Source organism: Loxodonta africana, chromosome 3 (assembly GCF_030014295.1).
Source record: "Loxodonta africana isolate mLoxAfr1 chromosome 3, mLoxAfr1.hap2, whole genome shotgun sequence".
In the NCBI taxonomy this organism is placed as follows: domain Eukaryota; kingdom Metazoa; phylum Chordata; class Mammalia; order Proboscidea; family Elephantidae; genus Loxodonta; species Loxodonta africana.
The window spans coordinates 168,283,331-168,514,966 of NC_087344.1; the positions used below are offsets into that span (position 1 = coordinate 168,283,331).

The following is a 231,636-nucleotide window of genomic DNA, read 5'->3' on the forward strand; positions in this document are numbered from 1 at the left end:
TTGGACATTTATTGAGCACACACCATGTGTCAGATACAGAGAAAAGATCTTTATATACTTATCTAATCTCCAGAAACACATTTTATCCCCATTTTGTGAATGAAGAAACAAAGTTTCAGATTGCTTAGATAACATCTCCAAGGTCTTTAATTAATGAGGAGCAGAACTAAGAATCAAACTCTGATTTTGAAAGAAACAAACAAAAAAAAGGACTTGGGATCTTTCTACTTCCCTCGAACAGCCAAATGGGTCTTCTTCCCTTTCTTTGTTCTCCCCTACCCTCTCCTTCACCGTCTTCCACTCTCTCCTCCTTTGTTCCTTCCACCAATGCTTTATAATTGTGATAAATGTTATTAAAGAGAAATACAGAGTGCTATGAATATTTGGGGAGCCCTGGTAGTGCAGTGGATAAGTGCTTAGCTGCTAACTGAAAGGCTGGGCATTTGAACCCACCAGCTGCTCTGTGGGAGAAAGATGTGGCAGCCTGCTTCTGAAAAGATTTTCAGCCTTGGAAACTCTATGGGGGCAGTTCTACCCTGTCTTTTAGGATCCTATGAGTAGGAATTGAGTCGACAGCAGTGGGTTTGGTTTTTTTTTGGCGGGGGGTGGGGGAGTTTGTGAATGCTTGTGTCAGGGGAACCTGACCTAGTATAGAAGAGGGAAGGTTCTGGAGAGGAAGTGGCATGCTGGAGGATGAGTAAGAAATAACTAGGTAGAAAGGCAGGGCAGGATGGGGCAGACACTTCAGGCAAAGTGAATGGCAGTAATGGAAGGGCTCCAGGTGGAAAGGAGACAGTGTGTTTAAGGAGCAGAAGAACTGAAGTGAAGAGAACAAAGCGAGATGAGTGAAATTGGGCTGCCGAAGCAGCACCGAAGAGAATGAGGGCTTGTAGAATGGGGAGAGGATTCTGGTCCTCATCACTGGGCTGAACCTCAAGCTCACCTGAAGCACGAAGGAGGATTACTTTCGGTCTTTATAGAGAAAACACTTTTTCTCTTTAGAATAATGTTTCTTAACGAGAGCACTATTGGCATTTTCTACCACCCACCTGTCAATTTCTTATACTGTGGTGGCTTGCGTGTAGCTGTGATGCTGTAAGTATGCCACTGGTGTTTCAAATACTAGCAAGGTCAGCCATGGTGGATGGGTTTCAGCTGAGCTTCCAAACTAAGAAGAAGCCCTAGTGACGCAGTGGTTAAATGCTCGGCTGCTAACTAAAAGGCTGGAGGTTCAAACCCACCAGCACCCCTGTGGGAGAAAGATGTGTCAGTCTGTTTTTGTAAAGTTTTATAGCCTTGGAAACCTCATGGGGCAGTTCTACTCTGTCCTACAGGGGTTGCTGTGAGTCAGTCTACTGCATGGCAGTGGGTTTGATTTTGGTCCAGACTAAGACAGACTAGAAAGAAAGGCCTGGTGATCTACTTCTAAAAATTAACCAATGAAAACCTTGTGGATCACAACAGAACATTGTCTGACTCTCTTGCTGTAGACACGTCAATAGGAGGGTTCAATCGCCAGAGGCGAACATTATGCTTGGTAAAGCAGAGGACCAAGGAGGGCGTAGGAGATCCTCAGTGAGGTGGATTGGCACAGTGGCCTCAGTGATGAACATGCTGGTGACTGTGACAATGTCACAGGGGCAGATGACATTTCATTCTGTTGTCCATAGTCTCACCATGAGTCGGAGTCAACTTGATAGCAACTGACAAAACAACATTGGCATTGTGGACAGGATAATCCTTTGTACAGGACTCTTCTCAACCTTGCTTCTACCTTGGCCTCCAGGTACTAAATACCAGCAGCATCCCTTTCCCCAGTCCAGGTACTATGACAACTCAAACCGCCCCCATATTTCTGAAAACCACTAATAGGAGCCCCTGCTCTAGTTTGGGCTACAAGAGTGTCACTGTCGCCAACTTCATGATCATGCTTTTTCTCCTCTTCTAGCAACATCCGAAGAAGCCCTTGTTGTGCAACAGCTAAGTGATCAGGTGCTAAAAGAAAGGTTGGCAGTTCAAACCCACCCAGAGATCCGTGGGAGAAAGACCTAGCTATCTGTTCCCTTAAAGATCACAGCCAAAAGAACCCTATGGGGCAGTTTTACTCTGTCACATGGGATTTCTAGGAGTCAGAATTGACTTGATGGCACCCGATAACAAGCGACATCAAAACTCCTGTTTGGGTGGATGTCCTTTCCTATAAACACTCTTGTGGCCTTTGACATCTATCTCTGTGACACAGCAGGAACATTTCCAACTCTGTGAAATGTTTGTTGAGTCCCTAATGTTTGGCAGGGTTGGGAGTACAGATGTAATAGGACATAGTCCTGTGCTCAGGTTGCTCACAGGCTAGTAACAAGAGGCAAATATGAAGCAATTAAGGAGAAAGCACAATAGAGGAGGCTTGCATGGGGGAAAGTGCCAATGGAGGTGGTGGAAGACAAAGTGATGGAGAGGAGGTCAGGGAGGAAAGGCATTCCAGGCAGAAAGGATACCGGCATATTCAAAGACGTGAAGGTATAAAACACCAGATGAGTGTGGGAGGCTATGAATAACTTGATATTGTTGAGGCATTAATTTGAAGGCAGGGCGTGGCAGGAAGACAGGCTGGAGAGGTAGGTAAGAGCCTCATACATCAAGCTGAAGAGCTTGGACAGTATGCCAAATAAACACCCAAATGTCTTATACTTACAAATCTTCAATCATCCTGAAATAATAACTTCTGAATGAGGTAGTATTTGAGAATTTTCTGAAGAGCTATATAGATAAGATTACTTCAATGTGATTCAAGTCTCTCCCTGGCTGTATTCTCTCTCATCTGTGAAGTCCCTGTGTGCCTTGGAGGATTTTGAAAGTGTCTTTTCATGTACTGTTATCATTTCTAAACAAACTTTATTGAGCTATAACTGACATACAATAAACTGCACATAGTCAAAGGGAACAATTTGTTTTGTATGCACTTGTGAACCCATCTCCACAATCAACATATCCATGACCTCTACAAATTTCCTCATGCCCCTTGCTAATCCCTCCCTCTTGCCCCCACCCTTCACCCCACCCTGGCAAGCGCTGATCTGCTTTCTGTCACTACAAATTAGTTTTCATTTTCTAGAATTTTACATAAATGGAACCATATAGTACACACTTTTTTTTGGTCTGACTTCTTTTACTTAGCACAATTATTTTGAGATTTATCCTTGTTGTCACATGTATCACTAATTATCTTTTAAAATATTTCTAACTTTCTACTTTTGAGGAACATGTCTCAACAAATTACACTTGCTCCCTGGGATAACAAAGCTCCAGATTAGAAGAGACTGTTGGGAGTAATAGTAAAATTTTTTGTCTGGGCCACTAGAAATACTGCTTGGGCATGAAATGATGAAGCATAGATCCTAGGACTCTAAGAATTGACCCAACATATAAAAGATTACTATCTTAGTTATCTAGTGCTGCTATAACAGAAATACCACAAGTGGGTGACTTAAACAAACAGAAATTTATTTTTTCATAGTTTAGTAGGCTAAAAAAGTGGGAATTCAGGGCACCAGCTCTAAGGACGCCTTTCTCTTTTTACTGTGGGGGAAGGTCCTTGTTCCGTGGCTCCCTGATGATCTTCATGTCATGTGGAGTCTATCTTCCCCCATCTCTGCTTTTCTTGCTGCTTGCCTTTTAATCTGCTTCTTTTTAATCTCCAGAGAAATTGACTCAAGACACACCTTACACTAATACGGCCTTGTTAACATAACAAAGAAAACCCATTCTCAAATGGTATAAACTTGTTGCTGTGAAGTTTTTGCCCAGACCCTATAGGACAGAGTAGAATTGCTCTGTCAGGTTCCCAAAAAGCAGCTAGTGGATTTGAACTGCCGACCTTTTGGTTAGCAGTCATAGCTCTTAACCACCAGTTTTCCTCACCACAGGTATACCAAAAAAAAAAAAAAAAGAAAAGAAAAAAACCACACCCGTGGCCGTCAAGTTGATTCCGACATATAGCGACACAGATATAGGGGTTAGGATTTACAACACATATTTTGGGGGGAAACAATTCAATCCACAACAATCACCAATTCTGTAAAAAATTATGTGTATAATTCTGGTGGGTCTGGCTGCTTCTATTTCCTTTTCCACTTTGTGATACCTCATCTAATAGGAGGGAAAGTGAGTTGGCTTTGGAATCAGACTGACCTATCCTAGCTCTGTCCCTATGAGCCCGTTTCATCTTAAAGAGGGGATGATAGTATTGGCCCTGTGGGGCTGTGGAGAGGGCTGATGAGATAGTATGCACAAAGTGGCTAGAACAGAGTTAGATTCCTGATAAAAGTTTCTTTTCCTGGCTTCCCACCCAGGAGTAACCTGCTGTGTAATGTTGGCTAAATTGTTTCCTCTCCTTTCAATCTCTTCTATGTAGTTAAATGCAGTTACTTATTAAGTCCCAGAGACTGTTTAATTAGAGTTTGTAATTTGCCTGGGTACTCTTGGTTAAAAAGTGTTATTTAGATGCAAGGTGCTGTTACCTTTTGGGCAGGTAATTATTTCCTGTTCTCAATTGTTTAGCATTGTACTGAGGTTCCACCTCTGAGATGATTACTTTGCTTGCAAAGGTGAAGCAATACCTCCTTACTTGGGTGTTGTGAGTCTTAATTAATTAACGCTTATGAAGCCGATGCAGGCCTATAATAAAAGGCCAAATGTTGAAAATCTTTTACCTTTTGTGTGGATGTCACTTCCGGTATTTTAATGTAGTAGCTAATACTGCCCACTAAAAATTGGCATTTCAGCTTTAGATTAAGTATAGCTATTTCATATGTGGAAACCCTGGTGGCATAGTGGTTAAGTGCTATATAGGCTGCTAACCAGGAGGTCAGCAGTTCGAATCCACCAGGCGCTCCCCAGAAACTCCATGGGACAGTTCTACTCTGTCCTATAGGGTCGCTATGAGTCGGAATCGACTTGACGGCAACGGGTTTGGTTTTTTGGTTTACTTCATATGTATGTGGGGGTTGCAACTCATAGTGACCCTGTAGGACAGAGTAGAACTGCCCATAAATCTTTATGGCAGTAAACTGCTGCATCTTTTTCCAAAGGAGTAACTAGTGAGCTCAAGCTACCGAACTTTCGGTTTGCAGCCCAGCGCTTAACCACTGTACCGCCAGGGCTCTTCACGTGGGGGAAGGAGGACGCTAATTGATCACTGTTGAAAGAGCTTTGTACTTTTTACAAGAAAGAGGTTAGGGAAATGTTGATAGCTATTATTTTCTACAAGAGCACAATTTATGACAGATTTGCATTTCAAATCTTTATCTCATATAAAACTACCGATTGAAAAAGCTGAAATTTTGAAATACTGAGAAGGGTATTTTACGGAATAGTTATGCTTATCTTTCAAAGCTAGTATTTGTTAGACACTGTTCTAAGTTCTTTACACGCGTTAAAACTAAAATAGGGGCAATCTAATTCCAATACACCACATTTATTCCGAGGGTATTACTATCTATATGTTTCCAAATATGTAACTAGTTCATCAGGATTGTTCTTATTGGGGTGAGGGTGAAGGAGAGTTTATAGAGCATGTCTTAGTCATCTAGTGCTGCTATAACAGAAATACCACAAGTGGATGGATTTAATAAAGAGAAATTTATTTTCTCACAGCCTGGTAGGTTTAGAAGCCCAAATTCAGGACATCGGCTCCAGGGGAAGGCTTTCTCTCTCTGTTGGCTCTAGACCAAGGCCCTTCTTGTCAATCTTCCCCTGGACTAGGAGCTCCTCTGCCCAGGAACCCCAGGTCCAAAGAATGACCTCTGCTCCTGGTGATTCTTTCTTGGTGGTATGAGGTTCCCCCTCTCTGCTCGCTTCCCTTTCCTTTATCTCTTGAGAGATAAAAGGTGGTGCAGGACACACTCCAGGGAAACTTCTTTACATTGGATCAGGGATGCAACCTGGTAAGGGTGTTACAGTCCCACCCTAATCCTCTTCAACATAAAATTACGATCACAAAATAAAGGACAACCACACAATACTGGGAATCATGGCCTAACCAAGTTGCTACACACATTTTTGGAGGGATATAATTCAACCCGTGACAGAGCATAAGGACATAGCAATGGCTACCATTTATTAGACATATTCTGCATACCAAACACTGAACTAAGAACTTCAAATGCATTATCTTCTTTGATTCCTGGTAGAGTTGTCATCATCATTTTACTAAGTAGGAATAAGACTCAAAGGAGTTTGGTAACTTGCCAAAAATTGTGAAACTGGAAAGTCGCAGAATCAGGACTCAAACCCTTGTCCTATCACCCCCAGAATGTGAGGACATGCACACTACCCTATGCTCTTTCCATGAATGTTCTGCCTATGTAAGCTATTTCCTTTTGGTGATTCCAGAACACTCATTCATCAATGAGGGCATTGGTTTGGGTGATCGCTAATGTCTTTTTCAGCTCAAAGTTTAATGAGCCTTCAGTTCTCATTTTATTTTTTTCTTTGTACCAGAGTGTATCGTAGGGAAAAGTTACTCTTTGGAAAAGGAATTATGATTGGACGATATGATACAGTGCTGAGCAGATAATAATTAATCTTATTTAAACTCTGAGATACATATTAATTAATACCAAGAGATCATTAGAGATTGCTTTCCCTCCCATGATCCAGGGAATCCAGACTTTGCAGGTGGGAGGGGTCTTTTCCTCTGAGTATAAATGTGGTGACTGCACAATGGCCTGAAGACCCTTATGAGGCTGCCCTGAAAAACACTCATGCACATGCATGTGTGTGTGTGACACATGCATGAGTGTGTACAGCACACATCTGTTGAGGTCAAGCTAGATGCTGGAATGAAAATCATGTAATTACAGTACCCAGTTTGAGACTTCAGAGCATTCATCCTTTTACTAGTAGTACACTTTTTCTACGTATAACAGCACAAAATGTGCATGACAAGGGTGAATTTTTAGCCACAGAGCATCTCCTAGATTGTGATGGTTAAGATTGTGTGTCAACGTGGCTAGACCATGAGTCTCAGTGTTTTGGCAGTTGTATAACGTGATCACTCCCCTGTAGAGATTTGATACGTGAACATGCCCATGCTGGGATTGGCTGTGAGTAGCCAATCACTTGAGGGGGAGTTTTCTTGGGCATGTAGCCTGCATCAAGTGTGGGTGGGCTTTCAGGCAGGGCCCCAAGACTTTTGCTAGTTCTGGATTCTGCAGCTGGCTCCTATTCGTCTGACCTCCAGCTCTTGGGACTTGAGCTAGCAGCTTACCTGCTGTCTTGCCTACTGATCTTAGAATTCATCAATTTTCACAGCCTGTGAACAAAAGCCCTGCTCTCAGGCCTGCCCATCTTGGGCTCACCAGTCCCTGCAGCTACATGAATCAGGAGAAGGTCCTTTTCTGACTCATAGACTTGGGACGTTAGAACCTCTACAACTGCGTGAGCCATTTCCTTGATGTAAATCTTTCTCTGTATATACATATTTATATGCTTTGCCGGTTTTACCTCTCCAAAGAACCCAGCCTAAGACATTTCATACTGAGAGTGGTTTTGGAGAAACAAAATTGTGAGGATGAATTTTCTAAATTGGTTCTCAAATCTGGTTAGTCTAAAACATGTTGCTGACTCTACTCCAGTAGTAAAGAGGGCACTGGTAATCCTTGGTGTGAGGTGGTAATTCAAATACACAAAATATCACCACCAATAGATCAGGTACTGGTGAAAGACGAGGCTCTGGGTGATTACATATATGATAACTTTCTACGATTTTGTCATAATGTGAAGTATAAGGATGCTGGTTAGTTGGTCTTACTTTCACTAGACAAATAGGAGGAAGAAAGAGATGAGCTCAGGGTTTTGGAGTCAAAGCTCAAACACCAATGCCCAATGGCCTGAAGACCAAAGTTTCCACTTGTGCCTTGAAAGAAAGCCTATTTCTTGTAGTAATGGAGCTGATATTGCCAAAAAACCAAAACAACAGTCTTACTGTAAGAGTGGCTGAATTACAATGCCAACACAAATGCCAAACTCAAGAGGTGTCTGAAGTTAAAGTGAGGGCATTGATTGGGAAGACATGGGATCCTGAAATCTGGGATGGGGACATATGGGCAGGTAATCAGGAAGCTGGAGACACTGAGCCCCTAAATTACATTGCATCACTCCTGCCAATGGAATCATTAGCCCCTTCATTCCCATCTAATGAGATTAACCCAGCTGCATCTAAAGCACCTTTGTCTGAGTCATTGCCTGGGATATCACCTGAGGCAGATGCTTTATAAGACAATGCTGAATGTTCTCAAAACATTTCTCAACCGATTTGGCTTCTAGACCTATAACTAGACTTAAGTCCCAGAGAGCCCCAAAAGGTGAAGTACAAAGTGTAACCCAGGAGGAGTCACGCTATACCCTGAACGAACTGCTTGACTTTTCTAATATGTACAAACAGAAACCTGGGGAATATGTGTGGGAGTCACTATCAAGGGTGTGGGATAATGGTGCAAAGAATGTAAAGATGGATCAGCCTGAATTTATTGATATGGGCTCACAAAGCACAGATTCTTCATTCAGTGTTTCAGCTCAAGAAGTTAGGAAAGGATATAATAGTTTATTTGGTTGGGTTGCTGAAGCATGGATTACGAGGTAGCCTACACTAAATCATGCCTGCCTTGGTATACTATAGAAGAAGGTATCCAAAGGCTTATGGAAATTGGCATGCTAGAGTAGATTTATTGGGTTAGACCCACAGAACCACACATAGAGTGCCTGGAGGACACACTTTTTACCACAACGGTGAGGAACAAATTCGTGAAGGGAGCCCCAGCATCCTTGAAGACTGCTATTTTATGTAAGTCAGATTTAACAGTGAAAACTTCCATAACGAAATTAAGACACCCAACTACAACGGGGCTGATTGGAGTCCATGGTGGTAGGCGCCAGGTGGTGGCACTCAATTGTCAAAGACAAGGTGGGAGTGGTTACCATAAGGGACAGCAGAGTCAAAGTAGTAATCAGAATAGTCTGACTTGTATGGAATTATGGCATTGGCTACTTAGTCATGGTGTCCCTAGAAGTGAAATGGATAGGAAATCTACTAAATATTTACTTGATCTGTACACACAGATGAATTCTACGTCAGGCAAACAGCAGCATAACTCGAATAGCTAGAATAGAGTCAAGTGAACAGCAGTGTAACTTGCATCACTCAAATAGAATCACGGCTCCTCAGTTAATTCCCAGACTTGAGCGAGTTATAGACTGACAACCCCTTGATTGAAGGGGAGGCTGTGTCCCCTTGAGGAAGGACTCTAATACATTGTCTAAAACTAATACTGTTAATCTTTCTCCCAGCCTTCTCCAAAGGCATCTACAGCCTTTTACAAGAGTGACTGCTCATTGGGGAAAAGGAAATAATCAGATTTTTGGGATTACTGGATACTGGCTCTGAACTGACACTAATTCCAGGAGACTTAAAACATCACCGTGGCCCACCAGTCAGGGTGGGGGCATATGGAGGTCAGGTGATTAATGGAGTCTTAGCTCATGTCAGTCTCACAGTAGGTCCAGTGAGTCCACGAACCCATCCTGTAGAGATTTCCCCAGTCCCAGAATGCATAATTGGAATAGATATACTCACCAACTGACAGAACCCCCACATTGGATCCCTGGTAAATGGAATAAGGGCTATTGTGATAGAAAAAGTCAAGTGGAAGCCATTAGAACTGCCCCTACCTAGGAAAATAGTAAAAAATCAAAAGCAATACTGCATTCCTGGAGGGATTGCAGTGATTACCGCCACCATTGAGGACTTAAAGGATACAGGGGTGGTGATCTCTACCGCATCCCCATTCAACTCAACTGTTTGACCTGTGCAAAAAACAGATGGACCTTGAAGAATAACGGTGGATTATTGAAAACTTAACCAGGTGATGACTCCGATTGTAGCTGCTGTTCCAGATGTAGTCTCATTGCTTGAGCAAATGAATACATCTCCTGATACCTGGTATGCAGCTATTGAGCTGGCTAATGCCTTATTTTCCCATACCTGTTTTGAAGGACCATCAGAAGCAGCTTGCTTCTAGCTGGCAAGGCCAGCAACACACCTTCAGTTGCCTACCTTACAGCTACATCAACTCTCAGCCCTATGTTATCATTTAGTCAGCAGGGACCTTGGGCTCTGTTCCCTTCCACAAGATGTTACACTGGTCCATTACATTCATGACATTATGCTGACTGGACCTAGTAAGTAAGGAGTGTCAGTGACTCTGGACTTATTGGTAAAATATTTGCATGTTAGAGGGTAAGAAATTAATCCCACAAAAATTCAGGCACCTTTCACCTTGGTGAAATTTTTAGGGGTTCAGTGATGTGGGGCATGTCAAGACATTCCTTCTAAAGTGAAGGAAAAATTGTTGCCTCTGGCCCCTCCCACAACTGAAAAGGAGGCACAATGCCTAGTGGGCCTCTTTGGATTTTGGAGGCAGCATATTCCTCATTTGGGTGTGCTACTCTGGCCTATTTATCAAGTGACTTGAGAAGCTGCTGGTTTTGAGTGGGGTCCAGAACAAGAGAAGGCTCTGCAACAGATTCAGGCTGCTGTGTAAGCTGCTTTGCCACTTGGGCCATATGATCTGGCTGATCTAATGGTGCCTGAAGTGTCTGTGACAGGTAGAGACAGGTAGAGATGCAGGCCCCTAATGGTGAATCAAAGTGAAGACACTTAGGATTTTGGAGCAAAGCGCTGCCATTCTTTCTGCAGATAACTACTCTCCTCTTGAGAAACATCTTTTGGCTTGTTACTGGGCCTTAGTAGAGACTGAATGCTTAATCATGGGACTCCAAGTCACCATGTGGCCTGAGCTGCCCACTGTGAACTGGGTGTTGTCTGACCCACAGAGCCATAAAGTTGGATGTGCACAGCAGCACTCCAACATTAAATGGAAGTGGTATACACGAGATCAGGCCTGAGCAGGACCTGAAGGCACAAGTAAGTTGCATGAGTAAGTGGCCCAAAAGCTCATGGTCTCCACTCCTGTCACATTACCTTCCATCTCACAGTCTGCACCTATGGCTTCATGAGGAATTCCTCATGATTAGTTGACTGAAGAAGAGAAAACTCGTACCTGGTTTATAGATGGTTCTGCGCATTATGCAGGCCACACTTGAAAGTGGACAACGGCAGCACTACAGCCCCTTTCTGGGACCTCCCTGAAGGGCAGTGGTGAAAGGAAACCCTCCCAATGGGCAGAACTTTTAGCAGTGCCCTTGGTTCAGCTTGGTTGGAAGGAGAAATGGCTATATGTGCAATTGTATACTGATTCATGGGCTGTGGTCAATGGTTTCGCTGGATGGTCAGGAACTTGGAAGGAACATGACTGGAAAATTGGAGACAAGGATTTATGGGGAAGAGGTATGTGGATAGACCTCTCCGAATGGGCCAGAGAAGTGAAGCTATTTGCATTCCATATGAATGCTCACCAAAGAGTGACCTCAGCAGAAGATGATTTTAACAATCAAGTGGATAGGATGACAAATTCTATGGAAACCAGTCATCCTCTTTCCCCAGCTACTCCCGTCATTGCTCAATAGGCTCATGAACAAAGTGGCCATGGTGGCTGACTTGGATACAGCCACTGCCGAGCGCCCAACACTGAGTCCCTGTTATGGCACCATCCCTCGAGGTGATCAGCCAGCAACCTGGTGTCAAGTTGCTTACACTGGACCACTTTCATCATGGAAAGGGCATCATTTTGTTCTTACTAGAACAGACACTTACTCTGGATATGGATTTGCCTTCCCTGCATGCAATGCTTTTACAAAAACTACCATCTGTGGACTCACAGAATGTCTTATCCACCATCATGGTACCCCACACAGCATTGCCTTAGATCAAGAGACTCACTTCACAGCAAGTGAAGTGTGGCACTGGGCCCATGCTCATGGAATTCACTGGTCTCTCCATCATCCTGAAGCAGCTGGCTTGATAGAATGATGGAATGGCCTCCTAAAGACACAATTACAGTGCCAGCTAGGTGGCAATACCTTCCAGGGTTTGGGCAATGTTCTCCAGGAGGCTGTATATGCTCTATATCAGCATCCAATATATGGTGCTGTATCTCCCATAGCCAGGATTCATGGTCCAGGAATCAAGGGGTGGAAATGGGAGAGGCACAACTCACTATTACCCCTAGTGACCCACTCGCAACATTTTTGCTTTTTGTCTCTTGACCTTATGCTCTGCAGGTCTAGAGGTCTTAGTTCCCAAGGGAATGCTCCCACCTGGAGACACATCACTGATTCCATTGAACTGGAAGCTAAGAATGCCACCTGGTCACCTTGGGCTCCTTATGCCTCTGGACCAACAGGCAAAGAAGGGAGTTACCATGCTGGCTGGTGTGATTGATCCTGATTACCAAGAGGAAATCGGACTGATATTACATAATGGAGGTAAAGAAGAGTATGTCTGGAATGCAGGAGACCCCTTAGGGCATCTCTTAGTACTACCATGCCCAGTGAGTAAAGTCAATGGAAAACTACAGCAACCTAATTCTGATATGGCTATTGATGGCCCAGATCCTTCGGGAATAAAGGTTTGTGTCACCCTACCAGGCAAAGAACCACAGCCAGCTGAGGTGCTTGCTGAGGGCAAAGTGAATACCGAATAGGTGGTGGAAGAAGGTACTTCTAAATACCAGTTACAGCCATGTGACCAGTTGCAGAAATGAGGACTATAATTGTTATGAGTATTTCTGTTTTGTATATTTGCATCAAATATTTTTGTTTTCTTCACTTATAAAATATAAGATGTAAACAGGGCTATTGCATTTTCAGTTGTATGTGTGTTCATTTTATCATGTCAGGTGCAAGTATGACTTTATAATTGTCTTTATTCAGAGATTATGGTTTAATGAGATGTGCACAGGTGCCAAGTTGATGGTTAAGGTTGTGTGTCAACTTGCCTGGACCACGGTTCTCAGTGTTTTGGCAGTTGTATAATGTTGTGATCACTTCCCTGTTGAGATTTGATATGTGATCACCTCATGATGGGATCTGCTGTGAGTAGCCAATCAGTTGAGGGGCGTTTCCTTGGGTGTGTGGACTGCATTGAGTGTAAGCAGGCTTCCAGACAGGGCTCTGGGGCTTTTGCTCGCTCTGGGTCCTGCAGCTGGCTCCTGTTCATCTGATCTTTCATTCTTAGAACTTGAGCTAGCAGCTTACCTGAGGTCTTGCCTGCCGATCTTGGGATTCATCTATCTTCACTGCCTGTGAGCAACAGCCCTGCTCTCAGACCTGCCCATCTTCGGTTCGCCAGCCCCTGTGGCTATGTGAATAAGGAGAAGGCCCTTTCCTGACCCACGAACTTGGGATGTTAAAACCTTTACAAACGCATGAGCCATTTCCTTGTTGTAAATCTCTCTCTATATATACATATTTATATGCTTTGCTGGTTACGCTCCTAGAGAACTCAGCCTAAGGCACAGATGAAACAGTTGTGTTGTTGCACTAACGGAAGTCATATATTCACATCAGGCTGAGGAAGACAAATTCCACCCTGTCTACACGTGACCTCACAGAATCTCTTCCTCCCTGTACTATGCCTGCTTTTCCTAGATCCAGATCCCCATAAGGAACAGGTGCCTGTGTGAGGTATAGAAAACTATGGCAGATGACTCATAAGCACTGGATAAATGTTAGTTGACCACGAATAGGTTGACAACACAGAACAGCATTCTTCTGGTTTTAGTTCTTCTGTCCTACAACTGCAAGGAGTAGTGTGTGAGGAAGTATACATAGTGGTGAAGAGCAGGAGATGTGGTGTCAGAAACAGCCGGTTCAAATGGTAGCTCTGCCACTCATCCTCTGGGTGACTTTAGGCCTCATTGCTTGGCCTTTTCTCTTCATTTGTAAAATGGAAATTAGAAAGGGGGCTATAACTATTATTCTTACTTTCTGCACTACAGTAACACTGACAATGCTTTTCTGGGCTAAAGAAGGAATATGAAAAGCTGTTTCAGTACTTGATGTGGCGTGTTGAATGTGGCCTTAGAATAGTTGAACCACAAGCACAAATTTGCCTTCCTTTAGTTTGTCTCTTCTACCTTTTTTTTTTTAATTTATTATTGCGCACTAGGTGAAAATTTAGACCAAATTAGCTTCCTGTTCAATAGTTTGTACACAGTGTTCTGTGACATTGGCTTCATTCCCCACAATGTGCCAGCGCTCCCCTCATTTCCGTCCTAGCTTCCTTGTTCCCTTTTGTCCTAAATTGCTACCCCTTCCTGCCTTCTTTATTTGCTTTTGGGCAGATGTTGCCCTTTTGATCTCGTATAATTGATTGTTCTAAGGAGCATGTTTCTCTCTGGTGTTATTGTTTATTTTATGGGCCTGTCTATGGTTTCGCTGAAGGGTGGCTTCCAGGAATGGCTTCAGTTCCAGTTCTTCTCGACCTTCTTGACAGCGCCTTTGCATCTAACTACATATATTTAGGTGAACCCTAGGATAAAAGTTTATTTCCTTTCTGTTTAGGTCCTTAAATTCCAGCCTTGAAGCTTGTCTAAGAGTTTAAGGGCCTGGATATTGTTTGTTGAATATTGAATCTAAACCTCAGTATTAAATGTTGTTGTTGTTAGGTGCTGTTTAGTTGATTCTGACTCATTGTGACCCTATGTGCTATAGAACGAAACACTGCCTTGTCCTGCTCCATGCTCACAATCGTTGTTATGCTTGAGCCCATTGTTGCAGCCACTGTGTCAATCCATCTCCTTGAGGATCTTCCTCTTTTTCACTGACCCTGTACTTTACTAAGCATGATGTCCTTCTCCAGAGAATAATTCCTCCTGACAACATGTCCAAAGTATGTAAGACACAGTCTTACCATCCTTTCTTCCAAGGAACATTCTGGTTGTATTTCTTCCAAGACAGATTTGTTCGTTCTTTTGGCGTATTCTCCGCCAACACGATTCAAAGTCGTCAATTCTTCCGTCTTCCTTATTCATTGTCCAGCTTTCGCATGCATGTGATGTTATTGAAAACTGCAGCTTGGACTTCTCCCTCCAGTGAATGTTGGGTGGATATAAAAAGATGACATACTAGACTCTGCAGTGCCTATCGATCATTTCTATGTGATGACACACTGGTTGGTGAACAGAGCCAGAGGCAACCAATTTGGAAGATATGGCTGCCAGGTTCATCCTGCTTAGATGGGAAGGGTCACCCAGTGGGGGCATGCCATTGTGTGGTGCCATACAAGATGGGAAACTCTCTGGTGATTTTTATAATCTTGTACTGACCTTTCATAAGAGGATTTTAATGCATCCTCTTCAATTCTCAGGTTCATCAGCATTTTTCTTTGATTCTTGAAAGTCAGCAACAACCAATAACAACCGGTTGCCATCAAGTCAGTTCTGACTCATGGCAACCCTATGTGTGTCACAGTACGACTGTGCTTCATAGGGTTTCCAATGGCTGATTTTTTTTTGGAAATAGATTGCCAGGGCTTTCTTCCAAGGTGCCTCTGGGTGGACTCAAACTTTCATCCTTTAGGTTAGCAATCAAACACGTTAATTGTTTACACAATCCCTGAAAATCATCAACTTATAATATTTACTCGTATAAGATTTCTAAGGTGAATCAGTTGGATAGAGTAGTTTTTCAATATTTTTGCTAATGTACCCACAAAAAATTTTGAAAAATCTGCATAATCCCTTTCACATTTTAAAGTTGTTGCTGTTGTTAGGTGCCATTGAGTCAGTTCTGACTCATAGCCACCCCACGTACAACAGAACGAAACACTGCCTGGTCCTGTACCATCCTCACAATCTTTGTTATGCTTGAGCCCACTGTTGTAGCCGATGTGTCAATCCATCTTGCTGAGAGGCTACCTCTTTTTCGCTGACTCGCTACTTTACCAAGCATGACACCCTTTTCCAGGGACTGATCCCTTCTGGTAACATGTACAAAGTATGTGAGATGTAGTTTTACCATCCTTGCTCCTAAGGAGCGTTCTAGTTATACTTCTTCCAAGACAGATTTGTTTGTTCTTTTGGCAGTTCGTGGTATATTCAATATTCTTCACAAACACCACAATTCTTCTTTCTTCCTAATTCATCATCCAGCTTTCACATGCGTATAAGGTGACTGAAAACACCACGGCTTGGGTCAGGTGCACCTTAGTCTTCAAGGAGATATCTTTGCTTTTCAATACTTTAAAGACGTCTTTTGCAGCAGATTTGCCTAATGCAATGCATTGCTTGATTTCTTGACTGCTGCTTCTATGGGTGTTTACCTTGGATTCAAGTAAAATGAAGTCCTGGACAACTTCAGTTTTTTCTCTATTTGTCACGATGTTGCTTATAGGTCCAGTTGTGAGGATTTTCGTTTTCTTTACGTTTAGGTGTAATCCATACTGAAGGCTGTAGTCTTTGATCTTCAAGTCCCTCTTCAATTTCAGCAAGCAAGGTTGAGTCATCTGCATTATGCAGGTTGTTAGTGAGCCTACCTTCAATCCTGATGCCCCATTCTTCTTCATGTAGTCCAGCTTCTCAGATTATTTGCTCAGCATACAGATTGAATAGGTATGGTGAATGGATACAACCCTGACGCAAACACACCTTTGCTGATTTCAAATCACACAGTATCCCCTCGTTCTGTTCAAACGATTCCTTCTTGATCTATGTACAGGTTCCTCATGAGCACAATTAAGTGTTCTGGAATTCCCATTCTTCCCAACGTTATTCATAATTTGTTATTATTCACACAGTCGAATGCCTTTGCATAGTCAATAAAACACAGGTAAAAATCTTTCTGGTGTTCTCTGCTTTTAGCCAGGATCCATCTGACATTAGCAATGATATCCCTGGTTCCATGTCTTCTCCTGAATTTGGTTTGAATTTCTGGCAGTTCTCTGTCAATATACTGTGGCAGCTGCTTTGGAATGATCTTTAGCAAAATTTTACTCACGTGTGGTATTAATGACATTGTTCGATACTTGTTGCATTCTGTTGGATCACCTTTCTTGGGAATAGGCATAAATATGGATCTCGTCCAGTCAGTTGGCCAGGTAGCTGTCTTCCAAATTTCTTGGCATAGATGAGTGAGCACTTCCAGCCTTGCATCAGTTTGTAGAAACATCTCAAGTGGTATTCCGTCAATTCCTGGAGACTTGTTTTTCTCCAATGCTTGCAGTGCAGCTTGGACTTCTTCCTTCAGTACCATTGGTTCCTGATCATATGCTACCTCCTGAAATGGTTGAACGTCGACCAATTATTTTTGGTACAGTGACTGTGTGTATTCCTTCCATCTTGTTTTGATGCTTCCTGTGTTGTTCAGTATTTTGCCCATAGAATCCTTCAATACTGCAACTTGAGGCTTGAAGTTTTTCTTCAGTTATTTCAGCTTGAGAAATGCCAAACGTGTTCTTCCCTTTTGATTTTCTATCTCCAGGTCTTTGCATATGTCATTATAATACTTTAGTTTCTTCTTGAAATCTTCTGTTCAGCTCTTTTACTTCATTTCTTCCTTTTGTTTTAGCTACTCAACGTTCGAATGCAAGTTTCAGAATCTCTTCTGACATCCATCTTGGTCTTTTCTTTCTTTCCTGTCTTTTTAATGACCTCTTGCTTTCTTCATGTATGATGTCCTTGATGTCATTCCACAACTCGTCTGGTCTTTGGTCATTAGTGTTCAACGCATCAAATCTACTCTAGAGATGGTCTCTAAATTCAGGTTGGTTATACTCAAGGTCATACTTTAGCTCTCGTGGACTTGTTCTAATTTGCTTCAGCTACAACTTGAACTTGAATGTGAGCAATTGCTGATACATTCTGCAGTCAGCCCCTGCCCTTGTTCTGACTGATGATATTGAGCTTTTCCATCATCCCATTCCACAGATGTAGTCAATTTGATTCCTGTGTATTCCATCTGGCGAGGCCCAGGTGTACAGTGGCCATTTATGTTGGTGAAAAAAAATACTTCCAAGAAGAAACCGTTGATCTTGCAAAATTCTGTCATGTGATTTCTGGCATTGTTTCTATCACCAAGCCATATTTTCCAACTACTGATCCTTCTTTGTTTCCAACTTTTGCATTTCAATCACTAGTAATTATCATTGCATCCTGATTGCTTGTTTGATCAATTTCAGACTGCAGAAGTTGGTAAAAACCTTCAGTTTCTTCATCTTTGGCCTTAGTAGTTGGTGCATAAATCTGAATAATAGTCATGTTAACTGATCCTCCTTGTAAGTGTATGGATATTATTCCATCACTGACAGCATTATACTTCAGGATAGTTCTTGAAATGTTCTTTTTAACAATGAATGCAATGCCATTCCTCTTCAAGTTGTCATTTCCGGCATAGTAGACCATGTGATTGTCTTGTTCAAAATGGCCAACACCAGTCCATTTCAGCTCAGTAATGCCTAGGATATTGATGTTTATGCATTCCATTTCATTTTTGATGATTTCCAATTTTCCTAGATTCAAACTTTGTACATTCTAGGTTCTGATTATTAATGGATGTTTGCAGCTGTTTCTTCTCATTTTGAGTGGTGCCACATCAGCAAATGAAGCTCCCGAAAGCTTGACTCCACCCCCATCAGTAAGGTTAACTATACTTTGAGAAGACGGCTCTTCCCCAGTCGTATTTTGAGTGCCTCCCAGCCTGAGGAGCTTATCTTCCAGCACTATATCAGACAATGTGACACTGCTATTCGTAAGGTTTTCACTGGCTAATTCTTTTCAGAAGTAGACCCCTGGGTCTATTCTTCCTAGTCTGTCTTAGTCTGAAAGCTCAGCTGAAACCTGTCCACCCTGGTTGACACTGCTAGCATTTGAATACCAGTGGCATAGCTTCCAGCATCACAGCAACATGCAAGCCCCCACTGTATGACAAACTGACAGACACATGAGAGTTTCAAAGTTGGTATTTCAAATATCTTATTGTAAATTTAACTAATTGAAAAGAATGTGATTTTCACATATAAATATTCGATATTTTAAAATAAAGCTATTATGGCTTTTTAAAAATACACAAATAAGATCTTTTTTAACAGTCACGATTTTTGCATCATTTTTTTCTTATTGAACTTGTAGTTTCATTTTGCTTCCCATAAATAATTTTATCCTAATGAAAATATATATATTGAATTCTTTAAAGTTTTTTCTGATCACCCTATCATCCTTCTCTGCAATAACACTTATATGTACATTTACATTAAATTGTTTCATTTTCTTTTACCATTACTAGAACATTACTGAGATACATATTAATTGATGTCAAGAGATCATTAAAGATCACCTTCCCTCTCAGGAGCAAGGGAATCCAGCGCTTGAAGTAGGAAGGAATCATTACAAATTGCAATTAAATAATTAAGAATGAGACTACGTTCAGCATCAACTATATTCATATTTTTCATTTTTTAGAGGCATAAGTTCTGAGAAAGCTTTTTACGTAAATAAGTAGAAGAGAATGAAAGCAGTTTTGTTTTAATAACCTCACTCAAATTTTCAGCCCTTCCTTAGTTATATATTAAAAAAAAAAGCCATCTACCATAAAAAGAATATTTCAGATAATCTACTAACTGATAATTCAATTAGATTATGCTTCAATTTTCTTGAAAGCATAGAATTGAAAATTACCTGGTTCACAAAGGCGTTTGTTACCATCATCAGTCATTCACTTCCTAGGCACCAACACAAATATTTCCAATTATCCTATTGTTTGATGTCCCTGGGATTTTTTTTTTTGTGTGTGTGTACCAGGGCCCTGTATGCCATACTGAGATTCAGAACAGATGAGAAATGTGCCTTTTATTTATTTTGAAAAAGTGGAAATTGAGGAGAATATATGAGTCGTACATTGCTGTAAAATGCTGTATAACATACTACCCCCAAACCCAGCAGCTTAAAACAAGTGTCTGTGGGTCGACTGTGACTCGGCTGATCAAAACTGGGCTCATCTGGCTGACTGTACTTAAGGCTGCAGATTGACTGGGCTTGACTCTGGGCTTCAGGTCAGATTTAGGTTTGTTCCACGTGTTTCATTCATCATAGATTTTCACCCGGTCAGACCTGGAAGTAGTATATTACCTGGAGGCCAGGGGTGTTAGGTCCTACTGCCAGGCTGCCTGTGAGATGTTCTGGTCAGAATCTCTGGCTGCATTCCTGGACAAAGCCCCTGGAGATGGTCTGTATCTTTAACATTTGAATTGCAAACATTTTAAATGAAAAGTCTGTTTTGAATCCAGTCTTGCATTTGAAAACTGGTGTCATCCTCTTTGTTCTCTGTGTTCAGGCACCCTAACAATCAAGTCTGTTTAGTTGCCTTCTGAAAACTTCGTGCCTGTTCACAGCACCTGGTTCATATTCAAAAAATCAAACCGGTTGCCTTTGAGTTGATTCTGACTCCTATTGACCCTACAGGACAGAGTAAAACTGCCCCATAGGGTTTCCATGGAGCAGCTGGTGCATTCAAACTGCCGACCTTTTGATTAGCAGCCAAGCTCTTAACCACTGTACCACCAGGGTTCCTAAATGTTGATTAAAAAATCAACTCACATAATCCTCACAACAACTCTACGTAGTAGTGCTATTAACATTAGCGTTTTACAGATGAGCAAACCAAAGAACAGAAAAGTAAACCAACAACTTGCCCAAGGTTGCACAGCTAATGGGTGGTAGACCAGTTAGTTACAAACTCGGTCTGGCACAAAAGGCCACACTCCTGACCATTTTCTAAACACATTTTTTGATTCCAGTAACTAGCACCAGATAGGTATGCTCCATAAATATTGGTTTACTAAATGAAAGAGTAGCACTAAAAAGATAATAAAACTTATCTGTAATCCTACAACAGAGGAATTTGGGGAATTTATCCAGAACTTTTCTAACGTGAGGATAGACTTTTATCAAAATCATGTCTTTGAAAAATAATTTAGAGAGTATAGATCTTTTGACATTTTATTCATTATCTTAAAAAATTTTATAATTTTAAGTCAATGTTTCCTCCTTTAGTCTGGAGGTGGCCAGAGAGGGAGAAGATCCTAGACAAAGGGGGAAGGGTTTTCCTGAGATATTCTGGCCCTCATCTCTAGGCAGAGGTTGCCAAAGTTACATTAGAACATTTAGGGAAGGGAGGAGAAGTTTCAGGGATGAGGTTTTTTCTTTTCTTATCATACTTCTTTGAGTAAATATGTTTTGAAATTTATCATTAAGAATTAGTTTTTTTTTTTTAAGACCAGACTTACTAGTCTGACAGAGACTGGAGAAACCCTGAGAGTATGGTCCCCAGACACCCTTATAGCTCAGAAATGAAGTCACTTCTGAGGTTCACCCTTCGGCCTAAGATGAGGCCCGCAAAACAAAATGAGACTAAATAGGCACACCAGCCTAGGGGCAAGGACTAGAAGGCAGGACGGGACAGGAAAGCTGGTAATGGGGAACCCAAGGTCAAGAGGGGGAGAGTGTTGAATGTCATGGGGTTGGAAACTAATGTTGCAAAACAATATGTGTATTAATCTTTTAGAATTAAACAATTTAGTTTAGTTTAGAGAAACTAGTTTGTTCTGCAAACCTTCATCTAAAGTACGATAATAAAAAAAAGAATTATTAACAAAAAATCAACTGGCAAGAGTTTTCTCAATACTCCAAAAGCACAGCAAAGGTCCATGGTTTACAGTACAAATTAGATAATCCATGTTGTTTACATGGCTGGCTGTGTCAATAAGAAAAATGGATAAAAAGATAGCGTTGACCTTCCAAAGAGCAAGTAAAAAACAAGCACAGGCTGCTGGTAAAACACCAAGAAGCAGCTTCTCCAAATACTCACTTGCTCATGGTTTCAAAATATTTTTTTCTGACTTTTAAAATAACTCCAAGATAAATAATTTGTAACAGCTGGTCATCAGATTCATGCACACTCACAGGAAGGAATACGTCTCTAAGACTGACTATAAATAATACATCCATCTGGCTCTCGAGGGAGTATTGGATTGATTTGTTGCTCCAACACGGTGCCTCCCTTCTGCCACTCAACAATACAGGCTGAAGGCAGACTGCCACACTGAACGGTGTATGGTTACAGTCATAGACACTGCTTTTGTGGGCACCCTGCATTTCTGAAGTAAAGTTAGCTGATAGGATTACCACAGCGTCATCTAATGCAGCCATTGCAGAGGGGGCCTGTATCACATTACCTCTGAAAAAATTTTAATCTAAAAATGTCATACACTGGAGACAAAGCCACAAATACCTGACCCTTGGGCGTGGCCTAGGACACATTCTTCTGAGCCATCTCCTATTTTTTTCCATGGGTAAATAGAAATCCTGAGCAAGGAATGTGAAAATTAAGAGTCAAATCAGGTTTTTCTTGAATGCTCTTAAAAGACCAAAAAAAAAAAAAAAGATCAAAGTTTAGATCACAGGGGAAGTTCCCTGTGTAGTCTTCAAAGCTGATTTCTTGCCGTTAAAGGAACCCAGGAGAAGCAGGCATGCCATGACTTTGAAGCTCTGTTTTTGTTCTATTATTCAACTGCAGTCAACTTCCAACTATTGAAAAAAAGATGACTTAGAATTAGAGGATTGCTCATCTGTGTTGCAAAGCCCTTCAAGCCATTCAGCCTGTGATGTCCAGAGACACCAGGATGTAGGTGAGTTTCTATTGCTACTGCCTTTGTTTTACCTCTTTGTGCTGATTACAGTATTGTCTCAGTTGAAGACATTGAGCAGCCTACTGCTTTGTGTCGTACAAAATATTGATGGATCATTACTTAAAGCTAACTGTCATCTGTTCACATTCTAGATGACACACATATAAAGCAGTAGGGAGAAATTTGGATTGTTGAATCATTGCCTACAACAGTAACTCTCCTTGTAGTTGCAAAGTCAGTAGGGCTGATGTTTGGAGTGGATTTAGGACCTGAGAGTGTTATCTGGCTGTGCTAACTGCTCCTTTAGTGGAGGGAGGCAGGGAAGGATGGGTGGATACACTCCCTGCTTTCTCCTCTACCTCTGCATCATATACACCCTCCCTGGTTTGTCTGGAGGCTAACAGAAGTCTAAACACAGAACAGAGGATATTGGGGGAAAGGTTGAGAGATTGTCACAGGCACATTACCTCTCAGTTTTCTTTAGATGTTGAAAACAGTCTTCTGATATACAGCATTATATTACCACTAAAGGAAACCGTGGTGGAGTAGTAGTTATGAGCTACAGCTGCTAATCAAAAGGTTGGCAGTTCAAATCCACCAGGTGCTCGGTGAAAACCCTATGGGGCAGTTCTACTCTGTCCTATACGGTCACTATGAGTCGGAATCAGCTCGATGGCAATGAGTTATTACCACTAAATGGGCTGAGTAGAAGAAACGTCACCTACCAGGCAGAAACAATGATTTACTGACCATTTTTGGCCTCTGATTAAGGAGCTTTGGTTTTTTCCTATCTGTAGACATTCTTAATTGAGTCCAGTAGATTCCCAGCCATGGCCATCTTCTCTTGAACGAGGCAAGTTAGTGAGCTTAAGTCAGCACTTCAGAGCCAAATTCAGACTTCATAACAAAGTAAACCACACAGGGGATAGCTGTTAGCATGGTGATCACCTTGTTGCTCATCCCTGCTCAGCACCCAGATGGAGTGGGGTGACTGTGCTGTCCTGGCCTCCTTTGCTCAAAGTGGTCATGCTCAGAGTGACTTATGAGCTGTTGCTGAGCACATAATGGCCAGCATATCTGCATGAGTAGTCATGGCCCCACATGTATTCACTTGACTTCAGTAAAGAAAATTGGCTCAATAGAAAGGTTCTGTTGGGCTCTGACTAGAATTTGGAGGTGTCTTTGGATTCCAAGATTGAGCTGGGTGTTGATGTGGGAAGATGTTCCAGTTTCTTCCAGCTGCCTGTAAGGAACCCATTACAGTGCTAAGGATGTGGATTGCTTTTTCAGAAAAAAAAATTCTCTTGATATTTCACAAAATAATTGTGATAATAATGATGATGATGATGATAACAGAAGCTGTTTTTCTGGGTGTAATGAAAGAGATTCTCAGGCTTCTGGTTTATTTTAGTGGTCTCTTTCTTTCTGTTTTTTTTTTTTTTTTTAATTGTGTTTTAAATGAAAGTTTACAGTTCAAGTATTTTCTCATATAAAAATTTATACACACATTGTTATGTGACCCTGGTTGTTATCCCTATAATATATCCGCACACTCCTCCTTTCCACCCCGAATTTTCCACATCCATTCAACCAGCTTCTGTCCCCGTCTGCCTTCTCATCTCACCTCTGGACAGGAGCTGCCCATTTAGTCTCTCTTTTTTTTTTTTATCTGCTAGAACTAAGAAGCACACTCTTCACGAGTATCATTTTCTGTCTTATAGTCCAGTCTAATCTTTGTCTGAAGAGTTGGATTTGGGAATGGTTTTAATTCTGGGTTAACAGAGAGTCTGGGGGCCATGTCTTCTGGGGTTTGTCCAGTGTCAGTCAGACCATTAAGTCTGGTCTTTTTACTCAAATTTGAGTTCTGTACCCCACTTTTTTCCTGCTCTGCCAGGGACCCTCTGTTGTGCTCCCCATCAGGGCAGTCATTGGTGGTAGCTGGGCACCATCTAGTTCTTCTGGTCTCATGCTGATGGAGTCTCTGGTTTATGTGGTCCTTTTTGTTTCTTGGGCTAATATTTTCCTTGTGTCTTTGGTGTTCTTCATTCTCCTTTGCTCCGGGTGGGTTGGAACCAATCGATGCATCTCAGATGGCCGCTTACTAGCTTCTAAGACCCCAGATACTGCTCACAAACTGGGATGCAGAACATTTTCTTAATAAACTTTGTTATGCCAATTGGCCTAGATGTCCCCTGAAACCATGGTCCCCAGACCCCTACCCCTACCCCTGCTACTCTCTCTCGAAGTGTTTAGTTGTATTCAGGAAACTTCTTAGCTTTTGATTTAGTCCAGTTGTGCTGACTTCCCCAGTATTGTGTGTTGTCTTGTCCTTCCCTTCACCTAAGATGATTCTTGTCTGCTATCCAGTTAGTGAATACCCCTCTGCCTCCCTCCCTACCCTGGTAACCATTAAAGAATGTTTTCTTCTGTGTTTAAACCTTTTCTTGAGTTCTTACAACAGTGGTCTCATACAATATTTGGGTTTTTGCAAGTAATTTCACTCAGTATAATGCCTTCTAGATTTATCCACATTATGAGATGCTTTGTGGATTCATCGTTGTTCTTTATCATTGCATAGCATTCCATTGTGTGAATATACCATAATTTGTTCATCCGTTCATCCCTCGATGGGCACCTAGGTTGTTTCCATCTTTTCGCTCTTGTGAACAGTGTGGTAATGAACATGGGTGTGCATGTATCTATTCGTGTGATGGCTCTTATTTCTCTAGGATGTATTCCAAGGAGTGGGATTGCGGGGTCATATGGTACTTCTATTTCTAGCTTTTTAAGGAAGCACCAAATTGATTTGCAAAGTGGTTGTACCGTATTACATTCCCACCAGCAGTGTATAAGTGTTCCATTCTCTCCACAACCTCTCCAGCATTTATTGTTTTGTGTGTTTTGGATTAATGCCAGCCTTGTTGGGGTGAGATGGTATCCCATTATAGTTTCGATTTGCGTTTCTCTAATGGCTAATGATCATGAGCATTTCCTCATGTATCTGTTAGCCACCTGAATGTCTTCTTTATTGAAGTGCTTGTTCACATCCTTTGCCCATTTTAAATTGGGCTATTTGTCTTTTTGTTGTTGAGGTTTTGCAGTATTTTGTAGATTTTAGAGATTAGACCCTGATCAGATGTGTTGTAGCCAAAAAATTTTTCCCAGTCCGTAGGTTGTCTTTTTACTCTTTTGCTGTAGTCTTTTGATGAGCATAAGTGTTTGATTTTTCAGAGCTCCCAGTTATCTAGTTTCTCTTCTGGTGTTTGTACATTGTTAGTAATGTTTTGTATACTGTTTATGCCATGTATTAGGGCTCCTAGTGTTGTCCTTATTTTTTCTTCCATGATCTTTATTGTTTTAGATTTTATATTTAGGTCTTTGATCCATTTTGAATTAGTTTTTGTGCATGGTGTGAGGTAGGGGTCTTGTTTCTTTTTCTTTTTTTTTTTTTGCAGAATGATAACCAGTTATGCCAGCACCATTTGTTAAAGAGACTGTCTTTTCCCCTTTTAATGGACTTTGGGCCTTTGTCAAATATCAGCTGCTCATAGGTGGATGAATTTATGTCTGGATTCTGAATTCTGTTCCATTGGTCTATGTGTCTGTTGTTGTACCAGTACCAGTCTGTTTTAACTACTGTGGCAGTATAATAGTATCTAAAATCAGGTAGTGTGAGGTTTCCCATTTTGTTCTTCTTCAATAACGCTTTACTTATCTGAGGACTCTTCCGTTTCCATATGAAGTGGGTGATTTGTTTCTCTATCTCATTAAAAAATTTTGTTGGAATATGGATCAGGATTGCATTTGATTTATAGATTGCTTTGGGTAGAATTGACATTTTCACAATGTTAAGTCTTCCAATCCATGAGCAAAGTATGTTTTTCCACTTATGTAGGACTCTTTTGGTTTCTTGCAGTAGCGTCTTGTAGTTTCCTTTGTGTAGGTCTTTACGTCTCCGGTTAGATTTATTTGCAAGTATTTTATCTTCTTGGGGGCTATTGTAAATGGTATTGATTTGGTGATTTCCTCTTTGAAGTGTTCTTTGTTTCTCTTTCTTTTTTTAAGGGTCATAGCAAAAATTCAATTTCCTCAGTTTAAATGGAATGATATTTTAGAAATTGGGATCTGGCTACCGAGAGTCTTCTCTACCTCGGCCAGAAGGATTGGAGCTCAGCAATGAGCACCTCAAGGTACAAAGAAAGCATGAGGATGAATTTGGGGTGGTAGCTTGAGTCATTAAGTGTTCTGCAAAACTAGAATTTGAATTTGTTTTCCTTTTCTCTATTCTCTGTAGATTTTTAAAGATATATATATATATATTTCCCTTAGAAAATAGACAAAGTTTTATTTTAAATCATTTAGTGATATTTTTCACAATCAAGCCATACGTTCATTTACAGGTAGATTTTAAAAATAGCTTTGAGGTTCTTTTAGAGATTGTGTCTCCTATGTGCCATTTCTTCCTTTATCCTTTAAATATCCCCACAGGTAAAGGGCGCCTAGCCTTCTGTACCTGGGCATTCTTCAGAATTCCAACAGTAAATTTGGTTTGTTTTTTCATTTTTAAACCACGATTTGCTGAGCACTCACTCTTGAGTCAGGCACTATACCAAGTGTTTTACTAACGTTACCTCTGGTAATCAACTAGCAAGACAGTAAACTAGGTATTATTATCCCTATTTTTCAGAAGAGGAAACTGAGACTCAGAAAAAGTAAATAACTTGCCTGAGAACATATAGCTAAAATAGGTCAGGAGCCAGCCGGGATTGGAATCCAGGTCTCTCAATTCCTGCTTTCCCACTGTGACTTTGACTCCATGGAAGCATTGTCTATTGTCCTTCAGCTTGGGTTAGAGTAGCCTGCAATTCTGTTGATGAAGATGTATCTCATTTTACAATAAATGTTAGATACTATAAATGATTTAAAGAAGCCCTGCAGTGATTTCTCTGTCGATAAAGCATATTTTTTAATTTGGGTCCTTTAACACGGGAGTATATAAATTAAGATTTTTGTACAATGTTTCACAAATGTCTCTATCACATTTAATTTGTACTCCTTTCTGAGAATTAAGCTCAAAAATTATTTTGTTAGATGTATTACTTCGCTTATTTAATAAATCACACGTTCATAGACTCAGAAAAATTTAGATGTGGAGAGGACCTCAGAGATCAGCTAGCTCAACCCTGTCGTGGTGCAGGCAAGAGAGCTGCGTCTACTCGGTGAGAGCCAACCTCTGGCTGCAGTCAACCTGGGCTAGTAAATGGCCAAGCTGGTGCTTAGATTGGGTCAAAGCCTGGCTGTTGGGTGCCATTGAGTTGATTTTTGACTCATCGCAACCCAATGTGACAGGGTAGAACGGCCCCATAGGATTTTCTAGGCTTTTTTTTTTTTTTAATCTTTACCAGGGCAGATCACCAGGTCTTTCTCCTTCGGAGCTGCTGGGTGGGTTCAAATCGCCAAACTCTCGGTTAGCAGCCAAGTGCTTAACCCTTGTGTTACCAGGGCTCCTTGAAGCCTGGTTACTGTACTTAAAACTTAAGACAATTTTTACTACTTCTAAGGAACTGCCCCCAAAATTCGCTGATCAAGCATAAGATAACTAATCAAGCATGAGATATCTAAATGATTGTCTTCAATTTTGTTAAAAAAAGAAAAAAAGGCTCATACCAACAGCGGCTGGTTTTGCTGTCACCATTTTTCATTGAATTCTAAAGAGATGATGCTACGTCCTGGGCTGTGGCAACTCGTAGGGATTGATAAAAGAAAAGCAACCTTTCAACTGTGTTCCTTTTTTGTTCCTAATTAGAGGAGGAAGCTTGGCTTTAGATTGGCCTCCAGGTGTCCAAAAGGCCCTGGTGTTCCTTAGTCATATTTCCATCCATCTTTGTGGGCCCTTTTCAGGCATCCAAGGGCAAATCAGGAGAAGGGGATCAGAAGGTCCTGAGGGACAGGAGAAAAAGCACCAGAGCAGAGAAGATTGGTGGTTATTTCGAGCCAAGCCAGCTTCTAGTGCCACACAACTTAGAAACCTGTCAGTAGTGTGTAGAAAAGTCATGGCCACTGTACTTTTAAAAATCAATCCTTTACATGTGTCCCAAATTTCTATTTGGGGAGATTATTGTTGTTGTTAGGTGCCATTGATTCGATTCTGACTCAAAGTGACCCCACGTGACAGAGTGGAGCTGCCCCATAGGGTTTCTAGGCTGTAGTCATTGTGGAAGCAGATCACCGTTTGAACCACAGAGCCGCTGGGTGGTTCAAATCGCCAACATTTTGGTTAGCAGCTGAGCGCTAACCAGGTCTCCTTCACTTGAATCCCCAAATCTTATTTTGAGAGAACAAATTCCAAATAGTATTTCTGAAAAGAGGTTAGTAAACATTGAAAATTTTAGGTCCTTAGCTATAGACCAGTGTCCCCCTCAAAATTTAAGGAATGAAAATTCAAAAAAAAGTTAAAGGTTCCCTTTGTTTTCGGTTCCTCACTTTTATACCACTGATGATGTTAACACAGTATTTAGTTTTTGGTTGTACTTACCTTCATGTTTATAACTGAATTTCTGTAAATTAAATGCATCCAGCTTGGTCTGTAAGCATAGCTTTAAACATTATTCCAACATACTTAACAATGAGGCTGTTCTCATTTCCCGCAGAATGAGACACACAATGAAGATGATCAATGAAAACCAGAGGATCTATTGTTACAATTAAAGACATCAATACCAGGCACCAGAGGACAAGAGAGACCAGGCTGCACATACATGGATGAAGCGGATTATTCCGAAGATACAATTTACACGCAGCAGGAGGATTTACCTTATGATGGGGGCATCCCCCAAATTAAGATATGCAATAATTACAATTTTACAAAAAATGACATTCTTGATGTTACACATCAAATTATTTTAACAGTAGATGACTCTCAGGAAAAGGCTACAGATAATAAGACTTGTGGAAATGCAAGTATGGCCATGATTCTAGATAAAATTACTAAAAATGCTGTCCACAAAAAACATGATAAGGAGAAACAATGCACTATAATTCTTCGTATTCCACCTAATAAAGAAAGCACTTCAAAGTCAAACATTTCTGATATTTTACTCAATCATCTTTCCAAAGAGGAATTTGTAAAAGGCCAAGGCATTGATTGTGAAACTCTCCCAGAGATCTCTAATGCTGATAGTTTTGATGAACCTATTGTTAAAAATATTATTTTGTGCTATGTTAAGAGTTCTTGGCCAAAAGAACAAACCCCAGAACTAGATGACCAACTCAATCCCAGAAGGGATGGTGAAGACAGCCGTAAGCCCAGTTGTTCTCCGATCACTATAGAAGAAAACATCTCTGATTTAGAAGAGCCAATGGTTGCTGGACGCAGCAGCCTTCAAGGGAATTCAAAGTTTCTAACTAAAACCAAGGGTCCAAGTGGTAAGCAAAAAAATTTCCAAGGGCAGGCACCCCATAAACAACAGACTGAAAAATCAAGTTCCTGGAGTGGGTTCAAATATGGCCAAGGTCAAGTTCATTATCGGCTCCCTGATTTCTCTAAGGTTGCTCCCAAAGTGAAAATCCCTAAAAATAACGCAATTAATAAACTACTTACAGTACCCAGGCGTGCCAGGTCTTCTAACTTGGGAGATGAATCAGCTCTTGTGCAAGATCTTTTAGAAGCTATGCCTAGATCAAATTGTGTTGAAAAATATCAAGAGCAGAAAAAGGAAACTGTTGAACCTTCACAACAAATACAGGTAGGAGAAAGAAGTCTCCAGTTAATACATAATCAGTGTCACAGCTCATCTATATCAGTGTGGGTTTTAGGACGGGGCACGGAGCTGGGTTCTAGTTCTGGATCACCCTGAGTAAATGACCTCTTGGAAGCTTGGTGGATGTCCTTATTGGAAAAATTAGGGGCTGGACTAACAATAAGAAAACAAAATCCAAATTCTTCAACCTGGAACTTGGGCCTTTCCTTTTTTTTTTTTTTTTTACTTTGTCCTATTCTTCTAAATAGTCCTTGGGTGCTGCAAACAGCATACTTGGCTGCTAACTGAAAAGTTGGAGGTTTGAGTCCACCGAGAGGTGCGTCTGAAAAAAGTCCTGGTGATCTACTTCTGAAAAGTCAGCCATTGAAAACCCCAAGGAGAACAGGTCTACTCTGACACACAGGGGTTTTCATGAGTTGAAATTGTCGTGACAGCACCTGGCTAACATTGTAGTCTTAGTTCCTTTCTGCTAGCACTGTCATTCTGTTAACTGGCTGGTCCGAGCATCACCTCAGGCCTTGAACTCTCTGAATACCTGCCTCGCATGCACGGTCCTGTCTCTACTTACCCAAGACCTGCTCATCTTCATGGCCTTCTTCATTTCCTACTTCTGCCACAGGACTTTTCAGATTCCCCCAAGTCATTCTTTCCCACCCATGTTTGTTTTGCACTTCTGCCAGAGCGTTTATCTCAGGAGGCTTTGTGTCATAATTTGAGGGGTATCTGTTTCTTCCACTAGATTGGAAGATTCTGGAGGGCAGCAACCTTGTCTTATCTTTCCATTGCCTAACTTCCCCCAGAGGCCTGGCCTTGTGTCTTACATATATTATACCCTTCATTATTAATGCTACATTGAACTGAATTAAGATCTTCGATAACATACTTCAAGCCGGTAATCATTTAGTGCAAAATTTTAATGCTTAAATTATGCCAATTCCTTTTTCCTCTTACCTTATCTTCCCATCCCCCCACCCAACTCCCCAACATGATCTCATTGATTTTTTGAGGTTCTACAGCAAGGCAAATTCATACTGAGGACCAAAGTAAACATTTTAGTTTCTGGGACTTTGCCAGGACTGTATGATCTTTCTTTTAAGCTCTTTTATGAAGGGCATCGGGAGTGGAACAATCCTGTCTACCTCTTTCCACTTCCATTCCTCATGCTTCAACTCTCTTTCCTTTCAGCTGAACCCTCTGGGGAATAGGACCCCTCTCCCCAAGCCAGCAGCCCACCTGGCCACAACTGGGATTCTTTTCTAGGTCTTGGAGAGATCTGTACCCCAATGACATTGGGAAGTCTCAGGGTTCCTCACTGTGCTGGAGGGAGAAAGCCCCTGGGTGTGCACAGTTCTCAGTGCCCTGTGGTTAGTTGGAGCAGAATGGACATAAGGCTCATCTCCCTCAGGCAGTGGGAGTCTAAGGTCAGCTGTCTGGTTTTCTCCTGCCCTGTCACATCAGATTGGAGAACTGAGCTCCATAGGTTTCACATCTGTGATATAATTGAGATATTCATAATGACCTTAGTCTCATTTGACAGTTAACCATTTCACTCTCTGGCCCAAGTGTGTTTTTGGGCTTTATGTGATGGGAACAATGATAAAGTCCTCAGAGTGAAAAGCTCTGGAATTATGAACCCTTGTCTAGTCAGCCTGTGGCAAGTAGAAAAGGGTCATGTCCTGTGTAAACAATCACTGTCTTGACACACATTTTGGAACTTAGTGCACACTGTTTTCTGTTATTCTCTGGACTGTGGTTACTATGTGTTTGCTGCTAGTGAGAGCACCAGCAACAGAGCTGTGACAAAGCCAAAAACGGTCCCTGTCCTCATGGTGCTTATGCCTAGTTTCAGGAGCAGCGTTTGAGTATTACACATAATAGTATCAAATACAATAGTAATAATGGCTAGCATGTGTTGAATGCTTACCACATGCCAGACAATAGTAAATATTTAACATTTAATCCTCATAACAACCCATGAGGTTGGTTCTATTACTATCCCTGCTTTACCGGTAAAGAATCTGAGGCTAGTCTGGGGTCTTAAAAGCTTGTGAGTGGCCGTCTGAGGTATTCCATTGGTCTCACCCCATCTGGAGCAAGAGAGAAAGAAGAAAACCAAAGACACAAGGGAAAGATTAGGCCAAAGGACTAATGGACCACAACTACCACGCTTCTACCAGACTGAGTCCAGTACAGCTAGATGGTGCCCGGCTACCAGCACCAACAGCTCTGACAGGGATCACAATAGAGGGTCCCAGACAGAGCTGGAAAAAAAGTAGAACGAAATTCTAACTTAGAAAAAAAAAAAAAGACCAGACTTACTGATCCGGCAGAGGCTGGAGAAACCCTTAGAGTACAGCCCCGGGACACTCTCACAGCTCAGGACTGAAGTCACTCCTGAGGTTTACGCTTCAGCCAAAGATTAGACCAGCCCATAAAACAAAATGAGACTAAATGGGCACACCAGCCCAGGGGCAAGGACAAGAAGACAAGAGGGGATAGGGAAGCTGGTAACGGGGAACCCAAGGTTGAGAAGGAGAGAGTATTGACGTGTTGTGGAATTGTCAACAAATGTCACAAAAACAATATGTGTATTAATTATTTAATGAGAAATTAATTTACTCTGTAAACCTTTGTCTAAAGTACAACAACAATAAAAGAATCAGAGGCTTACAGCGATTAAGGAATTGTCCAGAACTGGTTCTTGGCCACAACGCTGACTACCTCTGTGATGACCAGAACACATCTGGTCATCCTGAATAATGGCTTTGTTGATCAACGATAATGTTTTTTTGCCCTTTCATTGTGCAGATGGAACCTACAGAGCATATCCATCAAGAACTTCTTACAGGTACTATCATTTTTAAACTTCTTGGATATAGATATACATATTGTGGGCTTTAAAAAAAAAATAGCAAATAGTGGTTATTGCCACAGACTTCTGTTTTCAGTACTTTATAAAACTGTGATAAGTTGATATGAGTGGTAGCCAAAATTTATTCTTTCTTACATAGGAATAGAATCCGAGACAAGTCTCTTTAAATTGTCATCAACCTCTCAGGAAGACTCTTCCTCAAGTTCTTACATATTTCAAAATATATCAAAAGGGAAACAGATGTGTCAGAAGTTAAAAGAACAGACCGACCAACTGAAGGCTAAAGTAATACCCTTAACGCTTGTTATGAACAATAGAAGTAAACGAATTCAAACACGAGACACATGCCATTCATGAAATATTGCATTTTTTTTTCACTGCAGGTTCAAGACTTTTCCAAAAGAATAACACAGGACTCTCCCTATTTGCAAGGGAGGCAGGTAATAACTTTTATCCAGTTAAAAAAAATTGTTATTAGGAAATTTGGCATGGATAAATACAAATGACTTTGTAGCACCACGTTTTCTCTAGGTTGGTGGGAGTAGCAATGTACTGGTAGGAAATGTTTTGCTAAAGATTAAACTGTCTTTGTGTTACGGGGCCCAGAATTCAGTTTCTCTATGTGTTTAGCCCTCTTACCTTCTCAGGGGATCTGTCACTTATGGCTCTCACTCTCCACCAGTCACCTAGTAGCACATCTGAGAACATGGTAGATTCAAGAGAAGAAAACATAAGCCATTATAAAGGGAAATCTGTGTGTGTGTGTGTGTGTGTGTTATGAGGCCTGGTGAATATAAGGTTATAAAAATTGCTGGTATTTGGCAATAAAATATTTAAATTTTGGAAGCTCTCTAAAATAGATCTTGAAGCTATGCTTTTAAGATCAGGTTTTTTTTTCAATTGTACATCCTTTCTTGCTTCTATAATTTAGTAAAATCACTGATTTATGTCACCACCATAACACTTTTGTTCATCAGTGCCGGGGCCATGGGAAGCTGGCGTGGAACAGGGCAGCGGGGGCAAAATGCTGAGACTGGGAGAACCAGAAATGTGCTGAAGTGGAAGAGGTAGTTTGGGCCATTGGGTCAGCAACAAGGCAGGTGATCAGAAATCCTGACGTTAAGACAAGCGAAGTTCAGGGCATGCTGTGCTTCAGAAACCAGACAGTACAGAGAGAAATCAAGAGGACTCTAGTGCTAAAAGACACAGTTTATTACTCATTCACTCATCATATTAATTAAATAACTCCTTCAGTCATTCAACATTTATCAGGTATTTCCTATGTCTTATGATGACCCCATGTGTGCAGAGTAGAACTGTGCTTTATAGAGTTTTCAAGGCTAGTAGTCAGGCACTTAGCTGTTTGTACTATCCAGGGACATGGGGTCACCATGAGTGGGAATCGACTTGATGGCAAATAACAACAACCCTATGTCCCAGACCCTGTGCCAGGCACTAGGAATTTAAAAATAAACAATCCATTTTTCAAGTGTCTTATAGTCTCCTAGGAACAATGGGCTGGTAAACAGACCAGTAAATTGTTTCTTGACAAATGTCACCCATGATGCTATCGGCAGCCTAGCAGAGAGGCTCACCCTTCCCAGATGGGGCATATCGGAAGGCTTCCTGGAAGTGACTTCTGAGCTGGGCATTGCAGGAGGACTATGGGCAAAGTTGGCAGAGTAGGGGGTAAAGAGGTGTCCTAGGAAAAACAAACAACAGGTACAATATCCCAAGGGCAAGAAAGTGCTGATAGTATGAGGAACTGTATCCCACTGTAATTTACCAGGAGCTCAGGGTGTAGTAGAAGGGAGCAGACTAGAGAGCTAGACAAGGATCACATCATGGAAGTCCTTTAAGTGATGCTAAGGAGCTTAGATTTTATCCTGAGTTTGAGTGATGGGACAACACTGAAGGATTTAAAGCTGGGAAATGGTAAGCACCATGGCGGCGAGAATGCAGACACAGAGACCGGTTAGGAAGCCCTAATCCAGATAACAGGTTATGAGAGCCTGAACCAAGGCAGGCAGTGAGGATGGAGAGAGGGACAACCCTAATCTTTTAAGGAAGTGGTGGCAGGTTGAATGGGAGAGAATAAGGGAAGGGAGGGAGCTTGAATGAGTTTCAGATTTTTGGCTTGTGCTACTAAGGTCGGAAATAAAAGTGGAGGAGCCAGTTCAGAATGGGTGTGGGAGGCAGGCAAGAAGCAAGATGTCAAGTTCAGTTTGGGACATTCTGAGTTTGAGCTCCCTATAGGACATCCAAAAGGTTCGTGGGTGGCACAAACAGCTCGTGCTCGACTGTCAATCTAAAGATTCGTGGTTCGAGTCCACCCAGTGGTGCCATGGGAGAAAGGCCTGGCAATCTGCTTCCATAAAGATTGTGTTGTTGTTGCTAGGTGCTCTTATAGCAACCCTATGTACAACAGAACGAAACACTGCCTGGTCCAGTGCCATCCTCACAATCATTGCTATGTTTGAGCCCATTGTTGAAGTCACTGTGTTAATCCATCTTGTTGAGGGTCTTCCTCTTTTCTGATGGCCCTCTACTTCACCAAGCATGATGTCCTTCTCCAGGGACTGATTCCTCCTAATAACATGTCCAAAGTACGTGAGACAAAGTCTCACCATCATCGCTTCTAAGGAGCATTTGGACTGTACTTCTCCCAAGACAGATTTGTTCGTTCTCCTGGCAGTCCATCGTATATTAAATATTCTTCGCCAACACTATGATTTCAAACTCTTCAATTCTTCTTCCGTATTCATTGTCCATCTCTCATATGTATATTAGGTGATTGAAAATATCATGGCTTGGGTCAGGCACACCTTAGTCCTCAAAGTGATATCTTTGCTTTTTAACACTTTAAAGAGGTCTTTTGCAGCAGATTTGCTCAGTGCAATGCATTGTTTGATTTCTTGACTACTGCTTCCACGGGTATTGGTTGTGGATCCAAGTAAAATGAAACCCTTGACAGCTTCATTATTTTCTCCATTTATCATGATGTTGCTTATTGGCCCAATTGTAAGAATTTTTGTTGTCTTTATGTTGAGGTGTAATCCATACTGAAGGCTGTGGTTTTTGATCTTCGTCAGTAAGTGCTTCAAGTCCTCTTCTTTTTTTTTTTAGGAATCAAGCTTGTGTTATCTGCATATCGCGGGTTGTTAATAAGTCCTCCTCCAATCCTGATGCTGTGTTCTATAGTCCACCTTCTCAGATTATTTACTCAAGATTGAACAAATATGGTGAAAGGATACAACCCTGATGCACACCTTTCCTGATTTTACACCACGCAGTATTCCCTTGTTCTGTTCAAATTACTGCTTCTTGGTCTATGTACAGTTTTCTCATGAGCATGATTAAGTGTTCTGGAATTCCTATTTTCCAAAGTGTTATCTATAATTTGTTATGATCCACACAGTTGAATACCTTTGCATAATCAGTAAAACACAGGTGAACATCTTGCTGGTGTTATCTACTTTCAGCCAAGATGCAGCTGACACCAGCAATGATATCACTCGTTCCCCAACCTCTTCTGAATCTGATTTGAATTTCTGGCAGTTTCCTGTCAGTGTACTGCTGCAACCTTTTCTGAATTGTTATCTTCAGCAAAATTTTACTTGCGTGTGATAATGATATTATTCAATAATTTCTGCATTCCCTTGGACCACCTTTCTTTGGGATGGGAATGAACATTGATCTCTTCCAGTCAGTTGGCCAGGTAGCTGTCTTCCCAATTTCTTGGCATACATGAGTGAGAACTTCCAGTGTTACATCTGTTTGCTGAAACATCTTAATTGGTATTCTGTCAGTTCTTGGAGGCTTGTTTTTTGCCAATGCCTTCAGTGCATATTGGCCTTCTTCCTTCAATACCATTGGTTCTTGATCATATGCTACCTCATGAAAGGACTGAAAGTTGACCAATTCTTTTTGGTACAGTGACTCTCTGTATCCCTCCCATCTTCTTTTGATACTTCTTGTATCATTCAATATTTTGCCCATTGAGACCTTCAATATTGCAATTTGAGCGTTTAATTTTTTCTTCAGTTCTTTCAGCTTGAGAAATGCTGAGAATGTTCTCTTTTGGTTTTCTAACTCCATATCTTTACACATTTCCTTATAATACTTTACTTTCTCTTCTCAAGCTGTCCTTTGAAATCTTCTGTTCAGCTCTTCTACTTCATCATTTCTTCCTTTCACTTTAGCTACTCTGTGTCCAAGGGCAAGTTTCAGAGTCTCTTCTGACACCCATTTTGGTCTTTTCTTTCTTTACTGTCTTTTACATGACCTTTAGCTTTCTTCATGTATGATGTCCTTGATGTCATCCCATGACTTGTCTGGTCTTTGGTCATTAGTGTTCAATGCATCAAATCTATTCTTGAGACAATCTCTAAATTGAAGTGGGTTATACTCAAGGTTGTACTTTGGCTCTCGTGGATGAGACCCATAAAGATTATACTGAGAAAACCCTATGGAGCAAGTCTACTCTGTAACACACAGGGTCATCACGAATTGGAATTGACAGCAACAGGTTTTTTTTTTTTTTTTTTTGCTTTGTTTTGTTTTTAACAGGACATCGAAGTGGAGAGGTTCAGTGGGCATTTGGAGAAGTGGATCTGGACCTCAGAGGAGGTGTTTGGGCCAGAAATGCAGATTTGGGTGTTGTGGGTCGAAACTTTGGGGTAGATGAGATTGCCCAGGTAAAACATCTAGAGAAGAGAAGAGGGCCAAGGATAGAATCATGGGAAACAGAAACCAGGGGCAGGTGAAAGAAGAGGAGTCAGCAAAGGAGAATGACAAAGAGTGAGCTAAAAGGTCAGAGGCAGACCTGGAGGGAATGGAGCTGGGAAGCCAAGGGGAAATAGGGTTTTTAAGAAGAGGGAGTGGGCCGACTATCAAATGTTCAGGTAAGTAAGGAATGCAAGATGTGCATATGATTTGGCAACCAAGAGGTCATGAGGGACCTTAGCAAGCCCAGTTTCAATGAAGCTGTGGATCCAGGGAAGCCAGATTGCAGGGGTTATAGAGTGAATGACAAATAAAGGAGATCTCCAAGGAGTCGGGCTTTCAGGAACTGGGAGAACACAGAATTCAAAAGGATGGGCAAAGCAGAAAGAACTAGTTGAAGGCACTAGTCTTCAGAGGCCTTCATTCAGGAAGCTTCTTCCTGATGTTAAAGGGTTTAAGTGTGATTCTGGTTGGAACTTCGAGGAGGATACAGATGACTCCTGACAGTGGTCTGAGAGTTTCAGGCCCATTTGGTCCAGTGTTGGAAGACAGGGCTAAAACTAAAACTTCTCAGCTTAGTTCACACAGTGTAGTAGAAAACATTTGGATTTTGGAGCATTTGAGTGAGTTTAAATCCTACTTCTACTTATTGGTTATATGATCTTAGACATGTTGTAGCATGTCTGCCCATCACAGAGTTGCTATGAAAACTAAATGAGGTGCACTTGTACTTAGAAACTGTTCAACACAATTTATATTCCAAGATCCTAAATTATAATTCGTAACTGACTTTCCTCTCTCTTTCCTCTTTGTCCGCTTTCCTTTGAACACCTAACTCACTCTCATGGCTTCAAATGCCATTTTTATGTTACAAATTCCTAAATTACTAGTCCTAACTTCCCACCTATAGCTCCAAATGTTTATGTGTATCTTCATTTGATATCTCATTCTCACTACAAGCTTTGCCAACAATGACATCTTCAAACTCCTTAGCCTTTCCAAATTCCTCATTTTAGTCAGGGGCATCACACTCTTCCCAACTCCCAAACCAAAAACCTATGCATTGTCTTGATATTTACAGTATTACTCAAGGTCTTGGCAGGAGTCAGATGGCTTAGTTGAATGAGGTAATAGAGGAGAATTTCATAAGGCATCATTTACAAGAGAGACCGATAAGGGATGGAAAAACTTCTCATGGAAATAACAGTGGGGTGCTGCTTCACCCTTAGGCCTGAAGGGGCAGGGGAGGAGCAGGAACTGGAGCCTGAAGAGAGTAGCTGTAGCTGTAGGAGTAGCTGATAAGCACTGTGGCCTTTGGTAGAAAGAGACAGCCAATCCAGGATGACATGGGGAGATCCCTTACCTCATCCTTCTCCAACCCCTCTCTCCTGCCCTTGCGTTTCATTAGCTGAAACCAGCCAAATCTGAGAGCAAGGGAGCTTGTTGATACAATTCACTAAAGGTCAGCCTCCTGGGCACAGAGAAAGATGGAGGGTGGATCTGTGGGGGAAAGTGGAATACATCTACCACACTGGCAATTTTTTATGGCCTATAGCCAGTAGCCCTGGTGGTGTAGTGGTTAAGAGCTCGACTGCTAACCTAGAGGTCAGCAGTTTGAATCTACCACCTGCTCCTTGGAAACCCCATGGGGCGGTTCTGCTTTGTCCTATAGGGCTGCTATGAGTCATAACTGACTTGACGGCACCTAACAACAACAAAGAGTATGTTTTCAAACTCTTGTTTACTCCTTTTTAATCATCATCATCATCATCACCATAACTGCTATTGACATTATTTCATTTAATTTTCACAACAATGAGATGAGGGCTATTATGATCTTGATTTTACAGATGAGAAAACTGAAGCTTGAGTTCAAGTTGCCTAAAATCATACTGTCAATAAGTGACAGGGCCTGAACTGGAGCTCTGGTGTGTTTGACCTTGTAGTCTCACTATACTATGTTTCTCTCCTTGGCAATATCTCTCCAATTCACCCGTTCCTCTCCGTTTTCATGAATGCTGCCTACTCCAGGCCCTCCTGATCATCTCCAAGCCTGGTTTAAGCCTCATTTCTTCTGTTGAGCCATGGCAAAGTACCAATCCATGGTCTCTTTTCTCAACTGGAATAAAACCCTTGAAACCAGGGACAATGTCTGACACAATTTTTTTCTCTCTCACACCCCTGGCCTAGGGCCAGACATGGGCAGTGCTCAGGAAATGTTTTCCAATTGGGGATACAAGGCTGAAGACTCTGTACATCTTCAAGGCAAGCCCTTGACCTGCACAGTTTAAACATTCACCTGCACCAGGCTGCACATGGGCAAGTCTGAAAGACCATTTCGTAGCTTTTGGTTAGGTCTTTCTGCTGTTCCTTCCCCAGTTCACCCTCCAAGTGCCCTTAGACTCAAACCCATTTTTAAGTTCTAGTAGCTTCAGACATACCTCCTAGTAGAGCTCCAATTTCCTCCTCTATAAAATGAGGATAATAAAATCCACTTGGTAGCATTTACAACATTGATGTGTGGATCAAATAGGATAAAGAACGGGAAAGTGCTTCCTAAGTGGAAAATCACTCTGCAAATATATGGGCTAATTAACGTTCCAATAAGGAAGTTCAGAGGCTTCTGAGTGGGTTTGGGGAGAGAAATCAGAAGTGACTGTACTTTTTGAGCAATGTACTATGAGGGAGTTGTGAATGTTGAGATGGATCTTAGGTTGTATATTTTTAGATGTCAGACACTGAAACTAAACAGTTGGTGTTGCCGGGAGAAGGGTGGTGGCTTGGTTTTCACACTCCTGGAAGGTACACTCTCCTTATGTTTTTTTGGAAAAAGAACTACACTCACAGTTTTGCATATGAATGATGACAGTGACTTCACTGCTGTAGGTCTTGGAGAAACTGCAAGGACATCTTGAACTCCTGGAGCAGGAGTTTCTGGCAACCAAGGAGAAGCATCTGACTTTGCAGCAGCAAGGCCACAAGCACAAATCCCCAGCTGTCGATGACTTTGATCCAGAAAGGTCAGGTTTAAAGTAATTGCATGAGGTGGAGGGTTCAGAGCTGACCTTCCTTGGGTGTGATTCTGATGTGGCTTCTGGCTTAGTGCTTGGATAGCCACTGGTCTAAGGTCAGCAAAAACTGTGCCACCAATGAACAAAGTACCACCTCATGCAACAAATACTTATGGAATACCTGCTGTGCGTAAGGTGCTGTGCTGGGCATTGACCCAGGTGGAGCATCCAAAATTAGCAAGAGTCTTGTGGAGAGAAATATTATGCCACCATTTTGCACTTGTTGAATGTCATTATACTTGATCCTGAAACCCAGAAGAGCAAAGGAAAACCCCAGAAAAGCTCACATGCTAACCCTGGCGGCTCTCTCTCCTCTCCAAGCCCTTTCTATTCTCTTCTCATCCTTTTCCTCCCCTTTTCTCCCCATCCCTCCATTATCATCCCTGCCTGTTTCTTCTCTTCCTTCCTTTTTCCCTTTTCTTTCTCATTCACTGAAAATTCCAAGGGGCAGTGGGCAGGAGAGGATCATTATTATGTTGGTCAGTGTTGGGGTGAGGGACCCATAAATCCTGACAAAGGGAAAATGTTAGGGTTTAAAGTCAAATGATCCCTGAGCTAATTCACATTAGAGACTTGGAGGCACAACCTTTGAAGTTTGCAACTGGCCATTTTTAGAGCGCTATACTCTTGTCTCTCCAATTCAAATAATTTTAAGATGTATTCTGAGACTCAAGGCTAGGATTGTTTCCATATAATTTCCTGTATGAGTTACAAGAATCCATTTAATAAGTTTAATACTTGTAAGTTTTGCTCTTTCTATTCATAGCTTTCTAACACAGAATCATTCTTGATGCCAAAATATTTTAATGGTTTGTATTTTGGCACTAGCATCCTGAGGTATTTTTTTCCTAAGGTACTGATTTCACATTTTCCAAAAAGAATGAAACCTCTGTCTACTGCTGTTATTTCAATACTGAGTAATTAGACAGCAAGGGTGGGGTTTTAATATTGACTTTCACCAAAGGCTTATTACTATTATTATTTTTTCCTGAGGGGGAAAAATATTTGTTTAAAAATTTATAGAGAATGATCTTTATTTTCCACAGGATCCCACTTGTTTTGGCAGTCATTTTAAAGACAGGCCTCTCTGCACATTAAGACCAAAGTTATGCAATGCTTTATTTATATCCTAGCTACAACCACACTGTGTCTGGCACAGTATAAATCAAAAGACTTTCAACTGCAGTTACATGCCATATACAGGAGAAGCTTTTAACATCAGGGCAAGGGAGGGATCCAGCCTCTTCCGACACTCAATTAAAGCCACCTCAGGACAAGCCAAGGCTGGGCAGGGCGAGACTGGTCCTCTGTACTTGTATGGGCATAACGTGGCAGTGAGCAGAACCCCAAACAACCTGAGATGGCTTGGTATGTGAAGAACTTTCTAAGTGTTGAGCCCAAAGGCTTGTGGATGGCCCTGCAAGAATTCTGCAAATTTATTGACTAATCACTTGTTTAAGTCAGCTGTTCTGTTCTTATTTAAAATGTCACCTTTAAAAGGTAAGGTGCAAAAATACTCATCCAGATTCCATCCATCTTATTATTCAGGATGGAGTTCAATAGTACTGTGATCCTTTCACATAGTAACACCAGGAGGCAAGGAGTCAAGAAGTGGGGTTCTACTTCATCAAGGCTCTTTCCCTGATATTCTCAGCATATAATCTTGCCTCCTGCTTTACAGAACAAACATGAATTCTCTCAAAAAATATCTTTTTTCCATCTCCAGATCGCCATGTTTTCACCTACTCTTTCTTCCTTCACCACTTTCCAACTGCTCCAGTCATGGCCCTTGAGCCCATCACCTCCCACTACCTTGACGATGCCTTTCTCCCTTATTTTACTTCCTTCTCTTAAATTTTGTCTCTTCTTGTCCCCTACTTCTGCCTGCTGGATTATAAACATATTTTCATATATTTTATTCGATTTTTTTTTATCACTTTGAGTTTTCATGGTTAGATCTTTGTTCCACCACTTATTGAATAGAACAGCCTTGCCCCATTGATTGAAAAGGCCGCTTTTAGCATGTATGAAACTTTCACATGTCTAGGGCCTAGTTCTATTCTATCCTTTTGATCTATATTTCTATTTCTGCATTAACCACACAGCTTGTAATTATTATCGTTAGTGTATATTTTGAAGTATTTCTTCTTTTAAAACTTTTTTTCGCTATTCTTGCACACTGCTCTTACTAATAAACTTTGTAAGCAACTTGTCATGTTTTCTTCATAAAATCCCTTTAGAATTTTGTTTTCAATTGTAGTAAATTTACAGACTAATTTAGGAAGAGTTAAAATCTTTGCAGTGAGTATTCCCATCCAGGAACATGTTTCCTTCATGTAAACTTTACACATTTTCGTTGTTGTTTTTTACCGCTAGTTTTGTTAGAGTTTTTCAGAAGATAGTTAATATGTTTTCTCTAAATGGTATGTAGGAAACACAAAACATCGTATATTTAACTTGTACTGGGCTACTTTGTGCAACACTCTTCTTAGTGTTTTGTTGGTTTTTCAGTTGACTGATTGTTTTAGTTTTTAGGTATGAAAATCATAGCGTCTGAAAACAATGATATTTTTCCTCCCAAATATTTACACTTTTTTTTCTTCCTACCAGTTCTTATAGATCTCATTTATTTCTACTGCTTTATTTCATTTGCTAGTCTTTCCAGAACAATATTGAATAATATTGGTGAAAGCAAACATTCTCGTTATGGTCCTAGTGTTAATGGAAATGCTTCCACATGTGATAACTGTTGTAGGTTCAAGGAGATAAGCTTCATCAAGAAAGATTTCTTCTAGAATTTAAGGATTAATTTTTTTTTTTAATTTAGAAAGATGTTTAATTTAATCAAATGAGTTTTAGGAATCTATTTAGAAGGGCATATAGTTTTTCTCCTTTATTTTTATAGTGAATTGTATTAATAAATTTAATACCAAACCATAGAATAGGCCAGGAAAATTTGTCTTTTCTTTTTATGTTCCAGAAGAGCTTAATAACACAGGAATTCTGTTCCTTAAAGTCCTGGTAGAATTCACTCACAATACCACTTGGGCTTGGCACTTTCTTGGGGGGTAGATTTTTGCTAATCTGCTTTATGTTTTTCTGGTTATTAGCGTTTTCAGACTTGCTACCTTTCTGAGTTGTTGTTAGGTGCTGTCGAGTTGGTTCCGACTCACAGCGACCCTATGCACAACAGAACGAAACACTGCCCGGTCCTGCGCCATCCTTACAATCCTTGTTATGCTTGAGCTCATTGTTGCAGCCACTGTGTAAATCCACCTCGTTGAGGGTCTTCCTCTTTTCCACTCACCCTATACTCTGCCAAGCATGATGTCCTTCTCCAGTGACTGATCCCTCCTGACAGCATATCCAAAGTATGTAAGATGCAGTCTCACCATCTTTACTTCTAAGGAGCATTCTGGTTGTACTTCTTCCAAGACAGATTTGGTCATTCTTCTGGCAGTCCATGGTATATTCAATAGTCTTTGCCAACACCACAATTCAAAGGCATCAATTCTTTTTCAGTCTTCCTTATTCATTGTCCAGCTTTCACATGTATATGATGCGATAGAAAATACCATGGCTTGGGTCAGGCGCACCTTAGTCTTCAAGGTGACATCTTTGCTCTTCAACACTTTAAAGAGGTCCTTTGCAGCAGATTTACCCAATGCAATGCGTCTTTTGATTTCTTGACTGCTGCTTCCATGGCTGTTGATTGTGGATCCAAGTAAAATGAAACCCTTGACAACTTCAATCTTTTCTCTGTTTATCATGATGTTGCTCATTAGTCCGGTTGTGAGGATTTTTGTTTTATTTATGTTGAGGTGCAATCCATACTGAAGGTTGTGGCCTTTGATCTTGATTAGTAAGTGCTTCAAGTCCTCTTCACTTTCAGCAAGCAAGGTTGTGTCATCTGCATAACGCAGGTTGTTAACGAGTCTTCCTCCAATCATGATGCCCCGTTCTTCTTCATATAGTCCAGCTTCTTGTATTATTTGCTCAGCATACGGATTGAATAGGTATGGTGAAAGAATACAACCCTGATGCACACCTTTCCTGACCTTAAACCAATCAGTATCCCCTTGTTCTGTTCAAACAACTGCCTCTTGATCTATGTAAAGGTTTCTCATGAGCACAATTAAGTGTTCTGAAATTCTCATTCTTCGCAATGTTATCCATAATTTGTTATGATCCACACAATCAAATGCCTTTGCACAGTCAATAAAAAACAGGTAAACATCCTTCTGGTATTCTCTGCTTTCAGCCAGGATCCATCTGACATCAGCAATGATATCCCTGTTTCCATGTCCTCTTCTGACACTAACCTGAATTTCTGGCAGTGCCCTGTCGATATACTGCTGCAGCCGTTTTTGACTGATCTTCAGCAGAATTTTGCTTGTGTGTGATATTAATGATATTGTTCTATAATTTCCACATTCGGTTGGATCACCTTTCTTGGGAATAGGCATAAATATGGATATCTTCCAGTCAGTTGGCTACGAAGCTGTCCTCCATATTTCTTGGCATAGATGAGTGAGCACCTCCAGTGCTGCATCTGTTTGTTGAAACATCTCAATTGATATTCCATCAATTCCTGGAGCCTTGTTTTTCACCAATGCCTTCAGAGCAGCTTGGACTTCTTCCTTCAGCACCATCAGTTCCTGATCATATGCCACTTCTTGAAATGGTTGAACATCGACTAACTCTTTTTGGTATAATGACTCTGTGTATTCCTTCCATCTTCTTTTGATGCTTTCTGCGTTGCTTAATATTTTCCCCATAAAATCCTTCACTGTTGCAACTCGAGGCTTCAATTTTTTCTTCAGTTCTTTCAGCTTGGGAAACGCTGAGCGTGTTCTTCCCTTTTGGTTTTCCATCTCCAGCTCTTTGCACATGTCATTATAATACTTTACTTTGTCTTCTCGAGCCGCCCTTTGAAATCTTCTGTTCAGTTCTCTTACTTCATCAATTCTTCCTTTTGCTTTAGCTGCTCGACGTCCGAAAGCAAGTTTCAGAGTCTCCTCTGACATCCGTCTTGGTCTTTTCTTTCTTTCCTGTTTTTTCAGTGACATCTTGCTTTCTTCATGTATGATGTCCTTGAAGTCATTCCACAACTCGTCTAGTCTTTGGTCATTAGTGTTCGATGCATCAAATCTATTCTTCAGATGGTCTCTAAATTCAGGTGGGATATACTCAAGGTCATATTTTGGCTCTCGTGGACTTGCTCTGATTTTCTTCAGTTTCAGCTCGAACTTGCATATGAGCAATTGATGGTCTGTTCCACAGTCGGCCCCTGGCCTTGTTCTGACTGATGATATTGAGCTTTTCCATCATCTCTTTCCACAGATGTAGTCAATTTGATTTCTGTGTGTTCCATCTGGCGAGGTCCATGTGTATAGTCGCTGTTTATGTTGGTGAAAGAAGGTATTTGCAATGAAGAAGTCATTGGTCTTGCAAAATTCTATCATTCAATCTCCAGCATTGTTTCTATCACCAAGGCCATAGTTTCCAACTACTGATCCTTCTTTGTTTCCAACTTTCGCATTCCAATTGCCAGTAATTATCAATGCATCTTGATTGCATGTTTGATCAATTTCAGACTGTAGCAGCTGATAAAAATCTTCTATTTCTTCATCTTTGGGCCTAGTGGTTGGTGCGTAAATTTGAATAACAGTCATAGTAACTGGTCTTCCTTGTAGGCGTATGGATATTATCCTATCACTGACAGCGTTGTACTTCAGGATAGATCTTGAAACGTTCTTTTTGACGATGAATGCAACACTATTCCTCTTCGGGTTGTCACTCCCAGCATAGTAGACTATGATTGTCCAATTCAAAACGGCCAATACCAGTCCACTTCAGCTCACTAATGCCTAGGATATTGATGTTTACACGTTCCATTTCATTTTTGACGATTTCCGATTTTCCTAGATTCATAGTTTGTACATTCCAGGTTCTGATTATTAATGGATGTTTGCAGCTGTTTCTTCTCATTTTGAGTCGCGCCACATCAGCAAATGAAGGTCCTGAAAGCTTCACTCCATCCACGTCATTAAGGTTGACTCTACCTTGAGGAGGCAGCTCTTCCCCAGTCATCTTTTGGTGCCTTCCGACCTGGGGGGCTCATCTTCCAGCACTGTATCAGACAATGTTCCGCTGCTATTCAACAAACTCACAGACACATGGGGGACTTTCTGAGTAAACTTTAATAATTTCTATTTTCCTAGAAACTTGTCCATTTTACCTAGGTATTAAACTGTATTGATATAAAGTTGTTCAGTCCCTTTTAATTTAAGAAAAATTCCCACATTATTTTGTCTTTCTCGTTCCTAATATTATTTATGTTTCTTGGTCAGACTTTCTAGTAGTTTATTTCATAGATATTTTCAAAGAAAATGTATTTTGTTTTACTAATCAAATTCCTTTAAATTTCATATTTTTCTGCTTACTTTTTACAAATCCGTTCCTTTTCTTAATTTACTTTGTAGTTCTTTTTCTGCCTTCTTGTTTTGAATACTTAGTTTATTGATTTTTTGAAATTTTCCCCTAATAATTCATTTAAAAACTATAAATTTTCCTCGCAGTATTGCTGTAGCTGCATTACCTTAGTTTTCATACGTAGTTCTCTCAATATTATCTGCTTGAAAATTATCTCTAATTTTCATTTCATTTCCTCTAACCCAAAAGTTTTTTAGATGAGTGTTTTTTCCAATCAGATTTTTTAAACCATCTTTTTTGGTATTAATTTCTAGTAATCAGAGAACAAGAGCCGTAAGATTTTTTAATGTTTTGGAATTTGTTGAGTTTTTTTTTGTGTGGATTAATATGATATAAATTTTTGTAAATGTAATGGAATTGAAGAAAACGGATTCTGTTTTTTGGGTAAAAATATATTTATATTAATTTTCACATGTACATAAAATCGTACAGATTAGTCAAGCTTATTAATTAAATTATTCAAATATTTTCTTCCTCTTTTTAATTAAAAATATTTTTTTCTTCCTCTTTTTTAATTGACATAAAAAATTTCCATAGAATCACAACTGTTAGAATTGTAAGGGATCTTGAAATGATCAGATCTTGATATTGTTATTTCCAGGTTACAGTTGAGACACTGGAGGCCTGGAAAGATTAAGTAATTTACCCAAGGATTCACAGCTAATGAACAACAAAATGAGGATTAGAGCTCAGGCTTTCACAGTCAAGCCATAAACACGACAGCACTCAGGGCTAGAGCCCGTTATCCTTCCCATCTGAACAGAGACCACATTAACACTATAGATCACTGCAGTCAGTATTCAAGAACGGTTGTTGCTAAGTCAGAATGCTGACTACAGAGAATAGAAAAAAAATTTTTTTTTAGTTTATTTGATTATCTTGTTTGCTTATGCTTACTTAGGAAAGTAGAAGGTGAAATCTTCAAGTTGGAGATGCTACTTGAAGATGTTAAAGAGAAAGTTGATGAACACAAATGTACGTCACCTACCTCTCTTCCTGTGAGTTCTCCAATCATCCTGGCTGACTTGGTATCCGTATCTTCTCCACCTTCAAATGAGGTAATAAAGCCACATATAACCTAATTTGGTGTCAGGAAAAAATGGTCTTTATGCATTTGTAGGATACTAATTCATGGGCTTACTGAATCTATTTTAATACATCTTGAAAGCTTTCCAAAGTCCTATGAATCATATTGAGAGGAGCGTTGGTGGCGCAGTTGTTAAAATGCTCGGCAGCTAACCAAGTTCGAACTCACCAGCTGCAGGAGAAAGATGTGACAGTCTGCTTCAGTAAAGATCTACAGCCCTGGAAACCCTGTGGGGCAGTTCTACTCTGTCCTATAGGTCACTATGAGTTGGAATTGATGCAACCTTTTTTTTTTTTTTAATTACAAGCTATTTCAAGCGTTGGTTTTTTGAAAAGTCTAATTTGTTTCGGATCTAACAATGCAGTTGAAACTGATGAACTGTTGAAGAGCTATTCTGGATGAAGAGTAAATTTTTTTGTGGATTGTATCTGGAAGCAATAACTTTTCTTCTTAATAGTTTTCTCTCTGCTAAATAAAGGCTAGCACGCAGTGTAGGAATGATTTCCCATGAGTCCACTTCCAATTTTTCCTTCTCTCAAGTTAAATTCTTTTGGATTTCCTGCCTACGCAAGGTTGAGAATTCACATCAATCACCCCTGTCTTTCTTCTTTCACTTAGTTTTTTAGTGTCAACTATCAAAGCATTTCAGACTAAACTGAAATTCTGGGAAACTGAGTCATTTGACTAATTGTCTTAAACTGACTCTTTCATGTCATACAGTATTTGAAGACTGTGGCTGATATTCAAAACGTGAATGAGGTTTTTTGTCAGAGCCAAGGACACGATGAAGATTATATAAATGTTTGGCCTTCCAAAGAAGTGTTTGCCTCCTTAAAACACTTACCGGCCTGGCAAAATCTCACTCATTCAAGGCCCAGCTTCAGAGTTAGGTCATTTGTGTAACTTTGATAACCACACCCCACCTCAGGCAGAATTCTTTGCTCCATCTTCAGTGTTTCCACTCTACGGTGTCTCATTGGTCTGTACCTTACTCACCTCTGTATCCTGATCATCTGACTGCATGTCTGGTATGAAGTCAATGCTCCAGTGCATTGGATGTAACCAATTTCAATGCTTTCCAAGCAGTCTGCAAGGTCCATAGCATGCTATCCCCTAGTCCTAAACCTTCATCACACTTCACGGTGTTATGAGGGAGCCTAGTGAGTCAGTCCAGCCACCTGCCAGCAGCTCGCTCAGGTCTGGGCTTGCTCATCTTCATTTGGCCAGTGGTTAAGAGCTCAGGCTGCTAACCAAAAGGTCAGCAGTTCGAATCCACCAGCTTCTCCTTGGAAACCCTATGAGGCAGTTCTACTCTGTCCTATAGGGTCACCATGAGTCAGAATCCACTGGACAGCAACAGGCAACAGGGTAAGTTTACAGAACTGTCGTGAAATGATGAGAAATCTATTACTTTGTGATACGTAGCCCTGAAAAGAGAATCTATAGCTAATGTTTTAATTCATTCATTCAGAGCCCTAGTGGCTAAGGTGCTCTGCTACTAATCAAAAGGTCAGCAATTCAAACCCACCAGCTGCTACACTGGAGAAGGATGCGGCAGTCTGCTTCTGTAAAAGATTTACAGCCTTGGAAACCCTACTGGGCAGTTTTACTCTGTCCTTTATAGGGTTGCTCTGAATTGGAAATCGACTCGACGGCAGTGGGTTTATTCATTCATTCAGAAAATATTTATTGCTGTATGCTAGGCACCTTTCTAGCATATAGCAACAAACCATTCAGCTACTAACATAAAGGTTGGGGGTTCAAGTCCACCCAGAGGTGCCTCAGAAGAAAGGCCTGGCAATCTACTTTGAAAGCTCACAGCCATTGAAAACTGTGTGGAACACAGTTCTACTCTGACACACATGATTGTCATGAGTCAGAATCACCTTGACAGCAAATGGATTATTTTTAAGGCACCTTTCTAGCTATTGTGGATTTAGCTTAAACATGGCAAACAAATCACCTGCCCTCAAGATGGGTTTCATCTCTGTGAAGGAGACATACAATTAACAAATAAAACAAACATATAATTACAGAATGTTAAAAACACTATGCAGGAAGTAATATTGCATGCTGCACGGACTCTGAAGCCAGACTGCCTAGGTTTAAATCCAGGCTCTAAAATTTATTAGCTTTCTGACCGTGGGCAAGTTATGTGACCTCTCTGTGCTTTCAGTTTCCTCATCTGTAAAATTGAGATAAAAATAATACCTGCCTCACAAGGTTGTTATGGGGTTTAAACGAGTTAATATATGTAAAGTACTTAAGTGGGGCCTGGCTTATAGTATGGCACTCCCTGGGTGCTAGCTACCACGATTATTAGGTAGGTAATGTTTTTTTAATGGGATATAGCCAAAAGTAACTAACGGGAGGCTGGGGATACTAGGGAGAGATGGTCAGGGAAGGCCTTTCAGAAGAGACAAGATTGAACTGAATCCTAGAGGACAAGGAGGGGGCAGCTAGGTGAGGAGTCCAGGAAAAGGCACTCCTGGCAAGATGTCATGGTGCATTAGGGGTGGTCTGGGGCTCTTGTGGGGGAAAAATGTGGCAGTCTGCTTCCATAAAGATTACAGCCTTGGAAACCATATGGGGCAGTTCTACTCTGCCCTGTAGGGCCGCTGTGAGTTGGAATCCACTCTATGGCAATGGGTTAGGGGATGTTGAACTGATTTTGAGTCATCTCCTGTGGTACTGTAGCCCTAACGGCAAGTCCTTCTGTGTGGTTTCCCCCTGGTTCCCAAGGAGCACCTTGGTCACCCTTCTGAGCCTCCAAGCAGGTGTGGAAGTGAGGGGATGGGAGTAACCCGCGCAGGACTGCAGGAGACCCCCTCTGAGGAGCTCCGCGAGCTGGACCCACAAACGTGAGTCCTGCCTCCCTCACCCCCTCATCTCTCCCCTCCGCACAGCCTCGGGGAAGGAAGGCGGTGGGATAGCGGCCCAGTCCACGCAGCCCCTCCAGAAGTTCCAGGAGGCCCCCACAGGAGAAGTGAACTTGGACTGCGCATTGAAGTACAGTGGACTGCTTCTCCGCCTGCACCCGGACAACCAGGGGGCCTCCACAAAGTCCTGGGCAGAGATCCAAAGAGCGGGGAAGCAGAGGGCGGGGGGTGGGGACGCAAGGAGTAGGAAAAACGAGAAATATCCAGCGGTTACATGACGTCCGCACTGCGCTCTGCCTCAGGTTGCACGTTCCCACCGCTCCAAGACTCCTCACCAGATTAAAACAAACACAAACAAACAAACAAAAAGTTGATTCCTACTCATAGCGACCCTGTAGGACGGAGTAGAACTGCCCCATGGAGTTTCAAAGGAGCGCCTGGTGGATTCCAGCTGCCCCATAGCTCTTAACCACTACGCCACCAGGGTTTCCCACCGGGTTAAAGAAGGGCCAAATAATCCCAAAGTGTGGGTGCTCCCAGGGAGCTCAAGAACTGATGCAAAAATTCAAACTGCTTTTTATTTTATTTCTTTTTACCAGTTACCTAAACTGGCCAAACAGGGCTGTGGCTGTCCAGGACCTGCCGGATCAAATGTCCATAAGGCCATCTTCTGTCTCCAGGGTAATGTCCAGTTGCCCAGTCCTGGTTCTGCTCTGTTCACCATAACCATAACTAGTGTTGCTGAATGTGACATTGAAATTGGGGTGATAAAGATCACCTGACACAAATTGGCACCCTGGATGTCGGTGCTGGTGATAACTGCTGGTATTACTAATAACCCCACTTTTTCAGTGCTCAGGAGAAACTTGGCTGGGGTATGTGTTCTAGACAGGGCTTTGATCCGGTTAGTTCAGCTTCGAATCGCTGCTGAGAATTTGCATTTCTAGCAAGTCCCCAGGCAATGCTAATGCTGCTAGATAGGGACTAGTTCTGAGAACCTAGTAGAGCTGTGGTTCTCAAACTTTACTATATGTAAGAATCACTTCTAACCCTGTGAGTCACCCCTGGAGATCTTGTTAAGATGTAGATTCTGATTCAGTATATCTGGGGTGGAAATGCAAATTCTCAGCAGGGGTTGGAGCTGGAATGAACCAGTTCCCTGGTTCTAGACCAGGGCTTTTTCAGCTTTAATATGGGAGAACTTCTCTACAGATCTTGTTAACATGCAGATTCTGATTCAGTAGGTCTGGGTGGGGCCTGTGATTCTGCATGTCTAACAAGCTTCCAGGAGATACCAATGCTGCTGGTCCTGGGACCACACTTGGAGTAGCTGTGATCCAGAGATTATCTCATGAGTGAACTGGAAATACAGGGATTAAAACCCCCTGGGTCTAAAATAATAACAATATTATAATAATAAGCACATTCTGCTGGTTCAGAACTTTACAGTTTACAACGATTTTTTGCAGAAAAGGAGTTGGAACCTTGGAAGATTTGCCCAGGGAAAAACAACAGGGTATGATAGATCCGAGTTTCCCAACTCTGGTGGGCTGGCACCTCCCTACATTCTAAGCCAGTTTGTCTTAAATGTGAAGTGCAGGGGTGACTCTGCGGGATTAGAAGTGAATGAAGAAAACACAGAAAAAATAGAGGAAAAAACCTATTAAAAAATTATAAAAGTGATACATGCTTATTGCAAAAAAGAAAAAATCAGAAAGTAGAGAAAAGTATAAAAAAGAACATTCCACTGGGAGAAAAATTATTAACATTTTAGTATATGCTTCCAGTCTTTTTTAAGTCTCTGCATACATATATATAAGGATCACTGCTGGCGCAATGGTTAAGCGCTTAGCTGCTCACCAAAAGGTTGGCACTTCAAACTCACCCAGTGGCTCGGCTCCTGTAAAGATCACAACCTAGAAAACCTTATGGGATAGTTTTACTCTGTCATAAAGGAGCCCTGGTGGCACAGTGGTTAAGTGCTCAGCTACTAACTGAAAGGTTGGTGGTTTGAACCCACCAGCTGCTCTGAGGGAGAAAGATGTAGCAGTCTCCTTGCATTAAGATTACAGCCTTGGAAACCCTATGGAGGCAGTTCTACTCTGTTCTACAGAGTCACTCTGAGTTGGAATTGACTTAATGGCCACAGGTTTGGTTTTGGTTTATGAGTCAAAAATCACCTCAACAGCATCTAACAATATACACACACTGTATATACATTTTTGCAAAAATGGAATCATGCTATATTGTTTTTTATCTGCCTTTTTCATTTGACCCTATATTTGTAGACATCTCTCCATGTCACTTAGAATAAACCTACAGCTTCATTTTTAGTGACTATTTCACTATATGGATGTGCCCTGATTCATTTAACCAGTCCTTTATTGATGGACATTTATTTTTTTCCCAGTTCTTTGATATTATAAACACTGCTTCAAGGAACACTGTTTTACACGCAAACTTTGGGCCATAGTTGATTATTTCCTTAAGATAAAAACTTAGGGGTGCAGCTAATGATTCAAAAGATACACATGTTGAAACTAATGATAAGCTGGCCTTTAGCAAGGTGGTACCAGTTCACAGGCCTACAGCAGGCTCTGCGAATGTGGGTGTCTCCATCCTGAGCCCACCCCGGGAATTGTTATCTTTTTCTTTTCAACCTTTGCTAAAGTGATAAGTGAAAACTGCTATCTTATTGTTTTCATTGGTGTTTCTTTGACTGTTTGTGAAATCCAACCTATTTTCATATGTTTCTGGCCATTTGTACCTTCTCTTTGATAACATCAACACTTTAACTTATTTTTGCAAAACCGAAAGTAGCTAATGTTTTAAAAAGACAGACAACTGGGAAAATATTAAGAGTAATGTTCAATGCTGAGCTCTTTATTATTCAAAGTGCTCCAACAGATGCTCGAAGGGGCAGTAGAATTGTGGTTAAGAACATACGTATATGAGTCAGAGAGGTAAAGTTTCAAATCCTGGCTCTGCCACTTACTCTGTGTGACCTTGGCAAGTTGCTTACATTCTCTGAGCCTCACGTTATTCATCATTGATTCATCATCAAAATGGGGACAACGTGGGATATGGGAAGGAATAAAGGACACTAATATGAGAAGCACCAAAACCAAACCCACTGCCATTGAGTCGATTCCAACTCATAGCAACCCTGTAGGATAGGACAGAACCACCCCACAGAGTTTCCAAGGAGCGCCTCGTGGATTTGAACTGCCAACCTTTTGGTTAGCAGCCGTAGCACTTAACCAGTTCGCCACCAGGGTTTCTGGCACATGATAAGCAATCAACAAATGGTTGTTTTTGTTAGTCAGAACACACTGAAACCCTCCAAAAAATAAACGGACAAAAGAACTAAAAAGTCACAAGCAGGAAATACAACCAATAAGTAAGCATGTTTACCTCCTTTAATAATGAAGGAAATGCTAATTAACACAAAGCGCTACCGTCTCCCCTCCCCCCTTTATAAATGAACAAAAACATTGTCAAATGACAATTACTGATGCTGAGGAAGGTGTGGTCAAATCGTGGGGCACACACGGTTGGTGGCTGTGTAATCCCCACGACCTTTGTGGAAAGCAATTTGGCAATAAGTATCATCACGCAAACCTGTTTGCAACCTTTGACCCAGACATTTCCTGAGGAAGTAATTTGGAATATGGAAAAAGCTATCTGTACAATGGTGCTCATGCCAGCATTGTTTATGACGGTAGAAAGAGTACATTTATCTTCAGCTTAAATAAAGGATAAAAAAAGAAAAAATATATGCTGGATAGCATGAGCACTTTCGGTTCAGTAATATATTTTTGTTTTAAAAAGGAATTTGTAATCAATTATTGAGGCCTCTAGATAGTCTCTAAATCTTGTTTTAATTCATAGTTGCACATATTGTTTTGGAAAATCTTTAAGAGTCTACTAACTAGTGGTCACATGGATAGATTTAGAAATCTTCTTAAATCTACTTATTCTCCGGTGAGGCTTGGAGTAATTTGAAACTAGGGGAAATTAAAAAAAAGAAAAGGAAAAACATTCTGTCATCTGCAAACCAGATTTAAAAATCAGTTTGGACAAGGAAAGAAGTTAAAACAGTGTGGAAGCTTCTTTTCTACAAGCCCCAGGTCATTAGAAGCATAGACCCCACTGAGAACTTAGAACCAAGGGTTAGTTATTTTTTCTTCCTTCTGAAACCCTGGTGGTGTAGTGGTTAAGTGCTACAGCTTCTAACCAAAAGGTCAGTAGTTCAAATCCATCAGGCGCTCCTTGGAAACTCTATGGGGGCAGTTCTACTCTGTCCTGTATGAGTTGGAATCGACTCGATGGCAATGGGTTTTTTTGTTTGGTTCCCCTGGGCCTCAGTTTCCCCATCTGTAAAGGGAGCGGCTTGGTGAATCTATCCTGAATTCTGAAATTGAGCAGGCGAGTCCAGCCCAGTCTGAGCTGCTCACTGAGCCGTGCTTGGCAGCGGTGAGGGTGAGTCACATCCTCTGTCACCACGTCTGTGTGTGCTTTGTGGTGCAGGAGGACCCCAACGACACCACGGGAGGGCAGGAACGTGCAGAAACAACAGCGCCAAGTCCAAGCTGTGCCTTCTGCCACCGGGCCCTTGAACGGTGAGAGCTTCTTGCTGCTAACTTCCCAGGGTGGGTGGGTATCGGTCCTGGGATATTAACTCTAGTGAGAGTGGGAGTCAACTGACTGGATGGATGCCAGAACCTGCTGGTCGAGTTATTATAGGATCTCCATGTCAGGGTGGGGCACATAGCTCAGCCTCTTTCCCAGCTTACAAATACCTCTAGCAGTGGTTCTCAACTGGGGTGAGCTTCAAAACCCCCAGGGAGATTTTTAATAATTCACATACCTCGGCCCCACCTACTGAGTCAGCATCGCCAGGAGTGGAGCCCTGACAGGAATATTTTTTAAAGTCTCCCCAGGTGATTCTGATGAGGCCCCTCGGTTAAGAATCACTGCCGCAGCTCTTGGGATGTGGTCCTGTAGGCTGTTTTAACCTCGCCCAGATGACGGTTTATTGTACACCATTGTTACCAGCTTCCATCATCACTACTTATGATGAACAAAAATCTTCCCTGTGGGGTCCCACCTCTGCCCCCTCACTGTCCCGCTGGAAGCAAGCCTAATCCCTCTTCTCAGGGCTTGCTTCTTCCCATTCCTAAGCAAGGAACCTTCCAGAGGCAACGAGAGTTGTGTATCGCATAAAGAACAGTAGAAGGATTTTTCGTGCTTTGGAAACACTCATTGGATCAACCATTAGCACATGCGGATTCAGAATTTATTTGGAGCTTTGGTCAGTTAAAAATCCCTGGGTGGTGCAAACGGTTAATGTGCTCAGCTGCTAACTGAAAGGTGGGAGGTCCACCCAGAGGCACCTCGAAAGAAAGGCCTGGTCATCTATTTCCAAAAAATCAGCCATTGAAAACCCTATGGAGCACAGTTCTACTCTGACACATGTGGAATCGCTGTGAGTCGGAATCAACTCAACAGCAACTGTTTTCAGTTAGCTAGAGGTGCGCCACCTCTAAGCTCACAGGGCGCTGTGGACTTGGCCCAAAGCTTGGCTAATTTACCTTGTAAGGTCAAGAGTCGAGGAAGGAGGAGGCTGTGTAGTACGTAATCACTAAATGGACTCTAATAGAAGCAGGTGACATGGTCTGAAAGACTGCAGTTTCCTGTCAGAAAGCGTTTCAGCACGGGAATGGTCACTTGTCCTAAGTGTTCTGTGAGTTTCCTCCCACTAAAAAAAGAAACAGCCGGATGTTTGTGCTAAAAATCACCATGTGTCACGTGGGTGGACCATTACTTTACACCAAGATGTCGGTCATCACCTTTGAGCTTTCCTGTGCATTCCAAAAAACCAAAACCAAACCCAGTGCCGTCGAGTTGATTCCGACTCATAGCGACCCTATAGAACAGAGTAGAACTGCCCCATAGAGTTTCCAAGGAGCGCCTGGTGGATTTGAACTGCTGACTCTCTGGTTAGCAGCCGTAGCACTTAACCACTACACCACCAGGGTTTCCCCTTTACATACAAGGAGCACTAAAGATGCTAACTCACTGGGTCATCCCAGGCCTATCTTTATCTACTGAAGTAAAATCTAGATAATAGATTTTTTTTTTTTAGGTTTTACTAGGTTTAACAAAAATATTTTGACATTTAAAAAACATTTTGATTAAGCATTCAAGGTACTAAATGTTTCTGTCCCAAAGTCCTAATCTCAAATACCAAGACAAGGACCAATATTCCAGACTAAATTTACCCCTTTATGGTGGACAAGATAGAAGGAAAAGCACAGCCAAGTATAAAATCAGATCTAACACTGAATCCACTGCTGGGGAATGATGAGGAGATATACGTTGAAATCTTGTTAAACTACATCATCCCTGAAGAATTAATCATAATTGGAAAAAAAACCAAGTTGCTGGTGAGTCAATTCTGACTGATGGCAATGCCATGTGTTGCAGAGAAAAACTTTTCCATAGGGTTTTCAATGGCTGGTTTTTCAGAAGGCCTTTCTTCCAGGTGCCTCTGGGTGGACTCGAACCTCCAAAATTTATGTTAACAGCCAAGTGCATAAACTGTTTGCACCACCTGGGGACTGCATTAATTAAAGGGAGGGCCATATACTCTTTATGTTTCACAAGCTGTATGATCTTTTAAGAAGATTAGATACATCTTGGATACAATGCATTCTTTATGAAGCTTGCCTGTGCAAGTACTGAATATGTTTTATATGTGCAGTTAAATAATATACACGCTAAATGTAAAACTCTTATTCCTTTGTGTTATTTATGGTGTAAAACTTTGGATTTAAGAGTGCACTTTACCTATTTTGTTTTGTCAAGAAACTGCCTCCTGGAGTTGAACTGCCCTGTCATTTTGTTCAGTAAGAAGATTTTAGTCCACACAAGAGTTTAAAAGCAGCAGCAGAAAGTCATGTGTTGGTCTGAATTCACTTGAGTGAGATCCAAGGCTTCCACTTTGGGGAGATGTTCAAATGCCCTGAAGGAGGAGGGCGGAGACAGAAAATGAGGTGTGAGAAAATATATGACTCAGGAGGAGAGCATGTTTTTCCAAGAGGGAAATGGCCTGGCTTCTCAGCCCCCAACACCACAAACCCCAAGCGCTGGGCCTCCGTCTGCCAGCAGCAGGCCCAGGCACAATTGGACGTGCATGTGTGTTTGCTAAGCAATGCTTCAGGCTAATCCCTGAGGAATCAGTCTTGTCCCTGACTCAGGGCTGGTCCGGGATAGTTTGGGCACAGAGCCCTCCACCCTAAGAATGAGCAACTTTCCCTTGGGACTATCACTGTATCCCAGGGGCTGAGCAAGAGCTATGTTAAGAATTGTTATTAATTAGAGTTCCTTTGGACGAATTTTTTGGACGAATTAGAATTTCTATGAAGGAGGGAGGCCAAAACTTCGGGTTAGAGTATTCTCCTGGTAAACAATAGTAGTCTCTACTCTCTGGTACCCCCTGGTGGCCATATGCAGCTTCAGTTAATCCCCCAGGTTCCCATAGCCTTTAGTTTCAGAGACATGAGGTGAAACCCTCTTTCTTGGATTTTTTGGATACAGTCAGCTTGTATTTACAGAGCCAAGGCCATGTGACCCAGGATTGATGTTTTGCACAGCTTCTTCCTATCATAAGAATTGATTTTGAGAAACATAGATGAGGAAAATCCAGTTTATAAATCCACACTTCAAATTTCTATTTTGTACAAGTATGTATCATGATTACATATTATCCTCTGGGGAACAAAACAGATTTATTTATTTATTCATTTATATTTTTGGTGAAGATATACACAGAAAAACACACATCAATTCAACAATTTCTACATGTACAATTCAGTAACATTGGTTACATTCTTCAGGTTGGGCCAGATATTCTTTCTCATTATCCTTTTCTGAATTGCTTCACCACCATCAACACAAACTCACTGCCCCCATACTCATAAGCTTCTCATCTAACCTTTCGAGTTGTCATTGCCAATTTGATCTCATAATGATAACCCTTTGAAAGAATACAATGCTCAAGGCAGACATGCTTTTCTAATTGAGCTAAACTCTTGTTTGGTTTAAAGATGACTTTAAGGGATAGTTTTGGTTTAAGTTTTAAAGATTTAGTTTTGAGGGTTCATCTAGACTCGGTGGCTCCAGAACATCTGGATTCCATGAGAATTTGAAGTTCTAAAACGTGTTTATTTTTCATGTTTGGTGTAAATGTTATCAGGCCAAATTGTGCTGGGCGCCATTTCTTATGGTGTAGCTCTGAAACAAACAACAGAGGGGATCTCTGTGTTGAGAATGACACACCCCATCTACATCCTTCCAGGCTGTGATATAAGAAACTTAACATTTTCATTTTACCAATACTATTCCTATCTCTGTTGTTAGAAGTGTACTAAAAGTTTATGGGATCTTCTGCACCTTTTCCAGGAAGCAAAAATTGGAGAAAAGAGGCCACAGAAGGATCAGCTGTGGAAGGTTTTCAATCATCATTCAAGAAAAACCATTGCACCTGTGTTCAACCTGCAGTAAGTAGAAGGGCCTGGGGCTGTGGGTGCTCAGTCTTCAAGGCCCCTCTCCATGTGGTCTACTCGTGATGGGAGGCAGCTTGCCGCCTGCCACTCCAGACAACACTGCCCTGGACTGGAGTGTAGCACATTGTATTTTTGAAGCAAACTATGAAAAATTCACAATTCAATAAATTCAAATAAGATGTGGTCAAGTTGGGTGAAGAGCCAGCACATATTTCTGACTGAAATCCTAGGATCCCATGCACCCAGCCACCAGGTGCCCTCCATTCTCTTTGTCATCACCCTTTCATCATGATCCATAACTCTGCACCTGGTAAGGTTACCGGCCACCTGAGAGTCATTCCTGAGTGGTACCAGCTTGTCCACACACATTTCACAGAAGTAGAGAAAGTTAGAGCTGGGAGCAGACTGAGAGAGCACCCAGTGCATGGAACTCAACAGCTTTTAGTCATAGGATCATTTCTCCAAAGATAGTTTAAGCAGAAAAAATCCCCTGGCAGAACTGCCTTGGTGAAGAAGAGGTGAGGCAAAAGGCCTGCCTGCTCAGGGAGCTCCTGAGCTGAACAATCACTGTTGGAGCCTGATCTACCCAGGTTACACGTGAGAAAACGGGCAAGAGAGCCAGTGAGGCCTGCCTACACATTCACACAGTTTGCACAGAACCTTTCCTTCAACTCAGTGTTCCTTCTGTTATGTCACATTTACTTCCATGCTGGCCTCTCAGTAGATGATACATTTTCATGTAATAATAAAAATAAAACCAAACTAGTTGCCATTGAATCAATTCCAACTCATGGCAACGCCATGTGTCCAGAGTAGAACTGCTCCAAAGGGCTTCAAAGCTGTGACCTTTCAGAAACAGATTGCCAGGCCTTTCTTCTGAGGCATCTCTGGGTGGGTTCAAACCACCAACCTTTCAGTAGTAGTTGAGAGCTGAAGTGATTGTGCCACCCATTTATCGAATACTTACGCCATGATAGGGTCCAGTAAAACCAGGTGCTGTCAAGTTGACTCCAACCTGTGCTACCTCATGTGTGTCAGAGTAGAACTGTGCTTCATAGGGTTTTCAATGGCAGATTTTTCAGGAGTAGATCACCAGGCCTTTCTTCCAAGGCACCTCTGGGTGGACTTGAACAACCAACCTTCAGTTAGCAGCCGCGAGTGTTAACCGTTTGTACCATCCAGGGACTCTAGAACAGGTTAACCCACCACCCACTGCCGTCGAGTCTATTCCGACTCATAGCGACCCTACAGGACAGAGTAGAACTGCCCCACAGAGTTTCCAAGGAGTGCCTGGCGGATTCGAACTGCTGACCTCTTGGTTAGAAGCTGTAGCACTTAACCACTACACCACCAGGGTTTCCCTAGAACAGGTTAGAGGTTTTGAAAGTGTGGTCAGAGGGCTCCCGGGTCCCTGAGGCCCTTTCGGGGGGCCATGGGGTCCTCCCTTTTCCAACTACATATCTGTGTGAGGCCACATGTTACAACAGATGGAATGCAGAAGCAGCTATGGAATCCAGCTTCTATCAAGCCGGACCTTCCAGATAGTTTGCCAAAACATAAAACAAGACCACTCTTCTCAATAATTTTTTTAGTTTTAAAAAATATGGCTATTTTTCATAAAAATATATTATTTCATAAACATAAAATGGATTTGTTGTTATTTTTAAATGACAATAATATATGCACATTTAAAAAAAGTTTTTAATTTTAATTTCTTAAAAAAAAGCCACACGATGGTCATTTAGTCTTAGAAATATCTGGATTGTTCTGCACAAGCAAAAATGACTTGTAATTTATACACAGACATCTCTCTACCCCGTCCATCTTCAGCTGACTGAACGTTGTATGACAGCCCTTTTCTGGAGCAGGAAGAGATTTTTCACCACAAATATATAAAATTGTACATAACATGGTATATGGTAGATAAAAACTATATTGACAAAGCTCTTTGGAGTCCTCAATAATTTTAAGAGTATAAAAGGGTTCTGAGACCAAAAGTTTGAGAACTGCTGACATAGTGCGTACTGTTTAATTATCACGACACCCCTATGACATAGGAATTATCATTTTTATTTTATAGATAGGGAAATGGAGGCTCAGAGAAATTAAGTGACTTGCCCTGGTGGCACAGTGGTTAAGAGTCACGGCTGCTAACCAAAAGGTCAGCAGTTCGAATCCACCAGTCGCTCCTTGGCAACCCTATAGGGCAGTTCTACTCTGTCCAGTAGGGTTGCTATGAGCCGGAATCAACTCGACGACAACAGGTTTGGTTTTGGGTCTTGCCAGGGTCACGGAGCTAGCGTATTAGTTACATTTGCTGTAAACTATCCCAACACTTAATGGCTTACAACAACAACAACGACAACAAAAACCCATTGCCGTTGAGTCGATTCCGACTCATAGTGACCCTATAGGACAGAGTAGAGCTGTTACATAGAGCTTCCAAGGAGCACATGGTGGATTTGAACTGCTGACGTCTTGGTTAGCAGCCATACCACTTAACCACTATGCCTCCAGGGTTTCTATAGGTCAGGAATTTGGGATCAGCGGCTTCGCTGGGTTTTCAGGCTCAAGATCTCTCATGAAGTTGCCGTCAAAATGCCAGCCAGGACTGCAGTCATCTGAAGGCTTGATGGGGGCTGGAGGATCAGCTTCCAAGGTGGCTCACTCACGTGACCATTGGCAGGAGGCCTCAGTTCCTTGCCATATGAGCCTTTCCATAGGGCTGCTTAAGCATCCTTACAACATGGCAGCCAGCCTCCCCCAGAGCAATGATCCCAGAGAACAAGAAAGACCAACATGGAAGCTTCGATGTGTTTTATGACCTAGATTTGGAAGTTTTACACCATCAAAATTGCTTTATTCATGGCCATCTAAAATGCATCAATTGATCTCAACCCACCTGGAGCAAAAGAGAACAAAAAACACCAAAGACGCCAGGTAAATATGAGCCCAGGAGACAGAAAGGGCCACATAAACCAGAGACTACATCAGCCTGACAGCAGAACTGGATGGTGCCTGGCTATCACCGATGACTGCCCTGACAGAGAACACAACAGAGAATCCCTGATGGAGCAGGAGAACAGTGGGATGCAGACATCAAATTCTCGTAAAAAGGCCAGACTTAATGGTCTGACTGAGACTGGAGGGACCCTGGAGGTCATGGTCCCTGGACCCTCTGTTAGCCCAAGACTGGAACCATTCCTGAAGCCAACTCTTCAAACAGGGATTGGACTAGACTATAAGAGAAAATGATACTGGTGAGGAGTGAGATTCTTGGCTCAAGTAGACACATGAGACTATGTGGGCAGCTCCTGTCTGGAGGCGAGATGAGAAGGCAGAGGGGGACAGGAGCTGGCTGAATGGGCACAGGGAATGTAGGGGGGAGAGAAGGAGTGTGCTTGCTGTCTCATTAGGGGGAGAGCAACTAGGAGTACATAGCAAGGTGTATGTAAATTTTTGTATAAGAGACTTGATTTGTAAACTTTCACTTGAAGCACACACACACACAAAATCCCTTTATTCTATTCATTAGAAGCAAGTCACTAAGTCCAGCCTGCACTCAAGGGGAGGGGAATTAGACTCCATCTTTTGAAGGGAGTATCGAAGAACTTGTGGAGATATTTTCCATCATCACAACTAGTAAGTGGCAGAGCCAGACTTCAAACTCGGGTGCATCTGAACCTTGTGCTCTTTTCATTGTTCAACACAGCCTCCTCAGGCATGCCCCCTGTCCTCTATTTGTTATTTCCTCGGGTTCAGTTTGAGAAGGCACTCAATGACTACTGACTGAGTGAGATTTGGAGAAACAATCTCCCTAGAGCTCATGCCATGACTCATACTTTGAAAGATAATGTTAAAAAGAGTGCAGGGGCAGGGCCAAGATGGCTGACTAGGTAGAAGCTACCTCGGATCCCTTTTGCAACAAAGACTCGGAAAAACAAGTGAATCGATCACATATATGACAATCTATGAACCCTGACCATCAAACACAGATCTAAAGAGTTGACCTGAGTGACAGAGACTAAGAAGGAGCAACCACGGGGAAGCAATGACTGTTTTTGGAGCCTGGAGCCAGCGTCCCAGTCAGAAAACCTTGGTGCCAGGCTTTGGACTGGGCACAGGGGAGCTGAGCACGGCATCCTAAGACGGCACAAACACGGGAAGCAGCCCTAGCTCCCAGAAGTGACCTTGGGGGAAGCCCAGCCAGTGCACGCAGGCAGCGCAGCGACGCAGCTGACAAGAGGAGAAGTCAACAGGAGGCAGCAACTGGTTTTGGAGCTTGGAGTGCGGCGTCCCAGCCAGGGAACCTTGTCGCTGGGCTTTGGACTGGGAGCGAAGGAACTGACCACGGCTTCTGAGACAGCACAAGCAAAGGACGCGGGCCTGACCCTCAGGGGCAATCTCGACCTAGCCAACACACACAGGCTACACATCCCTCAGGAATCTCAGATAAAACAGTCATCACCAAACAAGTTAAGTAGCTTTGTCTATATTCTGGGGTGCTACTCTCTCCTATCTATCTGATCCCTCCCCTCCCCTTCCCAGGTGGCTTCATTAACACTGGAATTTCCTGAGCCAGAGAGTGAAGTGCTCTGCATTTTTTTGTTGTTGTTGTTGCTGTCTTTTCCTAACCCATTCTCCTGGCTTGAGAGAAGCAGCTACAAAAAACCCAGGGACCAAAAATCCTTCCCTGACTTCCCGAAATTGGGCTAAAAATACAGAACTAGCTCCAGCCAAGCATATGAGATCCAGAGTCTTGGGCTTTCATCCCTACAGGAAACAAGGTGGCTATTATAATGCAAAGGCAATTCTGATAGGGATCTGACTGCAATTGTTTTAGCGGATTACTGGAAAGACAAGTTTCCCAGGTCTGATATCTCTACCTATTAAACAGAGCCCTCACTGACCCACAACAGGGAACTGAGGGCTGAAGCTCCCCCCAGACCACCTAGCCTCCTGCCATAGGGGTCTGAGGATGGTGACACCTACCAATCTGTAGAGGTACATGCATTGGGTGCCTAAGGTACAGCTGGAGAGCCCACCCACCAAAGTGCTTTAGGAATAGAGACACACCTACCTCACTGGCACTTGGGGGAAGCCTGTCAGCATCCTGCCCCCCTGGGGTGTGACCCCCTGCTCCTACTAGAATCTGGCACACACAACTATCACCACTACTTCTCCAGGTGGATAGGTGACAGTCTGCACCACACACTTGGTGACCCAAAATCAGATTCTACTCAAGAATAGTGAATGGACTCAGGCTTATATATCTGGTAACAGCCCAAACCAGCTGGTAATAGGACATAAGTGATTCAAGGGCTACAACAATCAAGACAGTGCAATCTAGTAGCCCATCTACGTATATTGAAAGAAAACAAAACAAGATAAGACTCAGTGAGCAAATATAAAATAAATCATTACAATATCTTATAGATGGCTCAGAGACAGCAGTCGATATCAAACCACATAAAGAAGCAGACCATGATTGCTTATACAAATCCCCAAACTAAAGAATCAAAATCTTTCCCAAATGAAGATACAATCCTGGAATTGCCAGATGCAGAATATAAAAAACTAATTTACAGAATGCTTCAAGACATCAGGGATGACCTCATAAATGAAATAAGGCAAAAAGCCAAGGAACACACTGATAAAGCAGTTGAAATCAAAAAGATTATTCAAGAACATAGTGGAAAGAATTAATAAGCTGCAAGAATCCATAGAGAGACAGCATTCAGAAATCCAAAAGATTAACAGTAAAATTACAGAATTAGAAAACTCAATAGGAAGTCAGAGGAGCAGAATCGAGCAATTGGAATGCAGAGCGGGGGAGCTGGAGGATAAGGCAATTGACACCAATATAAAAAAATCCAATATAGTTGAAAAAAATCAGATAAAAGAATTTAAAAAATGAAGAAACCCTAAGGATCATGTGGGACTCTCTCAAGAAGAATAACTTGTGTGTGATTGGAGTTCCAGAACAGGGAAGGATAACAGAAAATACGGAGAGAATAGTTGAAGATCTGTTAGCAGAAAACTTCGCTGACATCTTGAAAGATGAAAGGATATCTATCCAAGATGCTCATCGAACCCCATGTAGGACTGATCCAAAAAAGAAAATCGCCAAGACATATTATCATCAAACTTGCCAAAACCAAAGATAAAGAGAAAATTTTAAAAGCAGCCAGGGATAAAAGAAAGGTCTACAAAGGAGAATCAATAAGAATAAGTTCACACTACTCAGCAGAAACCATGCAGTCAAGAAGGCAATGGGATGACATATATAGAGCACTGAAGGAGAAAAACTGCCAGCCATGGATCATATATCCAGCAAAACTCTCTCTCAAATATGAAGGTGAAATTAAAACATTTACAGATAAACACAAGCCGAGAGAATTTGCAAAAACCAAACCAAAGCCACAAGAAATACTAAAGGAAATTGGTCAGAAAATCAATAATATCAGATACCAACACAACACAAGGTCACAGAACAGAACATCCTGATATCAACTCAAATAAGGAAATCACAAAAACAAATTAAGATTAATTTTAAAAAGAAAAAAATGCTCAAAACAGGGAATCATTGAAGTCAATATGTAAAAGATCACAATAATCAAAAAGACGGACTAATTACAGGAGGCATAAAACTGCCATATGGAGAGGAAAACAAGGCTATATAGGACAATACAAGTTAGGTTTTTACTTAGAAAAATAGGGGTAAATATTAAGGTAACCACAAAGAGGTCTAACAATTCCATAACTCAAAATAAAAACCAAGAAAAACATAATGACTCAGCAAACATAAATTCAACTACTATGAAAATGAGGAACATACAATTTACAAAGAAAAACGTCTCAGCACAAAAAAGTAAGTGGAAGAATGAAATTGTCAACAACACACACAAAAAGGCACCAAAATGACAGCACTAAACACATACTTATCTATAATTACACTGAATGTAAATGGACTAAATGCACCAATAAAGAGACAGAGAGTCTCGGACTGGATAAAGAAACATGATCCATCTATATGCTGCCTGTAAGAGACACACCTTAGACTTAGAGACACAAACAAACTAAAACTCAAAGGATGGAAAAAAATATATCAAGCAAACAACAAGCAAAAAAGAGCAGGGGTAGCAATATTAATTTCTGACAAAATAGACTGTAAAGTTAAATCCACCACAAGGGATAAAGAAGGACACTACATAATGATTAAAGGGACAATTGACTAGGAAGATATAACCATATTAAATATTTATGTACCCAATGACAGGGCTGCAAGATACATAAAACAAACTTTAACAGAACTGAAAAGTGAGATAGACACCTCCACAATTATAGTAGGACACTTCAACACACCACTTTCGGAGAAGGACAGGACTTCCAGTAAGAAGCTCAATAGAGACACGGAAGACCCAATTGCTACAATCAACCAACTTGACCTCATAGACTTATATAGAACACTTCACCCAACTGCTGCAAAGTATACTTTTTTTTCTAGTGCACATGGAACATTCTCTAGAATAGACCACATATTAGGTCATAAAACAAACCTTTGCAGAATCTAAAACATTGAAATATTACAAAGCATCTTCTCAGACCACAAGGCCATAAAAGTGGAAATCAATAACAGAAAAATCAGGAAGGAAAATCAAATACTTGGAAACTGAACAATACCCTCCTGAAAAAAGACTGGGTTATAAAAGACATTAAGGAGGGAATAAAGAAATTCATAGAATGAAACAAGAATGAAAACACTTCCTATCAAAACCTCTGGGACACAGCAAAAGCAGTGCTCAGAGGTCAATTTATATTGATAAATGCACACATACATAAAGAAGAAAGAGCCAAAATCAGAGAACTGTCCCTATAACTTGAACAAATAGAAAGCGAGCAACAAAAGAATCCATCAGGCACCAGAAGAAAACAAATAATAAAAATTAGAGCTGAACTAAATGAATTAGAGAACAGAAAAACAATTGAAAGAATTAACAAAGCCTAAAGCTGGTTCTTTGAAAAAATTAACAAAATTGATAAATCATTGGCCAGACTGACTAAAGAAATACAGGAAAGGAAACAAATAACCGGAATAAGAAACGAGATGGGCCACATCACAGCAGACCCAACTGAAATTAAAAGAATCATATCAGATTATTACGAAAAATTGTACTCTAACAAATTTGCAAACCTAGAAGAAATGGATGAATTCCTAGAAAAACACTACCTACCTAAACTAACACAATCAGAAGTAGAACAACTAAATAGACCCATAACAAAAAAAGAGATTGAAAAGGTAATCAAGAAACTCCCAACAAAAAAAGAGCCCTAGCCCAGATGGCTTCACTGCAGAGTTCTACCAAACTTTCAGAGAAGAGTTAACACCACTACTACTAAAGGTATCTCAAAGCATTGAAAATGATGGAATACTACCTAACTCATTCTATGGAGCCAGAATATCCCTGATACCAAAACCAGGTAAAGACACCACAAAAAAAGAAAATTACAGACCTATATCCCTCATGAACATAGATGCAGAAATCCTCAACAAAATTCTAGCCAATAGAATTCAACAACATATCAAAAAAAAATCCACCATGACCAAGTGGGATTTATACCAGGTATGCAAGGTTGGTTTAATATTAGAAAAACCATTAATGTAATCTACCATATAAATAAAACAAAACACAAAAACCACATGATCTTATCAATTGATGCAGAAAAGGCATTTGACAAACTCCAGCACCCATTTATGATAAAAACTCTCAGCAAAATAGGAATTGAAGGAAAATTCCTCAACATAATAAAGGGCATCTATACAAAGCCAACAGCCAACATCACTCTAAATGGAGAGAGCCTGAAAGCATTTCCCTTGAGAACGGGAACCAGACAAGGATGCCCTTTATCACCGCTCTTATTCAACATTGTGCTAGTTGTCCTAGCCAGAGCAATTAGACTAGACAAAGAAATAAAGGGCATCTGGATTGGCAAGGAAGAAGTAAAATTATCTCTATGTGCAGATGACATGATCTTATACACAGAAAACCCTAAGGAATCCTCCAGAAAACTACTGAAACTAATAGAAGAGTTTGGCAGAGTCTCAGGTTATAAGATAAACATACAAAAGTCACTTGGATTCCTCTACATCAACAAAAAGAACATTGAAGAGGAAATCACCAAATCAATACCATTCACAGTAGCCCCCAAGGAGATAAAATACTTAGGAATAAATCTTACCAAAGATGTAAAAGACCTATAAAAAGAAAACTACAAAGTACTACTGCAAGAAACTAAAAAGGACCTACATAAGTGGAAAAACATAACTTGCTCAGGGATAGGAAGACTTAACATAGTAAAAATGTCTATTCTACCAAAAGCCATCTGTACATACAATGCACTTCAGATCTAAATTCCAATGATATTTTTTAATGTGATGGAGAAACAAATCACCAACTTCATGTGGAAGGGAAAGAAGCCCCGGATAAGTAAAGCATCACTGAAAAAGAAGAAGAAAGTGGGAGGCCTCACTCTACCTGATTTTAGAACATATTAACAGCCACAGTAGTCAAAACAGCCTGGTACTGGTACAACAACAGGCACACAGACCAACGGAACAGAATTGAGAACCCAGATATAAATCCATCCATATATGAGCAGCTGATATTTGACAAAGGCCCAGTGTCAGTTAATTGGGGAAAAGATAGTCTTTTTAACAAATGGTGCTGGCATAACTGGATATCCATTTGCAAAAAAATGAAACAGGACCCATACCTCACACCATGCACAAAAACTAACTCCAAGTGGATCAAAGACCTAAACATAAAGACTAAAACGATAAAGACCATGGAAGAAAAAATAGGGACAACGTTAGAAGCCCTAATACAAGGCATAAACAGAATCCAAAACATTACCAAAAATGACGAAGAGAAACCAGATAACTGGGAGCTCCTAAAAATCAAACACCTATGCTCATCTAAAGACTTCACCAAGAGAGTAAAAAGACCACCTACAGATTGGGAGAAAATTTTCAGCTATGACATCTCTGACCAGTGCCTGATCTCTAAAATCTATATGATTCTGTTAAAACTCAACCACAAAAAGACAAACAACCCAATCAAGAAGTGGGCAAAGGATATGAACACACACTTCACTAAAGAAGATATTCAGGCAGCTAACAGATACATGAGAAAATGCTCTCGATCATTAGCCATTAGAGAAATGCAAATTAAAACTACGATGAGATTCCATCTCACTCCAACAAGGCTGGCATTAACCCAAAAAACACAAAATAATAAATGCTGGAGAGGCTGCGGAGAGATTGGAACTCTTATACACTGCTGGTGGGAATGTAAAATGGTACAACCACTTTGGAAATCTATCTGGCATTATCTTAAACAGTTAGAAATAGAACTACCATACAACCCAGAAATCCCACTCCTCGGAATATACCCTAGAGAAATAAGAGCATGTACACGAACAGATATATGCACACCCATGTTTATTGCAGCACTGTTTACAATAGCAAAAAGCTGGAAGGAACCAAGGTGTCCATCAACGGATGAATGGTTAAATAAATTATGGTATATTCACACAATGGAGTACTACACATCGATAAAGAACAGTGACGAATCTGTGAAACTTTCATAACATGGAGGAACCTGGAAGGCATTATGCTGAGCAAAATTAGTCAGAGGCAAAAGGACAAATATTGTATAAGACCACTATTATAAGATCGTGAGAAATAGTATAAACTGAGAAGAACACATTCTTTTGTGGTTATGAGAGGGGGGAGGGAGGGAGGGTGCGAGAGAGTTATTTACTGATTAGTTAGTAGATAAGAACTACTTTAGGTGAAGGGAAGGACAATACTCAATACACAGAAGGTCAGCTCAATTGGACTGGACCAAAAGCAAAGAAGTTTCCGGGATAAACTGAATGCTTTGAAGGTCAGTGGAGCAAGGGTGGGGATTTGGGGACTATGGCTTAAGGGGACTTCTAAGTCAATTGGCAAAATAAATTCTATTATGAAAACATTCTGCATCCCACTTTGAATTGTGGCGTCTGGGGTCTTAAATGCTAACAAGCAGCCATCTAAGATGCATCAATTAGTCTTAACCCACCTGGATCAAAGGAGAATGAAGAACACCAAGGTCACAGGGTAACTATGAGCCCAAGAGACAGAAAGGGCCATATGAACCAGAGACTTACATCACCCTGAGACCAGAAGAACTAGATGGTGCCCGGCCACAACCGATGACTGCCCTGACAGGGAGCACAACAGAGAACCCCTGAGGGAGCAGGAGAACAGTGGGATATAGACCCCAAATTCTCATAAAAAGACCAGACTTAATGGTGACTGAGACTAGAAGAATCCCGGCTGTCATGGTCCCCAAACCTTTTGTTGGCCCAGGACAGGAACCATTCCCGAAGACAACTCATCAGACATGGAAGGGACTGGACAATGGGTTGGAGAGAGATGCTGATGAAGAGTGAGCTACTTGTATCAGGTGGACACTTGAGACTGTGTTGGCATGTCCTGTCTGGAGGGTAGATGGGAGGGTAGAGAGGGTTAGAAACTGGCAAAACGGTCACGAAAGGAGAGACTGGAAGGAGGGAGTAGGCTGACTCATTAGGGGGAGAGTAAGTGGGAGTATGGAGTAAGGTGTATATAAGCTTATATGTGACAGACTGACTTGATTTGTAAAATTTCACTTAAAGCACAATAAAAATTATTTAACAAAAAAAAATGAGTGCAGTAAGGCAGAAAGTGTTGAGAGGCTTTGTCCCCTGGCTGACCCTTTCCTGGCACTGAGATGCTGCTTAGACCTCCTGAGCTCAACGTGTCCACCTACCTGGCCCATGCTGCCAGGTCCTGGCCTTACCTGAAGTGGTGCACTGCCCATGGTCTGCTGAACAAATTCTAGACCTGCACCACACACACACACACACACACACACACACACACTCTGCCACTAACCTTTCTGTGGCACTGATGAGAGCAAAGTTATGATTTAGGTTCTCAAACGGGCTTATGAATTTCATGTAGGGGAAAACCATCTTTCCGATTGCCCGACTGACCAAACACAAGCTCTTGGCCACAGCAGGTTCTGAGAGAAAGGGTGGGATGTATCAGGGTAAATCTGGAAGAACAACTGCAAATGCGAGATTATCTGACAATTCAGTGGCCATATCCTCACACATCCATTCATCTGGCAGACCTTAATTGAGTGGCACAGTGGTTAAGAGCTATGGCTGCTAACCAAAAGGTCCGCAGTTTGAATCTACCAGCTGCTCCTTGGAAACCCTATAGAGCAGTTCTACTTTGTCCTTCAGGGTTGCTATGAGTCAGAAGCGACTCTTAGCAATGTTTTTTGTTTTTTTTTTTATGTGCTAGGCAGAAGAGTGCTGGTAGCATGGTGGTTTAAACACTCAGCTGCTAACCGAAATGTCAGTTGTTTAAACCCACCAGCTGTTCCTTGGTAGAAAGATGTGGCAGTCTGCTTCTATAAAGATTTACAGCCTTGGGAACCCTATAAGGCAGTTCTGCTCTGTCCTATATGTTATGGCAACAGGTTTGGCGTTTTGGTATGTACTAGGCAAGGAGTGGCACAAACGATTGAGTGCTCATCTACTAACTGAAAAGCTGGCAGTTCAAGTCGACCCAGAGGCACCTCAGAAGAAAGGCCTGGCAATCTACTGAAATATCACAGCCATGGAAAACCCTATGGAGCACAGTTCTACCAGGGCACACATGGGGTCTCCATGAGTCAGAATTGACACGATGGTAACTGATTTTTGGTTTTACGTGCGAGGCACATCTTGAGACTTTCATATGAGGACTGTTACTTACCCAGTCATCTCTCGGTTTTCAGAAAGGGATCCCAAATGACACTCCTGGGCTGGTAGCTCCCCTTGGTGTCACAGCCTGGGGAAGTTGGACACTTTGTTGCCTAACACATTCCTGGCACAATTAGAGTTCTGCTCTCCAGCCCACATTTGATAATCAAGAAGCTCACACTTCCTTTGTGTAACTTCAGCTTTTTCAGGTTCTGATGCAGGAAACAGCTTCTATTCTGATTCCGGCACGGGGCTGCAGAGCAACAAATGTGAGAAGTGTGGCGCTAAGATTTCTACCTCCCCAAGAGTCAGCAGTAAAGAGCTGCCTAGAGGTGAGACACTTGGGGGTCCTCGAAAGATGGTGTAAGTGGGAACAGCTGTTGTTTCCAGACACCTGGTTGTTGCTTTTCATTTTGTCTTTAGAATTTCATTATAGCCACAGCGCCCCAGCACAGAATTACTTAAATTATTGTGAAATAGGTCCTTTTGTTCAGCTCTGCTTTTTAGACGAAAATAAAAACTCATCACCTTGTAAGTCCATCTCCTGCTTGACCATGTCCCAGATGTTGGGAGACCCGCATTACATTGGCCACTACTTCCTTTTTTGGGGGGTCCCTGTCCTCCCCAGTCTGCTCCTCAGATCTCCAGCCCTACACCTGGATGGCAACAGGCTGGGCTGGGGGTGGGCAATCTGAAATCCTAGTGACAAAAGACTCCAAAGCTTATTAAGTGCTACACCAATGCCAGCTGGTCACAAATCATGCATGGTTGCTGCATAAATGACGGACAGAGTGAATAATCACCACTACTGTTGGTATTATTCAGAAGTGGCTGATGCTTTAAATACATCCCCACTAAAAGTCAGCATGTATAAAAATAGACTACACTATTTAAGGAGCCCTGGTTGCCAGTGGTTAAGAGCTACAGCTGCTAACCGAAAGGTGGGCAGTTTGAATCTACCAGCTGCTCCTTGGAAACCCTTTGGCACAGTTCTACTCTGTCCTAGGGGGTCACCATGAGTCAGATTTGAATGGATGGCAATGGGTTTGGGTTTTTTTTTTTTAATATATATACTATTTTTTGATTTAAAAGTAGCCCTAGTGGAGTAATGGTTAAGCACTTGGCTGCTAACGGAACAGTTGGCAGTTTGAACCCACCCAGCGGCCCGGCAGGGGAAAGACCTGGAGATTTGCCTTGTAAAGAATACAGCCTAGAACACCCTATGAGGCAGTTCTACCCTGTCATGTGGGGTCGCTTTGAGTGGGAGCTGACTTGACAGCACCTAACAACAACATATTACTTAAGCATTATATTGTTAATTTCTAATGCAAAAATCTTACTGTCTTTGGAAAAAAAATTAAAATGCCACAAAAAATTTATTTACAAAGATGACTAAGACATGACCCCTCTTACTCAAGGAATCAAGTCTGTTGAGAGAAAGGAATTCATGCCCAAACAAAGATAGTTCAAGGCAAAGTGTGGTAAGTGCTAAAATCAATGTCAAAGTGTGCTAAGGGAACACAAAGGAGGGAAAGAAGCACTCCTTGTTTTACCCCTGAATCATGGCCAGCCCTGATTCTCTACAGGGGCCGCATCCTTTCCTTGTGGTGAGTTCTCTTCATACCTGCAGAGATCTTCCTTTCTCTCCCTGGACAGCGTCCCCAGGGAGAAGGTTTTTCACCTTTCATATTTTCCAGTGCCCACCACTAAACAATGTCATTTACCTGGTTGACCTCAGCTGTGCCTCCCCTATCCCTATCCACCTCCAGCTGCCAAACCGTCCAGCTGGATGTATTCTCTCAGGGTGACAGTCAGAGAATGGGCAGAAGCCACAGGGCAGCTTTCTTTACTGTCCCCTGGGTCATTGGGTCTGTACCCTATGAGACCTGTTACTCCAGTATATGAACAATGAAAACTAAGGAAGCTGAAATGTGATCTTGGACTCCATTAGTAAATTTTAAGAGCCCAAGATGGTGGAAGTCACAGGGAGGCAACTTTTGCCCAATGGTAAAAAAAACAACCTTCGAGCAATTGGAGCTGACAGCTGTGGAGTGGGCTGTTGCAGATCTTGAGCCCCATCTGTAGACTGGGTGACCATTTACTTTGTCAGGATGTCGTCAAGAAGACTGGGTTAGAACTGGACAGGATGATCCCCAAGGTCCTTTCCAACTCTGAGATTCTATGTTTCAAATTAAATCCAAAATTACTTTTGCAGAGTACCAGAGGATTAAGGCTCATTAGCATTCATCGTTACTCCAGTTTGGGTGGTTAGCATGACTGGATTTGGACTTTCTGGCTTCTGCCCTGCCCTTCTGTGTCTGAGGGACAATTTTTCCCTGTTTCTTTGGCCAAATGGGCCCCTCCTGAGGGGGAGTGGTGTCTAGCTACTAGAGACCAGCGAGTAAGACGGGAAACCTGGAAGGAGAAGAAGGGAAAACAGGGAAGAAGATGGGAAGAGGGAGGGAGGAGGGCAGCCTCCGTGCCAGAGAAGGTAGATTCGTTGGCCACTGATTTCTCTTTCTTCTTTTGCCTGGCTCTCTTCTTGTCTTCCTTGGTGACTTTACTGCATTCATCTTTTTCTCTGTTCACTCTCTATTTTCTGGAATTGCCTTAGGAACAACTGTTAGCTACTGACTCCTAGAATCATTGCTTCTAAAGTTGGAGAGGACTTCAGGGATTCATTTGGTTCAGTCTCTTGGAAGATATTATCACCTCCATTTTTCAGAGAAGTAGTTGAGCCCAGAAGAGGTAAACAACAGGCCCGGGTCACACAGTTACGCTCAGGGAACCTAGAATCCTGATCTCTTGTCTGCTAATAAAACTTTTCCTAAGTTCAGAACACTTGATACACAGTTCTTTCTTTTTATGCTCCCTTTCTGATTTATTAAAATTTTATGAAATGTTTCATTCACACAGAAAAGTTCAGAAAATGATACCCAGATACCCACCACTTGGGGGATCATCAGATTTTTTTTTTATTATGATAAAAATACATATAACAAAACTTTTGTTCATTCAACCGTTTTTACATGCAGAGTTCAGCGACATTGATTACATTCATCAGGCTGTGCACCCAGCACCACTATCCTTTTCCAGATTATTCTACCACCATTAACAGAAGCTCAGTGCCCCCTAAGCCCTGGTATCTCCTCCTCCCTGCCTCCCACTCCTGGTAACCACTAGTAAGCTTCGGTCTCTATACATTTTTCTATTTTATATAAGTGGGATCATACAATATTTGTCCTTTTGTTACTGACTTCTTTTACTCAAAATAATGTTTTCAAGGTTTATCCATGTTGTAGCATGTATCAAGGAGCCCTGGTGGTACAGTGGTCAGGTGCTAACCAAAAGCATGGGAGAAAGGCATGGCAGTCTGCTTCTCTAAAGATTACAGCCTTGGAAACCCTATGGGGCAGTCCTACTCTGTCCAGTAGGGTCTCTATGTGTCGACTTGACGGCAACGGGTTTGGTTAAATGCATGTATCAAGACTTCATTTCTCTTTATGGCTGAGTAGTATTCCACCATATGTATGTATCACATTTTGTTTATCCATTCATCTGTTGATGGACATTTAGGTTGTTTCTACCTTTTGGCTATTGTGAATCATGGTGCAAGGAACACTGATATACAGGTTTCTGTTTATTGGTTCTTTTGGTATATACCTATGATTGGGATTGCTGGGTCATATGGTAGTTCCATGATTAACTTTTTGAGGAACAGCCAAACATTTCCACAGCAGCTATACTATTTTGCATGCCCACCAGCAGTGTACAAAATTCCATTTTCTCCACAGCCTTGACAATACCTATTATTTTCCATTTTTTAAAAATAGCAACTTTGCATGTGTGTTTTGGCCATATGTATAGCCTCTTTGGTGAAATGTTTACTCAAGTCCTTTGCCTATTTTTTAAATTTTTGATTGCTTGTCTTTTTGTTGTTAACTTTTAGGAGTGTTTAAATATATTCTTCATATTAAATTGGGATCATTTTTGAGGCTCTGAATTTAATCATAGCTTCCATATTTCAGCTTGTTCGAAACCAAAAAGGGTGTGTTCCCAGACAGAAAATTTGAAATCCTCTCAAGATGAACATGAACGCATGCCAGAAAAGTAAGTGTTATTTTATTATTAACTAATAATAACAAAAAATGGCTACCATTGGTTGGGGGCATAATGACATGTTTAATGCTTTAACTACCTGTCCAAGGTCACCTAGGTCATATGTAGTAGGGAGTCAGGATGCAGGTGGCTACTGGGGGGAGGATTGGATTAGAGGAGTCAAGAGTTGGCCAAATAAGAGTTTAGTTCAGTAATCCAGATGAGAGACGATGGTAGCTTGGCCTGGGATGGTGGAGCTGGAAACAGAAATGGATGGATTCAAGAACTACGTAAGAGGCAGAATCAGTAGTGCAGTAGCTTAGGCTCTGGACCCAGACTCACTCAGTTTGAGCCTGCTACCCATTACAGAGCAGTGTTTAAGAATGTGACCTCTAGAGACTTCTTGGGCTTGCCTCTGTGTCCTTGGGCAGGTTACTTGACCTCTCTGTGCTTCAAGTTCCAATATTTAAAATGGTCATGATGATGGACTAAACCACTGAGGGTTAAGTGAATTAATACATGGAAAGCATTTAGAATGGTACCTGGCTCATAGTAAACACTCAGTAAGTGATGGCTGAGGAGCCCTGGTGATGCAGTGGTCAAAGTGCTTGGCTGCTAACTGAAAGGTTGGCGGTTTGAACCCACCAGCTGCTCTGTGGAGAAAGATGTAGCAGTCTGCTTCCATAAAGATTATAGCCTTGGAAACCCTGTGGGGTAGTTCTACTCTGTCCTATAGGGTCACTATGAGTTGGAGTCAACTCGATGGCAATGGGTTTGGTTTTTAAGTGATGGCTATTATTAATATTGTTGATGGCAGTGAGGGCCTGGCTATAGGGAGGTGGAGGACTCTGAAGCCCTGGCCTTTCCCACTGCACCACACTGCTGTGCCCTGTCCGGGATTTTTCCTTATCTAGGTACCCCTGGGAAGCCCTGGTGGCCTAGTGGTTGAGCTACGGCTGCTAACCAGGGGCTCCTTGGAAACTCTGTGGGGCAGTTCTGCTCTGCCCTGTAGGGTTGCTATGAGTCGGAATCGACTCGACGGCAACAGGTTAGGTACCCCTGATGCTGAGTCACCTCTCTCAACTGGAGGATAGGGCCACTGTGTTAGGTCAGTCTGCAGAACCATCCAAAGTTAATGTGTTAGGGGGAGAGGGATGAAGGGAGGCTTTGAAGGCACAAGCATTTGACCTGAGACTTTCTGGAGATGATGTCACTCACAAGTGTTCTGTCTACCAAAGAATTCACACTTAACAGAGGGAATCTCAAGCCAGGTGAGGGTGGCTCATGGCAGACCCGCTGGCAGGCACGTTCTTGTGCGCCTTTTGGGGCTACCATTTACGGTTGTGCAAACTATAACTCTAGGCAGTGCCCTTCAGATAGGCTGATGTGAATGAAACCTCCTAGAGCTATGCAGTGCACAACCTGAACACATGTACATAGTGGCCTTGGCACCCCTCATACACCTAGTGCAGACTGAGGCCCATCCCTAAGTGATAGAGTCATGAATACAGCATAGTAGTCTAGGAGAGATGCTGCTTTTATTTGTTGACTGCTGCTGCCCCCTTGCTGTGTAAGTTCACTGGTGCTAGAATGAGTAAACCCAAGGTGCCTGCAGTTGGCAGATACATGGGTAGAAGGTTGGCCCCAGGAGAATAAAAATGGAATAAAAACCTCTTTGGAGTCTTGCCTTTCTTCATACCAGAAAAAGAGACAAATTCTGAGAGCAGATGCCCTTGATGGTCTCAGCAACGAACCTTGTCCTGAAGCTCAGCTGTGGTACCCTGCAACAGGACATTGGGAACTATAAAAGGCAGGGGGTATCCCTCTCCCATGCCCCCTTTAACACACACAGGGTCATCACTGAACCACAGGGCTGAGCTGAAAGGGAGAGCGTGCTTGAGGGGGTGCTTCACTCAAGGATCAATGTACTCTTGCCTTCCAGGAAAGATCTCACGGCTTTCAGGACCTACAGCTCAGACCTTGCTACACCCGCACTCCATTCCCACTCCCGAAGGATTTATGGAAGCAAATGCTTATGCTGCTTTAGGAGTACTGACAAAACAGAATTTGAGGTGGGGACTTAGAAAAAAAAAAAAAATTCTAGAATTCCTGTAGTTCATAAGTTTGGTCTTGACCACAGAACTGATGGCTTTTACGTTTCTGCAGTGAGCAGTGGGAACGGGGGAGGCAGGGAGAGGGCAGAAAATGCTCTGCTAAATTTTTGGTTTAAAGACATTTTGTGCTCACACTAACCTAAAGACACATGGCCTTAGCAGCCTCATGGTTTGTTTTATTTCCAGACTCGTTCCCAGGAAAATTTCCCGGAGAAAATGTTTTGGGGTGGTTCTTTTCCTCAGCACAGGATTCCACTGGCCCGGGCTTTGAAGGCACTGGAGTTTGTCTCTAGCTGTGCCCCCAGTTCTCGTCCAGTGACGCTGCTGTTAGGGCTGCATGCCCCAGCAGGTTCCTACTTGCAAACTAATCTTCAGGCCACTCTCAAATGCTTCCCTACACACCCATGGGCTGCAGTCCCTGGGTGCCCTCTCTCTGGCCCCATATCCCCTTCAACGGCCCTTCTCTTTCTCATGGGTTCCTTTTTCTGCAGCATGGAAAAGCCCAGCAGGCTGCGACCTCCACCCTCTGATTCATGCTTATCAGTCACGTGCTGGTCTTTTTTCTATCCCTTTCCTTTGCAAATATATTCCATCGCAGACCAGTTTCCTAGGAAACCAGCCCTCCAAAACAGAAATAGACTGTGTGGAAAACAGAATCCTCCAAAAATTCCACCTTGCAGTGTTTAATAAGGAGAGAACCCAATTAACAGAAATAGCAGTGACTAAAATGTGTGGACTTTCCCTCTGCAGGTTTTAAACTCAGCCTTGGATCACGCTCTGAGGACAGCAACCGTTTTGAAAGAAACTACCGATCAAATGATTAAATCAATTGCAGAAGATCTTGCCAAAGCACAGAGACGGAGGAATCGACTGAAATATTAGTTGTTCAACCCCAGGCAACCAAGGATTAGAATGAAAGAAAGCCTGACTTTCACACACACACACACACACACACACAAAGTATTTTACTTATTACACAATTTAGAAAGATGACTTTTCAGAAAACACACCAAAATTACAAGAAATGGGTAATGCAAGTGGTTCAATGAAAAAAAAAAATTGGGTCTTTGATCTTTGAAATAAACATCAACCAACAAGTATTTATTTTAAGATAAATCTATGTTTTTCCTAATGCATAATAAATCAAAACAATAAAAGAAACTTAAACCAAACCTTTTGCCATTGAGTCAATTCTGACTCACAGGACAGAGCAGAACTGCCCCATAGGCTTTCTAAGGGCTGCAGGCTTTGTGGAAGCAGAAGGCCAGATCTGTCTCCTGCTGAGCTCGTGGGTTTGGTTAGCAGCCGAGCTCTTAACCACTGCACCACCAGGGCTCCTCTTTAACCTCTGAGTCTGGCAAAAATTCAGGTTTGAAACGACCCAGTGTCAGTGAGGATGGGGGCAAGCAGGCACTCTCATACATTGTTGGTGGAAGTATAAATTGGTGCAACCTTTTAGGGAGCCAATTTCATAATCAGAATCTATAACATTCCAAAAGCACTTAGCCTCTGACCAGCAATTCTATCGCCAGGAATTTACTTTGTGGCTAACTCACACAAATACGCTGTGGCATGAGCACAAGAATGGCCTGATGGTAGCAACCCCCCAGTGGAATTAATACTGCGGACGACAGGTTCATAAACAGCAGTGCAGCCACACAAATTAATACTCTGCAGCCGATGAAAAGAATAAGGTGGATTATCTGCAAGACAGTGAAAAAAAGCAAGAGGCCTAACTATATATATAGTGTGACCTCATTTGTGTATGTTTTTTAAGGACATACATATTTTCTGGAAAGGTACACAAAATTCCTAAGTGGTTACTCCTGAGAAACCGGATAGGGGGTTTCAGAGGCATTTTTACTTTTCATTTGCTTTCTGTAATGTATGAAATTCTTACCACATGCTTATATTATAAATTAACATTCTTTGTTTACCGACTTCTTGAAGTCAGAAATACACAAAAATGAAAACTGGGATCATTATGTCTAAAAATGGTGGAATGGGAGAGGGTTTTGCTCTGTATATTTTCACAAAAAAAGAGGGAAGAAAAGTGAGGACAATTCACTAAAATTGAGAACTACAGATTGTTTAAGTAAATTAGTAGCATTTCATATAAAATGCCAGAGTAAGTTTTTGTTGCTAAGAGAAGCTTCTGATTTGGTTCTTTGTTGTTGTTGTTAGGTGCCGTCGAGTCAGTTCCGATTCATAGTGACCCCACGCACAACAGAACGAAACACTGCCCGGTCCTGCGCCATCCTTACAATCTTTGTTATGCTTGAGCTCATTGTTGCAGCCACTGTGTCAGTCCACCTCATTGAGGGTCTTCCACTTTTCCACTGACCCTGTACTCTGCCAAGCATGATGTCCTTCTCCAGGGACTGATCCCTCCTGACAACATGTCCAAAGTATGTAAGATGCAGTCTTGCTATCCTTGCTTCTAAGGAACATTCTGGTTGCACTTCCTCCAGACAGATTTGTTCATTCTTTTGGCAGTTCATGGTATGTTCAATATTCTTTGCCAACAGCACAATTCAAAGGCGTCAACTCTTCTTCAGTCTTCCTTATTCATTCTCCAGCTTTCACATGCATATGATGCGATTGAAAACACCATGGCTTGGATCAGGCGCACCTTAGTCTTCAAGGTGACGTCTTTGCTCTTCAACACTTTAAAGAGGTCCTTTGCAGCAGATTTACCCAATGCAATGCGTCTTTTGATTTCTTGACTGCTGCTTCCATGGCTGTTGATTGTGGATCCAAGTAAAATGAAATCCTTGACAACTTCAATCTTTTCTCTGTTTATCATGATGTTGCTCATTGGTCCAGTTGTGAGGATTTTTGTTTTCTTTATGTTGAGGTGCAATCCATACTGAAGGCTGTGGTCTTTGATCTTCATTAGCAAGTGCTTCAAGTCCTTTTCATTTTCAGCAAGCAAGGTTGTGTCATCTGTATAACGTCTGTCAGTTTGTCGTACTGTGGGGGTTTGCGTGTTGCTGTGATGCTGGACGCTATGCCACGGGTATTCAGATACCAGCAGGGTTACCCATGGAGGACAGATTTCAGCTGAGCTTCCAGACTAAGACAGACTAGGAAGAAAGACCCGGCAGTCTACTTCTGAAAAGCATTAGCCAGTGAAAACCTTACGAATAGCAGCAGAATGTTTTCTTCTTTAAGACTGATTTATCACACCCTTACTGATGGAGCAGCAGATCACTGATTTTTTCTCTCTTTTCCTGAGGCTTCTCAGCTCCGTACACTCCAAACATTCAACAATTGATACCTCCAACCCCTAGAGCCTGGCCTGGTGTGAGGAGGGAGTTGAATCCCTTCCCACTTTGAAGATTTTTGTGCTGACCAGGGCAGAGGCTTATTTCTCTAGCTGGCTGGTGGATGAGATATTTTTAACTTGGAGCTTGGAAACTGGTTTAGGGTACCTTGGAAGAGATAAAGCAGAGGCGAGCCTGAAGATACCTCTGACTCTGTGGCTAATTTTACTTTAGGCTGTAGCACCATCAGGAAGACAGCGAAGACTTAATGATCGTATTCTAAGAGAAAAAAGGAGGCTTGTACTGAGTATGTTTTAAGAGGCTTCTAGCTTTATCTAACTAAATTTAATCACAAATTGACAGCCTGCTTCGTATGCCAAGCCTCACAATTCCATTCCCAAGTTTAAATTACACACTTCCCTGGCTCAGCTGAAGTGTTCTTACATGATTCACTAAGCTTAAGACCTTTTTAAATTTTCATTCCTCTTTGAGAATCTGATGAGAGCTACGGAGTCTCCTCCCATGTCCCACTCTCCCATGGAAAAGGGACATAAGAACACACACACAATTGAGCACACGATTTAAAGAAGTTCACGGATACCCTGAAGCCAGTCCATGGAACATACGTTAAAAAGGACCATCATAAATGAGTATTCCTGATCCCTCAAATTAACATTTACAGAAACTTGCATTTGTAAGCATTTATGGATTTTAAAAAGATATGGTCTACCTCTGCCTTATTAAAACCATATTTATTGACTGTAGTTTTGGCTGTCTCCTCCCTCATGCAACGTCTTTCTTGTAGGCTTCTCATTCTGCTCCAGTAATAAGCCAGAAAAACAAGCTCGTTAAGCAAAAGTAAAGGAACCCTGGTGGTACAGTGGTTAAATGCTCGGCTGCTAACAAAAGGACAGCAGTTCAAACCCACCAGCCGCTCCAAGGGAGAAAGATGTAGCAGTCAGCTTTCGTAAAGATTGATAGCCTTGGAAACCCTGTGGGGCAGTTCTCCTCTGTCCTACAGGGTCCTTATGAGTCGGAATTGACTTGATGGCAGTGGGTTTGGTTTTTGTGGTTTAATTGTAGCCCTAATGGGGGGCCAATGGGCTCAGCTTTGTCTAAGGGCAGCACGCTGTAAAAGAACACTTGGCTGAGTTTCCTCGGAAGCAGAAGCCTCTTAGTGCTTATTTCCAATGTGTAGCTGCTTGAGGCTGCTAGAAGCATGACAGCAGGGCCCTTTGGGACATTAAACCAAATGAAAAAAATACCCAAACCCTCACCTCCCTGGAGGTCAGGCTGGTATCTCGTGTCAACGGCCATCACATGGGTAGTCTTTCTGGTGTGGCCTGCCCCCAACCTAAGTCATCTTATTAGCATAAACTATCAGTTGTCTTCCAAGGGGCCCACCATGAAAACAAAGACACTCCAATTACTCAGGAAATCCCAGGGGCTTAGCGGTTACTTCCAGGAACTGGGGACAAATGCTAGCCAATTTTTTTCTATTATACAGGTTTAGAGATGATCTCCCAGGAACCTGGGACAAAGGCCAAACTCTTTACTATACAGCTTGTGACGCTACCATGAAATAGGCACTGTCACCCACTGTTGCAAGGCTACAAAGTGAGGCCTTTATGGAAGAAAATGTGCTGGTATCTATCAATATTTTAAATGCATAATTCCTTGATCAGCTACGTCGTTGCTAGGAATTCACATTATGGAAATATTTGTGTAAGTCTGTGAAGGTAAGTGCCCAAATAATTCACTGTGGCATTATCTGTAAGAGCAAAACTCTGAAAACGAGTGACATATAAATTGTGGTCCACCACATGAGGTAAGATTTGAAATGTAGATGTTCCCCTGTAGAACACATACACGTACACATCTACAGATACATCCTTATGTTATTTAGCCTCATACAGGTATTTATTTAAAAACAAACAAACAGGTATTATCTGGGTAGGGAGACTAAAGTGCATTCTGACAAACCGATTTGATTCTCCTGGAATCTAGATCTCTGGGTCTCTGGAGTGGGGCTGGCCTGCTCAGGCCACTGCCCTTAGGCGTCCTTTTGAACCTTGGGCCTTTAAGGAACTGTTTTCCTAGTCACCTTCAAGTCAAACAACAGCCGAGTGAGCAGCTTAGCTGAGATCATTTTGCCTTAAGCATTGGGCTCTTTTAGCAAATTATCCATATGCAGGCTGGCTTCCAGGAGCAGGAACCCCAGGGTCTGACTGGAAAATGTATGTCAAGTCCTTAGTGACTCTTCCTCCAACCCACCAACCCTGGAACCCTGCCTGTGCTCTGATGTTATCTTCTGAGAAATTAACATGACGATGACTTATATAACCCACTTTCACTGTCCTGGCTTTCCCGATACGTTCCAATTTGAATTCTACTTGTAGCCGGGTGGAAACTCCCGGTTCTGCTTAGTGCGACTTGTCTCAGAGAATAAATGAGACCGAGGTGGGAGAGTAGAAAGGCACCTTTATTTCACTGTGCAGGGAAAGGAGCAGTCAGAGCTGCCGCCGCTAAGGCTGTTCAACCTGAGGAGAAAGGTTACCTTTAAGGGGTTTACGAGTAGGAAGTTCATGCAAGTTACATCGGCAACATTCTTAATCATACCACGCAGGCGCAATGGGGTTTACATATAACGTCATGCATCATATGTTCAGAAAATGGTGGTTAAACTCCACCCAGAGGTGGTGAGGTTACTATGCATGAAGCATTTAATGAGCTAAAAGATTATCCTGAATGCCAACATGGCGCCTAAACCAGTTTCTGTCAATTTCATCTAGTTTCGGGGCAGCAGTTAAGGAGGGGGAACCAGGATTCTAATGCAAAGTTACGGGGCATGCCAAGCAAAGGAACCAGGATTCTAACGTAAAGCCATGGGACGGGGCGTGCCAAGCACGCTGCTTGAGGCAGTGGAATTTTCCACAGCCTAAGGACCTCTGTCTTATCCTTACAATAAAAGTATTCTGTTACACTCATTTTTGGTGTTTCTCTGCACATTTAGGTTTTCAATAATTCTTTTTCTTCTTTGTAACTCTCTCATTTAAAACTTTTTAAAAGTCCCCAACTTCCCCTTTGACCCAAAAAAAAACCGAGAAAGATAATTTTTGCAATTATATATTTATTTTCTCTTAGAATGTTCATGATTATTCTGTTTCCTAATTTAAACATTCATGATTTCAAAACTGTATAAAATTGTGTTCTGGAGAAGTTACCTAGCTAGTAACTAGTAACTACCACTTTATTTCTATTATTGACAACGAATTATTTTATACATAAAAGAAATAATTTCAGTTGAAAGAGAACTGTATTTATAGAAATCTATCATACATACACATTTACAATTTTAACTTTTGCAATCTCTTCATTTAAAATCATTCTTTTTCAAAACAGTATTCTTCGGCATAGGACACTTAGATAAGTAACAAGTAATTAGTATGTACATAGGTGGCTGTGAAAATTACCCAATTCTACTAGAGTCTGCTCTAAAGGTAAAAGATTTTCTTTTAGAAGGCATTTTAACATTTCTTCTCACCGTCTACCAAGCAGCAATATTTAAACTGACAAACCCAATGACAGGTAGTCATAAACACTCCCTTCAGAAATATTTTTAGAAAGTTATCTTTCCATAAAAATATTTACATTATTTAAATTATATGATAGCAACATTTCTTTATCTATTTTAATTGAACATATTAATGAGAATCCTCCAATAAAGAAACAAAAAACTTATTCATCCTTAATAAAGGCGATTTTATCCTTGGATTTATTCAGCATCTTTATATCATCCAACAGCTTTTTGGGTGTTAAAATATGCGTAGAACCTGGTAGAGGAAAAGGTAGCTTTTCAGAAATCGGGTTCTCCTTGGCTTAATATATTGGCTTGTCCTTCAAATATGCAAAGTGCAGTCGCTTGGGACAATTTAACAAAATTTCTTTAGGGCATTTTTCTGAAAATCTGCCTACAGTACTGCAATCCCTCCTGTTTATTGAGCATGCTCAATAACCCTTCAGAGACACTGCCCATTCACAGTACTTTGTCTACTCTGTGTCAGTATACTGAAGAGCAAAACTGGGCATTACTGTATCAACGCCAAACAGCAGCAAAAGTCATCGTTCAATAACAGAGGACCCGTAAGCAATGCTGCAGACAGAGACCTGATGTACTGATCCTGTGCCTCTGTGGATCAAGAGAGTGATGCAGTAATGGAATGATTTTCCTATCACTGGTTTTGAGCCCTCGTGATGTAGCGGTTAAGAGCTATGGCTGCTAACCAAAAGGTCAGCAGTTCAAATCCAGCAGCCACTTCTTGGAAACCCTATGGGGCAGTTTTACTCTGTCCTATAGGGTCGCTATGAGTTGGCATCAACTCGATGGCAATGGGTTTTTTTTTGTTTGTTTTTAGTTTTTTGGCTTTGGTTGAAATTCTTAAAACTAAAATTTACGTTTCGTGTTTTTTAACAATCAACAATTTAGTCCTAAATGTAAAAGACGATAAATTTTTATATTTATATATTTTTTATTTACAGTTTGTTTTAAAAAAAATAGAAAAGAGGAAAATAAAAGCCTTACCAATAATTACTTCACAGGATTTATGTGCCTGAGAAACTTCATAGGCGCAGCGCATTTCAGAATATGTAATTCCTCCAATTACAAATATAATCAGCTTTGACCCATTTTTTCGGTCCTCTAAATAATGAGCTCTGGGTTTCTGGCGAGCACTAAGAAGTAAAAAACACAAGTACGTTAAAAATACTTCCCAAGCCATATTGCTTGCAGACTTTTGAAAAAGCTTAACTTAACTAAATTCAAATTTGGTACCAGTTACTTTGATCTTAAGAAAATGCCTTAAACTGCGGTTGAACAGAACACCAAAAATTAGGCAGGACAGCCCCACTTCCTTCAAGTTTCAATTTGGTTCCAATACAGAGTTGGACAAATCACTCAAAATTGGTCTCAGCATTTTCATTTTCAAAATAAAGCTAACAGCCTCTCTTATTTATTTCATAGGAAAAAATAATATACCTGAAAAGACTGAGGCTTCTTTACAATTAAAAAAAAAAAAATGGGGGGAGTGACATTGAAACATGGCAGTGGAGCGGGCAGACAGATTTGGATCTGGTGTGGTACTGGGCTGTCCTCTGCTGGGATCCAGAAAGGCATGACGGTAGGAGGCTGAGTGTTGGAGTGTGACCTGAGCTCCAAGCCTGACTGCTTCTAACACGGTATGATCTTCAGCAGTTACTTAACATCACCCTAACCTCAAGGGTTGCTTTAAGGATTAAATGAAATCATGTACACAACACTAGGTACAGAAACTGGTGCCTGGTAAGCACTCAACAAATAAACTGCCATTATTTCTACAATTTTCCCCCCAGATTGCTACAGATGTGCCTTGTCCAATACAGTAGCCACTAGCAACATAAGCCCATTTAAATTAATTAATAAAAAATTCAGTTCCTCAGTCGCACTAGCCACATTTCGAGTGCTCAGGAGCTACATGTGGCTAGTGGCTATCACACTGGATACTGCAGATGTAAAACATTTTCATTATCACAGAGAGTTCTATTCGACGGCCTTGCTCTCCATCACAGGACTCAACTTCTTTTGTTCCCATATCCCACTGGTAAAAATTTTCTGCTTTTATTTAAAAAGTAAATATATATTAAAAAACAAACATTTGTATACATTTAAAAACACATATTAATTTATAAATTATATTTGTATATAATGTAGTAAAGCTTAATTTTTTTCTTTTTTAGATAAAAGTAAGTACAACAGAAAATCCGATATTTTCTTCCTGAACTCAATACATCATTGCTACTCATGTTGTAACTACCGTTAACTATTTGAGAAACCACTTTTCTAGATGACCTCTAAGGCCCTGTAATATAGGATCTCAGAGTAAACATTTAATGTTTTTAGTCTAGCCTTTGGGATGATCATTTCCATTTACCACCTTAAGGAATGAAGAGGTAGTGGACAACAGGTAAGAATAAAGAGAATTAGTAGTTGGTTTTGAAAGATGAAACAGAACAAGATATCCTCTTGTTCCCATTCATAAATAAGTGAAAGACATACTAAAAATGCAACCTTGGTTTAAAAACTTTTTCAAAAGAGAGAGAGAAATAGAGTAAGAAAGCAAAGGTAAGGAGATAATATTGCTAAAAACAATTATAAAATTCTACTAATTTCTAAACTTCTGAAGAGCAATTTCAGGTACTCTGGGAGATACAAAAATAATGAGTAGATCCCTAGATCCTGAGAAATCTCCCTCTACAAACACTTAAGAAATAATGGTTAAAATAAGACCCAGTTATTTTCTACTTTGAGTATCTTGTTGACATCATGAGTTTTTATTAATGGAAGCATGTTGAATTATTGAGCGGGTCCGACTTTTTGGTAGATAACCAAAACCAAACCCACTGGCATCAAGTCGATTCCGACTCATAGCGACCCTATAGGACAGAGTAGAACTGCCCCATAGAATTTTCAAGGAACACTTGGTGGATTCAAACTGCTGACCTTTTGGCTAGCAGCTGTAGCACTTCACCACTGCACCACCAGGATTTCCTTTTGGTAGACAGTATAGATTTTTTTTCTTGCCCTCTCCCACAAGCCTACTTGTAGTGCTTAGTGGCATATATGTTATACCACTAATTCTACCCCCGAGTCCCACCACAGCCCACTGGTACATATGTGTGCCACATAAAAACTTACAAAATTTCTACTTTTCCTACCAAAAATTCAGACACCTCACACAATACCATATAAACACAGTAACTTGTGGCATACACCCATTTCTTCCATTTCAACAGTTATACAGGTACCTGCCTGCCAGCAGCATATACTGCCATTGGGACAGCAGCTTCCCAACGAACCCCAGAGTTACAAAAAGTAAGTGGTATACTGCTGGTCCTATCAGCTGAAAGTAAGCAAGTAAGAGAAATCTCCAGGGATCAATAATAAAAAAGAAGCTAAAAGCTAAAGCAGTAAGCTGAGTTGATATTCTGGCTGCCTTGTGGAGTGTTTTCTAATCTTAGTAAACAAAGGGCTTGGGCGTTTCACTTATATAAGCAGAGGAGATAAAAACCTTGGGTATTGTGCAAGGTAGGGATTGGGAACTGATACCCCCACATAAGGTCAGGAAACTCAAAGTCACAGGAAAATGACAAAGAAAAGCTTCCCCTAATAATTCTGAGCCACAGACTTGCTTGCCCTCATCAGAGTTTTGGGTTTTCATTTCCGCTGCCTTCATGGTCTCAGAAACCCCAAGCTGAGAAATTAACAGATGTGAAAAACAGGCTCTAGGCCCGGCAGAAGCAAATGCAGAACCTCTCTGAAGAGAACTACTTTCAACCCTGGCTACTGAAATGAGCTCAGGATCCAAAAATATAAAATACACGAGGAAATAATCAACCATGAGAGTCTGCAGAAATAAAAAGCAAAATTCCAGAATGTAAAAAAAAAAAGCAGAACTGCAATGAATGTCAGATATTGAAATTATTAGATACAGATTATAAATTATGTTTAAAATGATCAAGGGTAATAAGGTAGGGCAGAAAACACGACAAAATAAATAATAAAAAAAACCCAAGCATATTTGAAAAGAAACAAGTAGAACTTCTAAAATGGAAAATCACTGAAATTAAAAACTCAAAAAAATAGCTTACCTAGCTGATTAGACACACACTTAAATGAGAAAAAGCTGAAAACTAAATCTGAAGAAAATTTTCCAGAATGAAATACAAAAAGTCAAAGGGACAAAAATTTGAGAGATTAAGGGACACTGAAGATAGAATAAGAAATTTTAACGAAAGACTCAGAAATGGGAATATTTGAAGAATTTCTGAAAGAGATGAATACTCAGATTCAGGAAATAAATTCCAAGGAAAAGAAACAGAAATAAACCCTTACATGGACAAAGCATAGGGAACGTACAGAACACCAAAGACCAAAAGCAATCAGAAAGAGAAGGCAAATTACCTACAAATGCGCACACACAAAAGCGTGCATGCATGCGCACACACCTGCATCTTTCCAAAAGCTAAAACAGAACCTTAGAAAAATCAGGATAGCACCTCAAACTTTTGAGTGAAAATAACTGTGAACCTAGAAAGTCATAGCTGGCTAAAGCTATCACGTAAGAACGAGGACAAAATGAAGTATTCTCAGACAAACAAAACCATAAAGACTTTACCACCCACAGACCCTCACTGAAGGAACTTCTGAAGGAAATACTTCAGAAAGGAGATAACTGAGCCCACAAAAAAGGGGATGTAAGAATGAGTGGTAAGCATGTAATTGGTAAATATACAGATACAATAATAATGCTGATTATTAACTTGGGAAGTAAAAACACAAAGTAAACAAAAATAGGCTATCAAAATAATATTTAAGGGTAGTATGGATTGAATTACATTTGCTCTAAGGTTCTTGTATTGATCAAGAAAATGGAAGAGATACTAATTAACCTTAGACTTCACTGCATCAATCATGTGTATTAAAATTCTAAGGATAACTGCTATAGGAAATAAAAATAGAATGTATAACTTTCAAACTAGTAGAAAAGAAAAAAATAAAACAAAACTAAAGAATAAGTCCTTAGCCCAAGAGAAGGACCTTAGAGAAACACTCAAATACATACAGATATGTAAAAAAAAAAAAAAAAAAGTACTAAGATATGTAAAAATGCTCACTGTATATGATTTGTGATGGCGCCATTTTGACACAACCTAAAGTAGATGAATAAATTGTGATACTCATAAAACCATATGCCAACCAGCAGTAAAAATTAATGAACACAGTTTTGTGTATCAACTTGGGATACATTTCACATATAATGCTGAGGGGGGAAAGGGCAAGGTGCAGAACAATATGTCCAAATAGGACATCGTTTATACAGAGGACTTGTGATATTGGTGGAATAAGGTAGCAAGGTGATTCTTCTCCAAGAAAACAAGTATAAACCTTCATGAAATTGTCAAAAACAATCCTTTCGGGTTACTGGAAAGTGACCACAGGCAGACAACAAACTGAGAAGCATTTACTCTTGCATATCTGTTAGAATATCGGGTAAGAATGGTGGGGGTGAGTATGTGGCCTTCTAGCCTGCAGCTGTACCCATCGTCCCCCAGCTCAGTTGGCAAAAACTATAGCTTTGCTGACCTGAGGCTGGCTGTGCTGTGTTCCCAGACGTGAAAGATTTGATTTGAGGCAGATGGCATGGGGAGTGTGAAAATCTGCAGTTTTGGTGGTTAAAAATGGCAAACTTGGCTCAGAGTAGATGGGAAAAAACCTCAGCCTTGGCAGCTAAGGTCCAGATTTGATTCCGGCAAATCAGCCAGAATTTAACAGGGAAACCCTAGAGGTAAGAATGCAGACAAGTTCCTTGGCTGACTGCTAAAATGCATGTATGGGAGAAACCTGAGAAAGGACAGGGTAAAAATGAAAGAAAATGGAGACGTGAGAACTGGCTGTTACTTGGAATGCATCCCTCACTCAGCTTGATCAGCAGGGGATGGAAGCCTTATGGGCTTGAGGTATCTAAGCATATCTCTGCCCAGATAATTAATTGGCTGACCTCTAAACTATACAGATACAGTGGTAACCACTAGGAAGTCATACTAAAAAATAAAAATAAAAAAATTCAGTAAAGACATGAGTGGCTACATACTGCAGAAGAGAAAGGTTCCACATTTGAAGCCCATTCAAGTTATTAGACAAAAATTCACCATGGGTACAATATTTGAAAGTTCAGTTTTCAATAAAAAATTAGTAGACATGAAAAGAAACTAGAAACTGTGACCCACACTTTGGGGAAAAAAAGAAGTCATCAGAAACTGACTCGAGTAGACCAAGATGATAGATTTAGCAAAGACTTCAAAGCTGCTACTATAAATATGTTCAAAGAATTAGAGAAAAATATGCTAATGAGTCAACTAGTAGGGTAGAAACTGAAGTTCTAAATGTGAGAAGTACAATAACTGAAAATTCACTAGATGGGCTCAACGGCAGACTTGAGATGGCAGAAGGTCAGTGAACTTGAACACGGATTGACAGATAATATCAAATCTGAAGAACAGAGAAAGAAAAGAGTAAACTAAACAGAACCTCAGTGACCTATGGTACAATCTCAAATCTTCCAACATCAGTGTAATGGGAGTTCCAGCAGAGAGGAAGAGAAAGGAGCAAGAAAAAATTTTGAAAAGTTAATGGCCAAAAACTTCCCAAATTTGATGAAAATTATCAACTTACAGATCCAAGAAACGCAACAAACCCTAAGTAGACTAAACACAAAGAGAACGATGTCTAAATATATCACAGTTAAAATGCTGAAAGCCAAAAAGACAAAGAAAAAAAATCTTACAAAACACAACTCTATACATTGTTTAGAATACAAATATATGCTTAAAAAAAAAGCCATATAAGTGAATGATAAACACCAAATTCAAGAAAGGGAAAATAATAAAATCAGGGAGGGATATACAGTAAGCTTGAATTGTACTCATAATATATTTAAACTGGACATTGAGTATAAGGGTATGTATTAAACTATATATCTTTATGTTTCAAAAATTTCATCACCAAAAAAGCTATCGCTTTAAGCCTTATGCTATGTAGAGGAAAAAAAAAGCAGGGGGAGGTGGATCTCTCTGATTTAGTTACAAAATACAATTAAGTATGCCTTTATATCGCTTGGAAACCCTGGTGGCGTAGTGGTTAATTGCTACGACTGCTAACCAAAAGATCAGCAGTTCAGATCTACCAGGTGCTCCTTGGAAACCCTACGGGGCAGTTCTACCCTGTCCTATAGGGTTGCTATAAGTCCGAATCGACTCGTCGGCACTGGGTTTGGTTTTTTTTTTTTTTTTCGTTTTATATGTTTTATATTGCTTATCAAGACTCACTTAAAACAGGTTAAAAAAAAAACAAAAAAAACAACTGTCTCTCACATGGCTACATGCTTCAAGAGACTTACCAAATATAACAGGGTACCCGCATTCCATTTCAATACAGGTATACATCTCTTAACTTTTAGATATGTTCTGTGAAATAGGACGTTACGTGCTTTGGACATTGTGCGAGCACCGTATTATACACAGGAGAGAGGTGTGCGGTACAGACCCGCGCCATCCTGCCAAAGGACTTCATGAAAACTTCGGCTCTACCACTGCTGTTCCTGGGTGGTCACTGCTTGGTCTCTGGGATCCGCATCCGGCCCCTGTCCGCCCACCGCGGCCTGCTCACCATCCAGCCAGCTGCCTCCTTTCCCTTCCTTCCTGCCTGCCTTTCCCACCCCACCTAATGGGCTTTCAACTCTTCCAGCTCCACTTGCCCGTTCTCTGCCTCCACCCCCAGCTACCTTGCCGCCTCCTCCTCCCACCACTGCCTCAGACTGGATCACTCGGCCATTGCCACCATGGGAGGAGCTGCAGCCTAAGCCGGGATGTAATGTGCAGCATGTCCAGGCCCAGCGGGGCATCCCCCTTGGTAGTTCCGGTTGAACCTGCATGGTCCCTGCCTGAGGTGAGCGTGGTGGGACAGACAGATGTGGATGGGCCTCAGGGCTAAGGCAGACACGAGACCCCCAGAGCTGGTGAGAGGCAGATGGAATCTCAGTACTTAGCAAAGTACACCCCCTACATCCCGTTCTCTGATAAGGATTTCTGAACTCTATCATAACCCTGGAAACCCTGGTGGCATAGTGGTTAAGTACTATGGCTGCCAAACAAGAGGTTGGCAGTTCAAATCCACCAGGCACTCCTGGGAAACCCTATGGGGCAGTTCTCCTCTGTCCTATAGGGTCGCGATGAGTGGAAATCAACTCAAAGGCAGCAGGTTTATTATAACCTTACGGGACCACAGATTTATATGCAGTTGGGCCTTGGCCAAAGGGATGTTAAGCGATGCATATCTGTAATTAGTTTGCAATATCATACTGAAAATTTTACTCATTTCATTTATAGCTTTTACCTCACAGCTCCAGAGCCATTCCATACTGCTGGACACTGGGAACAATATGGCCATTCTCTGGAATCTAATCTGTTATCAATGGCATCCTAGGGAAGAAAAAGAGTTAACACCATCAAGAAAATGCTGTGAATTCTAGGACATTTTTTTCTGTTTGTACTGCAAAAAGGTCAAAACTTCTATTTGCCATTAGGGAATATAAAGATATATAAATGTTTAATGAAATAAGATTAGCCCTCATTTTGTAACTCACAAATATTACTTGTTTTGACATTTAATGCAATCATTTACTTACTAAGCCAGTATTTACTGCATGCCTACATTTCTTCATTTGGTGGGTCATCACACTGTTGTGTGGATTCCAGGCACATCATTAGGACTTCGATACCTCCAAAGTGGTTGGGATTTCTAAATACCATCCTAATCCTGACATAACTCTTGAGCGACCAGAGTCCAGGCTTTGGCCTTTCAAAGTAGTGGACTCTAAAATAGATGTATACACCTGGCCTGGAAGTACTCAAGACAATGTAAGGGGTAGGGGAAATTTTCTTTTTCATCTTTAAAATTTTTCTTTCTAAATTTTATATTTTATGATGTATTTACGTGTATAAATATGCTATATTCATAGATTATGTATGTTTTATTAGTACATTGTTGCTGTTGCGTGTTGTCCAGTGGATTGGTTCATGCTCACATTTTTATTGTTCAGTGTGCATAATTTACAATATCTGGAGACCATGCTTTATAGCATATGGTACAAATGGCATAAACAAATGGTATTAAATATTTCAATGAGACTACAAGGAAGAAACAAAATTTAAGAGAAATCCTGAAGTCCTAAGATTTCCACTGAATCAAATGTGGATTTTCTAAATTAAGCATGCAAATCCTTGTTAAAGGGTTCAAGAAAGTCAATTCTTATTTAAAAATACTAGCCACGAGAAACTACTTAGCTCTACATTCTTAATGTGGGAAAGGAAATAATATCTTAGGTTGTGGAAAACACAGTCTAAATTCTTTAGATTTTTTTAATCTATGATTAAGCATGTGTGAGTGATATGATTTTGACTGAAGAATTGGTGTAATGATTTTATTGAGCTCATAATGTAGTTTTTATTCATTTTCTAAACAAAAGTTTACTGATCTGTTTAAGATGAAACAGTGTGAGATCATTATTACCCCCATCTCCTAAAATTGAGTACTGTTTTCTAAAAGCAATAGTGCTAAGTATCAACCGTCTGTTGCTCTAATGCCAATACTATAGTCAAGTTTACATTTCAATCATAAATACATTTCCAAGAATTTTGGAATCTAATAATTTCTAATAGCAGTACGTATAAAGATGTTATTTGTTGAACTTTCCAATAAATTTTTTTGTTTATGATACATAAAAAACAAAAACAAAACCTGTTGCCGCTGAGTAGATTCCAACTCATAGCGACCCTATAGGACAGAGTAGAACTGCCCCATAGGGTTTCCAAGGAGCGCCTGGTCAATCTGAGCTGCTGACCTTTTGGTTAGCAGCCGTAGTACTTAACCACTATGTCACCAGGGTTTCCAATGACACACATAGTAATTTAAAATTATACCAGTACTTTCTTCATAAAACTTGGTTTTTAGTTTTTTTATGTATTTTTAGGCAGTAAGCGGTGTGAGTTTGTTTTAGGTCTCTAAGAAAAGAATCTTCAAGAGTTTCCTTTCCTTCCTTGACCCCAGATACAACCTGCTTTGATGAATCGTCCTAGCACTGCAGATAATTCCTGCCCAGAAGATACATTCAGACTGACAAATAAACGTGAAAGGTAAAGAATACTCTCCAGTGGTGCCTGGGGTAGAAGTAAACATTTAATGATCTTCACCTCCATAATATCTTTGATAAATGGTGTCCATCGAGAAAGCTGAAAAGTTTCTTCTGCAGATCGATCCTTTCTTGATGGTCTGGCCTGTTGGGACTAATATAATCAGATGATAAACTTTAAAACCAGTAATTTATTCAGTGATATTCACTTATTATATTTTCTAACAAAGATATTTAATTTACCACATATATTATGCTGTATTTGACTTAAAACAAAGAGTGGAATTGCCTGCTTAAAACAAAAAACCCAGAATACTTTGGTCATATAACTTCACCAAACAGCACGTTGTGCTTTAATGCTAAAATTCATAATAGTGTCAGAATATAGGTTTACTCAAAGTACCATAAAACTTGATGGGAAAGAGTGAGATTCTAAACAGAGTCGTTTCAAAATTTGACTTCGAATCTAAATTTTGTTAAACCAGAGAACATACAGTTATTTTCTGTGCTGTATTAGTTAAAATAAAGGTTAAATGTATAATGAAAACCTGAAAATTTCTATAAATGAATCACACAGAGAAAAGCATAAATAGTAGATAGCAATAGAAGCCATAAAATACAAATTCACTAGAAAAGTATGTATGTCCAAATTACTGATATATGGAAAACAAAATTTTACAATCAAAATCTATAAAATGACATAAAGAAGGCTATCCACATGGATTAACACATACGTAAACATATTTAATGCAAACGGCCACACATGTATATAAACATGTATATAAGTACGCACAGAATGTAAGATTTCTTACTTGGGGGACAATGGGAACACCAAGGTAACTCCAGTTACGAATCATATCACTCTCATTTTCTATCTTTACATTCTGGACCAACCTGTCCAAATTTTCTTCCGTCGTTCCTTAGGGAAGTAAAAACGTGAGTGCATAATCCCGTAATTGCTGCTGTAGTCATTTCTAGGTTTTAGATGGTACCCATGAAAAAAGCTTTTTAAATAAAAAGTAAACAAATTATATCCCCTTCAAACTCCCCCCAATTTCATATTTTTCTTCTTATTTATCTCAACCAACTTCAGCTACTACCTTTGAATTTTCTAAGATCCTCTCATGATCAAAGTAGACCACTTATTTAATATTTATTTCAGAGCTGGGTATTTTAAAACATTCACGAAAATAAATAAAATCCCCATTACCATTAATACCGAAGATATAAAGTAGAATTGCTCTTATTTTGTCATAATTATCATGATTTTTGTTGAGTAGAACTGGAAGGAGTACGCGCATAGAATCTTTCACTTTCTGTCCTTCTACATCAGTTCCAAGTGCCAGGTCCTTCATGAAAATAAAATGTAGTCAATGCTCTATAATCCAAACTAATCCTTTAGTTAAGAGTGTCTATTATTAAATCTAAATAAATAAATAAATAAAAATAATAAAATTTTTTTTTTATTATTAAATCTTGCCAAACTTTAACGGCACGCTTCACAGGAAAATGTGAGCATCATTTGTAAATTACTGATTGTAAAAAATGTAAAAGGTCAAAAAATAAATCAGAGAAGAAGAAAATCATTAACCCAAATCTGTGCCGTCCAATACAGTAGCCATTAGGCACATGTGGCTACTGAGCACTTGAAATGTGGCTAGTTTGAATTAAAGATGTAAGTGTATATAAGGACCCCTGGTGGCACAGTGGTTAAGTGCACGGCTGCTAACCAAAAGGCTGGCGGTTTGAACCCACCAGCCACTCCACAGGAGAAAGATGTGGCAGTCTGCTTCCATAAAGATTACAGCCTTGGAGGCTCTATGGGGCAGTTCTACTCTGTCTATAGAGTCACTATCAGTTGGAATCAACTGGATGGCAATGTGTTTATAAGTGTAAATATAAATTTTTCAAAACTTGATATTAAAAAAAGAATCCAAGATATATATCATTAATAATTTTTATATTGACTACATGTTGAAATGATAACATTTTAGATATATTGGGAATAAGATATACTATTAAAATCAATTGCACTTATTCCTTTTTACATATTAATGTGGCTACTAAAAAATTTAAAATGACATGTGTCTTGCATTATTACTTCTAGTAGCCAGTACTCATCTAAACAGTTGAGGCATTACACACACTCCTCACTTATCAGCACGGTTAGGTTCCAAAGACCAAGCTGTTGTGTGAAAATCAGCATTATGCTAAAACGGGTTTTTCTGTTTTGTTTTCTGACCATCCATTTGTCCAATTATTTTTTAATATAGAAAATAATAACAGCTAAGATTTACTGATGTGTTGATCACTGTGATGAGTCCAGTTACGGATTATTCCTCTGCAGAGAAGGAGGCTTGGAGGAGACAAAGCTGGATAAAGCCAAGCTATGTGACTGGAAGGCCTATGGCTTAACCACTTCACCCTCCTCCTGTGTTGCGTCAGAGCTTCCCTCCAGGGTTCCACTCCCACCTCTGTAATCCCTGTGTTCACAATCCTGAAGCCTGCTCTGCCTTCTGCTAGGACACTGGGAGCCTGGTCGCACACCTGGCCCCACTGAGGCGGAGGCCTCAGGCGCAGCTCGGCTCACTTTGGGATGTCGTTATACTTGCACACATTTCTTCCAAACACACTCTCTAATGCCTCTTTCTTCCCTCCCTTCCCACCTCACCCCAATTTTAAGCTGCAGGGCCTCGGGTGGCCCAGAAGCAGGGAAATGCAGAACAGGCTTGCTGCTGCCTGAGTGTCTGCCCAGAGGCTGTGGCCATGCAGGAGAACGGCCCTGCATGGCAGCTGGATGTGGTGCCCCCACCGGCAAGAGGTTGCCCGGAGGCCCTCCTCAAGTGAGGGAACCTCCATGCCTGCCGCCTCATTAATGCACAAAATAGTTGGTAGTAGATTTTTTACTATTGTTACAAATGTGAAATGTTGGATAATGGGACAGTTGATAAGTGAGGACTTGAAATTCTGAAGGATGCTACATTAAATGCCGTGTCCCCAGAGAAACTTCTGCCAACAATACTACCTCAAACGAAGCTTCAAAACTTAAATCATCCCAATCAACCAGATATGCATAATCACAGATTAGGAGAGGCTGTTTCCTATGATTCTGTATAGCTACTCGTTAGTATCAGTGGGTGTGGTGCAATGGGTTTCTTTTACGTGGCCTTTCTGACACTGGGTTTGCAATTCTCCCAAAACGATTGGCTGGGATACAATCTACCAAAGATTGGTTGGTTTGCTATTCACATAAACGCCCTTGCAGAGGTTAGTTGGTTTGTTATCTGCATAAGTGGCTTGCAAGTGTTAGAAGGTTTGTTATCCACGTAAGTGACCTGCAATTCACCGAAAAGGATTGGTCAGTTTATAATCCGCCCAAGGAATTGGATGGTTTTAGGAAAGCCCTGAAATTGACAAGGAATTTGCCTATATTAGTGGCCAATCTCACAGAGGTTAACTGGGGACCTCTTGATCAACAAAAAGCCTGGAAAGGAGTATGTCCTTTGGGTCCAGGGTCCCTGTGCCGAGAGCTTCCTTAACTCAAACCAAAACCACTGCTGTCAAGTGGATTCTGACTCATATCGACCTTATAGGAGAAAGTAGAACTGTCCCACAGGGTTTTCAAGGCTGTAATCTCTGGTGACATACTGGTTAGGAGCTTGGCTGCTAATGAAGATGGTCAGCAGTTCAAATCTACCAGTCACTCTTTGGAAACCCTAGGGGGCAGTTCTACTCTGTCCTACTGGGTCACTATGAGTCAGAACTGACTTGATGGCACCTAACAACAACAATCTTTACGAAGCAGACCACTACATCGTTCTCCCACAGAACGAATAGTGCTTTCAACTGTCGACCTTTTGGTCAGCAGCTGAATGCTTTAATGGCTGCGTCATCAGGGCTCCCTGAGAACCTCTCAGAGTCCAGTAAAAGAGCTGTAATATAGGTCAAGGGCTGTAACACTGAGCTGATAACACAAAAGAGGTCCAGAAGGGGCCCAGTGACAGAAAGCAGTCAGGATGGCAGCAGTGGGAGAACTGGCCAACTGAGAAGATGACAACAATGGGCAGAGTCGGACCACAGACTGGAACTAGGCACCTCCGGGCAGGAGGTCACCAATAGAGCTGGATGCCCGTAAAAATGAAGCAGCTGCAGTCTGGGCTGATGCAGGCCGACACCTGATCAGAGCAAGCAGCAGTGTGGGGATGACATGGCTTGTCTTGGCAGCCGCAGATGCCCTAGCTGTGCTAACAGCTGTAACACTAAGGCCAAGAGGAAGCCTGCCCTGAAGGGACCAAAAGAAGGCCCACAGAAGCTTTGGCATATACTGTACAAGGGTTGCCCATAAAAGTTTTGCCTTGAGAGCTGTTGTAATGCTGACCTAACCCTGGCACTGGCACAGGATTGTCCCAAAGCTGCTGGCTGAGAGCTGGACCAATATGCAGAGAAGGCTACAAACAGCCAAGAAAAGCTGTTGAGAGAGATGGAGAGAAAACAAATACAGCCATGCCGCACCTGACCCAAGCTGGCAACACTGCTGACACACACACCTGCTGCCACCTAATCCATGGTGTGCCCGCCCAATGACACAGAAATGGAATGGGTAATTTGGGAAGGGTGAACAGGTGCCCTTTTAGACATAGGTGGGTTCCTCTCCTACAATGCTAAGTGGGGTACTTGTGGGGGTAGACTGGTCTGATTCACCTCAAATCTGTTCCTGTTGTTTACTGTTTGCTTTCTGTAAGTAACCTGTTCCTATTGTTTACTGTTTACCTTCTATAAACAAAACTATAAATAGTGGCTTTTAATCAGGAACATTATGTAAAGTGTCTGTCTGTGTACGACCTAACCAGGATGGATAGTAGAGTTCTTATCCTAGCAGTCTCAGGATTCCCTGGGATTTAGAGGTACAACCTGTGTGTACACATGCACATAGTTCAGTGGGGAATGATATTTAAAATAATTCCTAGGTGGGTCCCCCTCTAAGAGAGATTCTGTGATTCTGTGAAATCAGCCACTGTGTCAAGCAAACGGTTAGGTTTTAACTTACAAAAAGTTCATTCTGGAATCTATTATGAACATAGGCATTTCTGACTCTGCACATACCTGTTCAGTTTTGCAGAGCTTTTCTATATTAGGCTTGAATTTACTCATGCAGTCTTCTGCTAAGTTAAGATGGACAACTTGCTGAAAAAAAAGGAATCAATCATTTAAAACATTTTCTTTTCTGTGCAGCTGGGTAATATAAACTTTTGAGGGGCCTTAAAAAAAAGTGTTAGGAGGAAAGGGTACATTTAAGCAAGGGAAATAGCTCAAGAAAAAGAAAAGTGAGAAATAACATGATCTACAGGGGACAATCAATAGACAATCACAAATAAGATAAAAGAGTTGAATTGGTATTGAGTTTGTGAGTAATGAAAAATCATGTGAGAAAAAAACAGTAAGGCCCTTGAAGTCTAACCAAAAATTAAAAATTTATATTACTGATTCTTGCCTAGAGTGAAACATGATAAAAAATGTGTAAAGATTATTCTTACAGTGATTCGTAAGAATGACTGGGACAACAGAAAAATAGTTTGCCTGCCCACACTGCTTACCTGCTCTTAAGTCTACTAATACCTTTAACTATTAATTTAAAGGAACATGCAATACAACAACCATTCATCAACCCATTGTGGAATTTTCTTATGATATGGATAAATACTAAACTTATTTTGTCTGGCTGTTCAAGACAAAAACATAAAAGAGGTATAAGCTGGATTTGCATAAATGATATATATATATATATATATATATATATATATATATATATATATATACATATATATATAGAAAACATTACTAGGAAGCTTAGATATTTGGAGTATTTTCTCAGACCTAGAGTAAGGTTTTAGTGGACAACTAACACCAAATATTTCATAGCATACACTGCTAAGTCTGATTACAAAATTGGATGGACCAATAAACTAAAAATAATAAGGCATCTCATAGACAATACTGCTTACCTTAGTAATCTGTTTACGGAAATGGGGCATCTTTTTCATTAGTTGGGCAAGAGCACTAAGTGATGTCTAGGAAGAAAGCAAATATTTTTTAGGTAAATCTATGATTCAGTTATTCTATATTATAACTTTTAAATCCTGGAGTTTTAAATATTACCAAATCTAGTTAATTTACTAAATACCTGGCAAATTTTTTTAAGAAAACAAATTCATGAGGTTTCTAGTTTCAGTCATGATGAAGCAGTCAACATCAAAATTATTCACCCTGCATAAACAATATAATTGGACAAAATAAATAAAACAACAGTTTCCCGGTAGCAGGTAATAAACAGCTCATGGGTGAGATCCTTGAGCAATGGGAATCACAAAAGATGAACTGCAATCACCCTGGCCTTTTTCCTGGGCACGTTTTCAAACCACAGTGGAAAGAAATAGAATCTAGGTAGAAAGCAACACAGTAGGAAGAAAAGGTCAGTGTTTGGGGTTGCTCAGGTCAAGTTTGGGAGGCAGGTACTAGAAAGGATGTAGTCAGCTAGAACACAACCCAAAAATGTTTAGAGAGGTTACCCTTGGGTCCCTGGCTAAATCTTAAACTGGATTGTACAGGGCAATACTCTGGAAGGTCAAGTACAAAACAACTTCTGGAGCTGGGGGGCGCTAAACAATGGACAGAGATTTTAAAGGTTTCATAGTGCTAAGAAAACACTGGCATCCTGACCTAGACAGCCTATGGAAAACAAGGTGAGTATTCTACACATTTAGTACTAGGATTATGCCTTAGTTCTGAGGGTAAAACTGCAACAAAACTTAACAGAAAATCTCAACAGAATCAAGGTCATTCATGAGTAAAGTTAACTGCCTGCTAGAACAAAATACGACACTCTTTGTAAAGAAGACAGAACATAGGGCCTCTGCAATGTATCATCCACAATAAAAAATAACAAGAGAAACAGGAAAAAGTAAAAAATACTCAAGTGATAAAAGAGTCAATAAGAGCAGATCCAAGATGATCCAGATGTTAGAGTTAGCCAACAAGGACTTCAAAATAACATACTTACATTAAAGAAGACAAGGAAGAAGATGGAGTAAATGGATGAAAACACAGAGTAGTTCAACAAAGCATTAGAATTAAAAAAAAAAAATCTAATGAATGTCCTATAACTAAATACAATATTTGAGGAGGGTGGAGCCAATAAGGCGCTATAGACAGAAGCACCACGCTGTCCCTCTATAGTAAAGACCTGTAAAACAGAGTTAAACGTCAATCCTGGAACCCTAACCATCAAATGAAGAGATAAAGAACTCAACCAAGCACGAAATGGAATAAGAAACTGATAGAGAACAGAGAGCAAGGAGAGATACAGAGTAGAGGTCCCCTATCAGCTAATGCAGCACGGATTTGCCATCTTGGACTTCTGCTGGAGATCGGCATACTGGTAGTACAGGAAAGCAGCTTCATGGAGCTCCCAGCAGGAGACACAGCACCTGTTGGACCTGCCCTGCTGCACAATAGCAGAGCGACTGGCCTTGCCCACTGCACACGGTGGTGAGAACTATTGTGCCCACTGAAGAGCAAACAACACAACACCCAGCTCACCTGCTCAGATGACCAAAATGAAACAAAAAAGCAGGATGAAACAATCTACAATCAATAAACGAAGAAAATAACGACCAAATGTCCTGAAGACAGCAGACAATATTAAAAAATCAGGATAAGATGGTTTCAATAGACGTCCAAAATAATACACCAGATGACTTTCCAGTAGGAGAAAAGGCACTGGAACTATCTGGTAGGGAATTCAAATCTCTAATACAGCTATCCAAGAGTTGAAGAAAAAGCAGAGAAAAATGAGGAAAAAATAGACAAAATCAAGGGAAAAACAGACAGAACAATGGAAGAAGTCAGGAAAATAATACAGGAACAAAAAGCCAAAATAAATTCGTAACTAGAAATCACACAAAAACAGCAACTAGAAATCCAAAAGATAAACAATATTTCAGAAATGGACAATGTCAGAGAAGGTCTGAGGAGCAGGTCTGAAACAATGGAAGGTACGATCAGCGAAACGGAAGACAAATACTTGGATACCATTTTGTTTGGGGAAAAATAAGAAAAAAGAATGAAGGAAAATGAAGAAACCCTGAGAACAATGTGGCATACAATCAAAAGCAAAAATCTGCAAGTGCATGCAGTTCCAGAACAGGGGGAGAAAATGGAAAACGCAGAGAGGATCACTGAAGAATTGCTGACAGAAAACTTCCCTAATATCACAAAATATGAAAAGATGGCCATCCGAGAAGCTCAACGAAACCCATATAGGACAGATCCCAAAAGAAAATCACCAAGGCATATCATAATCACACTCGCTAAAACCAAAGACGAAGAAAGAGACTCCTGAGAGTAGCTTCAGAAAAACAAAAAGTCACACACACAGGGGAAACAATAAGATTAAGCTCTGGTTACTCAACAGAAACCATGCAGGCAAGAAGGCAATGGGATGACGTATATAAAACCTTGGAAGAAAAAAATTGCCAACCCAGAATAATATACCCTGCAAAACTTTCGTTCAAATATGATGGTGAAATTAGGATATTTCCCAGATAAACAGAAATTAAGGGAATATGTGAAAACCAAACCAAACTTAAAAGAATTATTAAAAGGAGTCCTTTGGTTTGAAAATAGACAACAGCCTGAATCTAAGATGCAAGATAACACCAGCCAGATACTAACCTAGAAAATGAACTCTCAAGGATTAATCAAAACTAAAAGATTTACAACAGGGAACTACAGAGATTAATCTGTAAATGACAACAACATCAGAACAATAAAAGAGGGAATAAACAGTGTAGGTACAAAACTTTCTAATGGAGAGGAAGGCAAGGCAACACCAAGTAATAAAAGACTGGTTCAGACTTAGGTAATAGGGTAAATTTCAAGGTAACCACAAAGAAAGTTAACAAACCCACTCATCAGAATGAAGAACAATGTAAAGTCTCAGTACAAAATGAACAAAACAAAAAAAAAATCCAGAAACAAAAGGAATTCAGCATAGGAGAATAACAGAAACAAAGAAAACGTCAGCACCACAAGAAAAAAAAAAAAAAAAAAGCACTACAAAATGACAGCAATGAACTCACACCTATCAAAAATTACACTGAATGTAAATGGTCTAAGTGTACCCACAAAGAGACAGAGAGTGACAAAATGGATTAAAAAAACAGGATCCATCAATATGCTGTCTACTAGAGATATACCTTAGAAAAAAAGGTTGAAATTTATTAAAAATCAAAGGATGGAAAAAAAAATATGTCAAGTAAACAGCTACCCAAAAAAGAGGAGTGGCAACACTAATCTCAGGTAAAATAGACTTTAAAACAAAAACCACCATAAAAGACAAAGAAGGGCATTATATAATGATTAAAGACGGTATCCATCATGAAGACATAACCATAATAAATATCTATGCACCCAATGACAGGGCTCCAAAATACATAAAACAAACTCTAACAGCACCGAAAAGAGAAACTGACAGCCCCACAACAATAGAAGGAGACTTCAACACACCACTCTCGGTAAAGGACAGAACATTTACAAAGAAACTCAACAAAGATACAGATGATCTAAAGGCCACAATCAGCCAACCTGACCTCACAGACATATATAGAACACTCCACCCAACAGCTGAAAGTACACATTCTTTTCATTGCACATGGCACATGGACTGTTCTCTAGAACAGACCACATCTTAGGCCACAAGGCAACCCTCAACAAAATCTAAAACACTGAGATAATACAAAGTATCTTCTCTGATCACACCACCATTAAAATAGAAATTAACAAGAGGAAGAGCAAGGAAAAAAAATCTATTACACGGAAACTGAATAACACCCTGCTTAAAAACCACTGGGTAATAGAAGAAATCAAAGATGGAATCAAAAAATTCTTAGAATTAAACAAGAATGAAAACACCTTTGGGACACTGCAAAGGCATTCCTCAGGGTCAACGTAGAGCAGTAGAGGCACACATCAAAAAAGAAGGGATAAAATCAAAACATTAGCTATACAACTCAAACAAGTAGAAAGAGAACAGCAAAAGAAGCCCGCAGCCACCAGAAGAAAGGAAATAATAAAGATCAGAGGAGACATAATGAAATAGAGAATAGAAAAGAATCAACAAAACCAAAAGTTGGTTCTTTGAAAGGATCAACAAAATTGACAAATCACTGACCAAACTGAGAAAAGAAAAACAGAAGAGGACTCAATAACCCAAATAAGAAATGAAATGGAGGACATTACAACAGACACAACTGAAATAAAAAGGATTATAACAGAGTACTATGAAAAACTATATTCCAACAAATTTGAAAACCTAGAGGAAATGGACAAATTTCTAGAAACACACTACCTAGCCAAACTAACACAAAATGATGTTGAAAATCTGAACAGACCCATAACAAGAGAAGACACTGAAAAGGTAAAAAAAAAAAACAACTCCCAACAAAAAAAAGGCCCTAGCCCAGATGGCTTCACTGGAGGATTCTACCAAACATTCAGAGAACAGCTTGCACCAGTGCTACTCAAACTATTTCACAATGTAGAATGGAAATGGATACTTCCAAATTCATTCTATGAAGCCAGCATAACCCTGATACCAAAACCAGGCACAGACATCACAAAAAAAATAAAATTACAGACCAATAGCTCCCATGAATACAGATGCAAAAATTCTCAACAAAATTCTAGCCAACAGAATTTAGCATCATACCAAAAAATAATACACTATGACCAAGTGAGATTCATGCCAGGTATGCAAGGATGGTTCGACATTAGAAAATCAGTCAGTGTAATCTACCGCATTAATAAAATAATTACATGATCATCTCAATTGACAGAGAAAAGGCATTTGACAAAGTCCAACACCCATTCCTAATAAAAGCTCGATAAAATAGATATAGAATGGATTTTAACCAACAGCCAATATCATTCTTAATGGAGAGAGGCTGAAAACATTCTCCTTGAGAACAGAAACAAGACAAGGATGCCCTTTATCACCACTCTTATTTAACATTGTGCTGGAAGTCCTAGCCAGTGCAATAAGGGAAGAAACAGAAATAAAGGACATCCAAATTGGTAAGGAACAAGTAAAACTGTATTTGTATATGATATGATACTATACACAGAAAACCCAAAAGACTACACAAGAAAACTACTGAACTAATACAAAGATTCAGCAGAGTGGCAGGATACAAGATAAACATACAAAAATCAGTTGGATTCCTATACACCAATAAAGAGAACAATGAAATCAAGAAAACAATACCATTTATAATAGCCCCTAAAAAAATAAAATACTTAGGAATAAATCTAACTAGGGACGCAAAAGACCTATACGAAGAAAACTACAAAACACTACTGCAAGAAACCAAAAGAGATCTACATAAATAGAAAAACATACCATGCTCATGGACAGGCAGACTCAACATTGTGAAAATATCAATTCTACCCAAAGCAATCTACAAAAACAATGCAATCCCAATCCAAAAACCAACAACATACTTTCAAGAGATGGAAAAACTAATCATTAACTTTATATTGAAAAGGAAGAGGCCCCAGATAAGTAAAGCACTACTGAAGAAGAATAAAGTAGGAGGACTTGCACTACCTGACCTCAGAACCTATTACACAGCTATGGTAGTCATAACAGCCTGGTACTGATACAAAGACAGATACATTGACCAATGGAACAGAATTGAGAACCGAGATGTAAATCCATCCACCTATAGTCACCTGATCTTTGACAGGGCCCAAAGCCCATCAAATAGGGAAAAGTCAGTCTTTTTAATAAATGGTGCTGGGAAAATTGGAGGTCCATCTGCAAAAAATGAAACAGGGCCCACACCCCACACCATACACAAAAACTAATTCAAAATGGATCAAAGACCTAAATATAAAACCAAAAACTATAAAGATCATAAAAAATAGGGTCAATGCTAGAGGCCCTAACACATGGCATTAACAGGACACAAACCATAACTAACAACACACAAACTCCAGAAGATAAGCTAGATAAACTGGGATCTTCTAAAAATTCAACACTTATGCTCATCAAAAGACTTCATTAAAAGAGTAAAAAGAGAATTTACAGACTGGGCAAAAATTTTTGGCTATGACAAATCTGACAAAGGTCTAATCTCTAAAATCTACAGGAAAATCAAACACCTCTACAGCAAAAAGAAAAATAATCCAATTAAAAAATGGGCAAAGGAAACGAACAGACACCTTATCAAAGAAGACAGTCAAGTGGCTAACAGACACAGGAGGAAAGGCTCTCGATCACTAGCCATTGGTGAAATGCAAATCAAAACCACTATGAGATATCATCTCACCCCAGCATCAGTGACACGAATTGAAAAAAAAAAGAAAATAAATATAGGAGAGGCTGCAGGGAGATTGGAACTCTTACGCACTGCTGATGCGAATGCAAAATGGTAAACCATTTTGCAAAATGATGTGGTGCTTCCTTAGAAAGCTAAACACAGAAATATCATATGATCCAGTAATCCCACTCCTAGGAATATAAAAAAAGAAATAAGAGCCGTCACAGGAATAGTGTTGTGCATACCCATATTCACTGCAACACTATTTGCAACAGCAAAAAGATGGACACAAGCTAGATGCCCATCAACAGACGAATGGAAAAACAAACTATTGTACATACACACAATGAAGCATTACACAACAAAGAACAATGATGAATCTATGAAGCTATCAACATGGATGAATCTGGAGGGCGTTATGCTGAGTCAAAGTAAGTCAATCGCAAAAGGACAAATATCATATGAGACCATTACTAAAAACTCATGAAAAGGTTTATGCACAAAAATAAACAATCTTTGATGGTTATGAGGGAGGGCAGGGATGGGGATGGAAAAACACTAAATAGACAATGGATTGGTGGTAACTTTGGTGAAGGGTAGGGCAGTGCATGGTACTGGGGAGGCCAGCACAACTTGTAAAAGGCAAGGTCATGTAGGTTCTGTGGACACATCCAGGCCTGAGGGACCGTATTGCCGGGCTGAGGGCTGTGGGGGGACCACGGTCTTGGGGAACATCTAGCTCAGTTGGCATAACATAGTTTATAAAGAAAATGTTCTACATTCTACTTTGGTGAGTTCCGTCTGGGGTCTTAAAAGCTTGTGAGCGGCCATCTAAGATACTCCACTGGTCTCACCCTGTCAGGAGCAAGGGAGAATGAAGAAAACTAAAGACACAGGGGAAAGATTAGTCCAAAGAACTAGTGGACCACAACTGCCACAGCCTCCACCAGACTGAGTCTAGTACAGCTGGATGGTGCTCGGCTGCCAAGGCTGACTGCTCTGATAAGGATCATGGTGGAGGCTTCCAGACAGAGCTGGAGAAAAATGTAGTACAAAATTCTAACTCACAAAAAAAAAGACCAGATTTACTGGCCTGACACAGGCTAGAGAAGCCCCGAGAGTATGGCCCCCGCCACCCTTTTAACTCAGTAATGAAGTTGCTCCTGAGGTTCATCCTTCATCCAAAGATTAGAAGGCCCATAAAACAAAATGAGACTAAAGGAAAACACGAGCCTAGGGGCAAGGACTAGAAGGCAGGAGAGGACAGAAAAGCTGGTAATAGGGAACCCAAGTCCAAGAAGGCAGACGGTTCACATGTTGTGAGGTTATTAAGCAATGTCATAAAATGATATGTGTACTGTTTCATAAGAAACTAGTTTGCTCTGTAAATCTTCATCTAAGGTACAATAATAATTTTTTTTAAAAAAGGAAAAAATACAATATTTGAAATTAAGAATACAATAAATGACTCACATACATTGCTGGTGAGAATGTAACATGGTACAGCCTCTTTGGAAAACAATCTGGCCATTTTCTGATAAAGTTAACATACATTTACCATATGACCCAGCAATACAACTCCTAGGTATTTACTCAAGTGAATGAAATATCTCTTTATACAAAAAGCTGAAGTTTATACTGGTTTTGTTCATAACTGCTAAAACCCTGGAACAATCCAAATGTCCTACAACTAGTGAAGAGAATACAAACTGAGGTACAGCTATACAATGCAATACTATTCAGCAATAAAAAGTAATGAAAATACTATTACATGCAGTAAGTGCATTGTACTAAACGAAAAAGCCATACTGTATTATTCCATTTACATGACATCATGAAAAGGGAAAACTATGGAGACAGCAACAGATCAGTGGCTAACAGGGGGTGGTGGTTGGATAACAGGGGGTGGAGGTTGTCTAAAAAGGGCATGAGGGAATTTTCTGGGGTCTTGACTGTGGTGGTGGTTACATGACAGTATCCATTTGTCGAAACTCACAGAACTGTATACTTTGAAAGGGGAGGATTTTGAACTTATTAAATGGGTGTAAATAACAGACTGGACACAACAGAACACAGAAGTAGGTGACTCAAAGTCAGGTTAATAGAAAATATTCAATTAAAGCACAGAGAGGGAAAAAACTGAAAAAAAAAAAAAAAAAAAAACCAGAGTGTAAGAGATGTAGAACATAGTCCAAAAATCTAAAATACATCTAGCTGGAGCCCAGAAGGAGAGTATACAATGATACAAACGCAAGATGAGGAAAAATCATGGCTGAGAATTTTACAAATGTGATCAAAGTTATCAATCGAGAGATTCAAGAAGCTCAGCAAAGCCCAAGAAGGATAAAAACTAAGAAAATCACACCATGGTCAGGAACATCATGCTCAACCTGCTCAAACTAAAAGATAAAGGTAAAATCCTTAAAAAAGGCACCTTATCTCCAGGGAAACAATAAGATAATGGCTGATTTCTTAACAGAAACTATGGTAGCCAGAAGGTAAGTAGTGAAATCTTTAAACTGCTGAAAAATACAAAAAAAATCAAAATAAACTGCCCACCTTAAATACTAAATCCAGCAAAAACATCTTTGAAAAAAATGTAAAATAAAGATGTTCTCAAACAAAAAAGAAAGCTGAGATAATGCATTCAGCCTAGATGGAAAAAGTGAACAATAAGGAATAAACAGAACCAGGATGGATACATATATGGGTAATATAAAAGTTTACTGAATTATTAAAAGCAAAAATAATGTATTTAGTTTATAACAGATACTGAAGTAAAATATATGACAACAGTACAAAGAGGGAAGTGGGTAAATTGAGTTAAATTGTTGTGAGGTTCTTACATCATTATGGGTATGGCAATAATACAGTAGTATTTAATACAATAGTATTACTACTGTACAGCTATAAAAAAAGAACTAAAAGAGTGAAATAACAAAGATGGATCTCAAAAATACAATGTTGAGTGAAAGAAGCCAGACACAAAAGAGCACATGCTATATCATTCCATTTATATGAAGTTCAGAAACATGCAATATTAATGTATGGTGACAGAAATCAGGATAGAGTTTATCTCCGGTAGGATACTGCAAAGGGACAAGAGAGAACCTTCTGGAATAATGGAAATGTTTTATATCTTCATATAGTGGTGTTTCCATAAGTATACATGAGTAAAAATTCTTCTAGGTACACACTTAAGATTTGCACACTTTATGTAAATTATACCTTAACATAAAAAAAACCAACAATACATTGATGAAACTGGCTTAAGGGTCTTTTAAATAAAGTTTAATGAAGCAAAACAGACAAAATGATACTGCTGAAGCTAGGTAATGGGTACATGGGAGTTCATGCTTTTCTTCGTTTGTGTATGTCAGAAATTTCCAAAGATGAAAAGTTAAATAAATATTTTAAACAAACTTTAAAATTCACCTTTATCATTAGTTTGAAAGTTAAATAAGACTCTTACCTTTCCTTCCGTTGCTTTCTTTGTTGATGAAATTTCTTTCATAAGCTTGGGAATTTCCCTGCCAAATTGTGAGAGAATTCTTTAAATTCTAAGGTGTACTACTTCACTACAGAACTATTTTAAAGTTACAAAATGCACTATTATATATTTAGTACCTACAAAACATGGAATACAAGTTACAACAGGTTCACATACTCTAGCACTACCGCAATGTGCCGATGTCTAATTCTGACCCAGAGGTCGTCATCTTCCTCCAGGACTGCCTCTTTTTCTTTCCCGTCGGTTTTATATCTACAAACAGAAAGAAGCGGAAAACTTATGGATTTTCTCCCCTAAAAGTAGAAGAAATATTTTTCACAAACGATTTTAAGACATAGCTCAAGAAACTGAAAACTACATGTATTTAATCTGCTATTTTAAGGGGATACTACGTACCTAGTCAAAACTAAGGCACAGTGCTATCTATCCTTATTCTAAAAATCGAAGTGTTATGCCTACACCAAGGCATTTTTAAACTGTAGGCTTAGCTGGTATTGTTAGAGAGCTTTAGTTCAGCAGAACGGTATCTAATAAAACAAAATTCAACATACTAAAAATCAGCTCTGAGAACAAGACTGAATATACTAATGGTGTGTACTTTAACTGCTTAAAACAGACATTTGATGTGTTAAAACCCTCAGCACAACTATCAAACATCCATTAAGAACAGCAGTGGCGCCCCCAACAGAGCCTATTAAATATTGAAGGCATTTCAGATTGGGTATGAAATTCACAAACAATACAGGCAGATCATCCATTTCTGTATTTTTCTCCAATCTGATAACCACTTCTCCTTTACAGAACAGGAAACGATAACAAAAACTAATGTCACCATAAAAAATGTGACAGCTTTAAAGGACTCTATTGCAACAATTTATGGGGGACATGAAACTACTCAAAAGCTAGGAGAAGGAGCTTTTTCTGACTGCTTCTCCACGTGTAATTTCTCTCTTCTCTGTTCATGCAGCCACCCTCCTTCCATTTGTGGAGCTAGAGGAGATTCAACCATCCTTGGCACTGACAACTTCCTGAGCCAAGATAAGGGCTGCGTTCAGCTCTCTGAGCTCTGGTCTGAAAGCATAAATTTCTGCTATATAAATATTATCATTCCCCAAGCCAAAATATTACAGGTCCTTAAAACCATTCACCTGTGTAGTCTAATTACACATATTCAAAGGTAGAATGAGAGTGCTTAATTATAAGACTGCATTAAGGGTGGAAGTCTTTTTGTCACTTAAAATGACACTTTGTACTTACATCATACCTTTGGACTTCAAAGTGATCTATAAATGAAGATTAGAGTAGCAAGTCTGACAGTACTCAAAGATGATGACAATTCCATTTTAAGAGTAAATTTAAAGAGGTCACCAAGACGAAGAACAGAACCTAGATATTTAGAATTTCTGGTTTTGTATTTTGTTCCATCAAACACTGTGATGGAGCACAAACCACAGTGGGAGCGTGCTCCCGTCTAGTCTTATCGCTGGACTTTTCTGAATCATGGAAAAGGGAGTATAGCTGTTTGTTTTTTTCAAAGTAAGTCTCTCCCTTACTTTAAAAAAATTAAAGCTTGCTTTGCTTGTCTGCAAACCTAGGCAGTTAAATACTTTAAACACTAAGTAGAAATGTCTGAAATCTACCAAATCCTTTAGTGTCTTGCAAATTATTCTTTCCAAATCTCTTGAGCAATGCATGTTTAGAGACTGAAAGGATAATAGAGGTAAATAATTTCCTTTCTAAAAATTCTGAATAAACTGCTTGAAACTACTTTTTATTAGAAAAATAACTACACAAATGCATGGTGACATGAGTATAAGAACTATCATCCATGTTGATTTTCCTGTCATCTGACAGTAACACAAATAACATCGGGAAAAACTCACAGAAACCAGGATTTCACCAGAACACAAATAAAAATATAATAGAAAATACAAAATTAGTTTAATAGTTATTAGGTACTGAAATTACCACAAATGTTTGGATCTTTTCAATCTAATAAAACTATTAAATGAATTTAAACATAAAATTTCAAAAAACACTGACTTATTTTCATTTTTACTATGTGCAATCCGTAAATCTTAGCTGAGATATTCCCATTTAGATTTAGAGAGTATTATATCAAGTATTACATCAATACGTATTCAATATACACACACACACATAAATGATATACAAAAATATAGTAAAATGATTCTCTGACAAAAGAGCTATCCTGTTCATTTGGCTTTTTATTTGACACTACTTTTAAAGTAAATATGATTCATTATATCAAGATTAAGTTGATAATAGTACCAAAAAGGAAAAGCTGTGATTATTCTCAATAGCCATCCTATTTTGTTTTCCAGTGTTCTAATGTTTTTTTTAAGTATATTATATTGACAAGGCATATACACAGATATTTGGGGGTATATGATTCAGAATGATTTCAGCCTAACCAATGTGACTATGGTTTCCACTTCAACAAATACAATAGTGAGCCTGGTATTTACTCTTAACGTCCGTGAAAAGTCAAAATTCCAGCTGCTTAAATGTAGCTTTGTTGTGGACGTAGTTAAGGGAGCAAATACACCAATAAAAGCTTTGAAGCAGCCAAACTACTCATCAACTTAGAAGGTGAAGATGTTTTAAAGGTTATGATGATAGACGCAAGGGAAGGATAAAGTTTCTGGATAAAAATGGTTACAGGGGCTTTCAGATTTCGGGTGCCCACTCCTATTATTAGACACTCATATTCTGTTCTGTTTGTCTAGGCCCTTCATATGCCATTCAAGTTATACTTGCTTGTATGTATCATTCTCAATCGGTAGTAGATCATATGCCATTGCCTGAAAGGTCAGTTCATGCAGGACAGTGGACACAGGATCAAAGCCACGATCAATTATTAAGAGCTGGGAATGAGTTTTACCCTAAAATAACAAGACAGAAATTATTTTAAGAAACTTCAATTTCTTTGTGTGAACACATTTTTAATTTCTTAGAAAACAAGAGCCTTCTCCTAAGTTCTGTCTCTTCTCCACAAAAAGCACACCAAAAAACTGGTTAATTGCCTTGAGAATGCAAAGTTATTTTTTAAAAAAGAAAAAACTGAGTGGTACAATGGGGGGAAAAAAGACTACATAGTTAGAAGCCTTCATAGTCAAATGAAGAAGCTTTTTTTTTATACTCAAGAATAAAATATTTTGAAAAGAATTTTTTTAAAAGAAGTAACATTTGGCTTGCACTAACCTGTTTTTTTGTAAATTCAGCTTCATAAACACCAAAGCTGATATAAATTATGAGTAATAGCTACTACTCAAAGCTCTTACTTAGTGCCAGACATTGTGCTAAGTGAGATATGTCATTAAATTCTTTTACCAACCCTGTGAGACAGGAGTAAATGAGGGCATTAAGGCTTGAGATCAAGTAATTTACCCAAACCACATAGTAAGTGGCAGAACGTAGATTCGAACCCAGGTCTGCTTCACTCCAAAGTGTGTGTCCTTAACCATTATGCTATTTAAAAAGATTACATTCATGTCACCTAAGATGATAAATCACAAAGTCCTGTTAAGCATTACACAAACAGCATTTATCACTAAACAATTGTGCTGGGAAAAATTACTGTTAATATCAGTATCTTCCATATTTTATTTTAAAAAGCTAACAATTTTGGATTATTATTCAAAGCAATAAGAGATTACAACTCATCAGGCAAACATTTCTTGTTTATTTATGTATAATAGTGTAATAGAAATCATTTAGGCTGGATTTAAAGAATATTTTTTAATTAACTCATTTAAATCAACTTTGAGACCATATGGTTAGTGGTTTAGAACACAGCCTATGGGATTAGACAGGTCTAGGTTTGAGTCCAGTCTTGACCACTTCCTTCTAAGACTTTGGGCAAGCTGCTTAACTTTTTCATAACCTCAGCATCCTTATTTGTCAGATGAAATATAATCATACAGCCTACGTCTTATAAAACAGCCTACGTCTTATAGGTGTGTTATAAACCTATAGGATTGTTGTAAAGATCAAATGCTATAATACTATGAAACATTTAGCATGGTGTCTGGCACTCAGTAAGCCCTCAATAAATTTGAGCTATGAGTCTTCAGACATATGAATAGGAAAAACATAGTGTAATGTAAGTGCTATACTAGGGCTTGGGGATTATGACAGTACAGGGGAGGTAGTATTGCTTGGCCTAAAGAGCCAGGAAAGGTTTCAAAAGGGAGGTACACTTTGTCAGGGCTCTGAAAGAAGGAAAAGTATCAAGCACTCGAGGGATGCATAAATTTCCCAGACAGAAAATGCAAAGGAGAAGTTTATTTTTTGTAATCTGCCTTTTTTTTCTTATTGAAATAACAAAGGGCTAAAGAAATACTCACTACTATACTGATCTTTGTCTCTTCCTTCATTAAACAAATGTTTACTGACTATCCACTATGTGCACCGAGCCATTAGGTCTTCACAACTACAACTAGGAATAAGAGCTTTCACTAGCCCTCCAGACCAAAAAACTAGCAACTTTTAAAGTTCTAAACTAACATTACATCTAAGTTCATACACTCCATTCCAGCCAACATGATTTTTTTTGGTGAATTTTATCTTTTTTTTCTATGCCTCTGCTCAAAGAATCACATTATCCATGCAATAAACTTCTTCTTCTATCATGTTAGACTCATTTTTCAAGCTCAAGGGACTCTTCCTCTAGGATGTCTTCCAAGATCCCAGTTAGAGTAGCAAAAGGTCTGACCTATGTTCCTCACTACACTCTAAGGATTCTTCTCTCATTTGCTCGTCTCCTCTTCTAAACCATCAATAGTTCCTTCCTTTCATTCTTCAGCTACTGTTAACATGGCTTACTAGCCCACTGGCACATACTTCAGTCTCCTCAGGCTCTTCATACTCTCACCCGTTCCTAAATGCTAGTGTTCTCCAGGTTTCAATCTCAGCCTTCTATCACTTTCTACTATCTTCATAAGAGACAGCAACAGCTGCCATTTATTAAACTCCTGTACGTGCTAAACACTTACATACTTACATGTCACCTCACTTAATCCTCACGCCAATTGTAATGGATTGAACTGTGTCCCCCCAAAATATGTGTAAACTTGGTTAGGCCATGTGTGGTCGTCCTCCACTTTGTGACTTGCCTATGTGTTATAAATCATAATCTCTGCTTGTGGTGAGAAGGATTAGGGTGGGATTGTAACACCACCCTTACCCAGGTCACCTCCCTGATCCAATGTAAAGGAAGTTTCCCTGGGGTGTGGTCTGTATCACTTTTTCTCTCTCAAGAGATAAAAGGAAAGGGAAGCTAGCAGAAAGTTGGGGACCTCATACCACCAAGAAAGCAGCACCAGGAGCAGAGTGAGTCCTTTGGACACGGGGTCCCTGTGCCTGAGAAGCTCCTCAACTAGAAGACAGAGGACAAGGACCTTCCTCCAGAGCCAACAGAGAGAGAAAGCCTTCCCCTGGAGCTGACGCCCTGAATTTGGACTTGTAACCTGCTGAACTGTGAGAGAATAAATTTCTCTTGTTAAAGCCATCCACTTGTGGTATTTGTGTTATAGCAGTACTAGATGACTAAGACACCAACCAAGGCAGATATTTTATCAAATCCATTTTATAGATGGAAAAACAAACTCCGAGTAAATAATTTGTCTACGGTCACAGGGCTAGCAAAAACAGAAAAACCTACATTTATTAAATGTTTATTCAGTGGCAAGCATTAGTCTAAGAACTTTATATGTATTAACCCACTTAATCCTCACAGTACCTCTTAAGATATGTATACTCTTATTATCCCCATTTTGTAGATAAGGAAACTGAGATACAGAGAAGTTACACAATTTGCCAAAACTGACATAACTATGAATTAAATGACACTGCCAGGATTTAGACACAGTGCCAACTTCAAAACCTGTAACCTATATTTTCTGCCACTAAACCACACTGTCCATTATGGTGTCCACTACCACCTATGTTAATGATTCCCAAATCAATATTAGAAAATGAATAAACAACAGTGTGTTCAGTTTATAAAGAAATAAGACTTTATGCATAATGACTATCTGCCTTTGATACAGTACCTTTATTTGGCTCTTTTCATCAATCTTGTAGTAGTTTTCAAGTTTTTTTTCAACAAGCTGTGCAAGCTTATTGGCATTATCTAAAGGTTTGCTAGAAATGGAAAAAAATGTTCAAACAATTACCATTCTTTCAGGACAGACATTACAGTATCATAAAGCTAAATTTTAAAACTGAACCATAAAATGTATTAATCTACAAACTATTATAAACATGGAAAAGTTCAGATAATAATATATAAGATATATATTCAATTATACCTATATGTCTGGAATTTAAGGAACCCTGGTGGTGCAGTGGTTAAGTGCTTGCCTGCTAAACAAAAGGTTAATGGTTCAAATTCACCAGCCGCTCTGTGGGAGAAAGATGTGGCAGTCTGCTTCCAGCCTTGGAAGTCCTACAAGAAGTCCTATAGGAAGTTCTACTCTGTCCTATAGGGTCACTTTGAGTCAGAATTGACTTGACGGCAGTGGTTTTGGTTTTATATGTGTAAATATATATGGGGCCCCATATATATATATTATGTATTTTATGTATATTGGATGAGTTTAAAATTTTTCATAAATGGTATTTTAACATGTTTTTGAGATCTACTCATGTTGACACATATACCGAATTTCTCCATTTTAGCTCCTATACAGTATTCCGTTGTATGCGCAGGGACTAGAGGATTTAGTAGAGGCAGTCCCCGGGTTACGAATGTCAGACATACGGACAGCTCGCTTGCCCTTTAACGTTACGTATAGCTACCCTCACTTTGAAATGACTGAGCCAACAACTGCTCAAAACAAATTCATCACAATCACCTTTACTTGCTGCACGGGCAGCTTTTTAAATCATTGAAAAGGCTTCGAGCCTTTTCTTGTACTAAAGGCTGAATAAGAATCAACTAACCTATAAATCCAACTTAAAGGCACAGTTAGGAACAGATCTCTTTTCTAACCCAGGACTGCCTGTACCTTCTATACTGGATTCTATTTATTCATTCCTCTGTGGGTGGACAGGTAAGTCACCCTGAATTTTATATTATTACAAACAATGCTGAAATAAATATCTTTGTACATGTACATGTTTCTCTAGGGTATGCTACCTCTAAAAGTATAATTTCTGGGCTATAAGGTTATGTGCTTATATTTTCATCTCTTCTAGATATTACAAAATTACTCTCTAAATTAATTGACCAATTATCCCTCCCACCTGTTCACTAACACTTAGCCAACTTTCTAATATAGTCTCTTGCATAAACTCTTGTATATCACTATCATCTACAATGATAAATTTCTACTCTAACTTCATGGCCAGTGGTATCAGTATTAACTTCCACATCTACCAAAAAAAAATGTTTGAAAAGGTTTTTCAACTATCATGCCAACCTCAAAAATGGAGGGTCTCATTCGGAGGCTTCACAGTATTAAAGACTCTTTAGGTTATATACCTTAAAAATAAATAAAACAGCAACTATAAAAATAAAGAGTAATTCACAATACTTTTTTTGCTTTAAAATATTTTCAAAAGGAAATTACTTCATGCTAGAACTACAGTTTAAAAGTCCATAATGTTTAAGAAATACTTTATAAAAGAACTTAACAGAATTTTAAAGCTTGGACTATCTTTTAATTATGACAGTGACTCAAAACAGATGCATAGGTAAGCTATTAAATTATACATTTGTACATGTTTGGTCATTTTCCTGAATATAACCAATCACCAACAGCAGAAGCCTAAACAGAGACTGAAATCTAGCAGGCTCTTAGCTCAGCTCCACAGAAGTTTGGAATTTAATTAGCATATCATGCATAAGAAAAATAATGTTTCTAGTATTTGAGGTATGAGTAAAGACCGGGTTTGGTACTATCTGAATTAAGGAGATTTACTTTTTTTTCCTAAGTAATTAACAGTAGGTTTTTAAAAAAATTGCTAAGAGTAATGTAACCTAAATGCAAAGTCAAACATGAAATTGAAGTTAAGCAATTCAGCCAGCTAACTTGACAAATGCCAGTATTCAAATTAGAGAACCTTTAAAAAGAGAATGGAATAGTAACACTATTAGTAGTAGCAGTATAGTATATTTACTATTGTTATTTTTATTACTGCCATGTACTGTTTTGAGTGCTTTACAGCTATTAACTCCCTTAATCTGTGTTCTAAAAGTCAGGACAGTGGTCACCTTCGGGGAGAAGAAAGGGGGTGTGAGTGAGAGGGATCACAGGGGACTCTGAGATGCTGTTGTTAATGCTCTATTTCTTGACCTGGGGTTGGGATTACATAGGTGTGTACCTTTTGGGATGATTTATTGAGCCATATACATACAATTTATGGGCTTTCAATAAACTTTAAAAAAAAATCAAATGACATATAGTACAAAGGCCAAACTTTAGCTCCTAAAAGAAAAAGAAAAAAACTACTTAGACTGGCCACTGGGCTTAGATGCTATCAAAGGTATCCAGAGAATATGGCCATTAAATTTTGGTGGAAATTAATTTTAACATATTAAATATACGACTGTATTCCCTACATGACAACAGAGACACATTTCCTCTACGCTTTCCTTAAACCCATTAAAAAATATCATACCAAATTTAAGCTCTGAAATTCAGCAACAAAGGCTATTTGTTAGTTTGAAACTTAAGCCTTAAATTTTAATCTCCTAGATGTAGAGCATAACTTTTCAAGGAAAAATAAATTTTGCAAACTAATACATATAACAGAAACATCACCTACCTGTATAATGGAGAGCAAAGAGAAAGCATAACATGTCCAGCGCTCTTTAGTGTCCTACCTTTTATATCTTACTCCAGGATTTTCATCCAGGGTGGCACACACTGTAACTATCTGCTCAGCCATCGTTTCCATAATGTCATCTTTTCTGTTTGCATTATCAGGGTCTGGACTGTAACAGTAATAGAATGCATCTGGTACATCAAGAGTATACACCTAAATTAGACCCAAAAAAGGCACACTGTCAATTGGGAGACTTCATTTAAAAAGTTTATGTAGACAAATGCAGCTATTATTTGGGATATTTTTTTTTTAAATACTTGCACTAAACATGCTGTTTCCTGAAACAACTGTGTCTTTACCTTAATCATATCTCATTTTCTCTGTCATCTTGATTTCATCCTTTTTCTTTTCTCACTCTCCTTTCCTGCTTAGTCTACCTCTCTCCTTCAACTCTTGTTTCTTTTACAGATTGTACTGTTTGCTTTTCACTGCCTGTGCAATAGACGAAGGAATCTGAGGTAGTTAAACTAAAATAAAAATCTAATTATCTGGTACAAAGAATATAACAAAGAAAAATTGGCCTATACATTAGACATACATTTAAAATCTTAACCAAGTAGAGAATAATCTAGAAATTTTCCACAGATGATATACATATACAATTCTTTGGCTTATATTCCTCATGTCCTTAAAAATAGAGATATACTCCTCCAAATGACACAGCACTGCGCTGGACACAGTTTAAGTCTTACAATATGTACTGTGAAACCTCACAGATACATTCATTTAACCAACAAAAGCACTTACTTATGTGCAAAGGACTGTATTAGAAGCTTACTATTATTGTGTTATTTGCAGAATACAAAAAAAGGGCTCCAATTGAGACTGAGAGCTCCCCAGTGAACTAAGTATTTTTTTTTAAACAATGATAGTAATCCCTCTTAAATACCTCTTAGCCTAGGATAATGTACTGGGTATAAAAGTAGCTACTTAACAATAGTTATGGGTTAAGTAATGAATTATGAATACACTTCCTTGCTTTTCTTTTCTATTTCTCTGAACCTGACCCATCACCAACAGCAGCAGCCTGAACACAGGCTGAGATTTAGCTGTGGCCAATCTACCTATCTCTGTGCTGTTAAAATTTAGGTTTGCTGTATTAATTGCCAATAAGCACCCAATACCTGGACTGTGGCTTTCTCATAGTTGACTACTTCACTGCAATAGATAATATTATTTGTTCAAAATATTTAAAACATTTAAATATTCAAAATTCCTTACATTCTTACAATAGAGATATACTCCTCTGAACGACACAGCACTGTGTGGGACATAGTATAAATATAAATATTTAAAATAACCCTTCTAGGTGTCTCCCTATGGGAGTACACATCCCACTGATTTCAGGCTTGGGTATGTGACTGGCTTTGGTGACACGTGCCATTGCCCAGTAGAAGCTTTAAAAGTCATAAGGGATTCCACTACCTTCTTTTGTCCCCCATGCTATGACCCAAACGTATAGCCAGAATGCTCCTTAGAAGCAAGGATGGTGAGACTTCGTCTCACGTACTTTGGACATGTTATCAGGAGGGACCAGTTCCTAGAGAAGGACATCATGCTTGGTAAAATAGTGGGTCAGCAAAAAAGAGGACCCTCAACAAGATGGACTGACACAGTGGCTGCAACAATGGGCTGAAACATAGCAACAATTGTGAGGATGGTGCAGGACCGGGCAGTGTTCCGTTCTGTTGTACAAAGGGTCACTCTGAGTTGGAACCAACTCAATGGCACCTAACAATATAACAACAACATGACCCAGATAGGAGCTGCTCCTTCAGCCTCAGTCCCAGAATAAAGAGAACACAGAGCAAAGCCCCAGCCAAACCACAATGGACAATAACGTAATGAAGAATAAACCTTTGTTGTAATCCACTGAGATTTGTTAACACAGCTTAAATGAATCTAAATTATCTGATACTCCAAGGCACCAAATGGAACTTTGGGGCTGGATCTCATTCTACGCTCACAATTCTTCCCTCTCCCTCCTTATCTTCCCCCTCCCAACTACCCTTCCCCCATCATTAAGCGTTCTTTAGACGGTTACCAAATGCTTTCTTCATCTTTATGACCCACAATCAGCTCCTTATATACAGACACCCCTCCACTTGCTATTCTACTCTTTATACCAGGTCACTTCTACCTAGATACCATCTAGCATCCTCTCTAGCATTAGCTATACCAAACTCTTCACGCTCTCTGACGTCTATTGTGAAAAAACTCCCCTATACTCTTGAATGTTTTCCCTCTACTTGCCTTAAAGGGTACCTGATAGTATTACTTACCTTAAACCCTCTCAAAGAGGAAGAGAGATCATTCTTTAATCCTTCTGACTCATGGAATAAGGATGAGTGGGTCAACCTTCTTCCTTTCCATGCCACTTCTAAATATTGTTGAATGTCCAACTTTTCTTCTTTGGTGTAGTACCATATCTGACTTTACTAATCTCTCCTGATTTATAGGACTCTATTTACCCTTCCTCAAAGACTTCAGGACCATTCTCAGTTTTCTGTTCCAGCCCATTTCCTGCATCATCCTTGGTGGAATCTGGAGCCTTGTACAATACAGTCTCAACCTACCTGTAGAGACAGCCTTGTTTATCATACCTTCACCCTTGTAATCCAAATTCCTGCCGCTCCCTGCACTTTTCTGCTTCTGTATCTTTACACTCACATTATTCTCACCTCTTAGAATATCCTTTCCCTCTTCATTTCTACCTTATCACACCCTATCCATTCTTCAAATATGTTCCCAATTTCCTAGTAAGAATTAATCTCTCTCCTCTTGTGGCAGAGACTGTGAGCCGTCTCCCAAACAACCACTCATACCTTACTTTTCAGTAACAACATCCCAATTCTTGGGCAGGGGGCAGTCATACGCCCAGCTAAAAGACTACATTTCTCAGTTTCCCATGTACTTAGGTGCAGTCATCGGATCAAAGTTTAGCTAATCATATATGTCATATATATAAAAAAATATATATACACATATGAAAATTACACGGGATATAATGGGAAAACTCTTTAAAAGGGAAGGTGGTCCTTTTTTTCTCCCCTTTATCCTACTGCCTCAAATAAGGAAGTGATAACCCTAACAGTCATCTTGGCTCACGAGGGTCTTGTCTAGGAGACTAAGTTCCCTGCCAATTTTGTGACGTCATTATACCAGCTTTATACAGCCTGTTTCCTGACTGCTTTTACATGAGCAAGAAATAAATTTCCATCTTGTTTAAGCCACTGCAAATTTAGATTTTTCTGTTATATACAGTTGAACCTAATCCTAATTAATATTGTTTCAAAGGTCTGTAATAGGGTAGGGCATATCTCTTGTTCATTTTTTCGCAGCAGACTGCTTTGCATCTAGCAAGCAATAATGCCCACTGAACAGGATCTTGATAAATGCTGACACAGGCCTTTGCCCACAGCTCAAAGCACTTAGTAACATTTCCTTTATACATCCACTTGAAACAAGCAAACAAACAAAATCCAAAATATTTTCACTGCCATTTCTCCAAAGCAGATAAATTTATTAAGTAAACCCTCTTACAATGATATTTGTCAAGGAATGAAATTAAAAGAAAAAAATTCTTAAGGGAAAAACATACCAGACAGACAAGATCTTACATAATCACAACATTTAGCTAAGACTGGTAGGAAAAAACTTTCTTAAGAGATTTCTCTGTACATGGAAAGACAGCAGGTTATTTCCATCAGCCATCAAATTAGTCAGGTATCTACACAAACCCCTTCTTTAAACATAGCAATTGCAGAATTGTAATGAATTTTTGACCCTGAAGACTATTTACCTTCTGTGCAGTAGAATGCTCTGGAAATATAACATTTATCACACTACTGTTTATACTCTACATCATTTCAGGAAGCACATTTCACCCTACACTAAACTTACATATCATCAAAAAGAAAAGGTTTAAAGCTAACTTTGGAAAATAATTTAGTGTTATGCAGATACCTTAAAATTTTACAATCTGGATTATGACCTTTCTTTGTCAAAAACAGCCACAGCTTGAGACAGAAATCAATCTAGGACTTTTTTATGCCTGAAAAACATTATAGTTCCAAAAGATAGTAAGCTATTTCAATACCATAAGATGCTAGAATCCAACATAGAGAGCAGAACACAACAAAACTGAACAATTCACTAGCTGTGTGATTTGGGGCAAGTTACTTAACCTCTTTGCTCCTGTTTCCATATCTTTAAAATGGAACTAGACTTAGTATCTACTTCAAAGGGCTGCTGTGAGGATTAAATGAATACATTTACTTAAAGCACTTTAGGAAGTACTACATAAATGTCTACTATTATTACCATTATTATCATTCATTGAATGCTCATTTGCCATTCTAAAGGCAAAAACAAATGAACAAAAACCCTCCATTTCGCAAATTAAACTAAATGATAATTTACGTATTATATAAAAAATACATTAAAGAACATTTTAATATCACAATTGTTACATAAGCTAAATGAAAAAACTTATTTTTCTGACGTCATCTAACAAAAGACTGTGCTCAAAATCTTTTGATTTTAAAATGCAGTAGTGCTATATAACTTGACCTACACAAGACTTGGTGGCAGATGTGAAATTTAAGCCCCACTTTTCACTATTAATGTCTTATTCCAATTTATTGCTCATGTTCCTTCCTCCATCATGGCAAATGTTTCTTTGTAGATTAAGTTCAGAAGTCACCAAATATATATAAAGGCATCTTTTGAATATGCTTTAACAACAAGCTCATAAAATCAAACTTTAAAATCACTATAAACTAAAATTAAAAAAAAAAAAAAGTACCTGAGATTCAAGTGGAATGAAAGAAATATTTATTTCTTTACATCTTCTTATTGACTTGGAGCAAGAAGCCTTAATTTTGTTAAAAAGACTGTCAGGGCAAACTGGAAGGAGAAAAAAAAATTGGGGGCATTTGACTCCATGAAAATTTTTATTCTTTTGAATAAAGCATTCTAATATCTAAGACTAAATAAAGAGATATATACTGACTTTCAGAGTAACTGACTACGACAGAGACTTGTTCCTGACTTTACAGAACAAAGGTATTCCAGCCACGCGGCTACAACAGAAATCCCATTTTCCCCATTCACGTCCACCACAACCTCAGAGATACTTCCTTAGAGATCTGCTAAAACAGCGAGCTAAAACTATTAACAAGGAAGCACGTCCAAATGCATGACTTACTAAACTTTTGCAGTACTTTCAGAACTTATGAATTGATACTACTTTTCTAAATCTGCTAGTAAGTGATATTTGGTAATTCTTCCTTGAATTACAGGAACTTCTCTAATGTCAGGGAATTCTAAGACTCTAAACTTGTAAGTTCTAGAACTTAGAAATTTTTTTTTAATAGTTCCATTACCTCTAAGTTGGAATATCAACCATAAGCTACTAGTGTTTTTAATGTGATATTCTTTAGCCTCAAGATTCCTGAAGTTAGAAGTGGCTTTGTGTTCATTAAATGTTACCAATTCCATAACCATGAAGTTCTGTATAATAAGGTTATTTGAATGACAAATACAGTATGGCATTTTAAAAAATGAAAATTACTACTAGATATGAAATAAATAATCACACCCAAGAAAAATGGACTACTTAAAGTGAGGGTGTTTATAGTAGCAAAGACTAAGATTTAATTTAGATAAATGGTATCTTTATTTTAAAGTATAATTATATGACTCATTATAAAATATAACACAGAACTGTATGTGTCTCTAGACGTCACTGTGGTTCTTTAGTTTAGCTGTTTTCTATTTGAACATATGTCAATAGTAAGAGAAGTGTAGATTTTCACCCTGAATATTTGCCAGAAAGACGGCCGTTTCTTCAGTGTCTTCCCCAAGGGCCCCTTTTTTAATTATACAATCAAATCCCCAATTGAAACTTTGATTAAAAAAAAAAAATTCTTCTTGTCATCAGCATACAATGTGAAGGAAAGCTCCCCATACTCACCTCTCTATTAAACCTTCCCTTTCCAAAATAACTGCAAAAATGATTATCATTTCAAACTAGTTTAGAAGTTTCTTTTAATTTTCTATCACCTTAACATGAATTAGGATAAATATAATCTTATATTTTTAGATTCTTTGTTAGCCTAATGACAGCAAATAGAAAATTACTAGTACTATAACAGTATTATAAAACACTATATATTAGATAACTCAGATACTTTATAATAGGATTTTACAACAATGAAACAGTAACTTTAAAAGAAGCTACTTACAGTCAGTGAAATATATATACGCTGCTTTATATCTGTTTTCCGACTTACTTGCAAAATCACGTAAAAAACAATCTACAGACTTAAAAAGGGTTAGAAGTTAATACACATTTCATGAAATACTAATTTAAACATGCTAGCTTTTGAAATAACTGAGATCATTTTATTTCAATAATAAAGTAAAACCTTACTGGCTAAAAGTTTAATTAATTTATAGAGTGATTTTTTTTTTTTTTTTTTTAAGATGCCATGCTCCCTAGCCAGTGATAGCTAGTAAGGTAATATGTGTGATGGCAAGGATTTTTTTTTTTTAGAAAAACACTCACACCACATGCAATTCTTTTCTGAGTTTAAGGTCTATTATTATGTCCCTAGAAATGAGGTTGAGTTAAACAAAGGCTTTCCAACATCAGCTAACATGAAATATAAAAATTCAGAGAGAAAAATTTCTACATTCATCAGAAAAAATATACCAAGTACAAATGTACTTTCCACCATTACCCAACATTTTAGATACAAAACCAACAAAATGAATAATCTAAGTTGTTATGGGAAGAAAATTATTTTATTGTAACCCTAACTGTCTCACTTAGTATATCAGCAGTTTAAAATTCAGTGAGAAACTAATGTTCTAAAAGCTTTGGTAGAATAATTTCCCAAATTCAAAAAATGTGTGTATATTGTGCAAACTGGGGCTACCATACATCAACTGACTAATGGCCATTCTTTGAAAAATCAGCCAATTAACAGACTGAATTTATGCTAACTCATGAGGGCTTTAATTTTTGGTCTTTATGAATAGTTTTAGAATTCAGTTCTTCTAACAAAAAAGGTAGAAAGCTTTTAATAAAAACAAGTTATGACTTGATTAGTGCCCTCTTCCTAGTATTTTTTATTATTTCTAAGAGTAAGTTGGTTCTGACATAACTTGAATATCTTTTTTTTTTTAGTTTTCATTATTATTGCTTTTTATTATCAGTATCTTCATAAATTCAATCTTTGAACATCTGAGAATGATAACATCAGCAAATTACATGCTGCAACACTGTATAGTATATATTACTAGCAATAAGATGTGCCCAAAAAATAAAAATCAACAGACGGTTTTCAGTGCAGTTCGTTGTAACTCAAATACATCTGGGGCTACCTATATAAATGAACTAGCTTGTTTATATTTGTTGAATTAAAGATGTTGTTGTTATGTACTGTCGAGTGGGTTCCGACTCACAGCAACTACATGTACCACAGAATGAAACACTGCCCAGACGTAGGCCATGCTCAAAAGCGTTGTTATTCTTGAGCCCATTGTTGCAGCCATGGTGTCAATCCAGCTCGTTGAGGGTCTTCCTCTTTTCCGCTGACCCCGTACTTTAGCAAGCATGCACCCTTCTCCAGGGACTGATCCCTCCTGGTAACATGTCCAAAGTATGTGAGACGTAGCTGCGCCATCCTTGCTTCTAAGGAGCGTCTGCTTTTACTTCGTCCAAGACAGATTTGTTTGTTCTTTTGGCAGTCCACAGTATGCTTAACATTCTTCGCCAACACCACAATTCAAAGGCGTCAATTCTTCTTTGGTCTTCCTTATTCATTGTCCAGCTTTTGCATGAATATGATGCAACTGAAAATGCCATGGCTTGGGTGAGGCGCACCTTAGTCTTCAAGGTGATACCTTTGCTTTTTAATACTTTAAAGAGGTCCTTTGCAGCAGATTTGCCCAATGCAATGCATCTTTTGATATCTTGACTGCTGCTTCCCTGTGGGTGTTGATTGTGGATCCAAGTAAAATGAAATTCTTGACAACTTCAATCTTTCTCTGTTTATCATGATGTTGCTCCTTGGTCCTGTTGCGAGGATCTTTGTTTTCTTTATGTTGAGGTGTAATCCATACTGAAGGCTGTGGTCTTTGATCTTCATCAGAAAGTGCTTCAAATCCTCTTTACTTTCAGCAAGCAAGGTTATGTCATCTGCATAACGCAGGTTGTTAATAAGTCTTCCCCCAATCCCGATGCCGGGTTCTTCCTCAAATAGTCCAGTTTCTGGATTATTTTCTTAGCACACATGAATCAAAGATATTATTCACTATCTTTGTCTTTATTTATTTTTGGTCTATAAAATCTATTGAAAGGGGTGTACTGAAGCCTCTTATATATTTATATTTCTAACAGTTTTGCTTATTGTATTAGTTGCTATGTGATTTGGTACATACAGACTTATTAATGTTGTATCTTCTTAAATTTGTCATTTATGATTTCATAACGTCCCTCTTCATCTTGTTTAAGGCTTTAAAACTTAATTTTTACCTTTTCTAATACTAATATTGCCATGTGTCCTTTCTTTTTGCATTTATCTAGACCTCTTTGCCCAGCACTTTATTTTCAATCTTTATCATTCTATTCTTGAAAACAGTGTGTTCCTTGTGAACATGTTTTCTTTCTTAAACCAATTAGCCAGTTTCTGATTTCAGATTTTAAAAAATATATGTTCAGAATTAATTACTGCAAAAGTTGATTTATTCATTCTATCTTACTTTATATTCATTATTTATTTTACATTGTGGTTTTCCCTTTCTTTTATTTTAATTTGGAAATTGCATTACAGTTCTCCATTCCCTTAATAATTATCTTCTCTTTCTCTGTACTCACAGTCAGTCGCATTTTTCTACTATTATTTAAAGGCAGTCAGTTCTCCCCACTAAAATGCACTGGTTTTCCCCTCATCTCAAAAAGATACCTTTAGAAGACTTTTTCTTTCTCTTCTAGGCTGGGTAAAATGGGAAGAGATATCAGGAGGGTGAGGGATATGATGTGCACAAGAAACTGTAAAAAGGTAATATACTGATGACCCTTCACAGGTTCAAAGATTTATCGAAATCAAACCAAACCCGTTACTATCCAGTCGATTCCAACTCATGGAGACCCTATAAGACGAAGTAGAATTGTCCCATAGAGTTTCCAAGGAGTGCCTGGTAGATTTGAACTGCTGACCTTTTGGTTAGCTGCCATAGCACTTAACTACTATGCCACTAGGGTTTCCTCAAAGATTTATAGGAGCTGGCTTATTAGCGAGCATCCTAGAAAGAGAGAAGGTTTCTACTGTCAGAGAGCTGGACAGTTGGCACGTGTGATTATGGACAGGGTGCTGTTATTAGCAATGAGGAGGTATAGGAATGATCAAGGGGTTGGGAAGCTGAAGCAAGACAGAAGACAAGAACATTGGGAGATAACAGATCAAGGAACTGAGAAGCCAACACACTGGAATTTTCATTGACATGGATAATGAAATCACCAAGAATTATGACTAAAAGATTGTTAAAGAAAGTGACAGCGAGCTAGGGGCTAAAACTGTCAAGAGATTAGAAGGAAAAACCCAGGGACTGTACATGGGACTGGACATGCAAGGAGAAAGAACAGCAGGTGATACAATATGGCAGGAAATGCCTCAATGTGGGGAGTTTTAGAAAGAAAGAAGATACAACGGTTTGGATGCAAAAATGAAGGTCAAAGAATATAATTGCTATCTCTCTTCCGTTTGTTCCTTTTTCTCCTTCTGGAACTCCTAGAACTATACTTCTGGAGAACAAAACTGTAAAACTACGGATCTCCTAGATCTAACCTGCAAATCTTTTACTTTTCTCCCTGTGATCTCCATGTCTTTACTTTGTTGCTTTGTTCCATTTTGATCTTCTAGGCCACTAAATCAAATTTCAATAGTGATTATCCTCTCTTTCAATTAATTGTTTAACTGAGAAATTACATTTTTGAACTTCAGAAAGTTTTTCATGTGCTACACTGGACTCTCCTTATATATACTATTTTTCTGTTCAGGTTGCCATTTTTCTCTTCTAGCAGCGATATTTTGATAGAGATGTATCTTATTCATTCTTACTAAACTTCCTCTTGGGCAACTTGACCCACTTAGATGTGTGGCTGCTTTTCTTTGTCAACTCATTCAAGGCTTAGGTCTAATTGTTAAAAAAAAAAAAAAAATTTTTTTTTTTTTTTTTTAATTGTTAGAGTATCCAAAATAGAGGCAGTTTCACCAAAGGAGAAAGGCAAAGTGATCTCTCCTCCTGAAGGCTGCAGAAGCAAAAACGGACAAACCAATAGGGCCTTTCTGAGGCACCCAAATGACCTTTCCCTTGGGGTTCACAGACGTACTATAGCCATGCTCTTCCTGAAATCTCTCGCTTTTTGATCCTTGCCTGGGATCTGTCTGATGTTGGTCTCCTGGTGCTTTCCCAGACTATGAGGAAGCAAGTCTCACCCCAGAGCTCACCACCAGAGTTCCCATAGAACCCCAGGCCTCTAGAAGCCGGGGAGACTCAGCAAGCAATTGATTCAGGACAGGAAGAGAAACTGGGGGCAGTTGTGCTAGACAAGGGAGTCACAATCAGGTATCATCTTCTATGAATCCTTTCCTCCTTTATTGAACAGTTTTATATCCTGCTTTTTTATTTTACACTAAAAGTGAACATTTACCTAGTCATTAGAAATTCCTAGAAACCGTATTTTTATGGCCATGTGGTATTTCATACCATTATTTATTAATGCTGAGAATTCAACTGCATTTATTTATTGTTAGGAACTTAATTTGACTATTTATTTATTTCCTTATGATAAACTCAATGACGTAGAACATTTTTTAAGGTTCTTGATAAGGAATAGCAAATTATTTTTCAAAAAGGCTGTTATCAGTCTGTAAAATATAATTTGCTATCCCACAAGCAGTATATGGCAGTTTCTGCTCCATGACCCACTGATGGATAGAATAGTTTATTTTACATATACATAAATATACACACACACGCACACATATACGTATATATATATGGAAACCCTGGTGGCGTAGCGGTTAAGAGCTATGGCTGCTACCAAAAGGTTGGCAGTTCAAATCTACCAGGTGCTCCCTGGAAACCATATGGGGCAGTTCTACTCTATCCTGTAGGGTCACTATGAGTCGGAATTGACTCGATGGCAATGGGTTTGGTTTGGGTTTATATATATATGTATACATACACACAAAAAAAACCAAACCAAACCCATTGCCGTCGAGTCGATTCCGACTCATAGGGACCCTGCAGGACACAGGAGAATTGTCCCATTGGGTTCCCAAGGGGTGGCTGGAGGATTCGAACTGCTGATCTTTTGTTTAAAAGCCAAACACTTAAACACTGCCCCACTAAGCCCCCATACCACATACTCACCGTGTGCGCACGCACACACACACATTTTATATCTCTGCCAGTTTGCTAGATGAAAAATGGGGCTTTTAACCAGCATTTTCTCCAATCGTGAATTTTTTCTTATGGAATTTATTTTGCATATAAAACCAAAAATGTCATTAAAACACACTGTTCACATTAGCAGCCAATAATGCAATAGACTAAACAGTGGATATCTACTTTTTTCCCTGTCTGCTAGAGTTAGAAGAGAAATGAAACAGGATTGCCAAATTAACACTCTAGGTGGGAATAAGCCAAAAGAATCCTGGAAAATACATTTCTCATATACAGAAGAATATAAAGGAATCTGACACTTTATTAGGCTTCCAGAGGGTTGGCTCCAAGTATGAATCAAATCATACAGTCAGATAATAAAGTGAATTTCTTTTACAAATACATATATATATGTATGTGTGTGTGTATATATACACACACACACACGTACACACATAAATATACATATGTTGCTGTTGTTGTGTGCCACTGAGTCGATTCCAACTCACAGCGACCCTATACGACAGAGGAGAACTCATCCATAGGGTTTCCTAGGCTGTAATCATTACAGCCAGATAGCCAGATCTTTTCTCACATGGAGAGCTGGACCTTTCAGTTAGCAGCCTAGTCCTTAACCATTCTGCCACCAGGGCTCCTCCTATATATATATATACACACACACACACACACACACACACACACACGCACATATGTGGGAGTGGTATGCATGCTATAGGAAAGTCACTAAGATAAATAAAGGATTAAATCAAGACTATTTTTTTACCAACCCTTTCATCCCCCCCAAAATTATGGTTCAATAGGAACTGTGTGAATAACAAGTTATTCAAAGAAACTATCATTTTATACTATTAAATTCTGAATACTGCTGTCACATATGGAAAACGGAGGGTTACATTCACTTATACATTCTTATTGAGAAGAGTACAAATAATCTTCTAACCCAGAAACAATTTCCCTAAACAAATTTCTGACAATATTTTTTTAATAAAGGATATGGTATTGCTTTACTTTTCCTATTAGAAAACCATGCAATGGTAAAAAAAAAAAAAAAAATTGAAGAACGTAGTTTTTAAAAACTCAAATACTCACCTTTGATGTTGGAGAGATAAAATAAAGAGCTTTCATTTGTCTCACAGGTTCACGATTCTTATAAATGTTCTCCACCACTAACAACAAGAAAAGTCATATTTGTGACCGTCATATGCATACATTTGAAAACAACTTCTAAATAAATTTTATTGAACTCTCCATTTACAATAATACACCTACTCCTCACTTACCGACTATCTCGTTATCTGACATTCTGCATTTACAACAATTGTAAAAAATCTACTGTATGACCATTTTGTGCATTAACAACGTACATTTGGCAATAACAAATGCCAAAGTGCAAGGCGAGAGTAACGTAGGCTGTGATGGTTAAGGTTATGTGTCAGCTTGGCTGGGCCATGATTCCCAGTGGTTTGGCAGTTATGTAGTGATGTAATTCGACAGTTATGTAATGATGTAATTCGGCAGTTATGTAATGATGTAATTCGGTGGTTATGTAATGATATAGTCATTCTCCATTTCGTGATCTAACATGGGCATCCTCCATTTTCACATAATGACGATTTTCACATAACATCCTGGTCTTTGGAACTTAACCATGCCTATAAGTGAGGAGTGGGTGTTGGAAAATACATTTACATATACTACGTTTAACATTTTCTTTGTTTTCATTAATAAATAAAAAACTCCCTGAAAATGTATTTTCTCTCTAAGGCTAAGCCTTGGACTAAGTTGTCTTCTCATCATGAGAAAAAAAGATAAAGCAGTTATTCATAGTCAGGTAGGTCTACCAGCATAAACAATCAACAAGACATGAAGAAACCAAGGAAGTACATTAAAAATTAAAACGTTTTTCTTTTTAAAAATATAAACCCATAACCAAACCCAACCCACTGCCATCAAGTCAATTCTGACTCATAGCAACCCTATAGGATAGAGCAGAGCTACCCCATAGTTTCCAAGAAGCACCTAGTAGATTTGAATTGCTGACCTTTTGGTCAGCAGCCGTAGCTCTTAACTACTACATCACCAGGGTTTCCCATATAAACCAAACTTGTTGCCATTGAGTCAATTCCAACTCATAGCAACCCTATGGGATAGAGCAGAACTGCCCCATAGGGTTTCCAAGGAGCACCTGGTGGCTCTGAACTGCCAAACTTTTGGTTAGCAGCTGTAGCTCTCAATCACTATGCCACCAAGTTGCCCATGTACTACTATTAAAAAAAAAAACCCAACAACTAGATGGTGCCCAGCTACCACCACTGACAGCTCTGACAAGTATCACAATAGACGGTCCCAGAAAGAGCTGGAGAAAAATACAGAACAAAATTCTAACTCGCACAAAAAAACCAGACTTACTAGTATGACAGAGACTGGAGAAATCCCAAGAGTATGGCCCCTGGACACCATTTTAACTCATACTGAAGTCACTCCTGAGGTTCACCCTTCAGCCAAAGATCAGAAATGCCCATAAAATAAAATGAGACTAAATGGGCACACCAGCCCAGGGGCACGGACGAGAAGGCTAGAGGGGACGGGAAAGCTGGTTAACAGGGAACCCAAAGTTGAGAAGGAGAGAGTGTTGACATGTCATGGGGTTGGCAACCAATGTTACAAAACAGTATGTGTATTAATTGTTTAATGAGAAACTAATTTGCTCTATAAACCTTCACCTAAAGTACAATTTAAAAAAACAAAAAACGCATTCCCATGAGCTGATTCCAACTCACAGCAACCCTGTAAGACAGGGTAGAACTGTTCTATAGGGTTTCCAAGGCTGTAATCTTTACAGTAGCAGACTGTGACATCTTTTTCCCATGGAGCAGCTAGTGGGTTCCAACTACTGACCTTTTGGTTAGCAGCAGAGTGCTTAACCACTGAGCCACCAGGGCCCCTTCTATATTACTACTAAAAAAAAAAACCCAACTCCGCCGAGTCAATTCCAACTCATAGTGACCCTATATGACAGACCAGAACTGTCCCATGTAGTTTCTAATGGGTACCTGGTGGATTCAAACTGCTGACCTTTTGGTTAGTAGCCATAGCTCTTAACCACAACGCCACTAGGGTTTCCATTATAGTAATAGCTAATATGATACCAGATACCAAGAAAGGCATTTTACATGAATTATCTTATCAAATCTCATAATAACCCTGTAAGTATTTTACAAATGAGGAAGCTCATGCTTAAAGAAGTTCAGTAACTTGTCCAAAGTTAACAGCTAGAAAGTAGGATAGGACTCCAGCCCAGATCTGTCCAACTCCAGAGCCCAAGTTTTTTAACTACTATCATATTCTTTAAATAAATTGCCAATTAACTCCTATTCTTTTAAAACCATATGTTAATATTTAAATTAAGTATTTTTAACAATAAAATTTCACTAGAATTTAGTCAATTATATTTATCACTGAAATTAAGAAGTTTATAAGCTAACCTAATGTAAAACAAAGTGAATATAAAACAAACTGTGAATTGTCAAATGAACTATTTAAAGCTCTAATTTCTTCTTTTTTTATTGCGGTAAAAATACATACAACAAATCATTTGCCACTTCAACATTTTTTACGTAAAGCTCCATTTTTTTTTTAATAATTTATTTTATTTAGTTGTTGCCGAAAATAAAAGTTACATATTTTTATAAAAACTAATTTAAAGCATCATTCTGTAAACCAAGAGAACTGTATTTCTAGACTCCTGTTGGCATGCAAAGGAAGCTACCCCTGGACTTCTCTTATAAATATGGTGATTTATTTTCTCATTCCTAAATTTATATTAGTAATGTGTAGGCTTATCATGGTGGTGCTGTAGTTTAAGAACTTGGCTGCTAACCAAAAAGGTTGGCAGTTTGAAACCACTTGGAACTTTCTGGAAGTTCTTAGATACTCTTCTTGGAAACCCTTTGGGGCAGTCTACTCTGTCCTATAGGGTTGCTATGAGACAGAATTGACTCAATGGCCTCAGGTTTTGGTTTGGGTAGGCTCATCACAGCTGCTATTAGATAGAATATAAAATAAGACTTCCAAGAAAATATTTAAATTATCTTTATCTCCATTCCTAATGATTGTAATTTTCCTTTAAAAAGATTCAAGTTCAATCTGAGCTAACTTAGTTTCACTGTTTGACACTCCAAGTGTTTTACAGTACTCTTAGGCTACACATACTACTTAATTTGGTGAATAAATGCACATGTTAAAACACTGTGAAAATACTGTGATATGATTTAGAACAGATTCAGAAAATATTCTGAAATGCCTGGTTATCAACTCACTGAAACCATTATTCAATTCACTGAAAAGTAGATATCTAGTAAATGATTAAAAAAAAAAAAAGGAAAGGTTTTTATGATTATTCCTATAATAACGACAAAGGAATAATCAATTCCCTGTCATTTTAAAGGTTTCTACTTGACTTTATTTTCCACTGAAGTAGCATTTTACCCTTGTCTATTTTTTAGAAAGTTCCAAGACACTACTGAATATTTTCACAAATGACCTGAATGATGAGAGTTTGATCACTGAACGCCCCCGCCCCCATGCCAAGTCTAACAGCGGCATTCTCAGGACAGCTAATGTAGAACTCAAAAGGACTGTGACAAACTCAAGCTCGTAAATATGACTATGATTAAACCAGGACAGACCTGGGTGGCTTTGGAGGATATTGAGAACAGTTCCCAGCAGTACTCTACAGTACATAGTCCTATAAATGCTTTCCACAAAAAGCTTTCTGTGGCCCCCCAAAATTTAGAAAACTGGATACTATACCCTTACCAAGGGGATTCACATGTATGTTGGTTTATAAAAGGCTCTGAAAAATCTAAAGAAACCTGTTTAGCTTTGTCAACGGTGTTTCCTAAACTTATTTGCTCACAGAATCCTTTTCCTGAGGAATATCTATCAACGCTGAACATACAATAAGAAATAATCGTCTGTAAAAATGCGATAAAACTTCTTTAGAATGCATAATATTGGTTCTGCAGTTTCAAAGTGCTTTCACAGATATCATCAAATGGCTCTCATCCTCATTGCATGTCAGAATTAACTCTGGGAACTTAAAATTTAACTGGCTTAATTAATACTACAATTCTGCATACAATTTTCTAGTACATAGAAAAATCAAGGCTTTAATCTTCTAATTTCCAGTTTAGAGCTTTTTTCACTGAGAGAAGACCACAAACAGAACATGTAATCAATAATAAAAGATTGTTATTTTATATATAAATATCAAAAAGCAAGTATCACGGTCCCCAGACCTTCTGTTAGCCCAAGACAGAAACCATTCCCAAAGCCACTCTTCAGACAGGAACTGGACTGGACTAAGGGATAGAAAATGATACTGGTGAAGGCTGAGCTTCTTGGATCAAGTAGACACATGAGACTATGTGGGCAGCTCCTGCCTGGAGGCGAGATGAGAGGGCAGAGGGGGTCAGAAGCTGGCCAAATGGACACGAAAATATAGAGTGGAGGGAAGGAGTGTGCTATCTCATTATAGGGAGAGCAACTAGGAGTAGATAGCAAGGTGTATATAAGTTTTTGTATGAGAGACTGACTTGGTTTGTAAACTTTCACTTAAAGCAAAATAAAAATAAAAAAATAAGTACCACAAAAATTTTTAGATAATCCTCCCATTATACACAATATTGGTTATGCTTTCTTGAGAATACAGGATATACTTTTGAACTTCACAGGTTAAGAGTGATAGAGGGTATATACACTACAGTAGGACCCAAAATACAGTCCAATATAAAAGCATAAAAAATAATTACATTTGACTTTTGAGCCTCAGTTTCCTCATTACAAAAGGGCGTACTTAGAACCTTTCTTTACAGGGTTGTTATGAAGATCAAATTTAAATAAATGGGTTAAAGGATGATGAGTTAAGGATGACAAGATTATTAATGCTATAAGATATTGGTATTTTCCCCAATGGTTATACAGACTAGGTTCTCATTAATATAATTCTGCCTAGTCAAAGGTAACCTCTCGCAGCATCATGATTTTTTTATAACCTATATTTAAAATTTTCATACAAAGCTGATTTAAACTTATAATTAGCTTCATTTCTAGGTAACACAGAGAAACTTACAAACTTGGCATTATATACTTATAAATATGTACAAAGACTGATTTTATTAAATAAATCTTAATATGCATTTAAGGGCAATACTTGAAAATCCCAAACACTACTGTATTTTTTTGCAAATAATGGCCCACATAAATAACCCACTCACACATTTAACACTAAAAAAAATAACACGTGGTGGGGGGTGGTTTGGATGGTCGGCAAAAAACGTATAATGCACACATTTGTGTAAAAATATGCTAATCAAAACACTGAGTAAACCTAGTGTTTCAGTACACAAAGCAAAGACTAAGTGTAAGAAATTTAAAGAGAAACCATTCCCAAAGCCAACACTTCAGACAGAGATTGGACTGGACTATAATAATACTGGTGAGGAGTGAGTTTCTTGGCTCAAGTAGACATGTGAGACTACGTGGGCAGCTCCTGTCTGGAGGGGAGATGAGAAGGCAGAGGGGGACAGGAGCTGACTGAATGGACATCGGGAATACAGGGCGGTGAGGAGGAGTGTGCTGTCACATAAGGGGGAGGGCAGCTAGGGTTACATAGCAAAGCGTGTGTAAGTTTTTATATGAGAGACTGACTTGAATTGTAAACTTTCACTTAAAACACAATAAAAAAAAAAAGAAATTTAAAAAACAACCTCAACAAGGCAAATGACTTAGTTTCGATTAAAACCAAAAAAAAAAAAAAAACAACCAAACCCGTTGCCATCAAGTTGATAAATTATGTCTCAGATAAGAAAATAAAATTGACTTACAGAGGTTATTTTGAAGATTGACATGAAAAGAAGAGTGTTAAATCTAATAATTATGGTTAAAAAAAAATAATAATTATGGTTAGAGGTATAAAAAAATAAAACGTAACCACAAAAAACATAATTACTAACTAAAATTTCTTAATACTTCAAACCTTTCCAATTATAATAAAGTTTTCACGATGAGTATCAATGACACTTACCAGTGATACCCTCTGCTAAAAGATCTGTCATTTTGCAACACGATGCCAAAAGCTTAGTGGTAAATTCATCTAAGAGCATTATCTTAAAACAAATACAGATTAGTAAATATGTAAGTATTTGATTGCCAACAATTCATAAAAGACAGAATTTTATCCATTAAACCTACTTAATTTTAAAACCTTCTACAAAATAAAATTAAATATCAGTATGGTAGGCCAAATAATCTCAAGTCATCTTTTAATTTCCATGATATGGAGATTTATTCTCTCAATATACAAACATATACTAGTATTATCTTTCTATTCCATTATCTAAGTAAGCAAAGAGAAATACTTCTATTTTCAATAAAGAACTTTTAAATATAATTTAACATCAAATTTCCTTAAAACTATAAATTGCCACGTGTAGAATAACAGTAATTGTTCCCGGCACTGTTCTAACACTTTATATGGATTAATTTATTTAATAGTTACAACTACCTTATTAATTATTATCCCCATTTTATAGCCAAGGACACAGGCAAGAGGGGTTCGGTAACTTGCCAAAGGGGCCATAGCTATGTAGTGATGAAGCCAGGATTTGAACCTAAGCATTATGGTTACAGAGTCTGTCTTACAGAAATACCGTTACAAGGGCAAAGTATGCAAATTCTACCTTCCATTCGCCTTCTTTCTTGCAGTCATCAAACACTGCTGCTTTTATCTCTGCGAAAAGAAAAAACAAAAAAAGGAATTATATATGACTCTAAATGAACAGTAAGAAACAGAATAGCTACTCAAAAGGTCCAAAATGCCTGTGGAAAAATCCAAATTTGAAAATTTGCTTACCTATATAAAAAGCCCATATGGGGCAGTTCTACTCTGTCCTATAGGGTCGCTGAGTTGGCGTCGACTCCATGGCAACAGGTTTGGTTTTTGGAAGCCCTGGTGGCGTAGCGGTTAAGTGCTACAGCTGCTAGCCAAAGGGTTGGCAGTTCGAATCCACTAGATGCTCCTTGGACATTCTATGGGGCAGTTCTCCTCTGTCCTATAGGGTTGCTATTAGTCAGAATTGACTCGACGGCACTGGGTTTGGTTTTTTGGTTTATATAAAAAGCACAGATATTTGTTAAACCTTAAATAAAAATTAATTTCTCTTAAGTACCTTAATTATAAGGTACTTTTAAGCTGTAACGTATTTTTAAATTTTGAGAATGAGAATATTATAAAAAGGGCTAGCATATTTAAGTATATGAACATATCTGGAAAACACTTTTGAAAGCTTTATCTGATTTGGTTTTTCTTAATCTATTTAAATAGGATAAAAACAAAATCAGAAAACCTATACCAAGACAAAGATGATCCTAACTACCCCATTGCTAAACTGCATCTGACAATCCAATCTAGTATTTTTCATCCTGATTCACATTAGGATTTCAACAATATATATCTGCATTAGGACATACAACCATTCAGTCTTGATTCATAATCAGTAAATATTATTGACATGTTCCTTGCAATGATGTTCAAAATTAACCTAAATATAAAAATTAATTCTCCAATTTACCAAAACATTTTCCCTTATGTGTTACATAAAATATGCATAAGCAATGCATACAAATATCTGTTCTAGTTGTAACAATTTTCCATACTAAATGTGCTTTATTTTCTATTTTACTAATTTTGTAAATTTTCAATTGATTTTTAAAACAGTATGTACATAGCATATAATACATAAAAGAAAATATCTTTAAAATGTAAATTATAGCAACTGAGATGCATCTAAAACTCATTGAAAGTTTTCTAGTTCTTAACCTAAAACTTCTGGAAATTTACCATCAAGTCTATGTTGGCGTTGTGTTGTTAGCTGCCATCAAGCCCATTCTGACTCACGGAGACCCCATGTGTCATGTTAAAAAATGACAGGTCTTCTAGCACAGGGTATAGTTAATAAGTTACTCATCATTAAGAATTATGATCGGTAAAGTCTGTATTGAGAAATGTTAGTTAAGGTGGTAATATTTTGTTTTCTAAAAGGATTATAATGTTACATAAGAATTGTGGTAAAAGCCTGAAGTACTTAAGCATAATTTTAGCCTAAAGCACTAGCCTCTAGGACCCTACAGGAAAAAATGAAGGATCTTCTCAGGTAGAAGTCAGGCATTGAAATATTCTATTACTGCCCTGTCTAAGCTGACTTTATTTCTGTATGCTTTGTACAAGCTGAAAATTGAAGACAATCTGCTTGTTTTTATTGGTTTTGTGTTCTTCTCTTAAGAAATGAATGCTCATGGACTTTTTGATACAGCAGATTGGAGAAGAGTTTACTAGGCAGAACACGCCTCATTCAAGTCTTTTAAAACCTTAGAACTGTGCTGTCCTGTATGGTTGAAACTAGCCACATGTGGCTGCTAAGCACTTGAAATGTGGCTAAGCCTGAACTGAGATAGGCTGCAGATTTCAAAGAAAACCAAAAAACCAAACCCATTGCCGTCGAGTCAATTCCGACTCACAGTGACCCTACAGGACAGGGTAGAACTGCCCCATAGAGTTTCCAAGGAGCGCCTGGTGGATTTGAACTGCTGACCTTTCGGTTAGCAGCTGTTGGACTTAACCACTACGCCACGAGGGTTTCCAGATTTCAAAGACTTAGTACAAAAAAGACAGAAAAATAATGTAAAATATCTTACTAATCTTTTATACTGATTACATGTTTAAATGGTTTAACATTATAAACATAACGAGTCAATTAAAACATTATTAAAATTAATTTCACCTGTTTCTTTTTCCTTTTTTTAATGTGACTACTAGAAAATTTTAAATTACATATGTGACTTGAATGATATTTCTATCCGGCAGTACTGCCTCAGAATCTGAAGATGCCTAGATAGTCACAGTGTTAGAATCTTTAAAACATAGGGTAAAAAAGAACTAGTGTTGAGGACAGAGGTTAGGGGTATCCATGAAAAGTGATATGGTCATAGGGAAGACAGGTTTGGAGAGAAGTCAAAGAAAATCTTATCAACTAATATAAGAGAATTAAAAGGTATTTCCTGGAAATGGTAATGAAAAGTATCTGACCTTATATCCATCTCTCTAGTACCCTGAGCATGGGTATGCGCCAAGACTCAATTCTCTTACCTTTGCTCTGCTTGCTCTACGCAACCCTTTGTTTACAGCAACACTCACCTTAAAATTACAACTGCTCACTCGTCTACAGAACAAAATCTTAACCTACTATTAGACTGCCTCAACATTCAACAGATTGGCATCTATTTAATGTCTAAATGATCTTCCATTAGTCCAAATCCTCCCCCGGACAATGACCTATTAATGCCTACTACTCTATATTTGGCATAGTAGTTAAGAGCTACGACTGGTAACCAAAAGGTCAGCAGTTTGAATCCACCAGACACTCCTTGGAAACCCTCTGGGCAGTTCTACTCTGACCTCTAGGGTCACTATGAGTCGGAATTGACTCATGGCAACGGGTTTGGGTTTTTTCCTTTTTTTAACGCTGTCTTTACTCATTGTTTCTCCTAATAATAAACGCAAAATGGAAATATGTTTAAAACTGTAATGCCAAAGAGGAAGTAGAAACGCTGAAGGGGGAAATGAGACTAGAACTAACAAGCAATGCACAGTATACTTGTACAACTATCTTAAATCACAGAGAAACTGTCACCACACCTGACAGTAACAATGCAAGAGAAACAATTTGTCTGTAAGATAGGAACTAATCTGTGAATAACAGAGTTTCCAAGGAGACAAACCAACAAACAAAAACACTAGCAATGTGCAAATCATAATCAAGGAAATAGGAGGGAAAAAATACCGGTACAAAAAATAATCTCAATACGAACTTGGAAAAACGTGCTCTCGTCTATCTACTCTGCTTCACCTAAACCCACGGCTTTGAGGACCACCTGTAAGCTATACCCTAAATCCAGATCTCTAACTCAACCCCCTTTTCTGAGATTCATACCTATGTATCTCCAACTGAATACTGGACACCTCTACTTGCGCTAGAAACCCTGGTGGTGTAGTGATTAAGTGCTACAGCCACTAACCAAAAGATCGACAGTTCGAATCCACCAAGCACTGCTTGGAAACTCTATGGGGCTATTCTAGTCTGTTCTACGCTGTTGCTATGACTTGTCATCAACTCAATGGCAACAGGTTTGGTTTTTTGGTTTTATCTATTTGCACTCAAAACTCACGGTATCCTAAGAGATTTTTTCCCTTCCCAAACTTGTTCCTTCTCTTTCAATAAACAGTAACACCCACTATACCTCGTCTCCTAGACCTGAATCCTAGTCTAGGAGGCTCTCACCCAGCCTAAGCCCTATTGATTCTACCTCCTAAATTGCTCTCATATTTTCATCTAGCCTCACCTCTCTATGTCCTTTGCTACAGTTCAGCCTTCTCTCCTGGACCAAGACAGTAACCTGTCTCTTTGCCTCACACTCTAATTTATCCCCCTAACACACACCCCTTCTATCTAATCTAAGTTAAAAAAAAAATCAAATTGTTACAAAAATGGAAATCAGCATATACACATTATTCTGTCACTTGCTTTTTTTCACTAAATACATATTACGGATATCTTCCACACAGAGTATAAGCATTTAGATATAACTCATTCCTTTTAATGCTGTGTTGTTGTTAGGTGCCATCCAGTCGGTTCTGACAGATTCTGCACACCTCTGGCCCATGTTATTTAGTGAACAGATAAGAATCTTTAGAAAGGCAAACCCGGGGGTCTGGGGCAGGAGGCAAAAGCAATAATCCTCATTACTCGGATGAGTAAGAACAGATTGAACTGTACATGGGGAAGACCATTTGGGACTATCGAGGTACAAAGCCTAAAAATTGTATGAAAAGTAGAACACATGAAAACTGATGACTACTATATGACCAACTAAATATATACAAACACTGAAACAACTATTTCTAGTTAGAAACTTAGTAAACTCTGTATTTAAAGAAAATGCTTTACAGTGAAGTGTCTGGAAGACTTCTCTCTTAAAAATAAGTGTATAAAGGTAAAAAGCCACCATTGCAAAATTGTTTGATGGAGACATAAGTCAGAATAGTGGTTACTCTGGGAGAGAGGGTTGGGTTTGAACTGGGAAAAGGTATAAAGTGCTAAAACATTCCATATTTTGATGTGGGTTGTAGTTACATGGGTAAAAAAATTCACCCAACTGTACATGACATCAGTGCACTTCATGCCACCACTGTAGTTAAATGGAGAAACTTTACGAGTCATTTCCCTTCAAAGTAGGAACAAGAAAATGACTTCCTTTTCAGCACTGTTTAATAGAGTGTCAAAAGTGACTGTTTTTCCAGAAGGAGGGGTAAAAATTTAACCGTTAATGGCTCCCCACTGCCTAGAGAATGCCTAAACTTCTGAGTATAGCATTCAGGATCCTCCATAACCTGGCTCTAATCCACCTTATAGTTTTACACACACACACACACACACACACACCCATTCCTTGCAATAAATACCCTGACCTCAATCAAAAGGAACTGTTTCCTTTTCCATAAACAATCATGTGCTTTTTCACCTTTACGCCTCAGCTCAGGTTTTCCTTCTACCTGGCAAAATTCTACTATCTACTATCAAAGGACCATCTTAAATGTCAGCAACTCTTTGGAGTCCTCCCTGATCTAACCCCACAGAGGAAATAATTCTGTCTTTCAGTATTCTCCACCCATAAAACGTGTTCATACTGCTAACCCAGTACTTAGTACCTGTATTTCTGTATTCACCCACTGGACTGTGAATTCTAGGAGGTCAAGGGATATATACCTAGAATAAGAGAGTGGCACAGGCTAGATATTCATTAAATATTGATCTGAGCGAATAAATGACTGAGCAGATACACAAAACTTTTTTAAAAAGAAAATTCTGCTCAACAAAATAAACTTAAAACAGTCAGACTAAAAAGACAGGAAACGAAGATAACTGATTAAAAATCAAACAAACGTGGTTATATATATGCTTATATTTGCATAGGAAACTTGAAAGACCGAGGAGAAATCTAACAGTGGTTATGTCTGGAGAGGGAGGCTGAGGGTTTGAGTTGGGAGGAAGATTAATTTTATTTTACGATCTTTTGTGCTATCAAAATCTTTTTACCACATCAAGGTATTTAAAAAGTGATTAAAGAGGGATAATGACAAAGATTCTAAAGGAATATGGAAAATGTTAAGTCAACGTCAAATGTTAAAAAAAAAAGTCAGTCAAAATGACAGCCAAAAAATATGTCTGAAATGATAAGGACTAGGAGGAAAAGAACTAGCTCAAATAAACACATTCTGATTACTCCTATTTAAAAGCATTTATAACTTACCTAGGTTCACTTTCTCTGAAATTTCCTCTAAAATATTCAGTGGATATGAATTATAACCATTAAACTACTATTTAAAGATAAGAGAGAAAAGAAAGTATACTGAATAACGTCATGAACATGCAAAAGAAATGCCACTGGTGGTCTCTACTTGCTTTGCGGTTGGTTTAATTACTATTGTGTTGTCATGTGTTTATTTTTTAAAAATAAATTTCATCAAATCTTTATTTAAAACCTTTTATCAGTGATATCATTTTCCTACCACTACTCTGGTAGCAAAAGATTGGCAAATGAGCGACTTCAAGCACTAGAAGCTGCTGATTTTGAGTACAGGAATTAGCTCTGTAAATAAACATAGCCTTTCACATTCAAAGCACTGAATTTTTTAGGGATTTTAGGTACTCTCTTTTTTTTCTAAAGACTGACTGCAGACCCGGTGGTGCAATGGTTAACAGCTACCGCTGCTAATCAAAAGGCGAGCAGTTCGAATCCACCAGCCGCTCCTTGGAAACCCTATGAAGCAATTCTACCATGTTCTATAGAGTTGCTATGCATTGGAATCAACTCAACGGCAACAGGTTTGGTTTTTTTTTTTGTTTTAATGACTAATTGCTTCTGTTTTAGGTCTCAGCTCAAACGTCACCTACTCAGAGAAACTTTTCCTGATCCACCTACCTAAAGTAGCTTCCCTCCCTTTTATCATAAACTGTATAAATAATCATGTTTATTCTTTATTTTCTATGTCTCCCCAATTGAATGCATGAGGGCTGGGAACTTGGCTGCCTTCTACTGCTATATTCCCATAGGAATTCAACAATATTTACTGAATAAGTAAGAGTTTGGGTAGTAAAAAATGGGGGAGGCAAGTATAAGACTGAGTTCTTCGTTTATTTTTAACAAGCACTGGTATCTGAGGCATTCTGCTAGGGCCTGTTAGGAACTTAAAGCACTCTAAGACACAATAAGGGACCTACCTTCATGAAGCTTATCATGAGACTCACATTAGGCAGCAGTGAGAAGTGCCATATGAGAAGGACAAACTAAATGCTAAAGAAACAGAAGAGGCGGGGTTAAAATGGGAAGCCACTACGGAGGTGAGACTTGAAGCCTCGCTAAAATTTGAACAGGTGAAGAACAGGGGGAAAGGGAACATTCAAGATGGGGGAATCAGCATCAATATGTGGGGACAGATTTCAAGGAGCGTATAGACTAGATGCAGATGCTGGTGGCACGGTGGTTAAGGAAGAATCAGCATCAATATGTGGGGACAGATTTCAAGGTGCGTACAGACTAGATGGAAATGCTGGTGGCACAGTGGTTAAGGAGGAATCAGCATCAATATATGAGGACAGATTTCAAGGAGCGTACAGACTATGTGGAAATGCTGGTGGCATGGTGGTTAAGGAGGAATCAGCATCAATATGTGAGGACAGATTTCAAGGAGCGTACAGACTACGTGGAAATGCTGGTGGCATGGTGGTTAAGGAGGAATCAGCATCAATATGTGGGGACAGATCTCAAGGAGCGTATAGACTAGGTGCAAATGCTGGTGGCACAGTGGGTAACGAGGAATCAGCATCAATATGTGGGGAGAGATTTCAAGGACAGTATGGACTAGATGGAAATGCTGGTGGCACGGTGGTTAAGAGCTACATCTGCTAACCAGAAGGTCGGTAGTCTGAATCCACCAAGTGCTCCCTGGAAACTCTATGGGGCAGTTCTACTCTGTCCTATGGGGTTGCTATGAGTCGGAATTGACTCAACAGCAACGGGTTTGGTTTTTTTTCCCTAGGTGGAAACATCAAGATTATACTGGGGAAAAGTAGGTAAGAGTAGCAGGGTAGGTTTGTTGTGTGCCATCAAGTTGATTCCAACTCACAGTGACTCTATGGAACAGAACTGCCCCATAGGGTTTCCTAGACTATAATCTTTATGGGAGCAGACAGCCAGGTCTTTTCTCCTGAGGAGCTGCTGGTAGGTTTGAACCACCAACCTTTCAGGGACAGGTTATTCAGACCTTTAAAAGCAGACTAAGTAGTTGAAATGATCTTTAGGCAACTAGGGGTCTCCAGACATCTTCAAACAGAGGAGCAGCATGACCATAGCACAGTACCATTACAGGAAAATTATTCTGCCAACTATTTGATGGAGGAACTACAGAGAAGGAACAAGAGCTTGGAATCTCAGCTAGGAGGCTACTGCAACGGACTAGGCATAAATAACGCCCTAAAGTAAGGTTTAAACATTATGGGAAGGCACAGACAGGTCACACATTAGCTCTGCAGCCATAAAGAATCCTATTTAATAACTCTATCGCTTTTTTTACATAGCTTTATTGAAATATAATTCACACATCATACAACTCACTTATTTAATTGTTCAATTCCAATGGGTTTTAGTATATTCACGGTCGTGCATCCATCACCACAACCAATTTTAGAGTATTTTCATCACCCTAAAAGAAGCTCCATTCCCCCTTAGGCATCACCCTCCAACTCCCCATTCCCCCAATGCTTCCCAGACCTAGACAACCACTAATCTATTTTCTGTCTATAAAAACCAAATCCACTGCTGTGGAGTTGATTCTGACTCATAGGGACACCACAGGATTTCCAAGGCTGTAAAACCCTACAGAGGCTGACTGTCACATCCTTCTCCCATGGAGCCACTGGTGGTTTTCAACCACCGATCTTTCGGTCAGCAGTCAATCCCTTTAACCACTGTGCCACCAGGGTTCCTTATTAGATCTGTCTATTCTGGACATTTCATATAACGGAACCACACAATACGTGGTCCTCTGTGACTGGCTTCTTTCACTTAGCCTCACGTTGTCAAGGTTCGTTTGTGTAGCAGCATGTATCAGTACTTAATTTATTTTTATTGTCAGATAATATTTCATTGTATGAACACACCACATTTTATTTATTCATTCATAAGTCCATGGACTTTTGGGGTTTTTCCACTTCTTGGCTAACTTTGCGGGTAAATCAAAGGTTCTTAAGTTGTCTAGCTTTCTATCCTCACCTAACCTTACTATCTTTAATCCAGCAAATTTTCCCAGTTAAATGTATGATTTTCCTACCTCTTAGGAGATCCCTTCAGCATTTCTTTCAGAACGCTTTTTCATTTTTTACTAACAGAACTCAGGTAAGGCTTCCTCTTCTCAATATATATACTTTACTGAATAATGTTGATTGACTTTCATCTGATTTTTTTGTTATGTTCCTACTTGAAATCTAAAAATTCAAAGAACTATTTTTCAATCTTTGTATCTTTTTCCTTCATTCAGTCTCCTCTCTTATCTTACACTCCATCTGGATACCCTGGTGCTACCTCAAGCTTAATAATAAATTAACAGGATAAAAAGATGGAAATTTGGTCATCTCTAAATTTCCTTCTTGTCTAGTTTTGATGCTATCAAGAGTGATGTTACTAACATTAATCTTTTTTTTCTAATAAGTGCTCATGTTAAGGACCATGTATATCACTGAAATTCTTTATACAATACACTACTCATTTTCTTATAAATGTATGTCAGCACCACGGTGATTTTAAAACATCCCCAAGTCTTGAAAGTCAACGGTGTCAATCCTGAAAAACAAAATGCCAACCTTACAATTTTCTAATTTTTTAGAAGGGTGTTTTCATAACTTTTTTGTTAACTTTTCATCTATTCATACATTAGTTTAGTGCCTGCTCCGCCAGGTGCTCCTTGGAAACTCTATGGGGCAGTTCTACGCTGTCCTATAGGGTCACTATGAGTCCGAATCGACTCAACCGCACTGGGTTTGGTTTTGGTATTTTTATATATCAAGCACTGTGCCAGCTACTGTTTTGGAATTTTAATTGGATACAATGAACTCTATTTTAACTCCCAGAATTGTGTTAACCCAGTCGTCCCTGTTCTTCACTTAAGAAGCCAGAGTCAGAAATACTAATTAGGTAGTTGTCACTCCCTTTCCACTACCAGGCCATAATTACTTGGAAGCCAGCAATGTCAAACAACGATGGTTCTTCCTGTTTAGCAGTTTCATTCCTTCTCTAACCTGCCAGACCTAGGTTTGGGGCGATTTTTACGAAAGCTATTTTTTTATAGATATTTAGAACCTCAGTAACCAAGAAGTAGTACAGTCCTAACAGTAGGGAGTGACCCCGAGAGTGCAAAGGGAGAAGGGTAGGTGCAGCTTGGCTTCGGCAATGCAGAGAGCTGTCAAGGCTAGAGATTTAATCTTCCCAGTGCCATTCCAATGGTCCCTTCTCAAGAACTTTTTACACAGTGAGTTTTCCTAGGAATAGCGGAAGAAGGGTCTGTTTAATGATGAAGTTAAAAAAAAAAAAAAGATATTCACAGATATTGAAAACTATGATTGTAAAACTCCCTCCTGGTACTAACCCAAATAAGCTGAATAAGAAGTCTTTGGAAACTCTCGTACGCCTGGGGGTGGGGAGGAGGAGGAAGGGTTGGGAGAGAACGGGATGGAGAAACACAGCGCCCAGATTGTCTAGGGTGGAGGGACATCAGTGACTGATGTGACCCCGGCGCGCCCGGGGGGAGGGGCGGGGGTGCCTTGCGAGGCTGCGGCCACGCGGGAGCCGAGGAGGGTGCGGAGCGCGAGCAAGGCTACCGACCGGGGCCGCGGAGGGAGAGCGGGGCCGGGGGCGGCACGCCCAGGCCGGGGCTTCGGGGCCAGACCCGGAGGCATTGCCAGAGCTCTCACGGTGCAGCCCGGCCGAGGCCGGCGGGTGCCCGACCTGAGCAAGAAGGCCGCGTCCTCTCGCACCCGCCCATCCCAGCTGCTGGCAAGACTGGCTGGGAAGCAAAGCAGGAAGAGTTCTAACAGGGACGAGGGTCCAAAGCAACAAGTGCCCCCGGCGGCTCCCACAGAGACTGCAGAGCTACCGCAGGAAAACAGGGCCCGGCGGGGCGGCCTCCGGGCTTCCCTCTCTCAGCCCCTACCCCACGGCACTCACTCTGCCACACGACGCTCTTCAGCCCCCGTTCCGTCACCGGCGGCGCCATCTTCCCAGCACTGGCAAGCACAGCCACTACCTCCCGTTCCCAACCTACTCCGGCCGTAAAAAAAAAAAAAAAAAAAGCGCTCAGTGGCCCCACCCCTCGTTGCGGGAGAAGGCCCCGCCTCCCCCACGGGCCGCGCCCTCCTTGGCGTCACCACGGTCAGCGAGTGCATTGCCTGCTACCCCCGGACGGAGGCTGCGCAGTGAGAGTGGGCGGTCGGGTGCCCCCTAGCGGGAGGCAGCTGTCACTGAGTTTCCTTGTCATGTGTTGTTAGAAAGCAGATACGTGCAAGGACTGCAGGTCAACGTGGTGTGTATGAAATTCTGGCAGTTCTACTCTGTCCTGTAGGGTCCCTGTGAGTTGGAATTGACTTGATGGCAATGGGTTTGGTTTTGCTTTTGGTATACGTGAAAACCGATAGCAGACAATACCAGAAAGATGTTTACCTGTGTTTTATCAACTACATGAAGGTATTCCACTGTATGGATCATAACAAATTATGGATAACATTACAAAGAATGGGAATTCCAGAACACCGAATTGCACTCATGTGAAACCTCTACATGGACGGAAAGGCAGTCTTCAGAACAGAATAAGAGGTTTCTGTGTGGTTTAAAACTGGAAAAGCTGTGCAGCAGGGTTATGTCATTTCTCCTTATTTATTCTATCTGTACGCTGAACAAATAAACCGAGAAGCTGAACTATATGAAGGAGAACACAGCATCAGGATTGGAGGAAGACTCATTAACAACCTGTGATATACAGATGATACAGCCTTGCTTGCTGAAAATGAAGGACTTGAAAAACTTGATGAAGGTAAAAGCCTTCATTATGCCTAAGCATGAAAAAAATGAAAATCCTCACAACTAGATGGATAAACAGCATCATGATAAACGAAGAAAAAATTGAAGTTGTCAAGGATTTCATTGTACTTGGAACAACCATCAATGTCCATGGAAGCAGCAGTCAAGAAATCTGTTGCAAAAGACCTCTTTAAAGGTGTTAAAAGCAAAGATGTCACCACTGGCGTCAATACAGGGATGCAAAGGGTGCAGACTGCACCAGGTAACACTGTCAGAGGGAGGGACACCAAAATGACTGTCTATAAAAATATCCCTGTAGTTAAACAACAAAAACACTTTTTGTAAGCCCAGATTACATGTGTCAATATACCTAGAAGGCTAAAACTCTATGCTAACTTACTTTTTGAACCTTCTAATGCACTCCGATCAGAGCTGTCATTATTGCCCAATTACAATGACACCTCGAATCACGTGGTTTCATCCGTACGCACTACAAACACACCCTCTTCTGTTCATTGCTGCCGGTGTTTTTATAGTCTCTGATTTTGTCAAATTTTCTGGTGTTTTAGCTACCATATAGTGATAATTAGTATCTGTGAACCTATAACCAAAAAGAAAAATAACCCAAACCCGTTGCAGTCGAGTCGATTCTGACTCATAGCGACCCCATAGGTCAGAGTAGAGCTGCCCCATAAGGTCTCCAAGGAGTGCCTGGTGCATTCAAACTGCCAGCATTTTGATTGGCAGCCGTAGCTCTTAACCACCACGTCACCACTGTTTCCATCTGTGAAGCTGTAGCAATAACTGTTTTGAGAATTAAGTAGTAATTAAAGGAAAAAAAAAGGTGATATACGAGAATTATGTTTTATGAGTAACATTATTACAAAAAAACATTACTAAGGATTCTGCATGGTCTAGTATGGGAGAAGGTCCATGGGGGAAGAGTGTCTTAGTCATCCAGTGCTGCCATAACAGAAATACGACAAGTGGATGGCTTTAACAAAGAAATTTATTTTCTCACGGTCTAGCAGCTTACAAGTCTAAATTCAGGGTGTCGACTCCAGAAGACTTCCTCTCTCTGTCGGCTCTGGAGGAAGGTCCTTGTCCTCAGTCTTTGCCTGGTCGAGGAGCTTCTCAGGCGCAGGGACCCCATGTCCAAAGGACGCGCTCTGCTCCTGGTACTGCTTTCTTGGTGGTACGAGGTCCCCAACTCTCTGCTTGCTTGCCTTTCCTTTTTATCTCTTGAAAGATAAAAGGTGGTGCAGGCCACACCCCAGGGAAACTCCCTTTACCTTGGATCAGGGAGGTGACAACCACAGAATACTGGGAATCATGGCCTAACCAAATTAATCACACATTTTTGGGGGGACATAATTCAATCCATGACAGTGACACTATGAGTTACTGCACTGGGTGACACCAACCCTAGTGGTACCACTCGATGTCACTTGGATGACTGAAGTGTGTCTTTTTGATACCTCGTATGCATGTAAAAGCCGGACAATGAAAAAGAAGAACTGATGGATTTGAATTACAGTGTTAGTAAAAAAAAAAAAAAAAACCCATTGCCATCAAGTCAATTCTGATTCGGAGTGACCCTATAGGACAGAGTAGAACTGCCCCATAGAGTTTCCAAGGAGCACCTAGTGGATTTGAACTGCTGACCTTTTGGTTAGCAGCCATGGCACTTAACCACTATGCCACCAGGGTTTTCAGTGTTAGTAAAGAATATTGAATATACTGTGGACTGCCAGAAGAATGAACAAATCAGTCTCAGAAGAAATATAATCAGAATGCTCCTTTAGAAGCGAGGATGGAAGACTTTGTCTCACTTACTTGGACATTGTATTTGGTAGAGGCCCCCATGTGTCTTGTCAGTTTGTCGTACTGTGGGGGCTTGTGTGTTGCTGTGATGCTGGATTTCATTTTACTTACTTGGATCCACAATCAACAGCCATGGAAGCAGCAGTCAAGAAATAAAAAGACGCATTGCAATGGGCAAATCTGCTGCAAAGGTCCTCTTTAAAGTGTTGAGGAACAAAGATGTCACCTTGAAGACTAAGGTGCGCCTGACCCAAGTCATGGTATTTTCAATTGCATCATAGGCATGTGAAAGCTGGACAATGAATAAGGAAGACAGAAGAAGAATTGACACCTTTGAATTGTGGCGTTGGCGAAGAATATTGAATATACCATGAACTGCCAAAAGAAGGAACAAATCTGTCTTAGAAGTACAGCCAGAATGCTCCTTAGAGGCATGGATGGCAAGACTGCATCTTACATACTTTGGACATGTTGTCAGGAGGGGTCAATCTCTGGAGAAGGACATCATGCTTGGCAGAGTACAGGGTCAGCAGAAAAGAGGAAGACTCTCAACGAGGTGGATTGACACAGGGGCTGCAACAATGAGCTCAAGCATAACGATTGTAAGGATGGCGCAGGACCAAGCAGTGTTTTGTTCTGTTGTGCATAGGGTCGCTATGGGTCAGAACCAACTCGATGACACCTAACAACAACAACAATGGTAGAGGGTCAGCAAAAATGAGGGAAATTCTCAATGAAATGGATTGATACAACAGCCCCAACAATGGACTTAAATATACTAGTGGTCATGAAGGTGACACAGGACCAGACAAAATTTCATTCTGTTATACATAAGGTCACCATGAGTCAGAGCTGACTCAATGGCAACAAACAATAACAACATACCTGAAGAAGGGGGGACTGTTCACTTTAAAAAAAATTCTAAACTTTGTAAAGCAAGTCATAAAAGATTTCACCTTGGTAACCAGGTCAGCTACCAAATGGAAAATTTACCCCCCCCCAAATTTATTTTATCCATTTTTCAAGGACGCAATAATTATGTAAAACTATGGAGGTACCCTCTAGTATGTCCAGAAGTGTGCTATACTTTCATGTACCTTAAAGCCTACTTCTTTGCCCTGAAGCATTTATCATTTAATTAGTACAACTTCTAGTAGTCAAAAGTTGTTTGAAACAGAGAACCACTGAGGGAGCAGGAGAGCAGTGGGTTGCAGACCCCAAATTCTCATAAGACCAGACTTAATGGTCTGTCTGAGACTGGAAGGACCCAGTGGTCATGGCCCCCAGACCTTCTGTTGCCCCAGGACAGGAACCATTCCTGAAGCCAACTCTTCAGACATGGATTGGACTGGACAATGGGTTGGAGAGGGATGCTGGTGAGGAGTGAGCTTCTTGGATCAGGTGGACACTTGAGGCTATGTTGGCATCTCCTCCCTGGAGGGGAGATGAGAGGGTGGAGGGGGTTAGAAGCTGATGAAAAAGACACGAAAAGAGAGAGTGGAGGGAGAGAGCAGGCTGTCTCATTAGGGGGAGAGTAATTGGGAGTGTGTAGCAAGGTGTATATGGGTTTTTGTGTGAGAGACTGACTTGATTTGCAAACTTTCACTTAAAGCACAATAAAAATTATTTTTAAAAAAAGTTGTTTGAAAAAGTGAATGCCTTAATGAATAATGACAATATACATAAATGAACCAGGAAAACAATAAGGATTTATTCAACAAACACAAATTCATGTGGTAAACTGCACAGGAGTGGCTATCAATGCTTTGTTGTTGTTGTTAGGTGCCCCCAAGTCAGCTTCGACTCATAGCAACCTTATGTACAACAGACAAAACATTGCCTAATCCTGCACCTTCCTCACAATTGGTACGTTTGAGCCCACTGTTGCAGTTACTGTGTCGGTCCATCTCATTAAGGGCTTCCTGCTTTTTCACTGACCCTCTACCTGATGTCCATCTCCAGCGATCGGTCCCTCCCAATGACATATGCAAAGTAAGCTAGACAAAGTCTCTCTATCCTTGCTTCTAAGGAGCATTCTGATGGTACTTCCTCCAAGACTGATTTGCCCGTTCTTCTGGCAGTCTACATTATATTAAATATTTTTTGCCAACACCAAAATTCAAATGCTTCATTTCTTCAGTCTTTATTTTTCATTGTCCAGCTTTCACATGCGTATGAGGTGATTGGAAAATACCATGGCTTGGGTCAGGGACACCTTAGTCACTAAAGTGACATCTTTGCTTTTTAAGATTTTAAAGAGGTCTTTTGTCAAAGATTTGCCCAGTGCAATACATCATTTGATTTCTTGACTCTTGCTTCATAGGTGTTGATTGTTGATCCAAGTAGAATGAAATCCTTGACAACTTCAATTTCTTCACTGTTTATCATGAATCAGTGCTTTAGGGAATTATTTTTGGAAGCTGACTCACAGAGGAGGTGATTTGAGCTCAGACTTAGAACGTTTAGGCAGAGATCTATTAGGACTTGAAATCAAAGTAATCGATCATGAATTAGATTCAGTTTAGTTGCTGTGAGCCTCTAAACCATGACAAATTATATACACTAGAAGAAAGTAGACTTTCCTACAGGAATTTGCAAGGAACCAATGGTCTTACAGATTCAAGTTGGTCACACAGGGCAAGTGGAAATGGTCAGTTATTACCACTACTACTACCAGCTTGTATATACTGAGTTCTTAGCTATAATGCTAGGCACCACGCTAAGTGGATTAGCTTGTTTGATCCTCCCTATAGACCGTTTTTTTTTTTTTTTTTATAGACCAGGACACTGAGTCTTAGGGAAGCTAAGTAACTTGCTAAGGATGAACAGCTAATGATGGAGTAGGAACAAGGGTCAGGGTTGGGCTACACAGAAAGCAATAGAATGGTCTGTGGGATAATCTGCAGTTTTTTCTCATTAGGAGTTCTCACTCTTAAATATAGAATGAAGAATAAAAACAGCCATAAAATGGGTTCAGGCACAACTTATGGCATGGATGGTTTTTCCATCCAAGGTGCAGGGTATGGAACCCCTTTGCAGTGGATGATTTGGCCTTTGGTCCTGGTTCTGAAAGTAGGACCCCAAATGAGGTACTGACTGAGGCCCAACCCAATTAAGAAGGATCACCTGCGGGCTGATGCTAACTAAGCCTCAGGAGGCCATAGTGAGGCGAATAAAAGCCTAGGAAGGAGGAAGCTCACCGGGGCTTCCCAGGACGGAGAGTGTGAACATTCTGCTCTCTGAGGGTGGCGGAGGGGTGGCGGGGGTAGGGGAGGTGGGGGTGGGGGGGGAGGTAAGCATTTTCCCTGGGGACAGAGAAGCTCTGTGCTGAGAACAACCCCCCATTCTTGTCCTAGAGTGGAGACGTCAGGCCGAGGGTCACAAGGGCAGATTAATCAGTAAGCGAGGTATGCACCATCTCGAGCTGAGCAAGGTACTCACACGCTTAATTGTATTTACCTGCTAATCTGTGGTGAGAAATTTCACTGGGTTTCACCACATCTTTGAAGTGCTGGGGAACAGGTGAAATTGTGGATAGATGGGAAGGCACAATTGGGCCTTGGGTACTTTGCTTATTCGGTAGTTCAGCCCTGCATAATGGATTGGAAGATTAATCAGAAGGGACTGATAACAGAAGCAGCAGAAACCCTGGACCTAGTAGAAGGCAGAGCTGGGAGAAAACAGTAGCAGAGTCCAGGAGAAGAAGAAACCAATGTCTGCTGAGTAAAGAGCTGTAACCTGCTTAGGGGTACAGCAGCACCAGAGGCAGCTGAGATCACAAGTGGCCTGGCAGCCACGAGTAGGCCCAGACAGCAGCAGAAATCCCGGGTGAGAGTGAGAGGCCCAGAGGAGATACAGGGAGCCTGTCTGAGATGTTAAGGGTCTGTTCACTGAGCGTGGACACATCTTGCATAGGGGTTGCCCTCAGAGCAGGGCTTTGAACGAGTTCTTCACAGTTCAGTCATGTCCAAAGAAGTGAAACCAGACCAGACCCGAATTTTTAAATTTTGGGTGAACCGGAATGATAACCAGAACAGAAAAAATTAGTCGAAGCCCTGCTAGAAACCTAATCTCCCTCTTGGAAAACAGCGGCAGCACACACGTTGCATAGTGTAGGGTAATGCTATTTAGCTATATGCATCCCCTCCCTAGTGGAATCAGCTTTGCTCTTCCCCAAAGCATGCTGGGGATGAATTCAGGATGAACTCAGGCTAAGGTACAAGCCTGGGAGTGGTATGACTGGGCCAGTGGCCAAGGCCGAGGAATGCCTTAGCAATAGGAAGGAAAACATCTGGGCCTGGACGTGAAGTCCCTGGGAACACTGACTGCCCAGGGATGTGGGATAAAAACAATGAGGCTTAGTCCCAGCTAGAATGGTATATAACCTCGTGTCCCCTGCTAGGTGGTTGCGGAGTGCTCAACTGGTCCATCTGCCGCCCTGGGCCATGGTCCTGTAAGTAAGCTTCCCAAATAAACCATATATACATCACGATCACTGTTTCTGGAATCTTTCTTCAGTCTCTTAGAGATGCGGCTGACCTTGGGTTCAGGTGCTGCTGGGTTGTTACCCAACACGTAGCAACCAAATCTCCTGGTAGGATTTTCAGCAGAGTCAGGAATAGTGGTGCCCCACTCAAAGATGGCAGCCAACTGTGCCACTTTGAATGTGTGTTGCTCTGCACAGTCCTGCCAATAATCCAATCTCATGCATCAGGCTCCTGAAAGGGCTCACTACACCTCTTCCATGTCTCCCATTCTAGGACTTTAACCCATAATTTTCCCCATTCTGGTTATTGTTTTGGATCACTCAAATTGTAAAACTTCGGATCTGTTCCAGTTTCACTTTGCCAGTCATGACCAAACTGGTTCAAAGGCCAGCCTCAGGGTAGTTCTGCTGTGACAGACACTGGTTGAGGACCGTACTGAGGCTGTTGGTTGAGAACCAGACCAACAGTGAAGGGAGCAGAGCCAGCCAAGAGGTGTGCCAGCCCAGCTATGTAAGAGTAAACATCAATTCCCCACCACGAAGCTGTTATTTACATATTATTTCCTGTCACCTTTCCATGTGTTATGGCTCTGGGAATGTCTTTTGTGTTCTGGCTCTGATTAGATGAACGTGACATTATTAGTGACCAACCTATGTGTGCACCACAATAATAAATTTTGTATTGTTTAAATAACCAGTGAGTGCTTCACAGGTATGGTATGTATGTGTACTATGCAAGGCTTTCCAGGGAATGGAAGGTAGGACCTTAGTCTCTTTTAAACTTACTGAAAATGGACTCAGCTGTTCAGAATTTTAAACGAATGCATGTTAAGCATTATTTCTCTCTCCATTTTCAATTTCAAATTACATTCCCCTCTCCAAAATCAATTTCTGCTTAGTATAGCAGGTTGGAATCCCAACCCCTAAGAAAAAGACATGGCAGTGCAGAGTTACCCTTCTGAAATGGAGCCCCCTTACTCTGGAGGGCCTAAACAAGAGGGAGGAATGAGGTGAGCTTCCAGCTACTACCCTTGAGGAGAATGACCAAGTGTCGGGGAATGACGCACAAATGCCCTTCCGGGTTGGAAGTTTTGGCTTGGCTCACAGGGAGAGTGGTTATGGCTGAAGCATCTGAAGGCCAGGTTCATGGGTTCAAGGGCAGAAGTGTGGAATAGCGAAGCAAGCATGGGATTCAGCAGCACACGGACACAGATTCAAGTCTTGCAAATCCTGGCTCTGCCTCTTACTAGTAGTGTGACTTCAAACATTTCAATCTCATTGTAATTGTGAGTTGAATATACTATCTCAAACCTCACAACAACTCAGCAAGATGACAATCTTTATTGCCATTTTATAGATGAAGAAATTGAGGCTCAGAGAGGTTAAATAAATCAGGTAAGATGTCCAAATGAGCTAGGATTTGGATCCATTTGGATCTATTGTACCAAATTGCCTACCCTCCTTTGCTGCCCTGGTCTCACTCCACTTGGCTGAGCTGTCTCTCCAGTCTCCTTTAGTTTGTTTCCCTAAGCAAATCACAAAATAAATTTGTGTTCCTCAAACATGATGCAACAGAATGGAAGGTAAAATCCAGCAATACTGGCCAGAGATGAAAAATCTACCTTGTATAATCCACAAAGTATATAATCAGCCAAAATAACCGAGGGCTGAACTGTACAGGCATTTGAGTTAGGACAGTGTTATAGACTGAACCGTGTCCCCCTAAAATATGTGTTATAAACCTAAACCTTCTACCTGTGGTTATAATCCCATCTGGGAATGGGTTTTCTTTGTTATGTTGAAGAGATAGTTATTAATGTACGGTGTGTCTTAATCTCTTGAGATATAAAAGGGATTAAATAAACCAGCCAGCAAACAGAGATGGGGGAAGACAGATGCCAAGCCACATGAAGATCACCCAAAAGCAGAAGCTTAACAGAGACAAGGACTTCCCCCAGAGCTGACAGAGAGAGAAAGCTTTCCCCTAGAGCTGACACCCTGCATTCTGACTTCTAGCCTCCTAAACTGTGAGAAAATAAATTTCCATTTGTTAAAGCCATCCACTTGTGGTATTTCTGTTATGGCAGCACTAGATAACTAAGACAGGTAGATAACTCACTCACCATCTATTATGGCTAAACTGTGTCCCCCACAAAGATACGTTGAAGCCTTAACCCTTGGTATCTACGAATGTGACCTTGTTTGGAAGTAGGGACTTTGCAAATGTTATTCATGAACATGAGGTCATACTGGAGTAGGGTGGGACCAGTGTCCTTTCGAAAAGAGAAGAGACACAGACAGACATGGAGGGAAGACAGCAAGTGAAGATGGAAGCAGAGAGTGGAGTGATGCTGTCAGAAGTCATGGCATACCTGGGCCTGGAAGAGACAATGAAGGATCTTCCCCTGGAAACTTCAGAGAGAGCACGGCCCTCCTGACACCCTGAATTTGGACTTCTAGCCTCCACAGCTGTGGGAGAATACATTTCTGTTGTTTTAAGCCACCTGGTTTGTGGTACTTTATTATAGCTTCCCTAGGAAACTAATATACCATTCTATTCCCATGTCTTCACTAATTATTGAGGGCTTCATCATGATAACCCAGAGAAATATTTTCCATACAGATAGCAGGACTAATCGATGCTACTTGCTTGTTTAGCCCCCTGAGAATTTGTGTTTGAATTGGTTAACTGTGTGACCTTGGGTGAGTTACTTGACTTCTGGGCCTTGTTTTCCTCATCTGTAAAAGGGGGATCATATTATTGCCAACTTCATGGGATTGTTATGAGAATGAAATGAGTTAATATATGTAAAGCATGTAGTGTGTGCTGTATACCTGTTAAATAAGCTGGCTTTATGTTCACCCAGTCTGCACCACAATGTCTTCTGTGGGATTCTGACCGAAGCAACTCGGTGTTAGATGCCTAGCTAAGCAGATGGCCATTTCATGTTCTGTGCCCTGGTATCTGCAAGATGTGGATGTACTGGTCCCAGTGCCCTAGTCTCCTGGGACCACAGATATTGGCCTTCCATTTGGTCTTTCCTCTGGGCTCCTCAACTATTCCAGGCAGCTGTGGATACAACTTTCCTGCAGTTAAGCAGGAAATTAGACAAATTAACTCATTTCATTCTCATAACAATCCTATGAAATTGGTAATAATATGGTCCTGTTTTTACAGATGAGGAAAACGAGGCCCGGAAGTCAAGTAACTCACCCAAGTTCACACAGTTAACCAGTTCAAACACAAATTCTCAGCCAGCAACTAGGCTCAGCACGCAGCCTCATGTGGTGGGCTCAGCACACAGCCTCATGTGGTGGGCTCAGCACACAGCCTCACTGGTGGGCTCAGCACACAGCCTCACTGGTGGGCTCAGCACACAGCCTCATGTGGTGGGCTCAGCACACAGCCTCACTGGTGGGCTCAGCACACAGCCTCACTGGTGGGCTCAGCACACAGCCTCACTGGTGGGCTCAGCACACAGCCTCATGTGGTGGGCTCAGCACACAGCCTCACTGGTGGGCTCAGCACACAGCCTCATGTGGTGGGCTCAGCACACAGCCTCACTGGTGGGCTCACAGACTCACATGGTGGGCTCTGCACTACAGCCCAGAGCACTGCCCCATATTTTATGGTTGTTCCTAACTTCAGACTTTCTTGGCTTTGAATAGTGAACTTTTTACTGTGTGTGTGTGTGTGTGTGTTACTCAAGTCCTATTTGCACTAGTTTTTAATAAGGTTACCGGTATTAGACGGACAAATGTCTTTCTAGGTAAAACAGATTTATGCTATGCATCATTGCCTTTCCTGCTCAAAGATGAAAATAGGAGTTACAATCTGAGTGGGGACTACAGACAGTAAGACTGAGGATCCACCCCCCACCAGGCATACCAGTCTGCCACAGTTGGAGGCTGCCTTTGGCTACCCCTCCATCTGAAGTCTTTGTTCACTCAGAAAGCATGACTGAAATCCTTCTAGCAACATGCCAGTGGCTCTGCTTTCCCAGACGCTCCCATGAAGGCTTTGGCTCAGTGAACCCTGCAAGCAGCTCAGCTTCTCTCCTGACTTGTAATGAGGGCGTTCGTTACTATAGGTTCCCATAGCAGCTGCTGCTGTCCAATCTGTGCCCGCCTCCAGGCGAAGGATGAGCACCATCTCTGTGGGGGTGGCTTGGCTTCTTGGGGAGTGACCATGCCCAGCCCCGGAATGGTCAGCAGGCTACACGGCAAGGGCTGGTGTCCATGAAACACAAAGCTGGATGTGTTGAAGTTGATGGTGTGTCTAGATGTGAAATCTCAGAAAGAATTTCTGCTAAACTGATTTTTTATGTTTCCAGGATTCTCCTTCTGTGCTGGCTCACTCAGGCAGCCTTTGGAAGACTTCCTGGGTTTCCGGACCCATTTTTCTCCAGAGCACTCTTTGCAGCAGATCTTGAACTCCTGAGGACACATCTGGCCTTGCCCTCTAGCAGTTGAGTCAAGAGTTGTTCTTCTAAAGGTCACGAGAGCTTTTCCTATCCTAGAGGCATTTTATATTCTAATAAATCCTTTCCCTCTCTGATCACTAACAATTGAGACAGCTCTGCAAAAGAGGTGAGAAGAATTTTTAAAAAATATCTTTTCAGTTGGCTCACATAAATTCAATCTAAATTACTCACTTGTCAAGTCTCTTTTTATCCAAGGCCCGTGGCCTCATTCTTCATTTCTCTTCCCTCTGTAAATCACTGAAAAGGGCAAGGAAGCAAGGAAGCAGCAAGATGCATTAAATATGCACACGTTATCTTAAGATAAAAAAAAAAAAAAAGGCCTCAAACTCTCTGAGATTCCTATTAGTGCTTTGATTTGAGATGCTATTTTTGCAGCACTTCCCCAGCAATTAAGCAGGAAATTAGACAATCTGAACTGTTTGAAAGAGAAATACCCCAAAGTTTCTAACTAACCAGGTGATCTCTATCCTGCTTCATGAAATGAATCCTGCCAAAGATTCTCACTGAGCTCAGGCTACGACTCAGGGCAACTCCCTGGCCAACAAGCTGTGTTCCTTAGTAAGTTCCAAGATTCAGTTCCTTTGGGGAGTTGCTTAGGGAGAACATCAACATGTGCAACAGCTGAAGGAGTTTCATGGAGGAAACTTAGTTTCCCGGGATGTGCAGGTGACACTGCAGCCAAGATGATGGATGCCACCCCTGCCCCCCGCCCATGCAGTGATGTAAGGCACACAACCCTCCCTGTCTACCTCCTGCTAAAACCCTGTTGCCTCAGATAGATTGTTTTCCCCTCCACTCAAACCTGCATCAACCTGTCAGCATCAAAACAGCTTTCTTGAATTACAGCCGGGGTTCTCAAACTTTAGCATACATCAGAATCACTAGGAGGGATTGTTAAAACACAGATTCCTGGGCTCCACCTTCCAGAATTTCTAATTCAGTAGATCTGGGATGGGGCCCCAGAAACTGCATTTCTAAGAAGCTCCCAGATGATGCTGATGCTGTTGGTCCAGGGACCACATGTCGAGAATCACTGACTTAGGGTATTACCAGGACTAAGGTTAAAATGCAAGCGTTCTACTTGGAAGTAGCACGTTAAATGTTGATAACAGATACATAATACAATATAGTATGATATGAACTTAAACTGACCATGAATTAATAACTACCCTGGTGGTTTTTTTTTTTTTTTTTTTTGGTGGTACAGTGGTTAAGCGCTATGACTGCTAAGCAAAAGGTCGAAAGTTTAAATCCACCAGCTGCTCCTTGGAAACCCTATGGGGCAGTTCTACCCTGTCCTGTAGGGTCCCTTTGAGTCGGAATCGACTCAACAGCAATGGGTTTGGTTTGGGTTTTTTAAAAATTTTGGACCATTTGTTAAGTGCTTACTATGGATCAATCATTGTGCCCAATAATTTACATTTCATTTAATCCTCATAGTATCTTGTGAATTTATCATTATTTATTCCAATTTTCAAATGAAGAAATTTAGGCTTAAAAAAAAGCAACTTTCCTAATGGAAGTGATAGCAGCAGGATTTGAACTCAGGTCTGTCTCTTAAAAAGTCCATTCATGCTATTGAGAAACTTTAGGATAGTTTAAGATTCAATAAAGGCCAAAAGCCTTAGACCCAAGGCTCCCTGTAGTGTATTGGGAGGTCCCATGTCAGCCACTGACCTAATTTGACTCATCCTGTGTAAAGAAAGCCTGTTGCCATCAAGTTGATTCTCATGCATAGTAGAACCGCCCCTTAGGGTTTCCAAAGCTGTCATCTTTACAGAAGTAGGCTGCCACATCTTTCTGCCTTCGAGGGAAACACCAATTAAAAACCCCTACAAAACTGGAAATAGGTCCTAAGAATTCAGACCTAGGCTCACGTACATTTCTCCGAAGACCAGGGCATCTAGCTACTAGTACTCTGGGAGATTTTTTAACTATTTTTTTACAGTTTAGAAGTTTCCTCATCACATGTTTTTGAGAAGCCATGTCTGTTTCCCTGTAGCCACTGGAAACAAAAACCCTTTAAAAATTAATAGTGACTGTACTTATTTCAGACCTGCAGTTGGGCAGGAATTGGAAAGTATGTGTCTCAGAGAATCAATGGACTGGGAGAAGAACGGAATCCAAGCAGAGGACAGGCAGTGGAAGGAGGTTCCAGACCCAACCCCTGCTGGTAGAAGGAGGGGTTGTTGAATGCGGAGCTGGCCCAGGCTAGGAGGCTGTCCCTGGGCTTTACCATCAGGAAACTGTCATTCTCACTCATGTCCTCTGAAATCAGCCATGTCTGACTAGAGTGGTCTGTAGTTTGGGGTTGATAATATTCCCTGGGGATATGCCCAAGGCCTCAAACCAAGCTGGCCCCTAGAAAAGTGTGACAGGGATTCGTCATACTACTTATGTATGCCTGCGTGTGCGCGTGCCTGCGCGCACGCGCGCACACACACACACACAAGCGCACACGCACACACACGGCTCTGTGTGGTCATCTCCAGAGTAGCCTCAGTGGGGCACCACTGGACAGGATCAGCCCTGAGCAAAACTGAGGAGGCAGTGAGGGTTATTTTTACTGCAAGCCTACTTTCAGCACCCCCTTTCCTCCTTGGGGCACACCCACCCACCCAAGCCAGAAGCAGGCAGACATTAGCTCCCTGAAGGATGTCAAAAGATTCCCTCTACCACCTGGCCACTGAAAGTGCAGTCAGACCAGTGGCACAGACACCACTGGTATCACTGGGACCTTGTGAGAAATGCAAAGTCTCAGGCCTTCCCCAGAACTACCGAATCAAGATCTGCATTTTAACAAGGCCCATGCACAATAAAGTTTGAGGTGCATTGCTCTAAAACAGTAGTTCTCCGCCTTGGCTGCACTTTACAATCACCTGAGGAGCTTTTAAAAATCCTGATGCCCAGGCTTTACACTCAGACCAATTGAATCAGACTTCCTGGGGATGGGGCCCAGGCATCAGTTGTTTTTAAGCTCTCTAGGTGATTCCAAGGTACAGCCAGGGTTGGAACCAAACTCTGAAGAAGGAGGGATTTAGCAGCTGCCCCTCTGAGGAATATTTATATTTTCCTGTACAATACTGGAAGACTCAAAAGACTTCAGAATCCAAGGGAGTTAACCTCAACTGGCAAAATCTGAGGGGAGGCACTATATAACAGGGAAGGAGTTATGGGAAGGGGGCAGGAACCCCTCACATCACAGAAAGAAAGCTTTTGCCTTTCTGATTAATTGAAGAGTAAGTTTTGATTCTGACTTCATTAAAAAAAACCCACTGCAGTTGAGTCAATTCTGACTCATAGCGACCCTATAGGACAGAGTAGAACTGCCCCATAGGGTTTCCAAGGCTGTAAATCTTTATGGAAGTAGACTGCCATGTCCTTCTCCTGCGAAATGGCTGGTAGGTTTGAACCACTGACCTTTTGGTTAGCAGCCAAGTGTATTAACCACTATGCCACCAGGGCTCCTTTCTGACTTAAGTCATCCCAAAATGCAACAACAAAATAGCCTCCCATTTTGTCCATGAGTAAAATGACTTACCCATTCCAAGTGTACTTCCAGAGCAGGTTACTGTAATAAATAAAAACACAAGCATTTAAAATCTATTTGTTGATATACTCAAGGTGGTAAAGCTACAACTTAAGAAAGAATAAAGGGAGAATGAATCAAAGCATGAATAAGTACCAGCTTGGGTGACACCTATTGGCAATGTGACGTTTGCCAAGTCATATCACCTTTCTGTGCCTCAGTTTCTTATCTGTAAAGTGGTAAGAATAACAGTGCCAACCTCATAGGGTTGTTATAAGGATTAATTGAATTAATATATCTAAAGCACTTAAAATAGTACCTGGCATCTAAATAAACAAATCCATTGCCATCAAGTTGATTCTGACTCATAGTGACCCCATGTGACAGAGTAGAACTGCCCCATAGGGTTTCCAAGGAGTGGCTGGTGGATTCGAACTGCCGACCTTTTGATTAGCAGCTGGCCTCTTAACCATTGCACTACCAGGGCTCTGGGCCTGGCACATAGAACTCAATGAACACTCCAAACCAAACATATTGCCATTGAGTCGATTCCAATTCATAGTGACATTGTAGGACAGAGTAGAACTGCCCCATGGTGTTTCCAAGGAGTGGCTGGTGGATTTGAACTGCTAACCTCTTGGCTAGTAGCCAAACTCCTAACCACTGTGCCACCAGGGCTCCCAATGAAGGAACACTTAAAAAAAAAAAAAAAAAAAAAAAACCATTGCTTTCGAGTTGATTCCGACTCATAGCAACCCTATAGGACAGAGTAGAACTGTCCCATATGGTTTCCAAGGAGTGCCTGGTGGATTTGAACTGCCAGCCTTTCGGTTAGCAGTCGTAGGTAGGTCTTAACCACTACACCCCCAGGGTTTCCGAAGGAACACTAGTTGTTACTGTTCACTGTCCTGATTACCAGAATAAGCCATCATTGATATTACCATTAAAATGAAAAAAACTTCTCCTAAATGCATGATTTTTTCCAGGGAAACAGAGTCCCACACCTGAGTCTAGATACCCAATCCTTACAAAAGTGAAAAGGCTTCAGGCTTGACATAGCACCCCACCAAAGGGTATCTGAGTTCTGGCTAAGGACTTCTGGTGGCTGACAAACCATCAGAGGAATGACTCTCTAAGTGTTGAATTGCATCCATATGGGGCAAGAGAAGGAAAAAAAGACTTCCATTACTCACTTACGAACTGTATGATTATAGGCAAGCACATAAACTCATGTATTTATTCTTTCTTTTTAAAACTTAAAATATATTTGGCACCAGCTATGAGTGGTACAATGGTTAAGAGCGCAGCTGTTAACCAAAAAGTCAGTGGTCCAAACCCACCAGCAGCTCCACAGGAGAAAAGTTCTGCTCCAGTAAAGATCACAGCCTTGGAAACCCTGGGGCAGTTCTACTCTATCATACAGGGTCGCCATAAGTAGGAATCAGCTTGAGGACACCTAACAACAACAACATGTGCCAACTATGGAGAGTCAGAGAAATCATCATTTAGTAGGGGAGATACCACGCATTCAACTCACAGTAATATGGTGTGATAAAATAACAGTGCTGTTGGGTCATAAAGAGGGCCCCTGGTGGCACAACGGTTAAAGTGCTTGGCTGCTAACCAAAAGGTTGGCGGTTCAGCTGCCTGCTCTGTGGGACAAAGATGAGGCAATCCACTTCTGTAAGGATTTACAGCCTTGGAAACCCTATCAGGGCAGTTCCACTTTGTCTTATAGGGTCTCTATGAGTTGGAATCGACTCAACTTGGGTATTATTTTGAGGGGAGGCGTGGTCAAAAAAGATGGAGGGAGGGGGCTAGCTCAACCTATGGGAATTGGAGAAGTCTTCACAGAGGAGGGGAAATTTGGACTGGTGGGGTTCTCTAAGAGGAGATGGGGTGGAATTCCAGGCAGAGAAGACCAACAGCATCAGCTCAGAAGCATGAGGTGGTATGGGGCGTATATGTGTGTCTGGGGTGCAATAGGTGTGTGTGAATGATTCCATTTACTAGACTAGAGAATAGAGTCCTTCCAGGAGGATGTTATGGAAAAGCCTAGGATCAGGGCATCAGGACTGGAGGAAGACTCATTAGCAACCTGCGTTATGCAGATGACACAAACTTGCTTGCTGAAAGTGAAGAGGACTTGAAGCATCTCTTCATAAAGAAAACAAAAATCCTCACAACTGGTCTAATAAGCAACATCATGAGAAATGGAGAAAAGATTGAAGTTGTCAAGGATTTCATTTTGCTTGGATCCACAATCAATGCCCATGAAGGCAGCAGTCAAAAAATCAAAAGACACATTGCGTTGGGCAAATCTACTGCAAAAGACCTCTTTAAAGTGTTAAAAAACAAAGATGTCGCCTTGGAGACTAAGGTGCGCCTGACCCAAGCCATGGCTGTTTTCAATCGCCTCATATGCATGTGAAAGCTGAACAATGAATAATGAAGACCAAAGAGGAATCAATGCCTTTGAATAATGTTGTTGTAAAAGAATATTGAACATACTATGGACTGCCAAAAGAATGAACAAATCTGTCTTGGAAGAAGTACAGCCAAAATGCATCTCATGTACTTTGGACATGTTATCAGGAGGGATCAGTCCCTGGAGAAAGATACCGTGTTCACTAAAGTAGAGGGTCAGCAGAAAAGAGGAAGATTCTCAACAAAATGGACTGATAGACACAGTGGCTGCAACAATGGGCTCAAGCATAAAAATGATTTTGAGCATGGCTCAGGACCGGTCGGTATTTCTTTCTATGGTACATACGGTCGCTATGAGTCGGAACCAACTCGATGGCACCTAACAACAACACGAGGATGTTTTGGAAAAGCCTGGAATTGTGCTTTCCAATATGGTAGCCACAAAACAAAACAAAGCAAACTGGGAGACATCTAATTTAGGATGTTAATAATGCACTAACGCTTTACCAGGACTATACATGATTAATTTTAGCAACAGACTTTTGAGGCATATGTATGACTACATGTAGCTATTGAGCTCTTGAAATATCGCTAGTCCAAACTGAGATGTGCTGGAACTATAAAATGCACGCCAGATTTCAAAGACTATAAAAAAAAAAAAAGACTAGTATGGGGGAAGAAAAAGAATGTAAAAGATCTTATTAATTATTTTTTATATTGGTTACATGTTGAAATGATTGTATTTTGGATATGTTGGGTTAAAAGCTATATTCTTCAACTTAATTTCATCTGTTTTGTTTTACTTTTTTTAATGTGGCTACTGGAAAATTTAAAATTTCCACATAGAGTCTGCATTATATTTCGATCGGTGCAGGTGTAGGAAGACAGATGGTGAAAGACCTTGAATGTCATGCTCAGACAACTACATTTTATCCTATGGAACAAATGGAAAACTTGAGGGTTGTGAAACATAAAAATAACACAATTGGATTAGTGTCCTGGAATAACTCTGGTAATAGTACAGAGGCTGGAGAGAAGGAAGAAAGGTAGGACTGGCTCTAGGGTCAAGGTGGTAAGGGCCGGAAGTATGGCTGTAGCTGTGGAAATGAAGAGAAGTTGGATTTTATCAGGGAGGCAAACAGGACAGGACTTGGAGTCTACTTAGACATGGAGGATGAAGGAAAGGGAAGCTGACTCCAGGGTTTTCAGTTTGTGTACTTGAAACAAGGATGATATAAGGAATATCAGAAATGTCAGGAGAAAAAGATCAGGTGTTCATATGGGCCCTGGAGTTTGCAATGCCTGGGACATCCCCGGGCAGAGGAATCAAGTTGGAATATGGATTTAGAGGTTAGGAGGAGAGAAGGCCTGAAGACAGAGATTTGGGACCCTTGGAGTCTCAGTTTCCTCATTTATAAACTGGAGATAATAAAATCTGTCGAACCTACCTCAGGGTTATTTTGAGCATTCAATGAGATATTAAATGTGGAAACACTTGAAAAATTATAAAATATTATGTAAATGGGTTGGATTATTGTTATAGAGTTTTAGGCTTCTCTGCCGAAAAGCTCTTCCTCGCTTCCCCTTCTGCCCCCATCCCCTGCCCCCGAGAACCCATGTCTGTTCCTGCCCACAGGCCATGCTGTGGGCCAGCTTGTCCTGTGGACAAATTAATGAAAAAAACAAGGAATCAGAGCATGACAGCCAAGGACAGTGAGAACATCCCCTCAGGAGGAACTGGCCTGGTTCCCTCACAGGTGCTATCTTGAACCTTTGTGTTACCAACAAATAATTGGAATTTTGAGATCCTATTTTTTTTTTTTTTTGGTTATCAGTAAAAATTTGGGAGCTCCTGTGTTTACCTGCAAAGTTCTAGGGCTTCATCATCTCTTTCCTTTAATTTTAGAAATATACGAAAAATACATGACTGTGCCCTGGGCAAGGCAGCAGAGGGGGCTGAAATAAAGAGCAGAATTGCTCATGTGTTTCTGGCAGCTTTGGGGAGATGGCAGTTACTGACAGCCCTGCTTTGTGATCACAGACTGCCCACTCACATTGCCAAACCTAGCTTCTGATTTATAACACCGTTTTTTCTGATCCTCCAACTCTTCTCCAGTCATAATTCTGAACCTGTGAAAATAAAGGTTCGAGCCCCTCAGTTTCCAATATCCCTGGTGTCTATCATTATCTCTAAGACTAGGTTCCAAATCTATCCCAAATCTCAGAGAACCATTTTTAATTAGCTTTACTGCCCAAGCAGCAAGCATCTGGCCCTTTTTCTTCAGGGGACGAGAGGGACAGGGAAGGGAGGAGTACCCCTAAATAAAATTATAATAAAGCAGCACGATTCCAAAGAGGGTTGGGGTCCCGGGAAGCCAGAACCAGCCTGGAAATTTCACGTTCTTTGCAACTTTCCTACATAGCAAAGGAGGTGACTGCTCTGAGTCTTAGTTCATAGATCTAGTTGGGGGTTGGTTTTAAATAAACAGTTATAACTTGGTCTACCTGAATATATTTTTTGGGGGCAGAAGGTAAGCTTCAGTCCTGTCGCAGCAACTGGAGAGACCATCACAGTATACACATCTCCACAGGGTATCTCGGTGACATCACAGAAGCTGAGGCTGGAGCTAGGGGCACACGTGAAGATGCCTTTGGAGCCATAGAGGTCGGTGCTGTAGTTGGCAGAGCCCCTGGAGGCTTGCCAGTAGATCCGGATGCCATTAGGGCCCAGCCTATATAACTTCACCCCCAAAGGGCAGCAGACACCTGAAAAATAAAAACAAACTCCTTTACTACCACAGGGAAACAATACCATCAGTTGCCACATGGTTGACTCCAACTTATGGCGACCCCATGTATATTAGAGTAGAACTGTGGTCCACCGGGTTTCAGTGGCTGATTTTTCAGAAGTAGATTACCAGGCCTTTCTTTTGAGGTGTCTCTAGGTGGACTCAGACCTCCAGTCTTTCAGTTAGCAGCTGCTGAGTGTGTTAACTGTTTGCATCACCCAGGGACTTCACAGGGAAATAATATAAGTAACCTCTTACAAATAATATGATTAATTACAGCAAAATTTGAGGCGGTACCCAAATTCTTCTGTGGTGGGCCACCTGGTCAAAAATTCATGTGTGGGGTGGGGTGGGCATGAATTTTTAATATAGAACAAACGGTGAGTCAAAAAGGTCCACACCTGACAGATACTCATTGTACATGACTCAAACTTTATGAGTCAAATGCACAGAGCCCTTGGCAAGATCCTTCGTAATACTCTAGTTTCACGTAATTTCAGTGGGATTAAATTCGACTATAAATGACAATAAACCAAAAACAAAAACAAAACACAGTTGCTGTCAAGTCAGTTCTGACTCATGACAACCCCATGTGTGCCAGAGGAGAACTGTGCTCCATAGGGTTTTCAGTGGCTGATTTTTTGGGAAGTAGATTGCCAGGATTTTCTTCTAACCTAACCCTCCAATCTTTCAGTTAGCAGCCCAGTGCATTACCCATTTGTACCACCCAGGGACTCCTATAATTAATTATACTCAGTTTTAATTGAAAAGACTAATTTTGTTGAGCCAGGTAGCATAACACCTTGGGAGCAGTCATTTACACAAGAAGCAGGTGACCAAGCTTTGCTAGTCCACACTTCACTTGTGCTAGCTGATTTAGGTGCCTTTTACTGATCTATTTTTTTTTTCTTTCTAAAGTTCTTGAGCAGGCCCTGCCTTGGGGCAGGGCAGCAAATGATAGATTCTAGTAACTAAAATAAAACAAACAAAAAAAATAAATCAGATACAGATGATCAGGCTCATTTGATTTATTCTTTTAAAATAAACAACTTTTCCAGGTATAAAGGTAAGCAATGTGCCGTATCCCTAGAAGCGGATATCAGGATGAGAACGTAGGTGGTGAATCTAATGAAAGGTAATGGGCCAAAGGAAAGTATAAACCACATTACATATGTGTAACACTTTATAAATGCTTTTACACTACAATTTGATTCTCAAAACAACTTCTCAAGGGAAGCTAGGAAAAAATTATTATCCATATTTTTCTTACCACTGAGGAAAGTGAGAATTGGGGAAGTTAAGGCGATAACGTATAGACTTCTATTTGGAGATTCTTTCCAGTACCCCAAGCATGGCAAAATTATATTTCAATTCTCTCACCCCACATCCTGTGCAGACATAATCAACTGATCATGACTCTGTCCCATTAAGCCTGGAAGGCATCCTCAGCAGCCACTTCAGTGGTTTAGAGTCATGCAAGAGGGATTTTATTTGCTAACCGTGCACCACTTCTTCCTTCCCCTGCTATTCCCTAATGGTTTGGTCTTTGTAAAGAACAAGGCACAATATTCTCCAGAGGCAGATGCCTTTACTCTTTTAGCCTGTCAAAACAAGAAACCACAGATGGAGTTGGAGTGGCTTAGAAGAAAGATAGTAGTATGATAATGAGAAGAAAAAAATCTAAGCCAAATAAAATATGTGATCTAATGCTTTCTGAGAGCTCCGTCAGGCTGAGTTGCTCTGTGCTGCAGGTAGTTGTGTCATATAAAAACACTTTCTTCCTTCAAAGAAAGTACACCTGAACCTGTTACCTGGGGAGTGCATTCATGAGCTACCAACAGAAGCCTCTGAAGCTTTGAAATTTTAGGTTATGGGAGAAACTGTAAACATTTGGGAAAGTAATCTGAATTTATATTGCAAATTTTCAAGCTAGACAGAGATACAGCCATTTTTTTTTTTTAATGAAAAGAAAGGGTTTACGCTTGGGTTTATAATAACGTGCTTATTAACACTCTAGAGCTAGAGTTTGAAGACCCTGGTTGAGGCAAATGGTTAACGCACTTGGCTGCTATACAGTAAAAGTCCCCCCAGAGATGCCTCAGAAGAAAGGCCTGGCGGTCTGCTTCCCAAAAAGCAGCCATTAAAAACCCTATGGAGCACAGTTGTACTCTGACACGTGTGGAGTTGCAATGACTTGGAATCGACTTGACGGCAACTGCTTTAGAGCTGGAGTTTAGAATTTACTTACTGGAGGAGTAACTTTGGAAGGCACAATCTGCAGTCAGCCCCGTGGCACTAACTGCTTTTAATGCCACTGTGTAATTGAGGCCGCATGTGATGCAACCCAGGAGGCAGTGGTTTTCATGGGTGTGACATGTAGACTGTCCAGCCTGTGACTCCAGCACTGCCACATAGGTTTGGACCCCAGTTCCAAGAGTCCAGCTCACGTTGATGACCGACTGGGTGACCTGGGTTACTGTCAGACCTGCTGCACAGCACGGCACTTGAAATTAGGAAAAAGAGAAAGTATTAGAACTTTACTCCCCATGACGGTTGTTGGTGAAAAAAAAGAAGGAAAAAAAAAAAAAAGAAAACAAACTATCAAAAAAGCTATTTTGCCTGTGTTTAAATTGAATAACCTGGAATTTTTGAAACCTTCAATTGTTAATCAAAATTTCCTTCCTGCTTTTTTCGTCTGATACATCATGTAATATCAACTGTATATTGTGGGTGATTTCACCAAGAATGCAGTGCGCAAACTGGCCAGTGGGTAATGCAGTGTCTCACCCAATTTTTTTCTTCAGAAGAAAGAAATCCTTTGTTATCCCCTGACTTTTTCTAGCCGGGATTTTCAAAGCAATGGTTAGTTATATTCACCTCTACTTCTTCATAAGCATTTGCAATGAAATACATTTTGTCTTTCTCATGCATTTCATAGCACATCATTCATTACAAAAATTTGAGATATACTTAGCCACACCTGATACTATACTCAAGTCTCAATTTTTCAGGGACCCATTAGACAGGATATAGGTTATCTGGAATCTTCATGGGTGTGTGTTTGGTATTGCTATTCTGCTGCTTTTTAGGTATTCAACTGTCATAGTTTAAGGTGCCTTCCCTTGGATATAAGGGGAAATGATGCCCAAAGGCTTTAAGGGATTTGCTAAATTTCATTCATGCATAAAACGATATATGCTGAAGGAATAACAGCTTTCTTTTTTCAAGCTCTTTTACAATGCATCAGGCGCTATGTTAAGAGCTTTATGCCCAAACCAAACCCACTGCTGTTGAGTCAATTCCGACTCGTAGCAACCCTACAGAACAAAGTAGAACTCCCCCACAGAGTTTCCAAGGAGCATCTGGTGGATTTGAACTGCCAACCTCCTGGTTAGCAGCCATAGCTCTTAGCCACTTCACCACCAGGGTTTCCAAGAGCTTTATAACATCAGTTAATTTAATATTCACAACCATCCTATGAGACCATTATTCTCCTTGTACTGATAAGAAAACCGGAGCTCAAAAAGCATTTTTAGAGAACGATCTGGAAGAGCCGAGTCAAATCAATAATAAATCAGCTCATTTGGCTACTTGTTAGCTGTTCTGCTAGACTATGCCATGGGGGAATAGGACTTAAAAGAAACGTTTTGCAAAGTTAATGTATTTCTTCTTTGATGGCAGTGGTTCTGAAAACATGAGAGTCTTCTGACATAACCTGTGTCCAGATGTTGAATGTTTTATTTTCTAAGACTGGGACCCTTAATAATGCAATATAATACATTTCTACCACACTTAGGGCAGACCCAATAAGAAAATTCATGTCTTAAAACAATTCCTAAAGGCCCTGCTGAAGCCAGTGTTCAGGCTGATGGCACTACATACCCGTTTCCAGGGGCACACTGTAGCTTGGCAGGCTCTGTCCTGCCTGTGTTTCGGCCACAGCTGTGATGGAGAATGCTGAGCCGCAGGGCAGGCCCTCCAGGGTGCAGGACTCGCCCTTGCTGCTGCACCGGTACAGCCCTTTCTCCCCTTGGGCAGTCACCGTGTAAGTGGCGTCATCGTTAGTGGATCGCCAGTGCACATTAATCACGGAGAACGCGTCCTTTGAAACATTTTTTATTTCAGGACTACAAGGAGCTAAGAGAATTGAGGTTATTCATTGAAACAGCATGAGTCAAAAATACCACATGTGCCATTTGGTAGAAGTTGACTTTTATTCTCCAACCCAGATTGCCATCGCTTTCAACCATACTAGTCACAGAGACCAAATTCATAGAGCCTTTGTATGGAAAACTGTTGACACTAACATATGATACTGGGTTCCTGTAGTGTTAGACTAGCTGGAAAATGTTTAAGAGCATTTTGAACTCCAAAATAAGTAAGACAAAAACTTACAATCTTAACCTTCAGGGTGTAAATACAGGGCAGGCCTCCCAAAGGCAGGTGGAACTACACTGCTAATGTGATCATTGATGAAAACTTCTACTCTCTCCATGGTCTTCTCTTTTTTTTTCCCCACTTCTCGCCTCTTCTCTTCTCTTCTGCCTCTACTTAGTTCAACAGGGAATCTGAACTCTGTAAATAGGATTTAACTTCTTTATAGGTCTTGCTCAACGCCCATCCTGAAGGACATAAAACCAGCTGCCATTGAGTTGTCTTTGACTCATGGCAACCTCATGTGGGCCAGAGTAGAACTGTGCCCCACAGAGTTTTCAATGGCTGATTTTTCAGAAGGAGATCACCAGGCCTTTCTTCCGAGTTGCCTCTGGGTAGACTCTAAACTCTACCTTTTCAGTTAGCAGCTGAGCACATTAACCTTTGCACCACCCAGTGAGCCCTCTGAGGGACAGAGGTGGGGTGAATCATTCAGATATCAATAAAGGAAGTCATAGCTGTGCCATACCTGTGGTTATAATTCGGGAGGTACATGACATGTTGCTGCCCCGGACTTCGCTGAACGAATACACCGTGATGTTGTACTTGGTGTCACACTCTAGAGCCGAAAGGGTGCAAGCAGGGGCGGTATCATTGCACTCAATCACATTGTACCCATCTACAGCCTTAGTTTCATAGAGTTCAGCACCACGAGCAGGAGACCAGACAATCTCTACTCTGTCACCGGACACGAACACAGGGTTAATGTCACTAGGACAACAGGGAGCTGAAAGGAAGAGCAGAGAGAATGCAGGTCAGGACAGAGAAATGCCACCAAAGGGGTCATTAAGATCCTGACCTCCCCATGCTCAGAGCTTCTGCCACTGCCCTCCTCAATTACTGCAGTTATCTTCTACCAGTAGATGCTTCAGTCTTGGCTTAACACCCACTGCATAGGGGAGAAATCTTCAGCCTGACATTCAAGATCATTAACAAACTGCAACCAGCCTACATGTTCAGCTACATCTTCTCCCCATTCCCTGCTACACCACACCCCTCAATGCCCACCCCACATGGGCTCTCATTTCTCTATGCCTTAAGACCACCAATCCCCCTGCTGGAATACCTTTCCATTTTTTTTGCCCAAAAAAATCATACTTAGTCTAACTTCTCAGATCCTATCAGCCTCTGCTGACATGAAAACAGATAAAGCTGGGGGGAGGACGGGAGCATAACAATATTAGAAGATTTTAGATGAGACTCTAAAAACCAAAAACCAAACCCATTGCCGTCTAGTCAATTCCAACTTATAGAGATCCTGTGGGACAGAGTAGAACTGCCCCATAGGGTTTCCAAGGTGCAACTGGTGGATTCAAACTGCCAACCTTTTGGTTAGCAGCCAAGCTCTTAATCACTGTACCACTAGGGCTCCTGATGAGACCCTACAGAGCCCCAAAGACAAATTCTAACTAATGCCTAACTTAGCTTGGAGTTTCTGTGGAATGTTCTTGCCCTACCCAAATTCCACCCATTCTTAACGATCTAGTTCAAGGCTACTCCCTCCAGAAGGCCCCCTTGCATTCCTGAGATCATATTGATAGTCTCTTACTCCAAATTCCAATGGCACCAATTATTTGGATCCCTCATCCTTGTAAATGCTATTGTAACCCAGCTAATAGTGTCATTTATATAACTATATGGTAGTATTCTTATTTATAAATATTAACTGATTAATTTCAAGCCACTCACTCCATTAATTCCCATATGCCAATCACACTGCAATAAGTATTGAGGATGAAAAGATAAGTAAAACATGATCCCTGCCTTGTATAAGATCCAAGCCTAGTGGAGGAGAAAAATAGTAACAATAATGATCAACCCAGTGCAGTTGAGTCGATTCCAGTAATGTTACCTTGGGGACTAAGGTACACCTGACCCAAGCCATAGTATTTTCAATAGCCTCATATGCATATGAAAGCTGGACAATGAATAAGGAAGACTTAAGAACTGACAACTTTGAATTATGGTGTTGGTGAAGAATACTGAGTATACCATGGACTGCTAGAAGAAAAAACAAATCTGTCTTGGAAGCAGTATAGCCATAATGCTCCTTGGAAGCAAGGATAGTGAGACCTTGTCTCACATACTTTGGACATTTTATCAGGAGGGGCCAGTTCCTGGAGAAGGACATTATGCTTAGTAAAGTAGAGGGTCAGCAAAAAAAGAGGAAGACCCTCAACAAGATGGATTGACACAGCAGCTGCAACAAAGGGCTTGAGCAAAACAGCAATTGTGAGGATAGTGCAGGACCCGGCAGTATTCTGTTCTGTAGTACATAGGGTCGCTATGAGTTGGAACTAACTCGACGGCACCTAACAACAACAACAACAATAACAATACTAACAGAAATGGCTAGGTGGTGCTTTACCATTTACAAAGACCTTTTCAGATTCAGATCTTCATTATTATTTGTCCCATTTTGCAGAAAAGGTGTACTAGGGACTAGCAAGGTAGGCCCATCTTACAAATGAGTTAGTGGTCAAGTTAGGACTTAAACCCAGGTGTCCTACTCCAAAACCCTCCACACCACACAGTCTCTTCATCATCGCATCTGCTCTGGTCTCTTCAGTATCTAGCACAGGGCTGAGCTCTGAGATCTTTGTGGAAGGTTCAATTTTTCAGAGCAAGGTTGAACAACTATACTCTTTCCCTTCCTTTCACTTGCTTCCAAGCTATACATTCTGGTCAAAATTTCCTACTCTGGAAAGAACATGAGAGAAGAAATTCATTTTCTGTTATTGGCCCTAGAAGGACTCCCAGGTGGTCTGTGTAAGTCAGTGAGTGAAATAGGTGATCCATTCTGCTGCTGAGTTTAGTGAACTCAGAATTCCCTTTACAAGCATCAAATGCAACTTACCTGTGGTATAATTGAACACATCACCCAGAGGACTCTGCCCTGCCTTGTTATAGGCAAAAATGCTAATAAAGTAAGTGAAGCCACACTCAGATAGGAAATCGCACATGGTGAGGGATGTGTTGCAGTGTACTTCCAAGCCATCATCGCTCTTCACAAAGGCCACATAGTATTCTCCCAGGTTAACATTGGGCCAAGCCACAGAGAGGTGGCCAGGTGGGTCTTCTTGAATTGTCACTCTTCCAGGTGCACAAGCAACTAGGAAATGATAATTAAATAATAAGTAGTTGTGAGAGCAGGGCAAGAGAGTTTCTTTGCATCTTTGCAATTGTCCGGGACTTCAAGACAACCTAAATCAGCAGCTCTGAGCTTTGTAACAGATTGAATATGGTGCATGACATGCAAAACTATGTATCAGAAGCATTAGAAGATTGTCTTTATAGAAACAAAGGCGATGACATAAACAATACAACAAACTCTGATGACCTGTCCGAAGTCTCTTGTTATATGAAACGTTCTTTGAAACAATGGACTACCAGAGTTTGATAGTCATTTTATGATGTAGGAATTTTCATTAGTTAGCACATTTGTTGAAAGATTTGATCTCTATTAGAAATGAAGCAAGTCTGGCCCGAGTGGAATAGAGAATAGCCCTGCAGTTATCCTTTTTAGAGATAATAACGTTTGTTGCTGTGTGCTGTCAAGCATATTCTGACTCATAGCAACCCCATGTGTTACAGAGTAGAACTTCCCTATAGGATTTTCTTGGCTGTAATCTTTACAGAAGCAGATCACCAGGTCTTTCTCTGTTGGAGCTACTGGGTGGGGTTGAACCACCAACCTTTCAGCTAGCAACCAAGCGCTTAACTGTTGTGCTACCAGGGCTCCTTAGAGATAATAATGCAAACACAAAACCAAACTCGTTGCTGTCAAGTCCATTCTGACACAGAGCGACCTTATAGAACACAGTAGAACGGCTACATGGGGTTTCCAAGCAGCAACAGGTGGCTTCAAACTGCCGAACTCTTGGTTAGCAGATGAGCTCTTAACCACTGCACTGTCAGGGCTCCAGAGATAATAATAGTTATCATTTACTGTGCTTTCTATTAACGTTTTCTCTAATTCTCCCAATGATTATCCTCATTTTACAGATGGGGAAACTGAGGCTCATAGAAGGTTGATCGGCTGCCCAAACACACACAGCTAGCAGGGGTGGAGCTGGTTCTTTATGATACACCACACAAATTGTATACAAAGCTGCAATAGTATGGGAAGTTCTTCTGATTTCAGCTTCCCATGTTCTGATACACAGAACACATTTTCCCACCATGCACCCTTCAGGGAGCACCTTAAACAGTCAATGTACCAGATGCTAGGGGCAAGAAACAGATCAAGTAGTACAAGTAACTCAATGCAAACTAAGGAAGACATCCTCAGGTGTCCTAACATTTATCTCACATAATATATGCCAGACTACATCAGCAATAGGCGTCAATCGCTTTGGTTAATATTGCCTGTTTTTCACTTATAACAGGCTGAAACACTGCCCAGTTATGTGCCACCCTCACTATCGTTGCTATGCTTGATCCCATTCTTGCAGCCACTGTGTCATCTCCTCGAGAGTCTTCCTCTTTTTCATTGACCCTGTACTTTACCAAGCATGAGGTCCTCTCCAGGGACTGGTCCCTCCTGATGGTACGTCCAAAGTAAGCATCACCATCTTCACTTTTAAGGAGCATTCTGGCTGTACTCCTTCCAAGAAGAATTTGTTAGTTCTTCTGGCAGTCCATGGTATATTCAATATTCTTCTCCAACACCGTAATTCAAAGGCATCAATTCTTCTTTAGTCTTTCTTTTTCATTGTCCACCATTCCCTTGCATATGAAGCAATACCATGGCTTAGGTCAGGTGCACCTTAGTCCTTAAAGTGACATCTTTGCTTTTTAACACATTAAAGAGGTCTTTTGCAGCAGATTTGCCCAATGCAAAACATTGTTTGATTTCTTGACTGCTGGTTCTGTGGGAATTGATTGTGGATCCAAGTAAAATGAAATCCTTGACAACTTCAATATTTTCTCCGTTTATCATGATGTTGCTTACTGGTCTTGTTGTGAGGATTTTTGTTTTCTTTATGTTGAGGCGTAATCTATACTGAAGGCTGTAGGAGTCTTTGATCTTCATCAGTAGGTGGATCAAGTCATCTTCAATTTCTGCGAGCAAGGTTGTGTCATCTGCCTAATGCAGGCTGTTAACGTGTCTTCTTCCAATCGTGATGCCCTGTTCTTCATCACAGAGTCCAGCTTCTCAGATTATTTGCTCAGAATACAGATTGAATAAGTATAGCAACATGATAGGACCTTGACACACACCTTCCTGATTTTAAACCACTCAGTATCTCCTTGTTCTGTTCGAACGACTGCCTCTTAGCCTATGTACAGGTTCCGCATGAGCACAATTAAGTGTTCTGAAGTTCCCATTCTTTGCAATGTTATTCATAATTTGTTATGATCCACACAGTTGAATGTCTTCTCATGGTCAGTAAAACACAGGTAAACATCTTTCTGGTATTCTCTGCTTTGAGCCAGGATCCATCTGACATCAGCAATGATATCCCTGGTTCTACGTCCTCTTCTGAATCCAGCCTGAATTTCTGGCAGTTCCCTATCAATGTGCTGCTGCAACCATTTGTGAATCATCTTCAGCAAAATTTTACTTGCATGTGATATTAATGGTATTGTTAATTTCTGTATTCAGTTGGATCACCTTTCTTTGGGATGGGAAAAAATATGAATCTTTTCCAGTCAGCTGGCCAGGTAGCTGCCTTCCAAATTTCTTGGCATAGATGAATGAGTGCTTCCAGCATCACTTCCATTTGTTAAAACACTCAACAGTATTCCATCAATTCCTGGAGCCTGTTTTTCACCAATGCCTTCAGTGCAGCTTAGACTTCTTCCTCCAGTACCACTGGCTCTTGATCATATGCTACCTCCTGAAATAGTTAAACATCAAAAAATTCTTTTTGGTACAGTGACTGTTTGTATTCCTTCCATCTTTTTTTGATGCTTCCTGCATCATTCAATATTTTGGCCATAGAATCCTTCAGCATTGCAACTTGAGGCTTAATTTTTTTTTTTCTTCAGTTCTTTCAGCTTGAGAAATGTTGAACGTGTTCTTCCCTTTTGGTTTTCTAACTCCAGGTCTTTGCTCATTTCATTATAATACTTTACTTTGTCTTCTCTAGCCTCCCTTTGAAATCTTCTGTCCAGCTCTTTTACTTCTTCATTTCTTCCTTTTGCTTTAGCTATTCTATGTTCAATAGCAAGTTTTGAGTCTCTTCTGACATCCATTTCGGTCTTTTTTTCTATCCTGTTGTCTTAGTTACCTCATGCTGCTATAACAGAAATACCACAAGTGGATAGCTTTAACAAAGAGAAATTTATTCTCTCACAGTCTAGGAGGCACCAGCTCCAGGGGAAGTCTTTCTCTCTGTTGGCTTTGGGGGAAGTTCCTTGTCATCAATCTTCCCCTTGTCTAGCAGAGCCTCAGCACAGGAACTTCAGGTCCAAAGGACTTGCCCTGCTCCTAGTGCTGCTTTCTTGGTGGTGTGAGGTTCCCCTATCTCTCTGCTCCCTTCTCTCTTTTATCTCTCAAAAGAGATTGAGTCCTGCCTCAATTAACGTAACTGTCAATAATCCCACTTCATTAACATCTTAGAGGTAGGATTTACAATACATAGGAAAATCGCATCGGATGACAAAATGGTGGACAATCACACAATACCAGGAATCACGGCCTAGCTAAGTTGACAGATATTTTGGGGGGACACAATTCGATCCATAACACCTGTCTTTTTAATGACCTTTTGCTTTCTTCATGTATGATGTCCTCGATGTCATCCCACAGCTCCTCTGATCTTCGGTCATTAGTGTTCAACTCATCAAAACTGCTCTTGAGATGGTGTCCAAATTCAGGTGGAATATACTTAAGGTCATACTTTGGCTCTTGTGGACTTCTTTTAATTTTCTGCAGCTTCAATTTGCATGTGAGCAATTGATGGTCATTTACGCATTCGGCCCCTGGCCTTGTTCTGACTGATGATATCGAGCTTTTCCATCGTCTCTTTCCACAGGTGAAGTCAATTTGGTTCCCATGTACTCCATTCGGCGAGGTCCATGTACATAGTCACTGTTTACATTGTTGGTAAAAGGTATTTCCAGTGAATAAGTCATTGGTCTTGCAAAATTATATCATGCGATCTCCAGCATTGTTTCTATCACCAAGGTTATGTTTTCCAACTACTGATCCTTCTTCTCTGTTTCCAACTTTCTCATTCCAATTACCAGTAATTATCAGTGCATATTGATTGCATGTTTTATCAATTTCAGACTGCAGAAGTTAGTAAAAATCTTTAATTTCTTTATCTTTGTCATTAGTGGTTGATGTGTAAATTTGAATAGTAATCGTATTAACTTGTCTTCCTTGTAAAACCAAAACCAAAACCATTGCTGTCATAGTGACCCCGTAGGTCAGAATAGAACTGCCCCATAGAGTTTTCAAGGAGTGGCTGGCAGATTTTAACTGCTGACCTTTTGGTTAACAGCCGAGCTCTTAACCACTATGCCACCAGGGCTCTGGTCGTCTTCTTTTTTTTTTTTTAGAGGCTTATGGATATTATCCTATCACTGACAGTATTGTACTTCAGAAAGATTTCAAAACATTCTTTTTGACAATGAATGTGACATCATTTCTCTTCTATTTGTCATTCTCAGTGTAGTAGACTATATGATTTTCTGATTCAAAATCAAAGATGTGGTGGAATTATGCACCACAGATTAATAAGTAATGACAATTACCTTGGGTATGCCTTGCTTACTGTAAGCCTGTAGGTACCTTGCTTACTGGTTAATTCCCCCTTGCATATATGGCTTCTATAGGGTTGCTATGAGTCAGGATCAACCCGACAGCAATGGATTTTTATGGGTTGAAAGAAGCCCTGGTGGCAAAGTGGTTAAGTGCTAAAGTTGCAAACCGAAAAAAGGTCGGTAGTTTGAATCCACCAGCTGCTCCTTGGAAACACATGGGGCAGCTCTACTCTGTTCCATAAGGTCGCTATGAGTCAGGATAGACTCGGTGGCAAAGAGTTTTAGTATACTGGTCAGAGTCGACTCAAAACCATAAAACAACTCTAGGAGAACGTTCTCTGTTGGCTCTGGGGGAAGATATTTGCTTACTTCTGTGTCTACCCTGCTCCTTTTATAATTCAGAAGTGACTAGGTTTAAGACACACCTTACACTAATATGGCCTCATTAACATAACAAAGAAACTTCTATTCCCAGTCAGGATTACTTCCACAAATTTAGGGTAGGATCCTAACACATATTTTGGAGGGACAAGATTCAGTCCATAATAGGGTCTAAGGGATTGGCTTCTTTCCTGTGGTGACAGTTGTTTTCCTCACTGCTCAGAAGTCTTTTAAGCTGAGAAAGACATAATTCTGGCATCTTGATAAAGTGCACATTATTGAAATTATTTGCATTTTCTTTGACTTAGAAGAATGAAATCAGGCAAACTTGAACTTGAACCCCAGATCTATCACTCATTATGTGTGCCCTTGGGAAAATTATTTAGCTTCAATTTTCTTATCTGAAAAAGGAAATGATAGAGCCTGCTTCACTGAGTTGCCATGGGAATTAAATAAAATAATGTATTTATAGTGCTTGGGACAAGCAACCCTAGTGGCACAATGGTTAAGCACTCTGCTGGTAACCAACAGGTTGGTGGTTTCAAATCTACCCAGGGGCTTCGCGGAAGTAACATCTGATGATCCACTTTCATAAAGACTTTTGTTGTGTGCTGTTGAGTGGATTCCAACTCGTAATGACACTATTAGACAGAGTAGAACTGCCCCATTGGGTTTTCTAGGCTGTAATCTTTATGACAGCAGATCACAGGTTCCACACTCCCCTCCGCTGGGGCCATGGGTGGGTTCAAACTGCTGATCTTTCAGTTAGCAACCAAGTGCTTAACTACCGTGCCACCAGGGATCCTTCTGTAAAGGTTACAGGCTAGAAATCCCTATGGGGCAGTTCTACTCTGTCACATGGGGTTGCTGTAAGCTGAAAATAACTCGACGGCACTCAACAACAACAACAACTGTGCTTGGGTTATAGTAGGCCTTCACTAAATGTTAGTTTCCAGCAGCCCCAAAACATAGATATTTCTAAATTGTATTTTTTTTTTGGTCTATCTGAGAACAAAAATGAGAAAATGTCCAAACACTTATTCAGAACTATAGACATTCTATCTTCATCTTTAAAAGCCCAGGTGAAGCACAAGTAAGAAAGAGGCAGTTATCTTTACTGTACACTTAGAGCTGTGTGAACTCAAACCGGATCTTGGGATTTTACAACTTTTACAAATGAAATAAAAACTAATTAATGAAAGATCTGGACTAGGAGCCAATACGCCTAATTTTCAAAGAAGTACTTTCCCCAGAGCATGATAGATGGTTTCACTATAAATAGTCTTCAAGCTCATCAGAATGTTCCACTCAGTGCTTTCTTCTAGACCAGGCTATCATTTTCACTTCTTCCAGAGCATTCTGTAGCATTATTGGGCGATTATTCATTTCCCTTTGGCAGTCCCTCTGACTTGCCAGCCCCACAGAGATCCCACTCTTGTTTACATACCTGTTTTCAGGGTCACTTCTGAAGTTGATTTGCTACACCCAGCATCGTTACTTGCTAAAACTGAAATCAAGTACTCTGTTCCACACTGGAGGGAAGAGATGGTGCAGGAACTGAAAGACGTCCTACAGCTCAGCTCTGAAGAGCCACCCAAAGCCATCACAGTGTAGTTGAAAGCTCCTTCTGTTGGCGTCCATGAAATAGATGCCTTCAGAGTCCCACTATCAAAAGAGACTTGGAAGTTGGCGGGGGCACGAGGACCTACATTTTTGAGAAACAATTTTTAAGGTTTTGTAGTAACATCAAGAACCCATGCGTGATTTGGCCTAACAATGTTGCAGAGCTTAGAGGATGAGACACCCCAACAGTAGGGCAATTACTAGTGTTCAGAGCACAAATCTGGGATTTAGTGTACCTGGTAACTGGTAACAATTCTGCCATTAACTATGCAAACTCATACTTAGCTGTGTGAGTACCTTGGCCATATTATTTAATTTTTTCTTCATCTGTAAAACTGGTTTAATAAGCTCTGTGCCTAACATACAAAAATCTGAAAAACCGAACTTGTTGCCATTGAGTCGATAGAACTGCTTCATAGCGTTTTCTTGGCTGTAATCTTTATGGAAGCAGATTGCCAAGCCTTCCTTCCGTGGTACTGCTGGTTGGGTTTGAATCACCAACCTTTAGGTTAGCAATCGAGCACAAACCATTTATGCCATTCAGGGACCCAGGTCTAGCGCATAATAGGTGCTAAAAAAAATGTGTTTTGAGTGAATGCACTATTTGACAAGTGGTCAAAAAAATTAAATAAAGTTATAAATGTGAAAGGATAAATGGGCCATGTGGCTATATTATTATTAAGTGATAGGTCAAATATTCTCTCTATTGGGTTAACTTCAAAAATATCCCTTTATTACTTTGACATCTGCTAAGACTTTTCCCGTAATAGCTTTCAGGTAATAACTGTTTCTAGGGGAGCAGACTTCCTTTCCATTCTAAATCAAAGGGAAGGTGGGAAAGTATCAAGTGAGAGAATTACATATTAAGGTCATTGTTTCGATCTATCCAAAGCACTTCTCCATACACTTTTAGGAAATGTGGCTCCTTTCTCTCCAGTATCCCCTTGAAAAGCTTGGGGAGTTGTTTTCTTGGTTTAGGGAGGGGAGATGTTGGCCTCCTCTGAGAATCTGGCAGGCTTTAGAAAACTGGATACTTACGGGACACATGTGGGAGCAAACAGAGAAGACCCTGTTTGAAGACACAGGGACCCAACTCATTCTTCTGTGGGCCATCTCGACAGGCCAATTCCCCCACTGCATGGTAGCATGTCTGCAGAGGCTGGTCTGCTCTGGGGTAGTTCTGGGCCTGCAGTGTTTTAGGACAACCTGTTTTTCCCACATGGGGGAATGGGAGAACCAGGGACAATGGGTAATAGGAGATTAAATCCAAACTCTCTAGAACTTTTTAAAACATGGACAACTAACTGAAGGGAAAGACTTTAAGTAACCAGTCATCCATAGAAAGTGGCTGTCCCAGCCTCCCAGTCTGATGTCCATGCTCCCTCCTGTGCCACATTGTGCCTCTGCTTCCTTCACTCAAAGCACCTAATACACTGAACAGCAGCCACTGGTTTATGCCTTGGTCTCTCCTAGGACTCGGTCAATTCTTTGAGGGTAGGGGAGTCATGCTTTATTTGACTTTATATCACCATGAGCTAAATAATGCGCAGGACATAGTGGGCCCTCAATGAATGTTTGCAGGAAGAAAGAACGAGAGAGAGAGAAAGAAAGAAGGAGAAGGAAGGAAAAAAAGAGAAGGAAGAAAACCAAGCAAGCAAGCAAGAAAGCAAGCAAGGAAAAGTCCTGGGGAGACTGGTTTGTCATGGACATCCTGACTCACCAGGCCCATCCTGAATCACTCTTAGGATCATCTTGTTATGATTTCTCCCCAGAGAAGTATTGTAAAAGGCAAACCCACCTCTTCTCCCTACATTTCTGCCTCAGCCCACAAACAATGGGCTCCCCTCCTGACTTCCCTGTAAACTTAGGGAATGTTGGAGAGAACATATTTGGGTTTTTTTCCACCCGTTCCTTGGTCCTCCCCAAGGGATGAAACAGCTCATTTAGTTGGTGAGAGCCTGACATCTCTAGGCCACCTTGCCAGTGGATGGCTTACACTACCTCAAGAGAAAAGAAAACCTCTCTCTCTCCTCCCTTCCTCTCTCCTTATCCTTTCTGCCCACTCTGGCAGCCCAGGTTGGTATCCAGTTACCAAGCAGTAGGAGCCCCTGGTCAGAATATCCCTGCAGTGGGGATGATGAGAGAGCACACATCAATCCCCACCTGCAGAGAGAGGTAGTAGCAGGCCTTTGGGAAATAAATCTGATGTACTGATTCCCAGACAGTATAAAACACCATGGCAGCAGTAACTCTGCTTTGCTTGCTGCTGTATCTCTAAAACAATGCCTGCTCAAAGCTGACATGCACTCTTTAAATGTCTGCTCAATAAAATAAATTTCCATTTGGTGCAATTCTTTTTGTTTATTCCTTTGGCCTGAACCCAGGAAGGGACAAGGGCCGCCTGGTAATCCTCACCAGAATCATTTCTTGCTGTGTGATATTGAATGTGTATGTTGAAATTGAGTTGGATATCAGAGGAGGAGGTGTGGTGCTCTGAGTATTCTGAGAGGCATTTCTTTATACATTCAGTAAGCATTTAAATTACCAAGGGGGAATAGTCAAGGCACTATAAATAACTTCATAATAAATTTAAATAGCTGCCACCAGCTGCTCTGTACTTATCACTTAGACTGCTCTTTATGGCTACAATGCATAGGCCTCCTCATTAATCAAAAATGAGATTGTTTGAGGCCGAGCTGCAAGTCCTTACTTGTTCTCTGATTACAGGTAGAATCATCTCCAGGGATCCCATTAGCATTCCACGCATAGGCCTTTATGGTGTAGAGAGTTCCAGCATCTAAACTGCTGAATGTCAAGGAAGTGTTTGTAGTGTTCTCTTTCCATATTCTGCCCAAGCCATTGGCTTGCATAATGGACACAGAGAATCCAGTTGCCATGTACACAGTTTCCCACTGCACAAGAATAGAGTCCGGACTTGGAGAGCTTACTTCTAGAATTGGTGCAGCCAATACTAAAAAGACAAAAAGACACGTATTAAGGAAACCCAATAAAGGATAATTCACATTTAGAAACAAATAAATTGCAGTTGATTATCCAAATTGTACAATAATTACTTGCTTTGCAAAAGGGTTCACAGCAGAGCTCCATCAAATACTTGCTATTTCGGAGTATATTAATCATAAATAACTGGGCAGAGAAATGGGGAGAAGGGAAAATCTAAATATTAGGCACTACTTGACCAAAAGGTCAGCAGTTTGAATCCACCAGCCGCTCCTTGGAAGCCCTATGGGGCAGTTCTACTCTGTCTTATAGGGTTGCTATGAGTCAGAATCGACTCAACAGCAATAGATTTTTTACTTTCAATTGAAGATTGTTCAGAAATTAGATAAAATGTCTCTGTAATCACAGTATAAATTGATGGGAAAAATGATAGCTTATACTATTTAAATGCGTATGGAACTTTTCAGAAATGTGCCTAGGCATAACTGTATCAAAGTAATTTAAATAACAGTGATGACAAACTCCAAATGTTAGTTGTTAATATCTATGCCAGGCAATCGAACTGCAGCAAAAACTCTTCTTGTTCTTTATTTGACCTGGCCTTTATGGCTGAGGTTAAAAACAGGTATCCCTTTTTCAGGGATTTAAAAGCACACATGCTTTTAAAGGCACGCAGAATTGGGTTTTATTTTCCAAAGCAAAGCATCTGGTATTTAAATGCCACCTCCTCCACAGATAACTGAGCTCCAAAAAAATATCATTTGATGAATTTTGCTTCTGGGATCTGAGTCGTAGCTGCTCAGGTGATGCCAACTCACATTTTGCATTTATTTGCAGCATTGGTATAACTGATCCAAGTCACAAAGCAAACGCTCAACAGAGGGCGAACACCCAGCTACCTGTCTTTGCCTGCTTTGGAGGTGATGCCTGGCTTCTCCCAGCAGCACTGATGGATCTGATGGTGATTTGGTACAGAGTTGCAGCCTTCAGGCCTGTCACGGTGCCTGGGGAACTGGACACTATGGTTTCAATGACTGTGTCCCCGTCTTTGGCTGTGAGGAGGTAACTGGTGGCCCCTGGCACTGTAGCCCATTCCACAGTGATACTGTTGCTGATTTTGGAATATGCCTGGTCAATAGTGGGTATTTCAGGTGCTGAAAGATTTTGAGGGTGTACGTTAGCCAGGATACATTACCACGATCACCTCTCTCATTGCTTTACATTTCATACTAAATCATTCTCCTCCCTTCCTCAGACATAAGCTTTGCCATTATTTTCCAGATCACAAAAAAACCGAGAAAAAGAAAGGCAAAGCTACTCTCCAAAAAGAGAGCCAGAAAGCTCAAATCAACGGCCAAGTCCTTAACTTCCATTCAGGGATGGAATGTCAAGGTTTTTCCCAGTTGCTTGAGGGATAATTCGCACTTTGTGTACTTTTAAAAGTTAAATAAGATAGAGAGGTGTTTGTGGGAAAGGACTCTGAGAGGTGGGAGAGAATATTTGAGGGACTTCATTCTGGAGCATTCTCCCCTCGCTTGTTGTTCCGTGAGTTTCCCGGCCTGCATTGGCTGGAGCTACCCTCCGGTTCAGGACTGGGCCACACTGCCTCCAGCTAGGCTCCACCTCCATCGCCCCACCCACTCCCTGCTGCTGTGGCCACCGCCTCACGCATTTTGCACGTTTCCTAAAGGGCATTTAGTCTACTGGAGGAAGGAGGGGAGAATTGGGTTCTTTGTTGCAGTTATTCTAAAGTAATTTCATATTTTCAGAGTGGAACGATTTTAATATTCTTCTATATAAAATAAAAATAAACTTTATTCCACCCTCTCTATCAAAACACCTTGCCCCATACAGAGAAATGAAATCCTGATACTTGCTACAACGTGGATGAACCTTGAAAACATAAAGAGTGAAGTAAGTCAAGCACAAAAGGACAAGTATTGTATGATCCCACTTACATAAAACATCTAGACTAGGTGATACAGATTGAATCGGTTAGCAGCAATGCCTGTAGCCACTGCGCCACCAGGGCTCCAACCACAGGTATAGGTTGGAGCCCTGGTGGCTCAGTGGTTATACGCATTGCTACTAACCAAAAGGTCAGTAGTTCGAATCCACCAGCTGCTCCTTGGAAACCCTATGGGGCAGTTCTACTCTGCCCTATAGCGTTCCTGTAAGTTGGACAACGGGTTATATATATTTACAACAATAAAACAAACAAACCTCTGTCTTAGCATAAAATGAGATGCCACTGTCCTACCTCACCTGGGCCTGGACATGCTTTTCTAGGAGGATGTGAATGCTAGTCATGAGTTTATTCAAGGTGTTCCTACACTTTGGGTATGGGGTGGGAGATAGAACATGATAATCAGAAGTACTACTTTATAAAAATCCACAGACACAAAAATGTCCTGAATGTAGGAGATCCAAGTGGAAGAAAAAGTCAAACCAAAAAGGCACTCAGCCTTTTACACTGAACATACTTCATTTGCTGGGTAGAATATATGCAAAATTAAAAACTAAAAAGCAAAACAAACGAACGAAACTCTAGGGCAAAGAGGGAGAAAGAGTAAATATAGACCAAATGTGTGATTCGTAAGCATCAACTCCCTGCCCCCACCTTGCCCCCACCTGCCAAATCCCCGTGTGTGTATCACAGACACCCTTCTCTTTCTGTACCAATAGCCCAGCGAGTTGGCTCTGGCACCATCTCAGAAATAATCCTGCTGCAAAAATGAACAAAGTCTCCACTGTGCACTGGCCAGACATTCCTTGAACATCACCCAGGCCTGTCTCTTTTGCCACTGAAAGAAAATCAAGATGGTCATTTACGCTGGGGGACAGTTGCGGACTCCCTAATCTTAGCCATTTGCCAGCAGACACTGAATCTGTAGGTGGGGCTTGTGTCTCTCTCCCCCCTACAGGATACAAAGTTCCAGCAGGGGCTCCCACTTTCATCCCACCCCCACGCATATCCCTCTCTGCTCCCCAATTATTGGTCTTGTGTCATATGCCTTCTTTCCTCTAACCATGTGGCTATTTCTTGAACCCTTTTGTTTCCTTTGTTCCTACAGTTTATCTTGTTCTCCTTTATTAACCAGGCCTGCTTATTGGAATGAGACTTCCTGGAGAAATGACAACCAAACTAACCATACACACAAGAAGCCTGAGAGTACATTCATTGAGTGTTTTCAAAGGCCTGTCAAGGAGCCTGAGGACTCCACAAAACTTGCCCCACTGAATTGAACTAGGAGAAGCGCAATTGTCTGGAAGAAATAATACATGAAGCCAGTATCAGCAGGATGAAACACAGGGTTGCCTGGTGGAAAAATAGGACAGCATTTGGATTCAGAAACTCTGGATTTGGGCCCTGGCTCTGTTATTGACTTTTGTGTGAATGTGTGCAACTCACTTGATCTCTTCAAGTCTCAGTTTTCTCCCCTAAGAAACGAGGAATATTAATAAAACCTATGGGTTATGTCTTAGGGTTGTTGTAAAGAGTAAGTGAAATAGTCTATGTAAGGGCACTTTGAAAGCCATGAGGGGTAATGTGTGTGTGTACCAGGACAAGCAAGTTTTGGTGGGTTATGGGAAAGGCAATTAGTTTGGAAAAGCCATGGAGGGGTACTGGCAAAAGTGAGGTTCTGGGGAGTCTGGGGCAAGCACAGGATGGAGAGACAGATGGCCTGTTTCACAGTTGTTGGTTCAGGCAGGAACTGACCGGTACCAGCAATGAACAAAGATCAGCCCCTCTGCCCTGTGCTTCCCTTTTAAGAGATGAGAAGCTTGAGCGACACATGTTAGGCTCTATGAGTTTGTAGCAGTTCCTCTCTCTTCCTTACCTCTGTGTTTAGCCCACTTACTGGGCTGATTAAAGAGAAATCTCTAATTCCCTTAGGTGTGCAATCACCCAGTCTGATCAGTCAGAAGTAAAAAAAAAAAACAAACGACTTTGATTCTCAGCTTCTGTGCATTCTACCAACTGAAACGAGATCTAAATTAGCCCACATGGCCCCAGTGGCCAGACGCACACATACGATCAAAATACACAAACCCGAAATGAAACCTCCTACCTAAAAAAAAAAAAACTTTTTTTTTTTTTTTTTTCCTACCTAGCTTCAACAAAATACATCACATCTCCTGAAATGCCAGGACAAGTCAGTTAACAGTGGCATCACCGGTGTCTCAGCCTGCCCCGCTTTTTCTCAGGAGCTCTCCAAGGGTGTGCGTGGTATGGGACTGAAACGGGGCCAGCTCTGAGGCCTCAGTGTGTCCTGAGTGATGGCACCTTCTAAGAGACCACAGAGCTAGATTTCATCTGCCCAAAGGCCATTAAAAAAAAAGCTACTTTGTGTATGGCCAAAAAGTCCTTCCTATAGCTTCTTGGCCAATCCTGAAGATTTCCCAAGAAAAAGCTTATGAGAGAAAAGCAAGGGATAATAATAACTCTGCTGCAGATCCATGAACATTGTGGGTATTTGTGGCTCAGCCATTTATCTACGTTAAATTAATTAAAGAATTATTTCCACTTTCTTTTCTGTGATATGGACAAAACAATAAGTCAAAATTGTTCTAATTTATACTGAATCACTCTGAGTGTTTAGTGGTGATATAATCGATATGATATGATTCCTACAGATTCATCTAAATTCCATTAAACATAAAGGTCCAATCTAGGGGCTTAGGTTTCTGGGTCGTAAGAGCTAGGAGAAGACTCTAGGGCAATTACCTTTGCCTTTGGTCATTTATTCAAGAAAAATGGTGATCAAGTCTTTTTATGAGAAAACCCTTTTCTAGCTCTGAGTTAACATAGCCTATATTTTAAGGATGCAATATTCTGAAAAGTTGAATCCTTTTTGATTAAAGCAGAGAATCTTGAAAATTTAATCAAAAACAGCCTTTCTAGTTTTCTCCTTTAATTCCCCTGAAGACATACATTAGAAGTTATGTAAATCAGACTCTCCACTATTTGTGACTAAGATTTTATTTCTTTGACCAGATTGATGATCACTGCAATATTTTACAAGTGGCTCTTTTAACTCTGCGCAAGAAAACCCATGACTTTATGACCCTGTACATTACAGTACTTGATAAGGATACCTTCCTAGGATTTGTCTTTGAAGTTTGATCCATTTATTGGTCGTACCAGGTATCATCTCCCCCCACCAAAAAAAAAAAAAAAAACCAAACCTGTTGTAGTCGAGTCGATTCCGGCTCATAGTGACCCTATAGGACAGAGTAGAACTGCCCCATAGAGCTTCCAAAGACTGCCTGGTGCATTCGAACTGCCAAACTTTTGGTTAGCAGCATTAGCCTTTAACCAGTACACCACCAGGGTTTCCATCATCTCCCCAGCACCTGACAAAGTGGTTTGCACACACTAAGTGTTCAGAAACTGTTGACTCCCCTCCTCCCCCACAGTATGGCCATTACAGGGTTGCTATGAGTCAGAATCGACTCGTCGGCAACAGGTTTGGTTTTTAGGTTATAGCCATTATGTTTTGGAGCAGCCATGAATTAACAATGGAAATGAGAATCAAATACAGAGGAGAAAACTTGCACTTCAGGAAAGTTTACCTGTTTTTGCTGAAGCAACCTGAAAGGGAAAGTTTAGAAAATTAGAACCACAAAGGAAACTATCATTTTGGAAAATACATAAAATCAGAGCAGTAATAAATTAATCAAAACATTTTTTATGCATAATGTGAGGAGTCTTTCAATCCATACAGTGTATTTATTTGCACAAATCATTTCCCAACACTCAGATCTATCACAACGCAATCCTAAATAGAATTTAGAGGCTGGAGGCAGATCACATTACTATTTCATTTTTCTCCCTGAATCTGCCTATTGAGCTAAGTCAGGAGCTGCTGACAGAATTCTCAGAAATCTTTGTTCTTAAAATATAACGATAATTTTATTTTCTTTCTCTAGTACACTGCATGAAATTTCAAACACACAAACATACAATCTTGACATGGTCCATAATGTTTTAACTTCTATCTCCCCACCTCCCAGTCTCTGAAAAAAACAAAAAGATCATGAATGTATTTTTTTCTTTCTCTAAATAGTTGGAGGCGAATTGGGATGGTGAACTCACCATTTTAAGACAGATAAGACAGAATCCAATCACAGACAAACATTTCTCTGGTTCACCAGCCATCCTGTTGGCCTAACACTCACGTGGCACTGCACAAAATGACCAGAGTCCTCTTTGGTCCCCAGGAGGTGGCACCATTGGTCGCTGGGATGTGGGGCCCTGATGCTACAAACAGTCTCTGGGAATTAGCTCCTCCCCTTCATTGTGGAGCTGACCTGTAACTAGGGGCACCTGGAGATTGGCAGGGACAGGTATTGCAAAGACTGAAAAAAAAGAGAAGAGTTGGAGGAAGTTATGCCAAGCAGGCCAAGAAGGTACTGTAACCTGGGTTTCAAGATAATATGTGGAATGCTCTCCTTCTCTTTAAATTTTGTTTTTATTTTTTTACATAAAATTTTTACAAAGTTGTAGAGAAAATTGTTGATATAGTGGAATGATCATTTTAAACTTGGGGATCCTGACCAGTGTTTTGTTTTGTTTTTTGCCTTCATTTGTTGTTGTTGTACCCATTCAAAATAACCAATCCTACTATCTGCAAGGAAGCCCTGGTGGTGTAGTGGTTAAGTGCTACAGCTGCTAACCAAAGGGTCAGCAGTTCAAATCCACCAGGTGCTCCTTGGAAACTCTATGGGGCAGTTCTACTCTGTCCTATAGGGTCACTATGAGTCAGAGTCTATAGCAACGGGCTTTTTTTTTTTTTTTTCTGCCTGCAAAGCTTCAATATCTAAGATCAAAGAGTAGATGCATATCTCTGCACTGATGAGTTTAGTGGGAAGTCCCAGATGAGCACATTCAATCCATCCATCCCAGCACCACCCTGCAGTTCCAGTATTTTTTAGTTCCAGAGCCATCTTCCTAGTTCAGACTCTTCATAACAATTAGCATTTAACCCAAGCACTATAATATTTAATCCTAACTGTTATGGATTGAATTGTGTTCCCCAAAAAGATACGTTGGTGTCCTCTTCCCTGTGCCTATGAATTGACCTTGTTTGGAGATTTTGATAACAAAAGTTTTTTCTTTTGTTATCAGTTAACAGGTCATGCAGGAGTAGGATGGGTCCTAGTCCTAATCCCTTCTGAGTGGTGTCTTATACAGGGGAGAACAGACATGAAGACAGAGACACACAGGGGGACGACAGACACCTTGTGTTGATGAAAATAAATGCATCTATAACCAACAAAGGAATGCCAAGGATTGCTGGCAGCCACCAGAAACTAGGAGAGAGGCGTGGAGCAGCTCCTCTCTCAAAGCCCTCAGTAGGAATTAACATAGCCGATACCCTGATTTGAACTTCTAGCCTCCAGAACTGTGAATCAAAAAAATTCTGTCCTTTAAAGCCACCCACTTTGTGGTATTTTTGTATGGCAGCCCGAGGGAAGTAAGACACTAACAAAAAAACAAGTAAGTAAATGAGCAATAGACATACTTAACTGACTGGTCTGGAATCATGTAAGTATTAAATGGTGGAGCTGAAGTTAAATGCATCAGTCTGATCTTTTCTTCCAACCAAGATGAAGTAAGGGGACAGGATTTACTCTACCTGACTTCAAGATTTATAATAAGTTACAGGAATTAAGACAGGGTGTTATTGGCATCAAGATAGATAGATCAATGGAACAAAATAGAGAGTGCAAATATAGACTCACATATATATGGACAATTGATATTTGACAAAAGTGCAAAGGCAGTCAAATGGAGAAAGGATAGTCTTTTCAAGAGATGGTGCTGAAACTATTGGATAACCATAGGCAAAACACATGAATTTTGATCTATACCTCATACTATGTACAAAAATTCACTCAAAATGGATTATAGATCTAAAACTATAAAATTTTTATTAAAAAATAGGAGAAAATCTTCATGACCTTGTATTAGGCAAAAATTTCTTAGATACAACACTGAAAGTATGATCCATTAAAAATCGGTAAAGTGGACTTCATCAAAATGAAGAACTTCTACACTGTTAAGAGAATGAAAAGACGAGCCACAGACTGGGGAAAATAGTTGCAAATCAACTATCTGATAAAAGACTTGTATCCAGAATATGTATGTATTCTCAAAACTCAAAGACAGCAAATAGCTCAATAAAAAAATGGGCAAAAGATTTGAACAGGCACTTCACAAAAGAAGATGTACACAGGGAAAATAAGAACATGAAAAATACTTCATTAGGGAAATGCAAAGTAAAACCATAAAGAGATACCACTACTTACTTACTTACTAGATGTTTATAATTAGAAAGACTGACTATACCAGGTGTTGGCAAGGAGGTTGATCAACTGAAAATCTCATACCTGGTGAAAACGTAAAATGGTACAACCACTTTGGAAAACCGTTTGGCTGTCTCCTAAAAAGCCATATGCCCTATTCATTTTACTCCTAGGTATTCATCCAAGAGAAATGAAAGCATATATCCATACAAAAACCTATGTGCGAGTATTCACAGTATCACTGTTTGTAATTCCCCCAAATGAAAGCAAACCAAGTGTCCATCAACCAAGGTAAAAGAGAAACAAATGGAATACTACTCAGTAATAAAAAGGAATGACCTATTGCTACACACAACAGCATGGATGAATCCAAAAATAATTATACTGAGTGAAAGAAGCCAGACAAAAAAGAATACATACTATTTGGTTACAAAAATATAAAATTTTAGAAATTTCGAACTGCTCTAAAAATATAAAGCAAATCAGTGGCTGGGCATGGGAGGGGCAGGAAGAAGGGATTACAAAAGTGTAAGACGGCAGTGGGTGGGTTTTAAGAGGAAACTTAGGGATGAAAGATATGTTCATTATCTGAATTGTAGTAAGGGCTTCACTAGTGCATATATATGCTGAAACATATTGAATTTATACTTTAAGTATGTGCAATTTATTCTATGTCAATTATAACTCAACAAAGCTGTTTAAAAAATCAGTCTAACTCCAAAGACCAAGCTCCTTCCACTAAGCCCCTTTACCTTCTATGAGTTGACTACCATGCATTCATTTTTGTTTGTGTATTCAGCAAATACATACTGAGTACTTACTATACGGAGTCCTGGTGGCTCAGTGGCTAAGAGCTTGGCTACGAACCAAAAGGTCAGCAGTTCTAGTCCACCAACCGCTTCTGGAAGCCATATGGGGCAGTTCTGCTCTGTCCTATAGGGTCGCTATGAGTTGGAATCAACTCAGTGGCAATGAGTGTGTGTGTGTGTGTGTGTTTTTACCTACTGCATACCAGGAAACCCTGGTGGCATAGTGGTTAAATGCTATGGCTGCTAACTAAAGGGTCAGCAGTTCAAATCTGCCAGGCACTCCTGGGAAACTCTATGGGGCAGCTCTACTCTGTCCTATAGGGTTGCTGAGTCGGAATCAACTCAGCGGCAGTGGGTTTGGTTTGATTTTTGTTTTACTGTATACCAAGAATTATTCTGGGTACTGGAGATACAAACATGAACAACCAGAGCCCTGCACCCATGGAGTTTGCATTCTAGTGGAAGAGAGATAAAATAAGCATTTAAATTAATAAATATATAATATGTCAGGCGTTGCTAAATGTTGTGAAGAAAAATAAAGCAGAATAACAGGAGAGAATACTGAGGGGATAGAGTTCTAGTTTTTATACAGCGGTCAGGGAAGACCTCCCCGGCATTGAGATACTTGCACATAGGCCTAACAGAAGTGAAAGAGTGAATCCTTTGGAAATCTAGGAAAAGGGTATGCCAAGCAGAGAAATAGGGAAGGCAAAGTCTCTGAGGGAGGGCTTGGTTAGAACCCTATGAGCACTCATCCCCCTACCTGCTGGCACCGTTGGTGGCTGACAGCTGAGTCCCTCTCTCAGACTTACTCTTGCAAATGAGAGCTGCCTTGCTCAGAGTCACACCCCTTTCCCTGGGGGCAGCCACAAGCAATAACTGGTGGATAGAGGAATAAAAGGGCCCCTTGCCTGAATTCAGGACAGTTCTGGAGGGGATAGCTGGATGGTCCACTACCAGTGTCTTAGTTCCTTGGAGATCTCCATTGTGGCATCTATTTTTCATGCTTACTTCTCTGCACCTAATATGCTCTTTTTATATCTTAAAAGTAAGCAGGTTTAAGACACACCCTACACTGATACGGCCTCATTAACATAACAAAGAAAATCCTATTTTCAACTGAATTACATCCACAGATACAAAATCCACATCAAACCCATTGGTGTCTAGTCAATTCCTACTCATAGCAACCCTGTAGGTCAGATTAGAACTGCCCCATAGTGTTTCCAAAGAGCAGCTGGTGGATTGGAACTACTGACCTTTTAGTTAGCAGCTGAGCTCTTGACCACTGTGCCACCACAGACATTAGGTTAGGATTTATAACACGTATTTGGGGGTGGGGGAGAACACAATTCAATCTACAACAACCAGCATCCACCAGGTATCCACCAGGGCCAGGGTGAGGGTAAGGGTGAGGCCAGAGAGACACCTAAGAGTGCAATATTCAAGGAGGCACTCACTCTTAGGTTTGAATGAATCCAGAGTTCCAGAGGTAGAAAGCACAAATCCCTCAAGTGGATCCTTGCGAGTGATGGTAAACAGGGCCACTCCTACATCTACCCTTAGCTCTTAGACCCATGTATTTTACTTATTTGAACACAGTACTGTATAATACTTATTGATTTAGGGTAAATTCTTTTATTTTTTTTTTAATTGCATTTTAGGTGAAAGTTTACAGTACAAATCAGTTTCTCATTCAAAAATTTATACACAAATTGTTTTGTGACATTGGTTGCAATCCCCACAATGTGTCAGCACTCTTCCCCTTTCCCTTTCTTCCCCTGGTTCTTTGTGTCCATTATTTCAGTTCTCCTGTCCCTTTCTGCCTTCGCTTTTAGGCAGGTGTTGCCCGTTTGGTCTTGTATACTTGGTTGAACTAAGAATCACGTTCCTCAAGTGTGTATTTTTTGTTTTATAGGCCTGACTAATCTTTGGTTGAAAGGTAGACTTTGGGGATTTAGGGTATATTCTGTGTCTTGAAGGATGAAACCCCATATTCCTAGTGTACTCTTTCCAAGATAGTACCTTAGTTGCACCTTCAAAGGTCACTCTGAAGGCTTATGGTCATGAATATTAAAAAGTGCCTGTCGCTAGGATTGTGTATTTTCTCTAGCCATGTTTCATGACTTGTGTGTAGACACAGAGGGGGCTGAGAGTTGTATTTACTAGGATTAGGGTATTACCAGATACGTATGCCAACAACTCCCTCAGCAAGGGAGTTAAGGATGTTTATAAGGGAGTGGTTTATAATATTGGACTGTGGAGCTAAGCTGGGTAGGCAAGGAAGTGAGAATTTGAGGTGGCAGCAATGAAGAGTGAGAAGTTGGTTTGGGCCATAGATTGGAGGACTCAATGAAATTAAAGAATTTTTGGAAAGGATATTAGAGTGAATAAGCAGGAAATATAGGAGTTGGTGGTTACAGAATAGGATGTTTGAAATGAAAACTCTGGAGAAGTTATGGTAATGACCAGTTTTAGAATGTAACCACGGCAATTGGCAGCTGAGGCCAGGAGGAGAGGAAAAAACATTGGAGAGCAGGAGGTCAAGGAATTGAGAGGCCTGGGAAGATTGTTAAATGGATACTAGACTCATTAAGAATTATGACAGGAGTAGTTAGGAAGGAGGTATTGAGCCATCTGTTACACTCTTTAAATATTAAAATACTAGGTCAGTATCTATCTATGCCAAGAACTATGGAAGACAGCTTCCTGGCCAACTGACTGGAAGAGATCCATATTTATGCCTATTCCCAAGAAAGGTGATCCAACTGAATGTGGAAATTATAGAACAATGTCATTAATATCACACGCAAGCAAAATTTTGCTGAAGATCATTCAAAAAAGACTGCAGCAGTATATTGACAGAGGACATGGAACCAGGGATATCATTGCTGATGTCAAATAGATCCTGGCTGAAAGCAGAGAATACCAGAAGGATGTTTAACTGTGTTTTATTGACTGTGCAAAGGCATTCAACTGTGTGGATCATAACAAATTATGGATAACACTGTGAAGAATGGGAATTCCAGAACACTTAATTGTGCTCATGAGAAATCTTTACATAGATCAAGAGGCAGTTGTTGAGAGAGAACAAGGGGATACTGATTGGTTTAAAGGCAGGAAAGGTGTGCGTCAGGGTTGTATCCTTTCACCATGCCTATTCAATCTGTATGCTAAGGAAATAATCTGAGAAGCTGGACTATATGAAGAAGAACGAGGCATCAGGATTGGGGAAAGACTCATTAACAGCCTGCATTATACAGATGACACAACCTTGCCTGGTGAAAGTGAAGAGGACTTGAAGCACTTACTAATGAAGATCAAAGACCACAGCCTTCAGTATGGATTACACCTCAACATAAAGAAAACAAAAATCCTCACAAGTGGACCCATAAGCAACATCATGATAAGCGGAGAAAAGATTGAAGTTGTCAATGATTTTATTTTACTTGGATCCACAATCAACAGCCATGGAAGCAGCAGTCAAGAAATCAAAAGACGTATTGCATAGGGTAAATCTGCTGCAAAGGGCCTCTTTAAAGTGTTGAAGAGCAAAGATGTCACCTTGATGACCAAGGTGTGTCTGACCCAAGCCATGGTATTTTCAAAGGCATCATATGCATGTGGAAGCTGGACAAAGAATAAGGAACACAGAAGAATTGATGCCTTTAAATTGTGGTGTTGGCAAAGAATATTGAGTATACTACGGACTGCCAAAAGAATGAACAAATCTGTCTTGGAAGCAGTACAACCAGAATGCTCTTTAGAAGCAAGGATGGCGAGACTGCGTCTTACATACTTTGGACATGTTGTCAGAAGGGATCAGACCCTGGAGAAGGACATCATGCTTGGCAAAGTACACGGTCAGTGGAAAAGAGGAAGACCCTCAACGTGATGGATTGGCACAGTGGCTACAACAATGAGCTCAAGCATAACAATGATTGTAAGGATGGCGCAGGACCCGGCAGTGTTTTGTTCTGTTCTGCGTATGGTCGCTATGAGCTGGAACAGACTCGATGGCACCTAACAACTAACAGGGGGTTATCTTAGAAGTCTGTGGATGACTTGAACAACTGATGGATAGTAGATGGTGTAATCTGCTGACATGATCTTTAAGAGAGCTAGGAAGTTCAGGGAAGATAGAGAATTATTGGTCTAGAAGTACAATGATTTTAATGACAGGAGTTAGAGAAGATAATTCTTATGTAAGCAACTGACTCCTGGTTAATGTCGACTTCTTAGTTGTCAAAATAGGTTATGAGTGTTATTGCTGAACAGTAGCACGGGGAAACGAGACAAATAAAGCAGTTCTTTTTACAATGAATTTGCTTTAAACTCTTGACTTGCTAAATTTACCAGCTATCTGAACCTCTCCTTGCAGGAACGGGATTCTGCAAAGCAAGAAATGCTTAAGTTTTAGGCCCTAAGGGAAACGGAGATACAGACGGACAAGAATAGGAGCAGCTAAAAGAGTGAGTCTGTTGAAATATTCTTAGTGTACTCCTAGGGTTGTTGTTATTAGCTGCTATTGAGTCGTCCCCCCACTCATGGCAACCCCATGTGTTACAGAGTTGAACTGCTCCATGGATTTTCTGAGTCCCTGCATGGCTTAAATGGTTAAGTGCTCAACTATTACCTAAAAGGTTGGAGGTTTGAACCTACCCAGAGGCACCTCGGCAATCTACTTCTAAAAGGTCACAGCCTTGACAACACTGTGGAGCACAGTTCTACACTGCACCCAAGGCATTGTCATGAGTCAGAATCAATTCAACAGGAACTAACAACAATTTTTTTGGAAGCAGTTTGCCAAGGCCTTGTCTTCCATGAAGATACTATTGGGTTTCAACCACCAAACTTTGGGATAGCAGCCAACTACAAACCACTTGTGCCATCCAGGCTTCCACTACTAGAGTTGTTGATGGGTGCTGTCGAGTCAATTTTGACTTATGGCGACCCCATGTGACAGAGTAGAACTGCCCCATAGGGTTTCCTAGGCTGTAATCTTTATGGGAGCAGATTGCCAGGTCTTTTCTCCTGCAGAGCGTCTGGTGGGCTTCAACTGCTGACCTTTCAGTTAGCAGCCCGAGCACTTAAGCATTGTGACACCATGGGTCCTTACTCCTAGAATGTTGTCATTGTTCTGTGCCAATGAGTGGAGTCAATTCCTACTCGGTGCTGAACCATCGTGCCATCAAGGCTTCTTATACTCCTAGAGTAAACCCCCAAAAACCAAACCCATTGCCGTTGAGTTGAATCTGGCTCAAGGCACTAGGGAAATTAAGAGTGGTCAATAATACAAAAATTAGAAGAGGGGCTGAAAATAAAAAGTAAAGACAAGAGTCTGAAGTGAAAGAGAGAGGAAGCGAGGCTGCTGTATAACGAGGGTCACCTGCTTTCTAGCCTGTAATACCTGTGGCCCTGCTTCCTGGCATCCAGTCTTCTTCACTGAGCTAATGCTAAGTATTTCAGGTCTTGTTATTTGGTGTACCACAGTTCCAGATACCGATATTTAATTAGTTAGGATTAGATTTTGCAGACAATGACAGAAAATCTAGCACAATGTGGCTCAAACAGAAGTTTCTTTCTCACATAAAATAGTGGAGGCAGAGCATCCAGGAGGAGTATAGTAATTCTAGTCCCTTAAGTCCTTAGAGACCCAGACTCCTTCCAGTTTTTTACTCTGCCATCTCTAGGCTGAGGCTCTCTTTTTCTTGGTCCAAGATAAAGTCCCAGTGGTCACATCAAAGTTCTAAGCAGTAGAATTAAGGAAGAGGGGAGAGAAAAGAAAAGACAAAAGATTCCCACTGCCACTTAAATCCCATTAGCCAGAATTGGGTCTCATGTGTATGTTTCGGCACGAAAAGAGGCCTGCTTAGCCAAAATTCTATTGCTATGTGTCTTAGCTACCTAGTGCTGCTATAACAGAAATACCACAAGTGGGTGGCTTTAACAAATAGACATTTATTTTCTCACAGTTTAGAAGGCTAGAAGTTTGAATTCTAGAGGAAGGCTTTCTCTCCGCTGGCTTGGGGGAAAGGTCATTGCCCCTTTTCAGCTTGTTTCTTGGTTCCTTGCAGATCTCATGTGGTGTGGCATCTATCTTCCCTCATCTGTGCTTGCTTGCTTCCTTGCTTAATCTGCTCTTTTATATCTCAATTAGTCTACATTAATACTGCCTTGTTAACATAACAAAGAAAACCAGTTCCCAAATAGGATTATAACCACAGGTATAGGATTAGGATCGATAATATTTTTTTTGTGTGTGGGGGGTGGCAGGGGGAACACAATTCAATCCATAACACTATGGAAGAAAGAAAGAATGGATATAATTGGGGAACAGTGGACAGCCTCTGCCACATGAGTAAATGAATGTGATTCAGGGCATAGACAGAAGTATTAGCCTAGGGCAGAATTTGGAATGTTTAACTGAAGGGAAAAAAACAGAGGGAGTAAGGAGCAAAGCATTATAGATGTGACTGCAGTTTATCTTCCAGTTTGAGGGAGTCTTAACTGATGCTATCTGTAAAGTGAGAATGAGTATGGAGGTGGGATAGGAACCTTAAGAAACTATTGAAGATTTGAAATAACCATTGCGGATATAAAAAAGAGTTAAAGGATACAGGAGGAATGTGGAATAGTATTGGTCCAGGGAAAAATCGGAAACTAGGAGAACTAAAGCAGCCCTAATTCATACTGTATTCCACTATGCCCCTACATCCTTGGGCAGACCTTGGGGGGCAGGCCACTTCTATTAAGGAATAGGAAATTATATCTAGAACTTCTTTGCTAAATTAAGCAAAATAGATGACAGGCTCTTGATGGTGTTGGGGATATGCAGGTAAGAATTCAATGACAGGGAAATGTCAGGAAGACCCTCACTGACTAGTGACTCCTGATGGTTACAGTAACAGAAATCAGTGTTAGGCTCTTGTGTTGCAAGGAAGAGAAACAGGCCACCTTAAGGAAAACAGAGCAATTGCAAGGATATCCACTGACCAGAAGTGGAAAAAAACCTACAAAGCTAGCAGGAAGCAAGGCGGCTTCAGAGTACAGCTACTTGTTTCAGTATCTCTCTTTCCCATAGTTACTCTCACATGACATCTAAATGTCTTCTCCATTTTTCTAAGGACTGGCCAGTTCTGGGTTCTCATCAAAATTCTGGAAGGGAAGCTAAATTAAGGGAAACATAACAAACAGAATAGAAATAATAAGAACACTGATGTATTGTGAAAAAGATGTAACCAGTCACTGAACAATATGTGTAGAAATTGTTAAATGAGAACTTAATTTCTTGTGTAAACTTCCACATAAAACACAATAAAATATTTTTAAACAAAAATAATCATAAAACTGTAAAGAAGTTACAAGTTCATTAAGGAGCCATTCACTAAGAAATTAATGAGTCCAACCAGAAGTCATTCAAGTTGAAGAAAAAATGGAATTTCAAGGAGTCCCAGAGCAGCTTCATATACCCAACCCAGTGCCGTCGAGTCGATTCTGACTCATAGCGACCCTATAGGACAGAATAGAACTGCCCCAGAGAGTTTCCGAGGAGCGCCTGGCAGATTCAAACTGCCGACCTTTGGTTAGCAGCCATAGCACTTAACCACTACGCCACCAGGGTTTCCAGCTTCATATAGGAAAGCCAAAGAAAAGGCAGCATGTAAGTGCAGAAGGAAATTAGTGTGAACACACACAAATCTCAAAGGAGCACACTGTGGCCCTGGAGAGGGCCACTAATCTGGCAGCATTATTGAGAGAAGCAATTTTTATTGTGTTCCTGTGCTTCACTGATTCCATCTAATTCCAAGATTACTTCTTCATTTTAGCTGTGTCTATAACTAGATGACATAAGCCAACAACTGGGTGATATGTAAGAGTTTACAGAATATTTGTACCCATATTTTGTTGTGTGAACACTAGGAGGAATACACAAATTAAAAAAAAAAAAGTCTGGAAGGAGCCGGTCTGATTTACTTACATAATTCTTAACAAACTTACCAGCTGAGCCCTTCATGAATCTACCTCATGGATCATCAGCCAGCCTTATGATTGACACCCTTATGACTGGAATCCTAATCCACTGTATCAGTTATGGTCCAATCAGAAGACAGAAAACACAATTATTTGAACGGTGAAAGTTTCGTACAAAGAATTATTAAGGGGGTTCATTTCTCAGGGTAAAGAGAATTCTAGAGAATATAGGAATAGTGGATATGGGAGCAGCCACTACTGCCAGGGCCGAGGCAGAGGACCCAAGGAAGGAGCATATTTGGAAGAGATTCCTTTCCAAGGCTGAGATTCAGACTTTGTTGGAGAGGGTTTGACTGTAGACCACAATTTTCTGAGGTGTTGCAGTCCAGGGCTGGAGAGCAGGGGGTGTCAACAAAACTAGCTACGAAGCCACTCACTGGGGCTCTTTTGAGACTTGACGGAAAATCACCTTCAGGGGTGCTGCTCAAACTCACCGGAAAGTGCCTTCTGAAGCACCAACTGCAACTTGCTGAGAACATGGGGGGGCACCAGTGGACTTACTGGGAAGCATCTTCTCTCTTCCCTGAGGATGCCACTCAAATTTGCTGGCGGATGAGCACCACTAGGTGTCCTATATGCCACTGGCCCCTACACACTGCAGAAACAAGGAAAAGGAAAACACACAGGAACCACTAAGAAGCCCCTTTCTCCTGCAGTGTCACTTCTGCATTTTCTGAAAAGGTTAACATTGTGCCAGCTGGCAAAGGAGGAATGCTTATGAAGTCCAGCTTCTGTATCACAAAGCAGAGTGATGAAGGGTGGGTGTGGAAGAAATTGCTAACTGGCATACCCACCAATCAGTGGCTCTCTCTGCACAAGGCTAAGTGCAGGAGTCAAGGATGGGGCACTTTAACCAGGAGGAAGTGTTCAATGAGCCAATACCTGGACTGGCTGGATGAAACCAGCATTTAAGAATTCCCTCTTGCCTCCATTGCCATGAGACCAGAAGAACTGGATGGTGCCTGGCTACCATTACTGAACATTTTGATCAAAGATTCTATAGAATTCTGATTCAAAGGGGGGAAATGCATAAGATTTCAAATTATCATAGGCTCCAGACTTCCTGGAGCCATGAAGGTTGGATGAACCCCTGTAACTATTGCCCTGAGGTAATCTTTAAACCTTAAACCAAAAATTTTCTTAAAACTAAATGATAGTTTAGCTTAATTACTAAAAAATGTCTGTCTTGACGATTATGCTCTTATAAGAACAATCTATATGGGATCAAATTGACAATTACAGAGATTAGATAGGAATTTAAGGGGGGCAGTGGATTTACGCTAACGGAAGGAACAATTCAGAAAAGGGTGAGAATGATTGCACAAATTGAAGGATGTAATCAATGTCACTGAACGGTACATGTAGAAACTGTTGGTGTGTGTTGCTATATATATATTCTCAACAAAATAAACACAATTAAAAAAAAAATTCCTCTACTGGTACTATTGAATATTCAGGACACTTTTTTTAGTGACCTCAGGATTTCTAAGAGGGAAGAAAGGACAAAAGTACTTTTCTTGAAAATGCATTTGCTCAGCAAGCACCCAAGTTTTTATTTAGATTTTGCTTGGGATGGTTCAGAGCAGGGCTGGTGGAATTTATTTGTGGGGGGTGACTAAATCCACTGACCCAAAACATGGAGAAATATGGCCTCAGGACAGCAACTATGAGAACTGACAAAGGAAAACCACTTGAAGACTGGTGGACTTTAGGTACTTGCAGATTAGTTAAGCATGAGGATTTCCTTGCCATAATTCTCCCCTTCCCACCATCCCTTGAGACAAAACCTCACAGATTGTATGCTGTACAAAATGAATGCTTCAAGGTCAGCTTTTAACTTGAACAAGTATAATTCATTTTTGCAATAGGCTGAAAAGACACTCTTCCTTCCACATGAAAATATTTGACCAGTGTAAGGCATTATAGATCGTGTAATGGACTATCAACGATAATGAATTTTAAAGCCAGCTATGATGTTATTTTATGATGCTAACATTTTTTCAGTTGATTTTATGCATGCTGTCACGTTTCCTACAACTAATATTGACAATAATGATCCTAAAATGAATTAAACATTTCAGCAGTATTTGCCATGTGCTGTGGGATTTCATAAAATGGAATGACGAATTTCAAAAAGATTAGACTACGTATCACAAGTGTTTCCCTCCCCATAAAATCAGTCCACTTAAGTGGTCCTGTAATTGGGTTAATCAATCAAGGTAGATGAATTCAGCATTTACGAGATAGAATCAAGTTAGAACCAAACCCAATTTAACAGTGTTTCTTAATCATGGTTGCATATTGGAATCACTGGAAACTTTTATAAAATACCATTGTCTGGGAAGAAATGACGGGAAAAGGCGGGGGGGGGGAGCCATTGTTTAGGGGGCACTGAATTTGTTAACAGTGGTAATTTGGAAAAGGATAGTAATAGTTGCACATGAACAAATTATACACATAAAATTGAATTGGGTAACGTTTTGTTATATGGATTTTTGCCACGAATAATGCAGTCTTAAAATATACCAATATCTGGGTCTCATCCCTTAGTATTCAGATAAAAACCTATATTCATAATGGAAATTTTGGGGGAGGGGATTTAAGTGATTATCATTCACAACTCTCACCCCACCCCATTTCATCTTTTCAAAAACATTAGCTACTGCCTTTGGGACACTCTGAAGAACTTAAATTTCTGGCTTATTATGCTATTCATTCCCACATACTGTATGCCTCATTATGGCTGTTCAACAGCCAAAGGTACTAGAATGGGAGTTCAGGAGTTCCTTCGAAATAGTATGCACATTTTGAGGGACAGTTCTACTCTGTCCTATAGGGTCGCTATGAGTCGGAATCGACTCGACGGCAGTGGTTTTTTATTGTTCTAGAGACTTCGTAGGTTTAATCAGAATCCTAAAAAGGGGCTCAAAACGTTAAGAATCATTAATCTTTAGATAATGCTAGAGTAACTGCAGAACTAAGTCAGACTAATAGAATCTAAATTAGACAGCATTAAAATGGACATTTTATATTAAAACTTTTAAGACTGATGATATTCTAGAATTTAACTGCAAATTTAACATTAGAAAACAGATGCAAAGAAGATACCAATACATGTAAAGGTGAGATCACTTTAGTAAGTTGAGAACAAAAACCATATGGAGGCTGCTAGTTATATTAAACTCTATTAAAAGCTTTTCAAAAGCACTCAAACTTTAACATTAAAAATCATAGGAAATCAAATGCAGTTTGATAGTCTTTTCAACTATTTGAAATAAATTCTTTCTACAGTTCATCTAAAATACACTATTAACATTCCGAGTAGAACTATATTCAAAAGAGTAGCACCATAATTTAAGGAATACTAAAAATCCAATGTAAGATAAATCTATTGGCTTTCATTACTAAGAATCATCTTTTTTTCTGCTCGGACATTAAGAAAAAAATAATTTCTAAGTGCGTTTAGTGTTAATTTACTCGATGTTCAATTGAAACAGAAAGATGACCGAATCTCCTACTTTTAAAAAAAGCATAGCATTTTTATACAGAGGAATCTCTTCATTTGATTAGATTTTTCTGAAATATCTAGTTAAATACATTAAGCCTGTGTGCGAACTCTTCCAGGGGTACAAGAGTTTGCTGTGCCATTTAACACTTTCACAATGTGGCTTCTGAGCGCTCAGCAGATGACCAATATAACTAGTGGGATAAAACAAATGTCAATATGGTATGCGAGAAAAGATCACTAGATTGACTGTCGGTAACACTCCTATTCTGGCACTGACTAAACATAACCACTTCAGGGCTCTATTTTCTGTCGAAAATGAATCAATTGGATGAGTTATCTTATAAAAGTTCCTCGAAGTCCAAATTTTCATTCAGTCTAAAGTGATCCAAGTTAAAAATATCTCAATAAGCACCTTTGATGTGAAACAAAGAAACCAAACAAAGCATCATCCTAGTGCCACACTGACAAAGCGAAGTGCCATTACTAAGAACTCTCATAAGGATTATTGACTGTCACATACGTCCAGTTCTGGTCTACATATTTATCTTTAAAATTAACTGTTACCTGGGTGCTGAGATGTCCTGCTACACAAAATGCTACTCTCTTCACTTTCCACATGAAAACACTTGAGTTAAAAAAAAAAGTTAACAAACGGGGGAAAAGCCAACACCCAGGCTAAAGGATTTAATCCAGCATTTATTCCACACTCATGATGGTTCTCTGTAATTGGAATACAAGTCATAAGAATAATCTTATCAAATAACTTGCTGATAGTCTTAAATAATGCAGCACAGCATTACTCTTTAATATCTCTGTTCTAGATTGTTTAAAAACTCAAACAGCAGTCTTCATTACCAATAAAAAAAGTTTTCAATTTTAAAAAAAGGACATTATCAAGCTGTTTCATAATTTATTTTCCATTTATAAAAATGATTTGGAAGCTTGAGGCTTGAATCCGCTTCTCTACTCAACTGTCCCACCCTCTCCCAATTTCATGTTAGTATAGGGTTGCTGCAAAAATGCTAGGCTTTAGACATTAATTCTCTCTTTAATATAGTATTTTAAAATCTGAGAATTCAAGAAAAAAAGATTACATGTCATGTATCTTTTCAAATAAAAAAGGAAAACTAGGTGAATAAATTTTAGGCATACTAAGTGTCCCTTTGAGGTAGAATGCTAAAAGGACTTTTGATCAAATCACAGCCTAATTTAAACCTCTGCATCAGAAACTAACTTCTCAAACTCTCTATAAAGGTAACTGGAGAATATAAGTATAACATAGTAACAAGAGCCTTCCGAGATAATATACAGTGGACAAAAATGTTAATCCTAACAAATGCTGCCTTCATGTACATTGAATGCACACAGATAATTCTCCTATAATACACATCCAAGAATCATTCTCAAAGTCTTTAGCATTCTATTATGAAAAGCATAGCCATGCTAACTTCAGTACACAAACCATAATCCCACGCCTACAAAACAAAAATAGAATTAGTGGCAGTTTATTGCCTTATACAAATTTAACCAACATGGCAACCATGCCAAAGGAATTAGAACATTTGCAGGACATATGTACAGACTGTACATTTAAAAAAAAAACATTAAGAATGCCAACAACAATCTGTGCATCACGTGTCAAACTCAACAACTGGGTGAAAACATCAATGCAATAAATGGGATTACAAAGGCACTTCCCTACAGAAAAGAGGAAATGAAAATGCAGCCTAAAGGGAGCTTGAAGAGTGTGTAACTACTGCACAATCTCAATTCAGGAAAAAAAAAAAAAAAAGCAAATTTAATCAAATATTTATAGGATTCAATGTGATCCACTTTTACAAAAAATCTTCACACAGTCTCATCTTTGTTTTTATGTTGTTTTTCTTGGCTTTCTCGTTCTATACTTTGGCTCCTTCGACGATCATGTTTGTCAGACTGGTCCTTACTATCACTGGTATCTCGTTTGTGGGAACGTTCTTTGCTTCTGCTACGCTTTCTAGATTTTTCTTTGCTGGGGCTATGTTCCCGTTTTTTTGACTTTTCAATACTGTCAGTTCTTCCTTGACTGCCACTTCTACTTCGTTTATTTGATTTTTCTTTACTTTCATTTTTATGTTTACTTGATTTCTCTTTGCTCCTGCTTCTACTTCGCTTTCCTGCATTTCTACTTCTACTCCTACTTCTATGTTTCCTCTCTCTGCTTCTACTTCTACTGTGTTTTTTCTCTTTCTTGGAATCTTTTTTGTCATCTCTATGCCGCCTATCATCTTTGTCATCTTTATGTTTCTTCTCTTCTACCTCACCTCTACTTCTTCGTTCCTTGGACCGTTCTCTGGATCGCTCTCTCTCCTTTTCTCGGTCATTACCTTTCTCCTTATCATAGTCACGATCTCGTCTTCTACCTCTCTCATTTTCTTTCTCTCTTTCTCGATCCCTGTCCCTTCTATCCCCTTTCCTATCACGACTTCGACTACGACTTCTATGCCTTTCCCTACTCCTGCTATGCCTGCGTTCCAAACCCCGATCAATACTTCTGGATCTTCGCCTTTCCTTCTCCCTTTCTTTGGCTTCACGTTCTAGTCGTTGGCGTTCTTTCTCTCTTTCTAATTCTCTGTCAAAGCTTGAAGAACCATGGCCCTCCCGATGATGGCTTCTACTTCTTGATCTTCTTGGGGACCTCCGTGGACTCAGTGATCTCCTTGGAGACCTAAAGAAGGAAATGCCAGTGAATAAAATGTCTCAAGAAAATTTAACTTTCATCAGTGTTATTTATTTAGGCCACCAGTTTACAAACATGTCAAGAATAATTAAAGCAAAAAATCTGCTTATTCTCATTTACAGATACATAATTTTGTTGGGAATGCACTGAAAGGTAGAAAAGGACCTTTGGAGTGGAAAAGTGACAAATTCATAAAATGAACAGTATAAACAGAATTCCCTATCTATTTACGAGAACCGTTAACTTTCTATAAGTCGTACCTACAAAATAAGCACAACCAAGAGTTGAATTACCTTGAACGTCTACGTTCAACGTGTCTGTCTATTTCCTCAGCACCTTCCTTCCCATCTTTCTTGATCTTTCTAGGTCGGGTTTTAATCTGTTGATCAATATTCTTCTGAACTGGAACTGGAATTCTTGGAAACAAGGTAGAAAACCATTCCAGTTTTGTGAGAAAAGACCGTAGCATTTCTCCAATGGTCATTACACAGCCTCCACCAGCCTTCACATCTAGGTCCTACAGAAACACAAAAGATACCCTAGCCGTCAAAAAAAACATTTCAAATGTATAAAATAACACTATAAAAATATTATACCATCTTTGGAATCTCGAATATAAAAATATTGTAATAGAAAAATTTCAATTTGTGTACCTTTCTAATCTCTTAATGAATGGTACAGAGAAATACTTGGGCTTTGTGTGTGCATGCAGGTGAGAACAAACCCTGCAGCCTCGTGGGCATAAAGGAAACTGGTCTCACTCAGTTAACAAGACTAGGAAAAAGCCCCTTACATTAGCAAACTGTGTGGAACAATTGGCTTAAATCTACATTCCACATGCCTATTAAGTACATGTTCTTTATTTCTGTGGATGTTTGCACACATCATACCTAGTACTGTAACCTAGCTACACATGAACTACTTCTGACAGTTCTTGTCTAAAGGTAATCTTTTAACAGCTCTAATATAAAATGAAACCCTAGTAAAACTGGAAGCAATAGCAAACCAACTGCCATGAAGCAGTGAGGTTCCTAATTTAGAGTTATGTAGAAAATAAATAAATGGAACAAATAATTGGAAACGCATAATCCATGATGACCATTGTCTCTGAAAAGGGTCATTACCGCATGAAGGCCTTCTTGCTATGCCCTCTCACAGCTCAGGACATGTTAGTCAGCTATTGTCAGTCCCAAACCTATAGTGCAAGCACACAAGGAAAGTGAGATTTGTTATCTAAACAGGAAAACAAGAGCTATAGGTAAAACTGCTTGCACTCACACACATTTAAGTGTTCAGATATACAGTATTTCCAAATATAATCGCTGCAGATATCTAAGGAAGAAAACAATAAGTTAGCTTAAATAGAGGACCTCAGGTTTGTAAACAATAAAAAGCAGATTAAATAGAAGCATTCAGAAACAAACCTAATACACTACCACTGAAGAAAAGGAACATGCTTTTCATAAGACAAATGAGAGAAGAGCTTTGGTCTGAAAATCTCATCGAAAGAGAAAAATAAACTTTAAGAAGATTGTGATTATCACCTAACACAAACACTTTTTGTTTGCTTCTTCCATTAATAAACTCAGCAAACATGCCAAAAATTGCAGAGAAAAATAACAATTCTCCACGTCTACATGAGTGAGATGCTTGTTTAGGTGAGTACTTAAGAGCAAAAATGTGACAAAGATTTCCATTAGAACTGATATTTGATTCAACAAATTCTTTGAATGAACTTTTAAAAATATGACTACTGAAACAAAGCACATAAAGTCTGCTTTATGAACCTTTAAATATAGTGGTGGGGGTAGATGTACAACAAAATACCGTTCTTCATTAAGTACTTTTTAAGATCTTTGACTTTACTATGCATGCAACTACGTATATGACTTAAATTTGACACAGTAAAGTTTTCCAAACCAAAAACCAAATCCACTGCCATCGAGTTAATTCTGTCTCATAGCGATCCTACAAGACAGAAAAGAACTGCCCCACAGGGTTTCCAAGGAACGGCCGGTGGATTCGAACAGCCGATGTTTTGGTTAGCAGCCAAAGTAACTTTTTTTTTTGAACGTATGTAGCAAGCTCAACTTTGTTAAGTGTGAACAGCATACTAAATTTAGGATTAAAAAAAAGCCTAAATTACTAATTGAAAGAGAAAATTTACTTTTAGCTTTATAGATACGTATAGTGTACTAGGAGTCAGAAAGCTACAATTAAAATATCATTTATTTGTTCTCTCACCTTGAACAAGTCATCTAAGCTTTCAGCCTATTTTAAGTCCCACCCAGCTCTTCAATTCTGCGCTTCTATGCAAGTGGGAATACTGATATTTGGAAGTTAGAGGGTAAAGAACTGAAAAGTTCCAGAAGAAAAAAGCTATAATTAGTCTTCTACATGCATGTCTTTTATTGCCTCGATCTTGAGCAGGGCCCACCTTAAAAAGTCACTATCAATTGTACAAGTCAGGATCTATACAATACAAAGAACCTAATGAGGAAGAGAAATTTTTCAATAGTTACCAAAACATTTAAGCAGTTCAAAAATAAGAAAATAAACCATTAGAAATTTAACCTAAGGTACATAAAATCTACCAAGTCTTAGTAAAAAAGATATTAATTCCAAAAATATTTGCCTGAAATAAATTTAACTATATACATAAAATTCTAAGACATTAAACTTTCAATAAATAAAACCTATTAAAAACATGAGAGTAATCAGAAGAAAATGAATTATTACCCTGTTGACATACCTCTTCATCATCAAGGAAGGATTCAAACCAGTCCCATAGATCTGTAGGGGGCTGTGTGTACCTAGAATTACAAAAGACTATTAAGCTTACACGTTTTAAAATGAAATGCTGACTGGAAATGCAGATAAATGCGTGCTCACCTTATATACATAAATCCAAGAGCTCTAATATATGGGGAGTCTGTGTGTGTTATGAGACCCATCACTTGCTTACGCGTTAACTTCAGAGTAAATAATTTGTATAACAGGCAAAAGGCTGTAGAAACAATTCCTCCGGTTCCAACACCTCGAACCTTTAGTGAAAACAGAGTTAAGTAATAAAATAGTTAAGAAATTTAATACCAACTGATTAATCCTGTTAGGTATACAATAACAAACCATAAACCTATAACCTAGGACTAAGAAAACAAGGCATAAAAAATAAGTTTCTAACCCCATTATATGGACATGTGAGTTTAGATTTTTTAAATTCCAAGATTTGCCAACTAACTGCCATTTGAGACTGTAATTGACAACAGATAGACTTTCAGTTTTCAAAATACAAACTTAGTTGTCAGACACTCAAAAACTGAAAAAATGCACGTACTTCTACTTACCCCTCCGCACATCCCTGTCTGGCCTGCTGTTTTCCTGCTTCCTTTCTCCCATGGTTCAACATGAGTGACCTGAAAATAGAAAAGATGACCAAGACAAACATTCATACTTTGAATTTTTTTTTTTTTAAGTCTGATTTAAGTAAACCCAAGTCCATAACAGAGTAGCTCTTCCAAAAGTTTGGAAGTTGGGTATTTTGGCATTACGTATAGTTTTGTTTACTTGCATTATGAAAATCATCTTGAAAAACTGCTTAGAAAAACTCTTTGAAGAGCACCAGTAAAGCTATCATGATTTAACAAAATCTTAACACAGCTTTACAGAGCAGAAATTTCATTTAAGCAGCTTTGTAGAGAGCCTGATACTTATACGCATGGGAGCAAGGAAATCTTTGGTAGGCCAGCAGTTAAATTTACCTTTTAGTAAGAATATGAGAATATAAAAGATAAAGAAATAACAGAATGGGTTATTAATTCCATACATTTAAATGTATAAATATAACTGTAATATGCTTTAAAGACCAAACTATGGAACCCTGAAACAAACATAAAACTGAAACTTTTTTTTTTTTTTTTACTATTTAAGCTAGTCTTCACATGCTGCTAGGGTCAAAAACTACCTGAGGTAGCTATTTACTATATGTACATATTACAGACTCAGGTCCCCATATTACTCAAGGAAACAAAGCTAAACAGTATTTTCAAACTGCTACTACGTATATCTAGTTTCATATACTTGTGGAAAAATGCTTGACCATATTTTAACTTTGTATCTTTTTATGAGTTGCTTAAAATTTCTCATTTTAAAATGGGCTTAAGGCTCCAACTTAAAGCAAAAGATATTAATTAAAAAAAATCTTTAAAATACTTGTAACAGTTCAATTTCATGACAATTAAAAAGATCTACGTTATAAAATAAAAATGCCTTGAAGAAAGCATGCTAAAACAGTACAGAAATTACTTCTGATACAAAATTATAGGTTAAATTTTTATCTGTATTTTTTTCATGATCAGTTACTGTACATTCCTGATTAAAGATGAAATTACAAAGGCCACACCTACAGACATCATTCTTGTTATTTCAGTCAATGTGTAACTCATTTTCAGTCTAATTATGTGAACCAATGCAAAATTTTCCCAGACTATAAATTTTGAATAAGTGTGAAGAGTCATCATACTAAGTATAATCAACAATGATACAGTATCATCTTTGCTAAGGTGGGCACCCTATAAAAATGACATACTTTATCTAAAAATAGCAAACCAAAAACCAAACCAAATCCAGTGCCATTGAGTCGATTCCGACTCATAGCGACCCTATAGGACAGAGTAGAACTGCCCCATAGAGTTTCCAAGGAGCGCCTGATGGATTCAAACTGCCACCAGTTTGGTTAGCTGTCATCGCACTTAACCACTATGCCACCAGGGTTTCCAAAAATAGCAAAGAATGAGAATATTAGCTCTAAAACAGATAACCTAAGAAGGTCTTTTGGAAAGGTAAGACCCATTTTTATTTCTAAACTTAAAAACAAAAGCAAACAAAACTCTTGTTCTTTTTGTGCGTGAATTTCTAAAACTGTTTTTCCACCTACCCATGTTTACATTTTACAGTTTTCAGTGGCTTTAGACAGAAGAGCATCCATTTAAAATCTAAGTGCTATATTCCTTTGCTCAGCAGACTCATGCATTGCTTAACTGTTTCATTTCCTTTCCCCAGTTTGCTGTATAAAGGATATCTCCATTCCTTGAGTTAGGCTAGCCAAAGTAAGGGATGAACGCAATACAAACTTAGATTACCATTAGAAAAAAGAGGTCCACATATTTCAGCGATTATTTCTTCTGGATGTCTTGATAACAAAACCTAGGTCTTCAGTTTTACAACTTAAGAAATAATTTCTGGTAGAATCTTAAGTAGTTCTAAAACACAATACTCAAAACTTAAAAGCCAGTTCTTCCTCTTTAGCATTAGCATTTCTATGTTTTAAAACAGTGCCTGGTGCAAAAAGAGCAGAACCCAATTTTCAACTATTTAAGGTTTACTACTTAAATAAACCTAAGAGTTAGATATTATTCACCATACTGTATCCATGCTAAAAAGGGCTTACCTTTTAAAAGTGTTAAAAAAAAAAAAAAAGCTCATAGTATGACAATCAGACCTACAGTGGGCTCCTTTTAAGAAGTTACCAAATTTATTTCAGTGTACAGGCAAGTTCTTGGGTTAAAAACATCAGTATGTAGTCAACCAGCCCCCGTAAAGCCTATTATATTAAAAATCCAAGGTACATACAATGTTCACAATAACAGACAGGCTCTACTTTGCAATGGAAATCAAAACATTATTGTTACTGTATTACTACGTTAAACATGTTTTAGTGTATCTGGAAGTGTTTCTTTAACGTTTCTCTTATGCACAGAAAGATACACTATATACTGCATACTAAGAGAGTTGACTAACTGACCTTAGATACGAACCATACCCAATAAACCTAAGAAATCCAACTTACGTACAAATTTGACTCAAAGACAGGCTAAGGAACATAACTCCTTTGTAATCTGGGGACTGCCTGTACTTTATAAGCCCAAAGTTGAACTGTATTACTCAAGATACGATTTCTATTAAAAAAAAAACAACTCTATAATATCTCAATATTCTTCAATACGTCAGTCACTTAATTGAGAAGGTGGACTAAACAACCTAAATGCAAATAAAAAGAATTTCTTTTGCTAACACCTCTACCAGCATGTCCATATCACAAAAAAATACGTGGCCTGTCTCAAGTGTTTTAAGAGTCAATATGGACAAAGCAAATTAAATATTACATGTTCTAACTAAATATATAAAAATGTTAACAGTATCATTAGTATTAACATATAAATTAACCTTAAGAGGCCTGGAAGATATTTTTAAAACTACATTAATTTTCAGGGAAGTGGAGAAGGCCTGCCTAGTTGGTGAGAAAAAGACCAAAATCAATGGCCAAAAAAGAAAAAAAAAAAATCTAATTAGCTGTTCATTTAACCAGGGAAATGCATTTATGGCGATTGAGCATGATTAATAGTGCATACCTCTACCTGCGACCCTGGGCTGCTCCGAGCCTCGCTGCAAGACTGAGTCAATCCTGCTAACGAAACAAGAACTGAGACAAGAGTGCAGTGAGGAGGCGCCAGGTGAGCTCCCCAGCACAGCCAAGCCAGCACCGACCCTGCCGCAGAAGCCCAGGGCCCAGATAATTCTAAACAAAACAAGCCCAATGCACGGGTGGGTGAGACCTCTTACTCCTGACTTCCTGCTGGGAAAATTTCCAGGCCTTCTGTACACCACTTGCACTGGTACCTCTCCACCCTCAACCCTCCCACCCCATCCGAGACACGCACTGACCATTTCCCTGTTTGGATCGGATAGTGAGTACCAACAACACGAGGCCAACACTGAAGTCACCACACGCCCTGGCCCAGGGTGAGCGGGAGAAGCACCAACAAGTTGGCGCTGAGTAGATCCACGTCAAAAGGAATCATTTTAAAGCTGTAAACTGGAGAGGCTTGTGTTACTTTTTCTCTCTCCCCCACCCCTCTTGCCCAACTCCCCTTTAGGGGTAGGCAGGAGGTTGGAGGACAACGTCAACCAATGGTGGCGGTCTCTCCCGGCCCTAAAAGCCTGAAAAAAGGAAGCGGGAGGGCGGCCCCAGTACGACCCCTCCCTAATAGACCGCGGCTACCCATCAGCTCGACCTTCCCCCACCCACAAATCCTCCTCGGATCTCGGGGGGTTGCCTCCGCCCGTTTCCTCCATCCTCCCCTTGTCTGAACTCACCCCCAGCCAAGGGCCTAGACGCTTCGTACCTTAAAGTAGATCTCGTCCACCACCTCGTGGTAGGTCTTGAGCTCGTAGAGCTGTACTTTGAAGTACGGCGACGACAGGATGTTGGTCAGGATCATGGGGTTGAGGTTCATGGTCTTCTCGTTGCCCCACAGCGGCAGCACATTGCCCTGCTTGCCCGAGACGGCCGGCTTGGTGGCGCCGCCGCCGCCGCACTGTTGCTGTTGCTGGGCCGCGGCTGCGGCCGCCTGGTGCTGCGGCTGCGAGTTGCCTGTCAGCGCGGGGCTGTTGTTAGCCATGTTGCGGCGTAAGGAGGGAAGGAAGAGGGAGGGGGGAGGGGGCCAAGCTCGATCTCGCTCTTCGGGACAACGGTCCGGGACCCTACTCCATGGAACGCCGTCGGGAGAGGGGGCCGCCTGGCTGTGCCCCAGCCGGATGAGGGAAGCAATGGGGCCGCCGGCAAATGGACCCCAGGCGACGAGGAGACGACGGGACGCAGGCCGCGAGAACTCCCGGCACAAGGCGAGCCGGCGAGCGGAGAGCTCGATCTCTTCCGCCAACTGCCCCTGGGAACAAGATGGCGGGCCCGACGGATGTGACGCCACAGGCCCCAGAGTTCCAAGCTGAGCCGACGGCCAATCAGAGACGTCCGGGTGGGCTGGAAATTCCTCTTCCTGGTGATCGCGCTTCTGCGCGTTCTCCGCATGCTGCGGTTGAAGTTGTTGCTGCCAGTGGCTGACCTCACGGGGGACGGGTAGTAGACCCAGTTTTTTTGCGTTTTTGTGGTTGGTCTGGGAGCCCTGTTTCTCTTGCCAAGTACTGGGCAGAAAAGGGTTTGCATGGCCGCTGTGTGCTTGCGAATTCGTGACTCTGCTCCTAGGAGTATCCGAGAGAGTCATCTGGACTCACTGTTTTAAGATTTTTTGGAAGGTTTGGTCGTCGGGGATTCCTCTTCCATATAATTCCGGAGTGAGAGCTTCCTATCCTCCGCCGGACTCTAGTGTCCGGCCGGCGAACTTATTGTTTGGGCTTTAGTTTATTCACCTGTAAATCGGGATAACATCTTCGGCTGTTGTGAGCATTAAAAGGGTTACTATACCTGGAGTGCCTAGTAGAATGCTCCTTTCAGGCTTTTCTTTCCCACTAATTAAGTTCCTTCAATTTTACAGGTGAATTCTGAGGGGTCAATTTGGGCGAGGCACTGCGAATGATGGGGGAAGGGCGGGAAGAGGTGTAAAAACGAGTCAGAATCAGTCTCAGTTCTGAAGAGCTTCTGATAACTTAGAGATGGTTCATGGTATGTTTGGGAATTGAGGCTACAGAGGGTCTTGCGGTTTCTACAGGTGGGGTCCGACTAGGCAGTTTATCAGCAGAGAACAGCCTGAGTATATCTAGAGGCAGGGAAGATCAGGCTTATTAGAAGGTAAATAGCCCACTTGACAGGAGTCTGCAAATACGCTTACAAGAGAGTGATGGCTGGAGAGGAATTTGGGCCCTTGTGAAGTGCCTGGAATGCCAAAATGAGACATTAGGAAGTTGATGACATTTAAATCCAAGGGTTACATAATTACATCGAAGGACCCAAAGTCTATTTTAACGACGCTAATATTGCAATACTTTTTGGCTCTAATCTTTTCTTCGCACAGTATTGCCCAAGTCATCTTCCAAAAGTGCATCACTCCCCTACTCAGAAACCTTGGATGGCTCGCTCAGTAACATACTAATTGCCAAAATCTAATGACCTTTTTCATTCTTCATCATCTTTGATTTTGCTTTGTTACACTACTTACCATGTACACTTTCCTAGAAACTTAAGAGATCTTAATTTCATTGGCACATGCACAGAGGAGTGGAAAAGGATAAGACAGAGACCTTGGGGAAAAAATCCACACCTGGATAAAGATGAACCCGCAGGAGAAATGACCAGCAGAGAAGTAGGAGGTAAACCAGGAGAGAGTAGGAGGAACAAGGCAATATAGGTGTTTAATAAATGAATAAATTGCGTGATTGATTAATGTTTAGAACTGTACAGTACCTAAGTGGTTTTCCTATCTAGTTCCTTCGCTTTACATTGGAGGAAAACTAAAGCTTTGGGAAAAGTGGTTTTTCACCTCTTTCCTAAGTGGGAATAACAATAATTCTTGTTTTTCTATACGGTTGTTTATACCAAAACTACTTCCAAGTACAACTGACGAACCCAGCCTCTCTCTAATGAAATATCAGGTTTAAAGTACATTGAAAAAAAATTGAACCTAGATCTTTTTGGTGTATTTTTTTTCTCTGATAGTAATAGTTTAAGTTTATTGAGTTAACCCAGTGACATTCTAATTGCCAAATTCTATGATTTGTTATTATTCTTAGCATACATGATCTTTTGGTGTAGACTCAAACATTCATTTTCCCCTAGATTCTGGGTGAGAAGCTCAGTAGAGAGGTTGAAGTTGGATGTCTAAGTCTTAGTGGCATCAAATTAAGGGAGCCAGGTATTATGATAAAGTGCTTAACATATTCAGTGAATCCCTGCAATAACCCAAAGGCATTACTCTTATCCCCATTTTTAAGCTTTATTCAGGTATAATACTGAATACTGCACTGCACCTATATAAAGCTGTGAAGTTTGATCAGTTTTGACATATGCATATACCCATTAAACCACCACAATAAACATAATATTCATTTTTGTCACCCCCAAAGTTTTCATGTGCCCTTTAGTAATTCAACCACTTTCTGTCACTATCGATATAGTTTGCATTTTCTCAAATTTTATGTAGATAGAATTACACAGTATTTACCTTTTTTTGCCTGGTTTCTTTGACTCTGCATAGTTTTGAGATTCATCCTTGTTGCATATACCAAAAGGTTTTTTTTTTTTAATTATCGTTATTACCGCTAGATAGCATTTCATTGTATTACCACAATTTATCTATCCAGTCATCTGTTGATGAGCATTTGAATTGTTTCTAGTTTTGGGCTGTTACAAAACTGCTACGAACATTTGCGTATATAGCCTTTGTCACTTATGTATGTCACATTGTAGTCTTCGAATGGACATATATTTTCATGTCTCTTGGGGTAAATATCTAGAAGTGGAATGAGTGGGCCTTTTGACGGGTGTATGTTTAACTTTTTAAGAAACAGCTGAAATGTTTTCCAAAATGGTTTGTACCATTGTATATTCCACTTGCTCCATATGCCCACCAACAGCTGATACGTTTTTTAAAATTTTAGCCATTCTAATCAGCTTGTAGTGATATCTCATATGGCTTTAAGTTACATTTTCCTGATGACTATTGATGTTGAACATCTTTTCAGGTACGTATCAGCTTTTGTGTATCTTCTTTTGTAAAGTAACTTCAAATCTTTTGCGCATTTTCTATTTATGTTGTTTGTCTTATCGAGTTAGAAGAGTTCTTTACATGCTCTGGATACAAGTCCTTTGTGTTGCAAGTATTTTCACAGTCTGTGGCTTGTCTTTTAATTTTCTTAATGGTGTCTTCCAAAGAGTAAAACTTTTTTTACTTTGATGAAGTCCAATTTATCTTTTTCGTTTCATTTATGGTTTTTGTTTTTGTGTCACAGTGATATTCTATGTTTTCTTCTGGAAGTTTTATGTTTGGTATTTTATATTCAGGTCTATGATCCATTTTAAGTTAATTGTTACCTGTGGTGTGAGGTAGGGTTAATGTTCATTTCTATCCACACGTGTATAATCAGGTGATCCAGCGCTGTTTAAAAGACTTCTTTTCCCATTGAGTTGCATTTGCACCCTTGTCAAAAATCAAGTGACTCTACTTTGTCCCACTGATGTCTGTGTTTACCTTTCTGACAATACCAAACTATCTTGATTACTGTAGCTTTATAGTAAAATTTGAAATCAGGTTGGGTAAATCCTCCAATTTCATCCTTCCTCTTAAAAAGTGCTTTGTTTGCTGTAGGTCCTCTGCATTTCTGTCAATTTTTACAAAAAAAAAAAAAAAAATAGTCTGGCATGTTGGCATGTAGTAGGTGCTGAATGGAGCCCTGGAGGTGCAGTGGTTAAGAGCTTGGCTGCTAATCAAAAGGTCAGCAGTTTGAAACCCTATGGGGCAGTTCTGCTTTGCCCTATAGGGTTGCTATGAGTTGGAATCAACTCGACAGCAAGGGGCTTGGCTATTTTGGTCCTAGGTGCTAAATAAACGTATCATTCTTGAATAAATGAATAACGAATGAAAATAATTGGCATGTGTTGAGAGTAACCACTAAAATACGAGAAATTAAATGTTTTGAAATAATAACCAAGGACAGGGATAGCTTTGCCCAGCACCCGTAATTGTTCAGAACCACCACGAATCTGGAGTAATGTAAGAATTGACTATCAAGTACCCAAGAATTAAAAATCTGATGCAGTTGATAGGTTTGGCAACTAGAAAAAAAAAAGTTACTCATATTGGCTGTAATAATGACAAAAGCAAACAAAAACAAGGTCTGTTGGAAAAAATGAAAACTAAGCAAAATTTGAACACAAGGTTTATTCTGAGTAGTTATTCTGTATGTATCTAGGGAGACCATTTTGATTCCAGAAGAAGTAAATGGTTCAAAGAAGCTAGGTAAGCTAGGTACAATGAGACTTACAAAGAGAAGAGGTGGGAGAAATACGGAAGATCAACCGTTGGCTAATCTTAACATGTTTAATTGAACCCTACCCTTCCCCGTTTACTGATACCAGGTCACAAGATGGTCTCTGGACCTCCACCCAGCCATATCTTGAAATTCAAATTCAACAGGCCAGGTTTGGGCTTTGAACAGGAAAGAAAGAATTTGCAACTTTGGATAAACAGCTGGCAGAATTAATTTTAGTCAGGAATTTCTTTAAAGTGAATATTTGCTTTTGTGAGTGGAAAAAAAAACCCAAAACCTAAGCAAGATATCTACTATCAATACTTCTCTTTGACAGAAGTAAACAACAATGTTGTTGTTAGATGCAGTCGAGTCGATTCTGACTTATAGTAACCCTATGCACAACTGAATGAAATGCTGCCTGGTCCTGTACCATCCTTAAAATTGTTATGCTTGAGCCCATTGTTGCAGCCACTGTGTCAGTCCATTTCATTGAGAATTTTCCTCTTTTCTGCTGACCCTCTACTTTACCAAGCATGATGTCCTTCTCCAGGGACTGATCCCTCCTGACAACATGTCCAAGGTATGTAAGATGCAGTCTCGCCATCCTTGCTTCCAAGGAGCATTCTGGTTGTACTGCTTCCAATACAGATTTGCTCGTTCTTTTGGCAGTCCGTGGTATATTCAGTATTCTTAACCAACACCACAATTCAAAGGCATCAATTCTTTGGTCTTCCTTATTCATTGTCCAGCTTTCACATGCATATGATGCAGTTGAAAATACCGTGGCTTGGGTCAGGCACACCTTAGTCTTTAAGGTGACATCTTTGCTTTTCAACACCATAAAGAGGTCCTTTGCAGCAGATTTACCCAATGCAATGCGTCTTTTGATTTCTTGACTGCTGCTTCCATGGCTGTTGATTGTAGATCCAAGTAAAACGAAATCCTTAACAACTTCAACGTTTTCTCCATTTATGCCCTGTTCTTCTTCATATAGTCCAGCTTCTCCGATTATTTGCTCAGCATACAGATTGAATAGGTATGGTGAAAGGATACAACCTTGATGGACACCTTTCCTGACTTTAAACCACTCAGTATCCTCTTGTTATGTCTGAACAACTGCCTCTTGATCTATGTACAGGTTCCTCATAAGCACGATTAAGTGTTCTGGAGTTCCCATTCTTCTCAATGTTATCCATAGTTTGTTATGATCCACACAGTCGAATGCCTTTGTATAGTTAACGAAACACTGGTAAACATTCTTCTGGTATTCTCTGCTTTCAGCCAGGATCCGTCTGACATCAGCAATGATATCCCTGGTTCCATATCCTCTTCGTAATCTGGCTTGAATTTCTGGCAGTTCCCTGTTGATATACTGCTGCAGCCGCTTTTGAATGATCTTCAGCAAAATTTTGCTTGCGTATGATATTAATGATATTGTTCGATAATTTCTGCATTCAATTGGATCACTTTTCTTGGGAATAGGCATAAATATGGATCTCTTCTGGTCAGTTGCCCAGGTAGCTGTCTTCCATATTTCTTGGCATAGATGAGTGAGCACCTCCAGTGCTGCATCCATTTGTTGAAACATCTCCATTGATATTCCGCCAATCCCTGGAGCCTTGTTTTTCACCAGTGCCTTTAGTGCAGCTTGGAATTCTGCAGTACCATTGGTTCCTGATCATATGATACCTCTTGAAATGGTTGAAAATATCGACTAATTCTTTTTGATATAATGACTGTATTCCTTCTATCTTCTTTTGATGCTCCCTGTGTCGTTTAATGTTTTCCCCATAGAATCTGTCACTGTTGCAACTTGAGGCTTGAATTTTTTCTTCAGTTCTTTCAGCATGAGAAACGCTGAGCATGTTCATCCCTTTTGGTTTTCCATCTCCAGCTCTTTGCACATGTCATTATAATACTTTGTCTTCTCCAGCCGCCCTTTGGAATCTTCTATTCAGTTCTTTTACTTCATCAGTTCTTCCTTTTGCTTTAGCTGTTCGACGTTCAAGAGCAAGTTTCAGAATCTCCCCTGACATCCATCTTGGTCTTTTCTTTCTTTCCTGTCTTTTGAATGACTTCTTGCTTTCTTCATATGTGATGTCCTTGACAGTGTCATAAATGCTAAGATAATGCTATATGCAGAGTAGTGTGGGAACACAGTGGAGGGTTAACGAATCTATATTTGGGAAGATCAGGAAGGGCTTCCTGAATCAGGTGATGTATGAGTTGAGATTTAAGAATTATTAGGAGTTAATTAGGCAGACAAAGGAGAAAGTGTATCACAGGTGGGGCTAACTTGTGCTAAGGCTCTGAGGCATGAAAGAGCAGATGATGTGTTTGGGGAATGGTTCATCACTATTATAGTACTTATACTGTTTTCAGAGAAAGAGAATAAAAAACGGTACAGCCATACAAATGCATACTTGTTTGTCATCTTGTGCCAGCAGAGGAGGGGTCTATGCCTTTTAGCTAAGCATTTTCGGCACTGGATACAGCGACTGACATAAAAACCCAAACGTATTGCTATTGAGTGAGTTGCAAAAGGACAAATACTGTATGACCTCACTTGCGTCAAATAAGCAAATATATAGAAACCAAAGATTATAAGTGGTTGGTGGGGGAGGGGGAAGAAAGAGTTTTTGCCTAGGGGGCAATGAGTTAATGATGGTGGAATGATTCAGAAAAGGATAGTGATAATGACTGCACAACGTGAAGAATGTAATCAATGTCATTAAATTAGATGTGTAGAAATTGTTGAATTTGCAAATGTTTTGTTGTGTGTATTTTTGCCACAATGATCTTTTTTAATGGGCATGTTAGTATTACCTCATAGGGTTTTATAAGTATCTAATTGTTGATATATGAAAGTGCTTAGAACAAGACCTAAGCACATAGTGTGGTATTGTTGTCTAAATAACATTTAACATTTTTATAATATTCTAACTTAATCTTGAAAATATTATAGTGGTTTTATTTCTAATTTTCTAACAGTTAACTTTGATTCCCATCAGGAATCTAAGTACTGGTACAATGTTTTGACAGAGCCATTTTTGTATGCCTGCTAACCATGTAGCATGGCCAGGGTTACAGATGGAAGTGAGCTGCTCAGCAGATAGGTTACCAGTTTATTGATACCAGATTCAAGTTAATTTGTTAACAAGAAATAAGGAATATTTGGGGGTTATATCTCAAACCTTTGAAAGTCATGCAAGGGGGAATAAGCGTCATGGTCTTTTACAAAATGGTCATTATGCTCATGTCAGAGACAAAGTACTGGGCTGCATGGGTGACTGCCACACCAAGGCCCAGATGAGACTAGGTAATTGATTTATTTTTCTCTTTTGCTAATTGCTTTTGCTGCAAGATAAAGTGATGAATTGTGCAGTCCTGACCAATCCCTTCTCTTTTTGGCCTTTGCACACCCATTGCTCCTTTCTAAGTGAAACTGCCCCATTTACAGTGCTGTTGACCAGGCAACCTTACATGGCCATGATTTATACCAAGTGACCCTGGCTGTCTGGACACAGCCAGTTGGACAGAAAACGGCGCTGATTCACATGCTAGCCAGTGACCTGTGACACGGCTCTGTGAGGATAGATGAGCTGGGCCTTCCAGATTCTCTTAGAAATTTGAATGAAGAGCACAGAATCAAGCAATTAGTAGTGGGCACTAAAGCAAAAAGAATGAAATGAGATAAAAAAGAGGCCATGTAGATTCTGTCACACACAGGTTCTGAGGAATCAATAACAAAGAATGAGCAGGAACTAGAAGAAGAAAAGATAACCAACAGTATCAAAGATTAAGTTCTCAAATCACTGTACAGTGAAAATGCAGCATAATCAATCACAAAACTCCATTGACCTCAGTCAGGATGGTTTTAGGACAATACACGTACAGAAGTTGAAAATCTGGAAAGTGAATCCCTTAAATACTGATTCTCTGTTCCCACTTTCTTCCCTTCCACAGTAGACCCTGCACTTTACAAAATAAAGGTATAAACCCACCCATCCAAATTCTATAATGGTGCATTGTCCTGGGGTATAAAAACCTCAGGGTGTTAAAGTGCTATTTCTAAATAATTGTGTTGACATTGGTGTTTAGAAAGTGAATGACTAATGACTGGGTAAAAGTGGTTTCCAAAGTACTGCTTTCAACAAAATAGGAGAGCCTAGTCAAGTTTTCCATTGATAAGTGTTGACGTCGAGTTGGTTCCGACTCACAGCAACCCTACAGGGTGGAGTAGAACTGCCTTGTAGGGTTTCCAAGTCTGTAATCTTTAAGGAAGCAGATTGCCACATCTTTCTCCCATGAAGGAGCTGGTGGGTTCAAACTGCCAACCTTGTGGTTAACAGCCGAATGCTTAAACCACTATGACATCAGGACTCCTTTACATTAGTATAGGTGAAATAAATTCTGCAATTTTGAAAATCAACTCCATGGCACCTAACAACGTCACTCATTAGTGTCATGCTGATAGATCGTTAAAAATAAGTTTTGGTGGAAGATGTCCAAGTCATTTTGGCACGTAACATGAAAGTAGTTCAAAGAGTCAAGTGATAGTGCCATAACAAAACTCCTTCCAGTTCGTTTACTCATTTACATGTATGAAAATGAAAAATAGAGATAGTATGAATGCTAAGATCTATCTTGTTTTAGAAATAAGTAATGTTTATAAGGTGTCCCAGGGTAGCAGAAATAGTTAAGCGCTTAAGCGCTTATCAGTTAACCAAAAGTTTGGTGGTTGGAGTCCACCCAGAGGTGCCTCGGACGAAAGCCCTGGTGATCTCCCCAAATCAGCCACCGGAAGCCTCACGGAGTGCGGTTCTACTCCGGAGCACGTGGGGGCGTCGCGAGTTGGAACCCACTCCACAGGAAATGAAAAAACAGCTATGTGAACTAACAGACATCGTTAAAAAGATATTTCTGATAAAATATTACTTTTTGTGTTTCATAATTATCAATATTGGAAACCCGGGTGGCGTAGTGGTTAAGCGCTACGGCTGCTAACCAAAGGGTCAGCAGTTCGAATCCGCCAGACTCTATGAGTCAGAATCTACTCGACGGCACTGGGTTTGGTTTGGTTTTGGTTAATCATCAATATCCGTAACATTTTATCAGTTGCATACTAATAATGACTTAAAACAATAACACCAAAAAACCCACTGCTGCTGAGTCAGTTCTGACTCAGTGATCCTATAAGGCAGGATAGAACTGCCCCATAGGGTTTCCAAAGCTATAATCTTTACTGAAGCAGACTGCCACATCTTTCTCCCATGGAGCCGCTGGTGGTTTCGTGGCAGTTCCTGGGTGGTGCAAATGGTTAAGTGCTCAATTACTACCCAGAAGGTTCGTGGTTCGAACCCACCAAGAGGCACTTTGGAAGAGAGGCCTGGCGATCTGCTTCCAAAAGGTCACAGCCTTAAAACTCTGGAGCAGTTCTGCTTTGCACACATGAGGTTGTCATGAATTGGAATAATGTGATTAATAGAAAATGTTTGACTCTAAAGATTAGTCATTAGGATAAAATTTTATGGGGGGAGTGGAATAGAAAATACTAGCTCGGTGGTATAAAATTTCTGACTGCAGAAGGAGCTTTTTAATGTATTTTTTAAATGAATGATGGTATCAGCTGTGATATTTAGATTTCATGGAATACCTTTAAAAGAGTGGTATATTGATATACATTTTTATATCGGCACATAAAAATCCAAGTTGCTTTGGGAGAAATGTGGAACGTTGTCAGTCATATAATGACTGAGTGGTTTGTGTATACTTTGATTTTTCTAACATGTGATCTTTTGTTTACAATGAGAGACTTTCTGTTACTTAACTTAGAACACTTTGGCAGCAGTAGAAACCTTGGATACATTTTTGTATGTTACGTGTGATGTATATAGAATTAGTACTTTATTTTTAAGAGGTACAGTATTGGGGGAAAGTAGGGTGGGTTTCCAAAGTGCATTTTTTATATAAAAAAAGTCAAGATTTAAAAAAATCCTGGTATAAATATTGTTTTAAAATGTCAGTATTTATAATAATAGCAAATATATCATTTACAGCTTCTTAAATTTTTGATGACAGATTTTAGATGGTAATTTAAAAATGTGTGTGAGAGGTACATGAGTGTCATGGATTGAACTGTGTCCCCCCAAAATACGTGTCAACTTGGTTAGGCCATGATTCCCAGTATTGTGTGGTTGCCCTGCATTTTGTGATTAATGTAATTTTCCTATGTGTTGTAAACCCTAATCTCTGCCTGTGGTTAATGAGGCAAGATTGGGTTATGTTAAAGAGGATTAGGGTGGGATACAACACCCTTACTCACGTCACATCCCTGATCCAATGTAAAGGGAGTTTCCCTGGGGTGTGGCCTGTATCACCTTTTATCTTACAAAAGGTAAAAGAAAAGAGAAGTGAGCAGAGAGGTGGGGACCTCATACTACCAAGAAAGCAGCACTGGAGCAGAGCATGTCCTTTGGCCCTGGGATTCCTGCGTAGAGAAGCTCCTAGACCATGGGAAGATTGATGACAGGGACCTTCCTCCAGAGCTGACAGAGAAGGCCTTCCCTTGGAGTGGACACCCGGAATTTGGACTTCTAGCCTACTAGACTGTGAGAGAATAAACATCTGTTTGTTAAAGCCATCCACTCGTGGTATTTCTGTTACAGCAGCACCAGATAACCAAGACAACAGGCAAAAAAAAATTGTGGAGACCATGATAGATGCAGAGGTAAATGGTTGATCAGAGCTCCGAATGGCTGAGTTAAGTCCAATTCAGTGCTTCAGTATTAGAAAGTCCGTTGTTGCTGCAAAGCTAAGCCATGTCCTCCGTTAAAGTATAATTAAAAAGCTAAAAGCTTAGTTCTTAAATAAAGTGAATGAAGATGTGTCAAGGATTATATTCAACACATTAATGAAGGAGCCGGTGAGATAGTAGTAAGGCTGATTCAAAGAGGAATTTGGGGAATGGAGACAGTCAAAGGATGCTGAAATGAATTTGTTAAAACTTACAGAAGTGGTTAATGTCCTATGAAACCGTAACCTTCGGAGCTATTTTTTCCACTGACAGAAATCTTTAGGTGAACATGTGACTTGACAGTGTCTGGGATCTAATCAAATAATAGGGTCAAAGCACGGGTGAGTTCTCCGATGAACCTGTGACCTAGTCACCTAGTGCTGCCGTGGGAGAGATGCCACCGGGGATGGCTTTAAGGAAGAGAAGTTTATTTTCTCACAGTCTAGCAGGTTACAAGTCCAAATGCAGGGTGTCGGCTCCAGGGGAAGACTTTCTCTGTCAGCTCTGTAAGTTGGTGGTATGAGGTCCCCAACTCTGTGCTTGCTTCCCTGTCATCTCTTAAGAGATAAAAGGTGGTGCAGGCCACACCCCAGGGAAACTCCCTTTACCTTGGATCAGGGAGGTGACCTGAATAAGGGTGGTGTTAAAATCCCACTGTAATCCTCAACATAAAATTACAGTCACAAAATGGAGGGTAAACACACATAGCCTAACCAAGTTGATACACAGATTTTTGGGGGGACATAATTCAATCCATGACAGGTGAGCCTGGTAAACAATGACATTGAAAGGATATGCAGCCCTTCTCTTGCTTTATTTATAAGATTTGATACATATTTTAACACCACAAATCCAGCTTTCATCGGTAACAAAGATGACATTTTTATCTCTGTTTTCCTGACTTAGATGTCCATAAGTTGATTCTGAACTTAGGCCCCCCTCCAGTACCTAATATCTGGTATACTAGAGTAGGTTTGTTGTTTTGTGAGAGGCTTCTTTCTCTTAGGTCAGAAAGACATGTGACCCATGACAACAATAGCCAAAGCAGGCTGGCAATGTCAGGCAATGTCAAAAACCTATTACAGAAATAAAATGGGGCCAGAAGAGATTTTTGAGGGGCCAGAAGCATTTATGTGTGTATTCATCGCTCCTCCTCGTCCTCAAGAGGTTTTAAGGCAGAAAGGTAAAAAGCAGCACAGATAGGTGTAGTAGGATGGGAGAGTTAGATACAGTAGTCTGAAGAGCCACAGCCTCTATGTACATTTTAAAATAAATTGTGCCTAGAAGTTGAAGGGCCTTTTCTTTCCAAAGGAGAAAGTATCGGCTCCAACCAGAGCCAAACTGACTTGAGCTCTGCGTTCAGCTCTGCTGCTTATGAA

General features: G+C 40.2%; 4 protein-coding genes across 7 annotated transcripts; 1 reads left to right on the forward strand and 3 right to left on the reverse strand.

Moving 5' to 3' along the window:
* Nucleotides 1-29,296: 29,296 nt before the first annotated feature.
* AKNAD1 (AKNA domain containing 1) lies at nt 29,297-81,807 on the forward strand. 2 transcript variants are annotated; one of them, XM_003409537.4, is made up of 15 exons: nt 29,297-30,381; nt 33,205-33,244; nt 33,408-33,553; nt 33,652-33,738; nt 40,880-41,013; nt 48,461-48,616; nt 51,379-51,507; nt 52,125-52,206; nt 56,056-56,147; nt 59,992-60,089; nt 73,145-73,267; nt 73,359-73,466; nt 76,964-77,045; nt 78,976-79,105; nt 79,898-81,807. In XM_003409537.4, the coding sequence occupies exons 1-15, from the start codon at nt 29,395-29,397 to the stop codon at nt 80,027-80,029; spliced, it is 2,526 nt and encodes an 841-aa protein (XP_003409585.2). In that variant the 5' UTR covers nt 29,297-29,394; the 3' UTR covers nt 80,030-81,807. The 2 variants fall into 2 exon arrangements, 1 of the variants encoding a protein (XP_003409585.2); XR_010321508.1 differs by lacking the exons at nt 29,297-30,381; nt 33,205-33,244; nt 33,408-33,553; ... (7 more) ...; nt 73,359-73,466; nt 78,976-79,105 and having other exon boundaries at nt 73,238-73,267; nt 79,898-80,010.
* Nucleotides 58,297-150,927, reverse strand: STXBP3 (syntaxin binding protein 3). 2 transcript variants are annotated; one of them, XM_064282462.1, is made up of 19 exons: nt 150,816-150,927; nt 140,162-140,211; nt 139,507-139,588; nt 133,509-133,585; nt 127,187-127,265; nt 125,746-125,846; nt 120,937-121,091; nt 118,160-118,250; nt 114,864-114,988; nt 112,239-112,334; nt 112,044-112,101; nt 102,197-102,262; nt 101,298-101,378; nt 97,405-97,543; nt 97,007-97,113; nt 96,256-96,348; nt 94,400-94,485; nt 86,996-87,144; nt 58,297-58,552 (listed from the first exon to the last, which is right to left on the reverse strand). In XM_064282462.1, the coding sequence occupies exons 1-19, from the start codon at nt 150,862-150,864 to the stop codon at nt 58,503-58,505; spliced, it is 1,734 nt and encodes a 577-aa protein (XP_064138532.1). In that variant the 5' UTR covers nt 150,865-150,927; the 3' UTR covers nt 58,297-58,502. The 2 variants fall into 2 exon arrangements, with proteins under 2 accessions (XP_064138532.1, XP_003409584.2); XM_003409536.4 differs by lacking the exon at nt 58,297-58,552 and adding an exon at nt 85,524-86,246.
* Nucleotides 150,928-162,031: 11,104 nt separating this feature from the next.
* Nucleotides 162,032-194,741, reverse strand: FNDC7 (fibronectin type III domain containing 7). The gene is made up of 12 exons (XM_023547431.2): nt 194,419-194,741; nt 193,896-193,914; nt 189,218-189,472; nt 188,068-188,328; nt 185,182-185,439; nt 178,495-178,749; nt 176,107-176,364; nt 175,086-175,340; nt 173,452-173,706; nt 170,920-171,180; nt 166,000-166,029; nt 162,032-162,695 (listed from the first exon to the last, which is right to left on the reverse strand). The coding sequence occupies exons 1-12, from the start codon at nt 194,479-194,481 to the stop codon at nt 162,664-162,666; spliced, it is 2,202 nt and encodes a 733-aa protein (XP_023403199.1). The 5' UTR covers nt 194,482-194,741; the 3' UTR covers nt 162,032-162,663.
* Nucleotides 194,742-209,658: 14,917 nt separating this feature from the next.
* On the reverse strand, nt 209,659-219,441 carry PRPF38B (pre-mRNA processing factor 38B). 2 transcript variants are annotated; one of them, XM_003409534.4, is made up of 6 exons: nt 218,886-219,441; nt 215,049-215,117; nt 214,594-214,745; nt 214,454-214,514; nt 211,995-212,218; nt 209,659-211,689 (listed from the first exon to the last, which is right to left on the reverse strand). In XM_003409534.4, exons 1-6 carry the CDS (start codon nt 219,159-219,161, stop codon nt 210,831-210,833), a joined length of 1,641 nt encoding a protein of 546 aa, XP_003409582.1. In that variant the 5' UTR covers nt 219,162-219,441; the 3' UTR covers nt 209,659-210,830. The 2 variants fall into 2 exon arrangements, with proteins under 2 accessions (XP_003409582.1, XP_064138533.1); XM_064282463.1 differs by lacking the exon at nt 218,886-219,441 and adding an exon at nt 218,425-218,879 and having other exon boundaries at nt 215,049-218,164.
* Between the last annotated feature and the right edge of the window lie 12,195 nt (nt 219,442-231,636).

What these genes read in the sequence shown, in the direction of transcription:
- STXBP3 (XM_003409536.4), bottom strand. Translation starts at nt 150,864, where the DNA reads ATGGCGCCGCCGGTGACGGAACGGGGGCTGAAGAGCGTCGTGTGGCAG. An exon ending in ATGAAAAGAGCCAAATAAAG is followed by an intron (nt 114,989 to 118,159) that starts GTACTGTATCAA and finishes TTGTTATTTTAG; the next exon opens with GGTAAAACTCATTCCCAGCT. An exon ending in TTATCAAAGATATTATGGAG is followed by an intron (nt 94,486 to 96,255) that starts GTGAAGATCATT and finishes TTTCTTCCCTAG; the next exon opens with GATGCCATTGATAACAGATT.
- FNDC7 (XM_023547431.2), bottom strand. Translation starts at nt 194,481, where the DNA reads ATGGCTGGTGAACCAGAGAAATGTTTGTCTGTGATTGGATTCTGTCTT. An exon ending in TGTGTTCAATTATACCACAG is followed by an intron (nt 176,365 to 178,494) that starts GTAAGTTGCATT and finishes TCTTCCTTTCAG; the next exon opens with CTCCCTGTTGTCCTAGTGAC. An exon ending in CCCCCAAAAAATATATTCAG is followed by an intron (nt 166,030 to 170,919) that starts GTAGACCAAGTT and finishes TATTTATTACAG; the next exon opens with TAACCTGCTCTGGAAGTACA.
- AKNAD1 (XM_003409537.4), top strand. Translation starts at nt 29,395, where the DNA reads ATGGATGAAGCGGATTATTCCGAAGATACAATTTACACGCAGCAGGAG. An exon ending in CCATCAAGAACTTCTTACAG is followed by an intron (nt 33,245 to 33,407) that starts GTACTATCATTT and finishes TTTCTTACATAG; the next exon opens with GAATAGAATCCGAGACAAGT. An exon ending in GGCCATCTTCTGTCTCCAGG is followed by an intron (nt 52,207 to 56,055) that starts GTAATGTCCAGT and finishes TTTGTGGTGCAG; the next exon opens with GAGGACCCCAACGACACCAC.
- PRPF38B (XM_003409534.4), bottom strand. Translation starts at nt 219,161, where the DNA reads ATGGCTAACAACAGCCCCGCGCTGACAGGCAACTCGCAGCCGCAGCAC. An exon ending in CTTGGATTTATGTATATAAG is followed by an intron (nt 214,515 to 214,593) that starts GTGAGCACGCAT and finishes TTGTAATTCTAG; the next exon opens with GTACACACAGCCCCCTACAG. An exon ending in GTTGAACGTAGACGTTCAAG is followed by an intron (nt 211,690 to 211,994) that starts GTAATTCAACTC and finishes TTCCTTCTTTAG; the next exon opens with GTCTCCAAGGAGATCACTGA.